We start from the raw sequence: 253555 nt of genomic DNA on the forward strand, positions 1-253555 counted from the left end.
CTGCCTCAACCTCCCAAAGTGCTGGGATTACAGCCATGAGCCACCGTGCCTGGCCATGTAATTTTTTTTTTTTTTTTTTTTTTTTTTTCTATTTTGAGACACTACTTCACTCTGTTGCCCAGGCTGGAGTGCAGTGGTATGATCTCGGCTCACTGCAACCTCTGCCTCCCGGGTTCAAGTGATTCTCCTGCCTCAGCCTCTGGAGTAGGTGGGATTACAGGCATGTGCCACCACACTCGGCTAACTTTGTATTTTGAGTAGAGATGGGGTTTCACCATGTTGGCCAGGTGAGTCTTAAACTCCTGACCTTAAGTGATCTGCTCCCCTTGGCCCTCCAAAGTGCTGGGATTACAGGCATGAGCCACCACTCCTGCCCTCACATCTAGGTTTCTAATACTGAGGCTGGCAGGGCTTCTGGGTAGGCTGGGCACTTGGAGAACTTTTCTGTCTAGGAGGTTGTAAACACACCAATCAGCACTCTGTGTCTAGCCAACGGTTTTTTTTTTTTTTTTTTTTTGAGACGGAGTCTCGCTCTGTCGCCCAGGCTGGAGTGCCGTGGCCGGATCTCAGCTCACTGCAAGCTCCGCCTCCCAGGTTCACGCCATTCTCCCGCCTCAGCCTCCCGAGTAGCTGGGACTACAGGCACCCGCCACTTTGCCCGGCTAGTTTTTTGTATTTTTTAGTGGAGACGGGGTTTCACCGTGTTAGCCAGGATGGTCTCGATCTCCTGACCTCGTGATACACCCGTCTCGGCCTCCCAAAGTGCCGGGATTACAGGCTTGAGCCACCGCGCCCGGCCTAGCCAACGGTTTTTAAACACACCAATCAGTGCTTTGTGTCTAGCTAATTTGGTGGGGACTTGGAGAACTTTTGTGTCTAGCTAAAGGATTGTAAACGCACCAATCAGCACTCTATGAAACGGACCAATCAACACTCTGTAAAATGGACCAATCAGCAGGATGTGGGTGGGGCCAAATAAGGGAGTAAAAGCAGGCCACCTGCTCAGGGACAACCTGCTCTGGTCCCCTTCCCTCCTGTGGAAGTGTTGTCCTTTTGCTCTTGCAATAAATCTTGCTGCTGCTCACTCTTTGGGTCCATACTACCTTTATGAGTGCCAGCAGTCACTGAGAAGGTCTGCAGCTTCACTCCTGAAGCCAATGAAGCCACCAGCCCACCAGGAGGACCAACCAACTTCGGATGCACTACTTTTTTTTTTTTTTTTTGAGACAGAGTCTCGCTCTGTCGCCCAGGCTGGAGTGCAGTGGCCGGATCTCAGCTCACTGCAAGCTCCGCCTCCCGAGTTCAAGCCATTCTCCTGCCTCAGCCTCCCGAGTAGCTGGGACTACAGGCCCCCGCCACCTAGCCCGGCTAGTTTTTTGTATTTTTAGTAGAGACCAGGTTTCACCGTGTTAGCCAGGATGGTCTCGATCTCCTGACCTCGTGATCCGCCCGTCTCGGCCTCCCAAAGTGCTGGGATTACAGGCTTGAGCCACTGCGCCCGGCCCGGATGCACTACTTTTAAGAGCTGTAACACTCACTCTGAAGGTCTGTGGCTTCACACCTGAAGTCAGCAAGAGCACGAACCCACCAGAAGGAAGACATTCCAGACACATCTGAACATCTGAAGGAACAAACTCTGGACACACCATCTTTAAGAACTGTAACACTCACCGCAAGGGTCTGCGGTTTGGTTCTTGAAGTTGGCGGGACCAAGAACCCACTGGAGGGAACCAATTCTGGGCACAATATCATTCTCCAATAAAGGAACTAGGACTCTTTGGAGAAATGGCTCCTCAAGGATTGGAGTAGGGATTATACAAGATGCGGCTGGTGTATTTGTAGTACTAGAAAGTAGAAAAGTGCTTAAAGCCGCAATGATGAGGGCATGTCAGCGTGGCACAGGAGCTAACTAAAAGATCTCCCAGTGGCCACAGTAGTAACCATCTGAATATCAAAATAAAAAAGAGTCTGGGCATGGTGGCTCATGTCTGTAATCCCAGCACTTTGGGAGGCCTAGGCAGCAGCCTGGCCAATGTGGTGAAACCCTGTCTCTACAAAAATACCAAAAAAAAAAAAAAAAAAAAAAAAAAAAATTAGCTGGGTGCGGTGGCTCAGTAATCCCAGCACTCTGGGAGGCTGAGGTGGGCAGATAACCTCAGGTCGGGAGTTCGAGACCAGTCTGACCAACATGGAGAAACCCCGTCTCTACTAAAAATACAAAATTAGCGGGACATGGTGGCACACGCCTGTAATCCCAGTTACTCAGGAGGCTGAGGAAGGAGAATCGCTTGCACCTGGGAGGCAGTTTGTGGTGAGCTGAGATTGTGCCATTGCACTCCAGCCTGGGGACCAAGAGCAAAACTGTCTCAAGCAAAAACAAACAAAAAAATTAGCTGGGTGTGGTGGCAGGTGCCTGTAATTGTAGCTATTCTGGAGATTGAGGCAGGAGAATCACTTGAACCTGAGAGGCAGAGGTTGCAGTGAGCCAAGATTGCGCCACTGCACTCCAGCCTGAGCCACAGAGCTAGACCCTGTCTCAAAAAAAAAAAAAAAATTAAAAAGATAGTATTAGATTATACTCCAAAGTATAAAATAAATATCCATGAATCCATACTGATATAAAGTATTGAATAAATACAGAAATGGAAGAGAAGATAAATATCCACTTCACAAAAGAATTCTAAATTATTCATACAGATACTTAGCCATCAAGGTGATAGAACTTAATTCACCACCACAAGCGCTATTACCACACCTTGAGTGTGGTGCTACACTTGGGGACTTGCTTCCAAAGAGTACAGGAGAGAAAAATATGGAGACGGTTGACAAATGTTGCCAGGTGATCAAGATTAATGTCAATAATGACAATCATATGGATACCAAATACCCTGGATATGGTATGATGACAATGGTACTTCACTTTTGTGATCTCCCTCCATAAAACCTAAAACTCAACTCTAATCATTAGAAAAACATCAAACAAGGCCGGACGTGGTGGCTCATGCCTATAATCCCAGCACTTTGCAAGGTCAAAGTGGGTGGGTCACCTGAGGTCAGGAGTTCGAGACCAGCCTGGCCAATATGGTGAAACCCCATCTCTACTAAAAATACAAAAAATTAGCCTGGTGTGGTGGCACGTGCCTGTAATCCCAGCTGCTTGAGAGGCTGAGGCAGGAGAAGCGCTTGAACCTGGGAGGCAGAGGTTGCAGTGAGCCAAGATGGCGCCATTGCACTCCAGCCAGGGCAAAAAGAATGAAACTCCGTCTCAAAAAAAAAAAAAAAGATAACTTTTAAATTACTACATGGTAAGTGTAATGTAAAGTTTAGTTTTTAATTTTGTTTCACTTCCTAACTGTTGTAAATTTTCTTTTTTTTTTTTTTTTTTTTTTTGAGACAGTCTCGCTCTGTCGCCCAGGCTGGAGTGCAGTGGCCGGATCTCAGCTCACTGCAAGCTCCGCCTCCCGGGTTCACGCCATTCTCCGGCCTCAGCCTCCCGAGTAGCTGGGACTACAGGCGCCCGCCACCTCGCCCGGCTAGTTTTTTGTATTTCTTAATAGAGACGGGGTTTCACCGTGTTAGCCAGGATGGTCTCGATCTCCTGACCTCGTGATCCGCCCGTCTCGGCCTCTCATAGTGCTGGGATTACAGGCTTGAGCCACCGCGCCCGGCCTCTGTTGTATATTTTCTTACCAGGAACTCTTCTATATCACTTGACATGTTTTGAGCTAAATTTGTAACCCTTTTTTGCACCCATTAGAAGATAACAGCACTTGTCTTTTGTTTTTGGATAATTCAGGAATAAAAAATGGAACCCAAGTTTTATAAAACTTACAATTCTAGGCTGGGCGCCATGGCACACGCCTGTAATCTCAGCACTCTGGGACGCCAACGCAGGTGGATCACACGGTCAGGAGGTCAAGACCATCCTGGCCAACATGGTAAAACCCTGTCTCTACTAAAAATACAAAAATTAGCTGGGCGTGGTGGTGCGAGCCTGTAATCCCAGCTACTCCGGAGGCTGAGACAGGAGAATTGCTGGAACCCGGGAGGCAGAGATTACAGTGAGCTAAGATTGTGTCGCTGCACTCCAGCCTGGCAACCCAGCAAAACTCCATCTCAAAAAAAAAGAAAAAAAATTATAATTCTATAGAAAAATAACATTGGTATAAATTTAACTTTAGTGTAGAAGAAAAAAGTGAATTTAACTTTGGTATTGCACACTGGAAAGTGATGTCTGTGAGTTCTCAGAATTAAAGAACTGAGGTAACTTTAATAAGAACCTACATTAAAGTTTAGACTTCAGCACTACATAATATATGCCTTTAGGAAATCTGTACTTCTAAACCCTAAATAAGTTTTTTGTTTTCTTTTTGAGACAGAGTCTGGCTCTGTTGCCCAGGCTAGAGTGCAGTGGAGTGATATCCACTCACAGCAATCTCTGCCTCCTGGCTTCAAGCGATTCTCCTGCCTCAGCCTCCCGAGTACCTGGGACTACAGGCATGTGCCATCAAGCCTGGCTAATTTTTGTATTTTTAGTAGAGACGGGATTTCACTATGTTGGCCAGGCTGGTCTCGAACTCCTGACATTGTGATCTGCCCGCCTCAGCCTCACAAAGTGCTGGGATTACAGGCCTAAGCCACGGTGCCGGCCCTAAATATGTTTTGTTGTTGTTGTTGTTGTTGTTGTTCTGAGACAGAGTTTATTAGCTCTTGTTGCCCAGGCTGCAGTGCACTCCAGCCTGGGCAACAGAATGAGACTCTGTCTAAAAATAAATAAATAAATAAATAAATAAAATTGTGTTATGAAAATAAGAACAATATGTGTAATAACAATAAATAGCTAAAAATAAAGGTCTGCATCTCTTAATTTGTTCTACTTAACAGTAGTAAATTAGTGACTGGACCCAGTGGCTCACGCCTATAATCCCAGCACTTTGGTAGGCCGAGGTGGGCGGATCACGAGGCCAGGAGATCGAGACCATCATGGCTAACACGGTGAAACCCCGTCTCTACTAAAAATACAAAAAAATTAGCCAGGCGTGGTAGTGGGCGCCTGTAGTCCCAGCTACTCTGGAGGCTGAGGCAGGAGAATGGTGTGAACCCAGGAGGCAGAGTTTGCAGTGAGCCGAGATCGCGCGCGCCACTGCAGTCCAGCCTAGGCAACAGAACAAGACTGTCTCAAAAAAAAAAAAAAAAAAAGTAGTAAATTAGCAATTGCAAAATAAAGGTTAATTTATAAACTTTGAATGGAAATCCAGACTATAGTAGTATTATAGAAGTGATGGCTGGGTAGGATGGCACATGCCTGAATCCCAGCACTTTGGGAGGCTGAGGTGGGCGGATCACCTGAGGTCGGGAGTTCAAGACCAGCCTGACTAACATGATAAAACCCCATCTGTACTAAAAAATACAAAATTAGCCAGGCCTGGTGGCGCATGCCTGTAATCCCAGCTATTCGGGAGGCTGAGGCAAGAGAATCACTCAAACCTGGGAGGCGGAGGTTGCAGTGAGCCAAGATCACACCACTGTACTCCAGCCTGAGTGACAGAGTCAGACTCAGTCTCAAAAAGAAAAATAAAGAAGTGATGATAATACCTGACAGGTTGACCCTAATGATCATGTTGACATGATTTATGAAGTACAATGACATAATAATGCTGTTTTTTCCCCTAGAAAATGAAGAAAACCTAAGTTCACACAAAGTTTAGTGGTATTATCAGCAAAACTAATTTTTTTTTTCTGGGCAGGGCATGCATGAGATATTTACAGAATTATCTTTTTCATATTCTTTTTCTTTTTTTGAGATGGAGTTTTGCTCTTGTTGCCCAGGCTGGAGTACAATGTTGTGATCTTGGCTCACTGCAACCTCCGCCTCCTGGGTTCAAGCGATTCTCCTGCCTCAGCCTCCCCAGTAGCTGGGATTACAGGCATGCGCCATCACGCCTGGCTAATTTTGTACTTTTAGTAGAGGCAGGGTTTCTCCATGTTGGTCAGGCTGGTCTTGAACTCCTGACCTGTGGTGATATGCCTGCCTGGGCCTCCCAAAATGCTGGGATTACAGGCGTGAGCCACCGCACCCGACCAGAATGATCTTTTTCATCTGCATTTCATTACCATGAAACAAAGTAATCTTCATTAATCTTATCATAGGTTTTTATTTTTTATTTTATTGAATTAATTTTTTTATTTTTTGAGATGGAGTCTCACTCTCTCACCAAGGCTGGAGTGCAGTGACACTGTGTCGCAATCTCAGCTCACTGCAACCTCCGCCTCCCAGGTTCAAGCGATTCCTCTGCCTTAGCCTCCAGAGTAGCTAGGATTACAGGTGCCTGCCACCACGCCCGGCTAATTTTTTGTATTTTAATAGAGACGGGGTTTCACCGTATTAGCCAGGATGTTCTTGATCTCCTGACCTCGTGATCTGCCCACCTTGACCTCGGCCTCCCAAAGTGCTGGGATTACAGGCGAGAGCCACCGCACTCGGCCAGGTTTTGTTTTTTGTTTTTTTTTTGAGATGGAGTCTCACTCTGTCATCCAGGCTGGAGTGCAGTGGCGCGATCTCGGCTCAGGCTCATTGCAAGCTCCACCTCCTGGATTCACACCATTCTCCTGCCTCAGCCTCTCAAGTAGCTGGGACTACAGGCGTCCGCCACCAAGCCTGGCTAATTTTTTGTATTTTTAGTAGAGATGGGGGTTTCCCCATGTTGGCCAGGATGGTCTCGATCTCATGACCTCGTGATCCGCCCGCCTTGGCCTCTCAAAGTGCTGAGATTACAGGTGTGAGTCCACGTGCCCGGCCCAGGTTTGTTTTTAATGCCATCAAATTTTGAAATGAGTATATCCCAGAATACACTATTGGTGCTATTTTAGCTGGTTATTTCTCATTATCAGACTTCGGAAGACAGCAGAGTATACTGTAGTGGTTTTCAAAAAAATTCTTTTTATCAAGTAGAACCATTATCTTCAAACAAATTATAAAACGGGCACAAGTAAAAAATTTCAGATGAAAGCAAATAGGAATGCAGAGCCCACCATATTGCAGCCTCCTCTTCTTCCTGAGGGTAGCTTCCTGAAACTCTGGGGTTCCAGAAAGACAGCTTGGATAGTTTAGTCATACTGGAAAACGAGGGGTTTTGAGTCCCCTATAGCTGGGTTTAAACTCCAGCTCTCTCCTTTGTGGGATGGTGTAATGGTGGGGGAGTTACTTAGTATCTTTGAGATTCAGTGAGAAGTATTTGAGGGGGTTGACTAATACTAATAGTAACTAACATTACTGTTTATGATTGTTGTATGGACAGGTTCCTCAATAAATGGCAACTTACTTCACATTTGTTTAAAGTTAAATGTAAAACAACTTGTCCCACAGTCTGAAAAACAACCGTAATAGTTTTTTTCCAGACATAGGCCTCCCAAAATTCAGGTTTAGATATTTCCACTTTGGCACAGGTGGTTTTTTTTCTCCCCCAGGTTATTAGTGTCAAGTTTCTTCTTGTCCCAGGAGTTCTAACTATGGCTTACTAACATCCTTGTTATATCTCGTTAACTCTAGTTAAACACACATACACAAATCAGTGGTTTATTATGAAAACCCTGTAATATACAGTGAATGTTCCATAGTTCTCATGCTTTTCTTTCCTATACAAAGAAAACAAAAATGAGTAAACTTTTGGTTTTAAGAGTTGAACAGGACTGTTGAAACTGTTCCTTCAAACTATCTTTTATTAGGCAGGTCATTACTATTTTTATCTTAGAGACCATTTTTTTTTTTTTACTTATTATTATTATTATTATTTTTGAGATGGAGTCTTGCTGTATTGCCCAGGCTGGAGTACAGTGGCACGACCTCGGCTCACTGCAACTGCTGCCTCCTGGGATCAAAAGATTCTCCTGCCTCAGCCTCCTAAGTAGCTGTGATTACAGGCATGCACCACCATGCCCGGCTGATTTTTGTATTTTTACTAGAGATGGGGTTTCACCATGTTGGCCAGGCTAGTCTCAAACTCAGGACCTTAGATGATCCACCTGACTTGGCCTCCCAAAGTGCTGGGATTCCAGGCGTGAGCCAACACACCTGGCCTTCTACTTATTTTTATTTCTTTTTCTTTTTTTCCTATTCAGATAATCAATCACCAATTGACATTCTTTCTTTGAAAAAATCAAATTTGATTCTATTTCATTAAGAACTTATCAACTAATATAACGTGTCAGTTTCCTCAACAAGACAAATTTTTTTTCCTGATACAGCGTTTGTTGACTTTTTTTTTTTTTTTTTTTTTTGAGACGGAGTCTTGCTCTGTCGCCCAGGCTGGGGTGCAGTGGCTGGATCTCAGCTCACTGCAAGCTCCGCCTCCCAGGTTTACGCCATTCTCCTACCTCAGCCTCCGGTATAGCTGGGACTACAGGCGCCCGCCAACCCGCCCGGCTAGTTTTTTTGCATTTTTTAGTAGAGACGGGGTTTCACTGTGTTAGCCAGGATGGTCTCAATCTCCTGACCTTGTGATCCGCCCGTGTCGGCCTCCCAAAGTGCTGGGATTACAGGCTTGAGCCACCGCGCCCGGCTTTTTTTTTTTTTTTTTTTTAAGACAGAGTCTCACTCTGTCGTCTAGGCTGAAGTGCAGTGGCATGATCTTGGTTCACTGCAACCTCCGCCTTTCGGGCTTAAGCGATTCTCCTGCCTCAGCCTCCTGAGTAGCCAGGACTACAGGTGCTTGCCACCACACCCAGCAATTCTCATGCCTCAGCCTCCTGAGTAGCTGGGGTTACAGGCACCCACCACCATGCCCAGCTAATTTTTGTATTTTTAGTAGAGACAGGGTTTCATCATATTGGCCATTCTTGTCTCGAACTCCTGTCTTTGTGATCTGCCCACCTTGGCCTCCCAAAGTGCTGAGATTACAGGTGAGAACCACTGCGCCTGGCCTTGTTGACTTATTTTAATAGTGTCAGCCCTAAATTTTAAGGAAATGAGGATGAGTGGAGGATAGAAGGACACTGTACAAGTAAAAGGGAAGCTTGATATTTCATTATTTTAAGTCAAGTGCATTCATACTGATGATTATTCATTCCAGCACATCAGAGGCAATATTTACTGATTTTTTTTTTTTTGAGACGGAGTTTTGCTCTGTCACCAGGCTGGAGTGCAGTGGCATGATCTCGGCTCACTGTGACCTCTGCCTCCTGGGTTCAAATGGTTTCCTTGCCTCAGCCTCCCCAGTAGCTGGGACTATAGGCACGCACCACCATGCCCAGCTAATTTTTTGTATTTTAGTAGAGACGGGGTTTCACTGTGTTGGCCAGGATGGTCTCAATCTCCTTACCTTGTGATCCGCCTTAGCCTCCCAAAGTGCTGGGATTACGGGCGTGAGCCACTGCACCCGGCCTACTGATCTTTCTTGACTTAGAAATGACATATGAGCCAAGATTGCGCCACTGCACTCTAGCCTGGCAACAGAGCGAGACTCCGTCTCAAAACAACAACAACAACAACAAAAACAAAACTCTTTATTTTTCTGGCGTGATAATAAAGCATGAGGGCTCCAGAGACACTGCCTGGGTTAAAATCCCAGTTTGTGCAAATTTCTTAACAAGTCTTGCGGTTATTTTCTCATCTATGAAATAGATATATTAATAAGTGTCTACCTCAGAGGATTGGCGTGAGAATTGCATGAGTTAAGCTTGTAAAAACTTAAAATACTGCCTGGCACATAGTAAGCACTCAGTCATTATTATCCAAATTTATATTTGTGCACTTGTGTCCAACCTTATTCATCAAGACTCACTGGATGAATCCCAATTCTATGCCAGGCACAGTGATAGACACCTCAGCTACCAAAGCATCCATCATCCGTGCCCTAAGAGCTTAACAGTAAAGTAGAAAGAAAAAGACTTGCTGCTATAACACAAAGTTTCTTTTTTCTTTTTCTTTTTTTTTTTTTTTGAGACTGAGTCTGGCTCTGTCGCCCAGGCTGGAGTGCAGTGGCCGGATCTCAGCTCACTGCAAGCTCCGCCTCCCGGGTTCACACCATTCTCCTGCCTCAGCCTCCCGAGGAGCTGGGACTACAGGCGCCAGCCACCTCGCCCGGCTAGTTTTTTTTTTTTTTTTTTTGTATTTTTTAGTAGAGACGGGGTTTCACTGTGTTAGCCAGGATGGTCTCGATCTCCTGACCTCGTGATCCGCCCGTCTCGGCCTCCCAAAGTGCTGGGATTACAGGCTTGAGCCACCGCGCCCGGCCAACACAAAGTTTCTTAACTTGAACAGGGTTCAGGAAGTCTGAGAACTTGAATGAGAAAAAAAATACATATTTATTTGCACTAACCTCTAGCTAGAATTTAGCATCTCCTTCAACTACTAATAGGTGACAAATCATAGTAGCGTTAGAAGTGCCTGTGGCTTTGTTACCAAGAGAAATGACTGATATTTCTCTCGGGAGGCGAAGGTTGCAGTGAGACAAGATCGCGCCCTTGCACTCCAGCCTAGGTGACAGAATGAGACTCCGTTTCCAAAAAAAAAAAGAGTACAGAGAATAGTGTAATAAACAAAAGGGGATTCTGAACTTTTTGTCTGAATATAAAATATAGCTTGTCCTTACCAACAGGCATTCCTTATTTCAGGTGAGAAGCTATACCTAATTTCGGATGTGTTCTTGAAATGCCAAATACTATATACATCATTTGTAGAGGTCACTTTCTTTCTTTCTTTTTTTTTTTTTTGTTTGTTTTTTTTTTTTTTTTTTTTTTGTTTTTTTTTTTGAGACGGAGTCTTGCTCTGTCGCCCAGGCTGGAGTGCAGTGGCGCAATCTCGGCTCACTGCAAGCTCCGCCTCCCGGGTTCACGCCATTCTCCTGCCTCAGCCTCCCGAGTAGCTGGGACTACAGGCGCCCACAACCGCGTCCGGCTAATTTTTTGTATTTTTAGTAGAGACGGGGTTTCACCGTGGTCTCGATCTCCTGACCTTGTGATCCGCCCGCCTCGGCCTCCCAAAGTGCTGGGATTACAGGCGTGAGCCACCGCGCCCGGCCTTTTGTTTTTTTTTTTTGAGACGGAGTCTCGCTCTGTCGCCCAGGCTGGAGTGCAGTGGCCGGATCTCAGCTCACTGCAAGCTCCGCCTCCCGGGTTCACGCCATTCTCCTGCCTCAGCCTCCCGAGTAGCTGGGACTACAGGCGCCCACCACCTCGCCCGGCTATTTTTTTGTATTTTTTTAGTGGAGACGGGGTTTCACCGTGTTAGCCAGGATGGTCTCGATCTCCTGACCTTGTGATCCACCCGTCTCGGCCTCCCAAAGTGCTGGGAGTACAGGCTTGAGCCACCGCGCCCGGCCGAGGTCACTTTCTTAAGTAACAAAGGCTTTGATAAAACCTGTACTTTAAATATTTCATCATTACAAAGACAACTAGTTTTGTAAACAACTTGAATAACCATTCCAAAGACACTTATTTTGTAAACAGTGTTTTGCAGTTAACTATAGAGAACCCAAGTAGACATCTGAAAAATGCTGTTGAGCAAATGTTTATAGATTGGGATTTTTGAAATTTTAATTTAATTTAATTTCAAAAACAATAGGATGTAAATTGGAAGAACATCCTTAGAGATCATCTTTTCCAACCTGAAATTCAAATCTTTAAGAATATTAGCTCAATCTGTGCCAAACCAATCTGTGCCAGAAGACTGAAATGGGCCTATGCGTCTATCATTTAAAGAAAGACCTGACCGGGCGCGGTAGCTCACGCCTGTAATCCCAGCACTTTGGGAGGCCGAGGCGGGCGGATCACGAGGTCAGGAAATCGAGACCAGCCTGGCCAATATGGTGAAACCCTGCCTTTACTAAAAACACAAAAAATTAGCCCGGCGTGGTGGCGGGCGCCTGTAATCCCAGCTACTCGGGAGGCCGAGGCAGGAGAATCGCTTGAACCCGGGAGGCGCAGGTTGTAGTGAGCCAAAATCGCGCCACTGCACTCCAGCCTGGGCGACAGAGCGAGGCTCCGTCTCAAAAAAAAAAAAAAAAAAAAAAAAAAGCAAGATCTGCAAAACACCGGATTCCTTCTCAGCTTTCTGACCTGAAAAGGTATAGATCCTCAAGAAGGGAAGAGTGTATGTACGTACTTCTCAGCCAGTTTACCGCTCTGACCGCTCTTACGGTGTCTGGGGGCAAAAAACTAAGGATCTAGACTTTGCTCCCATGACGAGATCTTCCCCTCAGGATCTCGGTAGTGACCCTGAAGCCTCATGGCATCTACAGAAAATAGTTTTTCTTGTCTATAGAGCATCCCTACGGCGATGTAAGTCACTCCTTTTGGTGGAGCTCAGTCGCCTCCGACAGCAGCAGCCGCAACCCCTAGGCTGTGCAGGGTGGGATTCGGCCATGGATGGCTTGGGGCACATGGTGTCGAGGGGACAGGGGACGCGATCCCCGCCCCAGGAGCCCCTCAACTGAGAAGCGACCCCGACCAGGGTCACACCAACCCCCCAGGCAGGTCCCTTCTTGGGAAGTTAGAGACTCGCTGATATGTAAAAGATCTCAGTTCATTTAACAGGCTCCTCGCTACCAGTTTCTTGGAGGCCTGCTTCTTTTCAGGGGTCCTCTAACCCCCTGGGAGCGGTGACTGACGACGCTCAGAAGGCGAGAAACGGCTCCCTAAACCGCTCTCTGGGTCCCTCTCTCCCCACAATGCACCGGGCCAGCAGGAAGGCCGCTCCGACCCCTAATTTTCCCGCGAATTCAGTTCAAAGAGGCGGCCGGGCCCGCGATCGGCAGCGCGCACGGGCCAACCAAGCCGCGCCTCCGCGAGAAGCACCTCCGCGTGACTGACGGGGGAATCCGCGGGCCAACGGGCTGGGCGGCCCAGCGGCGCGCGCTCCCGCCGGCCAATCAGAGCGCCGGGCGGGGGAAGTGGGCGGAGCGAGGCCAGGGTAGGGTGAGCGGCCTCCCGAGCGGAGCGGGGTTCTGAGGAGACACTTTTTTTTTCCTCCCTCCTTCCCTCCTCTCCTCCTCCCTTCCCTTCCCCTCTCCTCCCCTCTCTCCTCCTTCCCCCCTCGGTCCGCCGGAGCCTGCTGGGGCGAGCGGTTGGTATTGCAGGCGCTTACTCTCCGGGGCCGCCCGGCGGGTAGCTGGCGGGGGGAGGAGGCAGGAACCGCGATGGCGCCTCAGAAGCACGGCGGTGGGGGAGGGGGCGGCTCGGGGCCCAGCGCGGGGTCCGGGGGAGGCGGCTTCGGGGGTTCGGCGGCGGTGGCGGCGGCGACGGCTTCGGGCGGCAAATCCGGCGGCGGGGGCTGTGGAGGCGGCGGCAGTTACTCGGCCTCCTCCTCCTCCTCCGCGGCGGCAGCGGCGGGGGCCGCGGTGTTACCGGTGAAGAAGCCGAAAATGGAGCATGTCCAGGCTGACCACGAGCTTTTCCTCCAGGCCTTTGAGAGTGAGTGTGTGCGAGGCTTTGAGGGCAGGAAGACCCACTCTGCCAACACCGGGGATGGGACACTCTGCTGGGCCCCCTTCCTCCTCGGGAGTCCACTTGTGTGTGAGTGGAGGGAGGAATTGAGGGGATGTCCCCCTTTCGGGGATTACGTCTCCAGGGGATCCGGAGTCTAGGGCCTTGGGAGAGCTGGAAGAGAGGGTCCGAGTAGGTTTTTGACTCCCCCAAGATTGACGCAAGAGGCTCGGGACGGGCCCCACGTTCAGAGCAGGCGGCTTTTAGATGAGGAGGTAGCAGTTGAACTGAGCCGCAGTCACATCCGTGTGAGATTAGTTCTTGTTTTCTTTCATGCCTTTCGGACTCTAGAAATACAGGGGTTTCGGTTGTAGCTTTTGAGGGGCAAAATGAAGCCTGTGAAGGGATGAGTGCAGTCGAACCGAAGAAATTGTCCTTAGTCTGAAATGCTTTCGCGCTAACTTGGTGCTGCAGGTTCACATGGCACCTTTGGATGCTTAAAACCCTTCAAATCTATCCTCCCATTTTGTGGATATATAAACTGAGCCAGAGAGTGGTCAAGCATCTTCTCTGGAGACGACCCCGGAATTCTGTTTTTTATACTGGATTTACGGAACATTTTCTTACGTCAATTTCTGTTTCTAAGGTCTGTCTGGAAGGTGAAACTGACTTATTTGGAAAGGAGAGCAAGGTGTCTGGAAACAAACAATAGAATTTATTAAAAACATCGTGACTGTAAATAATCCTGATTGTTCTTTAAGGAATGTTATATCCTGATTGGTTTCCTTTTTTGCTTTTGTGTGTTATAATTTGGGTGATCTTTAATAGCTGAATAATCTTACAGAAACTTGAATAAACTTGGCCCTACCGCCCAGTGTCCTTATTTACAATTTCACTGTGGCATATGTTAAGGGCATGGTATCAGCTGTGCTTGGAAAGATGTATTACATTGTTGGCCGGGCGCGGTGGCTCAAGCCTGTAATCCCAGCACTTTGGGAGGCCGAGACGGGCGGATCACGAGGTCAGGAGATCGAAACCATCCTGGCTAACACGCTGAAACCCCGTCTCTATTAAGAAATACAAAAAACTAGCCGGGCGAGGTGGCTGGCGCCTGTAGTCCCAGCTACTCGGGAGGCTGAGGCAGGAGAATGGCGTGAACCCGGGAGGCGGAGCTTGCAGTGAGCTGAGATCCGGCCACTGCACTCCAGCCTGGGCGACAGAGCGAGACTCCGTCTCAAAAAAAAAAAAAAAAAAAAAAAAAAAAAAAGATGTATTACATTGTTTAATACCCTTCCTTCTTTCTCTCTCATTAGTGCTTCAGGAAATTCTAATTGGAACTTAATAGAAGAAATTTCAGTTTTTATCAAAACGAATATTGAACCTGCTTCAGAGAGATTCACATTATTCACATATTATATTTCTTAATATACTTTGAAATATCTGGAGAGGCTTTAGTTGGAAATAGGATGGAGAACTGAAGGGGAGTGGTGACAATGATACTTGTTTGTACCCCTTCTAAAGTATCTCATCTCCCTTTAGTTAATTTAAAATAAAACTAACCAATTGAAGATTTAGGTGGAATTTTTTTTTTTTTTTTTTTTTTTTTTTTTTTTATGAGACGGAGTCTCGCTCTGTCGCCCGGGCTGGAGTGCAGTGGCCGGATCTCAGCTCACTGCAAGCTCCGCCTCCCGGGTTCCCGCCATTCTCCTGCCTCAGCCTCCCGAGTAGCTGGGACTACAGGCGCCCGCCACCTCGCCCGGCTAGTTTTTTGTAGTTTTTAGTAGAGATGGGGTTTCACCATGTTAGCCAGGATGGTCTCGATCTCCTGACCTCGTGATCCGCCCGTCTCGGCCTCCCAAAGTGCTGGGATTACAGGCTTGAGCCACCGCGCCCGGCCTTAGGTGGAAATTTTAAAAGTTCCTTCTGAATGTTAAGAGAAGATAAATCCTCCAAGAAAGTTTTAACTATTTGAGTTCTGATGAGTCCACCTCAGAGAAGTCAAGTGTCATTAAGAGCTAGAAATGGTCATAAAACAACTTGAAGTTGTTTACTGGAAAGTTTAAATACTCTAATGTAATTATTCACATAGTTATTCCTATTTGGTTTATTTTGATACTGCTGTATAATGACCTAACGTGATACTAATAGGTCATTAATGTAAATGATATGATGGTATATGTATGTATTTTTCATCGATTTAAGTCCTGTATAACAAATTACATTTTAACTAATTTGAAATTTAGCTCATTTTAAGCGTTGGAAAGACTGTTTTGGGAATCTGTCAGTTGTGTAAAAAATACATTGAAGTAATATTTACATTGGACAAAATAGATACAACTTTAAATTATAATTAGGAATATCTATTGAGAATTTTTGCTGCAGTTTGTGTCCGAGATTTATTTCAATATTGACTGACTTTTGAGTGCAGTGGATCCTACCTGTAATCCTAGCTACTCTGGAGGCTGAGGCTGGAGGATCGATCTTGAACCCAGAAGTTTGAGACCAGCCTGGGCAACATATCAAGACCCCTTTTCAAAAAAGAAAAAAAAAAATACCTTGACTAACTTTCATCGTACCTGTATTAGGAATGTCTGGATCTGTATTAGGATGTCATCATATCTGTATTAGGATGTATTAGGAGTCTGTTTTGGCTGACTACAAATTTTTTAAGTGATCATTTAAAAAGTGAAATTTTCATCTTGTTTGGCATCAATCAGTAGTTCTTTTGTTGACTCCAGCTACCTATTGCAGCTGACTTTTGGAAGAAAATCTGTTATAAATAGTTTAAATTAGCTAAGTTAAATGAGTACAACTACTTCTCTTCAGTTCTGCCCAGTAACAATAACTATCTTAGAAAGGCTTAAGAAAAATATTATAGAGAACCTTCAGTATAAAAAGTGTAGATGAACTTTGTGAATGTATGCCATTGATGTGCATACTAACTTTCTTGATGTAAATATTTAGTGCGATATAAATATTTAGTGTGCCGGGCGTGGTGGCTCACGCCTGTAATCCCAACACTTTGGGAGGCCGAGGCGGGCAGATCACGAGGTCAGGAAATCGAGACCATCCTGGCTAACACGGTGAAACCCCGTCTCTACTAAAAATACAAAAAATTAGCCGGGCGTGGTGGTGCGCGCCTGTAGTCCCAGCTACTTGGAGGCTGAGGCAGGAGAATGACGTGAACCCGGGAGGCGGAGCTTGCAGTGAGCCGAGATCGTGCCACTGCACTCCAGCCTGGGCGACAAAGCGAGACTCCGTCTCAAAGTCTCAAAAAAAAAAAAAATAAATAAATAAATAAATATTTAGTGCATGATTTCCATAGCAGATGATTAGTTTATATTGATTATAACATGGTCTAGGTTGATATTTTTCTGATAGGTAAGTTTATATCATGCTTGGATTTTGTTTTCTTTTACCTAGAGCCAACACAGATCTATAGATTTCTTCGAACTCGGAATCTCATAGCAGTAAGTAGTCAACAAAATTCATCAATATTATTTCTCTCTTATAACTGCATCTGTATTCAATTTTAACATTTTTAAAACTCTTTTTGTAGCCAATATTTTTGCACAGAACTCTTACTTACATGTCTCATCGAAACTCCAGAACAAACATCAAAAGGTACATTTTATGAATCTTATTTCAAGCTGATCAAAGCATGTTTTATTTTAAAGTATTTCTCAAAATTTAAAGAACAAAAATAAAGTACTGTAACTAAAGATTTAACATGAAAACTGAAGTAAGAGAGTGACTGGTTGAATTGGTTGCACAGTGGTTTTCAATAGTTTCATCTTTGTAAGTCTTAGGTTATTATTAGTTTGTTGTTTTTTTTTTCTAATAGAAATGAGGCTGGGTGTGGTGGCTCACGCCTGTAATCGCAGCACTTCGGGAGGCCAAGTCGGGTGGATCACTTGAGGTCAGGAGTTCGAGACCAGTTTGGCCAACATGGCAAAACCCCATCTCTACTAAAACAAAAATTAGCCTGGCCGGGTGTAGTGGTGTGTGCCTGTAATCTCAGTTACTGGGGAGGCTGAGGCAGGAGAATTGCTTGAGCCTGGGAGGTGGAGGTTGCAGTGAGCCGAGATGGTGCCATTGTGTTTTTGGTTTTTTATTTTGAGAGAGAAGTCTCACTCTTTTCCCCCAGGCTGGAGTGCAGTGGTGCAATACCGGCTCACTGCAACCTCCGCCTCCTGGGTTCAAAAGATTCTCCTGCCTCAGCTTCCCAAGTAGCTGGGATTACAGGTGCCTCCCACCACAACCAGCTAATTTTTGTATTTTTAGTAGAGATGGGGGTTTCCCCATGTTGGCCAGGCTGGTCTCGAACTCCTGACCTCAGGTGATCTGCCTGCCTCGGCCTCCCAAAGTGCTGGGATTACAGGGATTACAGGCATGAGCCACTGCTCCTGGCCTTTTTTTTTTTTTGGAAACGGAGTCTCTCTCTGTCTCCCAGGCTAAAGTGCAGTGGCGCAATCTCGGCTCACTGCAACCTCCGCCTCCCAGATTCAAGAGATTCTCATGCCTCAGACTCCCGAGTAGCTGGGACTACAGGCGCACACCACCATGCTCGGCTAATTTTTTGTGTTTCTAGTAGAGACGGGGTTTCTCTGTGTTAGCCAGGATGGTCTCGATCTCCTGACCTCGTGATCCACCCTCCTCGGCCTCCCAAAGTGCTGGGATTACAGGAGTGAGCCACCATGCCCAGCCTGGCCTTCTTTTTTTTGTGATGGAGTTTCGCTCTTGTTGCCCAGGCTGGAGTGCAGTGGTGCTATCTTGGCTCACTGCAACCTCCGCTTCCCGGATTCAGGCAATTCTCCTGCCTCAGCCTCCTGAGTAGCTGGAATTAGAGGCACCCGCCACCACTCCCAGCTAATTTTTTGTATTTTTAGTAGAGATGGGGTTTTACTATGTTGGCCAAGCTGGTCTCAAACTCCTAACCTCATGAGCTGCCCGCCTCGGCCTCCCAAAGTGCTGAGATGACAGGCGTGAGCCATTGTGCCCGGCCTCCACTGGTTATTTTCAAGTTTGATAGAAGTTGAGGATTTAAGTATTTGCCAAAGGGCTCAGGGTAACTATATTTGTTACATAAAATTTAAGTTAATTTTTGATTATTATGTGTAATTTGAATTAGCTCCTATAGTGGTAGGTTCAGAAAGTCTCATTTTATATCTTTGGTGGTATTCTTTTCTTTTTTTTTTGGAGACAGTTTCACTCTTGTTGCCCAGGCTGGAGTGCAATGGCACAATCTTGCTTCACTGCAACCTCTGCCTCCTGGGTTCAAGGGATTATCTTGTCTCACCCTCCCAAGTAGCTGAGATTACAGGTGCCCACCACCACGCCTGGCTGATTTTTTGTATTTTTCATTGAGTCGGGGTTTTACCATGTTGGCCAGGCTGGTCTTGAACTCCTGACCTCAGGTGATCCACCCACCTCAGCCTCCCGGAGTGCTGGGATTACAGGCCTGGGCCACAGCGCCCGGCCTTGGTGGTGGTCTTACTGAAAGGAGAAACACTTTTGAAATCAATAGGATGAAGGTTTTTTAAAAACAATGAAGTCGTAATCATTAGATTTTAAAGTGGGGTCTGGAGGTGGGAGACAGCTTATTTTTGCTGTATAACATGTACTACTTAACCGTATGTAATTTTCAATGCAAGTTTTTTGTCCTAGGTGCAAGATTATATTTGAGCGTATCAAGTGAACAAGTTTACGTTTAAAGGCGAGAATTCTATTAAGCATTTGGTATTGTTGTTATAGTTTTAGTAAAATCATCAAGTTACCGCGTTAGAGTTTGAAACTAAGCTCTTTGGTGGACTGCTACTGTTTATTACTACTACATTTCTATAGCAAGACATGGTTGAATTTTGTAAATACATCTGCTTGTATTTTGAAGATTGAAGTGTTACAATTATTTGTCTTTTGGCAGTCTTTCTGAATAGAGCGCATGAGCAAGTTTGCATTGCAATTAATAGGTGAAAATTGCTAAGCACCTAAAAAGGAGGTGATGAATTAGGTTACAGAATTAGTTTTGTCCACCCTTTACCTGTCTACTTCGTTATTTGATCTCTGCCAGCATTCAGCATGCTTTTTCTGTAAAGGACCAGTAAACAACAGTAATTATTTTAGGCTTTGCAGCCAGGATGCAAAATTGAGGATATTATGTAGGTACTTAATATAAAAAGAAAGAAAATATTGGCCGGGCGCGGTGGCTCACGCCTGTAATCCCAGCACTTTGGGAGGCCGAGGCGGGCGGATCACAAGGTCAGGAGATCGAGACCACGGTGAAACCCCGTCTCTACTAAAAATACAAAAAATTAGCCGGGCGCGGTTGTGGGCGCCTGTAGTCCCAGCTACTCGGGAGGCTGAGGCAGGAGAATGGCGTGAACCCGGGAGGCTGAGCTTGCAGTGAGCCGAGATCGCGCCACTGCACTCCAGCCTGGGCGACAGAGCGAGACTCTGTCTCAAAAAAAAAAAAAAAAAAGAAAATATTTACAAATTTTTAAAATTTCAGTCCAAAATGTCAATCCGTAAATCTTTTATTGATAAAAATACAACAGTATAAGATAGAACATTTCTTAATACAGGCCTACTAATGAGAAATGTAGAATTTTATTTTTTATTTTTGTGAGGGTAGCGGAGATAACACTTAGCTTAATTGGGGTTCAGAGTTAGTGTTTTCTATAATCAAATCAATTGCTAATGTTTATCTATAAAAACCATTCTTACCTTCTGGGCTGCACAAAAACAGGCAATACGCCAGATTTGGCCATGGTCCATAGTTTCCCCACCCTTGATTTATTCTATAAAACTAGTAGAATTTGATTAACTTTTTTGTTTCATCAAACCTTTTTTGTTTTGGAGACAGAGTCTTGCTCTGTCACCCAGGCTGGCGTGCCGTGGCGTAATTTCGGCTCACTGCAATCTCTGCCTCCCAAGTTCAAGCAATTCTCCTGCCTGAGCCTCCTGAGTAGCTGGGATTACAGAGGTGTGCCACTACGCCCAGCTAATTTTTGTATTTTTATTAGAGACAGGGTTTCACCATGTTCATCAGGTTGGTCTCGAACTCCTGACTTCATGATCCGCCTGCCTTGGCCTCCCAAAATGCTGGGATTACAGTCGTGAGCCACCGCACCTGGCCATCAAAACATTTTTAATATAGAAGGTCAGTTGAGTTGCTGTCTAAGATGCAACCTGATCTTAATTTAAAAAGTGATTAAATTATTGTACAATAAGTTTGTATTCATAGATTAAAAAGTACACATTCATTTTATTATTATTATTATTATTATTTTTGAGACGGAGTTTCGCTCTTGTAGCCCAGGCTGGAGTGCAATGGTGCGATCTTGGCTCACTGCAACATCCGCCTCCCGGGTTTAAGTGATTCTCCTGCCTCGGCCTCCTGAGTAGCTGGGATTACAGGCATGCACCACCACGCCCAGCTAATTTTGTATTTTAAGGAGATATGGGGTTTCTCCATGTTGGTCAGGCTGGTCTCGAACTCCCGACCTCAGGTGATCTGCCCACCTCGGCCTCCCAAAGTGCTGGGATTACAGGCGTGAACCAGTGCGTCCTGCTAAAAAGTACACATTTAAAATCTAAGTTCCATTTTCCTGTCATGTTTATTAATTTGTCCCATTGCAGGATATGTTTCTGTTGTCTGCATGGGTAGAGATAATTTTAAAAGCTTAGTTAAGTAAAAACTGATTTTCTTAATTATTGCCCTTTAGGTTAAAAAAAAAAGTCTGTGGGGAATTTTTAAGCAGTCTGCCAGCCAAGAAACATTTAAGTCCCACCTAGTTTAGTTCCTACAGAAATGCATAGGAGTAGGCTGGGCATGGTGGTTCAGACCTGTAATTTCAGCATTTTGGGAGACTGAGTTGGGAGGATCACTTGTGTAACTTTTAGTACATAACCATATGTAATTACGAATGCAAGTTTTTTGTCCTAGGTGCAAGATTATATTTATTTGAGCGTATCAAGTAAACAAGTTTACATTTAAAGGTGAGAGTTATAGGCCAGCCCTGGCAACATAGCGAGACCCTATCTCTACAAAAAATTTTAAAAAGTAGTTGGGTGTGGTGGCTCATGACTGTAGTCCTGAATACTCAGTAGGCTGAGGCAGGAGGATCACTTGAGCCCAGAAGTTCAAGGGTTACTATGAATGTGTCAGTGCACTCTAGCCTGGGCAGTAGTGGGAGACTGTCTCAAAAAAAAAAAAAAAGTATGGGAATCCTTTAATCATCTTGTTAGATGCCTAATCTTATATATATGACTTATTAGGACTAATTATTAAGAAATTATAACCCAACTCATACACTGTTGTCTTCAACGTAGTTGGTGACTTTGGAAGGTGGCAGATTTAGCCCAGTGATTGTCGTCTTTTCTCAAAATGTTTTCAGAACTCCTTTTTTACTATTACAGCAACATAATATCCATTGTTGGAATAAACATATAACTCCCTTTAAAGTCATACTCTCAGTCATGATATTAATTCTGGTATATTTATTAAAGTCAGCTTATGCTTTACTCTTTCTAGGAGTATTCAACTTTTATAGGCGAACGCTGCCCCAACAAAGTAGAAATATAGGTGAGGGAAAGGGCATCATTTATTGAATCCGTTTTGCTAGATTTCGTGTAAGCTGTTTCTGAACTCGCCCAAGAAAATTTTCTGAAATTTCTTGAATTTTTAAATATTCTCCTTTTCGATGACCTTTTGATAATTATTTCCTTTGTTAAATCTGACCTACAGTAACTTTACCTTTCTAAAGAACAGAAATACTTGGTGTTGGGGGAGGAGCGGCTTTTGTATAGTTGCTTATGAGGTTGGTTTTGTTTTGTTTTTTCCTAAGGAAGGCTGGGTTGCTTTTGTGATTTATCTGTTTCAAATGGTTGTTAATATTCAATTCTATTCACTTCTTCTGTATACTTCATAAAGGTAGAAGAGATGAACCTTAGAACTTACAGTCTTTTTCTGCAGACAGAATTTCTTAATCATTACATAAACATTATTCTGAAAAGTTTTCAGTAATTTCATGGCCCTCCTCAATAGTAACTTTCAGTATTTATACTGAATAGCTCTTTGCAACTAGCTTAAAAGAGTCCTTTATTTTTCTTCTTTTTTCTCTCTTATCTGTGGAGATTGAAAATACATTGCCATCCTTCAGAAAGCACCTCTTACTGTACACTATTGGATGAAACTTTACTATTGAAGTTTTCAGTAACTGTAAAGGTAAAGAGAGAAGCTTTTTTTCCCTTAAGATCTTCGCTATGGAGGCTTTTCTCATTCACTTGAAATATAGATTGTATCAGTTCTGCTCTAATATCAATATTTTACTATAATATATTTACATTAATATTTCTCTACTGTTAATTTTTACAGTAGTTGACTACAATAAATGCTCTTTTTTGGCCAGGTGTGGTGGCTCACGCCTTTAATCCCAGCACTTTGGGAGGTGGGGATGGATGGATCACCTGAGGTCAGGAGTTCAAGACCAGCCTGACCAACATGCTGAAACCCTGTCTCTACTAAAAATTCGAAAATTAGCCGGGCGTGTGGCGCATGCCTGTAATCCCAGCTGAGGCTGAGGCAGGAGAATTGCCTGAACCCGGGAGGTGGAGGTTGTATTGACCTGAGATCACGCCGTTGTACTGTAGCCTGGGCAACGAGTGAAACTCCATCTCAAAAAAAAAAAAAAAAAAGTTCTTTTTGAGGAATGAGATTATTCGTAATTTTTGGTGTCTGCATTCAAGCATTATAAAGTAATAAATTGATGTGGAATACATTTGACTTTTCAAGTTCTAAATAGGAAGGGACTATATGAATATAAAGAGAAACATTTTTTTCTAATTAAATTATATATGGGTATAGCTTTTTAGACTCTCTGGAACATATCATAGACCACCTTAAGAGCTAAGATGAGGCTTGTTTTACAATCCATTCATTCTTTAATTGCTTTGAGAGATTATACTTAAGTTTCTGTTTTTCGGGAAATAACTTTTTTCTCTTAAATTTGTCAGGTTAAAAGCTAATAATTTTATTATGATTCGATGGATGATCATTCCGTAACTTCAAAAATTTTTCATGATGTCAATAACCATCTCTTTAATATGACATATCATTGAGGTTTAGGCTTTGCTGATAATCTTTGAGGATACCTTATGAACGTCATATATATTTTATAGAATATTTCTTTTTTTATGTGATGATGCTAGTCCATATTTGTTGTGTTACTTAGTATATGTATTAAGTGTTTCAGAATACACGTAATTTATATTTGTTTGGCTCAATTCAACAGATACTTGAATATCTACCACGTATAAGGCACTATGCCAGCACTACATAGCTTTCCTTGAAGGAGAACTGTCACTGCCCTTCAGGAGCGTATAATCTAGTAGGATAAATAAAATATTTACATGAGTTTTACATGTAGGAAACTGAATGAAAACCAAGTGTCAAAATAAACGTAAACCAAGTACCATGGGTAAGGAGAAATCACTGGTTTGGGAATAATTGGGAAAAAAGTTAAATGAAAACAAGTTAGCGTTTTAGATGGGGCTTGAAGGCTTGTCTGCTGTATTATACATGGTCTCCATAGTATTCATTGTTATGGCTAATTATCCATAATTTATCTTACTAAAAATAATCAAAATCTGATTTCCATCTTGCCTATTAGAGTGACAATAAAGTATAATTTGTTTCTTTTTCCCAGTTGAGAAGTGATTATTTTGTTTATCTGTTTCTTCCAGGAAAACATTTAAAGTTGATGATATGTTATCAAAAGTAGAGAAAATGAAAGGAGAGCAAGAATCTCATAGGTAAGATAACCTATCAGTTTACATTAAGTGATATGCTTTAGGAAAGAGGAAAAATTACAGTGATCATTTTCCTAGTGATCACCTTGATATAAGGAGTTAGAAGGAATCTTAGAGGTCAGTTTGGTCCAAACACACACACAAGTCAGGAATTAATTTCTGTAGCATTCCTGGCAGAAAATCCTTAAGCTTTGGCTTGAATACCTCCAGTGTAGTTGTATTTATTATTGTTTGTCTTTATTACCAGTTTTTTCCATTTTGAGTGACACCTCTGACTTCTGCTGTTGGTCTTAACTCTACCACCTCATTTAAAGAGGGCTACTCATATTTATGTATATGTGCTAGGTACTGTGGCAGGGACTTCACAATATCACATATCTTGTAAGTTACTCTCAAATATGAGAGGGGTTCTCTTTTTTCCATCTTTTTCTTATTTAAATCTGTCAGGCAACATATTCATAACTTTCATTTCATATTTGAAATATGTTTTTCACATAGTTTCAGAAACTTGAACATTTGGACAGAATCTACTTGTTGTACATTATCAAATATATACCTAGAACTAATCCCTAAATGTTCTGACTAGTCTAATATCTGTCTAGATAGTATGCTTCTATTTATTTTTTGATATGTAAACTGTTTGTTTTTTGATGTTTTTGATAGAAAATTGAATATTCTAAAGAGAAATAGCAGTTTGGGTGGTATTTGTTCATTCATTAACTACCAATGGAGAGAATGCAGAACTAAAATTACTAGATTTGGCCGGGCGCGGTGGCTCAAGCCTGTAATCCCAGCACTTTGGGAGGCTGAGATGGGTGGATCACGAGGTCAGGAGATCGAGACCATCCTGGCTAACACGGTGAAACCCCATCTCTACTAAAAAATACAAAAAACTAGCCGGGCGAGGTGGCGGGCGCCTGTAGTCCCAGCTACTCGGGAGGCTGAGGCAGGAGAATGGCGGGAACCCGGAAGGCGGAGCTGCAGTGAGCTGAGATCCGGCCACTGCACTCCAGCTTGGGCGACAGAGCGAGACTCCGTCTCAAAAAAAAAAAAAAATTAAATTACTAGATTTTTGAAAAAATAGAGTTGGAAAATTTGTCACAATGTATTTTTATTTTCCTTCTAAAGTTTTAAATTGTAGCTTACCAATTTAGATAGGATATACACTCAGTGATGCATCAATTATGCATCTTGTTGTTTTCCCATTGTTCTGTTGACTGGTAAAAGACTTCCTTTTGGCCGGGCACGGTGGCTCAAGCCTGTAATCTCAGCACTTTGGGAGGCCGAGACAGGCAGATCACGAGGTCAGGAGATCGAGACCATCCTGGCTAACACGGTGAAACCCCGTCTCTACGAAAAAATACAAAAAACTAGCCGGGCGAGGTGGCGGGCGCGTGTAGTCCCAACTACACGGGAGGCTGAGGCAGGAGAATGGCGTAAACCCGGGAGGCGGAGCTTGCAGTGAGCTGAGATCCGGCCACTGCACTCCAGTCTGGGCGACAGAGCGAGACTCCGTCTCAAAAAAAAAAAAAAAAAAAAGACTTCCTTTTTTTCAGTCACTTATATTTTAAGTTTGGCTTTGGAATGAGGTGATTTTTTTTACTTGAGTTGTAAAACGTTAGTTTTTATTTTATATCCTGCAATCTTGTGGGGTTGAAGTATAATTTATATTTCCATGTCTAGGCAATCCTGACTTGTAGATAAACTGTGATAGTCCATTCTAGAAGCTGAGATCATGAATTGTTACCTGTTGTATCTGTTAATGCCTGGGGAGGACCCTATAAGATAGAACTGAGAATATTCCCAGTGCACGCACATTTTTCTTTACTAGCGTTTATATTCCAGATTCTTGTCTGGTCACTCACCCTAGACAGAGCTCTTGGGATCCTCAGGGCCTTTTTTACTTAAAATACAGACTGTAGTAAGATCCTGGTCTGACCTCCCTGCTGCTTTTCTCCTGACCACATTAAAAGTTTGCCCTATAGTCATTTCAGGGTTCAAGTGAGAAGGAAGCATGACCCAATAACAAGAACACTTGACCTTTTTCTTCATCTTCCTCATCAAGGTTTACCTTCATTACTAAACCCTATTACTATCTCATTGTGACATTGGGTTTGAAAAATATTACAGAGCTTCCCTAAGAGTGTGTAAGAGATACATACTGTTCAGTTCTCTCTGAACAGTTGTTTCCCCAGTAATTTTGTTCCTTTTGACATGGTGGGTTCAATAGCAACTAAAAGATTAACATCAGAGGGTTACATAAATTCCTGCTCGTAGTTTTGGAAGAGAACTTTTTCAGTCTTTAGGGTCTAGCTAGGACCAGTGAATTGGCCATTTCAGCCTCTCAAGATTCTTATGAATGTCTCCCAGAGGCACTAAGATGAATTAAGAAAGTGTGTCCTTTTAAGTTTACCGCTAAGACTCTACATTATTAACTTTCTTTAATCTATTTCTTTTTTTTTTTTTTTTTTTGAGATGGAGTCGTGCAGTGGTGCTATCTCGGCTCACTGCAACTGCCACCTCTTGGGTTCAAGCAATTCTCCTGCCTCAGCCTCCCAAGTACCTAGGCTTACAGGCGCCTGCCACCACATCCAGCTTTTTTTTTGTTTTTGTTTTTGTTTTGAGACCAGGTCTCCCTCTCACTGAGGCTGGAGTGCAGTGGTGCGATCTTGGCTCTCTACAGCCTCCACCTCCCGGGCTCAAGCGATTCACCTGTCTCAGCCTCCTGAATAGCTGGGAATATAGACGTGCACCACCACACCCACCTAATTTTGTATTTTTAGTAGAGACAGAGTTTCTCCATGTTGGCCAGGCTGGTCTTGAACTCCTGACCTCAAACGATCCGCCTGCCTTGGCCTCCCAAAGTGCTGGGATTACAGGTATGAGCCACCAAGGCTGGTCAATTTTTGTATTTATTTATTTATTTGTTTTGAAATGGAGGTTTGCTCTCATTGCACAGGCTGGAGTGCAATGGCGTGATCTCCACTCACTGCAACCTCTGCCTGCTGGATTCTCCTGCCTCATCCTCCCAAGTAGCAGGGATTACAGGTGCCTGCCACCACACCCAGCTAATTTTTTCTTTAACTCCTGACCTCAGGTGATCCGCCTGCCTCCCAAAATGCTGGAATTATAGGCGTGAGCCACTGCGCCCAGCCTCCTTTAATCTATTTCTTATCTCAAATTAAGGTAATCTTATTTTTCTCCTAAATCTATCACACAGGGTTGTAAGAAGGACCCTAGACACCAGTATATGATGCTAGCAGTATAAATATTTGCTTCTAAAATCTATTGTCAAATTCTTAAAAGATAACACAGACTGGGCATGGTGGCTCACACCTATAATCCCAGCACTTTGGTGGCTGAGGTGGGTGGATCACTTGAGGCCAGGAATTTGAGACCACCCTGGCCAACATGGCATAACCCTTTCTCTAAAAAAAATACAAAAATCAGCCAGGTGAGGTGGTGTACACCTGTAATTCCAGCTACTTGAGTGACTGAGGAAGGAGAATCCCTTGAACCTAGGAGGCAGAGGTTGCCGTGAACTCAGATCGTACTACTACACTCCAGCCTGGGCAAGAGTGCGACTATGTCTCAAAAAAAGAAAAAAAATGATTAATCTTCGTTGTTCCATAACATTAGTTAATAGAAGTTAATATCTTAAATCATACACAAGAGTATCTCTCCTCCATTTATATTCTTTGTACTATTTCAGTTAGACTCGATCCTGGATCTGTACAGCTGTAGTCTGGGAGTCTTTCACTAGAATTCATGTTCTTTTTTTTTTTTTTTTTTTTGAGACGGAGTCTCGCTCTGCCGCCCAGGCTGGAGTGCAGTGGCCGGATCTCAGCTCACTGCAAGCTCCGCCTCCTGGGTTTACGCCATTCTGCCTCAGCCTCCCGAGTAGCTGGGACTGCAGGCGCCCGCCACCTTGCCTGGCTAGTTTTTTGTATTTTTAGTAGAGACGGGGTTTCACCATGTTAGCCAGGATGGTCTCGATCTCCTGACCTCGTGATCCGCCCGTCTCGGCCTCCCAAAGTGCTGGGATTACAGGCTTGAGCCACCGCGCCCGGCCTAGAATTCATGTTCTTTTAGCACTGCCAAAGTTATAGTATATATGCTCCCGAGCCCGATGTATTTCATTCCTCAAAGTTCAAAGGGTATCAAGATAGATAAAAATACCATAGTAGTATAGCCCAAAAGTTAGTTCAGTCAAGTACATTTCTGAGCTGATTATGACATTTGTAGTAATTTATAAACTAAACCAAGATAGCATTATCAGTTCAAAAGAAGTTAGTGTTTCAGGGTCTTTTATATTTTAGACCTACAGTTGTCTTAAGTCACTTGCAGAAACTTGTTAGTGGAAGGAGCTGATAGAAAAACATGGGCTATTAAATGGTGGTTACTTTTTTTTTTTTTTGAGACGGAGTCTCACTTTGTCGCCCAGGCTGGAGTGCAGTGATGCCATCTCAGCTCGCTGCAAGCTTCGCCTCCCAGGTTCATGCCATTTTCCTGCCTCAGCCTCCCGAGTAGCTGGGACTACAGGCGCTTGCCCCCATGCCCAGCTAATTTTTTCTATTTTTAGTCGAGATGGGGTATCTCCATGTTAGCCAGGATGGTCTTGATCTCTTAACCTCATGATCCGCCCACCTTGGCCTCCCAAAGTGCTGGGATTACAGGTGTGAGCCACCACGCCTAGCCCCCCCCCCCTTTTTTTTTTTTTTTTGACACGGAGTCTGGCTCTGTCACCCAGGCTGGAGTGCAGTGGCCGGATCTCAGCTCACTGCAAGCTCCGCCTCCCGGGTTCACGCCATTCTCCGGCCTCAGCCTCCCGAGTAGCTGGGACTACAGGAGCCCGCCGCCTCGCCCGGCTAGTTGTTTGTATTTCTTAATAGAGACGGGGTTTCACCGTGTTAGCCAGGATGGTCTCGATCTCCTGACCTCGTGATCCGCCCGTCTCGGCCTCCCAAAGTGCTGGGATTACAGGCTTGGGCCACCGCGCCCGGCCTTTTTTTTTTTTTTTTGAGACCGAGTCTTGCTCTGTGGCCCAGGCTGGAGTGCAGCGGCCGGATCTCAGCTCACTGCAAGCTCCGCCTCCCAGGTTTACGCCATTCTCCTGCCTCAGCCTCCTGAGTAGCTGGGACTACAGGTGCCCGCCACCTTGCCCGGCTAGTTTTTTTTTTGTATTTTTTAGTAGAGACGGGGTTTCACCAGGTTAGCCAGGATGGTCTCGATCTCCTGACCTCGTGATCCGCCCGTCTCGGCCTCCCAAAGTGCTGGGATTATAGGCTTGAGCCACCGCGCCCGGCCTTTTTTTTGAGACAGTCTCACAGGCTGGATTGTAGTGGTGCGATCTTGGCTCACTGCAACCTCCGTCCCCCAGGTTCAAGCAGTTCTCCTGCCGCAGCCTCCCTAGTAGCTGGGATTATATGCATGCCCTACCACATCTGACTAATTTTCGTATTTTTAGTAGAGACAGGGTTTCACCGTGTTGGCTAGGCTGGTGTCAAACTGCTGACCTCAAGTGATCCTCCCACCTTGGCCTCTCAAAGTGTTGGGATTACAGGCATGAGCCACTGTGCCCATCCTTCTTTTTCTAAGAGACAGGGCCTTGCTCTGTTGCCCAGGCTGGGGTGCAAGTGGCTGTCCACTGCAGCCTCTTAACTCCTGGCCTCAAACCATCCTCCAGTCTTAGCCTCATGCGTAGCTAGAACTACAGGTGCGTGCCACCACGCCTGGCTAATTTTTAAATTTTTGTAGATACGGGTTCTTGCTATGTTGCCCAGGCTGGTCTCAAACTCGTGGCCTCATGTGATCCTTTGGGATTGGCTTCCCAAAGTTCTGGTGTTACAGGTGTGAGCCACCACGCCTGACCTTTATTTTCTTTATAGAAGGTCTGATAATAATGCCTTATATCCTTTCCAGCTCTTGTTTCTGGTACTCCAGTTTTGAATTTTTCATGGATTTTGACCAAGCACTATGACTGATTAGAATAAATCTTTTGCCTTTGTGTGGTTGTATATGCTAGCAGGATTCTAGGGATTCTTAGGCTGTCAATCCTACCAATTTTGGAATTATCTTTTTTTGTTGCCTTTTTTTTTTGTTTTTGAGATGGAGTCTCCCTCTGTAGCCCAGGCTGGAGTGCAGTGGCCGGATCTCAGCTCACTGCAAGCTCCGCCTCCCGGGTTCACGCCATTCTCCGGCCTCAGCCTCCCGAGTAGCTGGGACTACAGGCGCCCGCCACCTCGCCCGGCTAGTTTTTTGTATTTCTTAGTAGAGACGGGGTTTCACCATGTTATCCAGGATGGTCTCGATCTCCTGACCTCGTGATCCACCCATCTCGGCCTCCCAAAGGGCTGGGATTACAGGCTTGAGCCACCGCGCCCGGCCGTTGCCGTTTTTTTGAGATGGAATCTAGCTTCGTCGCTCAGGCTGGAGTGCAGTAGCGCAATCTCGGCTTACTGCAACCTCCTCCTCCCAGGTTCCAGCAATTCTCATGCTTCATCCTCCTGAGTAGCTGGGTTTATAGGCGCCCACCACCAAGCCCAACTAACTTTTGTATTTTTGGTAGAAACGGGGTTTTACCATGTTGGTCAGGCTGGTCTTGAACTCCTAACCTCAAGTGATCTGCCTTCCGTGGGCTTCCAAAGTGCTGGGATTACAGGCATGTGCCACCGTGCCCATCCCTAATGTTGGAATTCTCTGGTAACAGCTCTTGAGTGCTGAGTGCATCTCCATGGACTAAAATGCATCATGAAAAGATTTTTAAATCTGAGTTGCTTCAGAGTGTTTACCAGGGCCAAATGAAGCAAAGTGTCACTTCTTTCTTGCCTTATTCTTCTTCTGTTCCTGGTCTTCTGTTAGTAGCTGGAGAAAAATCCCCTCAAAAGATACCTGAATTAGAACTTTTGTTAGGGTTATTTTCAAGCCTGTATTTTTATTTCATTTTTATTTTTTGAGACAAAGTCTTGCTCTGTCACCCAGGCAGGAGTGTCGTGGCACAATCTTGCTTGGCTTACTGCAACCCCCGCCTCCCAGGTTCAAGCAGTTCTTGAGCCTCAACCTCCCGAGTAGCTGGGATAACAGGCATCTGCCACCACACCCAGCTAATTTTTTTTTTTTTTTTTTTTTTTTTAAAGTAGAGACAGGATTTTACCTATTGGCCAGGCCGGTCTCAAACTCCTGACCTCAGGTGATCCACTCACCTCGACCTCCCAAATTGCTGGGATTAAAGGTGTGAGCCACCATACCTTGCCTTATTTTTACTGTTTGAGAGAAGGTCGTTCTTTGTCACCCAGGCTGGAGTGTAGTGGCACAGTGATGGGTCACTGATGGATTGAATTTGTGGACTAAAGGGATCCTCCTGCTTCAGCCTCCTGAGTAGCTGGGACTACAGGCGTGTACTATCGCACCTGACTAATTTTTTGAATTTTTGTAGAGTCAGGGTCTCACCATCTTGCCCAGGCCACTTTCAAACTCCTGTCCTCAAGTGATCCTCCCACCTTGACATTCTGAAGTGCTGAGATTACAGGAATGAGCCCCCATGCAGCCTTAATTTTTTTTTTTTGAGACTGAGTCTTGCCCTGTTGCCCAGGCAAGAGTGCAGTGATGCTGTCTTGGCTCACTGCAACCTCCACCTCCTGGGTTCAAGTGATTTTCCTGCCTCAGCCTCCTGAGTAGCTGGGATTACAGGCACATGCCACCACACCCAGTAAATTTTTGTATTTTTGGTAGAGACGGGGTTTCACCATGTTGGTCAGACTGGTCTCGAACTCCTGACCTCATGTTCTGCCTGCTTGGACTCCCAAAGTGCTGGGATTACAAGTGTGAGGCACCACGCCCAGCTGACTTTTTGTTTTTGATGCAACCTAAGCTTTTGAATTAGTAATCTTCCTTTTCTAAACCTTTCCCGTTTTTAAGCATTTATTTTTACAATAAGGCCTGGATCTATATTTTTGTGTGTGCGTTTCATTTCTGTAGTGTGCAATGTCCTAGGCACTATACTCAGCACTCGGGTATATAATGGTGAACAAAATGGATGAAGGCCCTGCCTTTATGGAGGTTAGTGTTTAGGAGAGAAAGACATAATCATATAATAAATGGGAAATAAGTGCTGGGAAAGAAAAGCATAAGAAAACTATGAGTGTATAAAACAGGAGAACCAGCTTTCATTTGAGGTGTTAGATTTGGGAATAATGATGATTAGGGAAGGCATCTCTGAAGAAATAAGCTGAGATTTGAAAGAAGTGTGCAGAAGTAAAATGGGGTGGGAGGATGAACAAATAGGTGGTTCTAGTTGAAGGGAATACTACATATATAGCATTTGATGCCAAAGTAGCTGTGTAGAAAGAGCAAGGAGAATGGTATGAGAAGAGGCTGGAGCAGATGGCCTGAGCCAGATAGTCCATTGTCTTCAAGGTAATTTAAGGATGTTGGTCTCAAGAAAGTCGTTCGTTCTTTTTTTTTTCTCTGAGAGATGGGGTCTTGTATTGTCACCCACACGGGAGTGCAGTGATGCATTCATAGCTTACTGCATCCTCAAACTTCCAGGCTCCATTGTCTTACTTTATTTTTTATTTTACTTTTTAGAGATGAGGATTTTCCCTGTCGCTGAGGTAGCACAGTAGTGGGATCATGGCTCAATTACAGCCATGAACTCCTGGGCTCAAGGGACCCTCCTACCTTAGCCTCCTGAGTAACTGGGACTACAGGCACATGCTACCATGCTCCACTTATTTTGTTTTATTTAAAAAGTTTTTTTTTTTTTTTTTTTTTTTTTTTTTGAGACAGAGTCTCGCTCTGTCACCCGGGCTGGAGTGCAGTGGCCGGATCTCAGCTCACTGCAAGCTCCGCCACCCGGGTTCACGCCATTCTCCTGCCTCAGCCTCCTGAGTAGCTGGGACTACAGGCGCCCGCCACCTCGCCCGGCTAATTTTTTTTTTGTAGTTTTTAGTAGAGACGGGGTTTCACCGTGTTAGCCAGGATGGTCTCGATCTCCTGACCTCGTGATCCGCCCATCTCGGCCTCCCAAAGTGCTGGGATTACAGGCTTGAGCCACCGCGCCCGGCCTATTTCAAAAGTTGTTTTTAGGAGACAAGGTCTCTTATCACCCAGGCTGGATTGTAATTGTGCGATCATGACTCACTTTACCCTTGACCTCCTGTCCTCAAATGGTCTTCCTACCTCAGCCTACCGAATAGTCTAGGACCACAGGCACAAGACAACACACCTGGATGATTTTTAAAAATTTTGTAGCCGGGCACGGTGCCTCACACCTGTAATCCCAGCACTTTCAGAGGCCGAGGAGGGCGGATTATGGAGTCAGGAGATGGAGGACAGCCTGACCAACATGGTGAAACCCCATCTCTACTAAAAATACAAAAATTAGCTGGGCAGGGTGTCGCGCAACTGCAGTCCCAGCTATTGAGGAGACTGAGGCAGGAGAATTGCTTAAACCCGGGAGTTGGAGGTTGCAGGGAGGCGAGATCGCACTCCATTGCACTCCAGCCTGGGTGACAGAGCGAGACTCCATCTCAAAACTTTTGTAGAGATCCATTGTCTTGTCATGTTGCCCAAGATGATCTCAAAAACTCCTGGCCTCAAACAGTCCTCTTGCCTCAGCCTCTCAAAGCGTTGAGATTACAGGTGTGAACCACTACAGCCAGCCTTTTGTTTTTAAAATTAGATATATATATATATATATATATTTTTTTTTTTTGAGACGAGTCTCGCTCTATCACCCAGGCTGGAGTGCAGTGGTGCGATCTTGGCCCACTGCAAGCTCCGCCTTCCCGGGTTCACACCATTCTCCTGCCTCAGCCTCCTGAGTAGCTGGGACTACAGGCACCCGCCACCACGCCTGGCTAATTTTTTGTATTTTTTAGTAGAGATGGGGTTTCACCGTGTTAGCCAGGATGATCTCAATCTCCTGACCTCGTGATCTGCCCGCCTTGGCCTCCCAAAGTGCTGGGATTACAGGCGTGAGCCACTGCACCCGGCCATTATTATTATTATTTTGAGAGGGAGTCTCATTCTGTCGCCAGCAGTCTGGACTCACTGCAACCTCCACCTCCTGGGTTCAAGCGATTCCCCTGCCTCAGCCTCCAGAGTAGCTGGGACTACAGGCATGCGCCACCATGCCTGGCTAATGTTTTGTATTTTAGTAGAGATGGAGTTTCACCATGTTGGCCAGGATGGTCTCAGTCTGACCTCGTGATTCCCCCGCCTCAGCCTCCCAAACTGCTGGAATTACAGGCATGAACCACCGCACCCAGTCCATTTTTAAATATATATAGTTACTGTTTTTGCATTCTTCTGTTTCTTCTAACATCAGACCAGTACATATGATGGTTAGGATTGTAATCTGAGTTCCAGGAGCAGGATGCTGCTCTTTGGTCACTTCAGAACCTCAAGATATCACAGAAAACCCTCCCCACCCACCTCAGCTATTATTACACTTCTCACCTAGTATTGTGGTGTGTAAAAAAGTTATTAAATTATTTATTTTATTCTCTCTCTATATATATACACACGTATATATAGAGTATATTCTCTCCATATATGTATATATATTCTATGTATATTCTACATATATATTCTACATGTAGAATATAGTATATAGAATATATATATGCATACATATAGAGTATATACATGTGTGTATATATATGTGTGTGTGTGTGTATATATTTTTGAGACAGTCTCAGTCTATGGCCCAGCAATGTCGCCATCTCGGATCACTGCAACCTCTGCCTCCCAGGTTCAAGGGATTCTCATACCTCAGCCTCCCAGGTAGCTGGGATTACAGATGTGTGCCACTACGCCCAGCTAATGTTTGTATTTTTAGTAGAGACTGGGTTTTACTATGTTAGCCAGTCTGGTCTTGAATTCCTGACCTCAAGTGATCTACCCACCTCAGCCTCCCAAAGTTCTGGGATTACAGACCTGTGCCAGCGTGCCTGGTCTTATTTTTATTACTATCATTATTATTATTATTTTTGAGATAAAGTCTTGCTCTATTGCCCAGGCTGGAGTGCAGTGGCATGATTATGGCTCACTGCAGTCTCAACCTCCTGGGATGAAGAGATCCTCTCGCCTCAGCCTCTGCATTAGCTGGGACTACCTGGCTATGGCTATGTTGTTTTTTTTTTTTCTTCGAGATGGAGTCTTGCTTTGTCGCCCAGGCTGGAGTGCAGTGGTGTAATCTCTGTTCACTGCAACCTCCACCTCCTAAGTTCATGTAATTCTCCTGCCTCAGCCTCCTGAGTACCTGGGATTACAGGCATGTGGCCCTATACCTGCATAAGGTTTTTGTTTTTTTTTTTTCTTTTTTGAGACGGAATCTCGCTCTGTCGCCTGGGCTGGAGTGCGGTGGCCGGATCTCAGCTCACTGCAAGCTCTGCCTCCCGGGTTCACGCCATTCTCCTACCTCAGCCTCCCGAGTAGCTGGGACTACAGGCGCCCGCCACCTCGCCCAGCTAGCTTTTTGTATTTTTTCATAGAGACAGGGTTTCACCATGTTAGCCAGGATGGTCTCGATCTCCTGACCTCGTGATCCGCCCGTCTCGGCCTCCCAAAGTGCTGGGATTACAGGCTTGAGCCACCGCACCTGGCCCCCCGCATAATTTTTAAATTCTTTTTTTTTTTTTTTTTTTTTGGATACAGAGTTTCTCTCTTCTTGCCCAGGCTGGAGTACAGTGGCATGATCTTGGCTCCCTGCAACTTCCGCCTCCCAGGTTCAAGTGATTCTCCTGCCTCAGCCTCCCGAGTAGCCAGGATTACAGGCGCCTGCCACCACGCCCACCTAATTTTTTTGCATTTTTAGTAGAGAAGGGGTTTCGCCTGGTAGGGCAGGCTGGTCTTGAACTCCTGACCTCAGGTCATCTGCTCGCCTCTGCCTCCCAAAATGCTGAGATTACAGCCATGAGCCACTGCCCCCAGCCAGTTTTTGTATTTTTAGTGGAGATGGCATTTCACCATGTTGGCCAGGCTGGTCTTGAACTCTTGACCTCAAGTTATTCACCGGCCTCAGCCTCCCAAAGTGCTGGGATTACAGGCGTGAGCCACTGCGCCTGGCCCTGGCTCACCTTATGTGTACTCACAGTACTTTTGTAGAGATGAGGTTTCAGCATATGGCCCAGCGTGACCTCGAACTACTGAGTTCAAGTGATCTGTCCACTTTGTCCTCTTAAAGTGTTTGGATTACAGGCGTGAGCCACTGCATCGGACCTATTAAATTATTTTAAAGAGAACTATCATATTAATGATTTTTTCCTACCCTTCTATTTTGTACATTTAGCCGCATTTTAAAATCTTTAGGTTGGCCAGGCGTGGTGACTCACGCCTATATCCCAGCACTTTGGGAAGTCGAGGCAGGCGGTTCACTTGAGGTCAGGAGTTCGAGACCAGCTTGACCAATGTGGTGAAACCCCATCGCTGCTAAAAATACAAAAAATTAGGCCAGGCGCGGTGGCTCACGCCTGTAATCCCAGCATTTTGGGAGGTCGCAGTGGGCAGATCATGAGGTCAAGAGTTCGAGACTATCCTGGCCAACATGGTGAAACCCCGTCTCTACTAAAATACAAAAATTAGCTGGGCGTGGTGGCATGTGCCTATATTCCTAGCTACTTGGGAGGCTGAGGCAGGAGAATTGCTTGAACCTGGGAGGCAGAGGTTGCAGTGAGCCGAGATTACACTGCTACACTCCAGCCTGGCTACAGAGTGAAACTCTGTCTCAAAAGTAAATAAATAAATAAATAGCCGGGCATGGCGGTGTGCACCTGTAATTTCGTCTACTTGGGAGACTGATGCAGGAGAATTGCTTGAACTCGGCAGGCAGAGATTGCAGTGAGCAGATATTGCTCCACTGCACTCCAGCCTGGGCTACAAAGTGAGACTCCATCTCAAAATAAAGAAATAAATAAAATCTGTAGACTACCTCTTAGGTTGGTTGTGTGTCTTTCCCACCATTAATAAGATCTGGTGTTTTCCCTTTTTTTTTAATGCACTTTGCCTTGATTGTAAGCTTTGAAGTTGTTTTGAAATTGTCGTCTTTTCAGTCTTGAGTTTTTGTTCTTTTTTCAGAACCTGGGCTATACACATTTCTTTTTGCATACTTACTCTTAAAGGTGCCTCATCAGTTGCCACTTGAGCATATCTGATTCTTTTTTTTTTTTTTTTTTTCTTTTTTTGAGACGGAGTCTTGCTCTGTCGCCCAGGCTGGAGTGCAGTGGCCGGATCTCAGCTCACTGCAAGCTCCGCCTCCCGGGTTCACGCCATTCTCCTGCCTCAGCCTCCCGAGTAGCTGGGACTACAGGCGCCCGCCACCTCGCCCGGCTAGTTTTTTGTATTTTTTAGTAGAGACGGGGTTTCACCGTGTTAGCCAGGATAGTCTCGATCTCCTGACCTCGTGATCCACCCGTCTCGGCCTCCCAAAGTGCTGGGATTACAGGCTTGAGCCACCGCGCCCGGCCATATCTGATTCTTAAAAATCTGAATATTCAAGAACAAATTTTAAAAATATTCCTTGTATAATTTTTGGTTTTGTAGTAATTCCTTTGTTTTCTTCACAGTACTTCTGCAGAGTGATCCATTTATGATTAATAGATACACATCATCCACCATTCACCTTTATCTTCTCATTACAAAGTGCTTCTAACCCCCTATATTTTGAGATCCTGGGTTTCAGAATATTAGATGATGTAGACACGAGTTTCTCAGCTTTACATATCATAGGATAAAATGTATATAACAAAAGTTGAATAGCTAACATCTAGCTATAGAAACCAAGTAGATTATCAGACTTGTCCTGTTTTGAGGTAATACTGCCCTTAAAATGAAGCCTTATACCTGCCGCTAGCAGATTCACATATATAAATTAGAGGCCCTAATCTTGGTCTCCTCTTGTTATAAAAACTAGTTCCTCTGTGGAATCTGGCTGTTCTTAAAATGGGAGGCTCTTCCTTGAATTAGATTTCAAAGTGTCAGTCTCTTACAAATTAGCTTAGCATCATTTTCTGTAGACTGTATCAGGACTGTCAGATGTTTGTGCTTGGAATGCTGAAATTTGCATCTCAAAATTTCAAATTCTCTACCTGATTTCTTGTTATCGTGTGTCTTCCTGAGAAGATAGAGGGAACACATCACATTGACGAACTAAGTTTCTTATATCTTATTCTGGTCATCTATACTAGATTTTTTGTGGCCTAAAACCAAATAATCAGGCCGGGCGAGGTGGCTCAAGCCTGTAATCCCAGCACTTTGGGAGGCCGAGACGGGCGGATCACGAGGTCAGGAGATCGAGACCATCCTGGCTAACACAGTGAAACCCCGTCTCTACTAAAAATACAAAAACTTAGCCGGGCGAGGTGGCAGGCGCCTGTAGTCCCAGCTACTCGGGAGGCTGAGGCAGGAGAATGGCGTGAACCCGGGAGGCGGAGCTTGCAGTGAGCTGAGATCCGGCCACTGCACTCCAGCCTGGGTGACAGAGCGAGACTCCGTCTCAAAAAAAAAAAAAAAAAAAAAAAAAAAAAAAAAAAAAAAAAACCAAATAATCCTGACGTTTCTTTTCCTCCCGTTCATCTGGTCCAGCCTAACCAATTAAGATGTGGACAAAGTAGCCACAAGAGAGGGGAGGCTGGGCACGGTGGCTCAAGCCTGTAATCCCAGCACTTTGGGAGGCCGAGGCGGGTGGATCAGGAGATCGAGACCATCCTGGCTAACATGGTGAAACCCTGTCTGTACTAAAAATACAAAAAACTAGCTGGGCGTGGTGGCGGGCGCCTGTAGTCCCAGCTACACGGGAGGCTGAGGCAGGAGAATGGCGTGAACCCAGGAGACGGAGCTTGCAGTCAGCCGAGATCGCGCCACTGCACTCCAGCCTGGGCGACACAGCGAGACTCCGTCTCAAAAAAAAAAAAGAAGGGAGAGGGAAGGGAGAGAGAAAACTTTGCCCTTTTCCTTGAAAGAAACCACCTATGGAAGGAATCATTGGTACACTTTATTCTAGGTACATGTCAGAGTGTTTAATTTTTTATTTGAGACAGAGTCTCATTCTGTTGCCCAAGCTGGCGTGCAGTGATGCAATCTCAGCTCACTGCAACCTCCGACTCCCGGGTTCAAGCGATTCTCCTGCCTCAACCTCCTGAGTAGCTGGGATTACAGGTGCCCGCCTCCATGCCCGGCTAATTTTTGTGTTTTTAGGAGAGACAGGGTTTCACCATGTTGGTCAGATGGGTCTCGAACTCCTGACCTCGTGATTTGCCTGCCTCAGCCTCCCCAAAGTGCTGGGATTACAGGCGTGAGCCACTGCGCCCAGCCAGAGTGTTTCCTTTTAGGTGGGGAAGGGGAAATCATGCATAGCAAGTCACATTCCCAATGTTATATTTATTTATTTATTTATTTATTTTTTATTTTTTTTTTTGAGACAGAGTCTCACGCTGTTGCCCAGGCTGGAGTGCAGTGGCGCGATCTAGGCTCACTGCAAGCTCCGCCTCCCGGGTTCTCGCCATTCTCCTGCCTCAGCCTCCTGAGTAGCTGGGACTACAGGCGCCCGCCACCGCGCCCGGCTAATTTTTTGTATTTTTAGTAGAGACGGGGTTTCACCGTGGTCTCGATCTCCTGACCTTGTGATCCGCCCGCCTCGGCCTCCCAAAGTGCTGGGATTACAGGCTTGAGCCACCGCGCCCGGCCTATTTATTTATTTTTTAGACTTGGTCTTGTCACTCAGGCTAGAGTGCAGTGGCGTGATCTTGGCTCACTGCAGCCTCCACCTCCCAGGTTCAAGCTATTCTCCTGCCTCAGCCTCCTGAGTAACTGGGATTACACGTGGGTGTCACCATGCCAGGCTAATTTTTTGTATTTTTAGTAGAGACGAGGTTTCACCATGTTGGCCAGGCTGGTCTCCAACTCCTGACCTCAAGTGATCTCCCCACCTCCTTCCCAAAGTGCTGGGATTACAAACCATGCCCGGCCCCAAAGCTGCCTTTTAAAATTGGTTAATTGAAATTTAGAATTATTTCTCAAAAGTCTGGACGTGGTGGCTCACGCCTGTAATCCTGGTACGTTGGGAAGCCAAGGCAGGCAGATTGCCGGAGCTCAGGAGGTTGAGACCAACCTGGGCAATACAATGAAACCTCTCCTCTAAAAAACACAAAAAATTAACTGGCGTGGCAACGTATGCCTGAGTCCCAGCTATTCAGGAGGCTGAGACAGGAGAATGGCTTGAACCCCGGGAGGCAGAAGTTGCAGTAAGCCGAGATCACGCCATTGAACTCCAGCCTGGGTGACGGAACGAGACTTCGTCTCAAAAAAAAAAAAAAAACTTTCTCACAAAGAAACACTAGTATAATAATGGCTGGTTGGCTGGGCACAGTACTAATACCTGTAATCCTAGCACTGGGACGCCGAGGCGGGTCAGTAGTTCCAGACCAGCCTGGCCGACATAGTGAAACCTCATCTCTACTAAAAATAGGAAAATTAACCCAGCATGGTGGCGGGCACCTGTAATCCCAGGTACTCAGAAACTGAGGCAGGAGAGTTGCTTGAACCTAGGTGGCAGAGGTTGCGGTGAGCTGAGATCACGCCACTGCACTCCAGTCTGTGCGACAGTGAGACTCCGTCTCAAACGAAAAACAAAACAAAAAAAGCTGGTTATACATGCTATCCTTTGTAAGGTATAATGTACCATTTAAAACTGTCTCAAATCATCTGTGGTGAAAGATCATTTTGTTTATTTGTTTTCAATTTTCAGTGTGTTTTTAGTAGTATTCTCAATTTCTTGAGTTGTTGTAGAATGGTAACATTTTTCCTAGTGACCTCAGTTTGTAGACCACATTTTGAGTAACACTGATTTAAAATATACGCTGGGGTAAATAAATGTAAGATCTTTCTGGTATTTCATAGTTGGAGCTTACCCTCAGACTTCTCAGAAAAATAATGTAAATAATACTAATAGTACTGCAATGTAATGGGCCTTGATTCCAGACCTTTAAATATGTGTTACTCTAGGACATTATCTTATGAAAAAAAATTTGTTGGGTGACTTTCTGTAAGACACTGCTAGATGCTAGGGACACTAATAAAAAGATGTGTATGGAAAAATAGTGACTAAAAAGTGGTAAATAGGAGTGCTTGTAAAGGAATAAAGTGGTCATTTAGCTCTTGATTGGTTGGGTTTAGGGTCTTTGTAGAAGAGGGAGAGAGTATTTTGCTGGTTACTTTATTACTTTGTGCAAGCCTGACTGGGCACAGTGGCTCATGCCTATAATCTCAGCACTTTGGGAGGCTGAGGTGGGATGATCACTTGTGCCCAGGAGTTCATGACCAGCCTGGGCAACATAGCCAGACTCTGTCTCTAAAAGAAAAAAAAATTAATTGAATTAAAACCTTAAAAACAAACAAACAAAAAAAAACCTTAGGCCAGGCGCGCAGTGACTCACACCTGTAATCTCAGCACTTTGGGAGGCTGAGGCAGGTGGATCTATTGATCTCAGGAGTTTGAGACCAGCCTGGGCAATATGCATAACCCTGACTCCACAAACATGCAAAAATTAGCCAGGCGTGATGATGCATGCCTGTAGTCCCAGCTACTCTTGGAGACTGAGGTGGGAGGATCGTTTGAGCCTGGAAGTTGGAGGTTGCAGTGAGCCTAGATTGTGCCACTGCACACCAGTCTGGGTGACACAGTGAGACCCTGTCTGAAAGCAAAAACAAAATCTGAAGCCTCACACTGTGAGAGAAAATATCCTCATTTTATAGATAACAGACCACGGCGAATAAGTGGCACCAGAATTCAAACTTGGATTTTCTGACTCTTATAAATTCTATTTTATCTTTATATGTAAGGCTTTCATAGAACAAGAAATGGGAACCATTTCAGCAGTTAGACCAAAGATTTGGTATTTGGGGTCTCAGTAGATGTGCAGAAAGGAATGATAGATTAAAAAAAAAAAAAAAGATAGATTCTTAAGAAAGTTAATCTGGTCTTAGTATGTAGGTTTAATTGACGCAATGAAGAGTAGGATAGATTTGTTGTGACTAATGGATTATCTTCTAATGTGAGAATTGTAGTTCCTCTTTCACTGACGTTTTGACTTTTAGCTAATTCTGCTATAGTAAGGTAGTATTTATGGAACTTTTTCTAGGATAATGCTGTCTTTTTAGTAAAATGGCATGTAGAAATTACCTGATTCATGTAAAAATGTTTATAATATATGAATTGTTTATACAGAATAGGTTTTTAAGACTCCCATTGTATACATTTTTTTTTTTTTGAGACAGAGTCTCGCTGTGTTGCCCAGGCTGGAGTGCAGTGGCTCAATGTCGGTTCACTGCAACCCTCACCTCCTGGGTTCAAACGATTCTCCTGCCTCAGCCTCCCAAGTACCCGGGACTATACTAATTTTGTATTTTTAGTACAGGCGGGGTTTCACCGTGTTGGCCAGGATGGTCTTGATCTCCTGACCTCGTGATCCACCCGCCTCATCTCCCAAAGTACTAGGATTATAGGCATGAGTCACCATGCCTGGCTGATACTTAAGTTGTGGTGGTGGTTCTTAGTTTTTTTTTTTTGTTTTGTTTTTTTGTTTTGAGACGGAGTCTCGTTCTGTCGCCCAGGCTGGAGTGCGGTGGCGCGATCTGGGCTCACTGCTACCTCCACCCTCCAAGTTCAGTCAATTCTCCTGCCTCAGCCTCCTGAGTAGCTGGGATTACAGGCTCCTGCCACTGCGCCCGGCTAATTTTTTTTTGTATTTTTAGTAGAGACAGGGTTTCACCATCTTGGCCAAGCTGGTCTTGAACTCCTGATCTCATGATACACCCACCTCGGCCTCCCAAAGTGCTAGGATTATAGGCATGAGCCACCGCGCCCGGCTGTTCTAAAACTTCATATTTTTGCTTTCTCCCATCCAAGTACCAGCCAGGCCCAACCCTGCTTAGCTTCCGAGATTCAGCACGTTCAGGGTGGTATGCCATAGGCACCAGCCCTGTGCTTTCTAACTCTGCTTGGACCCATATAGTTCTACTCTTCCATAATAATTTTGTCTTCTACTGATAGCATACTTTTTTTTGTTTGTTTGTTTGTGTTTTTTGTTTTTGGTTTTTTTTTGAGATGGAGTCTTGCACTGTCGCCCAGGCTGGAGTGCAGTGATGCAGTCTCGGCTCACTGCAACCTCTGCCTCCTGAGCTCAAGTGATTCTCCTGTCTCAGTCTCCCGAGTAGCTGGGATTACGGGCGCATGCCACCATGCCTGCTAATATTTGTATTTTTAGTAGAGATTGGGTTTCACCGTGTTAGCCAGGATGGTCTTGATCTTCTGACCTCGTGATCCTCTTGCCTTGGCCTCCCAAAATGCTGGGATTACAATTGTGAGCCACTGCACCAGGCCCTCAGCATACTTTCTGTACTACTGTTCTAGAAATGCCCTTTAAAACCCCAACTCTGTAGGGTTTTTTTGGGTTTTTTGTTTGTTTTGTTTTGTTTTGTTTTTGAGACGGAGTCTCCCCCTGTCGCCCAAGCTGGAGTGCAATGGCGCAGTCTCGGGTCACTGTAATCTCTGCCTCCCAGGTTCAAGCGATTCTCCTGCCTCAGCCTCCCGAGTAGTTGAGACTACAGCCACGTGCCACCACGCCCAGCTAATTTTTGTATTTTTAGTAGAGATGGGGTTTCACCATACTGGCCAGGCTGGCCTTGAACTCCTGAGCTGGTAATCCCCTGCCTCGGCCTTCCAGAGTGCCGGGATTACAGACGTGAGCCACTGTGCCCAGCCCACCCTGTAGTTTTTTTAGCAGACCGTTTCATGGCCTATTTCACTAAGTAGATGGAGATAGCCCCCATCTTCCATGGAAATGTCTTACTTATTTGCCTCTTATTTCTCTATCTTAGAAAAAGGGGAGTCCAGCCGGGCTCAGTAGCTCACGCCTGTAATCCCAGCTACTTGGGAGGCTGAGGCAGGAGAATCGCTTGAACTCGGGAGGCGGAGGTTGCAGTGAGCTGAGATTGCGCCATTGCACTCCAACCTGAGCGAGAAGAGGGAAACTTCATCTCAAAAAAAAGAAAGAGAAGTCCTGGTCAAATTTACAAGGCTAACCTCTTCATAATATGTCCTTATTTCCAGTCATTACTTGCTCCTTAGTACTCTCTTGCTGCAGTGTCTTTCTGTAACTGTTCCCATGTGATTACAAAAATGCCTAGATTGTCACCATCATTTAAAAAATACATATATATATATACACACATACGCTCTTTACTAGTCTTTAGTGCCCATTAGTAAATGCCTTAAATAAGGGATCAGTACTGCTTTCATTTCCCCACCATCTGTTCTGTATAGCCCTCCATAATCTGGTGTCTATACAAGTCACACTATGGAAACTATGCTCAGGAAACTTATGAATGTCTCCTGATCAACAACTGTATTCTGTTTTGCAGTTTAAAGGTACTTCAAAAGCTTATTGATGCTTTTATTTATTTTATCCCATCCTTATAATTTTTTCTGTTGTTAATATTTGTGAAAATAGAAGGAGCACTAGTTCTAGTTCATGCTTTCTTTTACTTTTCCATAGCTTCTAAAACTAACAGTGAAAATGATATATTGAAACAGTAAATTATACATCTATATCAGATTTGTAATTGTGTATTTCATTGCTATTTGAAGTGTAAAGTAATGGTTCTATATCATTTTTATTGGGAAGGTTGAATTTCCATAGCTTCAGAATATTCAAATTTTTTTGCGTGGATTTAGCTACCCTTTTCAGAATTTCCTTTTGATGAAGTCATTGATTAAAACTTCATTAAAACAAAACAAAAAGAATTCCAAAAACCTTCCAAAATTCCTTTTTTAAAGGTGGGAAGGCATACCTGCTGTCGTTTTATAGGTAGAACACTAAAACACAGTAAATTACCTGGCCTCTAACTTGGTGGTCTGATTTTTTCTGCCTTGCTCTGGTGTTTTTGTGGTTTTATTTTTTGTGAGTTGTGAGCGGTTTTTTGATGCTTATGTTTTGTTAGGTGTATAGACACACTTTTGGATGTCATATTTCAGGGAAAGCATAGAGTCATGGGCCTGAATAACAATTGAGTACAAATATTTATAAATGAGCTGAAGTAACTTTGATTTCAATGTTATATTTTAAAGTCTAGGTTATTTTACTACAGAGCATTAAAATGATAAAATATTTTCCTTTTTTTTTTTTTTTTTTTTTTTTTTTTTAGCTTGTCAGCTCATTTGCAGCTTACATTTACTGGTTTCTTCCACAAAAATGGTATGTACTTAAAAGTAAATAAGTGGCATTTTAATAGCAAGATACCTTTGTGAATGTAAAAAAAAGTGGGGCTTCTGAGTGTAAATTTATAAAATTATGTTTAATGGAAAAAAAATGTTGATTCTGATGTTTTTGAGCTTTAAGTTATAAAGGCTAATGATGAAATTTTTTTTTTTCGGGAGGGACAGAGTCTTACTCTGTTGCCCAGGCTGGAGTGCAATGGTGTGATCTCGGCTCGCTGCAGCCTCCGCCTCCTGGGTTCAAGTGATTCTCCTGCGTCAGCCTCCCGAGTAGCTGGGATTACAGGCACACGCCCCATGCCTGGCTAATTTTTTGTATTTTTAGTAGAGACAGGGTCTCACCGTGCTGGCCAGGCTGGTCTTGAACTCCTGACCTCGTGATCCACCTGCCTTGGCCTCCCAAGGGGGTGCGAGCCACCACGCCTGGCTAATGATGATTTTAACAAATTTTCTTAGAACTTCAATAGGTAGCCGGGCGCGGTGGCTCACGCCTGTAATCCCAGCACTTTGGGAGGCCGAGGCGGGCGGATCACAAGGTCAGGAGATCGAGACCACGGTGAAACCCCGTCTCTACTAAAAATAAAAAAAATTAACCGGGTGCGGTTGTGGGCGCCTGTAGTCCCAGCTACTCGGGAGGCTGAGGCAGGAGAATGGCGTGAACCCGGGAGGCGGAGCTTGCAGTGAGCCGAGATCGCGCCACTGCACTCCAGCCTGGGCGACAGAGCGAGACTCCGTCTCAAAAAAAAAAAAAAAAAAAAAAAAAAAAGAACTTCCATAGGTAAAGAATCTCCTCAATAGAACCTTTTATGCATATTTTGAATTAATGATATTGCGTCATGTTTTAAAAAGACAGTAAAACAACTGAAATAACCTCTATTACCAATGGCATATATTAATATTTTAGATATTATGCAAAGGAAATTACATAGTATATTACTCCAGTAAAAGCTCAAAGCATGGTGGAAAGAATTAGAGTTGTTTTTTTTGTTTTGTTTGTGTTTTTGAGACAGAGTCTTGCTCTGTCGCCCAGACTGGAGTGCAGTGGCACCGTCTCGACTCACTGCAAGCTCCACCTCCCGGGTTCACACCATTCTCCTGCCTCAGCCTCTCGAGTAGCTGGGACTACAGGCACCCGCCACCACTCCCGGCTAATTTTTTGTATTTTTAGTAGAGATGGGGTTTCACCGTGTTAGTCAGGATGGTCTCGATTTCCTGACCTCGTGATCTGCCTGCCTTGGCCTCCCAAAGTGCTGGGATTACAGGCGTGAGCCACCGTGCCCGGCCTAGAGTTGTTTTAAAAATGGAAATAAACGGCCGGGTGCGGTGGCTCACGCCTGTAATCCCAGCATTTTGGGAGGCTGAGGTGGGTGTATCATGAGGTCAGGAGTTCAAGACCAGCCTGGCCAATATTGTGAAACCCCATCTCTACTAAAAATACAAAAATTAGCTGGGTGTGGTGGTGAGCGCCTGTAGTCCCAGCTACTTGGGAGACTTAGGCAGAAGAATCGCTTGAACTCGGGAGTCGGAGGTTGCAGTGAGCCGAGATTGCGTCACTGTACTCCAGCCGGGGTGACAGAGCCAGACTGTATCTCCAGAAAAAAAAAAAGAAAAAAAGGGAAAAATACTTATCAGCTTGTCCATCATAAGTCTGTGTATACTGTATATCTTTTTTTTATTATGCAGTGGAATAAAACCCTTATTAGAAACATGCCAGTTTGGTTATCTTGGTATTGTTTAGTAAGAAACAAAGATTGAAAATGAGGCCTGACATGGTGACTCATGTCTGTAATCTCAGCATTTTGGGAGGCTGAGGCGGGAAGATGACTTGAGGCCAGGAGTTCAAGACCAGCCTGGGCAACACAGACCCCATCTTGTACAAAAATTAGCCAGGTATAGTGGTATGTCCTGTAGTTCTAGGTACTTGGAAGTCCAAGGTGGCAGGGTTGCGTAAGCTCAGGAATTCAAGGTTACAGTGAGCTATGATTGCACAACTCTGCTCCAGGCTGGGCAACAGAGTGAGACCCTGTCTCCAAAAAGTCCCAAATATTAGGCTGGGCATGGTGGCTCACAGCTATAATGTCAACACCTTGGGAGGCTGAGATAGAAGAATTGCTTGAGGCTTGCCTGGGCAACACAGGGAGAACCTATCTATAAGAAGTAGAAAAAAGATTAACTGGGCACAGTGGCACATGCCTATAGTCCTAGCTGTTCTGTAGTCTCAGCTACTCAGGGGGCTGAGGTGGGAGGATTGTTTGAATCTTGGAGGTTGAGGCTGCAGTGAGCCAAGATCACACCACTGTACTCCAGTCTGACTGACAGAGCGAGACCCTATCTGAAAAAGACAAAAGACAACCTTGCCAATTGTCAGACTGCTCTTTTTTTTTTTTTTTTTTTTTTTGAGACGGAGTCTCGCTCTGTCGCCCAGGCTGGAGTGCAGTGGCGCGATCTCGGCTCACTGCAAGCTCCGCCTCCCGGGTTCACACCATTCTCCTGCCTCAGCCTCCCGAGTAGCTGGGACTACAGGCGCCCGCAACCTCGCCCGGCTAATTTTTTTGTATTTTTTTTAGTAGAGACGGGGTTTCACCGTGTTAGCCAGGATGGTCTCGATCTCCTGACCTCGTGATCCACCCGTCTCGGCCTCCCAAAGTGCTGGGATTACAGGCTTGAGCCACCGCGCCCAGCCGTCAGACTGCTCTTATATAACCATTTTTAAATGACACTCTGGGTTTTGTGGTTTTTTTTTTTGAAACAGGGTTTTGCTCATGTCGCCCAGGCTGGAGTGCAGTGGTGTGATCAACTCCTGGGCTCAAGTGATCCTCCTGCCTCAGCCTCCTGAGCAGCTAGAACTACAAGCGTCCCCACCATGCCTGGCTAATTAAAAAAAGTTTTTTTTTTTGTTAAGATGGAATCTCACTACATTTCTCAGGCTGGTCTCAAACTCCTGGGCTCAAGTGCTTCTCTCACCTCAGTCTCCCAAAGTGCTGGGATTATGGGTGTGAGCCACTGAGACTGGCCTTAGGGTTTTTGTGTAAGAAATTTGAAATCTCATATTTGTATTAGCAGCTAATGTAATTTCTAGTTTTTACCTTAGATCTGGTCTATTTTTTATATAGAAGTAACCTGGGTAGCATTACTGTTTTTGATTTCCTTCAATTATTTGTAATGGTGTGCTTGTAGTCCTTATTTCTTTTTTTTTTTTTTTTTTTTTTTGAGACGGAGTCTCACGCTGTTGCCCAGGCTGGAGTGCAGTGGCGCGATCTCGGCTCACTGCAAGCTCCGCCTCCCGGGTTCCCGCCATTCTCCTGCCTCAGCCTCCTGAGTAGCTGGGACTACAGGCGCCCGCCACCGCGCCCGGCTAATTTTTTGTATTTTTAGTGGAGACGGGGTTTCACTGTGGTCTCGATCTCCTGACCTTGTGATCCGCCCGCCTCGGCCTCCCAAAGTGCTGGGATTACAGGCTTGAGCCACCGCGCCCGGCCAGTCCTTATTTCTAGTCATCGTATTTTGTTTTCTGTGGTGCTTCTGACACGTCTAGACTTTAATTCTTCAGAAGCTTATAATTTTAATTTAATTTTATACATTCATTAGCCCTTTGTTCTCAGGGACCTGTGTAGAACACATAGTTTACCCATCACTGAAATTTTTGGAAAGTAGTCAGATTAAGCTTTTTTCCTATCTACATGACAAAATATATAAAGTTCAAAGATTGCTCAGTTTTACTTTGTTTTTATTTTTCTTGATATTGATGTAAATAAGATAGTGAACTGTGTCAATATCTCTGTTTCCAGAAAATAATTCCTCTGTCACTCAGGCTGGAGTGCAGTGGTTTGATCTCAGATCACTGCAGCCTCTGCCTCCAGGTTCAAGTGATTCTCATGCCTCAGCCTCCCAAGTATCTGGGATTATAGGCGGGTGCCACCACACTAGCTAATTTTTTTTTTTTTTTTCTGAGACAAAGTTTCGCTTTTGTTGCCCAGGCTGGAGTGCAGTGGCACGATCTTAGCTCACCACAACCTCCACCTCCCAGTTCAAGCAATTCTCTTGCCTCGGCCAGGCGCGGTGGCTCACGCCTGTAATCCCAGCACTTTGGGAGGCCGAGACGGGCGGATCACGAGGTCAGGAGATCTAGACCATCCTGGCTAACACGGTGAAACTCCGTCTCTACTAAAAATACAAAAAAAAATCAGCCAGGTGCGGTGGCGGACGCCTGTAGTCCCAGCTACTTGAGAGGCTGAGGCAGGAGAATGGTGTGAACCCGGGAGGCAGAGCTTGCAGTGAGCCCAGATTGCGCCACTGCACTCCAGCCTGGGCAACAGAGCGAGACTCCATCTCAAAAAAAAAAAAAAAAAAAAAATTCTCTTGCCTCAGTCTCCAGAGTAGCTGGTGTTACAGGCATGCACCACCATGCCTGACTAATTTTTTGTATTTTTAGTAGAGATGGGGTTTCTCCATGTTGGTCAGGCTGATCTCGAACTCCCAACCTCAGGTGATTTGCACGCCTCGGCCTCCCAAAGTGCTGGGATTACAATAGGCATGAGCCACCGAACCCGGCCCCTAATTTTTATATGTTTAATAGAGACAGGATTTCATTTCAGCATGTTGGCCAGTCTCGTCTCAAACTCCTGGCCTTAAGTGATTCGCCCACCTCGGCCACCTGGGATTACAGGTGTGAGCCACCACACCCGGCCCTCCTGCAACTAGTTTCATTTATGCTTTCTGCCAAGAAGCTTTAACTGTATTTGTCAAAATTACATTTGACTAGCAGTGTATTATCATAAATGTTCAATCTTCAAGCCGGCCCAGTTCCATGTGCCTGTAGTCTCAGCTACTTAGGCGGCTAAAATGGGAGGATCACTTGAGCCCAGAAGTTTGAGACCATACTGGGCAACATAACCAGACCCTTGTCTGAAAAACAAACAAACAAAGATATTAAATCTTCAAATGAGAAATATTCAGTAAATATGGCCAGATGTGGTGGCTCACACCTGTTAATCCCAGCACTTTGGGAGGCCAAGGCGGGTGGATCACTTGAGGTCAGGAGTTCAAGACCAGCCTAGCCAACATGGTGAAACCCCATCTGTACTAAAAATTTAAAAAATCAGCTGGATGTGGTGGTGCACACCTGTAGTCCCAGCTGCTCAGGAGACTGAGGTGGGAGGATCACTTTAACCTGGGAGACAGAGGTTTCATTGAGCCAAGATCGCCCTACTGCACTCCAGCCTGGGTGACAGCGAGTCTGTCTCAAAAAGAAAAAAGGAATTAGGAGATACATGTGTATGTGTGTGTGTATGTGTGTATATATATACACACACATATATATAAACATAGAAATGTATAGATGTTTTTTTAGAGACAGGATCTCACTGTTTCACCCAGACTAGAGGGCAGTGACAGGGTCATAGCTCACTGCAGCCTCGAACTCCTTGGCTCAAGAGATCCTTCCACCTAGCCTCTGAAGTAGCTAGGACTACAGGCACATGCCACCCATCATCACACCCAGCTAATTTTTTGACATTTTGTAGAGACGAGGTCTCTGTATTGCTCAGGCCAGTCTTGAACTCTTGGCCTCAAGTGATATTCTTGCCTTGGCCTCCCAAAGTGTTGGGATTACAGGCATGAGCCATTATGCCTGACCAGTGAATATTTTTTATACTTACAGCCTGGGCATGGTGGCTCACGCCTGTAATCCCAGGTACTCAGGAGGCTAACGTGCTGATGTGTGAGGATCACTTGATCCCAGGAGCTTGTGATTGCAGTGAGCTGTGATTGTGCCACTGCACTGTACCTTGGGTAACAGAGCAAAACCTATATCTAACGGAAAAAAAATTACAGCATATAGGACAATAACTATATTTGTCTTGTGAACGGTTTATTTAGACTATATATAAAGGCTTTTAAAGAGTTCGCTGTAAGTTTAGAAGTGATTTGAGGAAAAAAGAATGAGTGAACTTTTGAGAAGTATTATGGGAAATCTGTTTTAAATTCCCTGACTTACTAACAAAATGAGTACTGTGTTTATATATTTTTAAAATATATTTTAAAATGCTGATTTTCTATTTAGATAAGCCATCACAAAACTCAGAAAATGAACAAAATTCTGTTACCCTAGAAGTCCTGCTTGTGAAAGTTTGCCACAAAAAAAGAAAGGTAATGTCAATGTCAGTAAAATGATATTGGTAGATTAAATGGAATAATTTGCTTAATTGGACATCTTTATGCATATATATTGTATTTTAAAGCTGAGTTTTAAATTTTGAAAGCTTAAGAAATATGTTGATGGCCTAATTATAAAACTGATAACCTCTTTTGCCAACTCGCATATCTGTGTAGTTTTTCTAGTCTTTTAATAAATGTCTACAACACTTTCTCTTTTTTTTTTTTTTTTTTGAGACGGAGTCTCGCCCTGTCACCCAGGCTGGAGTGCAGTGGCCAGATCTCAGCTCACTGCAAGCTCTGCCTCCCGGGTTTATGCCATTCTCCCGCCTCAGCCTCCCGAGTAACTGGGACTACAGGCGCCCGCCACCACGCCTGGCTAGTTTTTTGTATTTTTTTTTTTTTTTTTTTTTAGTAGAGACGGGGTTTCACCGTGTTAGCCAGGATGGTCTCGATCTCCTGACCTCGTGATCCGCCCGTCTCGGCCTCCCAAAGTGCTGGGATTACAGGCTTGAGCCACTGCGCCCGGCCAACACTATAGGAGTCTGGAAATGGAGAAACTGTTTTAGCATTTGGCATAAATTTAGTTGCCTTTCTACCATTTCAGTCTCAGCGTATTTCTTAGCTATTTGTACACATTGATATTTTAGATAAGGGCTAAGAGAGAGTTTTTTCCCACAAGATTATCCTTTTTAACACTGCTCTCAGGCAAAGAAATTTTGTTGTCAGTGTTATTATCCATTCGCTTATTAATACATTGCTTCAAATTTTTATAAGGTGAAGTTATTTCACCATAGAAACAAGTGTTATGATGTTTCCTGGTCAATGGATCAAAGCCAACAGATCTACCTTTAGTTGCCTCAAGTCCCTGAGTGTTTCAAGAGGAGTGGGAACTGGTCTGGGTCCAGGGTCCCAGTACTGATATTCTTCCAAGACCATAGGCCATAAGGGCCTCAAACATTGGGAGGGAGTAGACTAAGGCGCTTCGGAGGCAGCAGTGGAACTTTATTTTTAAAAGTTTATGTAAAGGCCGGTTGCGGTAGCTCATACCTATAATCCCAGCACTTTGGGAGGTAGAAGTGGGCAGATTGCTTGAACCCAGGAGTTCAAGCATCCTGGGCAACATGGCAAAACCTTGTCTCTACCAAAAATACAAAAATGAGCTAGGCATGATGGCGTGTGCCTGTAGTCCCAGCTACTCGGGAGGATTGCTTGAGCCCAGCAAGTCGAGGCTACAGTGAGCCATGATTGCACCACTGAGCTCCAGCCTGCGTGACAGAGTGAAACTGTCTCAAGAAAAAAAATATATATGTAAAGTTAGGAACTGTCACTCCTTGCCAGGTGTGGTGGCTCACACCTGTAATCCCAGCATCCAGGAGGCCAAGGCGGGCGAATCACGAGGTCAGGAGATCGAGTGGCTAACACGGTGAAACCCAGTCTCTACTAAAAATACAAAAAATTAGCTGGGTTTGGTGATGGGCACCTGTAGTCCCAGCTACTTGGGAGGCTGAGGCAGGAGAATGGGGTGAACCCTGGAGGCGGAGCTTTCAGTGAGCCGAGTTCGCACCACTGCACTCTAGCGTTTGTTTGTTTGTTTGTTTGTTTGTTTGTTTTTTGAGACTCTGTCTCAAAAAAAAAAAAAGGGAAATATCACTCCTTACTCCTACCTAACGTCCATACACATTACAACAAGTGATGATATGAAAATCCAAGATACATTACTTAGAATAAGATACGAATATAAATACAGTCATTCTTATGTTCAAAAAAAGTATCGGGGTAAACATTTTCCTGGAAGAATGTACACAGCCAACTGCTAGTATTAGTTATCTCCGGAGTGTAAGACCTGGGGGTGGGTGAGATTTCAAAGTTTTCACTTTATAGTCTTATAAAATAGAAAATTTTTTAGACTGTATGTAGTCTGTTTTAAAAGAAGTAGCTGCTGTAAGATACTGTCATAAAGGTTTTCTGATCCTTCCAGTTTTCTAGTGTGCATTTTCAGTGTAACTAATCATACAATAACAGGATATTACTCAGAATACGATCATTGGTAAATAAAACCAGTTTTGTTTTTCTTTCTTTAAGGATGATGATCCTTTCTGTTAAACAACATATTTTAACTATATGGATTTACTGTTTAATAATGTAGCTGTTGACCATGGGATTATTAGTCATTTTTTTATTTTTAATGGTCCTATTAGTCATTGTCATGTTAAAATAGAATATTTAAGAGATTTGATAAACGTACATGAGTTTAACATTTTGACATGGTTTTTTTGTTGTTAAAAAGCCTTACCAGAGATATGTAGCATGCTTTTAATTCTATATTTCTAATATACAACTGTGTAAGATCATTGTTAGCTAAATATTAGATATACTGTGTCATTATAATTTTATTATGTTGGAGAAAACGTCAATTGCTTTAATATTTTGGAATATAAGTATTTCAAATTTTTATTTTTGCTTCACAATTTTCAGAACTATGGTTAGAATTTTAACATTCCTGGCCGGGCGCGGTGGCTCATGCCTGTAATCCCAGCACTTTGGGAGGCCGAGACGGGCGGATCACAAGGTCAGGAGATCGAGACCATCCTGGCTAACATGGTGAAACCCCGTCTCTACTAAAAATACAAAAAAAAAAACTAGCCGGGCGAGGTGGCGGGCGCCTGTAGTCCCAGCTACTCCGGAGGCTGAGGCAGGAGAATGGCGTGAACCCGGGAGGCGGAGCTTGCAGTGAGCTGAGACCCGGCCACTGCACTCCAGCCTGGGCGACAGAGCGAGAATCCGTCTCAAAAAAAAAAAAAAAAAAAAAAAAAAAAAAAAAAAAAAAAGAATTTTAACATTCCATTTGGTGATCATGGTCTATCTCCCATTGTTTCCTATAGCTATGATTAGAAGTTTTATTATCAATCTTACTGCTTATATACAAATAAATATAATTTAATAATCTTTACCTTTGCAGGATGTAAGTTGTCCAATAAGGCAAGTTCCCACAGGTAAAAAGCAGGTGCCTTTGAATCCTGACCTCAATCAAACAAAACCTGGAAATTTCCCGTCCCTTGCAGTTTCCAGTAATGAATTTGAACCTAGTAACAGCCATATGGTGAAGTCTTACTCGTTGCTATTTAGAGTGACTCGTCCAGGAAGAAGAGAGTTTAATGGAATGATTAATGGAGAAACCAATGAAAATATTGGTAATTTTTTTTACTAGATTTTATCACTGGAGGTTAAGATGGTCACTGAAAATGATTGTACCAGTGTTTCTTCATGATAGTCATGGTGCTGAGTCTTAAAGCAAGCAGTGAATTCACTTCCACCTCAATATTTTGTTGTGTAAATTTTCAAACATAAAGGACAATGAGAAGTGTTTTATAGTGAACACCTATCTACTTACCTCTTAGATTTAACAATGAACTTTTTTTTATACTTGTTGCATATTTATCCCCCTACCCATCACTCTATTCTTCCAACAATTGTGAATTCATCTTTGAGGTATTCATTCAACAAACACATAGGTGCTGGGGATGATCTAATTTAATTGAAGATGATTAAAACATTCAATCCTATCCTCCAGAGTCTCACAACCTAGTGTAGGGAAATAGACATGAAATAAATCATTGTAGCAAAATGATAGTGGCATAATACAGGTATATGTGAAGTTCAGCAGAGAACCACCTTGGAAAAAATAGTCTTTGACTCTTGAAGTATTGTTTGAAGTTTTTGGAGAGTTACCATGAGTGAGAAGGAATTTGCCTAGCAAAGATAATTCTCAATAGAAACATTAGCATTTGCAAAGATGTGAGGTTAATGTTGTGTTAAAAAGAACATATAGTAAAAATGCAAAATTGGAAAACATATAGTCTGTGTATTATTGCAACTTTAGTGTAATTTGTACCTCATTTGGGATAAATGTAGCATGTTTTATTTAAGGCACCATATCTCATAAATAACACATTTTTGTTCTAATATTTGATTTATGAGAAATGTTTGTTAAATTTAGATGTCAATGAAGAGCTTCCAGCCAGAAGAAAACGAAATCGTGAGGATGGGGAAAAGACATTTGTTGCACAAATGACAGTATTTGATAAAAACAGGTAATGTTGATGAACAAGTGAGGCTCCCACAATGTTCTGGAAATACTTTCATTCTGACGCAGAATATAATTATTTATAGTGATTATTTCATTGCTTTCATTTCTTTTTATTCTTATGGATGAAAAAACAAATTTGCAAACACTGAATTTTTGTCTATTTCATAGAAAACAATAAACACCGTTAAGGAACTATTTGGATAGGTAGCTCAGTTAAGCTTACTTATTTGGCAAATATTTTCTGAGTGTCTGCTCTTTGCCAGACACTGTTCCAGATGTTGAGAAGGCAACAAAATCCCTGTCTTCATTATGGAGCTTAACTTTTAGTTGAGGAAACAGACCACCACCCAAAAAATCAACTAATGTCACTTAGTGATGAATGTTGTGAAGAAAAATAGAGAATAAATGGTTACTATTTATAGAGATATCCTCTGGGAGGAGGTAGTATTTGAGAAGAGTCTTAAATGGACTGGGCCCTGCATAAATCTTGGGGTTATGTGTTTATTAAAAATTAAGGAAGAGGAGCTGGTCATGGTGGTATGCACCTGTAGGTCCAGCTACATAGGAGACTAAGATGGGAGGATTGTTTGAGCCCAGGAGTTGAAGGCAGCAATGAGCTATGATCATGCCACTGTACTCCAGCCTGAGTGACAAAGTGAGATCCCATCTTTTTTTTTCTTGCCGATTGCAACCCCTCTGCCCCCTGGGTTTAGGCAATTCTCCTGCCTCAGCCTCCCAAGTAGCTGGGACTACAGGTCCGTGCCACCACGCCCAGATGATTTTTTGCATTTTCAGTAGAGACGGGGTTTCACCGTGTTAGAATGGTGTCAGTCTCCTGACATCGTGATCCGTCTACCTTGGCCTCCCAAAGTGCTGGGATTACAGGCGTGAGCCACCACGCCTAGGCGAGACCCCATTTTTTTTAAAAAAAGAAAGAAGGCCAGGTGCGGTGGCTCACGCCTGATATCCCAGCACTTTGGGAGGCCGAGGTGGGTGGGTCACACGGTCAGGAGTTCGAGACCAGCCTGGCCAAGATGGTGAAACCCTGTCTCTACTAAAAATAAAAAATTAGCCGGGCACAGTGGTGTGTGTCTGTAATCCCAGCTACTCCAGAGGCTGAAGCAGGAGAATCACTTGAACCCACAAGGCAGAGATTACAGTGAGCCAAGATCGATCGCACCACTGCACTCCAGCCTGGGTGACACAGCAAGACTGTCTCAAGAAAAAAGAAAGAAAGAAAATCATGTATAATCATTGTGTACCTCTGTGCATTTGGTACAGGATGGCAAGAAACAGGCTTATAATAATTTATGCAGTTTCTGTTTGGAAACGAAATATTTTAGTGAAAATATCACCAGTGAAAGAATGTCTAGGAAGCAAATCCAGCATTTGTTTTTCAGGATTGGAGGAAGAAACCTATGCCATCATTTCTTGTACCAGGCTGCTTGCTGGTAGTTAACAGTTTATTGTCAGGTATAGGACAAAGAACCAGGAAAAGTAACTAGGCCATTCCTCCTGTTGTTTATTATTTATTTATTTTGAGACGGACGCTTGCTCTGTCACCCAGGCTGGAGTTCAGTGGTGTGATCTTGGCTCACTGCAGCCTCTGTCTCCTCGGTTCAAGTGATTCACCTGCCTCAGCCTCCCGAATAGCTGGGATTACAGGCACCCGCCACCACACCTGGCTAATTTTTGTATTTTCAGTAGAGATGGGGTTTCACCATGTTGGCCAGGCTGGTCTCAAGCTCCTGACCTCAGATCATCCACCTGCCTCAGCATCTCAAAGTGCTGGGATTACAGGCGTGAGCCACCGTGCCTGGCCAGTGTCTTTTTTTTTTTTTTTTTTTTTTTTTTTTTTTGAGACGGAGTCTCGCTCTGCCGCCCAGGCTGGAGTGCAGTGGCCGGATCTCAGCTCACTGCAAGCTCCGCCTCCCGGGTTCACGCCATTCTCCTGCCTCAGCCTCCCCAGTAGCTGGGACTACAGGCGCCCGTCACCTCGCCCGGCTAGTTTTTTTTGTATTTTTTAGTAGAGACGGGGTTTCACCGTGTCAGCCAGGATGGTCTCGATCTCCTGACCTCGTGATCCGCCCGCCTCGGCCTCTCAAAGTGCTGGGATTACAGGCTTGAGCCACCGCGCCCGGCCTTTTTTTTTTTTTTTTTGAGACGGAGTCTTGCTCTGTCGCCCAGGCTGGAGTGCAGTGGCGTGATTTTGGCTCACTGCAAGCTCTGCCTCCCGGGTTCATGCCATTCTCCCGCCTCAGCCTCCCAAGTAGCTGGGACTACAGGCACCCACCACCACGCCCGGCTAATTTTTTCATATTTTTAGTAGAGATGGGGCTTCACTGTGTGTTAGCCAGGATGGTCTCGATCTCCTGACTTCGTGATCCACCCGTCTTAGCCTCCCAAAGTGCTGGGATTATAAGCGTGAGCCTCTGCGCCCAGCCCAGTATCTTTTTAATGTCAGAAATTTTATTGTGGATCGAAGATTTGAATGGAAAACAATAAAACCATAAATGTACTAGAAAATAGGGGTCATGTCTATGGGGGGAAACAGTTAGAATGAGGCACATTGGACTTCATTAGTGCTGTTAATTGTTCTATTTTAGGCACCATGGGGTATGTTCTGTTTTCTTTTTTATTCACTGTACCTGACACATACATTAACACATTTCTTGTAAGAAAAAGATAATGCTTTTATTTTAAAGTGCCAAGAAGAAACTGGGAGAATTTCCACCCAGCAGCTTATTTTGAAAATATTTACCCGGACGTGGTGGCTCACGCCTGTAATCCCAGCACTTTGGGAGCTGAGGCGGGCGGATCACGAGGTCAAAAGTTCGAGACCATCCTGGCCAACATGGTGAAGCCCCATCTCTACTAAAAACACAAAGATTAGCTAGGCGTGGTGGTGCGCTCCTGTAGTCCCACCTACTCAGGAGGCTGAGGCAGGAGAATCGCTTGAATCCAGGAGGTGGAGGTTGCAGTGAGTTGAGATCACGCCACTGCACTCCAGCCTGGCGACAGCGAGACTCCACCTCAAAAAAAAAAAAAAAAATTCAAACCTATAGGAAAGTTGAAAAAATACTCCAGTCATTTAATATCCACCTACGCTTCATCTAGATTGTTAACATTTTACCACATTTGATTTATTTGAAAGTATATATTTTGTTTTTGTGCTGAACAGTTTGCAGGTTTTGCTTTATTTCTTTTTTTTGTTTTTTTTTGTTTTTTTTGTTTTTTGAGACGGAGTCTCCCTCTGTCGCCCAGGCTGGTGTGCAGTGGCGCGATCTCGGCTCACTGCAAGCTCCGCCTCCTGGGTTTACGCCATTCTCCTGCCTCAGCCTCCTGAGTAGCTGGGACTACAGGCGCCCGCCACCGCGCCCCGCTAATTTTTTGTATTTTTAGTAGAGACGGGGTTTCACCGTGGTCTCGATCTCCTGACCTTGTGATCCGCCCGCCTCGGCCTCCCAAAGTGCTGGGATTACAGGCGTGAGCCACCGCGCCCGGCCTTTAATTCTTATTTATAAACTCTGTTGCATGTATCTCCTAAGAACAAAGACATTTTCTGGTATAACCACCATATACTTCTGAGGAAAATTAAAATACAAATACAATACTATCTCCCCAGTTGACCTCAATAAAGTCCTTTATAATTTGTCCTGTCCCCACCCCGATTCTATAGCTAGTTGTCATAGTTCTTCAGTCTCCTTCAATTTGGAATAGTCCCCTACACTTTCCCACTACCTTTTGTGACATTTTTCCCCCAGTATAGGGCTGTAGTTTTGCAGAATGTATCTCAATTTGAACTTCTGTGATGATTTCCTCATGATTAGCCTCAGGTTAAACATTTTTGGCAGGGATTCTAATGAGTGATGTGTTCTTTATGTACTACGTCACAGACCAAAGGTAATATTAGGTTTGATCACTCAGTTAAGATGCTGTTCACAGTATTTCTCCATTGTAACAGTACTTTTTTCCCCTTTTATATAAATTAACATATAATTCTTACACTAATACATGAAGCTGAGTAAATATCCATTTTCTTCCCATAGCCTTTCACCCAGTAGTTTTAGCATCGATTATTTTTGCTTGAATAAATTGTTCCTTTGGCAGTTGGGAGATGGCAATTTTCTAACATTTCTTCCACATTTATTAGTTTGCATTTTTATATTAAGAAGAGCGTTCCTTCTCTGCTCCCACTGCTTCACTTGACCAACCCTAAAATATATATATATATAAAAACAGGCGAGCATAGTGGCTGATGCCTGTAACCCTAACACTTTATAAGTCCAACACGGGAAGATTATTTGAGCCCAGGAGTTTGAGACCAGCTTGGGCTGAACATAGCAAGACCCTGTCCCTAAAAAGAAAAAAAAAAAAGAAAAGTTATATATAAATTTTTAAAAAAGAGCATTCCTTTTCCCAGCTTTGATATTTTAAAATCAGTATGGAGTAACAAATTCTATTTTTATTCAACTAGTTTTAATTTGTTGACTGTTACTTTAATGCTCAAATTTTCTCATATTTGGTTAGGAGGAACCCTTCTAAGTAGGCTTCTGTGTCCTGTTTTGTTGCTGCTAGTTTTTCCTGATTTTCTAGAATAGTAAGATATACCAGAATTCCTTCTCCTTTTTTTTTTTTTTTTTGAGACAGAGTTTCGCTCTTGTTGCCCAGGCTGGAGTACAAAGGCACAATCTCAGCTCACCACTACCTCTGCCTCCCAGGTTTAAGTGATTCTCCGGCCTCAGCCTCCTGAGTAGCTGGAATTACAGGCATGCACCACCATGCCTGGCTAATTTTGTATTTCTAGTAGAGACGAGGTTTCTCCATGTTGGTCATGCTGGTCTGGAACTCCTTACCTCAGGTGATCCCCCCACCTCAGCCTCCCAAACTGTCGGGATTACGGGCATGAGCCACCGCACCCGGCCTACCTTCTCCTTTTCTTACCTCTGCTCTGAAATTGTGATTTCTTCAAGGAGTCATGCATGATTCTTTATAGAAGAATAGTGTTTTTAAGCCAAAATCTGCATGTTAGATATGTAAAAATTGTTTTTAAAATCTCACAGAGGGCTGAGTACGGTGGCTCACACTTGTAATCTTAGTACTTTGGAAGACCAAGGTGGGAGAATCGCTTGAGCCCAGGAGTCTGAGGCTTTAGTGAGCTATGATTGTGCCACTGCACTCTAGCCTGGGTGACAGAGCGAGACTGTCTTTAAAAAAAAAAAAAAATCAGAAAAAAAATCCAGTTCATTCCTTGAAATAATAACGAAAATTCAAAAACCATATAGGAAAAGAATACAAGGTTGAACAAAATAAAAATCAAAAACTTCTTCAGAAAACAAAAAAGCCACCATAACCAAAGTCAAAATGGAAATGACAAGATGGGGAGAAATTATTTTCAACCCGTTTTAAAAGACCACTGCCCAATAGAGGAATGGGCAAAGGAAACAATAAGTTTACCAAAATAGATATATGTGGTTCTTAAACAATTTAAACGATAAAATATCTGAATTAAAAGTACACTGAGATGCATGTTTTCACTTACCAGATTGACAGGGACCAAAAAACTTTGCACTTAATGAGACTGGGGAAAAGGTCTCCATGTACATTACAGATAGAGTGCATTGGATTGTAACTATCAAATGTACACCCATAAAATGAAATAGTATGTATCTATGTAAAAGCATAAGGAAGCTCTGTTTTGATTTAGAGATATATGAATTTATTGCCTATTTGAATAAATTAGTTTTTAAAATAGTTGAATGGCTTTGCTGATATGTACTATTGAAGTTGACTGAAATTTAAGTTGTACAGCATAGAGAAAAGACAAAAATTCTTAAGTCTCAATTATTTGGTTTTAAGAGACTTTAGAGACAGACACCTGGATTCATTTGCTAGCTCTGGCTATTTATGGTTTCATTAAGGCAAGTTATTTAACCTTTTCTTGCCTCAGTTTTCTCTTCTGGCAATGGAATAATAGTACGTAGTTCATAGCATTGTTGGGAAGATTAAATGAACCATGTAAAATCTTTATAATAGTGCCTGGCACATAGTGAACACTCAATAAATGTCAGCTGTTTTTACCTAATAGAATTTCTCAGAGAGTGATGAAGAGAAGCCACATTCTTGATATATACAGTTAATTACTGAGCATGGTTGAAGAATAGTGTTTAGAGTAGTAGTGGTTACTAGTGTTTAAAGTATGGAAAAAATAAATTATACATAGACATGTATGTACACACATCTTAAAACTATATTGTGTGAATATATTTGAATTATTTGATTCAATTAGTGTTCCATGAAATATTTATTGAGCACCTATATGTGCCAGGTGCCCCCAGAATTCTATAGTTACTAGATTTGTCGTAATGATCAGTTTACTGGTCAAGTATAAAAGTAAAGGATTCTAGTTCAAACAATTACAGTAGTTAAAAGTAATAGAATTCTTAGTGTTTCCCTAAGACAAGCATTGTAACACTGTTCTCCTATTTTTAAAAATATAAAGCTTGGGCCGGGCGTGGTGGTTCACACCTGTAATCCCAGCACTTTGGGAGGCCGAGGTGGGTGTATCACGAGGGCAGGAGTTTAAGACCAGCCTGGCCAAGATGGTGAAACCCCGTCTCTACTAAAAATACAAAAATTAGCCGGTCATGTTGGCATGCGCCTGTAATCCCAGCTACTCGGGAAGCTGAGGCAGGAGAATTGCTCGAACTGGGCAGCAGAGACTGCGGTGAGCGGAGATTGCACCACTGCACTCCAGCCTGGGCAACAGACCAAGACTCCATCTCAAATAAATAAATAAATAAATAAAGCCTGTACATATGCTTTATATTTAATGTTGACAACGTACCAGGTTTTGAGACCTTAAGCATATTATACTTTATGTGTTTAGAGTTATATCTGAGTAGCTACAGTAATGAATCCCTATTAATACAGTTTTTAGTGTACATCATTAAAATTGCTTTCATCAGGACTGGAGTGTAGCTGTATTTTAAAATCTTGTCGGGTATGTAAGCTAGTTTATAAATTTAATAAATGCTTTTAGTATAAATCTAAAGATGTAGAATTTGTGTACTTATAGTAATAACACAGGTTACTTTAAAGTATATGTGTTTGTCTAACAGGCGCTTACAGCTTTTAGATGGGGAATATGAAGTAGCCATGCAGGAAATGGAAGAATGTCCAATAAGCAAGAAAAGAGCAACATGGGAGACTATTCTTGATGGGAAGGTATGGACTACTTAGAAGGTTGAGCACGTTATAGTTATGAACTCCCATTTTTGATTGATGTTTTCCTCCCCAAATGCTAATTCATGTTGGAAGTAAAGTCCTTTGTTTTTTATTCTTTAAAAAACACAAGTAAATGATCAAATGATCTAGTCAGAGCATTTAATGGAAGGCATCATCCTTTTTTTTTTTTTTTTTTTTTTTTTGGAGGCAGAGTCTTGCTCTGTTGCCCAGGCTGGAGTGCAGTGGCATGGTCTCGGCTCACTGCAACCTCTGCCTCCCAGGTTCAAGCGATTTCCCTGTCTCAGCCTCCCAAGTAGCTGTGATTACAGGCGCGTGCCACCACGCCTGGCTAAGTTTTTGTGTTTTTAGTAGAGACGGAGTTTGACCATCTTGGCCAGGCTGGTCTCGAACTCCTGACCTTGTGATCCGCCCGCCTCAGCCTCCCAAAGCACTGGGATTACAGGTGTGAGCCACTGCGCCCAGCCACACGGAAGGCATCATTCTTTAGAGCCAGACTGCCTGATTCAAATCTCTGCTCCTAGCTATGTGGCGTTTGGCAAGTTATTTATCCATGTCTCAGTTTTTTCACCTATAAAACGAGACATAGAATTGATTGATTAGATGAAATAATAAAATATTTAGTACAGTGCCTGGCATACAATAAGTGCTCAATAAATGTTAATGGCTATTTTAAATTCCATTTATTGTAATGGCAGGTAATAAGGGATGACTAGTAATACATTTGTTAAGAAGTCTGCAGAATTTAGATTAAGCATACTTAAAATAACTCTTTTAAGCGATAAAGAGGAATCCATACATTTCTTAAATAGGTAGATTCAAAACTATAATGATGTCCTTTATTTCTAAATATGTTAAGTCAGTGTACCATCCAATGCAAAATCTCATAAGGATTTTTTTAAGCCATAAAATTAGTTCCAAGTTAATCTAGAAGGCTAAGTGTTTAGTAATACTAAGGGAAATTTTAGAAAAATATTTTGAGAATTTTTACTTACCAGTTTTAGTATGATATACAATATACAGTAAAATATACCGTAAAGTTAAGAGAACTTAAACCCTATGGTATAAGCATAGGAATAGACAAGCATGTCATTCAGGCATAGTCCTGAAATAGTTTGATGTATATTTGAAATGTAGTTTATGATAAAGGCAGTGGTATAGCTCTGTGAGAAAGAGAAACTGTTCATTAATTGTGACAACTCTTCTCCAGTCATCTGGAAATAATCTTAGACCTAATACATTCCGGAAGGCTCATAAACATGTAAAAATGAACATTAATAAGCATAGAAAAAAATAGGTGAATGTTAATATATTGCAGTGAGGAAGACCCTTCTAAGGATGATTTAAAAGTAAGAAAGCATAAAGTAAAAATTGCCTGGTTAAAATTAGTCATTTTTATATTGCAGAAAATCTAAAGTTACAAACAAATTATGGAATGGGGGAAATATTTGTAACACAAAATGCTAATATTATGAATACATAATATTGTGAATTATAAAACAAGAAAAAGATACGCAGTGTAATAAGAAATATGTGTCAAGGACTATCACGCAGTTCTTAGAAAATATATATAGATGGCCAGCAAACTTTTAAAGCAATACTCAACATTATTAGTGTTCAAAGGCATGCAAATGCAGAGATACTACTTTTGACAGTTTGACACAGATTAAAAAGTTTGACAGTTTCTAGTGTTTTAGGGATGTGAGGACACAAATACTCTCAAATAATATATTGATGTAAGAGTAAGTTGGGGCCGGGCTCAGTGGCTCATGCCTGTAATCCCAGCACTTTGGGAGGCCTAGGCAGATGGATCCCCTGAGGTTACGAGTTTGACACCATCCTGGCCAACATGGTGAAACCCCATCTCTACCAAAAACACAAAAATTAGCTGGGCGTGGTGGCAGATGCTTATAGTCCCAGCAACTTGGGAGGCTTAGGAGGTGTATTACTTGAACCCAGGAGGCAGAGGTTTCAGTGAGCTGAGATTATGCCACTTCACTTTATCCTGGGAGACAGAGCAAGACTCTGTCTCAGAAAAAAAAAAAAAAAGGTTGATACAGTCTTACTATAGGGCAGAATGGCAATATATATAAAGTTACAATTGTATATATAGTCTTTAACAATTTAAAATTTTATATTTTTGTCACAAGGTAGTAACTTGTTAACAAAAGATACGGGTAACAGGTTTTCTCAGCATTTTTAAAATAATGAAACAGAAACACATTCAATCTAAAAAGCCATTAAAAAGGATGATAGTTCGACAAGATTTCCATATTAAATTTTTACATAAGTGTGTGTGTGTATATATATATATATTTTTTTCCCCCTTCTTTCTAAAATTTATAATAGTGGTTAACTCCAGGTGATGAGATTTCAAATAATTTTTATCTATAGTGTTTGGGTTTTCTGCGTAGATTTATCTTTATGATCTTTTTCATTTTAAATTTCTTGTTTTAAAGTATGTTTTTATTCATGAGACTATAAGGATTATATATATGAAGGGTTTTTGTTGGTGGTGGTGGTGGTGGTGGTTTTGGGTTTTTTTGGTTTTTTTTTTTTTTTTGAGACGGAGTTTTACTCTGTCACCCAGGCTGGAGTGCAGTGGCATGATCTCGGCTCACTGCAACCTCCGCCTCCCGGGTTCAAGTAATTCTTCAGCGTCAGCCTCCTGAGTAGCTGGGATTACAGGCGCGCACCACCATGCCTGGCTGAATTTTTTTGTTTTTAGTAGAGATGCGGTTTCACCATATTGGCCAGGCTGGTCTCGAACTCCTGACCTTGTTATCCATCCGCCTTGGCCTCCCTACAGGTGTGAGCCACCGCGTCTGGCTTTTTTTTTTTTTTTTTTTTTGGAGATGAGTCTTGCTCTGTCGCCAGGCTGGAGCGCAGTGGCGTGATTTTGGCTCACGGCAACCTCCGCCTCTTGAGTTCAAGCAATTCTCCTGCCTCAGTCTCTCGAGTAGCTGGGATTACAGGCACCCGCCACCATGCCCAGCTAATTTTTTGTATTTTAGTAGAGATGGGGTTTCACCATGTTGTCCAGGATGGTCTCGAAACTCCTGATCTCGTGGTTGCCTGCCTCGGCCTCCCAAAGTGCTGGGATTACAGGCGTGACATTGCGCCCAGCCCTCTAGTCTAAATAGTTTTAAGAGGATTACTTTGTAATAACGATATAGAAGGAGTTTAGGCCTCTGTGGCAGTAAAACAAATTGAAGCTCTTTGAAGGTTTTATAAAAGAGAGTATCATGAAAGCAGTCTTTTTTTTTTTTTTTTTTTTGAGACTGAGTCTGGCTCTGTCGCCCAGGCTGGAGTGCAGTGGCCGGATCTCAGCTCACTGCAAGCTCCGCCTCCCAGGTTTACGCCATTCTCCTGCCTCAGCCTCCCGAGTAGCTGGGACCACAGGCGCCCGCCACTTCGCCCGGCTAGTTTTTTGTATTTTTTAGTAGAGATGGGGTTTCACCGTGTTAGCCAGGATGGTCTCGATCTCCTGACCTCGTGATCCGCCCGTCTCGGCCTCCCAAAGTGCTGGGATTACAGGCTTGAGCCACCGCGCCCGGTCGAAAGCAGTCTTTGAGAAAATTATTTGATCTCTCCTATATTTGAATAGGAAAAGTAAAAATCAGAAGCAAGGAGAACAATTGAGATACTCTGGTAGTAAGGCAATACTGATCTATACAAAGGTTCTTGTGTGTGTGTGATCCTTGAAGGACGAGGAAGAAATAATAGACATTTCGAAAAGGACATGGTAATTACCTGAGAAATGAAAGAATAGGAGTCAAATATAATTCCAAAATTTTTAGCTTAGGGTCACTGGTAAGATGATAATGACAGGAACAAAAATAACGTGAGAAGGAAAGTGTGTTTTAGAAGAAAAGATAATGGATACACTTCTAAACATGGTTTAGTTCAAGGTGACATTGAGATCAATTGGCAATGTCCAAACAGCAGTTGGAGGTACGAGTTTAGAGTTCAAGTATAAGGATAAGAATGGAGAACCAATTTGGGATCATCAGCTTAATAGGTAAATTCTTGAGGATGGGTGAGTGATTCGATCAGATGGCTAAAAGTTAGCTATTTTCAATAGCTTAGTGTCCTAAAATCAAAGAAGAGAAGCACTGGCAGTCTTTGTCAGTGAAACTGAGAGAAGTTAAAGAAAATTGCTAATTGAAAAGCTGTTCGATTTACAAGAAAAAAAAGTAAATTGGTCACCTAAGAGCAAAGGTTACATGCTGATGGGCTTTGGGTACCACAATTTTGTTTTCAAGACTTCAAGGCCGGGCGTGGTGGCTCACGCCTGTAACCCCAGCACTTTGGGAGGCCGAGGCGGGCGAATCACCTGAGGTCAGGAGTTCAAAACCAGCCTGACCAAGATGGTGAAACCCTGTCTCTACTAAAAACACACACACAAAAAATTAGCCGGGTGTGATGGCGGGCGCCTGTAATCCCAGCTACTTGGGAGGCTGAGACAGGAGAATCCCTTGAACCTGGGAGGCGGAGGTTGCAATGAGCTGAGACCATGCCAATTGCACACCAGCCTGGGCAACAAGAGTGAAACTCCATCTCAAAAAAAAAAAAAAAAAGACATTTTGAACTGGTTAGCAACAACATAAATGAGAAGTTTTCCCATGAAAATTTTGATTTCTGACTTCTTTGGAAAAATCTGAAAATCTGGCTGTGCTGGACCAGTGTTTTCACATGGCAACAATTCACCCGTTGCTGATCAGTGGTCGCCTCTTTTAGGTAGCCCGCGCTTTCCAGTTCAAGTTCTGCAGTGTCTGCTCCATACGTTTACTTTGTTTGACTAGCCATCTCAGTCAGCATTTGGATTTTCAAGACAAATCTATTAAGGCAAATCCACATTGACTTACAATGATTTTTTTTTATTTCTACAATTTATTTGAATTCATTATCTGAGTCTCCAGTCTTTGCATGTTTTTTTATTTTTTAGAGGCTGCCTCCATTTGAAACATTTTCTCAGGGACCTACATTGCAGTTCACTCTTCGTTGGACAGGAGAGACCAATGATAAATCTACAGCTCCTATTGCCAAACCTCTTGCCACTAGAAATTCAGAGAGTCTCCATCAGGAAAACAAACCTGGTTCAGTTAAACCTACTCAAACTATTGGTAAGAAAACATTATAATCAAAATAATGGTTTGCAGAGTTAGGTCTCATGCTTTAGATTAATTCACTTGTGTTTTGCTTCATGTGATTCTTCTTCTTCTTTTTTTTTTTTTTGAGACGGAGTCTTGCTCTGTTACCCAGGCAGTAGTGCAGTGGCGCGATTTTGGCTCACTGCCACCTCTGCCTTGTGGGTTCAAACGATTCTCCTGCCTCAGCCTCCCGAGTAGCTGTGACTACAGGCACATGCCACCACACCTGGCTAATTTTTTGTAGTTTTAGTAGAGACAGGGTTGGCTGGGCGCAGTGGCTCACACCTGTAATCCCAGCACTTTGGGAGACCAAGGCGGGTGGATCACAAGGTCAGGAGATTGAGACCATCCTGGCTAACACGATGAAACCCCGTCCCTACTAAAAATACAAAAAAAAAATTAGCCAGGCGTGGTGGTGGCCACCCGTAGTCCCAGTACTCAAGAAGCTGAGGCATGAGAATGGCGTGAACCCAGGAGGCAGAGTTTGCAGTGAGCTGAGATTGTGCCACTGCACTCCAGTCTGGGCGACAGAGCAATACTCCGTCTCAAAAAAAATAATAGTAAGTCAGTAAATTAAAGAAGTAGAGATGAGGTTTCACCATGTTAGCCAGGATGGCCTTCATCTCCTGACCTCATGATCTGCCCGCCTCAGCCTCTCAAAGTGCTGGGATTACAGGCGAGAGCCACCTCTCCTGGCCTCTATGTGATTAATTGTTTGGAAATACTATTTGGCTTATTAGGTAGGTTACGAATCATGGTAAATTATGGTTCTCCTATCTTAAGTGTAAAGTTTTGTGTTGAAGTAGTAGTAAAAATTCTTCATCCAGAACCTTTGTGCCAAGTGTACCTAGAAATTTGAATTGAAAAAAAAGAAATTTATAGAAGCGTGATATGGTACATGGTATAGATGTCATATATAACATCTTGAAGTGGAATCCTCATGTTAATTAACTTAGGGCAAGTTTTTCCACTAAACAAATTTACCAGAAACTTACAAGAAAACGATTGGTTTTCAGATTAGCTTTTAAGATTTTGGAATCACAACTATAAAGAGCTTTGGAACTAAGTTTTGTTTTGTTTTGTTTTGTTTTGAGATGGAGTCTAGTTCTGTGGCCCAGACTGGAGTGCAGTGGCACAATCTCGGCTTACTGCAAGCTCTGCCTCCCTGGTTCATGCCATTCTCCTGCCTCAACCTCCTGAGTAGCTGGGATTACAGGCGCTTGTCACCACGCCCAGCTACTTTTTTGATTTTTTTTTGTTTTTTTTTTTGTATTTTTAGTAGAGACGGGGTTTCACCTCGTTAGCCAGGATGATCTCTATCTCCTGACCTTGCGATCCGCCCGCCTTTGCCTCCAAAAGTGCTGGGATTACAGGCATGAGCCATCGAGCCCAGCCCAGTAACTATGTTTTTTATAGCTCACATATAAGTTTTTCTGTTCGTTTTTGTTTTTTTTGTTTTGTTTTGTTTTGTTTTTTTAAATTGGAGTCTCGCTTTCTTGCCCAGGCTGGAGTGCAGTGGTGCAATCTTAGCTCACTGCAAGCTCCACCTCCCGGGATCATGCAGTCTCCTGCCTCAGCCTCCAGAGTAGCTGGACTATAGGCGCTGGCCACCATGCCTGGCTAAAAAAATTTTTTTTTTTTTGTATTTTTAATAGAGACGGGATTTCACCGTTTTAGCCAGGAGAGTCTTGATCTCCTAAGCTCATGATCTGCCTGCCTCGGCCTCCCAAAAAATTAGGCCGGGCATGAGCCACCATACCCGGCCTATTTTTTTGTATTTTTAGTAGAGATGGGGTTTCACCGTGTTAGCCAGGATGGTGTTGATCTCCTGACCTTGTGATCCGCTCACCTAGGCCTCCTCCCTAAGTGCTGGGAATTACAGGCATGAGCCACCGCACCCAGGCTGCAGTGCAGTGGCATGATCTTGGCTCAGCACAACCTTAGCCTCCCGGTTTCAGGAATTCTCCTGCCTCAGCCTCCCGAGTAGCTGAGATTACAGGCACACACCACCATGCCCAGCTAATTTTTGTATTTTTAGTAGAGACAGGGTTTCATCATGTAGGCCAGACTGGTCTCAAACTACTGACCTCAGGTGATCCACCCATCTCGGCCTCCCAAAGTGCTGGGATTACAGGCATGAGCCATCGTGCCCAGCCAGTTTTTAAGAGGAAAAAACATTTTCAAATAGAGTTAACTTTCTGCTGAGTTTAAGGCCCAAGTTGCAGTGTTCTATCATTTTTATTTTACTTTTTTTTTTTGAGACAGGGTCTCTCTCTCTCACCCTGGCTGGAGTGCAGTGGTGCCATCTCAGCAACTGCCTCCCAGGCTCAAGAGATCCTCCCACCTTAGCCCTCCATACAGATAGGACTACAGGCTCGTGCCACCACACCATGTTAATTTTTGTATTTTTTTGGTAGAGATGGGATTTTGCTGTCACCCACGCTGGTCTCAAACTCCTGAGCTCAAGCAATCTACCTCCCTCAGCGTCCCACAGTACTGGGACTACAGACTTGAGCCGCTGCGCCTGGCCAAGTTCTGTCGTTTTTGTATCTGTCCAGTAGGAACATTTTCCTTGACCTGAGAGCACTTGTGTGTCTTTATCTGCCTGTTTAAAGAAGGCAGAAGGCTTAAGTTGTCCTCTTTGACCACCCATGTACACTCATTGTGTGCAGGTCACAGTAATGGTCAAAGAGATACAGGAAATGGGGCCAGGCGCAGTGGCTGACAACTGTAATCCCAGCACTTTGGGAGACCAGGGTGGGTGGATTGCTTGAAGCCCAGGAGTTCAAGACCAGTCTGGGCAACATAGTGACACCCTGTCGCTTATAAAAAATAAAAAATATAAATAAAATAAATGGCCCGTGTCAGGGGAAAGGTTTTCCAAGTAAACTGTAGTGTGGGCACTTCTCAGAATACTCAGAAGCCAGTGAAATAGGTAAAAGATTACATTGAAACTAAGAAAAAGTTATATACAAATTATACCTAATTGTTAATTATGTAAGGAAATATAAATACCCTTTTTTTTTTTTCTTTTGGAGACGGAGTCTTGCTCCGTCACCCGTGCTGGAGTGCAGTGGTGTGACCTCAGCTCACTGTACCCTCTGCCTCCCGGGTTCAAGCAATTCTCCTGCCTCAGCCTCCCAAGTAGCTGGGACTACAGGCATGTGCCACCATGCCTGGCTAGTTTTTATATGTATATATTTTCTTAGTAGAGATGGCGTTTCACCATGTTAGCCAGGCTGGTCTCAAACTTCTGACCTCAGGCAGTACGCCTGCCTCAGCTTCCCAAAGTGCTGGGAATGCAGACATGAGCCACCGTGCCCGGCCTGAAATAATTTTAATATACTAAGTATAACTTTCTGATAAACCATCACTTAGTGTCTGCTCACACCTGGGCTCTGAGAATACAAACACCAATTAAAACCACACTCTGGGCTGGACATGCTGACTCACATCTGTAATCCTAGTGCTTTTGGAGGCCGAGAAGAGCAGATTGCCTGAGCTCAGGAGTTCGAGACCAGCCTGGGCAACATGGTGAAACCCTGTCTCTACTAAAATACAAGCAATCAGCCGGGTGTGGTGGCGGGTACCTGTAATCCCAGCTACTCAGGAGGCTGAGGCACGAGACTTGCTTGAACCCAGGAGGTGGAGGTTGCAGTGAGCTGAGATTGCGCCACTGCACGCCAGCCTGGGCAACAAAGTGAATCTTTGTCTCAACAGCAAAAAAAACACAACCGCACTCTGACCTCAAAGTGCTTAAAACAGCATGGTAATGACATATAATTACTTGGAGTTACTTTTTTAATTGTTTAGGATATGGGAGGTGGTTTTTTGTTTTTGTTTTTTGAGACAGAGTTTCGCTTTTGTCACCCAGGCTGAAGTGCAGTGGTGTGGTCTCAGCTCACTGCAACCTCCACCTCCCAGGTTCAAGCAATTCTCCTGCTTCCGCCTCCTGAGCAGCTAGGATTGCAGGTGCCCACCACCATGCCCGGCTAATTTTTTGTGTCTTTAGTAGAGACGGGGGTTTCGCCATGTTGGGCAGGCTGGTCTCTAACTCCTGACCTCATGATCTGCCTGCCTTGGCCTCCCAATGTGCTGGGATTACAGCCATGAGCCACCGCGCCGGGCCGGAGGTGCTTTTTAAGGAAAAAAATATGTCCTGCCAACAGATGTTAACATCAGCTTAGGGATGCTGATTATGGGTATTATTCCCACAGTCATCAGTTGAGGGAAATAACAGAAATGTATTTAAATACCACAAGTAGAATTCTGTGAAACCTTTAGTATTTAATAGTTTTTGTGAGGTACGTTATTTTGCTTTTCAAAAGCAGTGTTTTTATTGAATATAAAAGTGTATGCTTTCAGCTGTTAAAGAATCATTGACTACAGATCTGCAAACAAGAAAAGAAAAGGATACTCCAAATGAAAACCGACAGAAATTAAGAATATTTTATCAGGTAAACATAGATGACCCTTCTTAAATTAATTATGAAATGTATTTGTTGTTTGTCAAACATGAATATTTTTTATTTTTATTTTATTTATTTATTTATTTGAGACAGGGTCTCACTTTGTTGCCCAGGCTGGAGTGCAGTGGTGCAATCTCAGCTCACTGCAACCTCTGCCTCTTGGGTTCAACCAGATTCTCACACCTCAGCCTCCCGAGTAACTGATTAGAAGCACACGCCGTCACTCCCGGCTAATTTTTATAGTTTTTATGGAGACGAGGTTTTACTATGTTGCCCAGGCTTATCTTGAGCTCCAAGCGATTCATTTGACAGTGTCTACCTTGGCCTCCCAAAATGCTGGGATTAACAGGCACGAGTGACCTCGCCTCGCTGGGTATATTTAATTGAAGAGAATATCTCTAATTTGATTTTCCTTTTAAATTTTTAAAACTATTTTTAGAAGTGATGTTTAAACAAAATATCTTGTTATGCATAAATTGGAGATTTGCTTTTTTTTTTTTTAATTGTTTTTAGTTTCTCTATAACAACAATACAAGGCAACAAACTGAAGCAAGAGATGACCTGCATTGCCCTTGGTGCACTCTGAACTGCCGCAAACTTTATAGTTTACTCAAGCATCTTAAACTCTGCCATAGCAGATTTATCTTCAACTATGTTGTGAGTAATTTTTCATATTTTCTCAATTTGTATTAAGGACATCTCTTGTACCCCACAAATATATACACCTGTGTACCCACAAGAATTTTAAAAATTAAAAAAGGGAAAAAATACGCATTAAGTACAAGACAGCTTGACTTTCAAAAATTGCTCTTTGTATAAAAATAACAAATTTCTGTATTTGATAGATTGCTGTATATACGGATTACCGTGAATGATTCAGAGTTGACATGTATTTGGAATTATAATTAATGTTTGTGTAGTGTGTCTTAAGTGACTCACAAAATCCTCAACCAACTCTTTGAATTAAATAATTTTCTTATTCTTGCTCAACCAAGAAATAAATGACATAGTTAAGATTTTAACACATTTTGTTGACCCCAGGTCTTCTGACTGCCTGTTTTACCATGCTGGTGTGCCTGGCCTATTTTAGTTTTCTAAATATTAAGAACCCACAGATTCTTTAATTAAATTGGAGGGATATTTAGGATAGGATAATTAATATTTTTTTGACATTTTTGTTGCAGTATCATCCAAAAGGTGCTAGGATAGATGTTTCTATCAATGAGTGTTATGATGGCTCCTATGCAGGAAATCCTCAGGATATTCATCGCCAACCTGGATTTGCTTTTAGTCGCAACGGACCAGTTAAGAGAACACCTATCACACACATTCTTGTGTGCAGGTCGGTAAAAAGGGCATATACCAAAAGTTTAAGCTCTGATTTTTACTGATGTTGGAGGAAGAAAGGAGCCAGACAAAGCTACTAGTTAGGTGGAAATTATTTTTCAGTATTAGGTGTCTGTGGGGTTGTTAACTGCTTTATAACACTTGATAGCTCCTATTTCTACAGAGGTTTTCTCACTTTTTCTTTGAACTTTATCCTTAAGTTTTAATAATGTTAATGTCACTACTGCTGCAGTGGTTAGTGAGATTAAAGAATTTTGTCAGTAGAAGTTTCTGGAGAATTGCTTGAACCTGGGAGGTTGAAGTTGCAGTGAGCCGAGGTCACGCCATTGCGCTGCAGCCTGGCAACAAAAGCAAAACTTCATCTCAAATAATAATAATAGTAATAAATAAAATTACAAAGGGGAATTTTTAATCTTAGTAAAACTGAAAAAAATTTTAAGGCAGGTGTATGTAACCAGTGTTAGGACTTGTCTGCTTTGTGAATATACATGAGTTAGAATATACAATTTTGACATGTAGAATTTTATATGCATATTCCTATCTGAATGAGCCCTATCTAGCACTTCATTTCTTTTTCCTCCTTTTTAACTATAAATTTTCACACACAGAAAGATAGTTTTAAAACTGTGTTTGAATTAATATGTAATAGGTTTGATTTACATTATGTACCGAAAGAAAATAACTATTGGGGCTGTGCCTCTAATACTGTTGTTTTGTGGTTAGTTTTATAAAATGGTGATGTTGCAGATTATCAGAGATCTCAACTCCTAGTCGTAAGGTTAGATGGTATACATGTAGAGACCATAAATCAACATTTATTTCTTTTCATTAGGCCAAAACGAACAAAAGCAAGCATGTCTGAATTTCTTGAATCTGAAGATGGAGAAGTAGAACAGCAAAGAACATATAGTAGTGGCCATAATCGTCTGTATTTCCATAGTGATACCTGCTTACCTCTCCGTCCACAAGAAATGGAAGTAGATAGTGAAGATGAAAAGGATCCTGAATGGCTAAGAGAAAAAACCATTACAGTAATTATTATTACCATCTTTATTGGCAATTGTCTTGAAATATTAATTTGTTTTGAAAATTGCTTAATATGGGCCGGGCGCGGTGGCTCAAGCCTGTAGTCCCAGCACTTTGGGAGGCCGAGACGGGTGGATCACGAGGTCAGGAGATCGAGACCATCCTGGCTAACACGGTGAAACCCCGTCTCTACTAAAAAAATACGAAAAACTAGCCGGGCGCGGTGGCAGGCGCCTGTAGTCCCAACTGCTCGGGAGGCTGAGGCAGGAGAATGGCGTAAACCTGGGAGGCGGAGCTTGCAGTGAGCTGAGATCCGGCCACTGCACTCCAGCCTGGGCGGTAGAGCGAGACTCCGTCTCAAAAAAAAAAAAAAAAAAAAAAAAAAAAAAAGAAAATTGCTTAATATGAACTAGACTTTCAGTGTAAAGGAACTCTTTTTTTAAAAAATTAAGGAATCCAGAAACGTACAATTTTTTAAATTGTCACTTTAAAAGTTAACCAAGTTAGGTTGGGGGTGGTCGCTCATCCCTGTAATCCTAGCACTTTTGGAGGCAGTCAGATTGCCTGAGTTCAGGAGTTCAAGACCAGTCGACAACATGGCGAAACCCGGTCTCTACTAAAAATACAAAAAATTAGCTGGGTATGGTGGCACGCACTTGTAGTCCCAGCTACTCAGGAGGCTGAGGCAGGAGAGTCGCTTAACCCCAGGAGGTGGAAGTTGCAGTGAGCCAGGATTATACCACTGCACTCCAGCCTGGGTGATAGAGCGAGACCCTGTCTCAAAACAAAAAAGTTACCAAGTTAAAGGGAAGATGGATTTTCTTCAAGTCAATTTGTATTGTGTGTTTTCATTTCTATATTTATAGGTAATCGTAATTTAACCTTTCCCTTTTCATTTATTTGCTTGCTTATTTATTTATTTATTTTCTGAGACAGAGTCTCCTCTGTCGCCCAGGCTGGAGTGGAGTGGCATGATCTCGGCTCACTGCAAGCTCCACCTCCCGGGATCACGCCATTCTCCTGCCTCAGCCTTCCGAGTAGCTGGGACTACAAGCGCCTGCCACCACGCCCGGCTACTTTTTTGTATTTTTTTTTTAGTAGAGACGGGGTTTCACCGTGTTAGCCAGGATGGTCTTGATCTCTTGACTTTGTGATCCGCCCACCTCGGCCTCTCCAAGTGCTGGGATTACAGGCGTGAGCCACCGCACCCGGCTACCTTTCCCTTTTTAAATGATGGCAGGTGTGCGGGCTCACACCTGTAATCCCAACACTTTGGTAAGGTGAGTTGGGCTGATCACCTGAGGTCAGGAGTTTGAGACCAGCCTCGCCAACATGGCAAACCCCTTCTCTACTAATAGAAAATACAACAGTTAGCTGGGCATGGTAGCATCTGCTTGTGATCGCAGCTGCTCGGGAGGCTGAGACAGGAGAATCGCTTGAACCCGGAAGGTCAAGGTTTAAGTGAGCTGAGTGCCACTGTACTTCAGCCTGGGCGACACAGCAAGACTCTGTCTCTAAATAAATGAATAAAATACAATAAAATGACTACTTAAATAGAAGTCAATTTTTTTTTTTTTTTTTTTTTTGAGACGGAGTCTCACGCTGTTGCCCAGGCTGGAGTGCAGTGGCGCGATCTCGGCTCACTGCAACCTCCGCCTCCCGGGTTCCCGCCATTCTCCTGCCTCAGCCTCCCGAGTAGCTGGGACTACAGGCGCCCGCCACCGCGCCCGGCTAATTTTTTGTATTTTTAGTAGAGACGGGGTTTCACTGTGGTCTCGATCTCCTGACCTTGTGATCCGCCCGCCTCGGCCTCCCAAAGTGCTGGGATTACAGGCTTGAGCCACCGCGCCCGGCCAATAGAAGTCAATTTTAAGAAATGTTACCACTTTGCTGTAAAATATGTTGTGGTATTTTTGGTTCCAAAACATTGTTTTTGACATACTCACAAGTTTTTCTTAAAGTATGTTACGGCCGGGCACGGTGGCTCAAGCCTGTAATCCCAGCACTTTGGGAGGCCGAGACGGGCGGATCACGAGGTCAGGAGATCAAGACCATCCTGGCTAACACGGTGAAACCCCATCTCTACTAAAAAATACAAAAAAAAACTAGCCAGGCGAGGCGGCGGGCGCCTGTAGTCCCAGCGACTCGGGAGGCTGAGGCAGGAGAATGGCGTAAACCCGGGAGGCGGAGCTTGCAGTGAGCTGAGATCCGGCCACTGCACTCCAGCCTGGGCGACAGAGCCAGACTCCCTCTCAAAAAAAAAAAAAAAAAAAAAAAAGTATGTTACATTTATTCTGTGTTTAATAGGTGTTTTTCGTTCTTTTCCCCAGCAAATTGAAGAATTTTCTGATGTTAATGAAGGAGAGAAAGAAGTGATGAAACTCTGGAATCTCCATGTCATGAAGCATGGGTAGGGTATTTCTAAATTAATTTAAGTATTTTATTCTTTATGGTCTTTTGCTGTTTTCCATTCTAGAAATCTAAAATTCAGTCATTGTATATGTGTCCCAAATCTTATTCTAGTTCAGTGTTTTTTGGTTTGGCAGGTTTTTTTTTAGGTACAAAGACGTTCCTTTTGGTATTATTTTTAACAGTGAATTAATATTATATTCGTTAGTATTAATAAAATCAGGGCAAAAACTGGGCCTTGTCTTTAGAACTTGTTGCAGAGATGTGAGTCATTGCAACATTATGTATCAGGGTTGTGATTCCATCACCTTTCAAGAGGAACAGACTGCTACAACCCTGGTGTCTGTAGAAAATGGTGTCATCATTATAGACCTTCCTCAGAAATCACTGGTGCCCATCCTAACTCTCGTAGTAGTGTTTCTCCCATGCTTGCAAACTCTATCAGGGTTGACTCATTCACACTCAAAACATCTTATAGAGCTGGGCGTGGTGGCTCACACCTGTAATCCCAGCACTCTGAGAGGCCAAGGTGGGTGGATCACGTGAGGTCAGAAGTTTGAGACCAACCTGGCCAATATGGTGAAACCCTGTCTCGGCTGGGCACGGTGGCTCAAGCCTGTAATCCCAGCACTTTGGGAGGCCGAGACGGGCAGATCACGAGGTCAGGAGATCGAGACCATCCTGGTGAACATGGTGAAACCCCGTCTCTACTAAAAAATACAAAAAACTAGCCGGGCGAGGTGGCGGTGCCTGTAGTCCCAGCTACTCGGGAGGCTGAGGCAGGAGAATGGCGTGAACCCGGGAGGCGGAGCTTGCAGTGAGCTGAGATCCGGCCACTGCAACTCCAGCCCCGGAGACAGAGCGAGACTCCGTCTCAAAAAAAAAAAAAAAAAAAAAGAAACCCTGTCTCCACTAAACATACAAAAATTAGCTGGGTGTGTTGTCACACACCTGTAATCCCACTTACTTGGGAGGCTGAGGCACTAGAATTGCTTGAAGAACCCGGAAAGTGGAAATTACAGTGAGCCAAGATTGCACCACTGCACTCCAGCCTGGGCAACAGAGTGAGACCCTGTCTCCAAAAAAAAAAAAAAAAAAAAAAAAAGCCACCTTGGTGGGACCCACGACCAGGGAGCAGCAGAAGGCAAGACAGAGCTGGAGGTTCATTTAATGACCCAATTTTCATGCCTTTTATTGCCATGTGTTACATGTCTGGAAATCCTGAATATTACCACAGTTATTACCACAATTTTTAACAATTGGTTAATTTTTCAGAATAAAACATGAGGCTTTTTGGATTTGTTTACCATTTCATAGAGGTGAAAGGAGAACAATTTTTGTTTCCTATTCCTTTGCAGCTAAAAGTATGTTCCTGGCTTGGTGTGGTGGCTCACACTTATAATGCTGGCATTTTAGGATGCCAAGGCAGGAGGATCACTGGAATTGAGGAACTAAAGACCAACCTGGGCAACATAGTGAGACCTTGTGTCTACTGAATTTTTTTTTTTTTTTTTTTTTTGAGACAGAGTCTCTCTCTGTCGCCCAGGCTGGAGTGCAGTGGTGCGATCTCGACTCACTGCAAGCACCGCCTCCCAGGTTCATGCCATTCGCCTGCCTCAGCCTCCCGAGCAGCTGGGACTACAGGCACCCGCCACCACGTCCAGCTAATTTTTTGTATTTTTGGTAGAGACGGGGTTTCACCGTGTTAGCCAGGATGGTCTCAATCTCCTGACCTCGTGATCCGCCCACCTCGGCCTCTCAAAGTGCTGGAATTACAGGCATAATTACCCGACCCACCCAAGTATTTTATGCTTTTTTTTTTTTTTTTTTTTTTTTTGAGACGGAGTCTGGCTCTGTCGCCCGGGCTGGAGTGCAGTGGCCGGATCTCAGCTCACTGAAAGCTCCGCATCCCAGGTTTACGCCATTCTCCTGCCTCAGCCTCCCGAGTAGCTGGGACTACAGGCGCCCGCCGCCTCGCCCGGCTATTTTTTTGTATTTTTTAGTAGAGATGGGGGTTTCACTGTGTTAGCCAGGATGGTCTCGATCTCCTGACCTCGTGATCCACCCATCTCGGCCTCCCAAAGTGCTGGGATTACAGGCTTGAGCCACCGCGCCCGGCCGTATTTTATGCTTTTAAGACTGCTTATGTAATTGAAGAACAGAAATTATATCTACTGTTCTAATGACACCTGTTTAAGCTTAACTTAGATTAAATCTCTTGAAATTTCTAAAATGGTAAGCTTGGCCGGGCGCGGTGGCTCAAGCCTGTAATCCCAGCACTTTGGGAGGCCGAGACGGGCGGATCACGAGGTCAGGAGATCAAGACCATCCTGGCTAACACGGTGAAACCCCGTCTCTACTAAAAAATACAAAAAACTAGCCGGGCGAGGTGGCGGGCGCCTGTAGTCCCAGCTACACGGGAGGCTGAGGCAGGAGAATGGCGTAAACCCGGGAGGCAGAGCTTGCAGTGAGCCGAGATCCGGCCACTGCACTCCAGCCCGGGCGACAGAGCGAGACTCCGTCTCACAAAAAAAATAAATAAATAAATAAAAATAAAATGGTAAGCTCATTCAGATGATTAAGGCTCAGTTTCTCTATAGTTTTACCGCTTCTTTTATCATCTTTTATTTACTGGAATTGGATATAGTCTTCTTATAATGGTTATCACTATTGCATTTGACAAAAATGCCTTGTATTGCTATTGATTTTCTGTTTTTATTAAATAGGTTTATTGCTGACAATCAAATGAATCATGCCTGTATGCTGTTTGTAGAAAATTATGGACAGAAAATAATTAAGAAGAATTTATGTCGAAACTTCATGCTTCATCTAGTCAGCATGCATGACTTTAATCTTATTAGCATAATGTCAATAGATAAAGCTGTTACCAAGCTCCGTGAAATGCAGCAAAAATTAGAAAAAGGGGAATCTGCTTCCCTTGCAAACGAAGAAATAACTGAAGAACAAAATGGGACAGCAAATGGATTTAGTGAAATTAACTCAAAAGAGAAAGCTTTGGAAACAGATAGCGTCTCAGGGGTTTCAAAACAGAGCAAAAAACAAAAACTCTGAAAAGATCTAACCCCATGTTATGGACAAACACTGAAATTACATTTTAGGGAATTCATCCTCTAAGAAGAATTATGTTTTTGTTTGTAATCATAGGTTCCAAACAGGCACTGTTAGATGAAGTAAATGATTTCAACAAGGATATTTGTATCAGGGTTCTACTTCACTTCATTATGCAGCATTACATGTATATCACTTTCATTGATATCATTAAAACATTCTCTAGTTTAAGCATGAAAAGCAATATTTCAAAGAAAGTATTTTTAAATTCAACAGTTGTCATCAAATATGTTGAATTGATAATCTAGAAATTATTTCATATATAAATTAGAATTTTTTTGCATTTATGACTGGCTGTTTTTCTACTTTGTAATTGTGAGACATTTTCTTGGGGAGGGAAAATTGGAATGGTTCCCTTTTTTAGAAATTGAAGCGGTCTTCATATATCAACTACAGAAAAGAAAAAAAATAGAAATTGAAGGATTTTTATGAAATTATATTGCATTACTATTTGCAGTCAAACTTAGATCCTTGTTTTTGAAATCATTTATCAATTCAGAATGAAAAATTATAATGTGAGATATTTTACATTACGTAAGTTCATTTTACAATTAAAAAATAGCACTTCTTCATCTTATGCCTGTTTGAGACGATAATAAATTTTCACATTGTTGACAGTGAAATGCCATGTTGGTTTATAAGATTACTGACCATTTTGTTTTCATGTGGATAATTTTAGTGCATTGCTCACTCAGTATGTTTTTTTTTTAACTTGAACATTTTGCTTGTTTTGGTTTTTCTTTTTTAATTAGATAATCACATGGAAAATTCAGCTGTTCGTATCTTTAAATTAGGATTGCAAACCAAGGGAAGAACACGCTTGAGATTTTAAAATGTCACTTATAAGGGGAGAAGTATTCTTAAAAAGTCAACCAGAAAACTGTTATGCCTTTTATTTCTTTGCAAGGATGTCTTTGTAATGTGTTTCATGAATAGAATATCCAATACAGATAAGCTGACTTGAATCATTTTGAGCAATTTTGCCCTGTGTTATATGTGTTTCATGCACATATTTGCAGTTGGATTTTCTCCAACAGAAAGTGGATTCACTACTGGCACATTAACAAGCACCAATAGGTTTTATTCCAACTCCGAGCACTGTGGTTGAGTAACATCACCTCAATTTTATATTATCCTTAAAGATATTGCATTTTCATATTCTTTATTTATAAAGGATCGATGCTGCTGTAAATACAGGTATTTTTAATTTTAAGATTTCATTCCACCACCATCAGATGCAGTTCCCTATTTTGTTTAATGAAGGGATATATAAGCTTTCTAATGGTGTCTTCAGAAATTTATAAAATGTAAATACTGATTTGATTGGTCTTTAAGATGTGTTTAACTGTGAGGCTATTTAACGAATAGTGTGGATGTGATTTGTCATCCAGTATTAAGTTCTTAGTCATTGATTTTTGTGTTTAAAAAAAAAATAGGAAAGAGGGAAACTGCAGCTTTCATTACAGATTCCTTGATTGGTAAGCTCTCCAAATGATGAGTTTTAGTAAACTCTGATTTTGCCTCTGGATAGTAGATCTCGAGCATTTATCTCGGGCTTTAATTTGCTAAAGCTGTGCACATATGTAAAAAAAAAAAAAAATAGATTATTTTAGGGGAGATGTAGGTGTAAAATTATTGCTTATGTCATTTCTTAAGCAGTTATGCTCTTAATGCTTAAAAGAAGGCTAGCATTGTTTGCACAAAAAGTTGGTGATTCCCTCCCCCAAATAGTAATAAAATTACTTCTGTTGAGTAAACTTTTTATGTCATCGTAAAAGCTGAAAAAATCCCTTTGTTTCTATTTATAAAAAAAAGTGCTTTTCTATATGTACCCTTGATAACAGATTTTGAAGAAATCATGTAAGATGATAAAGCATTTGAATGGTACAGTAGATGTAAAAAAAATTCAGTTTAAAAGAACATTTGTTTTTACATTAAATGTTTATTTGAAATCAAATGATTTTGTACATAAAGTTCAATAATATAAAAGCTGTATTCTGTTTTGGGGTTTTTTGTTATTATGCATTGTTAACATGTACATTAAAATTTTGGTTTAGATAGCATAGTAAGAATTCAGCCTCAGATGAGTCAGAGCTAATAAGAAATTAGGAAAATCTTAATGTGAAATCCTGCTTTCATCAGTTACAACTACTATGTCATTTATGGTATTACATAAATATTTAAAAACTTTTAGTTCAGAGTAATGTCAATTATTAGTCACCCACATAGCTACGCATCTTTGGTTGTGGGTTTTTTTCTTTTAAGTGAAAAAATTTATCTTGGTAATTAGAAAGCTCATAGAGGCCAGGTACGGTGGCTCACACCTGTAATCCCAACACTTCGGGAGGCTGAGGTGGGTGCATCACAAGGTCAGGAGGTCAAGACCAGCCTGGCCAACATAGTGAAACCCTGTCTCTACTAAAAATAAAAAAATTAGCTGGGCATGGTGGCATGCGCCTGTAATCCCAGCTACTCGGGAGTCTGAGGCAGGAGAATCGTTTGAAACCAGGAGGCAGAGGTTGTGAGCAGAGATCGCACCATTGTACTCCAGCCTGGGCAACAGAGCAAGACTCTGTCTCCAAAAGAGAAAAGAAAAAATTAGCTGAGTGTGGTGGTGCACACCTGTAGTCTCAGCTACTCCAGAGTCTGAGGAGAAGATCACTTCAGCCTGGGAGGTTGAGGCTGCTGTGAGCCATGTTCATGCCAGGCACTCCATCCTGGGTGACAGAGTGAGACTCTTGTCTCAAAAAAAAAAAAAAAAGTATACTGAATATTAGATACTGCTTCAGTAAATAATTTCTCAAATTATTTAAATACTGATTACTGAATGTGAAAGGAAATTTTTGAAAACTATTTTGGGGCCTGGCATACTGGCTCATGCCTGTAATTCCAGCACTTTGGGAGGCTGAGGTGGGAGGAGGTGTTTTGAGATCAGGCTAGGCAACATAGTGAGGAAACTCCATCTTTATTAAAATACAGGAAAATTGGCTGGGCGCGGTGGATCACCAAGGTCAGGAGTTCGAGACCAACTTGGCCTATATGGTGAAACTCCATCTCTACTAAAATTACAAAATCAGCCGGGCGTTGTGGCGGGCACCTGTAATCCCAGCTACTGGGGAGGCTGAGGCAGGAGAATCACTTGAACCCGGGAGGCGGAGGTTGTGGTGAGCCAAGATCGCATCACTGCACTCCAGCCTGGACAACAAGACTGAAACTCTGTCTCAAAAAAAAAAAAACAGAAAAAGCAGGAAAAGATGGATTAAGAACACAGACGGTTTCATCAAGATGGAAGTTGGCAGATGTCACTGTTAAGAAAAGGAGAAACAGACACTCAACACAGTTATGGCCGGAAAATAAATTGGTACAACCTCTAGAGAAAGCAATCTGGTGCTTTCTGTTAAAATCGCAATGCAGATAACCTTTGCCCTAGTAACTCAATTTTTAGGAATTTATCCTCCGTGTGAACTAGAATATAAAATGACAAATTGTCACCACTGTTAAAAATAGCAGATTAGACAAATCAGTAGGGGACTGGTTAAATTATCATACATCCATGTAAGTGTACAGTATACTATTTAGCAATTTTTAAAAGGATCAGAAAGGGCTGGGTGCAGTGGCTGTAATTGCAGCACATTGGTAGCCCTACGGGTGGATCATTTGGGGCTGGGAGTTCCAGACCAGCTTGGCCAACTTATCAAAACCCTGCCTCTACTAGAAATATCAAAAATTAGCCGGGCATGGTGGTGCATACCTGAAATCTTAGCTACTTGGGAGGCTGAGGCAGGAGAATCACTGGAACCTGGGAGGTGCACTGCATTGCAGCCTGGGCAACAGAGGGAGACTCTCAAAAAACAAACAGACACAGTGAAAAGCCTCCCTCCCATTTGTCCTTTTCTCCAATTCACTGTCCTCCATAAAAGCAACTGTTTCTGTGTATACTTTTAGATATACTCTACAACTCAAATATGGGTATTTTTCAATTTTTAACAAAAATGGTAGTATGCCATAAATTATTCTGTACTGTACTTCTGTTTTGGTGTTCCACATTGACATCAGTTCACAGAACCCTTTTCTGGTCCTTTTTTTTTTTTTTTTTTTTTCGCTTTTGGTGCTGCTGGGCAAGGCTGGAATGCAGTGGCACAACCTTGGCTCACTGCAACCTCCACCTCCCAAGCTCAAGCGATTCTCCTGTCTTAGCCTCCCCAGTGAGATTATAGGCACCCACCACCACGCCCGGCTAATTTTTGTATTTTTAGTAGAGACAGAGTTTCACCATGTTGGACAGGCTGGTCTCGAACTCCTGACCTCAAGTGATCCACCTGCCTCGGCCTCCCAAAGTGCCTGAATTACAGGTGTGAGCCACTGTGCTGGGCTCACTCAGTTTATATTTTCTGCTTGTTAAAGTTATAGTATGTTGCTCCTAGTATAATTATACCACATACCATGTTAAAGCAGACATCGATGTTTTCCCCTGTTAGCAGTAAAAAAAGAAAGAAAAAAAGCCCTGATTAAATTCATCTATTCATCTAAAGATGAAATTATATGTAGTCTTCCCTTCAACAAACAACTACCAGGGTATGCCAGAACTTAAGTTCACAGTATGCACTCTGGTGTGTGTGTGCGTTTTTTTGGGGAAAAAAAATTATGTAGACCGGGCACAGTGGGTCACACCTGTAATCCCAGTACTTTGGGGGGCTGAGGTGAGTATCCACCTGAGGTCAGGAGTTCAAGACCAGCCTGGCCAACATAATGGAACCCTATCTCTACTAAAAATACAAAAATTAGCCGGGCATGGTGGTGGGCACCTGTAATCCCAGCTACTTGGGAGGCTGTGGCAGGGATAATTACTTGAACCTGGCAGGTGGAGGTTGCAGTGAGCCAACATTGCGCCACTGCACTCCAGCCTAGGTGACAGATGGAGACTCCGTTTCAATATATATATATATACACACACACACAGAGATAGAGTGAGTCTCGCTATGTTGTTCAGGCTGGGCTCAAACTCCTGGGCTCCAGCAGTCCTCCTGCCTCGACCTCCCTAAGTACTGGGATTGTAGGCATGAGCCACTGTACCTGGCTCAATCTGTTTTTTTTTTTTTTTTTTTTTTTTTTTTTTTTTTTTGAGACGGAGTCTCGCTCTGTCGCCTAGGCTGAAGTGCAGTGGCCGGATCTCAGCTCACTGCAAGCTCCACCTCCCGGGTCTACGCCATTCTCCTGCCTCAGCCTCCCGAGTAGCTGGGACTACAGGCGCCCGCCACCTCGCCTGGCTAGTTTTTTGTATTTTTTTAGTAGAGACGGGGTTTCACCGTGTTAGCCAGGCTAGTCTCGATCTCCTGACCTCGTGATCCGCCCGTCTCGGCCTCCCAGAGTGCTGGGATTACAGGCTTGAGCCACCGCGCCCGGCCCCCCTTTTTTTTTTTTTTGAGACGGAGTCTCGCTGTGTTGCCAGACTGGAGTGCAGTGGCGGGATCTTGGCTCACTGCAACCTCCGCCTCCCGAGTTCAAGTGATTCTCCTGCCTCAGCCTTTCAAGTAGCTGGGACTCTAGGCGCACGCTAGCACGCCCAGCTAATTTTTGTATTTTTAGTAGAGACGGGGTTTCACCATGTTGGCCAGGATGGCCTCAATCTCCTGACCTCGTGATCTGACCTCCTTGGCCTTCCAAAGTGCTGGCATTACAGACATGAGCCACCGCTCCCAGCCCCACTCTGGTATTCTTAGTAGGTGCCCAAGATCCATTGATTTTTTTTTTTTTTTTTTTTTTTTTTTTTGAGAGGGAGTCTCGCTCTGTCGCCCAGGCTGGGATGCAGTGGCCGGATCTCAGCTCACTGCAAGCTCCGCCTCCCGGGTTCACGCCATTCTCCTGCCTCAGCCTCCCGAGTAGCTGGGACTACAGGCGCCCGCCACCTCGCCCGGCTAGTTATTTTTTTGTATTTTTTAGTTGAGATGGGGTTTCACCTTGTTAGCCAGGATGGTCTCGATCTCCTGACCTCGTGATCCGCCCGTCTCGGCCTCCCAAAGTGCTGGGATTACAGGCTTGAGCTACCGCGCCCGGCTTTTTTTTTTTTTTTTTTTTTTTTGGTGAGATGCAGTTTTGCTCTTACTGCCCAGGCTGGAGTGCAATGGCATGATCTTGGCTCACCGCAACCTCCACCTCCTGGGTTCAAGCGATTCCCCTGCCTCAACCTCCCGAGTAGGTGGGATTACAGGCGCACACCACTACACCCAGCTAATTTTTGTATTTTTAGTGGAGATGGGGTTTCACCATGTTGGCCAGGATGGCCTCGATCTTCTGACCTCGTGATCCACCCGTCTCGGCCTCTCAAAGTGCTGGGATTACAGGCATGAGCCACTGTGCCTGGCCCCAAGATCCAATTTCTAGAGGAACGTATGTTCCTACTAGTGTAAGGTTGATTTATACAGGGTAAAAATTCACTAAAATTCTTACTCAAAGTAAGATTGTTACTTAAACGTCTACTGGGATGAATCATTTTATAAAGCTGGTTCTAGAAAACAGGATTTATCTCCTGGATTATTGGTTGTTGTTTTTTTCTTTTTATTGTAAATCCATTTTTTGTTTGTTTGTTTGTTTGAGACGGAGTTTCACTCTTGTTGCCCAGGCTGGGGTGCGATGGTGCAGTCTTGGCTCACTGCAACCTCCAACTCCCGGGTTCAAGCAATTCTCCTCTCAGCCCTCCGAGTAGCTAGAATTACAGACGCATGCCACCACGCCCAACTAATTTTTGTATGTTTATTAGAGAGGGGGTTTCATCATATTAGTCAGGTTGGTCTCAAACTCCTGACCCCGGGTGATACACCCGCCTCGGCCTCTCAAAGTGCTATGATTATAGGCTTAAGCCACTGGGCCCGGTCTTGTTGATCCATTTTTATCTGCTGTCTTTTCCACTTGTCAGAGTTCCAACCAGGGGCCGCCTGTAGGTGCCCTAACTCCTGGAATAATATTTATGTCCAAGCTACTACATCATTTTCCTTTTTTTTTTTTTTTTTTTTTCTTTTCCTTTTTTTTTAATTTGATTTTTTTGAGACGGAGTCTCGCTTTGTCGCCCAAGTTGGAGTGCAGTTGCACGGTCTCCGCTCACTGCAAGCTCCGCCTCCTGGGTTCACGCCATTCTCCTGTCTCAGACTCCTGAGTAGCTCGGACTACAGGCACCCGCCACCGCGCCTGGCTAATTTTTTTTTTTTTTTTTTTTTTTTTTTGTAGTATTTTTAGTAGAGAGAGGGTTTCACCGTGTTAGCCAGGATGGTCTTGATCTCCTGACCTCGTGATCCTACTACCTTGGCCTCCCAAAGTGTTGGGATTACAGGCGTGAGCCACGGCGCCCAGCTTTTTTTTTTTGTTTTTTTTTTTGTTTTTTTTTTTGAGACGGAGTCTTAGGCTGTTGCCCAGGCTGGAGTGCAGTGGCACGATCTCGGCTCACTGCAAGCTCCGCCTCCTGGGTTCACGCCATTCTCCTGCCTCAGCCTCCTGAGTAGCTAGGACTACAGGCACCCGCCACCGCGCCCGGCTAATTTTTTGTATTTTTAGTAGAGACGGGGTTTCACTGTGGTCTCGATCTCCTGACCTTGTGATCCGCCCGCCTCGGCCTCCCAAAGTGCTGGGATTACAGGCTTGAGCCACCGCGCCCGGCTTTTTTTTTTTTTCTTGAGACAGGGTCTCGCTCTGTCGCCAGGCTGGAGTGGAGTGCAGTGGTGCGATTTCAGCTCAGTGCAACCTGCAACTCCCTGGTTCAAGTGATTCTCCTGCCTCAGCCTCGCGAGTAGCTGTGATTACAGGCACACACCACCACGCCCAAGTGATTTTTTTTTTTTTTTGAGACGGGAGTTTCGTTCTTGTTGCCCAGGGTGGTGTGCAATGACATGATCTCGGCTCACCGCAACCTCCGCCTCCCAGGTTCAAGCGATTCTCCTGCCTCAGCCTCCCGAGTTGCTGGGATTACAGGCGCTTGCCACCATGCCCGGCTAATTTTGTATTTTTAGTTGAGATGGGGTTTCTCCATGTTGGTCAGGCTGTTCTTGGACTCCTGACCTCAAGTGATCCGCCTGCCTCGGCCTCCCAAAGTGCTGGGATTACAGGCGTGAGCCACTGCACTTGCCCCCACGCCCAGGTAATTTTTGTATTTTTAGTAGAGAGATGGTTTCACCATGTTGGCCAGAATGGTCTTGATCTCCTGACCTTGTGATCTGCCCACCTCGACCTCCCAAAGTGCTGGGATTACAGGTGTGAGCCACTGCACCTGGCCTGCCATCCTTTTTCGTAACCCAAATAGCTTCTACCTGTTCTTCTAGTGTGCTATCACTAGTAGCCATTCTTCTGTTCAGCTATTGAATATCTGTGCCAACACTTTTCCCAAGCACTAGGAATGGGAAGCTGTGTAAGACTAAGATCCTGCTTCAAGGATTCTCCCAGTGTTTATAGGTCAAAACAGGAGTCATTTACATCTTCCTTCTTTCCCTATTATAAGCATATATCCCTTTGGTAGACTTGCTACTCCAGAGAAAAGGTGAAGTTATACAGGTATCGGAATAGAAGTTTTTTCTATTTTGACACGTAAATTTATGAATTGCCTGAAATACCTAGAATGTAATGGGACTAATAAATCTTAGCTCCTTTCTTTACTAATTCAACTAAGATTTTCTACCAAGTGGGTTGTCTAAATTATACCTGTTTCTCTTCTTGTTTGGGGAGTAGATTCTTCTGTCAGACCTTGTAGGGGAAGGATCATCGTTGCTATATGGGTAGTTAGGATTACAGAGCCTTATTTATTCTTTAAAGACTTACTTAGCATCTAATATGGCTCATACATTAGGCATGGGGATACAAAGATAAATAAGCCAGATACCGTTGTCATCATCATGAATCTTAAATTCTAGTGAGGGAGATTTTCATTTATGTTTTAGTAAATTATATAATGTCTAATATCAGACTTGTGTCCTGGACATAGTGTAGTACAGGGAAGAATTATGGGCTTTGGAATTAGGTATGGATTTGAATCCCAGCTTTGGTTATGCTTGCAACTTTATATATAACTCAGAAAGTTACTTAACCATGCCAAATTTGTTTCTTCAACTGTAAAATGGTATTACAGGTGCCTTGCTCAGCAAGGTACTTAGAACAATAACTGGCTCTTGGTTTAGCATCACCATTCCTGTCCCTATAACCAAACTGCTTGGTCTACCTCAACCCTCCACTCCCACCTCAGAAGAAAACTCAAATGCTACATAGTATAAGCTCGCCCCTTCTACCTTAAGATACTTTAAGAATATGGACATCTGTTAAGATTATATAAACACAGTCTAATTCTACCAAAACACAATTTTCCTAATATTGCCTTATATAAGATTGCTGCATAGAAGTGGCATAGAAAAGGTCAATTTTTAAATTTAATTTTATTTATTTATTTATTTTGAGACAGAGTCTTGCTCTGTCCCCCAGGCTGAAGTGCAGTGGTGCGATCTCGGCTCACGGCAACCTCTACCTCCCCGATTCAAGCGATTCTCCTGCCGCAGCCTCCCAAGTAGCTGGGACTACAGACACCTACCACCATGCCTGGCTAATTTTATGTTGGTTTTTTTTTTTTTGGTAGAGATGGGGTTTCACCATGTTGGTTAGTCTGGTCTTGAATTCCTGACCTTAAGTGATCCACCCACCTTGGTCTCCCGAATGCTGGAATTACAGGCTTGGGCCAGTACACCCGACCAAGTTTTTAAAATTGACATTAAATTTTATGGAATAGAAGCATTTGTTAGATTAGTTTCACTGAATATGGTTTTTGTATTTTAAAAAGAAAGTACTCGGCCGGGCGCAGTGGCTCACACCTGTAATCCCAGCACTTTGGGAGGCCGAGGCTGGCGGATCACAAGATCAGGAGATCGAGACCACGGTGAAACCCCGTCTCTACTAAAAATACAAAAAATTAGCTGGGTGCGGTGGCGGGCGCCTATAGTCCCAGCTACTCGGGAGGCTGAGGCAGGAGAATGGCCTGAACCCAGGAGACGGAGCTTGCAGTGAGCCGAGATCGTGCCACTGCACTCCAGCCTGGGGGACAGAGCGAGACTCTGTCTCAAAAAAAAAAAAAAAAGAAAGTACTAGTCTTAGTTCAAAAGTATCAGACACCCATATATCAAGAAATGTAGGATATTAAGTAGGTCCCACATGTTTGGATTTCACAGACCAGTAATATATATTTTTAAAATTTTTAACTTTTTTTTTTTTTTTTTGAGACGGAGTCTTGCTCTGTGCCCCAGGCTGGAGTGCAGTGGCGCGATCTCGGCTCACTGCAAGCTCCGCCTCCCGGGTTCACGCCATTCTCCTGCCTCAGCCTCCCGAGTAGCTGGGACTACAGGCACCTGCCACCTCGCCCGGCTAATTTTTCTTGTATTTTTAGTAGAGACGGGGTTTCACCGTGTTAGCCAGGATGGTCTCGATCTCCTGACCTCGTGATCCGCCCGTCTCGGCCTCCCAAAGTGCTGGGATTACAGGCTTGAGCCACCGCGCCCGGCAAATTTTTAACTTTTTATTTTATATAAGAAGATTCACAGACAAACATGCCATCTACTGTCACTTTCATTTTATAAAGGACAGATAATACAAAAATAAATTCAGAATAAATGAGTTTTTTCAATAGAATAAATTTAGATTTATTTTTAAAAAATCAGTTGGGGGCCAGGTGCAGTGGCTCATGAGGCCTGTAATCCCAGCACTTTGGGAGGCTGAGGCAGGCGAATCACGAGGTCAGGAGATCAAGACCATCCTGGCTAATACGGTGAAACTCCATCTCTACTAAAAATACAAAAATTAGCTGGGTGTGGTGGCGAGCACCTGTAGTCCCAGCTACTAGGGAGGCTGAGGCAGGAGAATGGGGTGAACCCGGGAGGCAGGGCTTGCAGTGAGCTGAGATCTCGCCACTGCACTCTAGCCTGGGCGACAGAGCGAGACTCCATCTCAAAAAAAAAAAAAAAAAAAAATCAGTTGGGATGACAGCTCACATCCCAGCACTTTGGGAGGCCAAGATGGGATGATCACTTGAGCCCAGGTGTTCCAGACCAACCTGAACAACATAGTAAGACCCCATCTCTAATTAATTTATTTATTAATTACTGTGCAGACCAACGTTTATTTGCTTTGGAGTAGTTACTCCTAAGTCTGCCTTTGCAATAGAACCATCTAACTTCTTTTTTTCTCTTTTTTTTTTTTTTTTGGAGACGGAGTCTCGCTCTGTCGCCCAGGCTGGAGTGCAGTGGCGGGATCTCGGCTCACTGCAAGCTCCACCTCTTGGGTTCACGCCATTCTCCTGCCTCAGCCTCCCGAGTAGCTGGGACTACAGGCACCCGTTACCACGCCCGGCTAATTTTTTGTATTTTGAGTAGAGATGGGGTTTCACCATGTTAGCCAGGATGGTCTCGATCTCCTGACCTCATGATCTGCCCACCTCAGCCTCCCAAAGTGCTAGGATTACAGGCATGAGCCACCGTGCCCGGTCCCAGAAATAGTTTTTGTAGATGGAGACAAGATTAGTCTAAAATATACATGAAGAGGGAAAGGAATTTGAATAGCTAAATTTAAAAAACAATATTTATTTATTTATTTATTTATTTATTGAGACAGTCTCGCTCTGTTGCCCAAGCTGGAGTGCAGTGGCACGATCTTGCCTCACCACAACCTCTGCCTCCCGGATTCAAGCGATTCTCCTGCCTCAGTCTCCCGAGTGGCTGGGATTACAGGCACGTGCCACCACGCCTGGCTAATTTTTCTATTTTTAGTAGAGATGGGATTTTACTATGTTGGTCAGGCTGGTCTTGAACGCCTAACCTCATGATCCACCGGCATTGGCCTCCCAAAGTGCTGGGATTACAGGTGTGAGCCACCACGCCTGGCCTATTTTATTTTTTATTTTATTTATTTATTTATTTATTTTGAGATGGAGTCTTGCTCTGTTGCCAGGCTGGAGTGCAGTGGCTCAATCTCGGCTCACTGCAACCTCTGCCTCCCAGGTTCAAGTGATTCTCCTGCCTCAGCCTCCAGAGTAGCTGGGATTACAGGCGCGTGCCACCACGCCCAGCTAATTTTTGTATTTTTAGTAGAGACAGGGTTTCACCATCTTGGCCAGGCTGGTCTTGAACTCCTGACTTTGTCATCTACCCGCCTCGGCCTCCCAAAGTGCTGGGATTACAGGTGTGAGCCACGATGCCTGGCCAATTTAATAATATTTTTAAAAATAAAAATAATAGGCCATGTGCAGTAGCTCACACCTATAATCCCAGCACTTTGGGAGGCCGAGGCGGGTGGATCACCTGAGGTCGGGAGTTCAAGAGACCAGCCTGACCAACATGGAGAAACCCCCTCTCTACTAAAAATACAAAAAAATTAGCCGGGCGTGGTGGCACGTGCCTGTAATGCCACATACATAGGAGGCTGAGGCAGGAGAATCGCTTGAACCTGGGAGGCGGAGGTTGCGGTGAGCAAAGATTGTGCCCTGCACTCCACTCCAACCTGGGCAACAGAGCAAGACTCTATCTCAAAAAAAACCCAACGATGACAACAATAACAACAACAAAACAAAACAAAAAACTAAACAAAACAAAAAAACTAGCTGGGTGTGGTGGCACGTCCCAGCTACTTGGGAGGCTAAGGCAGGAGAATCGCTTGAACTTGGGAGGGGGAGTTTGCAGTGAGCTGAGATCATGCCACTTTACTCAAGCCTGGGGGACAGAGTGAGACTCTGTCTGAAAAAAAAAAAAGAAAAAAGAATATAATCTGATCACTAAGGATATTCATTGCTAGAGTTGGTCATTGTTTGTACTTTTTCAGAGGACAGAGGTAGGAAATATATGTTCTTAAATTTATGTTACTCCATTTTCTTCTGGCAAAAGCCGTGCTGTCAGAATTATTCTTATTATAATCTAATTTTCATTCCCTTATAAGTCACATGCTCTTTTTCTTGGATGCCTAGACTGTTTTTTTTCTCTAAAACCCAATACTTTTACTAAGATATAACCTGATGTTGGTTGCTCCGGGTTGATACTTTTTAGGTATACAGTGTGCTCTTTCAATATATACTTTCAAATCTTTTTATATTTCCAAAAAGCTTTATTGAGTTATAATTTTTGACATTTTTTCTATTTTCCTGTTTTTGGTTTTCTTCTTTGAGGACTTTTGTTATCTGTATATTTGATTATCTTTACTGTCTTCAATATTCACTACCTTGGCCGGGCGCGGTGGCTCAAGCCTGTAATCCCAGCACTTTGGGAGGCCGAGACGGGCGGATCACGAGGTCAGGAGATCGAGACCATCCTGGCTAATACGGTGAAACCCCGTCTCTACTAAAAATACAAAAAACTAGCCGGGCGAGGTGGCGGGCGCCTGTGGTCCCAGCTACTCGGGAGGCTGAGGCAGGAGAATGGCGGGAACCCGGGAGGCGGAGCTTGCAGTGAGCTGAGGTCCGGCCACTGCACTCCAGCCCGGCGACAGAGCGAGACTCCGTCTCAAAAAAAAAAAAAAAAAAAAAAAAAAAAAAAAAAAATATTCACTACCTTCTCTTGAACCCTTTTTATGTTTCTACATTTATTTATTTTTTGAGATAGGGTCTCACTTTGTCGCCCAGGCTGGAGTGCAGTGGCACAATCATGGCTCACTGCAACCTCTGCCTCATGGGCTCAAGTGATCCTCCAGCCTCAGCTGGGATCACAGGTGTGCACCAGCATATCTGGCTAATTTTTAAAATGTTGGTGGAGATGAGGTTTCACCATGTTGCCCTGGCTGGTCTGGAGCTCCTGGGCTCAAGTGATCCTCCTGTCTTGGCCTCTCAAAGTGCTGGGATTACAGGTGTGAGCCACTGTGCCTGGCCTCTGGGATTTCTAGTCTCTATCTATTCCTCTCCCCAACTTTGGGTTTGATTTTTCTTTCCTTCATCTTGAATCTATTCCGTTCATTTTTTTTTTTTTTTTTAACTTTTAGTGGGAGAGCACATAGCCCTTCACTACCACAAACTGTACATTCAAATTTCCACATTTGGGTAAATCGCAGGGGTCTATACATCTAAAGTCTAATGAATAAGCCTTGCCCTTGGAAAACCACCTTCCTGATCACAGTATCTCCCGTCAGGTATTATCCTCAATTTTTTTTTTTTTTTTTTTTTTTTTTGAGACAGAGTCTCGCTGTGTCACCCAGGCTGGAGTGCTAGAGTACAGTGGTGCAATCTCAGCTCACTACAACCTCCGACTCCCGGGTTCAAGCAGTTCTCCTGCCTCAGCCTCCCAAGTAGCTGGGACTACAGGCAGTCCCCACCACGCCTGACTAATTTTTGTATTTTTAGTAGAGGTGGGGTTTCACTATGTTGGTCAGGCTGGTCTTGAACTCCTGACCTCGTGATCCACCCACCTTGGCCTCCCAAAATGCTGGGATTACAGGCTTGAGCCACCATGCCTGGCTGATTATCCTCAATTTTAATTCTCCTCCCTTCAATTTTTCCTCATTATTGGAGCCTATCCTAGAACAGTCTAGCACATCACTTTTGAGAATCCATAAGAGCTGGACCACTCCAGGTCCTTCATATTTTCTTACTGTGCAGCAAAGGGTTAAGTAGCAGGTCTGGGTTGGCCACACCCTTCAGATCCTAAAGAAAGGGTAGGCCTTGGCAATATCCCGCCTGATAAGCTTGTCCTTGTTTACCTGGGGGCCTTGAGCCTTATGGTATCAGCCTCAGCTCAGGCAGGGCTGAGGACTAAGGTGAGCCACACACGGGGACAGCCATGCCCCCATGCCCCCAGGCTGCTGATAAAAACCAAGACTTAGGTGAAGTTCCCTGATAGATAATATTCTGTTCAAACTGTCACACACTGTTGAAGAGCAGCTAAGTACTGTCCATATGATTCCACTGGGAGAGGATAAATGGAAGCTTGTGCCTGGTCTCTCCAGGCCCCTGCCCTGCGTGTCTTTTTCTATTGCTTATTTTATTTATTATTATTATTTTTTGACACAGAGCCTCGCTCTGTAATGCAGGCTGGAGTACGTGGTGTGATCTCAGCTCACTGCAACCTCTGCCTCCTGGGTTCAAGTGATTCTCCTACCTCAGCCTCCCGAGTAGCTGGGATTACAGGCACCGGCCACCATGCCCGGCTAATTTTTTGTATTTTTATCCACCTGCCTCAGCCTCCCGAAGGGCTGGGATTACAGACGTGAGCCACAGCACCCAGATTTTATTTATTTATTTATGTATTTTTAAGACGGAATCTCATTCTGTTGCCCAGGCTGTAGTGCAGTGGCCCGATCTCAGCTCACTGCAAATTCCACCTCCCAGGTTCATGCCATTTTCCTGGCCTCAGCCTCCCGAGTAGCTGGGACTACCACACCTGGCTAATTTTTTTGTATTTTTAGTAGAGATGGGGTTTCACCATGTTAGCCAGGATGGTCTCGATCTCCTAACCTCGTGATCTGCCCGCCTCAGCCTCCCAAAGTGCTGGGATTACAGGCGTGAGCCACCACGCCCAGCTGTTTATTTTTAATAGACAGGATTTTGCTCTGTCACCCAGGCTGGAGTATAGTGGCAAATGTAGCTCGCTGTAGCCTCAAACTGCTGAACTCAAGTGATCCTTCCACCTTAGCCTCCTGAGTAGCCGGCTAATGCCTGGCTATGCCTAGCTAATTCAAAAAAATTTTTTTGGTAGAAATGGGGGTCTCATCATGTTGCCCAGGTTGGTCTTGACCTCCTGGCCTCAAGCAATCCTCCACACCTTGGCCTCCCAAAGTACTGGGATTATAGGTGTGAGCCAGCAGGCCCGGCCAAACTTGCTAATTTTAATCTGTGTCTTTTTGCTTTACTAAATAGTAACCATGAGTGTAACAGCTTTTCTGAGTTCTGTGAGTCCTGGCAAGTCATCGAATCTGAGAGTGATCTTAAGCACCCCTGAACACACTTACTGTGGCCCACTTGCACTCATCTGGTATTGGAAGGAAACAAATTTCTTGAGTTTCAGCTGCTACTTTTCAGTTGTTCCATGGTGCTTTCCAGGAGCTCCAGGTTGATGATATGGGGTTTCCCCTGTTCTCACATCTGTCAGGCTTTGCGCCTTCCTTGCCCTGCACAGACACTGAGATCATGCAGGTCTTGCATCTGTTTGTAGTTCGTCTTCACTAGCTTGTATTTTAGAATTTGAGGGGGTAAGTGGTCACCTAGTCTTATTGTAGATATTATTCAGGGGATTTTGCTTTTGTTATCTATCTATTTGTTCTATTTCTTTGTGTTTATTTATTAAGAGATGGGGTCTACCAATGTTGCGTAGGCTCACTGCAACCTCAAATTCCCAGGCTCAAGTGATTCTCCCACCTGTCTCCTGAGTAGCTTTGGAACTACAGGTGGGCACCACCACACCTGGCTAAATTTTTATTTTTTGAGACATTGTCTCGCTGTTGTCCTGGCTGGAGTGCAGTGGCAAGATCTTGGCTGACTGCAGCCTCCACCTCCTGAGTTCAAGCAATTTTCCCACCTCAGCCTCCCATGTAGCTGGGACTACAAGTGTGCACCACCACATCCAGCTAATTTTTGTAATTTTAGTAGAGACGGGGTTTCACCATGTTGGTCAGGCTGATCTCAAACTCCTGACTTCAGGTGATCTGCCAGTCTAGGCCTCCCAAAGTGCTGGGATTACAGGTGTAAGCCACCACACCCAATTTTTTTTTTAAGTGGATAAAAAATGGCTAGGCATAAGCCATCATGCCCAGCCAAAAAATCAATTCTTTTTTTTTTTTTAGACGGAGTCTCGCTCTGTCCCCCAGGCTGGAGTGCAGTGGCGCAATCTCGGCTCACTGCAAGCTCTGCTTCCCGGGTTCATGCCATTCTCCTGCCTCAGCCTCCCGAGTAGCTGGGACTACAGGCACCCGCCACCGCGCCCGGCTAATTTTTTGTATTATTTTTTTTTAGTAGAGATGGGGTTTCACCGTGTTAGCCAGGATGGTGTCGATCTCCTGACCTCGTGATCCGCCCGCCTCAGCCTCTCAAAGTGCTGGGATTACAGGCGTGAGCCACCACTCCCGGCCAAATCAATTCTTTTTTTTTTTTTTTTTTTTTTTGAGACGGAGTCTCGCTCTGTCGCCCAGCCCAGGCTGGAGTGCAGTGGCGCGATCTCGGCTCACTGCAAGCTCCGCCTCCCGGGTTCACGCCATTCTCCTGCCTCAGCCTCCCGAGTAGCTGGGACTACAGGCGCCCACAACCGCGCCCGGCTAATTTTTTGTATTTTTAGTAGAGACGGGGTTTCACCGTGGTCTCGATCTCCTGACCTTGTGATCCGCCCACCTCGGCCTCCCAAAGTGCTGGGATTATAGGCGTGAGCCACCGCGCCCGGCCCAAATCAATTCTTATGATCATATCATCACACAAACTCTTCTCCCCAAGCACACAGTTTTGGAATACTAGGTTCCCTTACTTATTTGAACAGAATGAGTTCTTTTTTTTTTTTGAGACAAAGTTTCACTCTTGTTGCCCAGGCTGGGCTGCAATGGCATGATCTCAGCTCACCGTAACCCCCACCTCCTGGGTTCAAGTTATTCTCCTGCCTCAGCCTCCCCAGTAGCTGGGATTACAGGCATCCACCACCATGCCCAGCTAATTTTTGTATTTTTAGTAGAGACGGGGTTTCACCAGGTTGGCCAGGCTGGTCTCAAACTCCTGACCTCAGGTGATCCACCCACCTCGGCCTCCCAAAGTGCTGGGATTACAGGCGTGAGCCAACACACCCAGCCAATGAGTTCACTAAAAAAAAAAAAAAAATCTTCACAGTTCAAGAAAATCATTTAAATTAGTTTCAAGGCCGGACACAGTGGCTCACGGCTGTAATCCCAGCACTTTGAGAGGCCAAGGCGGTAGGATCACTTGAGGCCAGGTGTTCAAGATCAGCCTGGCCAACATGGCAAAACCCCATCTCCACTAAAAGTATAAAAATTAGCCAGGTGTGGTGGTGCACACATGTAATGCCAGCTACTTGGGAGGCTGAGGCAGGGAAATCCATTGAACCCAGGAGGTGGAGGTTGCAGTGAGCCAAGATTGCACCACTGTACCCCAGCCTGGGCAACAAAGTGAGATTCTGTCTCAAAAAAGAAAAATTAGTTTCAGAGTTCCAAATATTACCACTCCTGTCTCAAATTAGGTTTAAGGCACTCCTGTGAACAGGCAGATTGTATAGGCATAACTTAAGATGTCACTTCCCTAGAGAGGCTAAGAAACAAATACATTCAAGAAATATTTGATGGGCCGGGCGCGGTGGCTCAAGCCTGTAATCCCAGCACTTTGGGAGGCCGAGACGGGCGGATCACGAGGTCAGGAGATCGAGACCATCCTGGCTAACACGGTGAAACCCCGTCTCTACTAAAAAATACAAAAAACTAGCCGGGCGAGGTGGCGGGTGCCTGTAGTCCCAGCTACTCGGGAGGCTGAGGCAGGAGAATGGCGTAAAGCCGGGAGGCGGAGCTTGCAGTGAGCTGAGATTCGGCCACTGCACTCCAGCCTGGACTACAAAGCGAGACTCCATCTCAAAAAAAAAAAAAAAAAAAAAAAAAGAAATATTTGGAGAAAACGACTCATCTATCCTCATTTGATCCAACATTCTTTCTGCACACATCGTGTCAGGCAAGATGCTCAGTATCAGACACAGCATATAGGAAAGTACAAGTAACCAGCTGGGTGTGGCCACTCATGCCTATAATCGCAGCACTTTGGGAGGCCAAGGCTGGGGAGGACTGCTTGAGGCCAAGAGTTTGAGACCAACCTGGACTAAGCAAGACCCTCATTCTCTACAAAAAATAATTTTAAAAAGTTTTTTAAAAGAAAGTACAAGAAGAAAGTACATGTAACCTTTCACAAGTTACAATGTTTTATTAAAATGACTGTAGTCACAAGAAGCCTGTTTTCCCTTATAATGAAAAGTAGGTTAAAACTGGATTCACCAAATCTCACAGAAGAAAAAAGTACACACACTGAACTTTTTTAGTTTTTTATTTTGATTCTGATGGCTGGACAAGGTATGTACATTCTAGAACATCTTCTTAATCCCTAAACAAGTGAAATTCTACTTACTTATACACAAAAAGACAAGGAGAAAAGGTCATGATTGTCTAACAGGGAACATGAATCCCCAAATAAATTATCTTACAAAAATATCATACTTGTTTTCTACTTTTTCACTACTGGTAAAAATGAAAAAAATAATTCACATTAAAATAAAATCCGTAGCGGCTGGCATAGCAAGACAATTATTTTTACATATTAAAGTCCTTCAAATAAATATTTTACACATAAATTTAAGTTTTCAAAAAAAAAAGGTTAAGTATTTATCCTGTATTTTTTTGGTCTGCTAAGAGACCACTTATCAAACTGACATTAAACTGGACTGTAGCTCATACTCTGCAAAGAGTAAAATGCACGTCACAGGCAGGTTGGATACACACATGTGCATATTACATACATATGAAATGGCTAACACTGCTGTGCATACTACTTCCATAAGTAGTTTTACCCTGTAAAAATACTGTAGCCTATACTGAATCAAATTGCAATGAAAGAACCAAAGGTACTACTTGCCTATTATAGACACTTGGTCAAGCATTTAAAAAAATACAAAAATTGGCCTGGTGCAGTGGCTCACGCATATAATCCTAGCACTTTGGGAGGCTGAGGCGGGTGGATCACCTGAGGTCAAGAGTTTGAAACCAACCTGGCCAACATGGTGAAACCCCGTTTCTACTAAAAATACAAAAATTAGCCGGGTGTGGTGGCAGACGCCTGTAATTCCAGCTGCTCAGGAGGCTGAGGCAGGAGGATCACTTGACCCCGGGAGACAGAGGTTGCAGTGAGCTGAGATCACACTACTGCACTCCAGCCTGGGCGACAAGAGCGAGACTCCGTCTCAAAAAAAAAGAAAACATTATAATGTTTTGGGGACTTAAAGATTATTGAAGATGAGATAAAAGTCCACACTGCTTACAAATACCCGAACATGGAAAGCACAGTCAACACATTCATGTGGACAGCACATGAGTGGATGTATTAATACATTACACAGCTTCTTCTATCTGATCTATTCCTCTTGTTTTATTCTAAAGAGTTACACGGACTTGGATCCTTTATGATGATTTAAAAAATAATATTACATTAAGTTTTCCTGGTCTAATAACCACTTTAAGAAGTACAGTGGAAGGGTATAGAACTTTCTATATTTTCTCATACTTGTAAAACCAATTTGATTTTTACTGTGATGTGATATGTAACAGTATGGTAAAAATAAAAATGACTGAATTATATGATTTTGTCCACAACATTCAAGTCTCTTTTTGCTAAAATATTACAAAATGAATCCAGTAAACACTTTCCATTTCCAACGGCCTAAGTTAGAGATGAATTCAACTTTTTTTTTTTTTTTTAAGGAATTACAACTATGCTGGGCTGAGGACAGCTATGTTAAACCCTGAAAACAAAAGCCAAGCACCCAAACATCTAAAACACTAACACTTTCCATCCAGGATAGAAAAATGAGCATCCAAAGTAAAGAGAACCACATGACTGATCAAGTAACCAATCAAAAACCACTTCTCTGTTATTTGAACTTATAGTTACTCGAAGCTTGAAGTGTCCACCTTCATTATTATTGCAGGTTCCTAGAGTCACGGCTTCAATGTCAAATGTGACAGTGGACCCAGAGGTAACTGCGGGTAACTGATTCGTCATTTCTTTTCCATTGACAAAAACTGCACCTAAAATGTTAAGGTAAAGAGTCATTTACATGTAAGCAATAACTAAGAGATCTGAAATAGTTTCTGGATTACTGGTAACATAGCTCATTTCCTAATTCAGACTAAAAAAATCTGGAATGCCAACTAGACACAGATTTTAGAGTTCTGTCCAGGGCTCTACTCTTCCAGCAGACTATGAGCTGCCCATATCAATGTCATGAAAAGAAACTTGACAGTGTTACAAAATTACCTGCTGTGAAATAGCAAGACTGTTTCTTATGGAATAAACAAGAAAGAATCTTGTTCTACCAAATTCTTTTTTTTTTTTTTTTTTTTTGAGAAGGAGTCTCGCTCTGTCGCCCAGCCCAGGCTGGAGTGCAGTGGCGCGATCTCGGCTCACTGCAAGCTCCGCCTCCCGGGTTCACGCCATTCTCCTGCCTCAGCCTCCCGAGTAGCTGGGACTACAGGCGCCCACAACCGCGCCCGGCTAATTTTTTGTATTTTTAGTAGAGACGGGGTTTCACCGTGGTCTCGATCTCCTGACCTTGTGATCCGCCCGCCTCGGCCTCCCAAAGTGCTGGGATTACAGGCGTGAGCCACCGCGCCCGGCCTCTACCAAATTCTTGACTCACCAACACTGTTTTTTTTTTTTTTTTGGGAGGTAGAGTTTCACTCTTGTTGCCCAGGCTGGAGTGCAGTGGCATGATCTGGACTCACTGCAACCTCCAACTCCTGGGTTTAAGCAATTCTCCTGCCTGAGCCTCTGGGATTACAGGTATTGGCCACCAGGCCCAGCTAATTTTTGTATTTTTAGTAGAGATGGGGTTTCACCATGTTGGCCAGAATGGTCTCGATCTCTTACTTATTTATTTATTTATTTTTTTGGAGATGGAGTCTCGCTCTGTCGCCCAGGCTGGAGTGCAGTGGCCGGATCTCAGCTCACTGCAAGCTCCGCCTCCCGGGTCTACGCCATTCTCCTGCCTCAGCCTCCCGAGTAGCTGGGATTACAGGCTCACACCACCACACCCAGCTAATTTTTTGTATTTTTAGTAGAGACAGGGTTTCACTATGTTGGTCGGGCTGGTCTCAAACTCCTGACCTCGTGATTCGTCAGCCTCAGCCTCCCAAAGTGCTGGGATTAGAGGCCTGAGCCACCACGTCCGGCCTCTGGCTGGTGATTTTTAAAGAGCACTAGGGATGTAGACTGAATGATTTATTGTTTGTAAAGAGTTTAGAACAATGCCTGGTACATAGTAGTCACATAAATTATGTCATTAAGACCAAAACTTTCAGCCAGCCACGGTGGCTCACACCTGTAATCCCAACACTTTGGGAGGCCAAGGTGGGAGGATTATTGGAAATCAGGAGTCAAGACCCACCTGGGCAACAACTTATCTTTACAAAAGTAAAAATAAAAAAAAATTAGCCAGGCCGGGCGCGGTGGCTCAAGCCTGTAATCCCAGCACTTTGGGAGGCCGAGACGGGTGGATCACAAGGTCAGGAGATCAAGACCATCCTGGCTAACACGGTGAAACCCCGTCTCTACTAAAAAATACAAAAAACTAGCCGGGTGAGGTGGCAGGCGCCTGTAATCCCAGCTACTCGGGAGGCTGAGGCAGGAGAATGGTGTAAACCCGGGAGGCGGAGCTTGCAGTGAGCTGAGATCCGGCCACTGCACTCTAGCCTGGGCGACAGAGCGAGACTCCACCTAAAAAAAAAAAAAAAAATTAGCCAGGCACGGTGGCATGCACCTGGAGTCCCGGCTACTCAGGAGGCTGAGGAGGGAGGATGGCTTGGGCCCAAGAATTTGAGGCTGCAGCAAGCTATGATCATGCCACTGTACTCCAGCCTGGGTGATGGAGTGAGACTTCAAAATAAAAAAAAATAAAAATAAATAAAAAAAAGAAAAATACCTAAATTTTCTCATCTCCTACTATAAATGTATGAAACTGGAACAGATTCATATATTACTATAATAATTCATATATTTCCAAGAGAATGACAGTTATTTATCTCTTACCATTTGTACTAATGCACACAGCTTGGTCCCGCTGCAGAGAGTCATATCCGTCCTGCTTTTCCGCACACACTCCTATGCTGTCTCTCCTGTCTGGCTGTCCCACAGTTTCAACTCTGTAAATGAAGTAGAAAGGGCATTTCACACTTTTAAAATCTAACATGAATGACACCTAACAGCCACTAGCTTAAAAAGAGCAATCTCACTACAATTGTTTTTTTCTAAATAGTAACAGCAACCATGATTGAGTTCTTGCTGTACTCTAGGCACTGTTTTAATTATTTTATATCTATCTATCATTCTCACAGCAACCTATGAGGTAGACACTATTATTATTATTATTATTTTTTTTTTGAGACGGAGTCTTGCTCTGTCACCCAGCCTGAAGTGCAGTGGCACGATCTTGGCTCACTGCTACCTCCGTCTCCAGGGTTCAACCAATTCTCTGCCTCAGCCTCCCAGGTAGCTAGGATTACAGGCACCCACCACCACACCCAGCTAAGTTTAGTATTTTTAATAGAGATGGGATTTCACCATCTTGGCCAAGCTGGTCTTGAACTCCTGACCTCGTGATCCCCCACCTCGGCCTCCCAAAGTGCTGGGATTACAGGTGTGAGCCACTGCGCCCAGCTGGTAGGTGCTATTTTTAACATACCCATTTTATAGGTGAGGAAAATGAGGCACAAAAAGAAAAAAAGATTAAAAATGGCTAAATAACTTGACCCTAATTACCTGGATGATGGCTGGTGGAACTAGGACTCAAACCCAGGCATTCTGACTCTAGAATCAATCAATCAATCAATCTATCTACCTACCTACCTATCTATATCTTCGAAACGGAGTTTTATTCTTGTTACCCAGGCTGGAGTGCAATGGCACGATCTTAGCTCACTGCAACCTCTGCCTCCCTGGGTTCAACCAATTCTCCTGCGTCAGCCTCCTGAGTAGCTGGGATTACACGGATGCACCACCAAGCCCGGCTAATTTTGTATTTTTAGTAAAGACGGGGTTTCACCATGTTGGTCAGGCTGGTCTCAAACTCCTGACCTCAGGTGATCCGCCTGCCTCAGCCTCCCAAAGTGCTGGGATTAGAGCCACCGCGCCTGGCCTAATTTTGTATTTTTAGTAGAGACGGGGTTTTACCATGTTGCTCAGGCTGGTCTTGGAACTCCTGACCTCAGGTGATTCACTCTCCTTGGCCTCCCAAAGTGCGGGGATTACAGGAGTGAGCCACCTTGCCCGGCCTAGAATCTATATTCTTAACCATTTGTAGCCATGATGGCACATTTCTATTTTATATTCTAGCTCCAGACACATAATTTGTCATAGTTGACATTATAATTTATGTAACTATTGCTGCCAGCGCCTAAATCTTCCATATGAGAATCTGCAATGATTTGATTACTGTTTGTTAAGTATATAAAGCATTTAAAAAGAACTATTATAATCCTAAAAAAACCCATTATGGTTATGAAGACACTATTCAAGCTTGAAGAACTTTCTATGTGGCAAGTTTAAGCTTTTCCTTTTGTGTTTCCATTTCAGATGTTGATAATTCGTGTGCTCTTGAAATAGGAAATGTACAGATCCCTATTGCCGACATACCATTCTCTCCATCCAGAAAGCCAACTTTGCGAGAAAAAAAAAAAAAAAAATAGTGTGAAACAGAATGTGGCTTTTCCAAAGACAGATGTGATTATTTATAGTCAATGTGGCCTCAAAATGTCATTGATTGTGAAATGGCAAACATGCAGGATCATAATAAATATTTGGGTAGGCTTCTGAAGTTATTTCACATCTGAGCAGTCTAAAGAAGTATGGGAGGAGGGGCCAGGCGCGGTGGCTCACGCCTGTAATCCCAGCACTTTGGGAGGCTGAGGCAGGCAGATCACAAGGTCCGGAGATTGAGACCATCCTGGCCAACATGGTGAAACCCCGTCTCTACTAAAAATACAAAAAATTAGCCGGGTGTGGTGGCGGGCACCTGTAGTCCCAGCTACTCGGGAGGCTGAGGCAGGAGAATGGCGTGAATCCGAGAGGCGGAGGTTGCAGTGAGCTGAGATCACACCACTGCACTCCAACCTGGGTGACAGAGTGAGACTCCGTCTCAAAAAAAAAAAAAAAGTTTTATGGGGAGGAGGAAGACGTCAAGAGGAAGTCTCAGCCCTTGTTCTCCCACAGAAACACCGATTTAACATATACAAATCCAAATACTTTCATGAGAATTCCAAAATCTAGTTAAAAAGTTGCAGTACCCGGCTGGGCATGGTGGCTCACGCCTGTAATCCCAGCACTTTGGGAGGCTGAGGTGGGCGGATCATTTGAAGTCAGGAGTTCAAAATCAGCCTGGCCAATATGGTGAAACCCCGTCTCTACTGAAAATACAAAAATCAGCTGAGTGTGGTGGTGGGCGCCTGTATTCCTAGCTACTCAGGAGGCTGAGGCAGGAGATTCACTTGAACCCAGGAGGCGGAGGTTGCAGTGAGCCAGGATCACGCCACTGTACTCCAGCCTGGGCAACAGAGCGAGACTCTGTCTCAAGAAAAAAAAGAAAAAAAAAAAAAAAAAAGTTGCTGGACACCAGACGAGCACAAAGCCAAACAGAACAAACTGACACAGGTAAGAATAATTTTGATTTTCCCCATTAACCCCTCCCCCAAGCCAGCACAACTCAGGGCCGGGCCAGAACACCTGAGCTTATGACTTCTCCCTCAGGAGGGAGGGAGAATAGCAGAGCATGGCGACTGGTGTTCCGGCTCTCCAGAGGGCTGGCTGAGACTCGTTTCTGTCTTGCCTCTCTTGGAGAACTGATGGAGCTGGCAAATTTTGGATCCCTGAAGGTTGCTGAGAACAAGGAAAAGAGGTGGGCTACAGCTTGCTGCAGCCAGCATGACTCGATGAGGTCAACAAGATCTGGAGAAGGGGCACAACTTGAAGTTTCAGTATCAGGAGAGCAAGATACCGGACTGTGCATCAGGCTCTCTAGCTTTTCAGAAGACTGCCTGAGGGACTGGTAGCTTTCTCACAAGACTTGAACAGAGAGGGAGCCAGCTACTTTGGATACCTGGTGGCCACTGAAGATGAGAGTGGGGTAGCTTGCTGCTATAGAACCAAAGAACTTGTAGTGCTACAGACAGACACCAGAAGGAGCAAGAAATTACAAACTTCCGAAAAAGAAACCACCTAGCCTCTTGAATATAGAAAATGCAGGCAGAGGCCCAGAGAAATCATACCTGCCAAAAAAGTTTCAGAGGCCCCCAGAACATCCAGTTGGGCTGACTGGTGAAGGTGACTGATCATACAGAGACTTTCCCAGCACAATGCTAGTCCATAAACACTGGGAGAGATAGCTATTCTTTTTAAATTTTTTGAATTTTTATAGAGATGGGGTCTCACTATGCTGCCCAGGTTGGTTTCAAACTCCTGGGCTCAAGCAATCCACCCACCTCAGCCTCCTAAAGTGCTGAGATTGTGGCTCCCGAAGTGCTAGGATTACAGGTGTGAATCACCGTGCCCAACCTGATAGCTATTCTTTCAAATGTGCAGGCCAGGTGGGGTGGCTCATGCCTGTAATCTCAGCCTGTTTTATGAAAATTATTAATAAAGAAGTATAGAAGGGTCTATATTTTTAATATTCTGGACAATTATTTTGAGAAGAAATCTGGACAAAAATGACCTCAAAGAAGTCTAGAATTTTGCTAGGCACAGTGGTGCATGCCTGTAGTTCCAGCTACTCAGAAGGCTGAAGTGGATCACTCGAGGCTAAGGGTTTAAAGTCAGCCTGGGCCGGGCGCGGTGGCTCAAGCCTGTAATCCCAGCACTTTGGGAGGCCGAGACGGGTGGATCACGAGGTCAGGAGATCGAGACCATCCTGACTAACAGGGTGAAACCCCGTCTCTACTAAAAATACAAAAAAAAAACTAGCCGGGCGAGGTGGCGGGCGCCTGTAGTCCCAGCTACTTGGGAGGCTGAGACAGGAGAATGGCGGGAACCCAGGAGGCGGAGCTTGCAGTGAGCCGAGATCGCGCCACTGCACGCCAGCCTGGGCGACAGAGCGAGACTCCGTCTCAAAAAAAAAAAAAAAAAATTATATATATATAAAGTCAGCCTGGACAACACAGCGAGACCCTGTCTCTTTTTTTTTGTTTGTTTTTTTGTTTTTTTTTGAGACGGAGTCTCGCTCTGTCACCTGGGCTGGAGTGCAGTGGCCGGATCTCAGCTCACTGCAAGCTCCGCCTCCGGGGTTTACGCCATTCTCCTGCCTCAGCCTCCCAAGTAACTGGGATTACAGGCGCCCGCCATCTCGCCCGGCTAGTTTTTGTATTTTTTAGTAGAGACGGGGTTTCACCGTGTTCTCCAGGATGGTCTCAATCTCCTGACCTCGTGATCCACCCGTCTCGGCCTCCCAAAGTGCTGGGATTACAGGCTTGAGCCACCGCGCCCGACCTGAGACCCTGTCTCTTTTTTTTTTTTTTTTTTTTTTTTTTGAGACGGAGTCTCGCTGTGTCTCCCAGGCTGGAGTGCAGTGGCGCGATCTCGGCTCACTGCAAGCTCCGCCCCCTGGGTTCACGCCATTCTCCCGACTCAGCCTCCCAAGTAGCTGGGACTACAGGCGCCCGCTACCACGCCCGGCTAATTTTTTTGTATTTTTAGTAGAGACGGGGTTTCACCGTGTTAGCCAGGATAGTCTCGATCTCCTGACCTCGTGATCCACCCGCCTCGGCCTCCCAAAGTGCTGGGATTACAGGCTTGAGCCACCGCGCCCGGCCGACCCTGTCTCTTTAAAAAAAAAAGGATTTGATGCGATGTTGCAGAATATAGCTATTATCAGTAAGTGGAGAATTTTATAAACCTCTTACAAGCACCATTCAATTTCCTCTTTCTATGAGTTTGACTACTTTAGATACTTTATGTAAGTGGAATCATGCCGTATTTGTCCTTCTGTGACTGGCTTATTTCACTTAGCATTATGTCCTCAAAGTTTATCCATGTTGTAACATATGGCAATCAATAAATGAATGGGAAACAATCCAAAAGAAAAACAGGCCAAGTATATAGTCAGGCAATTCATAGACATGCAAACCAGTATGGCCAAGAAATTCATGAAAAGTTTTATGACCTCACTGAAAACTGGGGAAAATAACAAATACAATGAGATACTATTTCCCACCTACCCAGACAAAATTTCAAGAAGGACCACCCTTATATACCTCAGTAAATGGCAATTCTATCTATCCAGTTACTTAGTCCAAAAACCCTGAGGTCATACTTGACTCTTTTCTTTCTCACATCCTACAAACAATCTGTCAGTAAATCCTGTCAGCTCTTCCTTCCAAACATATCCAGATTCTGATCGGAAGCAGTGGCTCCTACCTGTAATTCCACCACTCTGGAAGGCTGAGGTGGGCAGCTCAGGAGTTCAAGATCAGCCTGAGCAACATGGTGAAACCCTGTCTCTACTAAAAATACAAAACTTAGCCAAGCATGGTGGCATATCCCTGTAATCCCAGTTTCTAGGGAGGGTGAGGCAGGAGAATCACTTGAACCCAGGACCCAGAGGTTGCAGTGAGCTGAGATCGTGCCACTGCACTCCAGCCTGGGTGACAGAGTGAGACTCTCTCAAACAAACAAAAAACATACCCAAATTCCGACCACTTACCATTACTTCCACTGCTCCATTCTGGTCCGAGCCACCATTGGGTCTCACCAAGACTATTACATAGCTTCCTAACTAGTCTCCCCACCTGTATCTGTACCTCTTTATAAGCTATTTTTCACACAGCAACTAAAATGACTTGCATAATGTCAGATCATGTCATTCATTTGCTCAGTATCCTCCAATGGCCTCTCATCTCACTCAGAGTCAAAACAGAGTCCAAACAGTCCAGATGGTTAAGATTTGAATCTCAGCATCACTATTCCTGATCTGTGTAACCTCAGACAAGTTGTTTATTTTTATTTATTTATGTTTTATTTGAGACAGAGTCTCACTCTGTCACTCAGGCTGGAGTGCAGTGGCGCGATCTCAGCTAACTGCGACCTCTGCCTCCCGGGTTCAAGCGATTCTCTTGCCTCAGTCTCCGGAGTAGCTGGGATTACACAGGCGCACGCTACCACGCCTGGCTAATTTTTGTATTTTTAGTAGAGATGAGGTTTCACCATACTGGCCAGGCTGGTCTCAAACTCCAGACCTCATGATCCACTCGCCTTGGCCTCCCAGTGCTGGGATTACAGGTGTGTGCCACCGCGCCCGGCCTAGTTGCTCAATTTTTAAAATTTTTCTTTTTTTTTTTTTCCCAATACAGATAAGGTCTCACTGTGTAGCCCAGGCTGGTCTCGAACACCCCAGCTCAAGTGATCCTCCTACTTTGGCCTCCAGAAGTGCTGGGATTACAGGCAGCCTCCACACCTAGTTATTAATTTTTAATTTTTTGTAGAGACAGTGTCTTGGAGAACTGATGGAGCTGTGTCTCACTAGTGTCTCACTAGTGGGATGCCCATTTCCCCTACCATGCTGGGAAGCCCTCCAGGGCAAGACATGTCTTAACTACCTTCAAGTCCCTGGTCTCCAGCCAAGAGTGGGCCCAGAGGAAGCCCGACCCAGAGGGGATGGGCCCGCCCATTATGTGAGGAGCCGGGAGCAAGGTAGTGGCGCAGACACAGAGACCAGGCTGGTCTCAAACTCCTGGCGTCAAGCAATCCTTCCATCTTGGCCTCCCAAACCACTAGGATTACAGGCCTGAGCCACGCAGCATGGTCTGGTTGCTTAATCGTTTTATGTCTGTCTCCGCATCTAAAAAACATGTCTGACTCATGAGACTGTAATAAGGATTTACAAGCATTAACTTAGTTAAGTACTTGGAACTGACACGTAGTAGGGCTCAAAAAATCCATCTGGCTGATATTATTTTGCATAGTTTAACCTTATGAATGCATGAGAAGTCACATACATAGGATGACCCTTGAAACTATGAAAACTGATTTAGTTTTACTTGGTGAGGCTATTGAGCCTTTTGTCAGGGAAAAATAATGATCTCTGTCATGGCACCTTAGCTGGGCAAAATGAAAAAAAAAATAATTTCTGTATGTGGTATCAAATGTCCCCCTTATAAGTGGGCATAGGTGACCTCCAAAAGAGGTATTTCCTTCAGGAATTAAACAAGAAATATACACAGCCTGTCCAAAACAACATCCTACTTTTCTTTCTTTCTTTCTTTTTTTTTTTTAGAGACGGAGTCTTGCTGCGTCGCTCAGGTTGGAGTGCAGTGGTGTGATCTCAGCTCACTGCAACCTCCGCCTCCCGGGTCCAAGCGATTCTCCTGCCTCAGCCTCCTGAGTAGCTGGTACTACAGGTGCGTGCCACCATGCCTGGTTAATTTTTTCTATTTTTTAGTAGAGACGGGGTTTCACCGTGTTAGCCAGGGTGTTCTCAATCTCCTGACCTCATGATCCGCCCGCCTCAGCCTCCCAAAGTGCTGGGATTACAGGCATGAGCCACTGTACCAGGCAACATCCTACTTTTCCAGGTTTCTCTTCAACTATACTCCCTGTCTCTATTAACCCCATCCAGACTCAGTTCTTGGTATTCTCTGCATTTTTTTTTTTTTTTGAGATGGAGTCTCGCTCTGTCGCCAGGCTGGAGTACAGTGGCGCGATCTCGGCTCACTGCAATCTCCGCCTTGTGGGTTCATGCCTTTCTCCTGCCTCAGCCTCCCAGATAGCTGGGATTACAGGTGTGCACCACCATACCCAGCTAATTTTTGTATTTTTAGTAGAGACGGGGTTTTACCATGCTGGCTAGGATGGTCTCGATCTCCTGACCTCGTGATCTGCCTGCCTTGGCCTCCCAAAGTGCTAGGATTACAGGCATGAGCCACTGCGCCCAGCCATGCATTTTCTCTACCTCCATAACTTTGGTTCCTGCTTTTCTGGCCCCAGCAACTGTACTTTCCAGCTCTACTTGAGATAAAGACTTCACCAATTGTTGATCTAGAAGTAACCTTTCCTTCTATATTCCACCGCAGTCTGAATCTTTCTTACATTCATTTACAAACTGCTTATTTGCTATTGAGCCAAAGGTTCTGCGTTTCTTTTTCTCTTAAACTTTGCATTCCCTACAATAGCAGGTACTATAAATACCACCTGAGTGGAATAAGGGTTGTACAAAACAATCAGCTTCATGCAAAAAGAAAAGATTGGAGTTCATCAGGAGAACTGTCCTTACATTTTAGAAAAGTAGTTTTGGGCCGGGTACAGTGGCTCATGCCTGTAATCCCAGCACTTTGGGAGGCGGAGGTGGGTGGATCATGAGGTCAGGAGATCAAGACCAGCCTGGCCAACATGGTGAAACCCCATTTCTACTAAAAATACAAAAATTAGCCAGGCGTGGTAGCAGGCGCCTGTAATCCCAAGGAGGCTGAGGCAGGAGAATCGCTTGAACCTGGGAGGCAGAGGTTGCGGTGAGTCCAGATCGTGCCACCGCACTCCAGCCTGGGCAAGCAAGACTTCATCTCCAAAAAAAAGTAGTTTTGACTGGGTGCGGTGGCTCATACCTGTAATCCTAGCACTTTGGGAGGCCAACACAGACAGATCACCTGAGGTCAGAGGTTTGAAACCAGCCTGGCCAACATGGTGAAACCCCATCTCTACTAAAAATATAAAAATTAGCCGGGCATGGTGGCAGGCCCCTGTAATCCCAGCTACTCAGGAGGCTGAGACAGGAGAACCACGTAAACCTGAGAGGTGGAGGCTGCAATGAGCCGAGATCGTGCCATTGCATTCCAGCCTAGGCAGCAGAATGAGACTCTATCTCAAAAAAAAAAAAAAAAAAAAAAAAAAAAAAAAAAAAAAAAAAAAAAAAAAGGATATGATATAAGTAATACTAAATCAGTTTCCAGTCCCAGGTTAAAAAAAAACTGGCATCTTATACTTCCTATCTCTTAACATGCTCATTCTTGGAGTCCAGTCACCATGATGTAAGAAAGCCCAAACAGCCACGGAGACGCCCACATGGAGAGGAACAAAGAATCAGAACCAATCTGCCAGCCATGTGAGTGAGCCATCTTTGAAGCAGACTAGAGGACAGTCATCCCTAGTTGAACTACTCTACCTAATACCACATGAAATAGAAATGAGCTGTCTTCACCAAGTTCTGCCCAAACTGCAGTTTCCTGAGCAAAACAAATGCCTATAGTTCTTCTAAGCCACTAAATTATGAAGTACTTACACAACAATAGGTAACTGGAACATCAACTTTTTTTTTTTTTTTTTTTTTTTTTTGAGACGGAGTCTCGCTCTGTCGCCCAGGCTGGAGTGCAGTGGCCAGATCTCAGCTCACTGCAAGCTCCGCCTCCCGGGTTTACGCCATTCTCCTGCCTCAGCCTCCCAAGTAGCTGGGACTACAGGCGCCCGCCACCTCGTCCGGCTAGTTTTTTGTATTTTTTAGTAGAGACGGGGTTTCACCGTGTTAGCCAGGATGGTCTCGATCTCCTGACCTCGTGATCCGCCCGTCTCGGCCTCCCAAAGTGCTGGGATTACAGGCTTGAGCCACTGCGCCCGGCCAACATCAACTTTTTAATGTCCTTTGAAGGAAAAAGTTAATGAAGAATAGCCTTATTATTCCTTTGACTGCCCACCTAACGTTAGTAGTGAGAGGTAGGTAACACAGTGGTTAAGAGCACAGACTGGAGTTAGACTGCCAGGATTTGAATCCTGACAAGCCACTTAGTCTCTCTGCTTTCGTTTTTTCTCTGTAAAAGAAAGACAGTAACAGCCTACCTCCTAGACTATTAGGATTAAAGAAGGCTGTTAGCACCTAAAGCACCTTCCCTCTTTTTTTAGAGACAGGGTGTCACTGTCACCCAGGCTGGAGTGCAGTGGCACAATCTTGGGCTCACTGCAGCCTCTGCCTCCTGGGCTCAAGTGATCCTTCCACCTCAGCCTTCCAAGTAGCTGGGACTACAGGTGCATGCCACTTGTAACGGCAGGCTTTCTCTCTCTCTCTTTTTTTTTTTCAGATGAAGTCTTGCTCTGTCACCCAGGCTGAGGTGCAGTGGCGCGATTTCTGCTCACTGCAACCTCTACCTCTCAGGTTCAGTCCATTTCTGCCTCGGTCTCCCGAATAGCTGGGATTACAGGTGCAGAGCACCAAACCCAGCTAATTTTTGTAGCTTTCTCTCTTTTTTAGAGAAAAGCAGTGGTAAAGAGAAAGTAAAAATATGGTTAAAAAATAAGATCGGCTGGGCGCAGTGCCTCATACCTGTAATTCCAGTACTTTGGGAGGCCGAGGTGGGCAGATTACTTGAGGTCAGGAGTTCAACACCAGTCTGGCCAATATGGTGAAACCCCATCTCTACTAACAACAACAACAAAATTAGCTGGGCATGGTGGCACACGCCTGTAATCCCAGCTACTTGGGAGGCTGAGGTAGGAGAATCGCTTGAACCTGAGAGGTGGAAGTTGCAGTGAGTCAAGATTGTGCCACTGCACTCCAGCCTGGGCGTCAGAGTGAGAGTCTGTCTTCCAAAAAAAAAAAAATCAGGGCCAGGTGCAGTGGCTCACGCCTGTAATCCCAGCACTGTGGGAAGCTGTGGTGAGCAGATCACTTGAGCTCAGGGGTTTGAGACCACCCTAAGCAACATGGTGAAACCCCGTATCTACAAAAAATACAAAAATTAGCTGGGTGTGGTAGTGGCTCCTGTAATCCCAGCTGCTCAGGAGGCTGAGGTGAGAGGGTCGCTTGAACCTGTGAGGTGGAGGTTGCAGTGAGCTGAGATTGCACCACTGCACTTCAACCTGGGCGACACAGCGAGGCCTTGTCTTAAAAAGAAGGGGAGAACTGGGGAGGGGAATGAGAAAGAAAATAGGTCCGGCGCAGTGGCTCACGCCTGTAATCCCAGCACTTTAGGAGGCCAAGAAGGGCGGATCACGAGGTCAGGAGATTGAGACCATCCTGGGTAACACGGTGAAACTCCATCTCTATAAAAATACAAAAAATTATGCAGGTGTGGTGGCAGGCACCTGTAGTCCCAGCTACTCAGGAGGCTGAGGTGAGAGGGTCGCTTGAACCTGAGAGGTGGAGGTTGCAGTGAGCCGAAATCGTGCCATTGCATTCCAGCCTGGGCAACAGAACGAGATTCTGTCTCAAAAGAAACAGAAAGAAAGAAAGAAAATAAACCTTTAAAAAAAAAATCAGAAAATCTTAGAAGGAAAGAGCAGGAATGTTTACATAGGAAGTCAGGGAGATCTGGAAGGAGGGGGTTGCTAGCAGACCTGGGCATCTAATGAGAGTGGGTCTAAAGACTGTTACAGTCCAGCCAGTATCACAGGTTTCTCTGGCTTCAGCAGCTCTAAGCCTTCCAGAAACTTCAGCAGGGACCGACTGGGATAAATAACAAAGTAGTGCCTTCAAGAGTATAAGCTCCCTTCTAATTACTAGGCCCTAAGCACCCTCAAAAAACTAAATACTATTTCTCTTGATTCAAGTACACCCACTTGCTCCTCCCTTATGCATGGACTCCCTTCGCATTCACATCTCTGGCTTCATTGCTGATGCCTGAAATTCCTTTAAACAAGGGGAGAAAACATTTCGTTCCACAGTCAAAAGAAAAAAATGACAAAAATGCAAAAGGCTGGCTACGATCATATTGAGTTTAACTGAATTTTAGTTAATCACCCTGCCAAGTGGGGCCTGGTGATGCATCTTTAGGAGAGGCCAGACACACTAACAGTTTATTGAGACCTACTGTGTCTTTCACAGCATGGTCAGCAGAGGTGAATTTAAATCAATTTGTATAAGTTCCAATGTCTTAATAAATATTTACTGAATGACCTAAGAAATAAACCTAACTATGCAATCTATCAGACATTACCATGTGTCCAAGGAGGAAGAATTTAAAAAGCAGGAGAGCATAAGATCAAGGGGTAAAAGGTCATCAGAGGTAAAATTTAAAGAGCTAAGGACACAGTAATGGAGAAATTGTAGACTTCAATACCAACTAGAATCATATTAATTCTCCCATGAAAAAGATGAAAAAGAAGCAATACAGACCAGTCTGGAGTTGAACTGCCTGGATTTAAACCCTAGTTTTGGCATTTACTAGCTGTGTGACACTGGGTAAATAACTTCTCTGTGCCTCAGTTTCCTCATCCCTAAAATAAATACGTCTATCTCACTGGGTTAGTATGAAAATCAAATGAGTTAATACAAGTAAAATACTTAAGACAGTACATGACACACAGTAAATATTGTTTAAATATTAACTGCAATTATTATTTTTTTTTTTTTCAAGACAGAGTCTCGCTCTGTTGCCCAGGCTGGAGTGCAGTGGTGCGATCTCGGCTCACTGCAAGCTCTGCCTCCCAGGTTCATGCCATTCTCCTGCCTCAGCCTCCCGAGTAGCTGGGACTACAGGTGCCTGCCACCATGCCCGGCTAATATATTTTTGTATTTTTAGTAGAGAAGGGGTTTCACCGTGTTAGCCAGGATGGTCTCGATCTCCTGACCTTGTGATCTGCCCGCCTCAGCCTCCCAAAGTGCTGGGATTACAGGCGTGAGCCACCGCGCCCGGCCATTAACTGCAATTATCATCATCATCATCATTATTGCAGTCTGAGATATCTGGCCTGAATTTATCAAGGTAGGAAGCTCTGTCATTGCACAGAAATACCTTGTTCTCAGGAGAGTCACTAACGGAAGTGCTTCTGTAAACAAGGGACATAAGCAGAGAAGGGGTACAGAAAACTCATGATTACCTGGGGAATAATTAAATATATTTTAGGTATTCATCTTTTTTTTTCTCTGTCTCTCTCTGTTGATATTTTTCTGGTTACTGAGTCATTCTTCATTAAGGGGTGAGAAGAGGTGTCAGAAATTAGACAAAACATAAACTAGTATATTCTGACAACTGCTGACAATTCAAATTACTTAGCTGGAGAGGAATACAGCAACATTGGCTTAAATAACATATTCAGATATTCTCCATGCCTTAAATAATAAGGCCCTGAGAACAAGAGGAACTTGGGTCAAGCATTCACAATAAAATCCCATCTCAAGACTTAAAACTTAGAGGAGAGCTTGTTACACTAAGGTGAGTATGGTGAAAATCAGGCAAACTTTACTTCTCTAAGTCAAAACTGGTCTATGGTTTCTACAAAGAGCTATTTAGAAACGTGACTATAAAGAATACATTTCAGATAACATGGAAACAAGAAAAAAAGGCCGGGCGCGGTGGCTCAAGCCTGTAATCCCAGCACTTTGGGAGGCCGAGGCGGGTGGATCACGAGGTCAGGAGATCGAGACCATCCTGGCTAACATGGTGAAACCCCCGTCTCTACTAAAAATACAAAAAACTAGCCGGGCGTGGTGGCGGGCGCCTGTAGTCCCAGCTACTCGGAGGCTGAGGCAGGAGAATTGGCGTGAACCTGGGAGGCGGAGCTTGCAGTGAGCCGAGATCGCGCCACTGCACTCCAGCCTGGGTGACACAGCGCGAGACTCCGTCACAAAAAAAAAAAAAAAAGAAAACAAGAAAAAAGAAACTTTCCCATTACAGAAAGAAATGGGTAGAGAAACAACATTAATCAGTGGTAAGGGAGGCTTGCTTTCAGTTTTACTTTACAGAGTAGCATATACATAATATGTTTACAGCATTCTCTCTTACAAAGACTTGCTGTTAATGACTCACAAAGGACAAAATAAATTCTTGGCTGGTAAATTTTTTGCTTTTTTCTTTTTTTTTTGAGACGGAGTCTCGCTCTGCCGCCCAGGCTGGAGTGCAGTGGCCGGATTTCAGCTCACTGCAAGCTCCGCCTCCCGGGTTTACGCCATTCTCCTGCCTCAGCCTCCCGTGTAGCTGGGACTACAGGCGCCCGCCACCTCGCCCGGCTAATTTTTTGTATTTTTAGTAGAGACGGGGTTTCACTGTGTTAGCCAGGATGGTCTCGATCTCCTGACCTCGTGATCCGCCCGTCTCGGCCTCCCAAAGTGCTAGGATTACAGGCTTGAGCCACCGCGCCCGGCCTTGCTTTTTTCTTTGAGAGGGAATCTCGCACTGTCACCCAGGCTGGAGAGCAGTGCCACAATCTCTGCTCACTGCAACCTCCGCCTCCCGGCTTCAAGTGACTCTCCTGCCTCAGCCTCCCAAGTAGCTGGGACTACAGGTACCCGCCACCACACCCAGTTAATTTTTAGTATTTTTAGTAGAGACAGGGTTTCACTATGTTGGCCAGGATGGTCTCGATCTCCTGATCTTGTGATCTGCCCGCCTCGCCCTCCCAAAGTGCTGGGATTACAGGCATGAGCCACCATGCCCGGCCCGTGCTTTTTTTTTTTTTTTTTTTTGAGATGGAGTCTCACTGTCACCCAGGCTGGAGTACAGTGGCACGATCTCAGCTCACTGTAACTTCCGCCTCCCAGGTTCAAGCAATTCTCATGCCTCAGCCTCCTGAGTAGTTGGTATTATAGGTCTCCGCCACCACACCTGGCTAATTTTTTTTTTTTTTTTTTTTTGAGACGGAATTTCACCCTGTTGCCAGGCTGAAGTACAGTGGCTCACTGCAACTTTTGCCTCCTGGGTTCAAGTGAGTCTCCTGCCTCACCCTCCCTAGTTGCTGGGATTACAGGCGTGTGCTACCACACACAGCTAATTTTTGTATTTTTAGTAGAGATGGGGATTCACCATGTTGGCCAGGATGGTCTTGATCTCCTAAGCTCGTGATCCACCCGCCTCACCCTCCCAAAGTGCTGGGATTACAGGTGTGAGCCACCGCGCCTGGCCTAATATTTGTATTTTTAGTAAAGACAGGGTTTCACCATGTTGGTCAGGCCGGCCTCGAACTCCTGACCACAAGTGATCTGTCCGCCTTGGCTTCCCAAAGTGTTGGGATTACAAGCGTGAGCCGCTGCATCCGGCCTCTTGGCCTCTAAATTTTTAAGATTGACTTTTTAATTGTGTGTGTGAGTGCGTGTGTTTGAGACAGAGTTTCATTCTTGTTGCCCAGGCTGGAGTGCAATGGCATGATCTCGGCTCACTGCAACCTCAGCCTCCTGGGTTCAAGCGATTCACCTGCCTCAGCCTCCCGAGTAGCTGGGATTACAGGCATACGTGCCACCATGCCCGGCTAATTTTGTATTTTTAGTAGAGACGGGGTTTCTCCATGTTGATCAGGCTGGTCTCGAACTCTCAACCTCAGGTAATCCACCCGCCTCGGCCTCCCAAAATGCTGGGATTACAGGTGTGAGCCACCATGCCCAGCCTAAGATTGACTTTTGAGAGATATTCTACTTACCTCTACTTACCAAGAAGAAGACAGATATAAACATATTAAATATCAAGCATTTTATATACATTTCCCAGTTAATCTATGTAATAACCCTATGAATACAGATGAGAAAACTACAGCTACAGGATATAAAGAAGCCTTCCCACAGTAACACTGCCTATAAATGATGGAATAAATTCAGGATGTTTTGAATTCAAAGCTCATGTATGCTCTGAGCACTTCACTCTGCTTCCTGAGGCAGGTAAGATGTTTTAATATCTACTTGCCTGAATGTTAATGTCTGTCCACAGAAATAAGTCGGAGCTCTGGAGTAGAGAACACCTGATGATTCAGAATCATTCCGGAGTGCTATATTTCTTCGACTGCTCAGACTGTACCCCTCAAAACCAGCTGTCCACTCTTTTTAAAAGCAAAGATATTGAAAACTGTTAGAATCTCTTGAGGGATATTTTCAATACAGACATGTTAAATAAAACGTGGAAATGGGAGACTACTCTTAGGGGCCATGGTCAAGTTCAATAAAATAAAAGATTCCATTAACAGGGTATCATGATCAGTCCCACAAATTACAAAAAAGATTTTAGTATATGCCTGCATAATTTTGACATAATAAATCAAATAAGTGTTATCTCTTATCTAATAAAATCATAGTTCAAGCATAATTGCTTGAACTTATTCCAACCTGATAAAAATCTAATTAATAAATGAGTCTACATCTTCTAAACAAGAATGCAGGAGAGAGATCAATTTCAAATCATAAGACTTTTTTTTGAGTCTCGCTCTGTCACCCAGGCTGGAGTACAGTGGCGCGATCTCGGCTCACTGCAAGCTCCATCTCCCGAGTTCAGTCATTCTCCTGCTTCAGCCTCCCCAGTAGCTGGGATTACAGGCGCCCGCCACCACGCCTGTCCAACTTTTTGTATTTTTAGTAGAGACGGGGTTTCACCGTGTTAGCCAGGATGGTCTCCATCTCCTGACCTCGTGATCTGCCCGTCTTGGCCTCCCAAAGTGCTGGGATGACAGGCGTGAGCCACCGCGCCCGGCCCTGAAATCAGACTTTTAAGAAAATGTCTCTCTGCAGGTATTTCTTGAGGGTTTGGAAAATCAGCATCAGCTGGGCACAGTGGCTCACGCCTGTAATCTCAGGACTTTGGGAGGCCACCGCAAGAGGACTGCTTGAGCCCAGGAATTTGAGACCAGCCTGGGCAACATAGCAAGACCTGGTCTCTACAAAAAAAAAAAAAAAAAAAATTAGCCAGGTGTGGTGGTGCATGCAGGTGGTCCTGGCTACTTGGGAGGCTGAGGCAGAAGGATCCAGAGGTCAGGCTGCATGATTGCATCACCACACGTCAGCCTGGGCGACAGAGGTGAGACCTTGTCTCAAAAAAAACTAACAAAATAAAAGTAAAATATAAAAAAAAGAAGACGAATAAAAAGGAGTATCAGTGTCCTACACAATATTTTCAATCTTTGGTTTTCAGTGAGGCTAAAAATCTAGTCCAGCATTTTTTTTTTGGTCTCTGAAGAACTGATGAAAACAAAAATCACATGAGGTAATCTGAGTAAAATACAAGGTGCATGTTGTTCTTATCAATTCAGGATCTATGCTTAGAATAGCTGGTTGTCAGTGTGCTGCCCTTAGCACAGAATGCAGGTATTCTAATATACAGTTAGGCTTCAGGAGAGAAAAGGTTAGCAGCATACCATGAGGCACCAATGTGGAATGACCTATTTGGGGAACACTCCAAGGACTCCACTCCTGTCGGCCATCTCCTCGGGCACAGACTCTGAACTGATAATCAACGTTGGGGTCTATGTGCAATACTATGAATTCAGTTTCAGAACCTACATATACATCCTCAAAATGATTTGAAGTACATTTACGAAACTGGAGCCTGTAATCTTGGGCTGTAAAGTCGTCATCCACCTAAGGAGAAAAGCTTTATGTTAGCTGAGAAACAGAAAATGACTTCTCTCAGCCATCACTGCTTAAAAACTTTGAATGGAGCCATTTTGGACCAAGCAGCCAGGCCCACGTGCTGAATATGGGGTATTCTTGGGAAGGCCATAGAAAATATGCCATCACATCATTATCGCTCTTCTTTTTTTTTTTTTTGAGGCAGGGTCTCACTTGGTCACCCAGGCTGGAGTGCAGTGGCATGATCTCGGCTTATTGCAGCCTCCATACCCTGGGTTCAAGCCATCCTCCTCCTTCAACCCCCCTAAGTAGCTGGCTGGGACTTCCGGTGCATACCACCATGTCCGGCTAATTTTTTGTATTTTTTGTAGAGATGGGTTTTCACCATATCTCAGATCTTTAATTCCTGAGCTTAAGCAATCTTCCCGTCTCAGCCTCTCAAAGTGCTAGGATTACAGGTGTGAGTCACTGCGCCTGAGCACCCTTCTTTTCTTTATTGAACCATGTGTTCTACATTTCCCAGTCTGATATAAAAAAGTCTGCCTCCTTTGAAAAAATGGCATGTTTTTTAATCAATGCCAAAGACAAAACATTAAAGATTCAATGATAAGGTTCCCAAAACCATACATCATTCATAATAACCAAGACATAATTAACATACAGTATACAGAATCCCCATTAATTTTTAGGGGTCCTGCATATATTCTGTATGTTAATTAGCCACCAATAGAAAAGTGGGTAAAAGACATAAATAAGTATTCTACAGGAGAAGAAATATAAATAGCCAAAAATATATATTATAAATATTCAACCTAATTTGTAATATGGCAAATACAATCTAAAACCACAACAAGGCCAGACATGGTGGCTCATGCCTATAATCCTAAGACTTTGGGAGGCCGAAGCGGATGGAGCACTCGAGCCCAGGAATTTGAGGCCAGCCTGGGCAACATGGCAAAACTCCATCTCTACAAAAAATTACAAAACTTAGCTGGGTATGGAAGCACATGCCTGAAGTCCCAGTTACTTGAGGACTGAGGCAGGAGGATCACTTGAGTCCAGGAGGTTGAGACTGGAGTGAGACATGATTGTGCCACTGTACTCCAGCCTGGGTGACAGAGTAAGACCCTGTCTCAAAAACAAACAAATAAATAAATAAAACCACAACAAGGTACATTTAGGCAAAAATATAAAGTCTCACAATGCCAATTATCGGTCAAGATATGGAATAACAGAAACTCATATACTGTTTGGAAGGCTAAATTGATACAATCATCTTGTGAAAAGTTTGTTATTACCTATTAGTGTATGGATCCAATACTCTAAGAAGACCTCATAATTTTACAGCTAGGTAAATATTAATATTTTACAAACTTCACATATGTTCATAAGGAAACACAAGTAAAAATACTTATAGCAAAAACCTGGAAATAACTAGGTCCACTGATAGGAAAATTAATAAAAATGGAAAAAGAGTCCTGTTATGAAATAACAGCATGTTTACAAAAAAAAAAAAAAAAAAAATTCCTTTTAAGAAAATCTGGCTGGGCACGGGGGCTCACACTTGTAATCCCAGCACTTTGGGAGACCAAGGCAGGTGGATCACCTGAGGTCAAGAGTTTGAGACCAGTCTGACCAACACGGAGGAACCCCATCTCTACTAAAAATACAAAAATCAGGTGTGGTGGCGCATGCCTTAATCCCAGCTACTCAGGAGGCTGAGGCAGGAAGATCGCTTGAACCCGGGAGGTGGAGGTTGTGATGAGCCAAGATCATGCCATTGCACTCCAGCCTGAGCAACAAGAACGAAACTCCGTCTCAAAAAAAAAAAAAAAAGAAAAAGAAAATGTCAGCCAAGCACAGTGGCTCATGCCTGTAATCCCAGCACTTTGGGAGGCCAAGGTGGGTGGATCACTTGAGATTTAAGGAGTTCGAGGCCAACATGGCAAAACCGTGTCTCGATTAAAAATACAAAAAATTAGGCCAGGCGTGGTGGCTCAAGCCTGTAATCCCAGCACTTTGGGAGGCCGAGATGGGCAGATCACGAGGTCACGAGATCGAGACCATCCTGGCTAACACGGTGAAACCCCATCTCTACTAAAAAACACAAAAAACTAGCCAGGCGAGGTGGCGTGCACCTGTAGTCCCAGTTACTCGGGAGGCTGAGGCAGGAGAATGGCATAAACCTGGGAGGCGGAGCTTGCAGTGAGCTGAGATCCGGCCACTGCACTCCAGCCTGGGCCACAGAGCAAGACTCTGTCTCAAAAAAAAAAAACAAAAATAAAAACAGAAAATTAGCTGGGTGTAGTGCCGGTAGTCCCAGCTACTGAACCTGGGTGGGTGGGGAGAGGGAATGGTGTGGAGGTTGCAGTGAGCCAAGGTTGCATCGCTGCACTCCAGCATGGGCAACAGAGCAAGGCTTCATTTCAGTAAAAAAGGCCAGGCATGGTGGCTCACATCTACAATCCCAACACTTTGGGTGGCCGAGGCGAGTGGATCACCTGAGGTCAGGAGTTCAAGACCAGCCTGGCCAACATGGTGAAACCTCGTCTCTACAAAAAATACAAAAATTAGCCAGGTGTGGTGGCAGGGGCCTATAATCCCAGCTATTCAGGAGGCTGAAACAGGAGAATGGCTTGAACCTGGGGGAAGCAGCAGGCGGGGAAGGGCATGGAGGTTGCAATCAGCCGAGATCACGCCACTTCACTCCAGCCTGGGCAAAAGAGCGAAACTCTGTCTCAAAAAAATAAATAAATAAAAATAAAACTGGAAGAACTACCTCAGTGTTCCCTGTGACTTCATTTTACTGTAAAGTAAAAGAGATTTTTGTTTGGGAAGAAAAGAATGTATTTAAAAGTAGTCAATGAAAAAATCTGAAAGGCCCTCAAATCTCAAACCCATAATGTGGAAGTTATTTCTAGAATTCTGAATTACATACCTTACACCATCGTACAATGATGCCTCCAGGTTTCTCTATTAGTTCTTCTATCTGTACTGGTGGGCGAGATGCTACTGTTCCATGCTTAAAAATGTGGTCTTTCACTATGTTAAGAATTGAGTCATCCAACTGAGCAGATAAACAAGGCACATCAACCAGTAAAGGTACTTCTGGTAAGCTGAGGAAACAAAGCTCATGTGTTATGAGACCTCTAACTGACAGTTAAAAAACACAAGAAATAAAAAAAAATTGATTGTAGTGGTGGTTACACAATTCCATGAATATAATAAAAACCACTGAATTGCATATGTCAAATGCGTGAATTGTATGGTCTATGAATTTATATCTTAATAAAACTGTTTTAAAAAGTAAAAAAAAGGCCGGGCGCGGTGGCTCAAGCCTGTAATCCCGGCACTTTGGGAGGCCGAGACGGGCGGATCACGAGGTCAGGAGATCGAGACCATCCTGGCTAACATGGTGAAACCCCGTCTCTACTAAAAAATACAAAAAAAACTAGCCGGGCGAGGTGGCGGGTGCCTGTAGTCCCAGCTACTCGGGAGGCTGAGGCAGGAGAATGGCGTGAACCCGGGAGGCGGAGCTTGCAGTGAGCCGAGATCTGGCCATTGCACTCCAGCCTGGGTGACACAGCAAGACTCCGTCTCAAAAAAAAAATAAATAAAATAAAATAAAAATAAAATAAATAAAAAGTAAAAAAAAAAAAAAAATTTTAGAGCAGTCACAAGCTTGAAAGATCCTGAAGCCCCCAGTAAGTAATTCTTATGGCAGTAGGGGATTTGCAAGATGTTACACAAAGATTCTCTTTTCAAATAAATATAAGCAAGACAGAAAATTGGTAGGATCATAACTGTCCATTTTATGCCAAACGATCTGGTTTACTGGAATATGACTCCGTTTCAACAATACATTGAGAATTTCTAAAATTTAACAATTCTTTTACACATTGGATTGAAAAAATCTGTAGTAATACTATACCAAGGATTACAATCACAACTATTTCATTAGTAACAGTGGTAATGGGCAGTGAAACGCTTTTTTTTTTTTTCCCTCAGAGTCTCACTCTGTCCCCCACCCTAGGCTGGAGCGCTGTGGTGCGAACTAAGCTCACTGCAACCTCCACCTCCCCGATTCAAGTGATTCTCCTGCCTCAGCCTCCTGAGTAGCTGGGACTACAGGCGCACGCCACCACACCCGGATAATTTTTTATTTTATTTTATATTTATTTTGAGATGGAGTCTTGCTCTGTTGCCCAGGATGGAGTGTAGTGGTACAATCTTGGCTCACTGCAACATCTGCCTCCAGGGTTCAAGCAATTCTCCTGTCTCAGCCTCCCCAAGTAGCTGGATTACAGGCATGCGCCACTATGCCCGCCTAATTTTTATATTTTCAGTAGAGACGGGGTTTCAACAAGTTGGCCAGGCTGGTCTCAAACTCCTGGCCTCAAGCGATCTGCCTGCCTTGACCTCCCAACATGCTGGGATTACAGGTGTAAACCACCATGCCCAGCCTGAAAACCTTGAAATATATATTCTCTATCTCCCTTAATCAGAATCTTGAACAGAGGGAGGAAAAAAGCAGACATAGTTCAAATGCTTAAAAGTAAGTCCAAATGGCACAACTCTTTTACCTGTCCAACTGAATGTGCGAGGCCTTTTTGGTAAAGCTCCACAGTTTCTCATTCTCTTCTCCCACACCACCAAGCATGGCAATCTCACCTACAATCAAGAATAAGAGAACTGGAACAGTGAAAATGGTCACATATAAAGTAATCAACACAACTCATGTCTGGGTGGGTCTCTAGTGTTCTTGAAAACAGTTCTTAAATGATGCCACAGTCAAATTCCCAAAAAGTTAAAAGTAGAAACTGTTTTAGAAGTGACTCTAAGATCAAATCCAAGAGGAAAAGGGATACACAGTGACAACATTTTGCCAGAGATGAAAAATCTATCTGCTCTATACAAGGAAATCAACCAATTTTAGGCAAACCAGAAAGCCCAGGGACTTCTTCCCATCTCTCCTATAGAATCATTATGAACTTCAATAGGAGCCAGTACAAAATATTGCCCTGAGAGGAGCAATAGGGGATAGGGTTGTGTTTTTTTGTTTGTTTGTTTTTGAGACTGGGTCACGTTCTGTCACTCAGGTAGGAGTGCAGTGGTAGGATCATAACTCACTGCAGCCTCAAACTTCTGGGCTCAAGCAATCCTCCCATCTCAGCCTCCCAAGTAGCTGTCACCACAGGTGCACGCCACCATGCCCAGCTATTTTGTTTTTTTTTGGGTAGAGATGAGGTCCCACTATGTTGCCCAGGCTGGGCATAGGGCTTGAAAAGCCAAATGATGCATCTATGTTTTCCTAAAAGAGTATCATACATCAGATTACAAATTATTCAACAGAATAATAAAAAGAAAATGTCAGGCCAGGTGCGGCAGCTCACGCCTGTAATCCCAGCACTTCGGGAGGCCAAGGTGGGTAGATCACGAGGTCAGGAGATCGAGACCATCCTGGCCAACACGGTGAAACCACGTCTCTACTGAAAATACAAAAATTAGTCGGGTGTGGCGGTGGGCACCTGTACTCCCAGCTACTCAGGAGGCTAAGGCAGGAGAAGCGCTTGAATCCGGGATGTGGAGGTTGCAGTGAGCCGAAATCACGCCACTGCACTCCAGCCTGGGCGACAGAGCGAGACTCTGTCTCAAAAAAAAAAAAAAAAGTTACATATGAGATGAAAATGACCAACTTCTATGTCCTTCCACAGCCCTGAAGAACACTGTCATAACTCTTTTCCATCTGAATGTGCCCTGTAGTTACTCGAGTTTTTTGAGACCATATGTCCTTCTTCTTCACCAAAAGAAAAACAGACATGGCCGGGTACTGTAGCTCATGCCTGTAATCTCAGCACTTTGGCAGGCTGAGGCTGGCTGGTCACCTTAGGTTGGGAGTTCAAGACTAGCTTGGCCAGCATGGTGAAACCCCGTCTCTACTAAAAATACAAAAAGTAGCTGGGCATAGTGGCACGCTCCTGTAGTCCCAGCTACTAAGGAGGCTGAAGCACTAGATAGAATTGCTTGAACCTGGGAGGTGGAGGTTGCAGTGAGCCAAGATCACGTCACTGCACTCCAGCCTGGGCAACAGTGTGAGACTCTGTCTCAAAAATAAATAAATAAATAAATACAATTCTCAAAATTCCATAAATAAGTTTCTATCCCTCAGGAGAATAGGAAAGAGTTTGACATTAAAAATATTCCTGGCCGGGCGCGGTGGCTCAAGCCTGTAATCCCAGCACTTTGGGAGGCCGAGACGGGCGGATCACGAGGTCAGGGGATCGAGACCATCCTGGCTGACACGGTGAAACCCCGTCTCTACTTTAAAAAAAATACAAAAAACTAGCCGGGCGAGGTGGCGGCGCCTGTAGTCCCAGCTACTCGGGAGGCTGAGGCAGGAGAATGGCGTGAACCCGGGAGGCGGAGCTTGCAGTGAGCTGAGATCCGGCCACTGCACTCCAGCCTGGGCGGCAGAGCGAGACTCCGTCTCAAAAAAAAAAAAAAAAAAAAAAAAAAAAAAAAAAAAAAACAAAAAAAACAAAAACCAATATTCCTGAAGTTTCCTTCTGCTGCTGGGATGTATAATAATTTTTTTTTTTTTTAAAAACATAGGCCAGGCATGGTGGCTCATGCTTGTAATCCCAACACTTTGGGAGGCCAAGGTGGGTGAATCACAAGGTCAGGAGTTCTAGACCAGCCAGGGCAACATGGTGAAACGCTGTCTCTATTAAAAATACAAAAAATTAGCTGGGCGTGGTAGTGGGTGCCTATAATCCCAGCTACTCGGAAGGCTGAGGCAGGAGAATCGCTTGAACCCACGAGGCGGAGGCTGCAGCAAGCCAAGATCGTGCCACTGCACTCCAGCCCAGGCAACAGTGCAAGACTCCCTTTCAAAAATAAATAATTAATTAAATTAAATTTTGGACATACAAAAATATTCAAGTATCAAATGCTGTAACAATCGGCCGGGCGCGGTGGCTCAAGCCTGTAATCCCAGCACTTTGGGAGGCCGAGACCGGCGGATCACGAGGTCAGGAGATCGAGACCATCCTGGCTAACCCAGTGAAACCCCGTCTCTACTAAAAAATACAAAAAACTAGCCGGGTGAGGCGGCGGGCGCCTGTAGTCCCAGCTACTCGGGAGGCTGAGGCAGGAGAATGGCGTGAACCCGGGAGGCGGAGCTTGCAGTGAGCTGAGATCCGGCCACTGCACTCCAGCCTGGGCGACAGACCGAGACTCCGTCTCAAAAAAAAAAAAAAAAAAAAAATGCTGTAACAATCACACTGCCCCAAAGGATTTTTTCTTTTTGAGACAGAGTCTGACTCTGTCACCCAGGCTGGAGTGTGATGTGTAATTACAGCTCACTGCAGCCTCAAACTCCTGGGCTCAGGGGATCCTCCCGCCTCAGCCTCCCAAGTAGCTAGGACTACAGGAATGTGCCACTATGCCCAGCTAGGATTTATCTTTTTTTTTTTTTGAGACGGAATCTCGCTCTTATCGCTCAGGCTGGAGTGCAATGGTGCAATTTTGGCTCACTGCAACCTCTTGCCTCAGCCTCCTGGGTAGCTGGGATTACAGGCGCCCACCACCATGCCCGGCTAATTTTTGTATTTTTAGTAGAGACAGGGTTTCACCATGTTGGCCAGGCTGGTCTTGAACTCCTAATCTTAGATGATCCGCCCACCTCAGCCTCCCAAAGTGTTGTGATTACAGGCATGAGCCACTGTGCCCGGCCAGGATTTATCTTCTAAAATAAAAACAAATGATCAGTCCTCAGGGGATGAGTATACGCTCCTGGCCCATGCTGCACTGCTTCTAGGTTTGTTTCCAAATGCAAAGCCACCAAGGAAAGACATTCCATGGTACTGCTAGAATTTTCTCAAAAGCACTGTTATGGTCAGTGGCAAATAAACACTTCTCATTGAAGATAAGACAAAAATGTAACTAGCAATGTCAAGATAACACTCGTACTATATTCTAAGTGGGACCAAAAGAAGATTAACTTCCAGGTGGAGTAACAGCCTTGTGAATCATCCACACTTTTTTCCCACACTCCCAGCACTCATTCTGCAGAAGGGATGGAATTCAGTCGCCTTCCCTAGCTCCTTTTTCTTCAAATGACTTTTAAATGTTGGTGCCCCTTAGTGTTCTAATCTCTTTCACCTGCTGTTCTCACATTACACGGTGTCCCTCGATGATTGTACTTATTCCAATGGATTCATATTTGATATATATACCATTAACTGCCATACTGACATCTCCTGGTATGATCTCTCTCCTAAGAATCATACCCATATTTCCATCTTAAGCACCTCAAACTCACCATGCCCAAGCCAAATGCCTGACTACTTACTAAGCACCCACCTCCTCCTTCATTTACTGTGTCAAAAACAGCACCACTATTTATTCAGAATCCAAAAGTAGGCTGATTTTTGCCATCACAAATCCTTCCCTTTCCCCTCCATCACATATGTAGGTAATCATCTACAGACAACAGTCACTGCTCAGTAAAATCATCAATAATTCCATTTCTGGGAAAAAAAAATTCTTTTTTTTTGTTTTTATTTTTAAGAAACAGGGTCTTGCTCTGTTGCCCAGGCTGGAGGGCAGTGGTGCAATCATAGCTCAAGCTCTCCTCCCACCTCAGCCTCCTGAATAGTTGGGACAATAGTTGGTGTATGCCACTAAGCCTGGCTAATTTTTTTTTTATTTTTGAGACAGAGTCTTGCTCTGTCGCCCAGGCTAGAGTGCCATGGCGCAATCTCAGCTCACTGCAATCTCCGCCTCCTGGGTTCACGCCATTCTCCTGCCTCAGCCTCCCAAGTAGCTTGGACTACAGGCGCCTGCCACCACGCCCAGCTAATTTTTTGTATTTTTAGTAGAGACGGGGTTTCACCGTGTTAGCCAGGATGGTCTCGATCTCCTGACCTCGTGATCCGCCCGCCTTGGCTTCCCAAAGTGCTGGGATTATAGCCGTGAGCCACTGTGCTCAGCCCGCCTGGCTAATTTTTTTTTTTTTTTTTGAGACAGACCCTTGCTCTGTCGCCCAGGCTGGGGTGCAGTGACCGGATCTCAGCTCACTGCAAGCTCCGCCTCCTGGGTTTACGCCATTCTCCTGCCTCAGCCTCCCGAGTAGCTGGGACTACAGGCACCCGCCACCTCACCCAGCTAGTTTTTGTATTTTTTAGTAGAGACGGGGTTTCACTGTGTTAGCCAGGATGTTCTCGATCTCCTGACCTCGCGATCCACCCGTCTCAGCCTCCCAAAGTGCTGGGATTACAGGCTTGAGCCACTGCGCCCGGCCGGCTAATTTTTTTTAAAACAGTGGCCCACGCCTGTAATCCCAGCACTTTGGGAGTATAATGTTGCAATCTTGGCTCACTGCAACCTCCGTCTCCCAGGTTCAAGCGATTCTCCTGCCTCAGCCTCCCGAGTAACTGGAATTACAGGTACCTGCCACCACGCCTGGCCAATTTTTGTATTTTTAGTAGAGATGGGGTATTACCATGTTGGCCCGGCCAGTCTCAAACTCCTGACCTCAAGTGATCCTCCCGTCTTGACATCCCAAAGTGCTGGGGTTATAGGTGTTAGCCTGGCCTCAGCCTCTAATAACTTTTTAATCAGTCTCTTTTCCCTCTAGTCTTACAATCTCTAACACAGTCTCCAAAACATAGGCAGGATCATTTTTTTTTAATGCACATCTGATCATGTCACTCTGCTGCTTAAAATGCTTCAACAGAGGTGGGTGGATCACGAGGTCAGGAGATCAAGACCAGCCTGGCTAACACGGTGAAATCCTGTCTCTACTAAAAATACAAACAATTAGCCGGGCGAGGTGGCGGGCGCCTGTAGTCCCAGCTACTCGGGAGGCTGAGGCAGGAGAATGGCATGAACCTGGGAGGCGGAGCTTGCAGTGAGCTGAGATCGCGCCATTGTACTCCAGCCTGGGCGACAGAGCGAGACTGTCTCAAAAAAAAAACAAAAACAAAAAAAGCTTCAACTGATCCTTGAAAATGCCATTCACTTAATTTATGATGATGTTGCTTCTGCTTGGAATCATGCTGTTACCTCCTCTTTTTCCTATGTCTGCTTGATAGCCTCTGTGGAACTCCTCCTACAGAAAGCTATCCTATACTATTCCAGACAAAGTTAAGAACTTCCTCCTCTGTGCTCCAATAAGGTCTTAGATCTCTCTTAGCATGTATTTCTCTCTCACTGGGCTCTGAATCCCAAAGGAAAGAACTCTCACCTATTTTATTCTTTTCTTTTTTTTGAGAGGCAGTCTCACTCTGTCACCCAGGCTGGAGTGCAGTGGCACATGCCTCAGCCTCCCGAGTAGCTGGGACTACAGGCACACGCTGCCATGGCCAGCTAATTTTTGTATTTTCACTAGAGACGGGGTTTCACCATGTTGGCCAGGATGGTCTTGATCTCCTGACCTCATGATCCGCCCACCTCGACCTCCCAAAGTGCTGGGATTACAGGCGTGAGTCACTGCACCTGGCTTTTATTCTTACTCTTATTTTATATTTTTTGGGACAGGGTCTCACTCTGTCACCCAGGCTGGAGTGCAGTGGTGCAATCACGGCTCACTGCAGCGTTAATCTCCTGGCCTCAAGTGATCCTCCCACCTCGGCCTCCTAAGTAGTTGGGACTCCAGGTGCATACCACCATGCCCAGCTAATTTTTTTTTTTTTTTTTTTTTGTAGAGACAGGCTGTTGCCCAGGCTGGTCTTAAACTCCTGACCTCAAGTGATCCACTTGCTTCAGCCTCCGAAAGTGCTGGGATTACAGGCGTGAGCCACTGCATCTGGCCCCCTTGTTTATGTTATGTGCCTGACAAAGATCTCTGTTGAAGGAAGGTGAGTAGAATGAAGAAAGGAAGGCAGCAGGGCATGACTCAATTGGCTGAAGATAGGAGTAAACACCAATCACTTTTTTTAACTTTTTAAGCAGAACAGTGGAAACTATAATTGTGGTGGCTCTCACCTGTAATCCCAGCACTTTGGGAGGCCAAGATTGGAAGACTGCTTGAGACCGGGAATTCAAGACCAGACTGGGCAACATGGTGAAACCCTGTCTCTACCAAAAATACAAAAATTAGCCAGGCATGGTGGCATGCGCCTGTAATCCCAGCTATTTGGGAGGCTGAGGTGGGAGGATCACCTGAGCCAGGGAGGTCAAGACTGCAGTGAGCCCTGATAGCGCCACTGCACTCTAGCCTGGGCAACAGAGCAAGACTCCTGTGTCAAAAAAAAAAAAAAAAAAAGTATAATTTGATTGTTTGTAATACAGAGGATAAATGCTTGAGAGGATGGATGCCCCATTTTCCACAATGTGATTATTACACACTGCATGCCCGTATCAAAACATCTCAATGTGCCCCATGTCATTTATTCTTTCTTGTTTTATAACTAATTATAACTAACACTTCAACTGCAGTTGCCATGGGATGCCTAACTGTATATCTGTCATCCTATATCACAAACTGTCTCTAGGTAAGAACATTCTAAGAACCCCACAGCTGGCAAGAAGCCTGCTGCTATCCTGAGGAATCTGCAAAATGTCAATCTGAACGAATCACATTTAGTATGTGATACGGTTTGGCTCTGTGTCCCCACCCAAATCTTATCTTGAATTGTACTCCCATAATTCCCATGTGTTGCGGGAGGGACCCGACGGGAGATAATTGAACCATGGGGGCAGTTTCTCCCATACTATTCTCAGTAGTGAATAACTTTCATGAGATCTAATGGTATTTTTTTTTTTTTTTTTTTTTTTTGAGACGGAGTCTCGCTGTGTCACCCAGGCTGGAGTGCAGTGGCGCGATCTCGGCTCACTGCAAGCTCCGCCTCCCGGGTTCACGCCATTCTCCCGCCTCAGCCTCCGAGTAGCTGGGACTACAGGCGCCCGCCACAACGCCCAGCTAGTTTTTTGTATTTTTAGTAGAGACGGGGTTTCATCATGTTAACCAGGATGGTCTCGATCTCCTGACCTCGTGATCCACCCGCCTCGGCCTCCCAAAGTGCTGGGATTACAGGCTTGAGCCACCGCGCCCGGCGAGATCTAATGGTATTTTAAGAGGCAACCCCTTTCGCTTGGCTCTCATTCTCTTCTCTTGTCTGCCGCTATGTGAGACGTGACTTTCTCCTTCTGCCATGATCCCCAGCCACATGGAACTGTAAGTTCATTAAACCTCTTTCTTTGGTAAACTGCCTAGTCTCGGGTATGTCTTTATCAGTAGTGTGAAAATGTACTAATGCACTAATGTAACAGGATCCCTGGTCTCCCACCTTCTCGGACTAAGTCTTCTGCAGTGTTGACTCCGTGTTCTATGAGCTTCTGGCAGTCATCTAGTGGTTTAATGGTCTCCTGTTCAATGGTGTCCACCTCTTGCAAAAGGGTCACCAATCGCTCATCCAGGAGCTTTCCAAGGGTTCCCTTTAAATCATTAAAATGCTGTTTGAGAACATCTCTTGTCTGTGATGCACTTTCTTTGATCTAAAAAGAAATAACAAAATACTCAAAATCAGAATCTTTAAAAAAGGCTAATCCATAGGTACAATTCACAATAATCTAAAAGCACCATATAACCATCATCTTCAATTTAGTAAAAAAAAGACTAATTGAAATTATATATATTTAAGGTGTGATATTTTGATACACATACACATAGTGAACTGTTATTGTAGTGAAGCTAATTAACATGTCCATCTCTTCACATGGTGACCTTTCTGTGTGGTGAGAACACTTATGATCTCTCCTAACACATTCCAAGTATACATGACAGTATTTTTTTTTTTTTTAGACGGCGTCTCGCTCTGTCACCCAGGCTGGAGTGCAGTGGTACGATCTCTGCTCACTGCAAGCTCCACCTCCCGGATTCATGCCATTCTCCTGCCTCAGCCTCCAGAGTAGCTGGGACTACAGGCACCCACCACCACACCTGGCTAATTTTTTGTATTTTTAGTAGAGACGGGGTTTCACCGCGTTAGCCAGGCTGGTCTTGATCTCCTGACCTCGTGATCCACCTGCCTCGGCCTCCCAAAGTGCTGGGATTACAGGCATGAGCCACTGCGCCCAGCCACACTACAGTATTATTAACTATTGTCCTTATCCTGTACTTGAGATCTCTAGAATTTATGCATATTAAATAACTGAAACTTTGTACCCTTTGACCAACATCTCCCCATCCCCAACTCCATCCCTAGCAAGCACCATTCTACTTTCTGCTTCTATGATTTCGACCTTTTTAGATTCTACATATAAATAAAATCATGTAATATGTTTATTTCTGTATCTGGCTTCTTTGACTTAGGATGATGTCCTTCAGGTTCATCCATGCTGTCACAAATGACAGAATTTCCTTCTCTTTTAAGGTTGAATAGTATTCCGTTGTATATATACATCTTCCATTCACTGACAAACCAAATGTGATTGATTTGCACAAACAGGCAGAAGTACACAGAATTGCCCTTCAAGTCAGATAGAATAAGCCAAATCTTGGTTTCATCATTGATAAATTATGTCAATTTAGTTATGTTAATTAAGTATTCTATGCCTCAATTTCCTTATTTGTCAAATGAGCATAATAATAGTTATTTCGGCTGGGCGCAGTGTCTCACGCCTGTAATCCCAGCACTTTGGGAGGCCAAGGAGGGCAGATCATTTGAGGACAGGAGTTTGAGACCAGCCTGGCCAATGTGGTGAAACCCCGTATCTACTAAAAATACAAAAATTAGCTGGACGTGGAAGTGCGGGCCTGTAATCCCAGCTACTTGGGAGGCTGAGGCAGGAGAATTGCTTGAACCTGGGAGACAGAGGTTGCAGTGAGCAAAGACTGCATCACTGCACTCCAGCTGGGCAGCACAGTGAGACTCCATCTCAAAAAAAAGAAATAAACAATAGTTACTTCATGGAGTTGCTGTGAGGATAAATTAAAATAAACTAGGTACTACAGTGGGTAAAATAAACAGCACATTGTTATACTCGATAAAAAAAGTTATAAATTATTATTATCTGTAAAAGGTGTTCTTGAAAAATTGTATGTTTCAATACTAAAAATTGTTTAATTATGAGGGGATTAAAATTCATTTTACTGAAAAGCAGCAAAGAAATGGTAGATTAAAAAGCCATGGTCAGCCGGGCACGGTGGCTCATGCCTGTAATCCCAGCACTTTGGGAGGCCGAGGCAGGTGGATCACGAGGTCAGGAGTTCAAGACCAGCTTAACATGGTGAAACCCCGTCTCTACTAAAAATACAAAAATATTAGCTGAGCCCACTGGTGGTACGTGCCTGTAATCCCAGCTACTTCGGACGCTGAGGTAGGAGAATCGGTTGAACCTGGGAGGCGAAGGTTGTAGTGAGCTGAGATCGCACCGTTGCACTCCAGCCTGGGCAACAGAGTGAGACTCCATCTCCAAAAAAAAAAAAAAAAAAAAAAAAAGGCAAGCCATGGTCAGGCGCAGTGGCTCACACCTATGATCCTTGCACTTTAAGAGGCTAAGGCAGGAGGATCACTTGAGTCCAGGAGTTTGAGACAAGCTTGGATAACATGGAGAAACCCTGTCTTTACAAATGATACAAAAATTAGCTGGGCATGGTGGCACATGTCTGTAGTCCCAGATACTTAGGAGGCTGAGGTGGGAGGATCACCTGAGCCCAGGGGGTCGAGGCTGCAGTAAGCTGTGACTGCACCACTGCACTCTAGCTTGGGTGACAGAGTGAGACCCTGTCTCTAAATAAAAATGAAAAGCCACAATACAAACAAACAAACAAACAAAAACCTCATGGATAAAACGCCCTCATTATGCTAAAAGAAAACCAAGAATTATTTAAAAACCAAAGAGGCCTGTAGGAGGCAGAGCTGGGACAATGACTTAATCCTTTTTGAATGACAGTGCTCTTTGTGAATCTAAATGACAGGTTTATAAAGCCTCTTCCTTTCAAATTTATTGAAAGAGAAGAAAAAATAAAGCCTCTTCCCCCCAAAATAAATAATCTATACCCTAAAAAATTATTCAATTTCAGAAGTTTACAAATTCCCTCAGAGCCAAACCATGGCTTGCCTGAAGCAATAATTATGAAACCTCATTTGCAGAAGAATCATGTAGGCTACTTGTTATAATTCAGACTGCAGAGTTCCATCCCAGACCTACTGAACCAGAAAATGACAGGAGGGCCTAAAGGAGTGTATGGATGGAGTTCTCATTTTTTCCAAGCACACCTGTAATTCTGCAGCCCACAATTTGAGAAACACTGTGCTAAATCTACAGATCTCAGATTAAGAACCCATATTCTAGGGGATATGACAGGAAAATCTTCACGTCAAATATATTATGAAGACAAACAGGTTGTCTATACAGACACTAGATTTTTTATTCTTTTATTTCAGAGACAGGGTCTCACTCTGTTCACAGGCCGGAGTGCAGTGGCATGATCCTGGCTCATTGCAGCCTTGAACTCCTGGGCTCAGGTGATCCTCCTGCCTCAGTCTTCTGAGCAGCTGATCTTATAGGCGCAGGCCACCACACTTGGCTAATTTTACTTTTTACTTTTTGTAGAGATGAGAGCTTGTTATGTTGCCCAAGCTGGTCTTGAACTCCTCGCTTCAAGCAATCCTACCACCTTGGCCTCCCAAAATGCTGAGATTACAGGAGTGATCCACTGCACCTGGATTTTTATTTTAAAGACCTCAGATAACAGGCCAGGCATGGTGGCTCAAGCCTGTAATCCCAGCACTTTGGGAGGCCAAGGTGGGAGGATCACCACTACAACCAGACCTGGGCGACAGAGCAAGGCCCTCTTCTCAAAAACAATTCAGGTAACATACAATTCGTTTTCTCTCACTTAATGAGAAAATTCTAACTATAAGTCACTCCAATAAGTTAAAGAAAAAACATACTTTGCTTTCCAGATATTATTATCTTAGTTTCATGACATATTGTTTACTACCATAACCCTAACCCTTTTGTTAACTTTCTCTTACCACGAAAGTTTAAAGTATAAGAAAACTCCACCAAGAAAGAACATATCAAATTATGAATAAAGAACAATATTTCAACAGTTGATGGAGAAATTTAAAACTTTCTATTTATTCTCTAAATTCTCTCTAAATTTAAAAAGCAGAATACAATATTGTTTCCCAGCAATGTTCACAACCACGTAAAAACAAAAAATGCCCATGCCCAAGGACTAAAACAGAAAAAGAGCAGTATCATCTACCGGGTGGGCAGATCATAGAAACAATTTTCTTCCCTTTTTTTTTTTTCTTTTTTGAGATGGACCTTCACTCTTGTGGCCCAGGCTGGAGTGCAGTGGCGCAATCTTGGCTCACTGCAACCTCTGCCTTCTGGGTTCAAGACATTCTTCTGCCTCAGTCTCCTGAGTAGCTGAGATTACAGGCACACGCCACCCCACCTGGCTAATTTTTGTATTTTTAGTAGAGACAGGGTTTTGCCATGTTGGCCAAGCTGGTCTCGAACTCCTGATCTCCGGTGATCCACCCACCTCAGCCTCCCAAAGTGCTGGGATAAGGCATGAGTCACCTCATCCAGCCCTTTTCTCTCCATTTGACATTAACACAATTATAATAATATCTGTGCAGTTAGTAAAATAATTCTTTAAATCACAAAGAAAAATTCTAAATTAATTGTTAACTAATTTCTGTAGTTACCAAAGAATTTCTGTGAAATAGATCCAAGTAAAAATTTAAAAAAGAAAGAAAGAAAGGCCATAAACCCAAATTGCACTTGATTCAGCTCACCATTCAACTATGAGATATTTGCAAACTAGGCCCTCATCTACATAGCATCTGGCAAACAAATGCTGTTGAGTGAAAACGCAGTTAATCATGTGTGTTTCAAAGAACTTTCTAAAAGAACCAAAGAGAGAATACCTTATGATTTTAACACATCCCCTGGGGTACTGTTAGAAATTCAGAATCTCAGGCCCCACCCAGAACTGCTAAATCAGAACGTTAATTTTTTTTCTTCCTCCTCCTCCCCTAGAAACTGTATTTTTTTTTTTCTTGAGATGGAGTTTTGCTCTTGTTGCCCAGGCTGGAGTGTAATGGGAGCAATCTCGGCTCACTGCAACCTCCACCTCCCGTGTTCAAGTGATTCTCCTGTCTCAGCCTCCTGAGTAGCTAGGATTATAGGCGCATGCCACCACGCCTAATTTTTGTATTTTTAGTAGAGATGGGGTTTCATCATATTGGTCAGGCTGGTCTCGAACTCCTGACCTCGGGTGATCCACCCGCCTCAGCCTCCCAAAGTGCTGGAATTACAGGTGTGAACCACCGCACCCAGCCAAACCTGTATTTTTAACAGGACCCTCAGGTACCTTGTATACACATTACAGATACCAGAATAAATAAAGACCTTGTGTCAGAGCGCTGTAATACATTTCGAATGGTCAAGAGGAAATTCTGCAGTTGAGTACTATGCCGCTGAGGTCCTGTCTTGCTCTTTAGCGGATACAGCATACACAGGAAGTGCATTGGTTAGGTAAAGTCAATTTCCTCTTTAGAAAGAATTCAAAACTCCTTCAGCTATTGCAGAGCTTATGTTTTGTTTTTGTTTCAGAGCCTCAGAAAAAAGGAAGTATGTGAACACAAAACAGAGAGAGGGCTAAAAAAGTGAGATTCAATTTCCAAATTCACCTCCTGTACTCTCATTTTAAATTTGGTCCCTTTTGCTTATAGAATCCCAACCACTGCCATTTCAAACCTGATACTACCATGAGATCATTTTCTTTTCCTTGAAATAGTTCATGATTTAAAGCCTAGTCACCTTTAATCCAATCATGTAACTAATCAAGTTCATTTGCTTGACTTTATGAAACTAATTTAAAAATGCAGCTCCAGGCCGGGCGCGGTGGCTCAAGCCTGTAATCCCAGCACTTTGGGAGGCCGAGATGGGCGGATCACGAGGTCAGGAGATCGAGACCATCCTGGCTAACACGGTGAAACCCCGTCTCTACTAAGAAATACAAAAAATAGCCGGGCGAGGTGGCAGCGCCTGTAGTCCCAGCTACTCGGGAGGCTGAGGCCGGAGAATGGCGTGAACCCGGGAGGCGGAGCTTGCAGTGAGCTGAGATCCGGCCACTGCAGTCCAGCCTGGGCTACAGAGCGAGACTCCGTCTCAAAAAAAAAAAAAAAAAAAAAAAAATGCAGCTCCACTGCTGAGTGAATTTCTTCATATTTGATGTGGTACCAATGGTTGCATGTGTTCACTGTTAACTCAATAAATCTTCACAATACAGTTTCAGAAAGTGAGGACCAAAGAAGACAACTTACCCAAGGCTTTGCAGTGCCAGAAACAGTCTAATTCCAAAGACTATGCTCTTTCATTACACCAAGCCGTTTTGTACTTACAGGACACTTTTTTTTTTTTTGGAGACAGGTTCTCACTTGGTCATTCAGGCTGGAGAGCAGTGGTACGAACACAATTCACTGCAGCCTCGAAATCCTGGACTCAGGTGATTCTCCCACCTTAGCCTCCCAGGAAGCTGGGACCACAGGCATGTGTCACTGCACCCAGCTAAATTTTGTATTTTTTGTAGAAACGGATTTTCATTGTGTGGCCCAGGCTGGTCTCAAACTCCTGGACTTGAGCAATCCTCCTGCCTCAGCCTCTCAAAGTGCTGAGATTACTAGCGTAAGCCACCGCGCTCGGCCATAGAACACTATTTTAAAAGAGCTCCCAGATAAATCTGTAAATTATGTATTGGCTAAAGACACTTCTTGGTACAACATGTAGTATTTCCTGTCCCTGTGTAAAGAATTGTGTGGTGGACAATCAGCTTCAAATGCTACCTAGCCATTCAAGGCAAAAACAACTGTGGTGATTTGTAACAAAACAGATTTGAGAATATAAATGACAGAGAAGTCAAGATTTCAAAAAGGAAACTGTAATATACATTGTTTATGTTGATTAATAATATTTTGAAATAATCTGCCACTAAAACCTTTAATGTAACAGACCATCAAAACTTACAAAGTTTTGGCCTGGGCACGGTGGCTCATGCCTGGAATCCCAGCACTTTGGGAGGCTGAGGCAGGTGGATCATGAGCTCAGGAGTTCAAGACCAGTCTGGCCAACGTGGCAAAACCCCATCTCTACAAAAAATGCAAAAATTACCCAAGCGTGGTGGTGCACGCCTGTAGTCCCAGCTACTTGGTGGGCTGAGGCAGGAGAATCACTTGAACCCGGGAGGCGGAGGTTGCAGTGAGCTAAGATAGTGCCATCACACTCCAGCCTGGGCAACAGAGCAAGACTCCACCTCAAAAAAATAAATAAATAAAATAAATAAGTAAATAATAAAAAATAAAACTTACCAAGTTTCCACTACAGTTGAATATAACCCCAAAGCAACTGTTCTAAAGTTTTAACATGATTAAGAGCTCACAAAATGCCAAAAATTCATCAAGTTTGTATTTCAATACTAAGCCACCCAAAAGCTTAAGGATTATTTCCTTCACAACCCTCCAAAACAATAGTGACTGATATATTTTCCTCCAGAGTTTAGTTACTAAAAAGACATATGCAGAGGCCAGGTGCAGTGGCTCATGCCTATAATCCCAGCACTTTTAGAGGACGGATCACTTGTGTCCAGGAGTTCAAGACCAGCCTGGGCAACATGGCAATACTCTGTCTCTAGTAAAAAATACAAAAAATCAGCTGGGTGTGGCGGCATGGCTTGTAGTCCCAGCTGCTTGGGAGGTTAAGGTGACAGGATCACTTGAGCCTGGGAGGTTGAGGCTGTAGTGGGTGGTTTTTGCACCACCGCCCTCCAGCCTGGGTGACAAAGTGAGACCCTGCCTCAAAAATAACCAAACAAACAAACAAAAAAGAAAACCACATATACAAAACACAAAACTATTTGCTAACAGGAACATATTCATTAAAAACTGGCCAGGCACAGTGGCTTACGCCTGTAATCCTAGCATTTTGGGAGGCTGAGGCAGCTGGACTGCCTGAGCTCAGGAGTTTGCGACCAGCCTGGGCAACATGGTGAAACCCTGTCTCTACTAAAAATACAAAAATTAGCTGGGTTTGGTGCTGCCTGCTTATAATCCCAGCTACTGGGAGGCTGAGGCAGGAGAATCATTTGAGCTCAGGAGGTGAAGGTTGCAGTGAGCCGCGATCACGCTGCTGTACTCCAGCCTGGGTGAGAGAGTAACAGTCTGTCTCAAAACAAACAAACAAACAAAACCCCCACAAAAAAACAGAAAAACATACTGATCAAAAATAAAAGACAGCCGGGTGCAGTGGCTCATGCCTGTAATCCCAGCACTTTGGGAGGCTGAGGCGGCTGAATCACAAAGTCAGGAGTTCAAGACCAGCCTGGCCAACATGGTAAAACCCCATCTCTACTAAAAATGCAAAAAAATTAGCTGGGCATCGTGGCGGGCACCTGTAATCCCAGCTACTCAGGAGGCTGAGGCAGGAGAACTGCTTGAACCTGCGAGGCAGAGGTTGCAGTGAGCCGAGGCTGTGCCACTGCACTCCAGCCCAGGTGACAGTGCGAGACTCCATCTCAAATACAAATTTAAAAAAAGGCCAGGTGCAGTGGCTCACGCCTGTAATCCCAGCACTTTGGGAGGCCGAGGCAGGCAGATCATGAGGTCAGGAGATCGAGACCATCCTGGCTAACATGGTGAAACCCTGTCTCTACTAAAAATACAAAAAATTAAGTCGGGCGTGGTAGCAGGCGCTTGTAGTCCCAGCTACTTGGGAGGCTGAGGCAGGAGAATGGCGTGAACCCGGGAGGCGGAGACTGCAGTGAGCTGAGATTGGTGCCACTGCACCCTAGCCTGGGTGACAGAGCGAGACTCCATCTCAATAAATAAATAAATAATAATAAAATAAATAAAATAAAAAGATAAAAATAGTCAACTGAAATTGAAGACGCTAATCAACATATTTTTTTCTCATTTTGTGTGAAATATATATTAGCTATTTGTTTTTGTACTGATACCAGGACATCAGTCATTAGTAATAATGGAAACAGTAACAATACAGCAGCAGCTATCATCTACTGAGTACCTGTATGCCAGGTAAAACTGTACTTATGGTCTAATTTAAACTCTACCATAACCCTGTGAAGAGAACATGTGTAGATGGCGTAGATGAGTAACATGGGAGTCAGAGAGATGAAACTGGCCACATCACAAAGTTACGAAGTGGCAGAGACTGTGAATTCAGTCTGACTCAAGAATGGACTTGTAAGCACTGCTATGTTTCTCCTTGTTTCTCTTACACTTAGGTTTTTTAAGAAAAAAAAATGCCTATTTGAGAACTTTCAAAAACAAAACGTATATTATATGATTTGGTAATCTGTTACAGTAGTGGCCCCCAATGTACCAGGAATTCACACTTCCAACTACTCGTGGCCTTGTGTGGTCCTCTCCCCTAGAATCTGGGCTGGGCCTGTGACTAGCAATGCAATCACCCGTGCACAGCAATAGAGTGAAACTAATCCTGTGCCAGTTCCAGGCCTCATCCTTCAGAAGACCTGTCAACATCTGCTTTTTGGAGGCCACCATGAAAGAAGTATGCCTACTTTTCTGGAGAGGACAAGGGGAAAGAGACAGGAAGGTGAAAAGGCAGGAAGGGAGGAAGACAGAGAGAGAGATTCGCACCAAAGCCCAGGTATGCCAGTGTTCCAACTGAGACTAGCTAATACTAAGTCTCCAATATAAGTGAATGTTCTATGTCAGACATTCCAGCCTCAACTTCGCGCAACCATAAAAGTGTTGCCAAGCAAAAGCAGGAGAACTACCTATCTGAGCCCCAGTCAACTTCCAGAATTGTAAGCAAATAAAATGGTTGCCTTTTAAGTTATTAAGCTTTGGCACAGTTTTATTACGTAGCAGTAAACAAACCATATGAAAAAATACATGTTTAATTCTTGATTATCTAATAGAGTGCACATCATTAAGACCAAGATAATCGAAAAAAGAATGTCTGCCAAATTACATCCACAACATTCATAAAGGTATTCATTCAACACTTACTGTGTATGTGCCAGAAAGTAGGGTTATAAAGATGAATAAAGCATGGTCTTCACCTCAAAAACTCTCATTCTGGTAACAGGGATGGCAAGCAAAAGTAACTATAATGAAATGAATTATGTTCTTACATAACTGGGGCAGCCACAAACTGGCATCAGAGCATTAAAAGAGCATTATGATGGGAAAGAGAGTAGGAGACATTTAAAGAATAAGTTATCAGTTGGAGGAGCAGGGGATGTCACCTCGAATAACAATAATATTTAGCATTATCATGGCTAACATTAAGAATCTCCTATGTCCTAGGCACTGTGCTAAGCATTTTAAATAAGTTTCTCATTTTAATTCCCACAATGGCCAGGTAAAGTAGATACTATCCTTATCCTCATTTTACACAGAAGGAAACTGAACATTAGGCAAGTTTAGTTTCGCAAGCTTTCATGGCTAATAGGAACAACTAAAATAACGGCAAATATTAGTGACTCACTGATAGCCCTCAATAATAAAAAAAGGCTGGGCCGGGTGTTGTGGCTCATGCTTGTAAGCCCTGCACTTTGGGAAGCTAAGGTGGGCAGATCACTTGAGGCCAGGAGTTCAAAACCAGCCTGGCCAACACAGTGAAATCTCGACTCTATTAAAAATACAAAAATGCCGGGCACGGTGGCTCAAGCCTGTAATCCCAGCACTTTGGGAGGCCGAGATGGGCGGATCACGAGGTCAGGAGATCGAAATCATCCTGGCTAACACGGTGAAACCCCGTCTCTACTAAAAAATACGAAAAACTAGCCGGGCGAGGTGGCGGCGCCTGTAGTCCCAGCTACTCGGGAGGCTGAGGCAGGAGAATGGCGTAAACCCGGGAGGCGGAGCTTGCAGTGAGCCGAGATCGCGCCACTGCACTCCAGCCTGGGTGACAGAACGAGACTCCGTCTCAAAAAACAAAAAAAACAAAAAAAAAACAAAAAAAAACAAAAATTAGCTGGGCCTTGGTGGCGCACGCCTGTAATCTCAGATGCTCGGGAGGATGAGACAGAAGAATTGCTTGAATCTGGGAGGCAGAGGTTGTAGTGAGCCGAGATTGAGATACTGTGCTCCAGTCTGGGTGACAGAGCAAAACTCCGTCTCAAAAAAACAGTAATAATAGTAATAACAATAAAAGGCTGTTCTATATTTGTTTGGCTTTTTAGATGACAAATTAGTCATATTATTTACCAGATTTATAGCAACAAGAATAGTTATCGGCCGGGCGCGGTGGCTCAAACCTGTAATCCCAGCACTTTGGGAGGCCAAGACGGGCGGATCACAAGGTCAGGAGATCGAGACCATCCTGGCTAACACGGTGAAACCCCGTCTCTACTAAAAAATACGAAAAACTAGCCGGGCGTGGTGGCAGGCGCCTGTAGTCCCAGCTACTTGGGAGGCTGAGGCAGGAGAATGGCGTAAACCCAGGAGGCGGAGCTTGCAGTGAGCTGAGATCCGGCCACTGCACTCCAGCCTGGGCGACAGAGCGAGACTCCGCCTAAAAAAAAAAAAAAAAAAAAAAAAAGAATAGTTATCGGCCAGGAGCAGTGGCTTACATCTGTAATCCCAGCACTTTGTGAGGCAGAGGCGGGCGGATCACCTGAGGTCCGGAGTTGGGAGACCAGCCTGGCCAGTATGGCGAAACCCCATCCCTACTAAAAATACAAAAATATTAGCCAAGCGTGGTGGCAGGAGCCTGTAATCCCAGCTACTCAGGGGGTTGAGGCAGGAGAACTTCTTGAACCTGGGAGGCAGAGGTTAAATTGAGCTGAGATCATGCCACTGCACTCCAGCCTGGGTGACAGAGCGAGACTCCGCCTCAAAAAAAAACCAGTTCTCTATCAAAATTATATACATTACAATCTACACGAAAACAAAATCACCAGGCATGGTGGCTCACGCCTGTAATCCCAGTACTTCGGGAGGCTGAGGCTAGTGGATTACCTGAGGTTGGGTGTTTGAGACCAGCCTGACCAACATGGTGAAACCCCATCTCTACTAAAAATACAAAATTAGCCAGGCGTGGTGGTGCATGCTTGTAATCCCAGCTACTCGGAGGAGACTCACTTGAACCTGGGAGGCGGAGGTTGCCGTGAGTCAATATTGTGCCATTGCACTCCAGCCTGGGCAACAAGTGTGAAACTCCGTCTCAAAAAAAAAAAAAAAATCTACACACAAAAATATACCTCTATAACATAACATTCACACACTTTTTTTTCTTTCTTTTCTTTTTTTTTGGAGATGAAGTCTTGCTCTGTTGCCCAAACTGGAATGCAGTGGTGCAATCTCGGCTCAACGCAACCTCTGCCTCCTGGGTTCAAGCAATTCTCCTGCCTCAGCCTCCCAAGTAACTGGGATTACAGGCACCTGCCACCACGCCCAGCAAATTTTTGAGGGTTTTTTTCTTTTGTGTTTTGGTTTTTTGAGACAGAGTCTCGCTCTGTCTCCCAGGCTAGAATGTAGGGGCGCAATCTCCACTCACTGTAACCTCCACCTCCTGGATTCAAGCAATTCTCCTGCCTCAGCCTCCCGAGTAGCTGGGATTACAAGCACCCACCACCACGCCTGGCTAGTTTTTGAATTTTTAGTAGAGATGGGGTGTTACCATGTTGGCCGGGCTGGTCTCAAACTCCTGACCTCAGGTAATCCACCCACCTTGCCATCCCAGAGTGCTGGTATTACAGGCGTAAACCACCACACCCGACCAGAAAATGGCTAGTTTCTTTTCTCTTTTTTTTTTGAGATGGAGTCCCACTCTGTTCCCCAGGCTGGAGTGCAGGGGCGCAATCTAGGCTCACTGCAACCTCTGACCCCCAGGTTCAAGCAATTCTCTTGCCTCAGCCTCCCAAGCAGCTGGCATTACAGGTGCACCACCTAACTTTTTTGTATTTTTAGTAAAGACGGGGTTTCACCATGTTGGCCAGGCTGGTCTCGAACTCCTGACCTCAGATGATCCGCCCACCTCAGCCTCCCAAAGTGCTGGGACTACAGGTGTGAGCCACCGAGCCTGGCCAGAACAGCTTGTTTTAATTCTCCTTGACCTCCTTCTATATTTCTGGGGAGTCTTAAACTCAACCAGCAGCTTTCAGAGTGCCATATTTAAAGATGATTTCTGTACATCGGTGTTGTTCAGGAAATAAAAAGTTAAAAAAAAAAGACAATTTGTAGGCCAGGCATGGTAGCTCACGCCTGTAATCCCAACACTCTGGGAGGCCAAGACAGGCACATCACGAGCTCAGGAGTTTGTGACCGGCCTGGCCAATATGGTGAAACCCCGTCTCTACTAAAAATAGAAAAAGTAGTCGGGCATGGTGGTGTGCACCAGTAGTCCCAGCTACTCAGGAGATGGAGGCGGGAGAATCACTCGAACCTGGAAGGCAGAGGTTGCGGTGAGCTGAGATCGTGCCATTGTACTCCAGCCTAGGTGACAGACCAAGACTCCATCTCAAAAAAAAAAAAAAAAAAAAAACTTGTGAAAAGATTTATTGGTCGAAAAGACTGACTCAAAAACCAACGTAAATATGTGGTCTTTTGCACACAAAATACAGTCAAGCATCACAAAACGATGTTTTGGACAATAACAATCACATACATAATGGTAGTCCCGTAAGATTATATTACTATATTTTTATATTTTTACTGTATCTCCTCCCTCTCTCCTTCACTCCCTCCCTCCCTCCCTTCCTTCCTTCCTTTCTTTTTTGAGACAGGGTCTAGTTCTGTTGTCTACACTGTATTAGGCTGGAATACAGTGGTGGGATCATGGCTTACTGCACCCTCAGCCTCCTGGGCTCAAGGAACCAAGGAATCCTCTCGACTCCTGAGTAGCTGGGACCACAGGCATGCACCACCATACCTGGATAATTTTCAATTTCTTTGTGGAGATGGGGTCTCCCTATATTGCCCAGATTGGTCTCAAACTTCTGGGCTCAAGAGATCCTCCCGCCTTGGCCTCCCAAAGTGCTGGGATTACAAGTGTGACCCACCATGCCTACTGTACCTTTTCTATGTTTAGATACACACTTACAATATGTTACAACTATCTACAGTATTCAGTATAGTAACATGCTGTACAGACTTGTACCCTAGGAGCAATAGACTATACCATACAGCCTAGGAGTGTAGCAGATGATACCATCTAGGTTTGTACAATGACAAAATCGCCCAATGACACACTTCTCAGAATATATCCCTGTTGTTTTGACTCTATATGTGTGGCTTTTATTTTTACCCCCTTATGTGCAATTAGTTTTGCTACCAGTACTTTGGAGTGCCAGAATCAATATATTGCAACCTACCACCAACAAATGTTCCCTTAAGTATTTATAATAGACTCCAACTCTGCATTAAAAATGAGGCTGTGGGATGGGCGCAGTGGCTCATGCTTGTAATCGTAGCACTTTTTGAGGTCGAGGTGGGTGAACAGCCTGAGCTCAGGAGTTCAAGACCAGCCTGGGCAACATGATGAAACCTCCTTCTACTAAAAATACAAAAAATGAGCCGGGTGTGGTGGCATGTGCCTGTAATCCCAGCTACTTGAGAGGCTAAGGCAGGAGAATCGCTTGAACCCGGGACTTGGAAGTTGCAGTGAACCAAGGTGGTGCCACTGTACTCCAGTCCGAATGACAAAGTGAGACTGTCTTCAAAAAAAAAAAAAAAAAAAAAAAAAAAGGCTTTACATGGGAAAATATTCTTGTAAATGCTTATAACGTTACCAAAATTCTTATAATGTTAACAAAATGCTTATAATGTTAATAAAAATTAAAAAGTGATACAAAGTTGCATATATAGTAGCCTCTCAACTTTGCAGAATAATATATATAGAAAGATACATCAAATGTTAACTGCAGGCCGGGCAGGGTGGCTCATGCCTGTAATCCCAGCACTTTGGAAGATGGAGGAAGGTGGATCATGAGGTCAAGAGATTGAGACCATCCTGGCCAACATGGTGAAACCCCATCTCTACTGAAAATACAAAAATTAGCTGGGCATGGTGGCACGCACCTGTAGTCCCAGCTACTCAGGAGGCTGAGGCAGAAGAATGGCTTGAGCCCAGGAGGCAGAGGTTGCAAAGAGCCGAGATGGCGCCACTGCACTCTAGCCTGGCAACAAAGTGAGACTTCATCTCATAAATAAATAAATAAATAAATAAATAAATAAAAGTTAACTGCAGTTGTCTGTAAGTAGTAGAATTATAGGTTATTTTAAAAATATTTCATCTGGGCTGGGTGTGGTGGCTTATGCCTGTAATCCCAGCACTTTGGAAGGCCAAGATGGGCGGATCACCTGAGGTCAGGAGTTTGAGACCAGCCTTCACCATGGTGAAACCCTGTCTCTACTAAAAATACAAAAACTAGCTGGGTGTGATGGCAGGCACCTATAATCCCAGCTACTCAGGAGGCTGAGGCAAGATAATTGCTTGAACCTGGGAGGCGGAGGTTGCAGTGAGCCAAGATTGCGCCATTGCACTCTAGACTGGGCAACAAGAGTGAAACTTCATTAAAAAAAAAAAAAATAATTATATATATATATATACACACACATATACATATATACATATTTATTTATTTATTTCACCTGTTCTTGGTTTTCCCTGTATCTGGATTTAACCTTTTCTTAGAATACTATAATAGAAACATTTTAAGTACTACTACTATAACAAACTATACTCAGATTTTTGTAGTGTTTTGAAAATGGGTAACAGAAGAGGAAGTGGGAGATAAAAGGAGCAATAACGGCTTTCTTTTCTTTTCGTTTTTTTTTGAGACAGAGTTTCGCTCTTATTGCCCAGACTGGAGTGCAATGGCACGATCTCAGCTCACTGCAACCTCTGTCTCCTGACTTCAAGCAATTCTCTTGCCTCAGACTCCCGAGTAGCTGGGATTACAGGCGCCCACCACCACGCCCGGCTAATTTTTGTATTTTTAGTAAAGACAGGTTTTCATCATATTGGTCAGGCTTGTCTCAAACTCCTGACCTCAGGTGATCTGCCCGCCTCGGTCTCCCAAAGTGCTGGGATTACAGGCATGAGCCACTGCGCCCAGCCACCAACTAGTATCTTAATTAGGCGCAAGGATCTTACCATTTGCTCTTGAAGGAGCAGAGACTTGCTTTTGTCAGGGTCTTGAGAAATACTGAATCGGAATACCAAAAGGTACATGAAAGCCAACATAGTGATGTTATAGAGTGAATTAGAACACACAGAATAGGCCGGGCGCGGTGGCTCACGCCTGTAATCCCAGCACTTTGGGAGGCTGAGGCGGGTGGATCACGAGGTCAGGAGATCGAGACCACGGTGAAACCCCGTCTCTACTAAAAATACAAAAAAACCAGCCAGGTGAGGTGGCGGGCGCCTGTAGTCCCAGCTACTCGGGAGGCTGAGGCAGGAGAATGGTGTGAACCCAGGAGGCGGAGCTTGCAGTGAGCTGAGATCGCGCCACCGCACTCCAGCCTGGGCGACAGAGCGAGACTCCGTCTCAAAAAAAAAAAAGAACACACAGAATAAAATACTGGCATTTCTCACTGTAGACACCTCCAGTACCTCAACTAATTCCCCTTTGATAATGTACAAAGATGAACTTTTTGGACTTACAAAGCTTAAAGACCAGGCCCTGACTTTGGCAATGTTATCAAAGTGGTGCCACTCTGTGAGGCCTGAGTGGCCAGCTGACATCACTACATGACATTTTGATCAGTTATCTCTACTTATGTTTTTGTTTTTGAAATGGAGTCTCGCTCTGTCACCCAGGCTGGAGTGCAGTGGTGTGATCTTGGCTCACTGCAACCTCCGCCTCCCCGGTTCAAGCAATTCTCCTGCTCAGCCTCCAGAGTAGCTAGGACTACAGGCACCCAGCACCACACCCGGTTAATTTATATTTTTTTAGTAGAGACTGGGTTTCACCATATTGGCCAGGTTGGATCTCTACTTATAACAAACAGAAAGGCCAATGCTGTAGAAATAGGACAAGTGATGAAAGATATAATAGAAGCGAAATCTAAAAATGAATACACAAATAGAACTTACGTTTTACTTTTTTTTTTTTTTTTTTTTGAGACGGAGTCTTGCTCTGTCCCCCAGGCTGGAGTGCAGTGGCCAGATCTCAGCTCACTGCAAGCTCCGCCTCCCGGGTTCACGCCATTCTCCTGCCTCAGCCTCCCGAGTAGCTGGGACTACAGGCGCCCGCCACCTCGCCCGGCTAGTTTTTTGTATTTTTTTAGTAGAGACGGGGTTTCACCATGTTAGCTAGGATGGTCTTGATCTTGTGACCTCGTGATCCGCCCGTCTCGGCCTCCCAAAGTGCTGGGATTACAGGCTTGAGCCACCGCGCCCGGCCAGAACTTACGTTTTTCTTATTTTGTTTTTAGGGGTAGTATCAGCCATCAAAGTAAAGAGGAAAGCATAAATCCAGGAGGGCAGTGATCTATTTCCTTGAACACAGAATCTAGGACCTAGAAGTTTCTCAGCCCTACAGTAGGCACCCAATAAATATTTATTGAGTGAATGAACAAATGAATATTTAAGGACAGTGGGAGTTAATTTCTTTGGTATTTACATCTTAGTACCAAGGATTCCAGCGAGCTATAGAGAACTATTCTTAATGATTTCAACATCAGCTAGGCCAAGTTGGCTGTAAACATTATCTGATTTCCTGAAGACAATGAACAGCTTTCTAGCCTTTAACTTATTCAAACATTAAGAGTTACAGACAATCCTTGCATTCCTACGCAGAACTTCCTTTTCTCTGAAAAGAGGGTAGAGCCTAAACTTAACCACAAGAGGAGAAACTGCTACATGTTGGCAGTTTTGACAGAATAACTTAAAAACATTTTTATTCTTCTTCCTTCTAAATGTTCATACAACATGATTTCTTAACACGAGACAAATTTCATGCTAGATTTTAAAGGATAAGAAACTAAAGCAAAGATAAAAGGTAGGCCAGATGCAGCGGCTCACACCTGTAATACCAGTACTTTGGGAGGCTGAGGCAAGAGGATTGCTTGAGCTCAGGAGTTAGAAATTGTCCTGGCAGCTGGGAATGGTGGCTTACCCAGGTGCAGTGGTAATCCCAGCATTTTGGGAGGCTGAGGTGGGCAGGATCACCTGAGGTCAGGAGTTCGAGGCCAGCCTGGCCAACATGGTGAAATCCTGTCTCTAGTAAAAATACAAAAAGTTGGCCGGGCGCGGTGGCTCAAGCCTGTAATCCCAGCACTTTGGGAGGCCGAGACGGGTGGATCACGAGGTCAGGAGATCGAGACCATCCTGGCGAACACGGTGAAACCCCGTCTCTACTAAAGAAATACAAAAAACTAGCCGGGCGAGGTGGCGGGCGCCTGTAGTCCCAGCTACTCTGGAGGCTGAGGCCGGAGAATGGCGTGAACCCGGGAGGCAGAGCTTGCAGTGAGCTGAAATCCCGCCACTGCACTCCAGCCTGGGCTACAAAGCGAGACTCCGTCTCAAAAAAAAAAAAAAAAAAAAAAAAAATACAAAAAGTAGATGGGCATGGTGGCAGGCGCCTGTAATCCTGGCTATTCAGGAGGCTGAGGCAGGAGAATCTCTTGAACCCAGGAGGCGGAGGTTGCAGTGAGCCTAAGGTTGCAGTGAGCTGAAGGTTGCAGTGAGCCAAGATTGTGCCACTTCACTCCAGCCTGGGCAAAAGAGCGAGACTCTGTCTCAAAAAAAAAAAAAGAAAAGAAAAGAAAAAGAAACCGGTCTGGGAAACACAGGAAGACATCAGCTCTACTAAAAAAATTAAATAAAATTAGCCAGGCATGGTGGTGTGTACTTACAGCCCCTGCTACTTGGGGATCTGAGACAGGAGGACGGCTTGAGCCCAGGAAGTCAAGGCTGCAGTGAGTTTTGATCATGCCACTGCACTCCAGCTTGGGTGACAGAGCAAGACTCTGGCTCAAAAAAAAAAAAAAAAAAAAAAAAAGAAGCTGGGTGTGGTGGCTCAAGCCTGTAATCCCAACACTTGGGGAGGCCAAAGCGGGTGTTCAGGAGCCTGGGCAACACGCTGAAACCTCATCTCTACTAAAAATACAAAAAATTAGCCGGGTGTGATGGCACGTGCCTGTACTCCCAGCTACTTGGGACACTGAGATGGGAGGATCACTTGAGCCTGGGAGGCAGAGCTTGCAGTGAGCCGAGATTGTGCCACTGCACTCCAGCCTGGGTGACAGCAAGGTCCTGTCTCAAAAAAAAAAAAAAAAAAAAAGATAAAAAGTATGCCAAGAGTTTCTGAAAAGGTTAAACAAAAGGTTGCCTTTGATCCACCAATTCCTAGCTATATTCTAAAAGAACTGAAAACATGTTCACACAAAAAGTTGTTCACAAATTCTTTACAGAAGCATAATAGTCAAAAGTGGAATTAATCCAATAATCCAAATGTCCATTAATTGATGAATGGATAAATAAAATGTGGTATATCCACATAACAATTATTCAGCCACAAAAATGTTTGAAGTACTGTTACGTGCTACCACATCAATGAACCTTGAAACATTATTCTAAGTCAAAGAAGTCAGTCACAAGGGGCTACATATCGTATGAATTCATTTATATGAAATGACCAGAATAGGCAAATCCATGGAGACAGAAAGTTTTGTGGTTGCCAGGGGATATGGGAGTGACAGCTAAGGAGTTCTTTTGGGGGTGATGAATACATACTTGAATTAGACAGTGGTGATGGTTGGACAACTCTATGAATATACTAAAAACCTTTGAATTGTAAACGTTAAGGCATGACTTTTATGGCAAGTGAATTATATCTCAATAAAAAAGTCACATGCCAGGCAGCACAGTGGCTCATACCTGTAATTCCATCTCTGGAAGGCAGAGGTGGGAGGATCTTTTGAGCCCTGGAGTTGGAGACCAGCCTGGGAAATGCAACAAAACCCTGTCCACACTCCCACCAAAAAAAAAGAAAAACAAAAGAAAAACAAAAACAAAAATCATATGCCAAAAAGATACAAAATCAGCAAGTAAAAAATAAAGACAACAGGTGGCATCCCTTCCTCTCTGCTCTTCTCATGCTTCTCCCATGCAAAATCCTTGACTAAAGTGCCATATATTTTACATAGTTACTCTGAAAATGACTGGAACCCTAAAAATATCCTAACCACCAAACAAAAGCAGCTGCTTATTTTGATAATATTTTTGTACCATAGACCTTCCTTAAAATGCAAGTTCACGGAGGACTTATGCCACAAACCCAAACATGCACAATCCCCTAGAGTTAGCTTCGAGAGATGCTGTTGTAACTGCCACTGGCACAAAACACATTCCCAAAAGAGACTCACACTTGGCCGGGCGCGGTGGCTCAAGCCTGTAATCCCAGCACTTTGGGAGGCCGAGACGGGCGGATCACGAGGTCAGGAGATCGAGACCATCCTGGCTAACACGGTGAAACCCCGTCTCTACTACAAAATACAAAAAAACTAGCCGGGGGAGGTGGCGGGCGCCTGTAGTCCCAGCTACTCGGGAGGCTGAGGCAGGAGAATGGCATAAACCTGGGAGACAGAGCTTGCAGTGAGCTGAGATCCGGCCACTGTACTCCAGCCTGGGTGACAGAGCGAGACTCCGTCTCAAAAAAAAAAAAAAATAAAAAAAATAAAAAAAAAAAAAGAGACTCACACTCACAAAAGAGAACTACATTATTACTCAGTCTAGTCAGAAGGCAATGTCATCAGGAACCTAATTGTAATGGATGTCCATTTAATGTTTTCTGTCTCAAGCTCAAGACAATGGGCCTCAAAAACAAAACAAAACAAAACTTATAATAAACTAAACTACAGAGAAGCATGTCCTGTATTTAAATTGTTGGATATAAAATTGAAAAAAGTATAGGTTTGAAAATTGAATACTAAACCATCTAAGGTGTAATCACATGATTTTTTTTTAATGCATCCAATATCACAAGAAATTAATTACTCCCACGTGGTAAACTCACTCATTTAGTGTCAATTCTCCTGATTCTTAATTGTTAATACACAAACAATAATCATGCTCATATATAATACACCTTAACTGACTGAAATGTTAGATAGTATTTTAATATCTTTCTTTTTATACAATGTCTTATATCTAGAGTCCCTATTTCAAAAGAGCAGAAGGAATAATGCAGACATTTTCACAGAGAAATAAAGATGAGTGCATTGGAAGGCCTTGAAAAGTATTCACCAAATCAGCATAATCATATCTAGATTCTGCTTCCGGTTTCACTACTAAAATACAAATGATGTCTGGCCTACACTGGCTTTACAAATATTTTTAAATACATAAAACCCGGCCGGGCGCAGTGGCTCATGCCTGTAATCTCAGCACTTTGGGAGGCTGAGGCGGGTGGATCACGAGGTCAGGAGTTCAAGATCATCCTGGTCAACTTGCTGAAACCTCGTCTCTACTAAAAATACAAAAATTAGCCGGGTGTGGTGGCGCAGACCTGTAATCCCAGCTACTCGGGAGGCTGAGGCAGGAGAATCGCTTGAACCCGGGAGGCGGAGGTTGCAGTGAGCCGAGATAGTGCCACTGCACTCCACCCTGAGCAACAGAGCGAGACTCTGTCTCAAAAAAAATAAAAGATATATATACATATTTATATATGTTTGCATATTTTTAAAATATATATATATAACCTAAAACATGTTGAGTCCTTAATGATGAGAATATCCAAAGACACCGTTTGCACAGCACTTTTCTACCATTTTCAGGTTCTATACAGCATGGAAGTGCTAAGACGACCATCTAGATTAATATGAAGTATGACCCAGAGAAATTCAGATGGAATCCCACTCACTCAAAAAAGCACTTATTAAGCAGCTGCATTAATAGTAGCCTGAAGATTATCCGTCCTATCTCCAATTGGCAGCGGTTTATATCTTTTCCTATACATGTTCGAGGGTATAGAGAAACCATATGACTTTCCTGTATCTTTGATAACTCTTTCCCTGTGAAACAGACAACTGCACCACTTGAGAGTATCTTTAGCTTTTCATTTCAGCACTCCTCTCTTAAAATCTATTTTTCCATTTCCCTATACCTTTGTATTCCCTCTCTCAAGGAAAATGAAATAATTTTCCTTCTGCTCTTCCAACATAGCTTCACCTTCACCTTAAATTTTAAACCTTCTAGAAAGGGATTACTCTAAATGATTTTTTAAAAAGCATTCAAAATCGTATATTATTCAGGCATTAACCGCATTTATTTAGTGCCAACGCTACTGCTTCTCAATCCCTACCCTCTCCCTCACTCTCGCCCCTTAGTCCTCCCCTTCCAATATCCATTTTGTCTCCACTTTCAGTCTCCCAGGTCACTGTCCCACCTTTTCCTCAGGCTCTCTAAAATCAATGTCTACCTACCGCAGGTTTTCCCGAATAGTCTCCTCCTCCTCCGACTCATCACTACCCGCGTGACCCCCTCGGAATCTGCTCTGGTCCCTCACTCTCCCAAACTTCGGACCCCACCGCTACTCCCATCGCTGCCCCACAGTTTAGTGAACGCTCCTTACACCCTCCCTCCACCCCCAAAAATTCCCCTTAGGACCTCCCCAACTCCCACCTTCCCCGTTCCCAGACTCCACTAGGTCTCCTTTCAAATGAATGCCTCTTCCCTACTTTAGAGTTTTCGGACACTCCCACCCCTCAGAGCCCTCCCTGCCCTCGCCCGGCGCCCTAGCCCGGCACCCGCGCCGCCCCCGGGCCCACAGCGCCCCCGTGGGTGTGGCCCTCTGACCTGCCTCCGCGCCTCCCGCAGCCCCTCAAGCCGGTGACCCAGCTCCCGCCGGTAGCTCTGCGCTGCCTCCACATTCTCGCGGGCCTCCTGCAGCAGCAGCTCAGGCTCCAGCTCCATCGCCCCCCTCATCTGGCCGCGCGGCCGGCGACACCTAGCTCGGCTTCCCGACTGCGCCGGGCGCCTCCGAGCTGCCCGGCCCGGCCTCGCGCTGGCGGAAGCACCGCCCCGCCTCGCCCCGCCACGCCCCACGACGCCCCACGACGACCTTGATTGACGGGCGCGCTGCGGCGCCTCGCACGGGTGGCGTCTGGGTCCCAGCGCCGCCCGCCCCGCGGTTCACCCCGCCTCTTCCGTGCTGCGGCACAGCGCGGCTGGCTGGGCCTCCTTGGTAAACGTGCTGAGGCCTGGCAAGATTGATAACCAGCACCTGGCCAAGTGCTTCTCACAGCTCATCGCATTCTTGCCTGACCTTCAGCCCTACCTGTATCTCCATTGCTCAGACGAGGAAATTGGGAGATAAAGGTGGGAATCGGCCCGGCCCAGTGGTTCACGCCTGCAGTCCCAGAACTTTGGGAGGCCAAGGCGGGCGGATCCCTTGAGCCCTGGAGTTCGAGACTACCCTGGGCAACACGGCGAAACCCTGTCTTACCAAAAATACTACTGCTATTACTACTACTGCTACTACTAGCAACACGTAGTGGAGCGCGCCTGTGGTCCCAGCTAGCTACTCGGGAGGCTGAGTTGGGAGGATCGCTTGAGCCCAGGGGTCGAGGCTGCAGTGAGCTGTGATGGAGCCACTGCACTCCAGCCTGGGCGACAGAGCGAAACCCTGTCTCTAAATTAAAAATCCTTTTTTTTTTTTTTTTTTTTTTGAGACGGAGTCTCGCTCTGTCGCCCAGGCTGGAGTGCAGTGGCCAGATCTCAGCTCACTGCAAGCTCCGCCTCCCGGGTTCCCGCCATTCTCCTGCCTCAGCCTCCCGAGTAGCTGGGACCACAGGCGCCGCCACCACCTCGCCCGGCTAATTTTTTGTGTTTTTAGTAGAGACGGGGTTTCGCCGTGTTAGCCAGGATGGTCTCGATCTCCTGACCTTGTGATCCACCCGTCTCGGCCTCCCAAAGTGCTGGGATTACAGGCTTGAGCCACCGCGCCCGGCCCCTTTTTTTTTTTAATTTAAAAAATTTTTGAAGTAGCGAATCGACTTTTCCAAGCCGCAGGATTTGAGCCCAAGTCTGGTGCCAGAGCTCTGAGCTCTGCTCCTTAAGAGCAGAGCACGCCTTAGGGCAGGTTACTAAGACCCAGATGTCAGCAGGGCGCGGTGGGTCACGCCTGTAATCCCAGCACTTTGGGAGGCTGAGACGGCTGGATCATTGAGGTCAGAAGTTCAAGACCAGCCATGGCCAACCTAGTGAAACCTCATCTCTACTAAAAATACAAAAATTAGCCGGGTGTGGTGGTGGGCGCCTGTAATCCCAGCTACTGGAGGGCTCTGGCAGGAGAATTGCTTAAACCGGGAAGCAGAGGTTGCAGTGAGCCAATATTGTGCCACTGCACTCCAACCTGGGCAACAAAGGGAGACTTGGTCTCAAAAAACAACAGCAGGCTGGGCGCAGTGGCTCACGCCTGTAATCCCAGCACTTTGGGAGGCCGAGGCGGGCGGAACACGAGGTCAGGAGATTGAGACCATCCTGGCTAGCATGGTGAAACCCTGTCTCTACTAAAAATACAAAAAATTAGCTGGACGTGGTGGCGGGCGCCTGTAGTCCCAGCTACTTGGGAGGCTGAGGCAGGAGAATGGCGTAAACCCGGGAGGTGGAGCTTGCAGTGAGCTGAGATCTGGCCACTGCACTCCAGCCTGGGCGACAGAGAGAGACTCTGTCTCAAAAAAAAAAAAAAAAAAAAAAAAAAACCACAACCAAAAAACAACAAAACCCAGGTGTCACCACCCAGAAGCTTGTGGACTAATGAGGGATCCAAGAGAGAGTCCCACGAGATGACCAGCAGAACAGCAATTCTGGCACAAGTCCAAGAAGGGTGTTGGCAAGTGTTGTCTGTAAGGACGGTAGTGAATAAGCTGGGCTTGGGCTTGCCAGACCGGAAGGTATCTGTCACAATAGTTGTGACTATATGTAATAAAACCTTATGGGCAGGGCATGGTGGCTCACACCTGTAATCTCAAGAAGCTGAGGTAGGAGGATTGCTTGAGCCGAGGAGTTCCAGACCAGCCTGGGCAACATGGCAAAACCCTGTCTCTACAGAAAATACAAAAATTAGCCGGGCATGGTGGCGAACCTGTGGTCCCAGCAAATTGGGAGGTTGAGGTGGGAGGATCTCTTGAGCCAGGGATGTGGAGGCTGCAGTGAGCAGTGATCGCGTCACTGCACTCCAGCCTGGGCGACAGAGTGAGACCCTGTCTCAAAAAAATAATAATAATACAACCCGGGCAACATGGCAAAACCCCTTCTCTACAAATACACACAATTAGCCGGGCATGGTAGCATGCTCCTGTAGTCCCAGCTACTTGGGAGGCTGAAGTGGTAGGACTGCTTGAGCCCGGAAGTTTGAGGCTGCAGTGAGCAGAGATCATGCCACTGCACTCCAGGTTGGTGACAGAGTGAGACCCTGTCTCAAACACAAAAACAAAACAACAACAACAAAAATAATAATAATAAGGAAATGAATGAATAAAATGTGTTGCATAGATAGAATGCCCAGGAAAGAAAGGGAATGAATCAGATCTATATGTATCATGAATGGCTTTTGAAAAAAAGTGAGGCGGGGTGTGGTGGCTCATCCCTGTAATCCCAGCACTGTGGGAGGCTGAGATGGGTGGATATCGAGATCAGGAGTTCAAGACCAGCCTGACCAACGTGGTAACCCGTCTCTACTAAAAACACAAAAAAATTAGCCAGGCATGATGGTGCGAGCCTGTAATCCCAGCTATTCAGGAGGTTGAGGCAGGAGAATCACTTGAACCAGAGAGGTGAAGGTTGCAGTGAGCCAAGATTGAGCCATTGCACTCCAGCCTGGGCAACAGAGCCAGACTCCATCTCAAAAAAAAAAAAAACAAAAAACAAAAAAACCCAAAAACCATGTTGAATGAAAAAAGCAAATTGGCTGGGCATAGTGGCTCACCCCTGTAATCTCAGCACTTTGGGAGGCCGAGGAGGGTGGATCACCTGAGGCCAGGAGTTCCAGACCAGCCTGGCCAAGATGGCAAAACCCTGTCTCTACTAAAAATACAATTAGCTAGACGTGGTGGTACACACCTGTATTCCCAGCTACTTGGGAGGCTGAGGCAGAATTGCTTGAACCGGGGAGGTGGAGGTTGCAGTGAGCCGAGATTGTGCCACCGCACTCCAGCCTGGGTGACAGAGCCAGACTCCATCTCAAAAAAAAAAAAAAAAAAAGCCCAGCAAATTGCTGGTGGAGGGCGGTGCCGGGCGCAGTGGCTCACGCCTGTTATCCCAGCACTTTGGGAAGCCGAGTTGAGCGGTCAGGAGTTGAGAGGTCAGGAGTTTGAGACCAGCCTGGCCAACATGGCGAAACCCCCTCTCTACTACAATACAAAAATTAGCCCCACGTGGTGGCACGCGCCTGTAGTCCCAGCTACTCGGGAGGCTGAGGCAGGAGAATCGCTTGAACCCGGAGGCAGAGATTGCAGTGATCGGAGATCGTGCCACTGCACTTCAGCCTTGGCAACAGAGGGAGACTCCGTCTCAAACAAACAACAAAAACGATACACTCAAACAAATGTAACAGGCTATATTTAATATAATTGCAACTTTAACGTAAAAAAAAGAAAAGAAAAAGAGCTATTTTACCAAGGACCCGCCAACATGGGGCGCGTTCGCATCAAAACTTTGAAGTAAAGAAGGCGGCCCGGGTCATTATAGAAAAGTACTACATTCGCCTGGGCAAAGACTTCCATACGCACAAGCGCGTGTGTGAGGAGATCGCCATTATCCTCAGCAAGAAGCCCCGCAACAAGATAGCAGGCTATGTCACGCATCTGATAAAGCAGATTCAGAGGGGGCCAGTGAGAGAGAGGTATCTCCATCAAGCTGCAGGAGGAGGAGAGAGAAAGGAGAGACAATTGTGTTCCCGAGGTCTCAGCTCTGGATCGGGAGATCATTGAAGTAGAATCCTGACACTAAGGAATGCAGAAGATTTTGGACTTCGGCAGTCTGTCCAACCTGTAGGTCACCCAGCCTACAGTTGGGATGAATTTCAAAACGCCTCGGGGAGCTGTTTGAGTCTTTCTGTAATGCTGTAATATTTTCAATAAACATGGGACAATGGAAAAAAAAAAAAAGAAAAAAGAAAAAGTAAAGGCTCACCAAACCCATGAAAACAATGCAAATGGTGCATGAGATTAGAAACCAGAAAATTACTGGCACCCTGCGAGGACTGAACACAGGCCAACCAGACGAAGCAATGACTGCCTTTCTCGGCTGTTCCAGAGGACGAAATCCACAGAAGAAATGCTTCCTTAGTCGAATAGGTACTTCGACTTTTACAGGTATAAAAGTCGAATTTCGGATCCTGAGTAGACGTATATTGAGGTAGAAGGCTCGACCAAATATTAGCATTTTATTGTGCATGGTAACAATGTAAATTATTTCCTTTTTCTGCATTTTCCTCTTTAAAGAGGGACTAGCCTAGGGCGTTAAGAGTCTAAATTTTAATTCTGTCAACAACTGACTAGGTGACTTAGTGAAATCACGTCCTCAACGGTGAAACTGATAGTACAGAAGTTCAAATTTCCAAATTCCCGGGTTGGCTTTCAATTCCACCATGCGATGGTTCCGCCCCCCGCGAGTTCGCCAAGGGAGTTATTTTGGCCCTCTCGGCTCACCGTCCGCGCAGCCTCCAGAAACAGCCGTAAACTCCGCCCCTTGCGCTCAGGACGGCGCGAAAACCCAATTGACAAGAATTCCCTCCGAAGCTCTGTGGTCCGATCTGCGTTCCGCTTGCTTTCCCCGCCCAGGCCCGGTCCCGGTCCCGAGCGCTCAGCCTGGAGCGCCGGTTTCGAGGGCACCCTGCATACACTGGCCGTGCCTCAGGGATCTCGCTGCCCGCGCTTTCTCATTGCCTCTTTCCGTGTTCGACTCGGCTGATCTGGGCCCAGCCTCCGCTCCGGCTCCCTGTCGGTGGGCGCGGGGGAATCCTAAACGGATTCCCAGAAACTTGCAGAATCCCAGAAACTTGCTCCTACTGGAGCGGGCCAGCCTCTATGGCCTCCAGGCAGACCGGGCTGGACCGCGTAAGGTCCTAGGAGACGGGATTCCGGGAAACGGGGAGTATGGTGGGGGTCCTGGCCATGGCGGCTGCAGCTGCTCCCCCTCCCGTGAAGGACTACGAGATTGAGGTGAGGTTGAGTCGAGGATCTGTTGAGTTCCTTCCTCTGTCTTTTGGGGGACTGGGAGGTGGGTCTGGGGGGAGGTGATCCTGACCTTCCCTCTGTAAGGGGAAAGGTGGGACATTGTGAGGACCCACAGCTGTGACACATTTTGTGCAGCGGTTGCCAGAGCGTGTCGTTTTTTCGAGTCGTGACAAGTCCTGATAAACATTTGGATTGTGAGATATTTGCGGGGCACAGTAAATTGGGGACTTAAGATAACACGGCCAGTTCCCAGATCCCGAAATGCTGGTGGAACGTGATGTTTTGTGCTTCTGGCATGTCACAGAGGATCCCAGGGTCAAGTTCTGGGTTCGTGATATGGAATCACTGAACTTTAGCTCTGAAAAAGATCTTCAAGTTCAACTAGTTCATACATCCACCAGTGCTTGGAATGCCACTTTTTTTGGTCTACTTCGTTGTTATGCTGATATTCCTTTGCTAAATCAAGGCAGTTAGTTACTCAGCTTGTCTTCTGGTACTTGATGTACACAGTTCTTGATTTTTATGTGGTCTGTTTTATCAATCTTTCCGTTACAGTTTCTGGTTTTGGTGCCCTAATGCTAAGAAACCCTATTTCATAATAACGATACTTACCATTTAGTATTGTAAGGGTAAAAACATTATGCACATTATTTTGCTTAATAGCAACCCTATGGTCTATTATCTGTATTCTACAAATGAAAGAAGGTAAAAAGTAGCTAAAAGTAAGTTAATTTTTTTGAAAAAGTAAATGGAAAAGTTAAAAGTAATTTGCTTAACATTTTACACCAGTAAATGTCAGAGCCAGCATTTAACTTAGATTTGCCTGACTCCGGAGCCTATGTATGTTGCGTTTCATATAATTGCAGTTTTATTTATTATTTATTATTATTATTATTTTGAGACGGAGTCTCGCTCTGTCGCCCAGGCTGGAGTGCAGTGGCCAGATCTCAGCTCACTGCAAGCTCCGCCTCCCGAGTTTGCGCCATTCTCCTGCCTCAGCCTCCCGAGTAGCTGGGACTACAGGCGCCCGCCACCTCGTCCGGCTAGTTTTTTGTATTTTTTAGTAGAGACGGGGTTTCACCGTGTTAGCCAGGATGGTCTCGATCTCCTGACCTCGTGATCTGCCCGTCTCGGCCTCCCAAAGTGCTGGGATTACAGGCTTGAGCCACCGCGCCCGGCCACAATTGCAGTTTTATAAATAATAATTCAATGGCGTTTTCTAATACACGTATGATTTCTTTTTCTTTTTTTTTTTTTTTTTTTTTGAGACAAGGTCTTGCTCTGTCACCCAGTCTGGAGAGCAGTGGCAGGATCTCGGCTCATTGCAACCTCCGCCTGGCAAGTTCAGTGATTCTTCTGCCTCAGCCTCCCAAATAGCTGAGATTACATGCGTGCGCCACTACGCTCAGCTAATTTTTTGTATTTTTAGTAGAGATGAGGTTTCACCACGTTGGCCAGGCTGGTCTCAAATTCCTGACCTCAAGTGATTCACCTGCCTTGGCCTCCTGAAGTACTGGGATTACAGGTGTGAGCCACCACGCCTGGCCAAGGTTAACTTTAAAGCTTGTTTTCTTTCTAATGTATCACGTTTTTCACCTAAAGAAGGCTTCCTTTTTTTAATCCCATTACGTAAACCATTAGATCCGTGTTTAAAATTTATATTTTGTATTATCTTGCTTGAAATAAGTGCCTTTTTTTCCTTTTAAATTGCTAGCCATGCAAAAAGCGAAGGAAAGATGATGACAGATCTTCCTGCAAAACAATTACAAAATATTTATCACCACTAGGGAAGACTAGAGACAGGGTTTTTGCTCCACCAAAACCTAGTAATATTCTGGATTATTTTAGAAAGACCTCACCCACAAATGAGAAGACGCAATTAGGGAAAGAGTGCAAGATAAAGTCATCTGAATCAGTACCTGTTGACAGCAACAAAGACTGTATGACATCTTTGGAAATGTTCTCAAATGTAGAATTTAAGAAAAAAAGAAGGAGGGTTAATTTATCTCATCAACTAAATAGTATTAAAACTGAAAATGAAGCTCCAGTTGAAATTAGTAGCGATGATAGCAAAGAAGACTGTAGTTTAAATACTGCTTTTGTGGAGAGTAGTACTTCTGTTTTACTTTACAAGAAACAAGTAGAGGTACTTGCAGAAAACATTAAAGATACAAAAAGTCAACCAAATACTATGACCTCCCTGCAAAATTCTAAAAAAGTAAATCCTAAACAAGGGACCACAAAAAATGACTTCAAAAAGTTGAGAAAAAGGAAGTGCAGAGATGTAGTAGATCTATCTGAAAGCTTACCCTTGGCAGAGGAACTAAATTTGCTTAAAAAAGATGGTAAAGATAGTAAACAGATGGAGAATACTACAAGCTACTCTAGAGATAATGTAACTGAAGCAGCCCAGTTGAATGATAGTACAATAACTGTCTCATATGAGGAATTTTTAAGAAGTCACAAGGAAAATAAAGTGGAAGAGATACCAGACTCTACAATGTCAATTTGTGTTCCTTCTGAAACTGTTGAAGAAATAGTCAAAAGTGGTTATGTAAGTGAATCAGAAAACTCTGAAATGTCCCAGCAGGTACGCTTTAAGACAGTTACTGTTCTTGCACAGGTTCACCCTATTCCGCTCAAAAAGACAGGGAAAATACCCCGAATTTTCTTGAAACAAAAGCAATTTGAAATGGAAAATAGTTTATCTGATCCTGAGAATGAACAGACAGTTCAGAAAAGAAAATCTAATGTTGTTATACAGGAGGAAGAATTAGAATTGGCTGTTTTGGAAGCTGGAAGTTCTGAAGCTGTGAAACCAAAATGCACTCTAGAAGAAAGACAGCAATTTATGAAAGCATTTAGGCAGCCAGCATCAGATGCACTTAAAAATGGAGTTAAAAAGTCTTCTGATAAGCAGAAAGACCTTAATGAAAAATCTCTACATGAAGAAGGAAGAGATGATAATTCTAAAAAAATCATGGAAAATCCTGGTATCCAAATGGTTTCAAAAAATGGCAATTCACAGGCACACACTGATAAAGGAAGTTTTCCAAAGGAGAAAAATAAAAAGCTAAATAAGAAGAATAAGAAAACATTAGATACTGGGGCTATTCCAGGCAAAAACAGAGAGGGAAACACTCAAAAGAAAGAAACAACCTTTTTCTTAAAAGAGAAACAGTATCACAATAGAATGAGTTTAAGACAAAGGAAAGCAGAATTTTTCAAAAGCAGCACTTTATTTAACAATGAAAGTCTTGTTTGTGAAGATAGAGCAAATGATGACCTTCTAAAGGTTTCCTCTCTGTGTAACAATAATAAATCATCAAGAAAAACCAGCATACCGGTTAAAGGTATTAAGCTTACACATTCTGAAGCTGAATCTGAAGACAGGTTGCTAAATGTTTCCACGCCCAAGTCAACCAGAAGATCTGGAAGAATTAGCAGCACACCTACTGCAGAAACCATTAGAGGTATTGATTCTGAAGATGTACAAGATAGTAGTCCACTAAAGGCTTCCACTCCAAAAGCAGCCAACTTATCAGAAAAGCATAGTTTATATACAGCGGAATTAATAACAATACCCTTTGATTCAGAGAGCCCTATTAGGTAAGGTTTGTTTTTGTTCTAACGTTCTAGTATTCTGCATGTATTATTAGCTGGGGACAAAAATGCTTCAAGTATTGGAGGATATTTTTTTTTTTCTAGAACACAGCTGTTAATAAGAAGAATAACAGGATTTCTTTTTTTTTTTTTTTTCTTGCTGTGTCACCCAGGCTGGAGTGCAGTGGGGCGATCTCGGCTCACTGCAACCTCCACCTCCCAGGTTCAATCAATTCTCCTGCCTCAGCCTCCCAAGTAGCTGGGACTACAGGCACCCGCCACCACACCCAGCTAATTTTTGTATTTTTAGTAGAGATGGGGTTTCACCATGTTGGCCAGGCTGGTCTTGAACCCCTGACTTCAATCCACCCTCCTGGCCTCCCAAAGTGCTGGGATTACAGTTGTGACCACCGCACCCAGCCTTGAAGAAAAAGAACAGAGCTTCAAAAATGCTTCTTTGTTTGCCACATTTAGTTAAAAATTTGTTTTAATTTTAATTTAATTTTATTTAATTTTGTTTTGTTTTATTTTATTTTGAGATGGAGTCTCATTCTGTTGTCCAGTCTGGAGTGTAGTGGCACGATCTTAGCTCACGACAACCTCCACCTTCTGGGTTCAAGTGATTCTCATGCCTCAGCCTCCTGAGTAGCTGGGATTACAGGTGCGTGCCACCATGCCCGGCTCATTTTTGTATTTTTAGTAGAGAAGGGGTTTTACCATGTTGGTCAGGCCAGTCTTGAACTCCTGACCTCAAGTGATCTGCCTGACTCAGCCTCCCAAAGTATTGGGCTTACAGGTGTGAGCCACCGCACCCGGCAAGTTTGACTTACTTTTGAATCAGTGGTTTGAAACTGATGGGAATTATTTTTTTTCTCCTGTTTCAGAACATTCCAGAAATTGGAGCCCTAGTTGGTTCTTAGCTACTAGCTATCTATCTATCTATCTATCTATCTATCTATCTATCTATCTCTGTCTGTCTGTCTGTCTATCTATCTATCTATCTATCTATCTATCTATCTATCTATCTATCTCTATCTGTCTATCTGGAAACAAGGTCTCACTGTGTTGCCCAGGCTGGTCTCCAACTCCTGGGGTCAAGCAATCCTTCCATATTAGGGTCCTGAGTAGCTGGGATTACATGCAGATGCACAAGCTCTATTTTATCTATATTTAATTGAGATTCTTTATGTTATAATCATGAAAATGTTTCTGAATACCTTATTTTTATTTCAGAATGAAATTCACCAGAATTAGTACTCCCAAAAAATCTAAGAAAAAATCTAACAAAAGATCTGAGAAATCTGAAGCAACTGATGGAGATTTTATTTCTCACACTAAAAAGGTAATTAAAATAGTAGAGTCCTATAAGTGCCATTCTGTTTCCTTAAAAAACAAACAAAAAAACCGCACATTACTATTGGAAGTAATGAGCCATAATAAAATTCAAGTATTTTATAAATTGGTTAACTACAACTCTATGATGTTTTTCACTATTATCCCATTCCTCTAGTTAATTAAGATATCTTATTGTGAGGTGAAAGCAATTGATAAAGGCAGAGTATAATCTATTTATAAAAAGCTTTCTTAGTAAGTTTACATCGTGATCATTTTCCCTAACACTGACGATCTTAGTTTGGGCTGCTGTAACAAATTACCATACACTGAGTGGCTTAACCAACAGAAATGTATTTCTCACAGTTACGGGGATTGAGAAATGCAGGATCAAGGCGTCAGCTGATGCAGTGTCTGGTGAGGCTGTCTTCTTATTTTCTCACATGGTAGAGAACAGGTAGAGAGAGGGCTTCACCCTCGTGACCGAATCACCTCCTAAAGGCCCTACCTCTTAATACCATTACATAGTGGGTTGATTCCAACATACGAATTTTCAGAGGATATATTCAGTCTGTAACGCTGCCTGTAGGTCATGATTGAATTTTTCCTTTATTTCTGTAGATTAGAGACTCAAAAGCAGAGTTTCTCAACCTTGCTATTATTGACATTTTGGCTGGATAACTCTTTGCTGTGGAGGGCTGTCCTGTGCATTGTAGGATGTTTAGCAGCACTCTGGCCTCTATCCATAAGATACCAGTAGCACTCAACTAACTCCTGTATAATGACAACCAAAAATGTGTCCAGACATTGCTAAATATTCCCTGGAGGGGAAAATAATCATTTCCACTTGAAAAACTACAGCTCTAAAGGGAGAGGTAAGATATACAAGAGTGGTTTAGTTGTTTCTGCAAAATAAGCTCTTTGTCCCCACCGTGGCAGAATTGGAGTACGTATGGGTATGTGTATTTCTTTTCTTTTCTTTTTTTTTTTTTTATTTAAGTTCTAGGGTACATGTGCATAACGTGCAGGTTTGTTACATATGTATACTTGTGCCATGTTGGTGTGCTGCACCCATCAACTCGTCATTTACATCAGGTAAAACTCAGAATGCAATCCCTCCCCACTCCCCCCTCCCCATAGGGGTATGTATATTTCAAAAAAAGCCACCAAGGTGACTCTGAATTAATCCTTGGGTGAAAACAACTGCTACATTGGTATCTCCTTTGCTTCTATTTAGTAGCTGTCATTTTTTGGCATCTTACCACATTCTAGGCAGTGTGCTTAGTACTCACATCATTTATCTCATAAAGTAAATATTATTTAACCCTTTTTTATAGATGAAGAAACTTGCTGTTAGTTCATAGGATGAGGAAACATGTGTTTTTATTTGTGATTCTGGGAAGTGTCTTTCCTAGAGTTACACAACTATAAGCAGTTAGAAAGACGGTCTTTAGTCCCAGCATTTTGGGAGGCCGAAGCAGGCGGATCACCAGGTCAGGACATCGAGACCATCCTGGCTAACACGGTGAAACCCCATCTCTACTGAAAATAAAAAAATTAGCTGGGCGTATTGGTGGGCGCCTGTAGTCCCAGCTACCCGGGAGGCTGAGGCAGGAGAATGGCATGAACCCGGGAGGCGGAGCTTGCAGTGAGCCGAGATTGCGCTACTGCACTCCAGCCTGGGTGACAAAGCGAGATTCCGTCTCAAAAAAAAAAAAAATAAATAAATATGGTCCTTAGTCTTTTGGAAAACATGCAAGATTCCAGCTGATTGTACCACAGCTAAAGGTTAAAAGTCTCTGTGGTGAACTTTGTCCCACATATTTTATTCTTAATTCTAGAGGACAGCTTCAACTTAATTTTTTTTAGAGATATTATGCCTTGGTTTGCCTCACGTACTACTTAAAATTGGGATTTAATGGTAAATTTTCCAGCAAGAGAAGTCTCAAATGTATCCAAATTGGGACCTTTATCCAAACTTACTTAGATCAATTATTTTATCTCATTCTCTGTCAATGAACCTCTTACCACAGGGCCCTTGTTGTTCTCTGAAGCCTTATCCAGGCTTGTGTACTAGCTCTAGGAGAAAATCTTAGTAATTTTCTGGGTGAGATTTTTCTTTTTTGTTTCTTTTTTCTTTTCATTTGTTATTTTTGTAGAGACAGAGTCTTGCTATTTGGCCCAGGCTGGTCTCAAACTCCTAGCCTCAAGCAATCCTCCAGCCTTGGCCTCCCACAGTGCTGGTATTACAGGCATGAGCCACTGTGCCTGGCCAGATTTTTCATGTTTCTCTGAGAATAAGAGTAAACTGGTTCTCCTAACAGCTCCATATTCATAACAGCTTATTGTTTATCCTTTCAGATAATAGTTTAATAGTTAGATTTTTTCTCTCCAGACATTTTTCTCTGCTTAAATAGATACATCATCTGTTCTTTTTTTTGGTTTTTGGGGTTTTTTTTTTGAGACAGAGTCTTACTCTGTTGCCTAGGCTGGAGTGCAGTGGCGTGATCTCGGCTCACTGCAAGCTCCGCCTCCTGGGTTCACGCCATTCTCTTGCCTCAGCCTCCCAAGTAGCTGGGACTACAGGCGCCGCCACCCCGCCCAGCTAATTTTTTGTATTTTTAGTAGAGATGGAGTTTCATCATGGTCTCGATCTCCTGACCTCGTAATCCACCCACCTCGGCGTCCCAAAGTGCTGGGATTACAGGTGTGAGCCACCACGCCTGGCCGATATATCATCTTTTTTTAAAGGGATCACATAATGTAAACTGTTCTGCCTCTTTCTGTGTGTGTATGCTCAATTCCAACATAAAAACTTGTTGAACTCAATATGGAAAGCACATTCTCTGGAAGATAATATTTAAATGCACATGGTCACATTGTATACCAATGGCAGTGCTAGGCCCAAAGGTCAGACTTTATTCTTACCTAATGCTCTTTTTCCGTATCATAATACCTTTTCAACCTTGTTCCAAAGGATTCAGCCTGAAATACTCTTTGTACTCTAAACTACTATGTTGTATTTTTTGTTTGTTATTTTTTGAGATAGTCTTACTCTGTTGCCCAGGCTGGAGTGCAGTGCCATAATTATGGCTCGCTGCAACCTCAACTCCCCAGGTGCAATCCAGTCTCTCACCTCAGACTCCCAAGTAGCTGGCACTACAGGCATCATGCCTGGCTAATTCTTAAATTTTTCATAGAGGTGGAGTCTTGCTATATTGCCCAGGCTTGTCCTGAACTCCTGGGCTTAAGTGATTTTCTCACCTGGGCCTCCCAAAGTGCTGGGATTACAGGCATGAGCCACTGCACCTGGCCTTATGCTGTATTTTTTATGTAATAGATCTTCTTGGTCTATCTGTCTCTGTTTCTCTATAGGTATGTGTCATGTATATACATAATGATAGACACAGTAATAAAGTATACTGTATAATTGCGCTATACGTGTTTGTACTCTTTCTTTTTTTTTTTTGAGATGAAGTGTTACTCTGTTCCCCAGACTAGAGTTCTGTGGCGCGATCTCTGTCCCAGGATCTCTGTCCCGGGTTCATGCCATTCTCTTGCCTCAGGCTCCCGAGTGGCTGGGACTACAGACGCCCCGCCACCATGCTCAGCTAATTTTTTGTATTTTTTAGTAGAGACAGGGTTTAACCATGTCAGCCAGGATGGTCTCCATCTCCTGACCTCGTGATCCGTCTGCCTTGGCCTCCCAAAGTGTTGGGATTATGGGCATGGGCCACCGAGCCCAGCCGTCTCCTTTTTTTTTTTGAGACGGAGTCTGGCTCTGTCGCCCAGGCTGGAGTGCAGTGGCTGGATCTCAGCTCACTGCAAGCTCCGCCTCCCGGGTTTGCGCCATTCTCCTGCCTCAGCCTCCCGAGTAGCTGGTACTACAGGCGCCCGCCACCTCGCCCAGCTAGTTTTTTGTATTTTTTTAGTAGAGACGGGGTTTCTCCGTGTTAGCCAGGATGGTCTCGATCTCCTGACCTCGTGATCCGCCCGTCTCGGCCTCCCAAAGTGCTGGGATTACAGGCTTGAGCCACCGCGCCCGGCCTATTTTTTTTTATGAGACGGAGGTTCCCTCTTGTTGCCCAGGCTGGAGTGCTGTGGTACGATTTCGGCTCACTGCAACCTCAACTTCCCAGGTTCAAGCGATTTTCCTGCTTCAGCCTCCCAAGTCATTGGGATTACAGAGGCCCACCACCAAGCCCAGCTAATTTTTGTTATTTTTAGTAGAGATGGGGGTTTCACCATGTTGGCCCAGGATGGTCTCAAACTCCCGACCTCAGGTGATCCACCCACCTTGGCCTCCCAAAGTGCTGGGATTAGAGGCATGAGCCATTGTGCCCGGCCTCTTTCTTCTTTATCACATATAAGAAGCTTGAGGCTGGGTGTGGAGGCTCACGCCTGTAATCCCAGCACTTTGGGAGGCTGAGGCAGGCAGATCACCTGAGGTCAGGAGTTTGAGACCAGCCTGGCCAACATGGCGAAACCCCATCTCTACTAAAAATGCAAAAATTAGCTGGGTGTGGTGGCGTGCACCTGTAGTCCCAGCTACTTGGGAGGCTAAGGCAGAAGAATCGCTTGAACCCGGGAAGCGGAGGTTGCGCTGAGCTGAGATCGTGCCAGTGCACTCTAGCCTTGGCGGCAGAGCTAGACTCCATTAAAACAAAACAAAACAAAACAAAACAAAAACCCAAAAAAAAGCCTTGAGGCCAAGGTCTGTGTATTATAATACTATTTTCTTTATGATCTGCAGCCTAGAACCATGCATATAATAGGCTGGGTAACTGTTCAGATTTGAAAGTACTTTGCCTGAATTTGGTGACTAAAATTAAAAAATAGATTGCCAAGTCTATACTGCAGACATCCTCTTGGGTGTTTTACTCACATGTAAATATATTTACCTGGATAATTTCAAGTAAGAAATAAAGGTAAACTAATAATAACTAGACACATTTCAATTTAAGGTCCCTGGTAAGATTTGAATAACCATTTGTTGATTATTTAATGTGATTTGCGATTGTATTTTTTTCTATTATTAAATATATTTTCCTGTGATGTAAATTAATATTTCAATTTTTTTGTCTAGGCAAGCAATGCTTCAAAAAACATATCGAAAGCAAAACAGTTGATTGAAAAAGCAAAAGCTTTACACATCAGTAGGTCAAAGGTGACTGAAGAAATAGTGATACCCTTAAGGCGCTCCTCTAGACATCAGACACTTCCTGAAAGGAGGAAATTGTCAGAAACGGAAGTAAGTATTATAAATATCTGTTGGTATAAATTCTCTCCTATTTTGCTGTTTGGAATGGGAGAAGGAAACCGTTATAAAGTTATAAAGTAGGTTTGTGTGATAGCTTGAAGTGGTAGAGACACTATCATTTTCAGTTTTACTTTAAAAGCCTTCTGCATTTTTTGTCTGCAGAATACAGTTTGAATCCTTCTTAAGTCACTCAAGATCTTTCATAGGCTGAACTACCTCTTCGCTTTGTTTTTTTTTGAGATGGAGTTTCGCTCTTGTTGCCCAGGCGAGAGTGCAATGACTGGATCTCAGCTCACTGCCAAGTTCTGCCTCCTGGGTCAAGCGATTCTCCTGCCTCAGCCTCCCGAGTAGCTGAGATTACAGGTGTGTACCACCACGCCCACACGCCCAGCCAGTTTTGTATTTTTGGTAGAGACACGGTTTTACGATGATTGGCCAAGCTGGTTTCAAACTCCTGACCTCAGTTGATCCACCTGCCTTGGCCTACCAGAGTGCCAGCCCTCTTCCCTTTCTTCAAAACAACTCTTTGCTCTAGTCACACAGAATTGTTCATTTCTCCCTCAATGGTGCAGTTTTCACAGTATTCGTTTTATTGTTATCAGCTTGAAATATACATTCCAGGTACTGTCTTCTATGTGAGGAATTCCTACTTAAACTTTGAGATCCTGCTAATTGCCAGTACCTCCTCTTTTTAAAAAAATAGTTTAATTGAGCTATAATTCATATACATGCATTTCACCATTTAAAGTGTACAATTCAGTGACTTTTGTATAGTGACAGAGTTGGGCATCCATTACCATAGTCAATTTTAGAACATTTTCGAATTTCCCCAAAAAGAGATTCTTTTCTTCTTGTCAGCCCCCAATCCCCTCATTCCACCAGCCACAACTAACTACAAATCTGCTTCTGTCCCTGTAGATTTGCCTGTTCTGGACATTTCATATAAATGATACCATATAGCACGTGGTTTTTTGTGTCTGGCTTCTATTACTTAGGATGTGTTTTCAAGATTTATGTTGTAGCCTCAGTATCTCTTTTCTTTCTGTTGCCAAATATCCCATTCATCACCTGATGGACATTTGGGTTGTTTTCCCTTTTTGGCTATTCTGAACATTTTACCACCTTCTCTTCAAAGCTGTGCTTATATTCGAGAGTCTTCTGGTTGAATATATAAAAAGAAAAAAAAGGCCGGGCGCGGTGGCTCAAGCCTGTAATCCCAGAACTTCGGGAGGCCGAGACGGGTGGATCACGAGGTCAGGAGATCGAGACCATCCTGGCTAACACAGTGAAACCCCGTCTCTACTAAAAATACAAAAAAGTAGCCGGGCGAAGTGGCGGGCGCCTGTAGTCCCAGCTACTCGGGAGGCTGAGGCGGGAGAATGGCATGAACCTGGGAGGCGGAGCTTGCAGTGAGCTGAGATCCAGCCACGGCACTCCAGCCTGGACGACAGAGCGAGACTCCGTCTCAAAAATAAATAAATAAATAAAATAAAATAAAATAAAAAGAAAAAAAAAAACAAAAAAAATAAAATAATGGGCCGGGCACAGTGGCTCACGCCTGCAATCCCAGCACTTGAGTGGCCGAGGCGGGAGGATTACGAGGTCAGGAGTTTGAGACCAGCCTGACGAACATGGTGAAACCCCCGTCTCTACTAAAAATACAAACGTTAGCCGGGCGTGATGGCGTGAGCCTGTAATCCCAGCTACTCAGGAGGCTGAGTCAGGAGAATCACTTGAACCCGGGAGGCAGAGGTTGCAGTGAGCCTAGATTGTGCCACTGCACTCCAGCATAGGCAACAGAGCAAGACTCTCAAAGAAAAATTAAAAATTGGCTGGACATGGTGGCTCACGCCTGTAATCCCAGCATTTTGGGAGGCTGAGGCGGGTGGATCACAAGGTCAGGAGTTCAAGACCAGCCTGGCCAATATACTGAAATCCCATCTCTACTAAAAATACAAAAATTAGCTGGGTGTGTTGGCAGGCACTTGTACGCCTGTAGTCCCAGCTACTCTGGAGGCTGAGGCAGGAGAACCACTTGAACCTGGGAAGCGGAGGTTGCAGTGAGTGGAGACCACACCATTGCATTCTAGCCTGGGTGACAGAGTGAGACTCTGTCTCAAAATAATAAATAAAGAAAAATAAATAAAATAAAATAATGAAAATAATGAATGTGCTTGCTGATGCCTTCAAGACAAATAGTTTCTTTCCTGATCTGTACTTTTGTATTTTTTTGTATGTTGATGGTGCACTCACCATGCTGTATTATAACTAGTTAAACTATCTGCCCATGGACTAGCTCTCCCTCTCTTCCCTGCATTCAGATGTAACATTTCATGCCAATTCTTGAGTTTTGTCTGTGTATTCCTAATTTCTTCTATGTTGCCTCACACATGGTAAGTGCCCGGTAAATCTATGCTGATGACAGGAAAATAATAGACTTCATTCTAATGTATTTCTAGGATGTACAGTTCCAACAGGGCTATAACCAGACTTTTTATAGCTTGGTCATATTAACTGTTTTATTTGGAATACAGTCTATTAGTTGCTTTTTAAAAAATTTCTGCATATGAATACCAGGTCATATGTTAGTTGCCTTTTTTTTTTTTTTTTTTTTTTTTAAGGTGGAGTTTTGCTCTTGTTGCTCAGGCTAGAGTTAATGGCGCGATCTCGGCTCACTGCAACCTCTGCCTCCTGGGTTCAAGTGATTCTCCTGCCTCAGCCTCCCGAGTAGCTGGGATTACAGGCATGTGCTGTCATGCCCGGCTAATTTTCTGTTTTTAGTAGAGACGAAGTTTCTCCATGTTTCTCAGGCTGGTCTTGAACTCCCGACCTCAGATGATCTGCCCGCCTCAGCCTCCCAAAGTGCTGGAATTGCAGGCATGTGCCACCATGCCCAACCTTAGTTGCTTTTTCAAAAAAGAAAGCCTTGTTGGGCCTGGCGGCTCACACCTGTAATCCCAGCACTTTGGGAGGCCAAGGTGGGAGGATTGCCAGAGTCCAGGAGTTCGAGATCAGCCTGGTCAACATAGGGAGACCCTGGCTTTACAAAATATACAAAAATTAGCCAGGCTAGTGGTGTGTGCCTGTAGTCCTGGCTTCTTGGGTGGATGAGGTGGGAGAATGGCTTGAGGTCGGGAGGTTGAGGCTGCAGTGAGCCATGATCATGTTATTGCACTCTACCCTGGGTGGCAGAGTGAGACCCTGTCTCAATTAAAAAAAAAACATGAGTCACACCTGTAATCCCAGCGCTTTGGGAGGCTGAGGCTGGCAGATCATGAGATGAGGAGATAGAGACCATCTTGGCTAACACGGTGAAACCCCATCTCTACTAAAAATACAAAAAATTAGCGAGGCATGGTGGTGAGTGCCTGTCATCCCAGCTGCTCGGGAAGCTGAGGCAGGAGAATGGCGTGAACCCGGGAGGCAGAGCTTGCAGTGAGCTGAGATCTCGCCACTGCACTCCAGCCTGGGCAACAGAGCGAGACTCTATCTCAAAAAGAAAACAAAAAACAAACATGAGGCCAGGCGCAGTGGCTCACTCCTGTAATCCTAGCACTTTGGGAGGCCAAGGTGGACGGATCACCTGAGGTGAGGAGTTTGAGTCCAGCCTGGCCAACATGGCGAAACCCCATCTCTACTAAAAATACAAAAATTAGCCGGGTGTGGTGGCGTGCACCTCTCATGCCAGCTACTCAGGAGGCTGAGGCAGGAGAATCTCTTGAACCTGGGAGGCAGAGGTTGCAGTGAGCCAAGATTGTGCCACTGCACTCCAGCCTGGGCAACAGAGACTCCAACTCAAAAGAAAAAGAATAAAAATAAAAAAGAAAGCCTATGGTCATAATAAACGCACCCTGATATCATATAAGCTTGTATGATGTAAGCATGGACTCCTGCTATTCTATCATGTGTTTTCTGTTTCAATCAGATAATATCTGATGGGAGGTGTATGGAGCTGCTAATTATATTTTGTATGATTTCTATCACTGTGATTCTTTTGAAATTTCAATGATATTAAATGATTTAATTACATTTTTTCTCCTATTTTGTCTTAGGATTCTGTTATAATAATAGATTCAAGTCCTACTGCTTTAAAGCATCCAGAGAAAAATCAGAAGAAACTTCAGTGTTTGAATGATGTGCTAGGAAAGAAACTCAACACATCCACTAAAAATGTACCTGGTAATCAGATTTAATAACATTTATGATGTTTATGATGTATATTAGAACGTTTTGGGGTTTTTGTTTTGTTTTTGTGTTTTGGGGTATTATTCTGAATGTGCTGATGATTGAAATTTAGTATCTTACATAAAATTTTACCTGTATTATATTTCTATTTAGTAAGTAAAGTTATGATATAGTGAAGAGTTTTTCTTTTTTCTTTTTTTTTTTGGTGACAGAGTCTTGCTCTACTAAAAGGCAAAAAATTAGCCGGGTGTGGTGGTGTGTACTTGTAGTTCCAGCTACTCAGGAGGCTGAGGCACGAGAATTGCTTGAGCCCTGGAGGCGGAGGTTGCAGAGAGCCAAGATCGTGGCACTGCACTCCAGCTTGGGTTAGAGAGTGAGACTCCTTCTCAAAAAAAAAAAAAAAGAAAGAAAGTAGCTAAAGGTGGAGATGGTAAACATTGATACTAACCTAAGTATTTGTTTTTCTAAGGAAAAATGAAAGTCGCTCCTTTATTTCTTGCCAGAAAAGCACAAAAAGCAGCTGATCCTGTCCCTGGTTTTGATGAAAACAGGTCAGTCCAATACAGATTTTTAAATGCCAAAATATTTTATGGAATGTATTTGTATTGATTCATTTACTTTGATGAGAAAGCATGTGAATTATCATTTGAAGCTCTAGTAAGTCCAGTTTCAAAGTTGAAAATATTGACAATGCTGCCACTGCTATTTGAATGTCTTGTTTTTTTGCAAATACTTTGGCCATCGCTAGGCAAAACAGAATAATAAGCAAACCAAAAATACAAAAAGTTGATAATAAATTTTATTCAGTAAATATTTAAATACCTACTAGTATGTACCAGGCACTGTTTTTGGTATCAGAGATATTATGGGGGTAAGACAGGACATATTCCCTGTCCTCATGTGACTTAAGTGGAGATGGAAGATAGTCTATGATTAAACATTCATTGGGCCAACAAATGAAAAATTGCAGTTGTGCTAAGGAGAGGTATAATTCGTATTGAGGAGGTTTGGTCTGGTTAAAGAAGGCTTCACTGAGGAAATGACGTCTGAACTGAAATCTGAAGGATGAGCAGGAGTTCATCAGGAGGAGGAACTGTGTTTCAGCCAGAGAGAATTGTCCGTGTAAAGCCCCTGTAGCTGGAAGGCGCTTGCTAAATAACCAAAAACTGATAGAATGCTAGTGTGACTGGAGCACAGAGAGCAAGGGTGAGAGGTGGGTGCTAGCCAACATAGGACCTTGGAGACCTTGCTAAGGGATTTTATCATTATGTTAAGAGCAAATAAGAAGCAGCCAAAGGGTTTTAAACTTAAATATGGACATAAACAGATTTGGATTTTGGAAGTTTAATCGGCCTGCTGGATAAAGAATAGAATGGAAGAGGGGTTAGAGTGCATGTAGGAGTCCAGGTATTGTGAGATGATGGAGATAAGGACTAGGTTGTTGGGGATGACATGCAAAAAGATTTTCGGAGATGAATTAAAAATCTCTTGATGATTAATGAGATTTGTGGGGGTGAGGGTATGGGAGAGGAAGGTATATAGGATGACATGTAAGTTCTAGTTTATGTGCCTGGGTGGCATGATGGAAGATCAGGTCTAGGAGCAATGTGAGTTCAGATTATCTTTGTTTTCTGTTTCAGTTTTACTGAGGTATAATTATATGTTGTTAAGAACATGCATCTTTTTTTTTTTTTTTTTTTTTTTTTTTGGAGACAGAGTCTTGCTCTGTTGCCCAGGCTAGAGTGCAGTGGCACGATCTCCGCTCACTGCAAGCTCTGCCGCCTCCCAGGTTCACGCCATTCTCCTGCCTCAGCCTCCCTAGAAGCTGGGACTACAGGCGCCCGCCACCACGCCCGGCTAATTTTTTTGTATTTTTAGTAGAAATGGAGCTTCACCGTGTTCGCCAGGATGGTCTCAATCTCCTGACCCCGTGATCTGCCTGCCTCGGCCTCCCAAAGTGCTGGGATTACAGGCATGAGCCACCACGCCCAGCACACGCATCTTAAGTATGCAGTTTTGACAAGTCCATCTCATCAAGAAATAACAATCTTCCTTTTAACTCAGAAAGATTTTGTGTCCTTTTTCCTATTATCTCCACCACCACCATCACCACAAGATTACCAAAATTTTCTGATTTCTATTTTCATCAATTAGTTTGATTTCTATTACCATAGATTAATTTTGTCTATTCTAGAACATCAGATAAACTTCATGTGTATATTCTTTTGTGTCTGGCTGCTTTTGCATAGTATACACACCCACAAACACGTGCACACATACATGTTTTTAAATCAACTTCATTCAGATATATTGTCCATATAATAATATGTGCCCATTTTAAGTAAACAGTTTGAGTTTTTTGTTTTGTTTTGTTTGTTTTTTTGAGACGGAGTCTCACTCTGTTGCCGGGCTGGAGTGCAATGGCGCGATCTCGGCTCACTGCAGCCTCTGCCTCCTGGGTTCAAGCAATTCTCCTGCCTTAGCCTCCCGAGTAGCTGGGACTATAGGCGCACACCACCACGCCAAGCTAATTTTTGTATTTTTAGTAGAGATGGGGTTTCACCATGTTGGCCAGGATGGTCTTGATCTCTTGACCTTGTGATCTGCCTGCCTCGGCCTCCCAAAGTGCTGGAATTATAGGCATGAGCCACTGCGCCCGGCCAACAGTTCGAGTTTTATTTTCTATTTTTTTTTTTTTTTAGACGGAGTTTTGCTCTTATCACCCAGGCTAGAGTGCAATGGTATAATCTCGGCTCACCCCAACCTCCACCTCCCAAGTTCAAGTGATTCTTCTGCCTCAGCCTCCTGAGTAACTGGGATTACAGGCATGCGCCACCATTCCTGGCTAATTTTGTATTTTTAGTAGAGATGGTGTTTCTCCATGTTGGTCAGGCTGGTCTTGAACTCTCGACCTCGGGTGATCCGCCTGCCTCGGCCTCCCAAAGTGCTGGAATTACAGGCATGAGCCACTGTGCCCAGCCCACAGTTTGAGTTTTAACAAATGTGCATATCTGTAATTACCACCGCAATACAAATATAGAACATTTTCATCACTCTCAAAAAAATCTTCTTGTGCCTCATGGCAGTTAATTTCTGCCCAGTCCCATGTAATCTCTTATCTGCTTTCTGTTGATATAGACTAGTTTGCCTTCTCTAGACTCTCGTATAAATGAAATCCTGCAGTAGGTATACTTTTGTCTCTACCTTCTTTCCGGCAAGGTGGCATATCGGTTGTCTGTTCTTTTTTATTGTTCAATAGTACTCATTATATGAATATGCTACCATATATATATAATATATATATATAGAGAGAGACAAAGAGAGAGACAGAGAGAGAGAGAGAGAGACAGAGATGGAGTCTTGCACTGTTGCCCAGGCTGGAGTGCAGTGGTGTGATCTTCACTCACTGTAACCTCTGCTTCCTGGGTTCAAGTGATTCTCCTGCCTCAGCCTCCCAAGTAGCTGGGATTACAGGCATCTGCCACCACGCCCAGCTAATTTTTTGTATTTTTAGTAGAAACAGGGTTTCACTATGTTGGCCCGGCTGGTCTTGAACTCCTGACCTCGTGATCCGCCTGCCTCGGCCTCCCAAAGTGCTGAGATTACAAGTGTGAGCCACTGTACCCGGCCTACTGCAATATTTTTAATTTATTCTTTATTAATGGGCATTTGGGTTATTTCCAGTATTTGACTATTATTAAATAGACTGCTATGAACATTCTTATCCACATGTATGGACAAGTGTTCTCATTTCTCTTGGGTCAATACCTACAAGTGGAATTGCTCTGTCATTAGGGAGGTCCATGTTTAACATTATGAGAGCCTGGCAAACTGTTGTCCCAACTGGTTGTTCGGTTTTACAGTCCCACCAGCAATGTATAAGCGTTCTAGTAGCTGCCCATCTTTGCCAACACTGGGCATTATCTGACTTTTTTTTTTTTTTTTTTTTTTTTGAGACAGAGTCTCACTCTCATCCCCAGACTGGAGTGTAGTGGTGCAATTACAGCTTACTGCAGCCGTGACCTCTCAGGGTCAGGTGATCCTTCCTCCCACCTCAGCCTCCCAAGTAGCTGGGACTACAGGCATGTGCCACCATGCCCAGCTAATCTTTTTGTTTGTTTGTTTTTTGAGACAGAGTCTCGCTTTGTCGCCCAAGCTGGAGTGCAGTGGCGCGATCTCGGCTCACTGCAAGCTCTGCCTCCCGGGTTCATGCCATTCTCCTGCCTCAGCCTCCTGGGTAGCTGGGACTATAGGTGCCCACCACCACACCTCGCTAATTTTTTTGTACTTTTTTTAGTAGAGATGGGATTTCACTGTGTTAGCCAGGATGGTCTCGATCTCCTGACCTCATGATCTGCCCATCTCGGCCTCCCAAAGTGCTGGGATTACAGGCGTGAGCCACTGCGCCTGGCAACCCAGCTAATTTTTTGTATTTTTTTTTCTTTGGTAGAGACAGGATTTTGCCATGTTGCCCAAGCTGGTCTCAAACTCTTGGATTCAGGTGATCCACCCACCTTGGCCTCCCAAAGTATTGGGATTACAGGCATAAGCCACAATGCACAGTCAATTCTATCAATTCAAAGTGTATATTTCGGTGAGCTTTGTCAGTTGTTCACACAGTGAAACCACCATAATCAAGATACCAAGTTATTTCCGTTACTTGCCTCAGACTTGTCATGCTCTTTTTGTAGTCCATTCTCTAAGTGGACCCAACCCAGGCAAACGCCAGTCTCTTTTCTTTATACTAATCTATATTTTCTAGAATTTTATATTAGTGAAATCATATAGCATATGCTCTTTTGTGTCTGGCTTCTTGTAGTTGGCATGATGATTTTGAGATTTATTCACGTTATCAAATATATCATTAGTTTTCCTTTTCTTTTCTTTCTTTCTTTTTTTTTTTTTTTTTGATACCAAGTCTCACTCTGTCGCCCAGGCTGGAGTACAGTGGCATGATCTTTGCTCACTGCAATCTCCGCCTTCCGGGTTCAAGTGATTCTTGTGCATCAGCCTCCTGACTAGCTGGGATTACAGGTGCCTGCCACCATGCTTGGCTAACTTTTGTATTTTTAGTGGAGACGGGGTTTCACCATGTTGACCAGACTGGTCTCGAATTCCTGACCTCCAGTGATCTGCCTGCCTCGGCCTCCCAAAGTGCTGGGATTACAGGTGTGAACCGCCGTGCCTGGCTATATTTTTGCTCAGTAGTATTCATTGTATGGATATACCATAAAGAACCTAGAATAGATAAGATAATCTTGAAAAAGAAGAAAAATTTGAAGGCCTTTACACTACCTGATTTCAAGACATTGAACAAACCTACAGTAATAGAAGTGTGTTGTATTGGTATAAAAACAGAAAAATGCCAGCCTGAGCAGCATTGTGGGACTCCATCTCTATAAAAAAAAAAAAAAAACTAGCCAGGCATGGTGGTGTATGCCTATAGGCGCAGCTACTTGGGAGACTGAGACAGGAGGTGCACATGAGCCTGGGAGGTCATGGCTGCAGTGAGCTGTTATCACGCCACTGTACTCCAGCTTGGGTAACAGAGCTAGACCCGGTCGTTAAAAAAAAAATTTTTTTTTTGCTCTTCAAAATTTGAAAATATATAATAAATTTTTGTTTTATTAGCCCTGTAGAACACTTGAAGTTATTCTTCCTATCTAGCTATACTTTTATATCTGTTAACCAACCTCTGGCTACATCTCCCTCTCCCCTCCCCTCTGCTACCTCTATTAACCACTATTCTACTTTCTACTTCTATGAGATTTCTTTTTCTTTTCTTTCTTTTTTTTTTTTTTTTTTTTGAGACAGCAACTTGCTCTGTTGCCCAGGCTGGAGCGCAGTGGTGCGCTCACAGTTCACTGCAGCCTCGACCTCCTGGGTTCAAGTGATCCTTCCATCTCAGCCTCCCAAATAGCTGGAACCACAGATGTGCACCACCGTGTCCAGCTAATTGTTTTTTTGGTAGACACAAGTTGTTGCTGTGTTACCCAGGCTAAGGTTAACTTTTTTAGCTTCCACATAGGAGTGAGAATATGGGGTATTTATCTTTCTGTGTTCAGCTTATTTCACTTATCATAACATCCTCCATGCTCTAAGACATCTCTTACTAGAGGTCCTGGATAGTTCAATTAGGAAAGAAGAATATATTAAAGGACATAAAGGTTTGGAAAGGGAGAAGTAAAACTATCCTTATTTGCAAATGATGTATTAAAAAATCATTATTTAAAAAATATATTTTAAAAAATATATATTAAAAAATTCTGGGCCGGGCGTGGTGGCTCATGCCTATAATCCCAGCACTTTGGGAGGCCAAGGTGGGTGGATCACAAGGTCAGGAGATTGAGACTATCCCGGCTAACACAGTGAAACCCCGTCTCTACTAAAAATACAAAAAATTATCTGGGCGCGGTGGCGGGCGCCTGTAGTCCTGGCTACTTGGGAGGCTGAGGCAGGAGAATGGCGTGGACCCGGGAGGCGGAGCTTGCAGTGAGCCGAGATCACACCACTGCACTGCAGCCTGGGCGACAGAGCGAGACTCTGTCTCAAAAAAAAAAAAAAAAAAAAAATTCCTAAGCGTAGGCCAGGCAGAGTGGCTCACGCCTATAATCCCAACACTCTGGGAGGCGGAAGTAGGCAGATTGCTTGAGACCAGGAGGTCAAGGGTCAAGACAGGAGGACTGCTTTGGAGTGCAATGGCACCATCTTGGCTCACTGCAACCTCTACCTCCCAGGTTCAAGCGATTTTTGTGCCTTAGCCTCCCGAGTAGCTGGGATTACAGGTATCCTCCACCATACCTGGCTAATTTTTGTATTTTTAGTAGAGACAGGGTTTTGCCATGTTGGCCAGGCTGTCTCAAACTCCTGGTCTCAAGTTATCTGCTCAACTCAGCCTCCTAAAGTGCTGGGATTACAGGCGTGAGCCACCTTGCCTGGCCTCTTTTGCTTTTTTAAAAATAGAGACTAGATCTTACTATTTTGCCCAGGCTGGTCTTGAACTCCTGGCTGGGGTTACAAATGTGAGCCACTGTACCTGGCCAAATGCCAAAATCTTGTTTCTCATCAAACCTTCAATTATGGGCCTTTTTTTTTTTTTTTTTTTTTTTTTTTTGAGACAGAGTCTTGCTCTGTCGCCCAGGCTGGGGTGCAGTGGCCGGATCTCAGCTCACTGCAAGCTCCGCCTCCCGGGTTTAGACCATTCTCCTGCCTCAGCCTCCCGAGTAGCTGGGACTACAGGCGCCCACCACCTCGCCCGGCTAGTTTTTTGTATTCTTTAGTAGAGATGGGGTTTCACCGTGTTAGCCAGGATGGTCTCGATCTCCTGACCTCGTGATCGGCCCGTCTCGGCCTCCCAAAGTGCTGGGATTACAGGCTTGAGCCACCGCGCCCGGCCAATTATGGGCCTTAATGTTGACGAATTCCAATGGAATTAACCACATGATGATGGTTTCCAAATGGTGATTCTCCACTGCAGTCATTCTTTCTTTATTTGTTAATTGGCCGCTATAAGGAAGAGCTTTTTTATCTCCTCAGTTTATTTACTTATCTCTTCATTTTTATTTTATTTAGTGGATTATAACCCATTCATATTACTTATTTTGATGCTCAAATTGTTTTTTTTTTTTTTTTTTTTTTTTTTTTTTTTGAGACGGAGTCTCGCTCTGTCGCCCGGGCTGGAGTGCAGTGGCCGGATCTCAGCTCACTGCAAGCTCCGCCTCCCGGGTTTACGCCATTCTCCTGCCTCAGCCTCCCGAATAGCTGGGACTACAGGCGCCCGCCACCTCGCCCGGCTAGTTTTTTGTATTTTTTTTAGTAGAGACGGGGTTTCACCGTGTTAGCCAGGATGGTCTCGATCTCCTGACCTCGTGATCCGCCCGCCTCGGCCTCCCAGAGTGCTGGGATTACAGGCTTGAGCCACCGCGCCCGGCCATGCTCAAATTGTTTTTAATTTGGCCAGTGTGAGCTCTTCAGCTTGGTTTCTATGTCCCTTTGATAAGTCCTCATAATTTATGGAGCATTTCTTAATTTCTCGAACAGGAAGATATTCTAGGCTTCTGTTTTACTTGCCCTGTCTCAGTTCTGCAGTAAGCCATTTCTCTACGGACCCCTGGTTCCTTTTTGTGGAGGATGGTAATTAGAGATGAAGGTCTAGGTGTTCATTAAATTCATTGCTCCTTATGTGGCAGTGCTTCTAGGCCTTTTCAGTAGATAAAGTTAGGATATTGTGTTTGTCTGTTTTGCATTCCCATAAACGAATACCTAAGACTGGGTAATTTATAGAGAAAAGAGGTTTAATTTGGCTCAGCTCTATAGGTTGTGCAAGCATGGCACCAGCATCGGCTCGGCTGTTGGTGAGGCCTCAGGAATCTTTAACTCATGGCAGAAGGTGAAGGGAGAGCAGGCCTGTCACATGGCCAGAGAAGTAGCAAGAGAGAGGAGGAGGTGCCAGCCTTTTTTAAACAACCATCTCTCGGGTGAGCTAATAGATTGAGAACTTACTCATTACTGTGAGGACAGCACCAAGCCATTCATGAGGGATCTGTCCCTGTGACCCCAAACACCTAGGCCTGCCTCCAACATTGGAGGTTGTTTTTTTTTGTTTTGTTTTTGTTTTTGTTTTTTTGAGATGGAATCTCCCTCTCTCGCCCAGGCTGGAATGCCATCTCGACTCACTGCAACCTCCGCCTCCTGGGTTAAAGCGATTCTCCCTGCCTCAGCCTCCCGAGTAGCTGGGATTACAGGCACCTGCCACCACAGCCAACTTATTTTTGTATTTTTAGTAGAGATGGGGTTTCGCCATGTTGGCCAGGCTGGTCTTGAACTCCTGACCTCAGGTGATCTGTCCACCTCAGCCTCCCAAAGTTCTGGGATTACAGGCGTGAGCCACTGCACCTGGTTTGTATTTCAGTATGAGATTTGGAGGGGACACACATCCAAACCATACCAGATATATACGTATGTATATGTGTACACACACACAAACATTTAAAACTATTTCTATGTGTGTAACATATGTATATGCATGTAATATATATGTAACATATGATACATCATATATAACATATATATTTTATATTAGTACCTTGTACCCCTCTCCTTAACACCTACCTTCTGCTATAGGGACATACTAATTTAACTACAAGTATACCCATCTTTTCCTCCTTCCCTCCAATTAACAGTAAAAAAGAAGGCCGGGCGCTGTGGCTCAAGCCTGTAATCCCAGCACTTTGGGAGGCCGAGGTGGGCGGATCACGAGTTCAGGAGATCGAGACCATCCTGGCTAACACGGTGAAACCCCGTCTCTACTAAAAAAATACAAAAAAAAAAAACTAGCCGGGCGAGGTGGCGGGCACCTGTAGTCCCAGCTACTCGGGAGGCTGAGGCAGGAGAATGGCGTGAACCCGGGAGGCGGAGCTTGCAGTGAGCTGAGATCCGGCCACTGCACTCCAGCCTGGGTGACAGAGCGAGATTCCGTCTCAAAAAAAAAAAAAAAAAACAGTAAAAAAGAAAAGAGATATCTCATTCAATATCTGTCTGGCTTCATAGCCTATTTTCCCTTCATTTCACTCAAAGAGGAAAGGAAAACAAATACAGAAAAGTTTTTGTAGCCTCTTTTGAATTACCAGCCCAAACATCTAATTGCACAGAGTATTGCGAGTCTTGTTCTTTCTTTCTTTCTTTTTTTTTTTTTTTTTTTTTTTAGGCGGAGTCTCGCTCTGTCGCCCAGGCTAGAGTGCAGTGGCCAGATCTCAGCTCACTGCAAGCTCCGCCTCCCGGGTTTACACCATTCTTCTGCCTCAGCCTCCCGAGTAGCTGGGATTACAGGCGCCCGCCACCTCACCCGGCTAGTTTTTTGTATTTTTTAGTAGAGACGGGGTTTCACCGGGTTAGCCAGGATGGTCTCGATCTCCTGACCTTGTGATCCACCCGTCTCGGCCTCCCAAAGTGCTGGGATTACAGGCTTGAGGCACCGCGCCCGGCCGAGTCTTGTTCTTTCTACGGGCAGGCTAGGAGGGACATATAAGCTGTGACACACCATCTTCAACCACTCCAACCTCCCATTCTCCCCACCCTTTTGTCTTTTTCCGTCTTCTACCACTGTAGTCAGCCTTCCTATGATTTGCAATCTGAAGATTAACTGGGCAAAACTGAGACAATAATAAGGACCCTACTTTTCCTGCTGTTACGTTGGTAACAATATTGCATCAGAAGTTCTTGTATTAACTTTTTGTTATATGACAGTGATTTTTTTTTTCTGATTGTTTAGCAAGAAAACAAAAGACAAGAGGGAGAAAACTCACCTACCACCCAAAGATAGCCCCCATTAACATTTTGGTGGATGTCCTTTAAGTCACTTTTTTCTATACATACTTATTTTTATTTAATTTCTTTTTTTTTTTTTTTTTGAGATGGAGTCTTGCTCTGTTGCCCAGGCTGGAGTGTAGTGGCCGGATGTCAGCTCACTGCAAGCTCCACCTCCCGGGTTTACACCATTCTCCTGCCTCAGCCTTCCGAGTAGCTGGGACTACAGGGGCCCGCCACCTCGCCCGGCTATTTTTTTTGTATTTTTTAGTAGAGACGGGGTTTCACCGTGTTAGACAAGATGCTCTCGATCTGACCTTGTGATCCGCCTGTCTCGGCCTCCCAAAGTTCTGGGATTACAGACTTGAGCCACCGTGCCCGGCCTTAATTTCTTTTTTTTTTTTTTGAGACGGAGTCTTGCTCTGTCACCCGGGCTGGAGTTCAGTGGCCGGATCTCAGCTCACTGCAAGCTCCACCTCCCAGGTTTACGCCATTCTCCTGCCTCAGCCTCCCGTGTAGCTGGGACTACAGGCGCCCGCCACCTCGCCCAGCTAGTTTTTTGTATTTTTTAGTAGAGACGGGGTTTCACTGGGTTAGCCAGGATGGTCTCGATCTCCTGACCTCGTGATCCGCCTGTCTCGGCCTCCCAAAGTGCTGGGATTACAGGCTTGAGCCACCTCGCCCGGCCTCGGCCTCAATTTCGTAACATGGGTAGACTTTCATTTTTGTGATAAGCAAAAAAGAATTTGACCAGCTAATATTTTAGGTAATTTTATTACCTAAATGTATTAATTAAATTTAATAAAATTAATATTTGTCAATATTTTATATAAATTCTAAAACGTAAAATTTTAATATAATTATATATAGATTATATGAATTATTTATATAATTATATTTTATACATAAAGCTAACATTTAAATATTTTATATAAAATTACCTAATATATATTTTATATTTAGGTAAATGTATTACCTAAAATATTAATTTATTGAATTTAATACATCTTATTAATTTAATTTAATTTAATTTTTTTTTTTTTGAAATGGAGTCTCCCTCTTTCACCCAGGCTGGAGTGAAGTGGTATGATCTTGGCTCCCTGCAACCTCTGCCCCCGGGTTTAAGCCATTCTCCTGCCTCAGCATCCTGAGTAGGTGGGATTACAGGCACCCACCACCATGCCCAGCTAATTTTTGTATTTTTAGTAGAGACGGGGTTTCGTCATGTTGGCCAGGCTAGTCTCGAACTCCTGACCTCAGGTGATCCACCTTCCTTGGCCTCCCAAAGTGCTAGTATTATAGGCGTGAGCCACCACGCCCTGCCAATTTATTTAATTTTTAAAAATTAAATTTCAAAGTGTTTCTTCTCTTTTCTGGTTTTTGTTTTGTTTTTGTTTTTGTTTTTTTGAGACAGTTTCACTCTGTCGCCCAGGCTGGAAGGCTAGAGTACAGTGGCGCAATCTTGGCTTACTGCAACCTCTGCTTTCCAGGCTCAAGTGATTCTCGTGCCTCAGCCACCCAAGTAGCTGGGATTACAGGCACGCGCCACCACACCTGGCTAATTTTTGTATTTTTAGTAGAGATGGGGTTTCACCATGTTGGCCAGGATGGTCTTGAACTCCTTGCCTTAAGTGATCCGCCCACCTTGGCCTCTCAAAGTACTTATATTACAGGCATGAGCCACCATGCCCAGCCCTAAAAATGTTTATTTTCTAGATAGTTTATTCCTTTAAATGTTTATAACCTTAGCTTTTCATTTTCACATCATTTTCTTAAAAGTCAAGATATATCTGAAAAATCTCAGGATTATGATGTTCAATGCAAAGCAAAGCGTGACTTCCTAATGAGTGGTTTGCCAGATTTGTTGAAACGGCAAATTGCGAAGAAAGCTGCTGCATTGGATGTGTACAATGCAGTGAGTACCAGTTTCCAGCGAGTCATTCACGTACAACAAAAGGATGATGGTAAGTTTGTTTTTTATTATTGAATATTTACTCTTCAACTGTTAGCAGTAACATTAAACTATGTAAGTTTCTTAAAGATGAGGCTGTGGTTTAATTATCATTCTTATGGTAACTTTAGTGGGAATTTTAAGGACAATTTCTCTCACTATCCATGGGGTTTGTTTCCAGGACCACCTTGTGGATACCAGCACTCATGGATGCTCCAGTTTCTTGTGTAAAATGGTATAGGCTGGGTGCGGTGTCTTATGCCTGTAATCCCAGAACTTTGAGAGGCCAATGCAGGAGAAGAGCTTGAGCCCAGGAGTTTGAGACCAGCCTGGGCAACACAGCAAGATCCTGTCTCTAAACTAACTAACTAAATTAATTAATTAAAATTTGCTAGACATGATGGTGCGTGTCTGTAGTCCCAGCTACTCGGGAGGCTGAGGTGGGAGGATCACTTGAGCCTAGGAGGTCAAGGCTACAGTGAGCCATGATCATGCCACTGCATTCCAGCCTAGGTGACAGAGCGAGACCCTGTCTCAAAAAAAAAAAAAAAAGTTTAGCCTCTCTTCTGTACGTGGGAATTTCCCAGCTAGTCTTTTCAGTAATTTATTCTACTTCTTATTTTCCATCTCTGCCACTGGCCATTCAATTGATGAAGACTTTCTTGTTTTTTTTTTACTAGTACAGCTTTATGTAGCATTTTCTTTTTTTTTTTTTTTTTTTTTTGAGACGGGGTCTTGCTCTGTCGCCCAGGCTGGGGTGCAGTGGCCGGATCTCAGCTCACTGCAAGCTCCACCTCCCGGGTTTACGCCATTCTCCTGCCTCAGCCTCCTGAGTAGCTGGGACTACAGGCGCCCGCCACCTCGCCCGGCTAGTTTTTTGTATTTTTTAGTAGAGATGGGGTTTCACCGTGTTAGCCAGGATGGTCTCGATCTCCTGACCTCGTGATCCACCCGTCTCGGCCTCCCAAAGTGCTGGGATTACAGGCTTGAGCCACCGCGCCCGGCCATGTAGCATTTTCGAATAGTATCTTCAACTGTAGGAATTAGTTATGCTTTTCTTGCCTCATTTTGATAAACTCATTTTCTTTTTTTTTTTTTTTTTTTTTTGAGACGGAGTCTGGCTCTGTCGCCCAGGCTGGAGTACAGTGGCCGGATCTCAGCTCACTGCAAGCTCCGCCTCCCGGGTTTAGACCATTCTCCTGCCTCAGCCTCCCGCGTAGCTGGGACTACAGGCGCCCGCCACCTCGCCCGGCTAATTTTTTTTTTTTGTATTTTTTAGTAGAGACGGGGTTTCACTGGGTTATCCAGGATGGTCTCGATCTCCTGACCTCATGATCCGCCCGTCTCGGCCTCCCAAAGTGCTGGGATTACAGGCTTGAGCCACCGCGCCCGGCCGATAAACTCATTTTCACAGGAGTGCTGCTATAAAACTTAGCATATCTATTTGTAGATGAGCAGAGAGGCAAGCACAGAGGGAACCTCTCTTACACCCTTCAGAATTATTGAACGCTTACTATTGTCTGGAATTGTGCTGAGCAATTCACATACATATCTAGTTTAATCCTAATAACAACTCTTTAAGAGGCTGAGTATTATAATTATCACCCTCACTTTGAATGTGAGGGTGAAGAAACTTAAGATATAGGATCTTGCCAGTGCTCACAAGGTTAGTAAGTGGCAGAGGTTGGGTTTGAATCCTGGTCTAACTTCAAAGTTTAGCTTTAGACCAGGATGCTAACTGCCTCCTAAATGGTTTTTCTTTTTCTTTTTTTTTTTAGACAGAGTCTTGCTCTATCGCCCAGGCTGGAGTGCAGTGACGAGATCTCAGCTCACTGCAACCTTGTCTCCTGGGTTCAAGCAATTCTCTTGCCTCAGCCTCCTGAGTAGCTGGGATTACAGGTGTGCACCACCATGCCTGGCTAATTTTTGTATTTTTAGTAGAGAAAGGGTTTCACCATGTTGGCCAGGCTGGTCTCGAACTCCTGATCTCAAGTGATCCACCTGCCTTGGCTTCCCAAAGTGCTGGAATGACAGGCGTGAGCCGCTGCGCCTGGCCCTCCTAAAAGTTTTAACCTGAGTATCAAGGTTGATTTGAAAAGAAAGGAAAGTTTGTTAATATTTGTTTGTTTTTAACAACTGAGAGGGAAGTCTAGGTGATTTTTATTAATTCTATTTGTTGGAGGGTAGGATTTTGTTCCCTTTATAGTCAGTGGGTTTTTGGTACGTTTGTGTTAATTATGTAGTTGTCAAGTCTTTTCGTGTTTACATATTTGACATTCAGTAAATGGATAGTATATAAATAAGGTTTATTAAGATATTTTTCTATTTTTCTTTAGGGTGTTGTTTGTGGCATTTGAAACCACCCTCTTGTCCTCTCTTAACTAAATTTAAAGAACTGAACACTAAAGTGATAGATCTCTCAAAATGTGTTCTTGCTCTTGGTGAATTTTCAACATTGAATTCAAAGTTGAAAAGCAGTAACTCTGCTGCTGTGGTAAGTACTAAATAAATAGCTCATCCATTGTAGAGCGTTTCCCTTACATCTTGCAGAGGAAAAAAAATTTTGGATATCTACTCTTATAGCCTCAAGTGTTGTCCTAGAGTTTAATTTTTTTTTTTTTTTTTTGAGACAGAGTCTCGCTGTTGCCCAGACTGGAGTGCAGTGGTGCAATCTTGGCTCACTGCAACCTCTGCCTGCTAAGTTCAAGCAGTTCTCCTGCTTCAGCCTCCCGAGTGGCTGGGACTACGGGCACACACCACCACACCCAGCCAATTTTTGTATTTTTAGTAGAGATGAAGTTTCACCATTTTGGCTGGGCTGGTCTTGAACTCCTAACCTTGTGGATATGCCTGTCTCGGCCTCCCAAAATGCTGGGATTACAGACCTAAGCCACCGCGCCCAACTGAGTGTAATTTTTTTTTTTTTGAGATGGAGTTTCACTCTTGTTGCCCAGGCTGGAGTGCCATGGTACGATCTTGACTCACCACAACCTCCACCTCCCAGGTTCAAGCAATTCTCCTGCCTCAGCCTCCCTACTAGCTGGGATTATAGGCATGCGCCACCAGGCCTGGCTAGTTTTTTGTATTTTCAGTGGAGACGGGGTTTCTCCATGTTGGTCAGGCTGGTCTTGAACTCCCTACCTCAGGTGATCCTCCTGCCTCGGCCTCCCAAAGTGCTGGGATTACAGCCGTAAGCCACTGCACCCAGCCTAATATTTAAAAATAAATCCTAATTGTAGCACACATTTCTTTTAAATACCCATAGAGCTTTAAAAACATAGCACATTGGCCGGGCGCGGTGGCTCACGCCTGTAATCCCAGCACTTTGGGAGGCCGAGGCGGGCGGATCACAAGGTCAGGAGATGGAGACGATGGTGAAACCCCGTCTCTACTAAAAATAGAAAAAAAATTAGCCGGGCGCAGTGGCGGGCGCCTGTAGTCCCAGCTACTCGGGAGGCTGAGGCAGGAGAATGGCGTGAACCCGGGAGGCGGAGCTTGCAGTGAGCCAAGATTGCGCCACTGCACTCCAGCCTGGGTGACAGAGTGAGACTCCGTCTCAAAAAAAAAAACAAAAAAAAAAAACAAAAAAAAAACATAGCACATTTAGATACTTTATAAGTCGGTCGTATAATCTAATAGATATAATTTGTTCAAAGGGAGAAATAAATTAATCCTTCGTAAGTTTTATATTTAGTGACTAAAGCTAATTTTTTTTTTTTTTTGAGATGGAGTCTCGACCTGTTGCCCAGGCTGGAGTGCAGTGGCATGATCTCAGCTCACTGCAACCTCTGCTTCCCAGGTCCAAGTGATCCTCCTGCCTCAGCCCCCCTAGTAGTTGGGATTACAGGCATGTGCCACCATGCCTGGCTAATTTTTGTATTTTTAGTAGACATGGGATTTCACCATGTTGGCTAGGCTGGTCTAAAACTCCTAACCTCAGATGATCCACCCGCCTCGGCCTCCCAAAGTGCTGGGAGTATAGGCGTGAGCCACTGTGCCCGGCTTAAAGCTAATCTTACGTTGATACTGATTTATGATGGACAGAAAGTGGTTGGTAGTATTGTAATTAACATGAATAGATGATGGTCTGTTATTGTGCATTTTATTCTTTATTGCAGTTCGTAAGGACAAGGAAGGAATTTACTGAAGAAGTAAGAAATCTTTTGCTTGAGGAAATTAGGTGGTCAAATCCTGAATTTTCATTGAAAAAATATTTTCCCTTACTCCTAAAAAAACGAATTGAGCACCAAGTACTTTCTTCTGAGTGTCATAGTAAACAAGGTTAGTGATAATTATTATCATTTATGTTGAGATACCAGTTTTGAGTTTTTATATTATTTATTATTTTATTTTTATTTTTATTTTTATTTCTGAGATGGAGTTTTGCTCTGTCGCCCAGGCTGGAGTGCAATGGCACAAACCTGGCTCACTGCAACCTCCGCCTCCTGGGTTCAAGTGATTCTCCTGCCTCAGCCTCCTAAGTAGCTGGGATTACAGGAGCCCACCACGACACCCTGCTGATTTTTGTATTTTTAGTAGAGATGGGGTTTCACCATGTTGGCCAGACTGGTCTTGAACTCTTGATCTCAGGTGATCCACCCACCTCAGGCCCCCAAAATGCTGGGATTACAGGCGTAAGCCACTGTGCTTGGCCAATTTTTTTTTTTTTTTTTTTTTTTTGAGACAGAGTGTTACTCGTCACCCAGGCTGGAATGCAGTGGTGCAACTTTGGCTCACTGCAATCTTTGCCTCCTGACCTCAAGTGATTCCTGTGTCTCAGCCTCCCGAGTAGCTGGGACCACAGGCTTGCGCCTCTGCACCTAGCTTATTTTATTTTTAAATTTTTATTTATTTTTTTGAGACTGGGTTATGAGACTGGCTAGTTTCTGTATTTTTGGTAGAGACCAGGTCTTGCCATGTTGCCCAGGCTGGTCTTGAACTCCTGGGCTCAAGTGATCCTTCCGACTTAGCTTCCCAAAGTGCTGGGATTACAGGCATGAGCCACCATGCCTGGCCTAACATGTCAGTTTTGAAAACACTAAGACTTAACCATTGACACTTGGAAGTGTTCACTGCAGACAACATTGCTTACAGTTGGCAGGGAGAGTTGTTCAGCTGAAGTAAGAGTATCTTGTACAATGCAATATGCAACATTAATCCCTGCCAGTTTCCAAAAATGCCAACCCAAAGATAGCTTTAATTATGTTGAAATATTATTCATTTAAGGAATGCCTTAGATAATTTTAGCTTATATAGCTTGTATAAAAGACAGTCTAAGTATTAAAATCTCCAGCTTGCTTTCAGTATATTTGATTCTTGCCTTTTTATTTTATTTTATTTTATTTTATTTATTTTTTGAGACAGAGTCTTGCTCTGTCACCCAGGCTGAAGTGTAGTGGCACAATCTCAGTTCACTGCAACCTCTGCCTCCTGGATTTGAGTGATTCTGGTGTCTCAGCCTGCCTAGTAGCTGGGATTACAGGCGCCTGCCACCATGCCTAATTTTTGTATTTTTCAGTAGAGATGGGGTTTCACCATGTCAGTCAGGCTGGTCTCGAATTCCTGACCGCAAGTCATTCACTCGCCTCAGCCTCCCAAAGTGCTGGGGTTACAGACGTGAGCCACCATGCCTGGCTTATTTATTTGTTTGTTTATTTATTTATTTTTATTTTTATTTTTTGAGACGGAGTCTTGCTCTGTCACCCAGGCTGGAGTGCAGCGGTGTGATCCACCCGCCTTGGCCTCCCAAAGTGCTGGGATTACAGGTGTGAGCCACCATGCCCAGCCTATTTATTTGTTTTTTAAGAGACAGAGTCTCACTTTGTCACCCAGCCTAGAGTACAGTGGTGTGATCATGGCTCCCTGCAGCCTCGATCTCCTGGGTTCATGTGGTCCTCCCACCACAGCCTCCCAAGTAGCTGGGACTACAGGTGCACGCCACCACCCCTGGCTGATTTTTCTATCTTTAGTAAAGCTGGGGTTTCCCCATGTTACCCAGGCTGGTCTCAAACGTATAGACTCAAGCAGTCCACCCACCTCAACCTCCCAAAGTTCTGGGATTAGAGGCCTGAGCCACTGCACCTGGCTTGCCTTTTCATTTTAAAGTTACAAGACTATTGGATACTTGGAAGTGATATTAATGTTACTGGTTTTTGTTGATTAGTAAGAAGTACATGCATTTCTTTAATTCCCAAAGTAGAACTAGAGGCTGATGTCAGTCATAAAGAAACCAAAAGGAAACGCGTGGAAGCAGAAAATTCTAAGTCAAAAAGAAAGAAACCAAATGAGTATTCAAAAAATCTGGAGAAGACCAATAGGAAGTCAGAAGAACTTGGCAAAATAAACAACTCTTCTGGGATAAAGCTAGATTCTTCCAAAGGTATATTTTCTAAAACATCCCAAAAGAAACAGATTGCTTTGAGTACATGTAAAGTGGAAACCAAAGCAGTAGAAGATTTTGATATTCTTTTTTAAAAATTTTAATTCAGTTGTATTTTAATTTTAGATTTTCTTTTTCTTTTTTTTTTCTTTTTTTGAGGCACAGTTTCACTCTTGTTGCCCAGGCTGGAGTGCAATGGCACGATCTTGGCTCACTGCAACCTTCCTCCACTTCCTGGGTTCAGGCGATTCTCTTGCTTCAGCCTCCTGGGTAGCTGGGATTACAGGCGCCCACCTCTACACCCAGATAATTTTTTGTTTGTTTGAGATGGAGTCTTGCACAGCTGTCCGGGCTGGAGCCCGCCACCACGCCAGCTAATTTTTTGTATTTTTAGTAGAGACGGGATTGGCCAGGCTGGTCTCGAACTCCCGACCTCATGATTCACCCACCTCAGCCTCCCAAAGTGCTGAGATTACAGGTGTGAGCCACCGTGCCTGGCCACGCCCAGGTAATTTTTATATTTTTAGTAGAGACAGGATTTTACCATGTTGGCCAGGCTGGTCTCAAACTCCTGACCTCAGGTGATCCACCCACCTTGGCCTCCCAAAGTGCAGATTTTGATATTCTAATAATTAGATGATGACAGTCTGCACCAGAAATATTAATATCTTCCATTCCTGGTAAATTCGAGTTTTTCCTTCTAGTCCTAGAACTCTTTTGTTTTTTAACTTTTCATTCTTTCCTTCTCTGTCTCTCTCTTTTTTTTTTCTTATTGCAACTTTCAAAAAATAATTATGTCTTTGAAATAAATAGAACCTCATGGATTATGGGCTTACAAATGGCCATATTAACAGATAAGTGTTCAGTCTTTGATTTTTCTGTGCTTCTATAAATATATGTGCTTTTTTTTTTTTTTTTTGAGACAGCATCTCTCTCCGTCACTCGCCTGATCTCAGCTCACTACAACCTCTGCCTCCAGGATTCGAGTGATTCTCCTGCCTCAGCCTTCTAAGTAGCTGGGATGAGAGGTGCGCGCCACCACGCCCGGCTAATTTTTGTATTTTCAATAGAGACAGGGTTTCACTGTGTTGCCCGGGCAGGTCTCGAACTCCTGACCTTAATTGATCTGCCCGCTTTGGCCTCCCAAAGTGCTGGGAATACAGGCATGAGCCACTGCACACGGCCAATATATGTGCTTTTAAAAAAATCTGGTATTGTGCTCGCTTCAGCAGCACGTATACTAAAATTGGAATGATACAGAGAAAATTAGCATGGCCCCTTGTGCAAAGATGACATTTTTTTTTTTTTTTTGGTATTTTTAGTAGAGATGGGGTTTCGCCATGTTGGCCAGGCTGGTCTCAAGCTCCTGACCTCAAGTGAAGGGATGACAATTTTAAAACTAAAAAGTTAAAAAAAAAAGTAACACAGTGGCCGGGTGCAGTGGCTCATACCTGTAATCCCAGCACTTTGGGAGGCCGAGGTGGGCGGATCACCTGAGGTCAGGAGTTTGAGACCAGCCTGGCCAACGTGGCAAAACCCTGTCTCTACTAAACATACAAAAATTAACCAGGTGTGGTGGCGCGTGCCACCCCAGCTACTTGGGAGGCTGAGGCAGGAGAATTGCTTGAATCCAGGAGGCAGAGGCTGCAGTGAGCCAAGATCTCGCCACTGCACTGCAGCCCAGGCGACAGAGCAAGACTCCGTCTAGGGGGGAAAAAAAGAAAACGTAACAAAGTAAAAAGAAAATCTGGTATTATCCCATACATATTATTTTACATGTGTGTACATGTAAAATATTTTATATGTGTGTGCATGTTTCACATATCTCTGACATGTTCCCATTCAGTTTATTTTATTTATTTACTATTTTTGAGACAGAGTTTTGCTCTTTTTGCCCAGGCTGCAGTGCCATGGCGTGATCTTGGCTCACTGCAACCTCTGCCTCCTGGATTTAAGCGATTCTCCTGCCTCAGCCTCCCGAGTAGCTGGGATTACAGGCATGGTCCACCATGCCTGGCTAATTCTGTATTTTTAGTAGAGACCGGGTTTCTCCATGTTGGTCAGGCTGGTTTTGAACTCCTGACCTCAGGTTATCCGCCCGCCTCGGCCTCCCAAAGTACTGGGATTACAGGCGTGAGCCACTGTGCCCAGCCCCATTCAGTTTATATAGCTTTTCCAAAGTATGCTATTGATTTAATTCATTTATATAGCTTTATACAGGATGAGTATCCCTAATCCAAAAATCTGAAATTTGAAATGCTCCAAAATCCAAAACGTTTTGAGTGCTGACATGGTGCCATAAGTGGAAAATTTCATATCTGGGCCTGGGCACCATGGCTCATCCCTATAATCCCAGCGCTTTGAGAGGCCGAGGTAGGAGCATTGCTTGAGCCCAGGAGTTTGAGGCCAGGCTGGGCAAGATAGGGAGACCACACCTTTACAAAAAAAAAAAAAAAAATTGGCTAGGCATGGTGGCACATGCCTGTAGTCTCAGCTCCATGGGAGGCTGATGCGAGAGGATCACTTGAGGTTAAGGCTATAGTGAGCCATGATTCACCACTACTCCAGGCTGGGTGACAGAGCAAGACCCTGTTTCAAGAAAAAAGAAAATTCCACACCTAACCTCTTCTGGACAGGTGACAGTCAAAATGGGGACAAAACTTTTTTTCTTGCACAAAATTATTTAAAATATTGTATAAAATTACTTTCAGGCTGTGTGTACAGGTGTATATGAAACATAAGTGAATTCCATGTTTAGACTTCGGCCTCATCCTAGGGATATCTCATTAAATTCAGTTGGAAAATTTCTGGTCCCAAGCATTTCAGATAAGGGATACTCAACCTATAGCATGTTTTAGTATTTGATATGGCAAGTCTCTTATCATTATTTTTAAAATAATTTTTATGTATTTGCTTTATTCGATGGACTACAGTTTACCTTACCCCATAAATCCTGTTGAGATTTTAATTTTACAATTATCTATAGCTTAATGGAGAGAAGTGGCATCTTTACAGTAGTCTTCTCAACTGGGAATGTGGCATCTTTCTCCATTTTCCCAGGTTGACTTTATAGGATGTTTTAATGTTTCTTTTCAGGGTTAAAAGAGGGTCCAATAAGACTATGCCACTGTTGTTCTGTAGATTATTGTTTTGTTATTTATTTATTTATTTAATTTTTTGAGATGGATTCACTCTGTTGCCCAGGCTGGACTGTGCTAGCATGATCTGGACTCACTGCAGCCTCCACCTCCCGAGTTCAAGTGATTCTTCTGCGTCAGCCTCCCGAGTGAGCGCCCACTACCATGCTCAGCTACTTGATGCATTTTGTTTTTTTTTTTTGAGACAGAGTCTTGCTCTGTCACCCAGGCTGGAGTGCAGTGGCATGATCTTGGCTCACTGAAAGCTCCGCCTCCCGGGTTCACGCCATCCTTCTGCCTCAGTCTTCCAAGTAGCTGGGACTACAGGCTCACGCCACCATGCCTGGCTAATTTTTTGTATTTTTAGTAGAGATGGGGTTTCACCGTGTTAGCCAGGATGGTCTCCATCTCCTGACCTGTGATCCACCTGCCTCAGCCTCCCAAAGTGCTGGGATTACAGCTGTGAGCCACCGCGCCCAGCTTTTTTTTTTTGAGACGAAGTCTCGCTCTGTCGCCCAGGTTGGGGTGCAGTGGCACGATCTCGGCTCACTGCAACCTCCACCTCCCAGGTTCAAGCTATTCTCCTGCCTCACCCTCTTTAGTAGCTGTGACTACAGGCATGCGCCACCATGCCCGGCTAATTTTTATATTTTTAGTAGAGACGGGGTTTCACCATGTTGGCCAGGCTGGTCTCGAACTCCTGACCTCAAGTGATCTGCCCACCTCGACCTCCCAAACTGCTGGGATTACAGATGTGAACCACCGAGCCCAGCCTACTTTCTGTATTTTTAGTAGAGATGGGGTTTCACCATGTTGGCCAGGCTGATCTCGAACTCCTGACCTCATGTGATCCGCCCTCCTCGGCCTCCCAAAGTGCTGGGATTATAGGCATGAGCCACTGCACCCAGCCTGATTATTGGTTTTATGTCACAGATTATTTCTCATCGTTCATGTTTCTTCAGTGGTTATTAAAAATTTAAATATTGCTGGTTGTGGTGACTCACATCTGTAGTCCCACCTACTCAGGAGGCTGGGGTGGGAGCTTGAGGTCCAAAGTTCAGGAATGCAGGGAGATGTGTTCATACTTGTGAATAGCCACTGCAGTCCAGCCTGGACAGCATAGCAAGACCTCATCTCTTAAAAAAAGAAAAAACTATTTTTAATTTTCGACCTGCACATGTGCAGGTTTGTCACATGGATAAATTCCATGTCGCTGAGATTTGGACTTCAATTGAACCTGTCACCCAAATAGTGAGCATAGTGCCCAATAGATAGTTTTTCAACCCTTGTCCTCACTTCTTCCCTCCTCCCTTTTGTAGTCCCCAGTGTCTTTTTGTTGTTAAGAGACAGGGTAACACTATGTTGCCCAGGCCAATCCCGATCTCCTGGGTTCAAGTGGTTTACCTGCCTTGGCCTCCCAAAGTGCTGGGATTATAGGTGTGAGCCATCACACGTAGCCTCCATTGTCTTTTGTTCCCATCTTTATGTCCATGTGTACCCAGTGTTTAGGTTCTGCTTATAAACGAGAACATGAAGTATTTGGTTTTCTGTTTCTGCATAGATAGATAATGGCCTCCAGCTGCAACCATGTTGCTGCAAAGGATATGAGTTATTTCTTTTTTATGGCTGCATACTATCCCATGGTGTATATATGTCCTACAAATTCTTTATCCAATCCACCATTTTTGGGCACTTAGGTTGATTCCATGTTTTTGCTTTTTTTTTTTTTTTTTTTTTTTGAGATGGACTCTCACTCTGTTGCTCAAGTGCTCAGGCTGGAGTGCAGTGGCGCAATCCTGGCTCACTGCAACCTCCGTCTCCCAGGTTCAGTGTCTTTGCTATTCTAAATAGTGCTGATAAACATGTGAGTACATGTATCTTTTTGATAGAACAGTTTATTTTCCTCTGGGTATATACCCAGTAATGGGATTGCTGGGCCAGATGATAACCCTAAAAGAAAAAAAAAAAAACCAACAATGTTTAAGTGTGCACTTTAATATTTTAATAAGATTATGGTGGTTATTGTTTTTTAGGGGGAAGGGTTTGGTGTGAAGAATTTTAAATGTAATGTTGTTTTAAAATTACCTCTGGCATTTTGTAAATATAAATATTTCTGCAAATACCTACTGTGACATTGTAATAATAATGTAAATGAGTAATAATTCATATATGTTTATGTCAAGGAATGAATAATTTTTTTTTTTTTTTTTTTTTTTTTTGCTTTAGATTCTGGAACTGAAGACATGCTTTGGACAGAAAAGTATCAACCTCAGACTGCCAGTGAACTTATAGGAAATGAGTTAGCTATAAAAAAGTTACATAGGTTGGTAAAATGTGTAAAGGAATTGAGAAATAGTTTACAATCTTAGTTTTACTATTTTTGTTTAGAAATTGTAGTTATAAAGTAATATATTTCCTGATAAAATCTTCAAAAAATGGTAGAAGTTTAAGTGACAAGTAGCCCTCTTTTCTTATATTTCTACTTCTCAGAGATAATCATTGAAAATGTTTTGTAAAAGCTTCCAGAAAAATATTTTATGCATATGTTAGTTCCTTCCTTTCTAACAAATGGGATCACATTACTACTAATTCAGGTCCCCAGTCCTTCATCTTCAATTCTCACATCCAAAAAATTCTGAATAATGAAAGTTTATTGAATTGATTACATGAAATTTGTTGTACCTTTACACTTAGAATTTACAAAATTTTTGTGGTTTTTTTTTGAGACAGAGTCTCACTCGGTCACCCAGGCTGGAGTGTAATAGCATGATCTTGGCTCACTACAGCCGCTGCCTCCCAAGTTCAATAGATTCTCCTGCCTCAGCCTCCTGAGTAGCTGGGACTATAGAGGTGCACCACCATGCCAGGGTAATTTTTGTATTTTTGGTAGAGACAGTTTCGCCATGTTGACCAGGCTGGTCTTGAACTCCTGACCTCAGGTGATCCACTCACCTTGGCCTCCCAAAGTGCTGTGCTGGGATTACAGGTGTCAGCCACTGTGCCCGGCCAGAATTCACATATTTTTTAATAAAAATATTAAGTGATGGCCCAGCGCGGTGACTCATACCTGTAATCCCAGCACTTTGGGAGGCCAAGGCGGGTGGATCACTTGAGGCTAGGAGTTTGAGACCAGCCTGGCCAACATGGTGAAACCCCATCTCTACTAAAAATACAAAAATTAGCTGGGTGTGGTGATGCATGCCTGTAATCCTAGCTACTGGAGAGGCTGAGGCATGAGAATTGCTTGAACCCGGGAGGCGAAGATTGCAGTGAGCCGAGATTGTGCCCGTGTGCTGCAGCCTAGGCGACAGAGTAAGAGTCTGTCTCAAAACAAAACAAAAAAACAAACCAAACCAACTTAAGTGATTATGGGTGTACTGCCTAGACCCCATTAGGGGTATTATGTAATATGCAGTATATGTACTAAATAACCTTTTAAGTATCTGAAAAATTAATTCTAAAACAATCTGGCCCAAAGGATTTCATATAAGGATTTATGGACCCATAATTATAGTTAATAGTGTGAACTTGGTACTACTGTTCTTAAGTACTTGTATTGTTCTTTTTTTTTTTTTTTTGTACTGTTCTTCATTCATTTTATCCTTAGAACAGTACTGTGAGCAGTTGGGTACAGTGGCTCAAGCCTGTAATCCCAGTGCTTTCGTAGGCTGAGGCAGGAGGATTGTTTGTGGCCAGGAGTTTGAGAGCAGCCTGGGCAAAATAGGTTGACCCCATCTCTACAAAAAATAAAAAAAATGTTAGGCATGATGGCGCCCACTTGGATTCTGAGCCACTCAGGAGCCTGAGGTGGGAGGGTCACATGAGTCCAAGAATTCGAGGCTGCGGTGAGCTATGATCACACCCCTACACTCCAGTGACAAAGCAAGACTGTCAAAAAAAAAAATACTATGAGCATAAATACTGTTGTCCTCACCTCACAGATGAAGAAACCAAGGCCTAGAGAGGCTGAGTTATTTGTCCAAAGTCACACAGCTAGAAAGTGATGGAACTGGGATTTAAACTCAGGCATTCTAGCTCCAGACTAGAACTTAATCTTTCTGTTGTACATTGTATATTAGGCACCTTTCATGTGATTACACAATATACCGCAGTTCTTTTTTTTAATTTTGAGACAGGGTCTTGCTCTGTTGCCCAGGCTGGAGTACATTGGTGGAATCTTGGCTCACTGCAAGCTTCGCCTCTCAAGCTCAAGCCATCCTCCCACCTGAGCCTCCCAAGCCAGGCATGGTGCCCCACCATTCCTGGCTAATGTTTTTTGTAGAGACAGGTTTCGCTGTGTTGCCCAGGCTGGTTTCAAATTCCTGAGCTCAAGCAATTCATCTGCCTCCGCCTCCCAAAGTGCTGGGATTACAGGCCTGAGCCACTGTGCCTGCCCTGCCACCTCAGTTCTTTTTAATTGCTGTATACTGGTTTCTAAGCGACTGTACTATAATGTATTTTTTCCCCACTGGTGTATTTTTATGTTTTTCCTGTTAGAGGCTAATATGAACAATGCTACAGTGAATATTCTTGCACATACAGTCTTATATATTTTGGCAGAAACTACTAAATGTTCATGTCCATGTAAAACTATTTTACTCTTTAATTGATTCACAAGCACTATGGAGTGTTTAGAAACTAACAATATGCCATATAAAGCTGTACTAGTAAAAATAACAAGAAGGCCCTTCATCAGTTGAATGGCCAATGCCAGAGAAACTAACAATATGCCATAACTTCCCCCAATAATCATTTTAACATAAAGTCTAAGGCATAGCTATATTCTGTGAATTATTTTTATTACATTTTCTTGTGGCAGTTGGTTGAAAGACTGGAAAAGAAGAGCTGAATTGGAAGAAAGGCAGAATCTGAAGGGAAAAAGAGATGAGAAACAGGAAGGTATCTTGTGTCTTTTTTTTACCGTTTCACTGAACATTTTTAGTTACATTAACTAAAACTTTGTATAAAATTTCTTAATTGGTATTTTATATTTGATTTTCTGCTTTTTTTTTTTTGAGACAGAGTCTCACTCTGTCACCCAGGCTGGAGTGCAATGGTGTGATCTCGGCTCACTGCAACCTCCGCCTCCTGGGTTCAAGTGATTCTCTCACCTCAGCCTAGTTGAGTACCTGGGACTACAGGCATGTGTCACCACACCTGGCTAATTTTTGTATTTTTAGTAGAGATGGGGTTTCACCATGTTGGCCAGGCTGGTCTTGAACTCCTGACCTTGTGATCTGCCCGCCTCGGCTTCCCAAAATGCTGGAATTACAGGCATGTACCACCATACCCGGCCTGATTTTCTACTTTTTATAAAGTAATATTTCAGCATTTATTGCAAGAAGTTTGTGGGATTTAATCATTGGATTTCATAAGGTAGAATTGCTTCCTCAGCAATTATCATTTTATATGCATTTGAATAATTTTTCAGATTTCTCGGGTGGCATAGACTTTAAAGGCAGTTCAGATGATGAAGACAGTCGTCTTTGCAATACTGTCCTTATAACAGGGCCAACAGGAGTGGGAAAAACTGCTGCTGTGTATGCTTGTGCCCAGGAGCTTGGATTTAAGGTTAGTAACAGCTATGATGAGAGAATGTCAGTGTAATAATTACCCTTGGATTAAAAAGAGACATAAACCATTCTCCCTTCGTTTTTCTTCTTTTAGATATTTGAAGTGAATGCCTCTTCCCAGCGCAGTGGTAGACAAATTCTATCTCAGTTGAAGGAAGCTACTCAGTCCCATCAAGTAGATAAACAAGGTGTAAACTCACAAAAACCCTATTTTTTTAATAGCTACAACATAGGCAAGTCACCAAGTAAGTAAATTATTTTCCTTAAGCCATAATGTTTCGAAAAAAACAAAACCCAAGAAAATAATGTCAATTATCAACATTTTGCCATTTATTTTTAATCTTCTACATGTACACATATTCCCTGTCCACCCCTGCCAGATTATTTTAAAATAAATCTGAAGACTATCATATCATTTCACCCCTACATTCTTCAGTATTTATCTCTATCTGATAAGGACTTCTAAAAAAGCCTAACTATAATATCATAATCAGACCCAACAGAGTTAACAACCAGCCTAAGCAGCATAGCGAGACCTTGTCTCTACAAATAATAAAAAATAAATTAGCTAGGTGTGGTGGTGTATGCCTGTAGTCCCAGCTACTCTGGAAGTTGATGTGGGAGGATCACTTGAGCCTAGAATGTTGAGGCTGCAGTGAGCTGTGATTGGGCCACTGCACTCCAGCCTTGGTGACAGTGTGAGTCCCTATCTCCAAAAAAAAGATCTATTTAACTGTATTCCTTCATATCATCTCATACACAGTCTAATGTCAGTTTTCTATTGTTTCAAATGATTTGTTCAAATCTAGATCCAAACAAGGTTCATATCTTACATTTGATTCAGGTCTTTTACCTTTCTTTTTTTTTTTTTTTTTTTTTTTGAGACGGAGTCTTGCTCTGTCGCCCGGGCTGGAGTGCAGTGGCCGGATCTCAGCTCACTGCAAGCTCCGCCTCCCGGGTTTAGGCCATTCTCCTGCCTCAGGCTCCCGAGTAGCTGGGACTACAGGCGCCTGCCATCTCGCCCGGCTAGTTTTTTTGTATTTTTTAGTAGAGACAGGGTTTCACCGTGTTAGCCAGGATGGTCTCGATCTCCTGACCTTGTGATCCGCCCATCTCGGCCTCCCAAAGTGCTGGGATTACAGGCTTGAGCCACCGCGCCCGGCCAAGTCTCTTAACTTTCTTTTACGCTCGCTAACAATTCACTCACCTTTCTTTTCATGTCATTTATTTGTTGAAGAATTTGAGTCATTTGTCATGAAATTTTTCACATTCTGGATTTGTCTGCTGATTATATCCTCATGGTATCAGTTAACATAGTCCTCTTCCCTGTATTTCTTGTAAACTGGCAGTTAGATCTATGGGCTTGATTAGACTCAGGTTCTGTTCTGGGTCTGGCATACATGTATAGGTGGCCTGCGTACTTCCTATGACATCATAGCAGATTATCCATTGTAGATTACAAAATGATAATTTTATAATTATCTCTTTTGCATTTATTAGAATTTTAAAAGGAAGCACTATTCCTCATCAACTCTTTGGATGCTTTGCAATACAGTTTGTAGGCACCAGAAATGCTTCATTCTTTCCTTTATTTATTAGTACTTAGAGTGATGGTGTCCTAGCAACCTTGACAGTTGACCAGTGAGTTTTTGTGCAGTTTAATTTTTTAAGTGTTATTATGAACTCATGGATTTTTATATATAATATGTTTCACCTCTTTGTGTTTATTATTTCTTTGTTGCTTTGAAGATTTTCTCACTGGTTTTAAGTAATTTGATTATGACATGCTTTGGTGTACTTCTCTTCATGTTTCTTGTGCTTGGGATTTGTTGAGTTTCTTGCATATATGAGTTTATAGTTGGGAAGATCAGAGTTGATAAAATTTCAACCAGTATTTCTTGAAATATTTTTTCTGTTCTCCCCATTTCCTTTGGCAATTCCAGTTATTATTATAGGTATTTTAGACTACTTGAAATTGTCTCCTGGCACACTGATGCTTTGTTCAATTTTTTAGTCTTTTTCCTTTTTTTGTTTCAGTTTGGTTAGTTATTATCACTGTTTATTCAAGTTTATACATCTTTTCTTCTGTAGTATCTAGTATGCTGTCACTGCTATAAGTGTAGTTTTCATTTTTAGAAGTTTGATTTGGGTCCTTTTTGTATCTTCTGTGTTTCTACTTACCATGTATCCAGTCTTTCCTCTAGGTGTTTGAACATATCACTTATAACAACTGTTTTAATGGTCTTGGTTACTAATTCTATCATCCATGTAATTTTTTTTTTTTTTTTTTTTGAGACGGAGTCTCGTTCTTGTCACCCAGGCTGGAGTGCAGTGGCACAATCTTGGCTTGCTGCAAGCTCCGCCTCCTGGGTTCAAGCGATTCTCCTGCCTCAGCCTCCCCGAGTAGCTTGGATTATAGGCACCCGCCACCACGTCCAGCTAATTTTTTTTGTATTTTTAGTAGAGACAGGGTTTGACCATGGTGGCCAGGCTGGTCTCGAACTCCTGACCTCAGGTGATCCACCTGCCTTGGCCTCCTCAAGTTTCTCTTTCTTTTTTTTCTTTTTCTTTTCTTTCTTTTTTTTTTTTTGAGATGGAGTCTCACACTGTCGCCCATGCTAGAGTGTGGTGGTGCAATCTTGGCTCACTGCAACCTCCGCCTCCCAGGTTCAAGTGATTCTCCTGCCTCAGACTCCCAAGTAGCTGGGATTACAGGCGCCCGCCATCATGGCCAGCTAATTTTTTTGTATTTTTAGTAGAGATGGCGTTTCACTATGTTGGCCAGGCTGGTCTCAAATTCCTGACCTTGTAATCCACCCACCTCAGCCTCCCAGAGTGCTGGGATTACAGGCATGAACTACTGCACCTGGCCAACCTCCTTAGGTTTCTAGTGCAGTCTCAACTCAGAAAACATGGATTGACTTTCCCCTCACTATGGAAATTTTCTCAGGGCAATAGGCTGGGCAATTCTAGTGTTCACCTTATTTGTTATTTGTATCTCAGAGATTACTATCCAGTGTTGCTTGATGACAAAAGTCTTGAAAAGTGTTATTTCATATATCATGTCCAGTTTTCTTGTTGTTCTTATTTCTGATGGGAGGATAAATCCAGTGCCCGTTCTATACCTTGGCTGGAAGCAGAATCCCATCTTACTTTCTTTTGGTGCTCATATTTTTCCATCTTTGGCTAGCGGGGAACTATTTTAATTGGTTTGTGTCCTTTTGACATTACCCAGCAATAGTTGATATTTTCCTTGCTTTCCGGCATGTTAGGATGTCCCAGACCTATATAGTTAGCTGTTTCTGCAAGAAGGTGGTTCTTTTGGTGTGAAATTTCTTTTCTTTTTTTTTTTTTTTTTGAGACAGAATCTTGCTCTGTCGCCAGGTTGGAGTGTAGTGGCGTGATATTGGCTCACTGCAACCTCTGTCTGCCGGGTTCAAGTGATTCTCATGCCTCAGCCTCCGAAGCAGCTGAGACTACAGGTGTGCACCACCATGCTCGGCTAATATTTGTGTTTTTAGTAGAGACAGGGTTTCACCATGTTGGCCAGGCTGGTCTCGAACTCCTAACCTCAGGTGATCCATCTGCCTTGGACTCTTGAAGTGCTGGGATTACAGGTGTGAGCCACTGTGCCTGGCCAAATTTTTTAGAAAGAATATATTGATATAGTTTAGCCAACTACTCACTGAGTATCTTAAAATAAAAATTGCCTTTTTTTTTTTTTTTTTTTTTTTTTTTTTTTGAGACGGAGTCTCGCTCTGCCGCCCAGGCTGGAGTGCAGTGGCCAGATCTCGGCTCACTGCAAGCTCTGCCTCCCGGGTTCACGCTATTCTCCTGCCTCAGCCTCCTGAGTAGCTGGGACTACAGGCGCCCGCCACCTCGCCCGGCTAGTTTTTTGTATTTTTTAGTAGAGACGGGGTTTCACCGTGTCAGCCAGGATGGTCTCGATCTCCTGACCTCGTGATCCGCCCGTCTCGGCCTCCCAAAGTGCTGGGATTACAGGCTTGAGCCACCGCGCCCGGCCAAAATTGCCTTTTTTTAAATTATTTTTTGAAAAGACAAGGTCTTCCTCTGTTGCCCAGGTTGGATTGCAGTGATGCAATAATGGCTCATTGCAAACTTGAACTCCTGGGCTCAGATAATCCTCCTGCTTTAGCCTCCCAGAGTGCTGGGATTGGGGGTATGAACCACTGCACCTGGCTAAGCATGTATTTTTAAAACCAGTCTTTGGGCTAGGTGCAGTAGATCATACCTGTAATCCCAGCACTTTGGGAGGCCCAGGCAGGTGGATCACAAGGTCAGGAGTTTGATACCAGGCTGGCCAACATGGTGAAATGCTGTCTCTACTAAAAATAGAAAAATTAGCCAGGCGTGGTGGTGCATACCTGTAATCCCAGCTAATTGGGAGACTGAGGCAGGAGAATTGCTTGAAATTGAGAGGTGGAGTGTAATTACAGTGAGCTGAGATTGTGCTACTGTACTCCAGCCCGGGCAACAGTGTGAGACTCCGTCTCAGAAAAATTAAATAAATAAAACCAGTCCTTGGACTGGTATTCATACATGATCAAGCAGTCCTTGGTCTATATCAAAATAAGAAAAATAAGGACAAAGGCTGGGCACGGTGGCTCATGCCTGTAATCCCAGCACTTTGGGAGGCCGAGGCGGGCGGATCATGAAATCAGGAGATTGAGACCATCCTGGCCAACATGGTGAAATCCCGTCTCTACTAAAAATACAGAAATTAGCTGGGCATGGTGGCACGTGCTTGTAATCCCAGCTACTTGGGAGGCTGAGGTAGGAGAATCACTTGAACTCAGAAGGCAGACATTGCAGTGAGCTGAGATCGTGCCACTGCACTCCAGCCTGGTGACAGAGCGAGACTCCGTCTCAAAAGAAACAACAACCAAAAAAAGGACAAAATGGTGAGTGTTTTTTATAAATTGATATCTATTCAACATATATATATATGTGTGTGTATATATATATATATATTTTTTTTTTTTTTTTTTTTGAGACAGAGTCTTGCTCTGTCGCCCAGGCTGCAGTGCAGTGGCACTATCTCGGCTTACTGCAAGCTCCGCCTCCCAGGTTCACGCCATTCTCCTGCCTCAGCCTCCCCAGTAGCTGGGACTCCAGGCGCCTGCCATCACCTCCGGCTAATTTTTTGTATTTTTAGTAGAGACGGGGTTTCACCGTGTTAGCCAGGATGGTCTCGATCTCCTGACCTTGTGATCTGCCTGCCTCGGCCTCCGAAAGTGCTGGGATTACAGGCGTGAGCCACCACGCCTGGCCTGTGACAGCTTTTTTAACCTCGAGATTTTCAGTAAACTTATCGAACACCTCTAATATACAAGGGCTATGATAAGATCTATGGAGACAGAGGGTACCAAAAAAGAATAAGACACAGATATGGAACTGTGAACATGAGATGGTATGTGAGGAGCATCCTGTTCTGAGGCCATACAGTAATTAGGATTTGTAAGGACTAAATCCAGGTACCTAGAGGGGAAGAGAGGATGTATTCTGTGGAAAAATGCCACGGAGCTTCTGGAGAATAGAGGTGAACTATTTATTTTTTAACTTTTTATCTATCTTCCAAAGCATCTCTAGAAATACATATTATTGGCTTGCAATTTACTGCAGGTCTAAATTAAAGTTGAACAACAAAGTTTTGTAATGTGCTCAGTGTATACTGTTATTTTCCCTCCATCCTCTTCTGACTTTAAGCAGGTGTAGAAAAAAATGAACGGAGGGATTGTGAACAGTATTTGTTGTAAGAATGTGTATTTCTGGCTGGGTACAGTGGCCCACGCTTGTAATCCTAGCACTTTAGGAGGCTGAGGCAGGCGGATTGCTTGAGCTCAGGAGTTTGAGACCAGCCTGGACAACATGGCAAAACCCCATCTCTACTAAAAATACAAACGATTAGCCAGGCATTGTGGTGTGCTCCTGTAGTCCCAGCTACTTGGGGGTTGGGCGGGAGGATTGCTTGAGCCTGAGAGGTGGAGACTGCAGTGAGCTGAGATCATACCACTTCACTCCAGCCTGGTTGACAAAGTGAGACCCTGTCTCAAAACAAAAAAACAAAACAAAACAAAAACAAAGAATGTGTATTTCTTGAGGAGTAGTGTCTTTTCTAAATGACTGGCTTAACCTTCTGTACTGGTAGAATAGATAAATATAGTAATATTTGAATGTACAAAGTATTTGTAAGAATGAAAGAAAATTTCTGTCTTGAATTTTTTAACTGTTAAGAGTAGAAATACAGAATGTGGCTAACTATCTGGCTACCTGTATGATTTTTAGAATATTTATCTTTAAATGCAATTTGTTTTGGGCAGAAAAAATAAGCTCCCCTAAGAAAGTTGTTACATCACCAAGAAAAGTTCCTCCACCATCACCAAAAAGTAGTGGGCCAAAGCGAGCACTTCCTCCCAAAACCTTGGCAAATTATTTTAAAGTATCTCCCAAACCTAAAAATAATGAAGAACTAGGAATGCTTCTGGAAAATAATAAAGGTAAGACATTAAATTGACAAATTAAATTATATATTTTTTAATAATAATGACCCTTATACATAAAAATATGAACACATTTTACGAGTTCCTGTTGCTATTTATTAAATCTCAGCTACACTGAAGATTCTACATATAGAAGTGTTAATATTTTGTTTTAGTTTATTTTGGAGACAGAGTCTTGCTCTATTGCCAGGCCAGGCTGGAGTGCAGTGGCACGATTTTGGCTCACTGCAACCTCCTCCTCCTGGGTTCAAGCAATTCTTCTGCTGCAGCCTCCTGAGTAGCTGGGATTACTGGCACACACCACCACACCCAGCTAATTTTTGTATTTTTAGTAAAGATGGGGTTTTGCAAAAAAAAAAAAAAAAAAAAGGGCCGGGCGTGGTGGCTCAAGCCTGTAATCCCAGCACTTTGGGAGGCCGAGACGGGTGGATCACGAGGTCAGGAGATCGAGACCATCCTGGCTAACACGGTGAAACCCCATCTCTACTAAAAAATACAAAAAACTAGCCGGGCGAGGTGGCGGGTGCCTGTAGTCCCAGCTACTCGGGAGGCTGAGGCAGGAGAATGGCGTGAACCCGGGAGGCGGAGCTTGCAGTGAGCCGAGATCCGGCCACTGCACTCCAGCCTGGGCGACAGAGCGAGACTCTGTCTCAAAAAAAAAAAAAAAAAAAAAGATGGGGTTTTGCCATATTGGCCAGACTGGTTTTGAACTCCTGACCTCAAGTGATCCACCCACCTTAGCATCCCAAAGTACTGGGATTACAGACATGAGCCACCATGCCCAGCTTGTTTCAGTTTTTGTTTGTTTGTTTGAGATGGAGTCTCACTCTTTCATCCAGGCTGGAGTGCAGTGGCGTGATCTTGGGTCACTGCAACCTCTGTCTCCTGGGTTCAAGTGATTCTCCTGCCTCAGCCTCCTGTGTAGCTGAGATTACAGGTGTGTGCCACCAATACCGACTAATTTTTTTATTTTTAATAGAGTAGGGATTTCACCATGTTGGTCTCGAACCCCTGACCTCAGGTGATCCACCTGCCTCCCAAAGTGCTGGGATTACAGGCATGAGCCACCACGCCCGTCCTATTTCAGTTTTGATAATGGATTTCAGTTTGAGCTTATTCTGTGGATATATCCAGTGTCTTAGCAAAAGTTGATTTTACCTAAAATATCAATATTGTATTTATGCAGGAATAAAAAATTCTTTTGAACAGAAACAAATTACTCAGACTAAATCTACAAATGCAACTAATTCAAATGTCAAAGACGTTGGAGCTGAAGAACCCAGCAGAAAAAATGCAACATCTCTTATTCTTTTTGAGGAGGTAGGCTTATAGAAGTATATATTTGTGAGAGCTCATGATTAAGACTTACTTTAAAGAATACAATATGTTTTCTTATAAAGAATTGCAAAATAGCTAAAGAGGTCGGGAATACGTGTATCTGAAATTAAAGCAAATGAAACTGTCCACTCTAGAATAATTTTTCAGGAAGATGATTAATTCACGGCTGCTAATTATTGTTAAATGATTGTATAAATTCTGATTCATATCTATCTAGTTAATAGGTGGCTGCATTTGTTTTTAACATTTGATAGTTGATAATTTTAAAATTCATTATAGTGTATGACATAAACTTTCAACATGGGCTGAATTCACACTTCATAAATTCATAAATTTTGTCTCTAACAGACATGACATATAGAATATTTACTATGTATACATAACTGATATTAGTGTATTGTTATTACATTAATATTCTAATAAACTGTTGGTAGGTTGATGTAATTTTTGATGAAGATGCTGGGTTTTTGAATGCAATCAAAACATTCATGGCAACAACTAAACGACCTGTAATCCTTACTACAAGTGGTAGGTAACAATGATTTTACTTCAGTTAAACAGTTACTCAAATCTGTGGTTCATCTGCAGAGTGGGGTAATTATAATTAACTCACAAATAGCAATTACTTTTAAAAATGGATACTACTTTGGATTACTATATTGGGTGTTAGATATTTAGAAAGTGGAGAACAATCTCTAGAATGCAAATAAGAGATCTAGTAAAGGTATTTTAGTAGGGAAAGTACTAGATTCTTCTCCTGGCGTCCTTATCATACCTATGATTAGATCACTAAATCTTATTTAGTGGTCAAATTTTTTATGGAACCCAACCTTTCCGTTGTTCCTTAATACTGAACTTAGCCACTCTTTTGCCCCTGATAACACTTTCTTATGGATTATTGTATATTTAGCTATCATCAGCCTAACAGAATTGATCCATCTTCTAAAGAATTATCACAGAATGTTTCATTTAAAAAACTAATTCAATTTCTTTTTAAAAAAATTGGAAATACTATAATAATATTCTAATATTTTTCCAGTTATAAATATTCATGAGACTAGACTCTACTTACAAATTAATGCCCATTTGGTAGTGATTGTACTCTAAAAATATTGAGAAAAATCTTATTAATCACAAGTTAGGTGGGTTTTTTGTTTGTTTTGTTTGTTTGTTTGTTTGTTTGAGACAGAGTCTCGCTCTATTGCCCAGGCTGGAGTGCAATGGTGCCATCTCGGTTCACTGCAACCTCCAACCTCTGCCTCCTGAGTTCAGGCGATTCTCCTGTCTCAGCCTCCTGAGTAGATGGGACTACAGGCACACACCACCATGCCCAGCTAATTTTTGTATTTTTAGTAGAGACAGGGTTTCACCATATTGGTCAGGCTGGTTTCGAACTGCTGACCTCAAGTGATCCACCTGCCTTGGCCTCCCAAAGTGCTGGGATTACAGGCATGAGGCACCATGCCCAGCTGGTAGTTTTATTAGAAGATCATAGTTGGCCAGGTGTGGTGGCTTATGCCTTTAATCCCACCACTTTGGGAGGCTAAGGTGGGCACTTGAACCTAGGAGTTTTGAGATCAGCCTGGGCACCATAGTGAGACCCCCATCACTACAAAAAAACTTAAAAATTATCTGGGCGTGGCAGCTTGAGCTTATAATCCTAGCTGCTTGGGAAGCTGAAGCAGAAGATCACTTGAGCCCAGGAGTTTGAGGCTGCAGTGAGCTATGACTGTACCACAGCACTAGGCGGTGGTGGGGAGGGGGGTGCTGAATATTTTCATAGAAAAGTATAACTGGAAAAAGTTACTTAGTGGTCTTAATGTTTAAGAATGTTTTTGTGTGTGTGTGTGTGTGTAGATCCAACATTTAGTTTAATGTTTGATGGCTGCTTTGAAGAAATCAAGTTCAGTACTCCTTCCCTGGTAAGTTTTAAATTTTGATAACCATAAATTACATATCACAATCATGTAAAAGTAATTTATTATTAAATACAGCTATAATTTAGCCAGGTGTGGTATCATGCCTATACTCCCAGCTACTTGGGAGGCTGAGGCAGGAAGATCACTTGAGCCCAGGAGGTGGAGGTTACAGTGAGCTGGAATTGTGCCACTGTACTCTAGCCTGGTCAATCAATCAATCAATCAGGCTAGGTACAGTTGCTCATGCCTGTAATCCCAGCACTTTGGGAGGCTGAGGAGGGCGGATTGCTTGAGCTGTGGAGTTCGAGACCAGCTTGGGCAACATGGCAAAACCCTGTCTCTACATAAAAATACAAAAAATTAGCCAGGCATGGTGGCACATGCCTGTAGTCCTACCTACTCAGGAGGCTGAGGTGGGACAATTGCTTGAGCCCAGGAGGTCAAGGCTGTGGCTGCAGTGAGCTGTGATTGTACTGCTGCATTCCAGCCTGGGTGACAGAGCAAGACTCTGTCTCAAAAAAAATAAATACCTGGCTGGGTGTGGTGGCTCACGCCTGTAATCCCAGCACTTTGGGAGGCCGAGGAGGGTGGATCACCTGAGGTCGGGAGTTCGAGACCAGTCTGACCAACATGGTGAAACCCCGTCTCTATTAAAAATACAAAATTAGCCGGACGTGGTGGCACATGCCTGTAATCCCAGCTACTCGGGAGGCTGTGGCAGGAGAATCGCCGGAATTCAGGAGGTTGCGGTGAGCCAAGATCGTGCTATTGCACTCCAGCCTGGGCAACAAGAGTGAAACTACGTCTCCAAAAAAAAAAAAAGAAAGAAAAAAGAAAAAAAAGCTATGATTTAAATGTGGTTTCCTTTTTTTTTTTTTTTTCTTTGAGACGGAGTCTTGCTCTGTCGCCCAGGCTGGAGTGCAGTGGCCGGATCTCAGCTCACTGCAAGCTCCGCCTCCCGGGTTCACGCCATTCTCCTGCCTCAGCCTCCCATAAATGTGGTTTCTAAGGAATATGTTAAAATTTTTAAGTTTTAGGACTTCTGATATTTCTCTTTTTTTTTTTTTTTGCTTTAAAAATGTTTTTTCTTAAATTAAAAAAAATTTTTATGAGGCTCCAATGTTCACTAGGTTTTTTGCCTAGTAACAGTGCTTTTCTGAGGTAAAATTTAAATGGAGTTAAAATTCCCTTGCATGAATAACCTAATGAATGTATTTTGTACATGTAACATATGTAAAAATCAGTGTCATCATTATGCAGATCAGAATATAGAGCATTTCCATTACCTCCTGAAGTTCTCATGGACCCTTTCTAGTAAGAATCCCCTTTTCCACCAGAAGTCACCACCTTTTTTTTTTTTCTTTCTTACAATGATGAACAAGGCACTTTTTTAACCTTTAAAAAGAAAGTTTTTGTGTGCGTGTCTTTTTTTTCTTTTTCCTTTTTCTTTTTTGTTTTTCATTCTTCTAAAAAAAAAGTTTTAAAAATTAACATTAAGTTGCTGGGCATGGTGGCTCATACTTGTAATCCCAGCACTTTGGGAGGTTGAGGTTAGAGGATTGCTTGAGGCCAGCAGTTCCAGGCTGCAGTGAGCTATGATTGTAGTCAGGTCAATTTTATTGTATGGGTTCTTTATTTTTTTAGGTGAGGTCTCACTCTTCACCCAAGCTGGAGTGTAGTGGCACAATTGCCCTGTTGCCCAGGCTGGAGTGTGGTGGCACGATCTTGGCTCACTGCAACCTCCAACTCCTGGGTTCAAGCAATTCTCCCACCTCAGCCTCCCTAGTAACTGGGAATGGAGATGCATACCACCGCACCTGGCTAATTTTTTTTGTATTTTTAGTAGAGATGGGATTTCACCATGTTGGCCAGACTGGCTTTGAACTCCTGACCTGAAATAATCCACCCACCTTGGCCTCCTAAAGTGTTAGGATTACAGGCGTGAGCCACCACTCCTGACCCTGTTCTTTCTTTTATTTATTTATTTTTTTTTTTTTGAGACGGAGTCTCGCTCTGTCGCCCAGGCTGGAGTGCAGTGGCGCGATCTCGGCTCACTGCAAGCTCCGCCTCCCGGGTTCACGCCATTCTCCTGCCTCAGCCTCCCGAGTAGCTGGGACTACAGGTGCCCACAACCGCGCCCGGCTAATTTTTTGTATTTTTAGTAGAGACGGGGTTTCACCGTGGTCTCGATCTCCTGACCTTGTGATCCGCCCGCCTCGGCCTCCCAAAGTGCTGGGATTACAGGCGTGAGCCACCGCGCCCGGCTGTTCTTTCTTTTAAATTGTGTTTCTTAGCTGGAGGCAGTGGCTCACGCCTGTAATCCCAGCACTTTGGGAGGCAGAGTCCAGGAGTTTGAGACCGCTTGAGTCCAGGAGTTTGTGACCGACTTGGGAAACGTGGTGAAACCCTGTCTCTACAAAAAATTTAAAAAATTAGCTGGACGTGGTAGCGCACACCTGTAGTCCCAGCTACTTGGGAGATTGAGGTGGGAGGATCACTTGAGCATGGGAGGCAGAGGTTGCAGTGAGCCAAGATCATGCCACCACACTCCAGCCTGGGTGACAGCACAAGACCCTGTCTCAAAAAAAAAAAAAAAAAAAAAATTGTTTCTCTTAACACATAATTGAATATTTTTAAAAATTTGTCTAAACAGGCTGGGCGCTATGCTCATGCCTATAATGCTAGGACTTTAGGAGGCCAAAGTGGGTGGATCCCTTGAGCCTAGGAGTTCAAGACCAGCCTGGGCAACCTTGGCAAAATCCTGTCTCTACAAAATGCACAAAAATTAGCTGGATGTAAAAAGAAAGAAAAAAAGAAAGAAAATTAACTGGGTATAGTGGCATGTGCCTGTAGTCCCAGCTACTTGGGAGGCTGAGGCAGGAGGATTGCCTGAACTTGGGAGGTAGAGGTTGCAGGAAGCCAAGATCGCACCAGAGCACCCCAGCTTTCCAGAGCGAGACTCTGGGGAAAAAAAAAGAAAAAAAAAATTTGTCTAGACTCTGCAGTCTTTTGGATTAACCAAGTGTATTATTTCATTTTACCTTCACTGTTGACTTTCAGCTATATGCTCATATGGCCTCCATTAGCCAGATTAGGCTATTGAGCTTTTAAAATGTGGTTAGTCTACAGTTAATAAAAGATCATATTTTGTGTGATAATAATTGTATGAAATGTTCAGAATAGGCAAATTTATAGAGACAGAAAGTGGATTCATAGCTGCCTAAGGCTAGAGGAGCTAGGTAGAAATAGGGAGTGACTGCTGATTAGTCTGGGGTTTCTTTTGGGGATGATGAAAATGCTCTGTAATTAGATAGTGGTAATGGGTGCAAAACTCTAGATATACTAAAACCATTGAATTTTACATGTTAAGTGGGTGAATTGTATAGTATATGAATTATATCTAAATATGGCTTATTATGTATTTTTAAAATGTGGCTAGTCTGAATTAGTTTGTGCTAAAAGTGTAATATAAACACTTTTTTTTTTTTTTTTTTTTTTTGGAGACAGGGTCTCACTCTATTTCCTAGGCTGGAGTGTAGTGGCTCAATCTCAGCTCACTGCAACCTCTACCTCCTGGGCTCAAGCAATACTCCCACCTCAGCCTCCCGAGTAGCTGGGACCATAGGCGTGTGCCACCACACTCAGCTAATTAAAAATATTTTTTTGTAGAGATGAGGTCTCACTATATTGCCCAGACTGATCCTGAATTCCTGAGCTCAAGTAATACTCCTGCCTCAGCCTCCCAAAGTGCTGGTATTATATGCGTGAGCCACAGTGCCTGGCTAACACCAGATTTTGAGGACTAAGTGCAAAAAATAGGAATGTAACACATCTCACTAATTTTTGTATTGATTACTTTTTGCAATAATATTTGGATATATTGTTGTAAGACAATGTAGTAAAATTAATTATTATTATAATTTTTTGAGACGGAGTCTCACTATGTCGCCCAGGCTAGAGTGCACTGGCGCAATCACTGGCTTACTACAAGCTCCACCTCCCGGGTTCCTGTGATTCTCCTGTCTTAGCCTCCCAAGTAGCTGGGGCTACAGGCGCCGTCTACCATGCCTGGCTAATTTTTTTTGTATTTTTTAGTAGAGATGGGGTTTCACCGTGTTAGCCAGGATGGTTTCGATCTCCTGACCTCGTGATCCACCAGCTGTGGCCTCCCAAAGTGCTGGAATTAGAGGCGTGAGCCACCGCACCTGGCCCTAAAATTAATTTTACTTGTTTCTTTAATTTTTTAATGTGGCTCCTGGAAATTTTAAATTATATAGCTTGGTGTTTAACATTTTTGTATTAAAAAATTTGCTTTTGGTAAAGAACACGTAACAGTGTACAGTTGAGTAGTGTTAAGTATATTCACACTGTTCTTGCAAAACTGAAATTCTATGCTCGTTAAATCAAACTCCCTGTTTCCTCCTGTCCAGTAGTTGCTGGCAACTACCATTTTACTTTGTTTATGTGAATTTGACTACTCTAGATATAAATGGAATCATACTGATTTGGCTTTTTGGGACCGATTTTTTTTTTTTTTTTTTTTTTTTTTTTTTGAGATGGAGTTTTGCTGTGTTGCCAGGCTGGAGTGCAGTGGCGCGATCTCAGTCACTGCAACCTCTGCCTCTCGGTTTCAAGCGATTCTCCTGCCTCAGCCTCCCAAAGTACTGGGATTACAGGCCTGAGCCATCGCGCCCAGCTGTGACTGGCTTATTTCACTTAGCATAACATCCTCAAGGTTCACCTAAGTCATAGTATATATATAGCTTACAGTGTTTTACTTGCATTACATTTCTTTTCTTTCTTTTTTTTTTTTAAGATGTAGTCTTCGCTTTGTCACCTGGACTGGAGTGCAGTGGCGCGATCTCCGCTCACTGCAACCTCTGCCTCCCTCCCGGGTTCAAGCAATTCTCTTGCCTCAGCCTCCCGAGTAGCTGGGACTACAGGCACGTGCCACCACGCCCGGCTAATTTTTGTATTTTTAATAGATATAGTGTTTCACCATGTTGGCCAGGCTGGTCTTGAACTCCTGACCTCAAGTGATCCGCCTGCCTCAGCCTCCCAAAATGCTGGGATTACAGATGTGAGCCACCGCACCTGCCCCTTGCCTTATATTTCTTTCTTTCTTTCTTTCTTTTTTTTTTTTTTTTGAGACAGAGTCTCGCTCTGTTGCCCAGGCTGGAGTGCAGTGGCCGGATCTCGGCTCACTGCAAGCTCCACCTCCCAGGTTCACACCATTCTCCTGCCTCAGCCTCCCGAGTAGCTGGGACTACAGGCGCCCACCATCTCGCCCGGCTAATTTTTTGTATTTTTTAGTAGAGACAGGGTTTCACCGTGTTAGCCAGGATGGTCTCGATCTCCTGACCTCATGATACGCCTGCCTCGGCCTCCCAAAGTGCTGGGATTACAGGCGTGAGCCACGGCCCCCAGCCTATTCCAGTTTTCTTAGACTTTTTATCGAGAGTGGGTATTGGATTTTATCAAAAGCTTCTTTTGCATGTGTTGAAATCATATTTTTCTACTTCTATCTATCTCTATGGTGAATTACACTGACTGATTTTCTAATGATAAACCACTTGGTCAGGATGTATTATCCACTTTATTGATTGATTAGATTTGTGATTAATTTATTAAGGATTCATATGTTTATTTTCTTGAGGAATACTACTTTGTAACCTTCTTTTTGTTTCTTTTTTTTTTTTTTTTCTTTTTTGAGACGGAGTCTCGCTCTGTCGCCCAGGCTGGAGTGCAGTGGCCGGATCTCAGCTCACTGCAAGCTCCGCCTCCCGGGTTCACGCCATTCTCCTGCCTCAGCCTCCCGAGTAGCTGGACTACAGACGCCCGCCACGTCGCCCGGCTAGATTTTTGTATTTTTTAGTAGAGACGGGGTTTCACCATGTTAGCCAGGATGGTCTTGATCTCCTGACCTCATGATCCGCCCGTCTCGGCCTCCCAAAGTGCTGGGATTACAGGCTTGAGCCACCGCGCCCGGCCTCTTTTCTTTTCTTTTCTTTTTTTTTTTTTTTTGAGACGGAGTCTCGCTCTGCCGCCCAGGCTGGAGTGCAGTGGCCGGATCTCAGCTCACTGCAAGCTCCGCCTCCCGGGTTCACGCCATTCTCCTGCCTCAGCTTCCGGAGTAGCTGGGACTACAGGCGCCCGCCACCGCGCCCGGCTAGTTTTTTGTATTTTTTTTTAGTAGAGACAGGGTTTCACCGTGTTAGCTAGGATGGTCTCGATCTCCTGACCTCGTGATCCGCCCATCTCGGCCTCCCACAGTGCTAGGATTACAGGCTTGAGCCACCGCGCCCGGCCTCTTTTTTTTTTTTTTAAGAATTGTCTTTGTTAGCTTTAAAATATTAAGGTTAAGCTGCCCCCAAAAAGAGTTGAGAAATGTTTCCTTCTCTTTTTTTAAGAGTTTGTACAGGTTTGATATTCTTTATTTTTTGGTATTTTATATACTTCATCAGTGAATTTACGAGTTTTCTTTGTGGAAAACTCTTTGATAAATTGAATTATTTAATTTATTTATTTTGAGACAGAGTCTCGCTCTGTCGCTCAGGCTGGAGTGCAATGGTGTGATCTTGGCTCACTGTAACCTCCACCTCCCAGCTTCAAGTGATTTTCCTGCTTCAGCCTCCTGAGTAGCTGGAGTTAGAGATAGGGTATCACCATGCTGGGCAGGCTGGTCTCAAACTCCTGACCTCAGGTGATCTTCTTGCCTCAGCCTCTCTGAATTTCTTGGCTGGGCACAGTGGCTCGTGCCTATAATCCCAGCACTTTGGAAGGCTAAGTCAGGAAGATTGCTTGATGCCAGGAGTTTGAGACCAGCCTGGGCAATACAGTGAGACCCCCATCTCTACAAAAAAAAAATTAATTAGCTTTATGCACTCATTAGTGCAATTTCTAACCTGTTTTTAAAAAACTGTGTATTTTTCTGTGTTACAGTATCATATTTATAATTTTGTTGTAAGATATTCTATCAAGCTATACTATTACTTAATCCTAAGGGGTTTTGTCAAGGTTTGTAAAACTGCCAGTGTTCAGGTTGGAGAATCTCCTATAAAAGTTTCCTTGCTGTCTTGCACAATATACAGTTAATAAAAGAAATACATATAAATGCTTTTAATTTAGTAGTATATTCCCTTATATTTTTAAAGCAGTTTCATCCTCAAGAAGAGCATTTAGGATAATGTGAATTTTAGCAAAATTTGTCTCACTTTTAGATATTATTTGTATGTATTATTGCTGTATCTATTTTAACTCAGCAGTTAACCACATTTCTCTCTGTTTTGAAGCTAAATGTTGCCAGCTACCTACAAATGATTTGCTTAACTGAGAATTTTAGAACTGATATAAAAGACTTTGTAACCTTGTTAACTGCAAATACTTGCGATATCAGAAAAAGTATCCTTTACTTACAATTCTGGATTAGAAGTGGAGGTGGAGTTTTAGAAGAACGACCATTAACCCTTCATGGTAAGTGGATTTGTTATTAAAGACATTTCTATTATGGGACCCTATTTAAAAATCTGTGCTATGGCTGGGTGCAGTGGCTCATGCCTGTAATCCCAGCACTTTGGGAGAGTAAGGTGGAGGATCTCTTGAGGCCAGGAGGTCCAGATCAGTCTGCTCAACATAGTGAGACCCATGTCTCTACAAGAAAATTTTTGGGAGGCCAAGGCGGGAGGATCACTTGAAGCCAGGAGTTCAAAACCAGCGTGTGCAAGAAAGTGAGACCCCTGTCTCTACAAAAAAATTTTTTTAAATAAGCTGGTCAGGGTGGCGTGTACTGGCTACTCAGGAGGCTGAAGTAGGAGGATCACATGATCCCAGGAGTTTGAGGCTGCAGTGAGCTATGATTATGCCACTGCACTCTGACCTGGACAATACAGCAATATCCCGTATCTTAAAAAAAAAAAAAAAAAATTTTTTTTTTCTTTTTTCAGATGGAGTCTGGCACTGTTGCCTGGGCTGGAGTGCAGTGGTGCGATCTCGGCTCTCTGCAACCTCTGCCTCCCAGGTTCAAGCAATTCTCCTGCCTCAGCCTCCCGAGTAGCTGGGATTACAGGCCCCCGCCACCACGCCCAGCTAATTTTTTTTGTCTTTTAGTAGAGACGGGGTTTACTGTGTTGGCTAGGTTGGTCTTGAACTCCTGACCTTGTGATCCACCTGCCTTGGTCTCCCAAAGTGCTGGAATTACAGGCGTGAGCTACCACATCTGGCCCTAAAATTTTTTTTTTTTTTTTTACTTAAAAAAACTCTGTGCTATACTAGAATAGTTGAAAGATTATAAAAATTTTAAGCAACTTGTTATGTTAATCTTCAAAATAAATATGCATATGTCAACTTTGTTCATAAAACATTTTGGCCTGGCACAGTGTCTCACAACTGTAATCCCAGCACTTTGGGAGGCCAAGTGGGGTAAATTCCTTGAGCTCAGGAGTTTGAGACCAGCCTGGGCAACATGGTGAAACCCCATCTCTACAAAAATTTGGCTAGGCATGGTGGTGCATGCCTCTGGTCCTAGCTACTTGGGGGGTAGAGATGGGAGGATTGCTAGAACCTGGGAGATCGACGTTGCAGTGAGCCAAGATCATGCCACTGCACTCCAGCCTGGGTAACAGAGTGAGACTCTGACTAAAAGAAAAAATTTTGCAGTCAACGTGAGTAAACAGAATTAAACTGGACCTAGAAAGTTGGATTTTTCTCCTGGGTATGCTGCTCTTTACAATTAATATATAAGCTACAAAATTCACTTTGCCTTTTTGAGCCTGTTTTTTCACCTCAAAAATGAGAGATTTGAACTAATCTGTAAGTTACTTACTCTTTTGTAGTTGCGCTTTTAAGATGATCTCATTGTTTAATTAAAAAAACACACACACAGGCTGGGCACGGTGGCTCACGCCTGTAATCCCAGCACTTTGGGAGGCTGAGGAGGTTAGATCTTGAGGTCAGGAGATCAAGACCATTCTGGCCAATATGGTGAAACCCCGTCTCTACTAAAAATACAAAAATTAGCCAGGCGTGGCAGCACGTGCCTGTAATCCCAGCTACTTGGGAGGCTGAGGCGGGAAAATTGCTTGAACCCGGGAGGCAGAGGCTGCAGTGAGCCAAGATCGCGCCACTGCACTCCAACCTGGACGACAGAGCGAGACTCTGTCTCAAAAAAAAAAAAAAAGTTAAAAGACAAACACAGAAAAAACCTCCCACCCTGTTCCCCTTTCCTCTTCAAAAGTTTTTCTTTCTTTTTTTTTTTTGAGATAGGGTCTCGCTATATTGCCCAGGCTAGAGTATAGTGACTGACTATTCATGGGCAGGATGATAATGCAGGATAGCCCTGAACTCCTGGGCTTAAGCGATCCTCCTGTCCTAGCCTCCTAAGTAGGCCACTGTGTCCAGCTTCCTCCCCAGAAATTTGACTCTTAAATTTTCAAACTGTTATGCATACATTTATTAACATATGATTCCTTATAAACAAATGATACTAAAATTATTATTTAACAACTTTTTCACTTACTAAAAACATTGGTTTTTCTACATGAGTAGATATATAGATATATAGTATTCTTTTTATGTAACTATAATGTACAATCACTTTTAACTTCAGGAGTCTTTAAATTCTATCTTTCCTAAGTACTTTATGATTTCAGAAATGCTTTTATTTCTTTTTTTTTTTTTTCAGTCATCATTGTTACCTAATTCAAGTGAGTACCTTCTCCATGTCGGGTCTTGTGTTTACATGGTTAAGACATGGCTCCTTGCCTGAAGAGGTTTTAGTTTGTGGTTTCCATGCTCCATAGTCACGGTTCTCTAGTTACAGATCCTACTCTGGTAAATACACAAATATTTCAAGGAAACCAAGGTGAAATTATGTAATATTAATTCCTTATCAGTTTTTTCTTTTAATTAGTTTAACATTTTAACATATTATTGGCCGGGCGCGGTGGCTCAAGCCTGTAATCTCAGCACTTTGGGAGGCTGAGACGGGCGGATCACGAGGTCAGGAGATCGAGACCATCCTGGCTAACATGGTGAAACCCCGTCTCTACTAAAAAATACAAAAAACTAGCCGGGCGAGGTGGCGGGCGCCTGTAGTCCCAGCTACTCGGGAGGCTGAGGCAGGAGAATGGCGTAAACCCGGGAGGCGGAGCTTGCAGTGAGCTGAGATCCGGCCCCTGCACTCCAGCCTGGGCGGCAGAGCAAGACTCCGTCTCAAAAAAAAAAAAAAAAAAAAAAAAAAAAAAAAAATATTCTTTTTCTTCTTCTTTTTTTTTTTTTATTTTTTTTATTTTGAGACAGTGTCTCACTCTGTTGCCCAGGCTGGAGTGCAGTGGTGGCACAGTCATGGCTCACTGGAGCCTCAATCTCCTGGACTCGAGCCGTCTTCCCACCTGAGCCTCCTGAGTGGATGGGACCACAGGCGTGCACCACCACACCTAACTTTTGTATTTTTTGTAGAGATGGGGTCTCACTATGTTGCCCAGCCTGGTTTTGAACTCCTGGGCTCAAGTGATCCACCTTCCTTGGCCTCCCAAAGTGCTGGGATTACAGGAATGAGCCACCTCACCCGGCTTCATATTATTGTTTTTCAAAGTAGATATGCCTATATATTCTATTCAGTGTAAGCCCATAGCTTTAACCATATCTCAAAAGTAAATATAATATATAACACATGGAAAATATCCTGGTGTAACAAATTAGTTAATAACTTTTTGATATATCACTGGATATAAATTGTTACAGCAAGAACTTTAGAAGACAGAAAATAAGTATAGCATAGTTTCTCTTCTTTTTTTTCTTTTTCTTTTTTTTTTTTTTTTTGAGACAGAGTCTGGCTCTGTCGTCCAGGCTGGAGTGCAGTGGCGCAGTCTCGGTTCGCTGCAACCTCCCAGGTTCAAGCGATTCTCCTGCCTTAGCCTCCCGAGTAGCTGGGATTACAGGCATGTACCACCATGCCCAGCTAATTTTTTGCATTTTTAGTAGAGACAGGATTTCACTGTGTTAGCCAGGATGGTCCCGATCTTCTGACCTCGTGATCTGCCCACCTCAGCCTCCCAAAGTGCTAGGATTACAGGCATGAGCCACCTCACCCGGCCAATTTCTCTTCTTAAAGGTCCTTTTTTTAATATACATTTCATTCCTGCCTTTAAAAAAAAACACATACATAAAACAATATTCCCCTACTTCTTGAAAGTAGCCACAGTTAGACCTTTATGCATATAACATAAAAATACTTATTTAGGAAAATTAACCTATTATTATATATGTTGTTAGTTATTTTTAAGTTTATTGTCAGCACATATGGTCCTATTATCCCACTGTTTTTCACAGCTGCATGCTTTTCTATAGAATAGAATGGATGTACCGTAATTTAACCATTACTTATAGACACTTAAACTATCTTCAATTTGACATTAAAATACGGTGAATATCTTTATACATATATCCTTGAACATGTCTGTAATACTGATAGAGAGAATTCTAGAAGTATGACTGCTGGGTCACAAAGGGTGTATATACTTTACATTTTGATAGTTGTCAGACTGCCCTCTGATGACAATTGTACCAACTTATGCTCCCATGAATAGTATATGATGGTTTTTTCATGTGTACTGCTGACAGAACTACATTATAATTCTTTTAATTTTGCCAATTTAAAAAGTGAAACGCGTACAGTATATTATTTTAAAATTACATTTCCATGCTTATTGGTGAAATTGCATATCTTCTTATTAGGTCTTTGAAATTATTATTATTATTATCATTATTATTATCTGAGGTGGAGCTTCGCTCAGTCGCCTAGGCCAGAGTACAATGGCGTGATCTCAGCTCACTGCAGCCTCTGCCTCCCAGGTTCAAGTGATTCTCCTGCCTCAGCCTCCCAAGTAGTTGGGATTATAGGCACGCACCACTACGCCAAGCTAATTTTTTGTATTTTTAGTAGAGATGGGGTTTCGCCATGTTGGCCAGGCTGGTCTCAAACTCCTGACCTCAGGTGATCCACCTGCCTTGGCCTCCCAAAGTGCTGGGATTACAGGTGTGAGCCACTGTGTCCCGCTGAAATTACTGTTTCTTTTTTTTTTTTCCTTTGAATTGGAGTCTCACTGTTGCCCAGACTGGAGTGCAGTGGCGTGATCTCAGCTCACTGCAACTTCCGCCTCGCAGGTTCAAGCTATTCTCCTGCCTCAGCCTCCCTAGTAGCGGGGACTACAGGCATGCGTCACCATGCCTGGCTAATTTTTGTATTTTGAGTAGAGACGAGGTTTCACCATGTTGCCCAGGATGGTCTCAAACTCCTGAGCTCAAGTGATCCACCTGCCTCAGCCTCCCAAAGTGCTGGGATTACAGGCGTGAGCCACCTCACCCAGCCTGAAATTAATATTAGGCATTTATTTTTCTTCTGTGATTTGCCTGCTCATAGTCCTTGCACTTTTTCTGTTGGATGGCTTTGAAAGTCCCCCACCATCACCTCACTTAGTTTATCTCTTGGTAGAAATAATGCTTATGACTGGGCACAGTGGCTCACGTATCAGCACTTTGGGAAGTCGAGGGGGCAGATCACTTGAGGTCAGGAGTTCGAGATCGGCCTGGCCAACATGGTAAAACCCCGTCTCTACTAAAAATCCAAAAATTAGCCAGGTGTGGTGACGCGTGGCTGTAATCCCAACTACTCTGGAGGCTGAGGCAGAAAAATCACTTGAACCCAGGAGGTGGAGGTTTCAGTGAGCTGAAATTGAACCACTGCACTTCAGCCTGGGTGACAGAGTGATACTTTGTCTTTTTAAAAAAAAAAAAAAAAGAATAATGCTTATATTGTACTCTTAATGAATTAAACAACAAAATGGGGATATTTGTCCAGAAGATGTCAAAGGATCTCAGGCTTTAAATAATTGTTTGATATAATTTGTTTAATACATATATAGAGAGAGCTAAGATTTTCTTTTATTTTGTAGGTGGAAATAGCAAAAATGTACAACTAGTTTGCTCTGAACATGGCCTTGATAACAAAATTTACCCTAAAAATACTAAAAAGAAATGTATAGACCTTCCGAAATGTGACAGTGGCTGTGCTGAGACCTTGTTTGGTCTTAAGAACATTTTTTCCCCATCTGAAGACTTATTTTCATTTTTAAAGGTATTTTCAATGTCTGTTTTGCAATGTTGAATTTATATTCCTTTTCATATTCCCAACACTAGACTCCTGTCTTTTGAATCTTAAGTTTAACTTAACTATGCCTATAATTTATATAAGCCTTAGGTCTCTGATTTTAACACATTCTATCACTTTAACAAATGGTGCATAGGCATTGCTCTGAATGCATATTATAGGATTTAGAATAGAATTTAGAATATTTTTCAGATAGACTATTTCAGAGAAGTGGTTTTAAATAAATGTGCTTCTAATAATATTGGAGTATATACTACATATATAGAGAATTTAATTCTCCAAATTAAGTCTAAATTTAATTTTTAGACTTATAGTACTATTTTGATATATTAAATATAGATAAATAAAATTATGAGGGGTAGTGACTCAATACTTTGAAGTTAGAATAGGGATAACACTGTATTCATACAAGAAGTGTTCAAACTATGTACTGCTATAACATTTCTTTATTCAACATTGTTTTTCAGCACAAAATCACAACAAAGGAAGAATGGCATAAACTCATCCAGCTTCTTACAGAATTCCAAATGCGGAATGTAGACTTTTTATATAGTAATCTTGAGTTTATTCTACCATTACCAGTTGATACCATTCCAGAAACTAAAAACTTTTGTGGCTCATCAGTAACTGTGGATGCCAGTGCAGCAACAAAAAGTGTGAACTGTCTTGCTAGGAAACATTCTGAAAGAGAACAGCCATTGAAAAAGTCCCAGAAAAAGAAACAAAAGAAAACATTGGTAATATTAGATGATAGTGACTTATTCGACACTGACTTGGACTTCCCTGATGAATCTGTTAGGCTGTCCCCTGTGTTGTCTTCCTCAAATTCAGAAGAAAGCAAAGCCAGAGACAAAGGAAGCAATTCAGAGACAAAGAAATCTATTCCTCGTCCTCCCAAAACAACTGCAGAAAAAAAATGTTCTGCCCTTGTTTCTCATTGTTTAAATTCTCTCTCTGAGTTCATGGATAACATGTCCTTCTTAGATGCCCTTTTAACTGATGTAAGGGAACAAAACGAATACGGTAGAAATGACTTTAGTTGGACAAATGGAAAGGTTAAAAGTGGACTTTGTGATGAGTTTAGTCTTGAGAGTAATGATGGATGGACTTCTCAAAGCTCTGGAGAATTAAAAGCAGCTGCAGAAGCTCTCAGCTTTACTAAATGTTCTTCTACTATTTCAAAAGCACTGGAAAACTTGAATTCTTGCAAGAAATTAGGAAGAGATCCAACCAATGATCTTACTTTTTATATTTCACAAAAGCGCAATAATGTATACTTTAGTCAGTCAGCAGCTAATTTAGAGTAAGTCTTACTTCCTTTACTTTTTATTTTTTAGTAATAAATAGTAAAGGGGAAATCATTAGTTTTTTCTTAATTTAAAAGTGCTGTACTGTTGATCATTGTAAGCCCTTAACATTAATAATGCAGCTTCTAATGAGACAGTTAAGGAGACCAGCCTGATTGCTGGGAAGAGAAATAATGAGGATTGGGGTGGATTTAGGTAACGCTTGAATGACCCAGGAGGGAGTTTGGTCTTGCTGTGATAGATAGCAGATAGTTACTGAGATTTTTCAGTATGGGAGTGATTGATATGTTGACAGGAAATTAATCTGGAAATGTCATCTGGTCTAGACCAGAGGCAAGGAAACTAAACTGGTTGTGATTGGGATTACTGCATTTTTCTTGGGCATTAAAAATTAAAAACAATGCATTACTTTTACAGGAATGCTTGGAAGAGGATAGCAGTCATTAAAAGTGTATTTTCGAGTCGATCTCTTCTCTATGTGGGTAATAGACAAGCTAGTATAATTGAGTACCTGCCAACCCTTCGAAACATCTGTAAGACTGAGAAGCTAAAAGAACAAGGAAAAAGTAAAAGAAGGTAAAGGCTTTATTAAAAACAACATTTTAGATAGTTTTTTCAAGATTAATACATATTTTCATAAGATGAAAATGTTAATATTAAATTGTATTTTTCTTTGTAATTTTGACAGATTCCTGCACTATTTTGAAGGAATTCATCTTGACATTCCAAAAGAGACTGTGAATACTTTGGCAGCTACCTTCCCTTAATGTTTCATACTAACCATGCTTTGTATAGATTATCATGTGGTCCTTAAGATACATTTTTATATTATGTGGATCTTCGTGGAAAAGTATATTTCTCAATGTACATTTTAAACAAACAATTTGTATATTTTTTTATTGGTGGGCAAATATTTAAAATATTTGAGTTACAAATTGTATATATGATTGTAATTTTTTTTCTGAATTTTTTGTATTATCTGATTTAGCTTTGTTGGAGTATTTTTTCTATGTGAGTGAACTGTTTCTGGAAGGTAGAGTTCATTAAGATGAACTCCCTATTTCAAGTGTTTATATTATATATTAGCTTAATATTCAGATACATTAGTGTCACTAAAGTTGGTATACAATCTCCCACTGCTAAATTTGACTGGCTTTACAAAAAAAAAAACAACAGTAAAACAAAAACATTATCTGATGAATTATATTTTTAACCCAAAAGTTAAGGATCCTCATATTGTACAGTTTTTTTGTTGTTGTTATTGTTTTTTGAGATGGAATCTCGCTCTGTCACCCAGGCTGGAGTGCAGTGGCTTGGTATCAGCTCACTGCAACCTTTGCCTCCCAGGTTCAAGCGATTATCCTGCCTCAACCTCCCGAGTAGCTGGGATTACAGGAGCCCACCACCTTGCTCAGCTAATTTTTGTATTTTTAGTAGAGACAGGGTTTTACCATGTTGGTCAGGCTGGTCTCTAACTCCTGACCTCAAGTGATCCATCCGCCTTGGCCTCCCAAAGTGCTGGGATTACAGGCGTGAACCACCATGCTCGGTCTATATTGTACAATTTTGAACAGTATATGTTTATAAATGTGTATGAAGATAGATATTTTTACCTCTTATTTGTTCAATTTACTTTTTCTTGCATTAATTAGTATATTGATCTAATTAAAGGTTAAAGCTAAAGGCTTTATGAAATGTTTAAAAAAGAGTTCAGATGTAATCACCTTGGTAAATATGTATATTGTATGGGTTTGAATATAGGATATAACTTAAAGATTTCATCCCTGTACAGAAGAGAGAATAAGATCTTCTGAAGTTTTGTTTTGTTTTGTTTTGTTTTTTGAGACGGAGTTTTGCTCTGGTTGTCCAGGCTGGAGTGCAATGGCAGGATCTTGGCTCATTGCAACCTCCACCTCCCAGGTTCAAGCGATTCTGCTGCCTCAGCCTCCCGAGTAGCTGAGATTACGGGAACCTACCACCATACCTGGCTAATTTTGTATTTTTAGTAGAGACAGGGTTTCTCCATGTTGGACAGGCTGGTCTCAAACTCCTGACCTCAGGTGATCTGCCTGCCCTGGCCTCCCAAAGTGCTGGGATTACAGGTGTGAGCCACTGTGCCTGGCCTGAAGTATTTTTAAAAATATCTTTAAAAAACTGTTTTTTCTCCTCTTAAAAAAAAAAAAAGAAAATAATAGGAGTATTTTCCTCCCTAATAGGGACACATTTAATATTTTATTTATTTTTAGGTTTATAATAATTCAGGGAAAAAAATCTTTATCTTTTTTTTTTTAAGAGGTCTCACTCTTGATCTCACTCTAGTTGCCCAGGCTGGAGTACAGTGGCACAATCATAGTTCACCACAGCCTCCAACTCTTGAGCTCAAGTGATCCTGCTTCCTTGGCCTCCCAAAGTATTGGGATTATGGATGCGGCCACTGCACCCAGCCTTTTCATTTTTTTTGTTTGTTTGAGATGGAGTTTCGCTCTTGTTGTCCAGGCAGGAGTGCAATGGTGTGATCTTGGCTCACTGCAACTTCTACCTCCCGGGTTTAAGTGATTCTCCTGCCTCAGCCTCCCGAGTAGCTGGGATTACAGACATGTGCCACCACGCCCCACCATGCCCAGCTAATTTTGCATTTTTAGTAGAGACAGGGTTTCTCCATGTTGGCCAGGTTGGTCTTGAACTTCTGACCTCACGTGATCGGCCCGCCTCAGCCTCCCAAAGTGCTGAGATGACACGCATGAGCCACTGCGCCCAGCCTTTCGTTTTTAAAGACAGTAAATTCCTGGAAGATTCAGATTCACTTTTGTGATAATGCCATGTTTCTGTTATGAACAACTAGGTAGTTGGAGAAACTATCAAAATAGAAAACAATGGCAAAGGAGATGGTTTGGATGGAAAGAGAATGATTTCCTTTTTAGACATGCATAGATTGAGGTATCTACATTTCCAAAGTGGAGATGTTTAGGTACACAATAACATATGTAAATGTAGAAACTGTATTTGTGCGTGGCAACAGGTCAAGAGTGTATATAGTTGGAGGTGCTAGAGAAGGGAGGGCTTCCATTTCTTGCTTTGTTTCAGATTATTTGAAATTTTTTTAAACAAGTATATTTCACTTTTAGATTATAGAAAATGTTTATGTTACAGAAAATATTTAATACTTTTTTTTTTTTTTTAAGAGATGGGGCCTTGCTATGTTGCCGAGGCTGGCTTCAAACTCTTGGGCGCAAGTTATCCTCCTACCTCAGCCTTCCAAGTAGCTGGCAGGCATGCACCACTGATACTTAATACTTTGACATCAAAGAGACTTAGGTTCCTAAAGAAGATATATTGAGGACCTCAACTAAGATAGACAATGGTAAAATGAACATCAAAAGATGGTCTGTCAAGTTAAAATATTGCAAAGTTAAAAAATGAGCGTGCTGGGCACGGTGGCTCATTCCTGTAATCTCAACACTTTGGGAGGCCGAGGCAGGAGGATCACAAGGTCAGGAGTTGGAGACCAGCCTGGCCAATATAGCGAAATCCCATCTTTACTAAAAATACAAAAATTAGCTGGGCATGGTGGTGTGTGCCTATAGTCCCAGCTACTTGGGAGGCTGAGGCAGGAGAATTCCTTGAACCCAGGAGGCAGAGGTTGCAGTGAGCCAAGATCACGCCACTGCACTCCAGCCTGGGCAACAGAGCCAGACTAGGTCTCAAAACAAAAGCCTATTAGACAAAGCTTGTTTGTTTTTGGCTAATATATTTGAGCTGATGAAAGTCATCTTTTGGGGCCGGGTATGGTGGCTCACACCAGTAATCCCAGCACTTTGGGAGGCTGAGGCAGGAGGACTGCTTGAGGCCAGGAATTTGAGCCCAGCCTGGGCAACAGGGTGAGACCCGTCTCTACACAAAATAAATTAGCTGGGTATGGTGGCATGTGCCTGTAGTCCTAGCTATTCAAGAGAGGCAGGAGGACTGCTTAAGGCTAGGAGGTGCTGCAGTGAACTGTGATTATGCCCCTGCACTCTAGCCTGGGTGATAAAGTGAGACCCTATCTCAAAAAAAGAAAACCAGCTTTTGGAGGCAGTGTGGCAAACCACATTCTACTTAGAGAATAAGAGGACGATTCTATAAGCTGTGTTATTGGTTATCTTTAGCTTTATTCTTTTTTTTTTGAGATGGAGTTTCACTCTTGTTGCCCAGGCTGGAGTACAATGGCACTATCTCAGCTCACTGCCACCTCCACCTTCCAGGTTCAAGCGATTCTCCTGTCTCAGCCTTGAGAGTAGCTGGGGATACAGGCATGTACCGCCATGCCCAGCTAATTCTGTATTTTTTTGTTTGGTAGAGACAGGGTTTCTCCACTTTGGTCAGGCCAGTCTCAAACTCCTGACTTCAGGTGATCCACCCGCCTCGGCTTCCCGAAGTGCTGGGATTACGGGTGTGAGCCACTGCGCCAGGCCAGCTTTATTATAGTAAGTACCACCTAGGAAAACCATTATTCCCTATTTTAACAATATGATGATAATGCAAATGCTTAGTGTAGATAGTATTTGCTTTTAAAAGGAGATAACTTTGTTTCTTGTTTTTGTGAAGTTGGCATCTATTTCTTTTTTTAATGAAAAATTTTTAAAAATTTGTGGTCTTGCTATGTTACCCAAGCTGCTCTTGAGCTCCCTGGGCACAAGCAGTCCTCCTGCCTCAGCCTCCCACAGTGCTGGGATTATCGGCGTAAGCCACTGCACCAAGCCCCATCTTACTGTTTAACACATTAACCTGAAAGGCACAGAATCTCATAAAATGTTTATTGATTTGGTCTTGGCTTATTGTGTAAGCCATTTAATAGCCAAAAGTTAGAATTTAAACATCTAAAATACACTCAAAATGTGTTCTTTTCCAATAACATGGATGTTCACAACAGTTGGTGTTACGTTAGAGCTAATAATTATACATTAATATAACTGTAGCACATTAACCTCAGAATTCTAGGGCTCAGAGTCAAACACTGCTAATTCATAGAAGGCAACAGCTTGTAATAATGAATCATAAAGCTCTTCTACTCTTTGTAGTTCAGTAGATAAAAACATCTGTCTGTAGCGGACTATTTTATCTGATGGGAAGAACACCCGAGGATTCGCCTTCAGTACAGAATCAAAGAGAAACTGCTTCACGAGCTCTTTTCCACTAGTCCGGGAGTCACCAATCATCAGTTCAAAATGCTTCCCCACTGCGTTTCGATTTATGCTCAGCACCTGATGCTGCCCTTCCTGGGCAAAAGTTTTATTCAATAAGGCATACAGCATGGCTTCCATGATATGAAAATGTAGCAGTATTGGAAACAGAGATGAGTTTTGAATGGAAAGTCCTGTTTTTTCCAGAACATAGAAATCTGCTTTAGGCATCTTTGAAATGATCGAGGAAATCTTTTAAAAGAAGGCAAAATAAAGGAGCAGAAATAATTCATTACATTTTATGTTTGGTCCCCTCTCTGTCCCACTTCTATTTTAAAATATTATAATTAGTTAACTTATACTATATCACTATTGACAATTTTGAAATAACTGAAAAAGCCATTTTATGAGCAGTCTGGTTCTGGTCATGGTTGTGTCACAACAACAGCTAAGCTATTTAGTCCTCCTAAGTACCAGTTTCTTGATCTGTACAATGGACTTCATAATTTCTAAAATCTGTATTGGCTTTAAGATTAGACAACTTAAAACTGTTCTATTAACCTTCAAACATTTTCTGGGATAGAGCATAGGGTTAGAATAACTAGCAAGAATCAATCACGTCTGCAACTGACTAATCACATCAGATGCTTGACTGAACCACAGATTTTATATGTATAATCAAGGTGATAATTCCTGCCCATTTCACAAGGTTTTGAAAACTCAAATGACACAATGTGATGGCATTTTGAAAAATAAGCTTTATAAATAAAAGACAGTGATAATGTTCTATAACATTTAGAATGAAATACCATTGATTTTCTCAGTATCTGCCTTTAAAAGCATAAGGCATTTCGGCCGGGCGCGGTGGCTCAAGCCTGTAATCCCAGCACTTTGGGAGGCCGAGGCGGGCAGATCACAAGGTCAGGAGATCGAGACCACGGTGAAACCCCGTCTCTACTAAAAAAAAATACAAAAAATTAGCCGGGCGCGGTGGCGGGCGCCTGTAGTCCCAGCTACTCAGGAGGCTGAGGCAGGAGAATGGCGGGAACCCGGGAGGCGGAGCTTGCAGTGAGCCGAGATCGCGCCACTGCACTCCAGCCTGGGCAACAGCGTGAGACTCCGTCTCAAAAAAAAAAAAAAAAAAAAAAGCATAAGGCATTTCTTGAACTAACTAAAGGTTGAATTTTTAAAAATCAAAGGTGATGGAAAACATAATAGGAACAAGTGAGTAACAAGTACCAGAAGAAAACCCATCTTTACTATTTTATTACATTCCTTTTGGGACCAGAAGATTAAACTACACTCTAGCAGGTAGGAATCTGGAGGTGCTGCAACTGCCTTACCTCTTCTAAGTAGACTGATGATGAGTATGATGTTCCCTTCATTAAACTCCAACGGTCACTTTGCTGCCAGTCCAGCACTGTCAATTTACGATCGAGGTGAGCCCAGGCAATTCTTCGAGTACCAAAAACAATAGATATGATACTATTAACTGCCTAAAAGAAAAAACTGGTTTAATTAGAAGTGTAAACATTTTTTTTTTTTCCTTTTTTTGAGATGGAGTCTCACTCTTGCCCAGGCTGGAGTGCAGTGGTGTGATCTTGGCTCACTGCAAGCTCCGCCTCCTAGGTTCATGCCATTCTCCTGCCTCAGCCTCCCGAGTAGCTGGGACTACAGGCACCCGCCACCATGCCCGGCTGATTTTTTATATATTTTTTTAGTAGAGATGGGGTTTCACCGTGTTAGCCAGGATGGTCTCGATCTCCTGACCTCATGATCCACCTGCCTCGCCTCCCAAAGTGCTAGGATTACAGGCATGGGCCACTGTGCCTGGCCAGAAGTGTAAACATTTTACAAATGCAAACATAATCTACAAATTCAGAATGCCTAACTAGTTTATGTAATATCAACTTATAGTTTATGAACTGAGAATTATCAAAGAAATGCAGGAGTAATTATTATTATTTTGAGATGGAGTCTCACTCTATCACCCAGGCTGGAGTGCAGTGGCACAATCGGCTCACCGCAACATCCACCTCCCAGATTCAAGCAATCCTCCTGCCTCAGCCTCCTGAGTAGCTGGGATTACAGGCACCTGCCACCACACCCAGCTAATTTTTGTATGTTTAGTAGAGACGGGGTTTCACCATGTTGGCCAGGCTGGTCTTGAACTCCTGAACTCAAGTGATCCATCCGCCTCTGCCTCCCAAAGTGCTGGGATTATGGGGGTGAGCCACTGAGGAGTAATTATTATTAAAAGGTAACGAACAGCAGTTTATAGATAAAGAACCTATACTCATCTCAACACCTAGCCCAAAGTAGGCATTCAAACTCAAGTGTAGCCAGGGTCTGCACTAGATACTAGGAAACAAACGTAACTGTACATTATAAGAAATGCCACCATAAAACTATTGTAGAGAGAAGTGATCAGGGAAGGTTTGCTGGAGAACTAGGAGAATGAGATGGTGCACGGGAAGTTATTTCACCCAGATATTTCACCCAGGAAAGATAGGCTGTTTGACATCTCAAACTCTGGCAGTACAATAAAGACTGAATAGGAAAAGGGCAGAGGACTAGGCAGGTGTCTAAACGTAAGTAACCTGCTTTATCCTGAGTGCTACAGGGGCCACTAAAAAAACAGAATGTTAAGGAATAACATAAGATTTACATTTCAGAAAAATCACTCATGGTGTAAAAGATGGGCTGGAGGGCACTAAAGGTAGGGATCTGTGTTAGGTACCTGTTATAACATGAGAAAGTATTAAGAATTGAAGACAATGACAGAAGGAAAAGAAACAGAGATAGTGGGAACAGAATTAATACATAGGTTTAATGAGGAGTCTAAGAATTCCAGTTTTATATCAGTGACTGAATGGCATCATTAATGATGAAGATGACCCTAGGGAAGGTGGGAAGAAATTTTTTTGTTTTGTTTTGGTTTGTTTTTAATGTATTAAGTTTGGGTTGCCTATAGGGCTTCTACAAGGAGATATATAAGTAATTGAATATCTAGATTTTGCTTCCTATCAAGTATGGGCTGACAATGAAGTACAATGCTATTACCTTTCCCCAACATGGCTCACTTAGTTATATTAACAAACTAATATGTTCTATAGATACAGAGGCAAATAAACAGGAACAATTAGTTCTATTCCCATCTCCCTTTCATTGCTAAGAACTGGATAAATGTCTTAAAGACAAAATAGTATAGATGCCCAAAATACAGACCTCCTATTGGTTCTTTTCTTTAGCTCAGTGACTCTCAAGCTTTAGTGTGCGTAAGCATTACTAAACCAGACTACACACAATACTTTGTGGGCAATCGATTTTCTCTTAAAGGATTTTACTGCATGACTTATGTCTCCATAAAAACTGACTTTAGAATCCAGCCCCCTAAATAAGATGCAACTGCACTATAATCTGGATATAAATAGTTTTGGCCATGAATTTGGATAAGAATCCTCCCTGAAAAGTTTGGTTGAAATATGTTCCAGATCAATTGCAGCAGTTCTACCTGGAGTCCATGAGCGGACTTAACAGAATCTGCCAGTCCTCTGAAACTGCAGTATTCTGTGTATATGTGCTATATCTTTTTCTACAGGAAAAGGGTCCACAGCTTTCATCAGGTTTTCAAAAGTACCCATATTCCTCAAAAACCTGGGAGCCACTGGTCTAGAAAAAAATGGTGCTTATGATTTTTATGAGATAATGATTATCAAGCAATGTTACACAGGACATGAGTTCCTCTAAAGTTTAATATTTGAATGCTGTGTCCAGGCGTAGTGGCTCACACCTGTAATCCCAGCACTTTGGGAGCCCGAGGTGGGTGAATCACGAGGTCAACAGATCGAGACCATCCTGGCCAACGTGGTGAAACCCCGTCTCTACTAAAAATACAAAAATTAGCTGGGTGTGGGGGCGTGTGCCTGTAGTCCCAGCTACTCAGGAGGCTGAGGCAGGAGAATCGCTTGTTCCTGGGAGGTGGAGGTTGTCGTGAGCCAAGATCGTGCCACTGTACTCCAGCCTAGTGACAGCGCAAGACTCCGTCTCAAAAAAAAAAAAAAACAAAAAAAAAACTGTGTCAAATATTTGTAGTACTTATTTTTTTAAGATAATGGAAAAAGAAGTGCTTTTAGAAAGGCCATAACCCATCTTTGCTCCTTAATTTCTCATTAATCCCAACATCACCCTTAGACACAGCCTAGTATCTCCAATGACACTCCTCTTAAATAAGCCTTGCCTAGACCTGCTTCTCAACACTAACTGTTCTTTCTACCTAGAATCCCCTCCTCTCCCAGCCAAAGGATCTCTCCTTTAAGATCTAAATTGAGTTTTTCCAGTAAACTTTCCACAACAGTCACAGCCCATTGTTTTCTCTCCTCTCAACTGCCAATTTACTATCTGTACATCTCATTATTTGGTAGTGACCATATACTTGCCAACTAAACCTGAAGAACCTTGTCTTAGCCACTTCCCAACCCAATGCCCAGAAGACTGCTTTCCAGAGTAGGTTCTCAAATATTAGGCAGTATAGCAGACATGAAGAATATACCTTAAGTCTTTCTCTTTCTATGTCTGGTTTGAGGAGCTTTCTCAGGAACCGGTTTTCCAGTAACTTTCTTTTTTCCCCTCCAGTCTTTGGACAAAGTATGGAGTTACAAACTTGAACTGTACTTTTATACTTAAACAAGGGCACATTCATTAAACTCTCTAAATTCTGAAATCGCCCAAAGTTTTCTCTGTGCTTTACGATATTGATGGACCTTCTTCCACGAAGCAATCTGAAAGCTTCAAGTTCTTTAGTAGATGCTGTATTCAACACATGCAAGATGGAAGCCTGCTGTTCTGAAGAGAAGAGCTTGTCAAGTGCATTTTCAGGCTCCTTTGCATTTTCATCACAAAATGTAACATTGGGAGTAATTTTCTTAGGTGTAGTGGATTTTTTCCGACAGCAGGAATTATGTAAGACCCGGAACAGGGATGACCTCGACGGGGCCAGAAAGCATCTCCACCTCTCTAAAAGGAAAATGTAGCAAAATGTAAGTTGGATGTCCTACTTCCTTTAGTGTTAGTTGCAAGCTTGACTAGATCCTTTGCAAAGTCACAAATACTTTCCCGGAATTTAAGAACTAGTAGAGGACAATATTAAATTGTCCTGGAGAATCATCTTTAAAAGAGGATTAGTTTTTAAACTATATTACATAGAGTTTTAAATACAGCTTTTGTTGTTTCAAGAGATGTCTTCCGATTTTTATGGGTCAGTCCAAAGTTTTACTACCTAGAAAACTGTATTTTACACCCATTAGGAAGAAGGTAGTTGAAATAATTATTCCAACTGCTTAACGTTTTTGATATTTTTAATTTAGAGGAATCTTTTTGTAACTAATATTTCCTGTTAAGGTTTGTCTTAGGCCGGGCGTAGTGGCTCACGCCTATAATCCTGGCACTTTTGGAGCCGAGGTGGGAGGATCACCTGAGGTCGGGAGTTCGAGACCAGCCTGACCAATATGGAGAAACCCTGACTCTACTAAACATACAAAATTAGCCGGGCGTGGTGGCGTATGCCTGTAATCCCAGCTACCTTCAGGAGGCTGAGGCAGGAGAATCGCTTTAACCCGGAAGGCGGAGGTTGCGGTGAGCCCAGATCACACCATTGCATTCCAGTTTGGGCAACATGAGTGTAACTCGTTTCAAAAAAAAAAAAAAAAAAAAGGTTTCTCTTCACTTCCATTTTCACATTTTAGTATCTCATCTGGTGGAACTGAATAAAATTAAATTTTATACGTTTATAAGAAATGTTTCGCCGGGCGCGGTGGCTCAAGCCTGTAATCCCAGCACTTTGGGAGGCCGAGGCGGGCGGATCACAAGGTCAGGAGATCGAGACCACAGTGAAACCCCGTCTCTACTAAAAATACAAAAAATTAGCCGGGCGCGGTGGCGGGCGCCTGTAGTCCTAGCTACTCAGGAGGCTGAGGCAGGAGAATGGCGTGAACCCAGGAGGCGGAGCTTGCAGTGAGCCGAGATCGCGCCACTGCACTCCAGCCTGGGCAACAGCGTGAGACTCCGTCTCAAAAAAAAAAAAAAAAAAAAAAAAAAAAAAAAAAAAAAAGAAATGTTTCAGCTAAGTGGTAGATTTAAGGGCAGTTTTATTTTCTTCCGTACACTTTTCAAGATTTCTACCATGACGTTTTTGCAAGTATGAGAAACACCATACAATGCATAACTTTGTAAAACCAGTGGGAAGTCACTCTAACATCGCAGCCACAGGAAAGTAATGCGGCCAGAGGTAAGCAAGCGGCTGTGAGAATCTGAACCATCCGCCCACTCTGAGGAGCCACCTGTGGAACCTGAGGCCAGGGAAGCACAAATGTTCCGAAAACCGCCCCGTCAACTAGGCTGGGGCTCCAAGAGAGGGGCCTGAACAAGGGACATGAGGGACATGAGGAAGGAAACACTCCAGGTTCCTCCAGAATACCTCCAGCCCTATTCCATTAGCCTCTAGGGTCAGAGGCTAGTGACAGACAGGAAACTACCCCAGTGTGCCAAGCACCCTACCTCCCGCCATGAAGAGGGTAGGGCCGCTCATCTCCAAATTGAGTCAGTAGGTCTGGTCTTCCTCCATTGACTTCCGGTTCCTGCGTGCTGCGCCCAAAAGCGCTCGGCCTGCACTCGGCGGAAAGGTTGTTGTCCAAGCGGCGTTCCGGCGCAAGGCCGGAGATGTGTCCCGCTGAGCAGTGGGTTGTCTGCGTCTGCGCTGCCGGCTTCCGAGCGGGCGCCTGCCGAGGCCCTGGCCCCGGATTCCGAGTCCCGGGCTGGCCGGCAGTCTTCTTCCACTGCACCGGGGAGACGTTCTTGCCCCTCCCGACTCCTGAGAGCCGCTAGGCCGAATCTCCAGGAAGGCAATTCGGAGGCCAGTGTTAGTCTCTAGTGGGCAAAGTCCCTCCTTCGTGGAGACTCCCTGGGTTTCTCGTAGACACTTAGATTGAGGAGCTCCTGTTGGGGCCCAGCCTGTGGCGCCGGGAGCGGGATCTGGTGGGGGCAGCGTAGACAAGGTCCTCAAATAACCTTTTCACCAGATAGACTGGAATAACGGGGAGAGATGCGAAGTGTTTCAGGAGCTCAACAGGGAAACAGGGCAGGCAAGGGATTAGGGAAGGGCGAGGGAGGAGGAGATTGCGTTGGCGCTGGAGCGGTATTCCACTTAGAAGGGATAAAGGGAGATGAATGTGGCGCCGAATTGAGTTTGTCCTTGAATGCTGGGTGGAGCAGTTGAATACTCCACCAGGGAGGAAAATGCCTGAAGTCCCCGAGGTTTATGATTTGCAGAGTCAGACTGGAGATGTGTTTCTAGAAAATTGGCCATATACTGTATACCGAATGTGAGGCTGGATTGGAGGTGAAGAGCCTGGCAGCAAAGAGAAGTTGCCTCTCCTCTTCCCAGGGGAGAGGCAACCGTAAGGATTTTTTTCTTTCTTTTTTTTTTTTTTTTTTGGACAGTCTTGCTCTGTCGCCCAGGCTGGAGTGCAGTGGTGCGATCTCGCTGCAACCTCCGCCTCCCGATTTCAAGCGATTCTCGTGCCTCAGCCTCCCGAGTAGCTGGGATTACAGGCGCGCGCCACCACGCCCGGCTAATTTTTGTATTTTTGGTAGAGACGGGTTTCACCATGTTGGCCAGTTTGGTCTTGACCTCCTGACCTCAGGTGATCCGCCCACGTCGGCCTCCCAAAGTGCTGGGATTACAGGCGTGAGCCACTGCGCCCGGCCAACCGTAGGGAATTGAACCTGGGAGATGTAAGGAGAGTGGAAAGAAACGGATTCTTTCTGGAAGATGGGGAGCCAGTTTTGTGAAAAACGGGGAATTCCAGGAGGGAGGGAAAGGTGATGAGTTTGTGTTTTTATGAGGCAGCAATGGATTGATTGTTTTGTGTCTGGAAGGCAGTGGGGATGTGGGGGAATCATAAGTATTAATAAAATGTGCTGGTTGGGAGCAGTGGCTCGAGTCTGTAATTCCAGCACTTTGGGAGGCCGAGACGGGCTGATCCCTTGAGCTCTCGAGTTCCAGACCATCCTGGGCAACATGGCGAAACCCCGTCTCTACTAAAAAATTAGCCGGGTGTGGTGGAGCATGCCTGTTATCCCAACTACTGAAGAGGCTGAGGTGGGAGAATCACCTGAGCCCGCGAGGTAGAGGTTGCAGTGAGTGGAGATCGTGTCACCACACTCCGGCCTGGGGGACAGAGCCAGACCTTGTCTCAAAAAAAAAAAAAAGAAAAGAAAAAGAAAAGAAATTTTCTCATAGGAAGTCTAGGTACCTTGGCAGTTTCTGGGGAACTTACGAATCTAACAACAAATTACATCAACTTACGAATCTAACAAGAAATTACATCAACTTTTTCTGCAAAATCAGGAGGAAATAATTTCCTCAACTGTAGGGCTTATTCACCTTACTGAGATGTTATGATTGAATTGCATCCCTCAAAACAAATTTGTTGAAGTCCTAATCCCCAGTACCTTATTTTTCCAAATAAGGCCATTGTAGATGTAACTAATTAAAATGAGGACACGCTGGACTGGGGCAGGGACTAATCCAACATGACTGCTGTTCTTATGAGAAGATGGCCCTGTGAATGCCATGTGAAGATGGAAGTGGAGATTGGAATGATGCATCTACAAGCCCAGGAAGACCAAGTGTTGCCAGCAGTCACTAGAAACTAGGAGAGAGGCATGGGCCAGAGTCCCCTCAGAGCCCTTTGAAGGAACCAGCCCAGATAACACCTTGATTTTGGGCTTCCAGCCTCCTGAACTGGAGAGAATAAATGTCTGTTGCTTTAAGCCACCCAGTTTGTGGTCATTTGTTACAGCAGCCCTAATAAACTAATACGTGAGGCCATAAGAAGTCCTGGTGATGCTTTCAAAGACAGTCTGAGTCGCTAGCAAGACACACTTTATCACTTACTAACTGCATCACCTTAGGCAGTTTCTTATCCTCTCTGAACCTCACCTTCCTCATCTGTAAAACAGAGTTAATGGTACCTACTGCACAGGGCTGCTTGGAGGATGAATGAGAAACTGGATGCAAAGAACCCAGCACAAGATAAGAGTTCAATCAATGTGGTTTTCCCCAGTAAAGCATCCCCCCTCTTCTTGAGAAATAATTATGAATGACCTATAGGGGAATCACCCTCCTTCCTGAAAGCATTTATTCAGAAATATGCTTTGACTAGTGCCAGAAATACAAAGGAAAGAGACAACTATTGCCTGATTTACTGTAAACCAGAACTGATGCCTCCAAAATGAAAGTCACTGTCTTCCCCCAGAAACTGGCTCCTTCTCGCTTCCCTGTTTTTGTCAAACAGATGCAGGTGTCTCTGGCTCCTCCTACTCCTTCCACCATTATGTCTAGCCTGTAATCTAGTTTCTGTGTTAAAACTTTTGACTGTGATCCAGGATACACATATGAAACAAAAGTTTCATTAAAAAAAAAAAAAAAAAAAAAGGCCAGGCGTGGTGGCTCACCTCTTGTAATACCAGCACTTTGGGAGGGCAAGGCGGGCAGATTGATTGAGCCCAGGACCAGACTGGGAAACATAGCAAGACCCCATCTTTACCAGAAATTACAAAAAAGTTAGCTGGGCATGGTGGTATGCGCCTGTAGTTCCAGCTACTTGGGAGGCTGAGGTGGGAGAATTCCTTGAGCCCAGGAGGTGGAGATCCTAGTGAGCAGAGATTGCACCAGTGCACTCCAGCCTGGGTGGCAGAGCGAGACCCTGACTCAACGAAAAACAAAAACAACCTTTGTATTTTTGCATGTGATACACCCTGATATTTTCTATTTCCTTCTTTATTTTTTTTTAATTTGGGAGTGCAAAAGGTTTATTGAAAAAAAACAAACAAACACAAATCTGTTTTGAAGCCTGTAGGACATTAGGGAGAGATGTCCAATAGATAGAGATGCATGTCTGAAGCTAAGGATGAGCACTGAGCTGGGGTCTAGGTTTGGAGGCCGTCAGCCTGTAGAGATGGTACTTTACTCATGAGAACAGATGCGATGAGCCAGGGAGAGGGGGTAGGTGTGAGAAAAGCACAGTGAAATAAGGAGAGAACTCCTTGGGAGCACCAGCATTAGATGTGGTTAGAGGATTCGGACTCCTAAGAAGATTGAGAAACAATGTTCAGATTTAAAAGGAAACAGGAGGCCGGGCCCTGTGGCACACACCTGTAATCCCAGCACTTTGGGAGGCCAAGGCAGGCAGATCACCTGGGGTCAGAAGTTTGAGACCAGCCTGGCCAACATGGTGAAACCCCATCTCTACTAAAAATACAAAAATTAGCCGGGCATGGCGGTGGGCGCCTGTAATCGCAGCTACTTGAGAGGCTGAGGCAGGAGAATGGCCTGAACCCAGAGCCAGAGGTTGCAGTGAGCCGAGATTGCACCACTGCATTCCAGCCTGGGTGATAAGAGCGAGACTCTGTCTCAAAGAAAACCAAAAAACACCACCACATTGCAATACCACTACACACCCATGAGAATAGCTACTGGAAATCTCATACATTGCTGATGGAAGTGTGGGTTAGTTGAATCACTTTGAAAAACTGTTTGGCAATATCTACTAAAGCTGAAGATTTGTATATCCTATGGCCCTGCAGTCCAACCCCTGGGTGTATATCCAACAAAATGCAAACAGATGTGCACTAAAGGACATGCAACTGGTGGAGGTATATGTATAAAATTGCCAGTATTTGCCAGTTGTCTGTTTGCAAAAATGGCAATTTCACATGGTTAAACCTGATTACAAGAATGTTCATAGCAGCACTATTTGTATTAGCCAAAACCTGGAGTATCTCAATGGCAGATTATTGTGTATATATTGAATAAATGTTTCACCCAGTAACATGGGTAGATCTCACAAACATAGTGTTGAGTGAAAGAAGCCACACAGCTATATATAAAGCACAAAAACAAGCCAGGTGCGGTGGCCCACGCCTGTAATCCTAGCACTTTGAGAGGCCAAGGCAGGCAGGTTGCCTGAGCTCAGGAGTTCAAGATCAGCCTGGGCAACATGGTGAAACCTGGACTCTACTAAAAATACAAAAAAATTAGCCAGGTATGGTGGTAGTCCCAGCTACTCGGGAGGCTGAGGCAGAAGAATTGCTTGAACCCAGGAGGTGGGGGTTGCAGTGAGCCGAGATTGAGATTGTGCCACTGCACTCCAGCCTGGGCGACAAAGTGAGACTCCGTCTCCAGGGGAAAAAAAAAACAGACTAAACGAATCTATCATGATAAACATGAGATTACCTTTGGGACTAGTCACTGAAGAGAGAATGGGAATGTTTTGGGATACTGGTTATCCTCTTTTTTAAAAAGCTCTGTATGCTAGTTAAACACGTGTGTGCACTTTGTAAAATTCATTAAGCTGCATGCTTGTGATTTGTGCACTTTTCTGTATTTGTTATACTTCAGTAAAAGATTACTTAAAAGTTTAATTCTTGGATGAGCATGGTGGCTCACGCCTCTAATCCTTGCACTTTGGGAGGCTAAGGTGGGAAAATTGCTTGAGACCAGGAGTTCGAGACCAGCCTGGGCAACATAGTGAGACACCGTCTCTACAGAAAAATTTAAAAATAGCCAGGTGTGGGCTGGGCATGGTGGCTCATACCTGTAATCCCAGCACTTTGGGAGACCAAGGCGGGCAGATCACGAGGTCAGGAGATCAAGACCATCCTGGCTGATATGGTGAAACCCCATCTCTATTAAAAATACAAAAAATTAGTCAGGCGTGGTGGCGGGCGCCTGTAGTCCCAGCTACTCAGGAGTCTGAGGCAGGAGAATGGCGTGAACCCGGGAGGTGGAGCTTGCAGTGAGCCAAGATTACATCGCTGCATTCCAGCTTTGGTGATAAGAGCGATACTCCGTCTAAAAAAAAAAAAAAAAACAGGTGTGGTAGCACATGCCTGTAGTCCTACCTACTTGGGAGGCTGAGGTGAGAGGATACCTAAACCCAGGATTTGAGGTTATAGTGAGCCATGACTATGCCACTGCACTCTAGCCTGGGTGACAGAGTGAGACCCTGTTTCCAAAAATAAAAAGTAAAAAAGTTGTCTGGGGCTTGGTACAGTGGGTCACGCCTGTAATCCCAGCACTTTGGGAGGCCAAGGTGGGCGGATCATTTGAGGCCAGGGTTTGAGACCAACCTGGCCAACATGGTGAAACACCGTCTCTACTAAAAATACAAAAATTACCCAGGCATGATGGTGCTCGCCTGTAGTCCCAGCTACTCAGGAGGCTGAGGTGGGAGGATTGCTTGAGCCCAGGAGATGGAGGCTGTAGTGAACCGAGACTGAGCTACTGCACTCCAGCTTGGGTAATGGAGCAAGACCCTATCTCAAAAAAATAAAAATAAAATAAAATTAAAAAGTTGTCTTCAAATTATTTTGAATTAGATATGCATCAGATAAGGTTTGAATGTTTATTTAGTGACATAGTCTATTTAGTCCTCAAAGTCATTAATCACCTTATATACAGACTCTCGAGAAAAGGGCTGCTGATTCTTGAATGGATAATTTGGAGTAGGGAGCACGTGATGTATTTCTCTGACTGCTCCACCCGCAAATCTCAGGGATATTTTGTAAAGGAAAGATAATTGTCCTACTAATCTTCGTCTGGGAAAAGTTTTGGATTTTTTTCCTGCTTTTATGTTACATTTTTAAATTACTTTTTCCGTATTATACACAATTAAAATTATTAGGCAAATGATCAAAATAAAAGACCTCTCTCACAATTTGAGACCCAGAATCAGAAAACTTGGCTCATGCTCCAATGTTGCTACATATTTCCTATGTATCTCAGTTTATTTCCATAAGAATAGTTTTCTCTTTTGCAAGACAAAATTCAAAGTACCACTCTTACCAGGTTGTTGTGGAAATAAAATGATGTAAAATAAAAACTCTTATACAATGAGAGTCTCACTTTGACACAGAGTCTCACTCTGTCACCCAGGCTGGAGTGCAGTGACATCATATCAGCTTATTGCAACCTCTGCCTCCCAGGTTCAAGCGATTCTCCTGCCTCAGCCTCCCAAGTAGCTGGTACTACAGGAGCCTGCCACAATGCCCCGGCTAATTTTTGTATTTTTAGTAGAGACAGGATTTTACCATATTGGCCAGGCTGGTCTTGAACTCCTGACCTTGTGATCCGCCCGCCTTGGCCTCCCAAAGTGCTGGGATTACAGGCATGACCCACGGTTCCTGGGCAAGAGATATTGTTAATTGGCAAATTGATTCTATATATTAAAATGAGGTGTGATTGGCCAGGTGCGGTGGCTTACGCCTGTAATCCCAGTACTTTGGAAGGCCGAGGTGGGTGCATCACCTGAGGTCGGGAGTTCGAGATCAGCCTGGCCAACATCGTGACTAAACATGTCTCTACTAAAAATACAAAAATCCCAGCACTTTGGGAGGCCGAGGCGGGCGGATCACAAGGTCAGGAGATCGAGACCACGGTGAAACCCCGTTTCTACTAAAAATACAAAAAATTAGCCGGGCGCGGTGGCGGGCGCCTGTAGTCCCAGCTACTTGGGAGGCTGAGGCCGGAGAATGGCGTGAACCCGGGAGGCGGAGCTTGCAGTGAGCCGAGATTGCGCCACTGCACTCCAGCCTGGGCGACAGAGCGAGACTCTGTCTCAAAAAAAATAAAATAAAATAAAATAAAGTAAAATAAAAATACAAAAATAAGCCAGGCATGGTGGCGCATGCCTGCAATTCCAGCTACTCCCGGAGGTTCAGGCAGGAGAATTGCTTGAACCCAGGAGGCGGAGATTGCAGTGAGCTGAGATCATGCCATTGCACTACAGCCTGGACCCCAGAGCAAGACTTTGTCTTTAAAAAAAAAAAAAAAAAAAAAAAAGGCCGGGCGCGGTGGCTCAAGCCTGTAATCCCAGCACTTTGGGAGGCCGAGACGGGCGGATCACGAGGTCAGGAGATCGAGACCATCCTGGCTAACACGGTGAAACCCCGTCTCTATTAAGAAATACAAAAAACTAGCCGGGCGAGGTGGCGGGCGCCTGTAGTCCCAGCTACTTGGGAGGCTGAGGCCGGAGAATGGCGTGAACCCGAGAGGCGGAGCTTGCAGTGAGCTGAGATCCGGCCACTGCACTCCAGCCTGGGCGACAGAGCCACACTCCGTCTCAAAAAAAAAAAAAAGTGTGATTGTCTAAGAGGAAAATACCCAGATGCTTGATAAGACAATCCTTTAGATGATTACTTTTAGGTATAACTAAAGAACTTTTGGATTTTGTGTTTTTATTTTTATTTACTTACTTATTTATTTTTAATAGAAACAGAGTTTTGCCATGTTGCCCAGGCTGGTCTGGAACTCCTGGGATCCAGAGATCCTCCCTCCCTGGTCTCCCAAAGTGCTGAGATCACAGGTATGAGCCACCATGCGCAGTCAAACTTTTGTTTTTTTTTTTTTTTTTTTTTTTTGAGACGGAGTCTCGCTCTGTCGCCCAGGTTGGAGTGCAGTGGCCTGATCTCAGCTCACTGCAAGCTCCGCCTCCCGGGTTTACGCCATTCTCCTGCCTCAGCCTCCCGAGTAGCTGGGACTACAGGCGCCCGCCACCTCGCCCGGCTAGTTTTTTGTATTTTTTTTAGTAGAGACGAGGTTTCACCGTGTTAACCAGGATGGTCTCGATCTTCTGACCTCGTGATCCGACCGTCTCGGCCTCCCAAAGCGCTGGGATTACAGGCTTGAGCCACCGCGCCCGGCCAAACTTTTGTATTTTTAAACCCAGTTTTAAAATTCTAGTTCCATAAAGGAGCACCCCAGTGTTCAAATCCAATTTCCAACAGGTGTCACTCTAACCCCTTCAATTATAGTTGTGCCTAAACCTCTATAACTAACTTCTCATTTAGTGTTGCAGGTAATGATGTAAGATGCAAACAATTATCTTGGGTCTATTTAGGACCTCTTTTCTGGCTCTTCAGGTTTCACAAATGGATACTTCATCTCTCTGGATCTCTATTGGGTCATTGCATTTTCTTCAGAATGCAAACTCCTATAAACTCCTGGACTGCCTGTGTAATGGGGTCTCAACTCCACTCAGTTCACCACCATTGAAAACATTGTTACAAAATCCACATAACAAAAAATTCATAATTTTAGGATTCAATTCAGTGACATTTAATACATTCACAATGTTGTGCAACTATCACCATTATCTAGTTCCAGATCTTTTTTTTTTTTTTTTTTGAGACAGGGTCTCACTCAGTCGCCTAAGCTGGAGTACAGTGGCACGATCCACCTCCTGGGTACAAGTGATTCTCCTGCTTCAGCCACCCGAGTAGCTGGGATTATAGGCATGCGCTACCATGCCTTGCTAATTTTTGTGTTTTTAGTAGAGATGGTGTTTCACCACGTTGGCCAGGCTGGTCTCAAACTCCTGAGCTCAAGTGATCTGCCTGCCTCGGCCTCCTAAAGTGTTGGGATTACAGGTATGAGCCACCACGCCCAGCCCCAGTTCCAGAACATTTTTAATACCCTAAAAGGAAACCTCACCCATTACAGTCTCTCTCTAGTCCCTCTGCCCCCAACCCCACTCCCTCCAGCCCCTGGCAACCACTACTCTGCTTTCTGTCTCTACAGATTTGTCTGTTCTGGACATTTCATAAAACTGGATCAACCAAAAATTTTCAGGCCCAGCATTTGCTAGGCACCAAGGATACAAGGATGAATATGACAATCTGCTATTAACCAAATCACTGCTGACTGGGATAAAACAAGTTAAAAAAAAAAACCATAGTCCAAGGTGATGATTATTGTAATGGAAATATGAACATTTTGGGAACATAGCTCAGGGGGACGAGGGCAAGCTGGAAGAAGTAAGATTTTTTTGAGGAGTCTCACTCTGTCGCCCGGGCTGGAATGCAGTGAAGTAATCTCAGCCCACTGCAACCTCCACCTCCCGTGTTCAAGTGATTCTCATGCCTCAACCTCTCAAGTAGCTGGGACTACAGGCAACCGCCACCATGCCCAGCTAATTTTTCTATTTTTAGTAGAGACAGGGTCTCGCAATGTTGGCCAGGCTGGTCTCGAACTTCTGACCTCAGGTGATCAGTCCACTTTGACCTCCCAAAGTGTTGGGATTACAGGCGTGAGCCACTGCACCTGGTCAAAAGTAAGACTTGAATTTAGGCATGGAGGCAGGAGTTTGTTCCACCAACCAATGGAGGCTGGGCTGGAGGATGGTGTAGAGGAGAGAGCTGGGGTAGGAGGGGGGGCAGCATGAGCGAGATACAATGGCATGGAGTTGGATAGCTCTGTGTTCAAAGGATGTGGACAGAGCACACACCAAGCACATGGCAGGGCCTTTGCCCTGGTTGTTCCCTTCCCCTAGGACACTCCTCTCTCAGATCGCTGCTGGTTGGCTTGACCCCTTCCTGCAGATCTTTGCTTAAATGTTACCCGCTCAGAGAGGACTTCCTTGATCTCTCTATCAAAATAGCAACTTTCATTCCTCTCTATCCCCTCACTCTGTTCCTTTTCTTTATAGCACGTATCACTCTTGCACTATATTGTATATATGTATATTTGTTTCTCTGTTCATTTCCTGTCTCCCTAACTTGAAGGTAAGCTCCACAAAGGCAGCTATTTCCCCAGCTATGTGGCCATATCTCAGCACCCATAACGGTATCTGGCACATAGTAGGTGCCCCACAAATAATGAATGAATGAGCAAACCCTGAGGCAGTACTGCAGTGGGGAGTCCCTTTGAGATCTGAGTGGTTCCAGTTGCTGAAGACAAGGTGATATTAAACACAGGTCAACTCAATCACCTTATTTACTCTGCATGGCTGCTTGTCAGCTGTTTCACTTGCCTTCAAAAGGAATTATTGCTTTCCTTCAAAAAGGAAAATACTTTGTGATCCCAAGTCCTCTCATTTTATTGATTATTATATTTTTACCGATCCTCATTTCTTTATTTATTTAGCAAACACTTGTTGAATCCCTGCTATGTGGCATGCAGGGATATAACAGAGAACACAACTGACCCAAGCCCTGTCCTCATGAAGTGTAGAAGTGTGACAGACCAGTAAACCAGCAAGCAATTACAGTAGAGTAGTAGAGTATAATGCTTGAAAATACAGTTTTTTTGTTTTAGTTTGTTTTGGTTTTTGAGACAGAGTCTCACTCTGTTGCCTAGGCTGGAGTGCAGTGGCATGACCTTGGCTCACTGCAACCTCTGCCTCCCAGGTTCAAGCGATTCTCCTGCCTCAGCCTCCCAAGTAGCTGGGATTACAGGCACACGCCACCATGCCCAGCTAATTTTCTTTGTATTTTTTTTTTTCAGTGGAGACCAGGTTTCACCATGTTGGCCAGGCTGATCTCGAACTCCTAGCCTCAGGTGATCTGCCTGCCTCAAACTCCCAAATTTCTGGGATTACAGGCATAAGCCACCATGCCTGGCTTGTTTTTTGTTTGTTTGTTTGTTTTTGTTTTTGAGACCCCCATCTCTACTAAAAACACAAAAATTAGCCGGGTGTGGTGGCGTGCGCCTGTAGTCCCAGCTACTTGGGAGGCGGAGGCAAGAGAATCACTTGAACCAGGGAGGCAGAGGTTGCAGTGAGCCAAGATCATGCCACTGCACTATAGCCTGGGCGACACAGCAAGACTCAGTCTCAAAAAAAAAAAGGAAAGCAAAAATTGGGTATAAAGAGTTGTATGAAAAATGTGGTTCCAATCATATTTAAATATGCATAAAAGATCTGAAGGATATTCACAAAAATGTTCATGATGATCAGCAGCAGTATTATTAAAAAGCATAATGTTAGGGACAGGCACGGTGTCTTACGCCTATAATCCCAGCGCTTTGGGAGGCTGAGGCCGGCAGATCACTTGAGGCCAAGAATTTGAGACCAGCCTGACCAACATGGTAAAACCTCATCTCTACTAAAAATACAAAAATTAGCTGGGTGTGGTGGCACATGCCTGTAATCCCAGCTATTTGGGAGGCTGAGGCACGAGAATTGCTTGAACCTGGGAAGCGGAGGCTGCAGTGAACCAAGATCGTACCACTGCACTCCAGTCTGGGAGACAGACAGAGACTCTCTCTCTCTCTCTCTCTCTCTCAAAAAAAAAAAAAAAAAAGAAAGAAACATAATGTTAGGTTGAACTTTATGACATTTCTATCGCCATTTTTGTAAGTTAATTTCATATGGTTCAACCTAATATATTGGTGAAAAGAGTCCGAGGCAAACTTGGATTCAAATCCCAGCTTCAGTATGCATGATTCAGTATACAACATCTCAGTTGTGTAACCCTGGACAAATGTACTTACCCTCTCTCTGAGCCACAGTAGTCTCATCTGTAAAATGGGCATAAACATAGTCTGTAACTCAGCGTTATGGCTAAAATTAAATGGAATAATGCAAGTAAGGGGTCTGGCACACTGCAATCCCAGAATAAATGGTGGCCATAATTGTGGGTGGTGGTTTTTTCTTTCTTTACTGTATTTTTCAAATTTCCTATAATATAGTTTTTTTTTATTCTAAAGCTAATAAACATAATTATTTAATTTTTTTGTTTGTTTTTGTTTTTTGAGATGGAGTCTTGCTCTGTCACCTAGGTTGGAGTGCAGTGGCACAATCTCAGTTCACTGCCACCTCTACCTCCTGGGTTCAAGCAATTCTCCTGCCTCAGCCTCCGAAGTAGCTAGGATTACAGGCACCCACCACCATGCCTGGCTGATATTTGTATTTTTAGTAGAGATGGAGTTTCACTATGTTGGCCATGCTGGTCTTGAACTCCTAACCTCAGGATTTGCCCACCTCAGCTTCCCAAAGTGCTGGGATTACAGGCGTGAACCACCATGCCCAGGCAATTATTTAATTTTCAAAGGAATTGTGCTCTATTCCCTGAAGATCTTGAGTGGGGATCTTGAGGCTGTTCCTGGGAATGTGGTTGAGGGCTTTTTTCCAGCCCTGCTGTGGCTTGGCTTGGCTGGACAAAGACAGTGACCTGAGAACAGGGCTAGAAGTTTCTGCTTGATGGGACCCTGGGAGGTTTATTTACAAAGGACACTCTGTCCCACGGCCCAAACTGCTCCCTCACTCCAGCATCTGCTGTATTGATTGAACCCTTCAGAGAGGCTGCTTTGACCCATCCTGTCCCTCAAACCCTGGGTCACAGTGCTCAGTGTCTGCCTTGGTCATGACAGCCTTTGGCATGGTCCTCTTTACTTAGAAGCAGCTTCTGGGTCCTGAGCACAGAAGCTGAGCTCAATTTTCATAATGTCCAGTACCCAGGAGTGGGCTACAGAGTTTTGTTTTGTTTTTGCGACAGTCTTGCTTTGTCGCGCAGGCTGGAGTGCAATGGTGCGATTGTGGCTCACTGCAACCTCTGCCTCCTGGACTCAAGCGATCGTTCCACCTCAGCCTTCTGAGTAGCTGGGACTACAGGCATGCGCCACCACAGCCAGCTAATTTTGGTAATTTTTGTAGAGACAGGGTTTCACCGTGTTGCCCAGACTGGGACTACAGTTTCTGTTTAGGATGATGCAAAAGTTTTGGAAATAAATAGTGGAGGAAATATAGGGTACAAACTTTCAGTTGTAAGAATTCTGGGGATCGGCCGGGCGCGGTGGCTCAAGCCTGTAATCCCAGCACTTTGGGAGGCCAGGACGGGCGGATCACGAGGTCAGGAGATCGAGACCATCCTGGCTAACACGGTGAAACCCCGTCTCTACTAAAAGTACAAAAAAACTAGCCGGGCGTGGTGGCGGGCGCCTGCAGTCCCAGCTACTCGGGAGGCTGAGGCAGGAGAATGGCGTAAACCCGGGAGGCGGAGCTTGCAGTGAGCTGAGATCCGGCCACTGTACTCCAGCCCGGGCGACAGAGCGAGACTCCGTCTCAAAAAAAAAAAAAAAAAAAACAGAATTCTGGGGATCTAAGGTGCAGTACGGATGGTGACGGATGTGTTCATTAATGCGATTGTGGGAATCATTGCACAAGGTGCACATATGTCAAATCATGTACACATTGAATATATACAATCTTTTCTTTGTCAATTAAATATCTGTTAAAATAGTGGGGATAATTGCACAACATTGTGAATGTAATTGAATGCAATCGATGACATAGTATGTATACTTAGAAATGATGAAGATGGGTGGGGCATGGTGGCTCATGCCTGTAATCCCAAAGCTTCGGGAGACTGAGGTTGGAGGATTGTTTGAAGCCAGAAGTTGGAATCCAGCTTGGGCAACAAAGCAAGCCTCTATCTCTGTGAAAATAGAAAAATAAAAATTAGCCGGGTTTGGTGGTACGCTCCCATAGTCCCAGCTACTCAGGAGGCTGAAGCAGGAGGATCACTTGAGCCCAGGCATTCAAGGCTGCAGTGAGCTCTGATTGCACCACTGCACTCAAGTCTGAGTGACAAAGTGACACCCTTGTCCCTAAAGAAAAAAATGGTTAAAATGGCAACTTTTGTGTTAAGATTTTTTTACAATGTTTTAATTCATATTTTTCTTTCTTTTTTCTTTTTTTTTTTTTTTTTAGCAATCTTATTAACTGAACCACAATTTAAGTAAAAAAAGAAGAAAAAAAAAGTCCAGAATGCACTAAAAGGAGAAGGTTTCATGAAATCACCTGGGGCTGACTGAGCCACAGTAGGAGATCTGGATTTAGGCCCTGTTCTGCTTCTTATTTGGCTCCATGACCTTGGGTAACTTAACTCTTCTGAGGCTCAGCTTTCTCTTCTGCAAAGTGGCCTGATATGATGCTGCCCTCTGAGGGTGTCATGAAGCTCAAATATGATCAAAATGTGTGAAACTCTTTTGTAAAAAAAAAAAAACTCAGTAATTGGTCATTAGCATTGTCCTACCACCACCATCAAAGAGAAAAAAAAAAAAAGGGAAAAAAAATGAAAAAAAGGAAAAAAAAAAAGAAAAGAAAAGAAAGAAAGGAAAAGAAAGCTTTATAAACAAACTACCAGAGTACATTGTGTTGCTCTGAGGATGCCTGAAATGCCACATTAAGGCTGTTCGATGGGAACCTCCAGAAATAAGGAAAGGAAGAGGAGAAACTAAAGGAATCTCTCAATCTCTGGCTCCTCACCATGAATGAGATATTATATTTTCTCTTGGATTAGCTATTTTTTTCTTTTTTTTTTTAATTTCTAAAATTCAACCAGAGCCTACTTAGAACTGGGTTGGCTTTTGTGGGACCTGCAGGGAGGTGGCAGTGAGACTTAAGGTGTCAGAGGAGCACAGACTGGGGAAGGCTGGGGTGCCGAGGAAGCACCCCCAACATCACAATTTTGCCCCAGTGTTGGGCAGAGGAGAAATGTCCTTAGCTTGTCTCCTCTTCCCCCTCTCTCCCTCTTTCCTCTGCCTTCATACCTTAAGTTGCCTTTCCCATCTTTCTCCTGGGAGTTTTATTTCTGTCCCTTTTTTCATCTAAAGCAACGGAAATGAATCATCTTTCAGCCTGTTTAATAAACAGCTCCATGCCCCCTGACCCCAGCTGACTCTCTCACTGGTTCCTCTGTGGCTGCTCCTGGGCTAGGCCTCACCCCCTCACAGGCAAGGCCCCCTCATGGCTGGCTATTCTTGGTAATGTTCTCCACCCTCCCTTCCCACTCAGTCCTGGCAGCTTGACCTCCTCCACCCCAGGGATGACGGGAATCACACACAGCATTCCAAGTGACAACTGCACGAGCTGCCCATAGGGGCAGGGGAAGCAAGGAGGCCACCATGTTTGGAGGGTTTCTTTGTGCCATCTCAATGACCCTATTAGTGGATCTTACAG

General features: G+C 43.7%; 4 protein-coding genes, 1 long non-coding RNA gene, 1 other non-coding gene and 2 pseudogenes across 10 annotated transcripts; 5 read left to right on the forward strand and 3 right to left on the reverse strand.

The window, feature by feature from the left end:
- Nucleotides 1–12893: 12893 nt before the first annotated feature.
- Nucleotides 12894–82512, forward strand: SUZ12 (SUZ12 polycomb repressive complex 2 subunit). Of its 3 annotated transcripts, XM_077970747.1 has the most exons (17): nucleotides 12894–13407; nucleotides 16843–16889; nucleotides 16979–17043; nucleotides 22555–22645; nucleotides 24163–24231; nucleotides 45433–45482; nucleotides 51564–51649; nucleotides 54618–54849; nucleotides 55656–55749; nucleotides 62867–62972; nucleotides 67939–68116; nucleotides 72509–72600; nucleotides 73126–73269; nucleotides 73797–73954; nucleotides 74792–74990; nucleotides 77316–77395; nucleotides 80121–82512. In XM_077970747.1, exons 5-17 carry the CDS (start codon nucleotides 24185–24187, stop codon nucleotides 80464–80466), a joined length of 1812 nt encoding a protein of 603 aa, XP_077826873.1. In that variant the 5' UTR covers nucleotides 12894–13407; nucleotides 16843–16889; nucleotides 16979–17043; nucleotides 22555–22645; nucleotides 24163–24184; the 3' UTR covers nucleotides 80467–82512. The 3 variants fall into 3 exon arrangements, with proteins under 3 accessions (XP_077826873.1, XP_014974503.2, XP_014974504.2); XM_015119017.3 differs by lacking the exon at nucleotides 22555–22645; XM_015119018.3 differs by lacking the exons at nucleotides 22555–22645; nucleotides 24163–24231.
- Nucleotides 82513–94498: 11986 nt separating this feature from the next.
- LOC114673323 (U1 spliceosomal RNA) lies at nucleotides 94499–94651 on the reverse strand (annotated as a pseudogene).
- A 5766-nt stretch (nucleotides 94652–100417) lies between these two features.
- CRLF3 (cytokine receptor like factor 3) lies at nucleotides 100418–155438 on the reverse strand (the record flags this gene model as incomplete). The annotated part of the gene is given in 8 exon segments (NM_001257619.1): nucleotides 100418–101280; nucleotides 103280–103392; nucleotides 118822–118954; nucleotides 120260–120482; nucleotides 123412–123589; nucleotides 125057–125144; nucleotides 132767–132974; nucleotides 155238–155438. Coding segments are annotated over 8 exon segments (1329 nt in total). The 5' UTR covers nucleotides 155367–155438.
- Nucleotides 155439–159057: 3619 nt separating this feature from the next.
- On the forward strand, nucleotides 159058–159650 carry LOC144335432 (small ribosomal subunit protein eS17 pseudogene; annotated as a pseudogene).
- A 450-nt stretch (nucleotides 159651–160100) lies between these two features.
- On the forward strand, nucleotides 160101–227536 carry ATAD5 (ATPase family AAA domain containing 5). Of its 3 annotated transcripts, none has more exons than XM_015118991.3 (23): nucleotides 160101–160606; nucleotides 162336–164230; nucleotides 165458–165566; nucleotides 170643–170807; nucleotides 174869–174995; nucleotides 175471–175552; nucleotides 187086–187270; nucleotides 189594–189751; nucleotides 191376–191538; nucleotides 193457–193636; nucleotides 199000–199096; nucleotides 201593–201672; nucleotides 202205–202344; nucleotides 202441–202591; nucleotides 208688–208864; nucleotides 210054–210187; nucleotides 210640–210733; nucleotides 212063–212127; nucleotides 219417–219597; nucleotides 225075–225256; nucleotides 225757–226592; nucleotides 227014–227172; nucleotides 227285–227536. In XM_015118991.3, exons 1-23 carry the CDS (start codon nucleotides 160541–160543, stop codon nucleotides 227361–227363), a joined length of 5505 nt encoding a protein of 1834 aa, XP_014974477.3. In that variant the 5' UTR covers nucleotides 160101–160540; the 3' UTR covers nucleotides 227364–227536. The 3 variants fall into 3 exon arrangements, with proteins under 3 accessions (XP_014974477.3, XP_014974476.3, XP_077826875.1); XM_015118990.3 differs by having other exon boundaries at nucleotides 160104–160606; nucleotides 193454–193636; XM_077970749.1 differs by lacking the exons at nucleotides 210640–210733; nucleotides 212063–212127; nucleotides 219417–219597; ... (2 more) ...; nucleotides 227014–227172; nucleotides 227285–227536 and having other exon boundaries at nucleotides 160104–160606; nucleotides 193454–193636; nucleotides 210054–210336.
- LOC114673252 (U6 spliceosomal RNA) lies at nucleotides 194853–194956 on the forward strand. The gene has a single exon (XR_003723980.2). It is a non-coding gene; the product is annotated as a U6 spliceosomal RNA (small nuclear RNA).
- A 3839-nt stretch (nucleotides 227537–231375) lies between the features above and the next one.
- TEFM (transcription elongation factor, mitochondrial) lies at nucleotides 231376–238383 on the reverse strand. The gene is made up of 4 exons (XM_001112593.5): nucleotides 238311–238383; nucleotides 236308–236771; nucleotides 233099–233251; nucleotides 231376–232007 (listed from the first exon to the last, which is right to left on the reverse strand). The coding sequence occupies exons 1-4, from the start codon at nucleotides 238339–238341 to the stop codon at nucleotides 231570–231572; spliced, it is 1086 nt and encodes a 361-aa protein (XP_001112593.3). The 5' UTR covers nucleotides 238342–238383; the 3' UTR covers nucleotides 231376–231569.
- A 93-nt stretch (nucleotides 238384–238476) lies between these two features.
- Nucleotides 238477–240651, forward strand: LOC114673090 (uncharacterized). The gene is made up of 2 exons (XR_013406285.1): nucleotides 238477–238671; nucleotides 240371–240651. It is a non-coding gene; the product is annotated as an uncharacterized LOC114673090 (long non-coding RNA).
- Nucleotides 240652–253555: the final 12904 nt, after the last annotated feature.

This window comes from Macaca mulatta, chromosome 16 (genome assembly GCF_049350105.2).
Source record: "Macaca mulatta isolate MMU2019108-1 chromosome 16, T2T-MMU8v2.0, whole genome shotgun sequence".
Classification (NCBI taxonomy): domain Eukaryota; kingdom Metazoa; phylum Chordata; class Mammalia; order Primates; family Cercopithecidae; genus Macaca; species Macaca mulatta.

Bases quoted from the DNA above. Each gene is read 5' to 3' on its own strand.
- SUZ12 (XM_015119017.3), top strand. From the start codon at position 13,134: ATGGCGCCTCAGAAGCACGGCGGTGGGGGAGGGGGCGGCTCGGGGCCC. The intron at 13,408-16,842 runs GTGAGTGTGTGC...TCTTTTACCTAG, and splicing joins TTTCCTCCAGGCCTTTGAGA to AGCCAACACAGATCTATAGA. The intron at 68,117-72,508 runs GTAAGAAAACAT...GTATGCTTTCAG, and splicing joins TAAACCTACTCAAACTATTG to CTGTTAAAGAATCATTGACT.
- ATAD5 (XM_015118990.3), top strand. From the start codon at position 160,541: ATGGTGGGGGTCCTGGCCATGGCGGCTGCAGCTGCTCCCCCTCCCGTG. The intron at 164,231-165,457 runs GTAAGGTTTGTT...TTTTTATTTCAG, and splicing joins GATTCAGAGAGCCCTATTAG to AATGAAATTCACCAGAATTA. The intron at 208,865-210,053 runs GTAAGACATTAA...GTATTTATGCAG, and splicing joins GCTTCTGGAAAATAATAAAG to GAATAAAAAATTCTTTTGAA.
- TEFM (XM_001112593.5), bottom strand. From the start codon at position 238,341: ATGAGCGGCCCTACCCTCTTCATGGCGGGAG. The intron at 236,772-238,310 runs GTAGGGTGCTTG...TTTTCCTTTTAG, and splicing joins TACCCTCTTCATGGCGGGAG to AGAGGTGGAGATGCTTTCTG. The intron at 233,252-236,307 runs GTATATTCTTCA...TTTTTCTTTTAG, and splicing joins TAGAAAGAGAAAGACTTAAG to GCAGTTAATAGTATCATATC.